General features: G+C 35.9%; 4 protein-coding genes and 1 non-coding gene across 17 annotated transcripts; 2 read left to right on the forward strand and 3 right to left on the reverse strand.

The window, feature by feature from the left end:
* Positions 1–11,758: 11,758 nt before the first annotated feature.
* Positions 11,759–48,721, forward strand: LOC106133168 (protein halfway). 2 transcript variants are annotated; one of them, XM_013332803.2, is made up of 11 exons: positions 11,759–12,154; positions 33,061–33,156; positions 35,113–35,296; positions 40,281–40,406; positions 41,289–41,327; positions 42,481–42,681; positions 43,139–43,314; positions 43,830–44,015; positions 44,865–45,023; positions 45,738–45,842; positions 46,771–48,721. In XM_013332803.2, the coding sequence occupies exons 1-11, from the start codon at positions 12,125–12,127 to the stop codon at positions 47,047–47,049; spliced, it is 1,581 nt and encodes a 526-aa protein (XP_013188257.2). In that variant the 5' UTR covers positions 11,759–12,124; the 3' UTR covers positions 47,050–48,721. The 2 variants fall into 2 exon arrangements, with proteins under 2 accessions (XP_013188257.2, XP_013188258.1); XM_013332804.2 differs by lacking the exon at positions 41,289–41,327.
* Positions 48,722–49,350: 629 nt separating this feature from the next.
* On the reverse strand, positions 49,351–58,144 carry LOC106133155 (DEAD box protein 52 homolog). The gene is made up of 12 exons (XM_013332786.2): positions 57,975–58,144; positions 57,637–57,894; positions 56,793–56,978; positions 56,011–56,263; positions 55,352–55,424; positions 54,757–54,969; positions 54,010–54,122; positions 52,894–52,994; positions 52,194–52,339; positions 51,013–51,093; positions 50,239–50,382; positions 49,351–49,610 (listed from the first exon to the last, which is right to left on the reverse strand). Exons 1-12 carry the CDS (start codon positions 58,050–58,052, stop codon positions 49,382–49,384), a joined length of 1,875 nt encoding a protein of 624 aa, XP_013188240.2. The 5' UTR covers positions 58,053–58,144; the 3' UTR covers positions 49,351–49,381.
* A 3,057-nt stretch (positions 58,145–61,201) lies between these two features.
* On the reverse strand, positions 61,202–170,378 carry LOC106133162 (broad-complex core protein isoforms 1/2/3/4/5). Of its 12 annotated transcripts, none has more exons than XM_060947486.1 (9): positions 170,021–170,378; positions 128,280–128,293; positions 91,910–91,950; positions 84,069–84,305; positions 81,986–82,168; positions 80,836–81,303; positions 77,771–77,933; positions 77,157–77,204; positions 61,202–69,069 (listed from the first exon to the last, which is right to left on the reverse strand). In XM_060947486.1, exons 4-9 carry the CDS (start codon positions 84,252–84,254, stop codon positions 68,720–68,722), a joined length of 1,398 nt encoding a protein of 465 aa, XP_060803469.1. In that variant the 5' UTR covers positions 84,255–84,305; positions 91,910–91,950; positions 128,280–128,293; positions 170,021–170,378; the 3' UTR covers positions 61,202–68,719. The 12 variants fall into 12 exon arrangements, 10 of the variants coding, with proteins under 10 accessions (XP_060803469.1, XP_060803474.1, XP_060803468.1 ...); XR_009657125.1 differs by lacking the exons at positions 128,280–128,293; positions 170,021–170,378 and adding exons at positions 69,630–69,950; positions 104,601–104,760 and having other exon boundaries at positions 68,931–69,069; positions 77,783–77,933; XR_009657124.1 differs by lacking the exons at positions 128,280–128,293; positions 170,021–170,378 and adding exons at positions 69,630–69,950; positions 104,601–104,760 and having other exon boundaries at positions 68,931–69,069.
* Positions 83,518–83,601, forward strand: Trnal-uaa (transfer RNA leucine (anticodon UAA)). The gene has a single exon. It is a non-coding gene; the product is annotated as a tRNA-Leu (tRNA).
* Positions 170,379–215,083: 44,705 nt separating the features above from the next.
* Positions 215,084–244,340, reverse strand: LOC106132144 (uncharacterized). Its single transcript, XM_013331481.2, has 5 exons — positions 243,635–244,340; positions 241,767–241,872; positions 238,691–238,781; positions 216,759–216,890; positions 215,084–216,097 (listed from the first exon to the last, which is right to left on the reverse strand). The coding sequence occupies exons 1-5, from the start codon at positions 244,338–244,340 to the stop codon at positions 215,084–215,086; spliced, it is 2,049 nt and encodes a 682-aa protein (XP_013186935.2).
* Positions 244,341–261,470: the final 17,130 nt, after the last annotated feature.

Genomic DNA, 261,470 nt, shown 5'->3' on the forward strand with positions numbered 1-261,470 from the left:
ACCGGGAGCCAATAACATCATGGCGATTTCGAAAATTGGGCAAAAACTGAAGATTTTTGTTTAAGTCTGTTACTCTCTGAAATTAAATAAAAAATGTTTAAATGCTCTTCTTGAGGCTCCAACAAAAAAATCAAAAAAGGGTTTTTTTTTAATGTATGTATGTATTGGCTCCTGGTCATTTGTCTTACAAATCCGTGTCCCACTAATTTCTGTTAAAAATATATTATCAGAGGATATAATGTAATTTATCAATACGTATAAGTGGATGTTCATTTTTATTTATTTGTGTTCTTTTTGTGGGACACGATACGTGAAGAACGTAAGGATGTAACTCAATATTTGAGGATGTATATAAAATATGTCGTGTTACATACGAAAAGAATTTCAATAAAAATAAATTTTAATTTAATTTTTTTGTGGCCTCTGAGACATTATTATTTTTTTGACATTTCTATGGTCTGTAATTATTTATGGAATTCTTTTCGTCTACTGAACTGGTTAGTTCCACGAATTTTTATCCGAGATCACATATATTTTCGTAATCGTAGTAATTATTATGAACAAATTCTGCGTACATCATAATATATTTGTACGAGTAATAGTATTATTGTTCCAATTTCAAATATACCTAAATCAAAATATCGCACTAATGTTATTACAATAAAAATATTATGATAGTAACAATATATTAAAGTTTTATGAAAAGATTGTGAGTTTTGTAATATTAGTTTAGTAATTCAATATGAATGCATGTTAGTGCTTGCCACAGCATCTCGTAAAAATTGTCATAAATCTTTTATGTAACGACTGTAGGTACTTCTATAATCATAAAAATTAAACAACAAATAAAGTTTTGATGGAGTAATCGTAATGTAGGAAATTGGTTTTGGATAGCGAACGGCGCTATGCACAGAGAGCTTACATATGCAGGATTAAAAAAATAATCTTTTTTTTAAAGGGGGCTTATACTCTTATTATATATAGTTAATGTTTTCGTTCGAGATTGATCTTAAATTTCAATACAATAAGACACTCATTACACCGGTCTTTTAAGCGAGTCACGAAACGGAAAGGCCCTCTTTAATTAAGATAGAAAGAGAGAGAAACCAAAAACTGGGTTAGACATTCGGATAAATATTTAAAAAGATCATTTTGTTTTCTTTTTAAAAGTAGTTTAGGTTTAATTTAAATTCACTATACACTCATAATTATTTTAACATTTCTCGTCAATAATTTATGAAATTTACGTACAATACATGCAATTTTCAAAATTTATATATACCTATAAAAATTTTGAGAAAAATTTTGCACACTATTAAACATGATTTTGTATATTAAAACAAATACATAAAAAATATCACTTTGCTAAAGTTTAAATGAATCAAAACTTGCGTGTTTAATTTTTAACGCAGTTATTAAATTTACATAATGGAATATAACATGAATCATGACTTTATAAACAAAAGCGTTTAATAAATAATCATTTATCGTAGGTGCACAAAATTTGTTCGATTAGATCGATTTCTCAATAAAAATCGAGAACCATCGACTAGCAAATTAAATTGAACACGTGTCAGACATGTCTATACCACGTAAGTAGGTCAATTGTTGCAATCAAAAGGCAACTTTGTGTGATTGTACTAAGGGTTATTTCTCAGCGTTGTCACACTTATCATTAATATGGTAGAAATCAATTATTTTTCAATTAATGTCGGACTTAGAGAATGTTCTAGATAATTGAGGGGAAAGAATCGTTGGACAATAATAAGGATTTGTACCTTTGTTACCTTTACTATTTAGTAATTTTTTGAAAGTAGGAAAAATTTAACCTTAAATTGTCTGTTATATGGATGATATCAATCAATTTTTTAACAGAACTACAACAAAAGAAAGAAGTACGTTAGGTACGTATATATTAAAGATCAAGAAGTAATAAAATAAAATATTTTATTTGTTGGTACAAAAAAATTTTACTAGATTTCACCATTTTTATTGAACCATTTTTCCACTTTCAACGATCATTTCTAAATATATTCATAAGAAGTATACAAGAATATACAAGAAGTTTATACTCTGCTATAAAGCCATAAGTGAGGGGAATGAAAATCCTTCCTACTACTATTATAAAGGCGAAAGTTTGTATGGATGTATGGATGTTTGTTACTCTTTCACGCAAAAACTACTGAACCTATTACCATGAAATTTGGTATGTAGGTAGCTGAAGACCCAGAATAACACATAGGCTACTTTTTATCCCAGAGTTCCCGCGGGATTGATAGGGTTTCCATGCGGACGAAGTCGCGGGCGGCCTCTAGTAATAGATAAATGTCAAGAAGAGGACCTAGGACAAGAGAACACAAAGCTAATATGGAGGGAAAGCGACAGACGAATGATTATAAAGTGAATTAAAAGTCTTTCATGTGTATTTCAATGAATGTATGGTGGGATAGTAGCAATGTAGTTTACGTATTTTGTTGCAAACAATATTAGTGTTTATAGCTCGTTTTTATTTACATCTTTTTTTTAAATTTAATATTAAACATTTATCGAAGTATTTTCTATTTTAATTATTTTATTTAAGGATTTTTTTTTCAATGTTTTTATTTAAAAATTATAAATAATTTAAGCCTGAGTGTTATTTAAACTATAGATGTATTTAAAAAAAATTAACAATAAAAAAATGGCAGAAAATATCTTTAGTATGAAAAATAAGTCGGTCACCAAATAAGCCCCCAGTAAAAAGTTTATTTAATGTTTCTCCTCTGGATTTCACGGGTCTATACACCCCGGATTTTTGAGAGGCTTGCGTGGGGATATAAATCCAACACGTTATTTTAATTATTATTTTTCGTATTAAAAAAGAGAAGTTTCTTTTTGTAAGAAATATAATGTTAAAGCCAATGCGTTTGAAAGTAGATAAAGCAAGGTGATATAGGTAGCATAGTATTTAATAGAATGAGACGTAGGCATATGTAGGTAGGTGAATATTCGATCTAAAGTATAGAATTGTATGATGTTTATTATTGTGGACAGAATATTAAGCCAGACAGCCACAACTTTACATTTTTTAGTATAGTTTGATTTTTTTTTTTGGACAAGACATGTGATGTATGTATGTCTGTATGTGGTTATAAAATATACATTTCCAACCAAAACATATGTATTTAAAATTTCATATTGAAATAAATTTTCGACAAATTCAAAAGTCATTCTCATATTTTGTGTTTATAGATCTGATTGAAACTCGAACGAAATTGGACTGCATTTTTATTTGGTTTGTTTTAAATTTTTTATAAATTAAGTGGATACTCTTAAGGTTTTTAGATGTCTGACTATGCCACAATTTGCTTCAGGTATACATTACATTATGTAAAACTGAATAATGTGCTGTACAGTCAACAAATTAAGTAAGTGCGCGGCATTCTATGATACATCAGGTAATAATGTCGAAAAGTTGTTACTGTCAGTTTACTGTTACTGACAGTAACAACAGAATTTTCAAGTATAAAAACGTCACTTGCGTATCCGTTAAATGATTGCTTCTGAATCATAATGTCTATTTATCAAAATCAATCCCTGGTCAAGTCAGGTCAAGATGGAAACATTTTCTTTTTTCAACGACTTATTCTTTAGCACGAGAACTTATAAAGATTATCTAAATATGTGTATTGACACGATTACGTATTTTTTAATTTTATTCAGATTTATGTCTTCAGTCGTTATTTAAATTTACTATAAGTACCTCAAAAATCCGCTAGGGGCGCTTCGGAGAGTTAAAACAAGCGTAATGGTGATTTTTTTATACAAAACATTATGTAATTTTTTCCCCTTTATTAATACTGAAACCCCATAAATCGATAAATGTTGTGAAAAAATGAGCAATCTTGATAGATTTTAAGATCTTGTGTTGGTGACTAGATTATTTATGTAACGTGTAGACCGTTATCATAGATTTAGTGTTACAATAGATTTTATTGAGTATTGAAATAAATATTATCAATATTATTGTATGTTTTTTTTTATTAAACTTCTTGGATTAAAACTTATAGAGAGAAAAGAGATAGGTTTCGTAGATGATAGTATTGTGTGTTTATATTTTCGTGTATATGATGGAGTGGTCCTATTTTTTTTTCATTGGTGCCGGGAACCACACGGTCATTTTGCTTCTTCGAGTCTGTTTATCACCCTCAAATAAATGTGACTTGGATTTGCTCTATGCCTAATCTGTTAGGAACTTGGGATTCTACTTTTAGGCGCTAGGCTAGCAGCTTCTTACTATTTGAATCTTAATTATTTCTCAAATTGAAATATAATTGCAATACGGACAAAACAATTTGCAAAAGCTTGTTAGCTAGTTATCACTATTCATCTATCATATTATGCCAGACTTTCAGTCTTGGCTCTGTCTGCCCCGCCAGTAAATAAAGTATTTATTACATAGATTAAATGTATGTATACGGACAAAACAATTTGCAAAACTAGTTATCGATATAGCAATGAGGCGAACGATCGCATACTTATCGCGTGCACCTACAGTTTTCTACCAAGGGTTTTATGTTGCGATAAGAAGCCGGACAATTTTACGCCGTGCGCATGCGCACACTGCTTTAATGAAGCTCCGGAATTCTCCACACAGGTTATGTTTGAAATGATTTACAGCTGCGTTTAATTTTGAAGGACTGGCTTAGTTTCTAGGCGATACATACAAACAACCAATTTAATCACGTCTTTATCTGTTACGGGGTTGACAGTGGAATTAGTGTCGCAAAGACTGGAAGGTGGCCTTCCAGTCTTTGCTATTAACTATTTGGCTTAATGATGGAATTAAGATTCAAATAGTGACAGGTTACTAGTCCGTCACATAAAAGGAGAATCCCAAGTTTGTTAGCCTACCGTGAGTCGTCTTTAACGACATCCATAGGAAAGAGATGCAGAGGTCTGAGTAACAGGTTCCCATGTCTGGTAAATCACAACAAATCAATTATTAAAACTATTATTATTCTTATTATATTTTATAATTAAGGAATCGATTAAACTGCTTCGACATGAGGTCTGACTGGAGTTTATTTATAGTTAGCTGTATTCAAAACTTTTACTAAATAATGTGGTCTGACTGGAGTTTATTTGTAGTTAGCTGTATTCAGTACTTCTACTAAATAATGTGTTCTGACTGGAGTTTATTTGTAGTTAGCTGTATTCAGTACTTCTACTAAATAATGTAGTCTGACTGGAGTTTATTATTAGTTAGCTGTCTACAGTACTTCTACTAAATAATGTGGTCTGACTGGAGTTTATTTATAGTTAGCTGTATTCAATACTTCTACTAAATAATGTGGTCTGACTGGAGTTTATTTGTAGTTAGCTGTATTCAGTACTTCTACTAAATAATGTGTTCTGACTGGAGTTTATTTGTAGTTAGTTGTATTCAGTACTTCTACTAAATAATGTGGTCTGACTGGAGTTTATTTGTAATTAGTTGTATTCAGTACTTCTACTAAATACCTATTGTGGTCTGACTAGAGTTTATTTGTAGTTAGCTGTATTCAGTACTTTACTAAATAATGTGGTCTGACTGGAGTTTATTTGTAGTTAGCCTTATTCAGTACTTCTACTAAATAATGTGGTCTGACTGGAGTTTATTTGTAGTTAGCTGTATTTAGTACTTCTACTAAATAATGAAGTTTGACTGGAAGTTTATTTTTAGTTAGCTGTGTTCAGTACTTCTTCTAAATAATGTGTCCTGACTGGTGTTTATTTTTAGTTACCTGTATTCAGTACTTTACTAAATAATGTGGTCTGACTGGAGTTTATTTGTAACTAGCTGACCCGCGCAACTTCGTTTGCGTGTATCCCGCTACTTCGACAAATACAGTCAACGCACCAACACATATTGGATACTAATTTTCAATTCACACTAACTTCTCTTTCCCTTAACCGCGTTTAAAATATTAAAATGTTTTTTGGTTTCTGTGACTCTTTATAGGGACGCTGCCCCCGCCGCCGCGGCCGGCCCGTACCGTGCCGCAATACTAATATCGTGATATCTCCTAAACTATATGTCTAAATAACACACTGTAAACTGCAAAAATAATCTAAATTAAATGCTCGTGATGATGAACGTACTTATTTTGATAAGGATATATGTATTATTGGTTATATCACCAGTTAAACATCACCCAACGAATTAAATGTTTTTTTAATACAGAAAAGTAGTTTTTGTGACTTAAATAAAAAAGCTGGATATATGTCATCGCGGACTTTTTTGTAGAACTAATAAAGACCAATGTTTTTGCCATACATTGTTCTTACTTGTATCCAACGGTATAAGCGGCGCACGCACAAATGCAATCTTCAATTAGATTTTTTTTCTGACTTCTTGGACATAAATCGCTATAACTCAGCTAATATAGTTTCAATGTATTTCAATTATATATAAAAACCTGTCGGAGAAAATACTCTTTCTATTAGTGAAAACCGCATCAAAATCCGTTGCGTAGTTTTAAAGTTTTATGCATACGAAGGGACTACAGACAAAATGGGCGACTTTGTTTTATACTATGTAGTGATTAGTTGTATTCAGTACTTCTACTAAATACCTATTGTGGTCTGACTAGAGTTTATTTGTAATTAGTTGTATTCAGTACTTCTACTAAATAATGTGGTCTGACTGGAGTTTATTTGTAGTTAGCTGTAGTTAGTGACTATCGCATTGTTTTAAAGCACACTGGCCATTATATCGTGCCCTAGTTAACTTAACAACTGCTTTACCTACCCAGCATAAAACATAGTTACAGTCCGATCAGCGAGAAAGAAATAATCTATACTTAATATTATAAAGCTGAAGAGTTTGTTTGTTTCTTTGTTTAAACGCGCTTATCTCAGGAACTACTGGTTCTAATTGACAAATTATTTTTGCGTTGAATAGACCATTTATCGAGGAAGGCATTAGGCTATATAACATCACGCTGCAACTATGAGGAGCAAAAAAATAATGGAAAATGTGAAAAAAAAAAACGTGGAAAATTATTCATCGTTGAGGGCTTCAATGATGCCCAAAATAACTATTCCACGCGGACGAAGTCGCGGGTACTGCTAGTTATATTATAAATGAATATGAAGGAAAAAATTCTATTCCATATTTGAGACGTGGTCGTTGGCTCTGTCTCATCTGTAAAGGATAAAGACGGGATATGTGACACACGTAATGTGTATCTATGTTTAACTTAAGTGTCGTGTTCCCTGCAATTCAAATAGGATCACTATCTATTTCCCATTGATGTCGTAGAAGGCGACTAAGGGATATGCTTATAAACTTGCGATTATTTTTTTAGGCCATACGCTAGCGACCTGTCTGTCTGAATCTCAATTTCATCATAAATCCATACAGCTGAACATGGTCTTTCAGTCTTTTCAAGACTGTTGGCTCTGTCTACCCCGCAAGGGACAAAGACGTGACCGTATGTATATATGTAGGTATTTGGATTTCGTAAAAGGCGCCTTATTAAAAATGCACATTAATGTAGTACAGCTTTTACCACGATCCAATATGGGTTAGGTTTCCCTGCAAAGGTTAGGCATTAATATACATACATATAGTCACATCTATACTTATCCCTTGCGGGGTAGACAGAGCCAACGGTCTTGAAAAGACTGAAAGGCCACGTTCAGCTGTTTAGCTTAATGATAGTATTGAGATTCAAATAGTGACAGGTTGCCAGCCCATCGCCTAAATGAAAAATCTCAAGTTTATAAGCCTATCCCTTAGTCGCCTTTTACGACATCCATGGGAAAGAGATGGATTGAGTGATCCTATATTTGTGCCGGGAACCACACGGCACGAATATAAAAACGCAAGCATTAACACGTTTTCAATTTTACGTTTTCTAAGTTACTACACGTTCTTGGCACACATCAAAATCGAATTAAGTGCAAAACTTTTCAATGAAAATAAAAAAAAATCTGAATTTTCTAATCCCGATGACTCGTTAAAAGTTAGGTTAAACATTTTACCAAGTCCTTAGCGGCCAATCCGCATCACTCACGTGTCCAAAAAGGCGGTTATCATGCGCTTCCGAGTCTACATGCTACAGCATAAGGTCTTGTAGTCTGAAGATATTTGACGCCAAAGACGACGGTCTTTTACCCTGGGTCTTCTAGCCTGATGGTACTGTGACGCCAAACGACACGAGCCGGGGCGAACAAACTACAATGCAACGATAGTTTATTCATTCCGCTCGGGTGGTCTCACTGTCACTCCGGCGCGCGCGCAGCACCAACTACCGCCTCGAAATGTAATGGTGTTTGTTCAAGTGTTTTTAGTAACAATTGTAAAGACTTTTCTACTATTACTGCGATGTGGCGGATGATAAGCCAAGTTAGGTTTTATCGGAATTTTCTGGGAAATATCGTTTTTATAGCGTTGGTGAGAGATGCGTGCCACACGAAGCCGTGTGGTTCCCGGTACCAATAAAAAAAAGAATAGGACCACTCCATCTCGTTCCCACGGATGTCGTAAAAGGCGACTAAGGGATAGGCTTATAAAATTGGGATTCTTTTTTTAGGCGATGGGCTAGCAACCCGTCACTATTTGAACCTCAATTCTATCATTAAGCCAAACAGCTGAACGGGGCCTATCTGTCTTCTCAAGACTGTTGGCTCTGTCTACCCCGTAAGGGATAAAGACGTGATCATATATATGTATGGTAAGAGATTTGTGCGGTCGAGTGGCAAGTCAATAAATTTTTCACAAACATACATAAAATAAAGCCTCTTTCCCGGAGAGGTAGGCAGAGACCTCTTTCCACTTGCCACGATCTCTGCATGCTTCCTTCGCTTCATCCACATTCATAACTCTCTTCATGCAAGCTCGGCGGTTTCGGGTACAATTTTGCACTTTTTAACAGAAATGCAACCTATTTGTTAGGGATATAATAGGGATCATTATCTTATATATAAAATTCTTGTGTCACAATGTTCGTTCCCGTACTCCTCCGAAACGGCTTGACCGATTCTCATGAAATTTTTTGAGCATATTGAGTAGGTCCGAGAATCGGCCAATATCCACCCTTAACATTTTTTTAACTAGAAATTACCTAAAAATTATTTATCTATATGGAAAAACAACATTTGCGGGGACAGCTAGTTATCTATATTATTCTACAAAAAAGGGAAATTCGAGCTATCTACGCTACTGAAACAAAGAGATTCGAAACATCTACATATTTTGACATTGCCCTCCCAATATATATTATACATATATCTAATATTATGTTTGAAGTGCCGTGTGGTTCCTGGCACCAATAGAAAAAATAATAGGATCACTCCATCTCTTTCCCATGGATGTCGTTAAATGCGATTAAGGGATAGGATTATAAACTTAGGATTCTTCTTTTAGGCGATGGGCTAGCAACCCGTCACTATTTGAATCTCAATTCTATCTTCTCAATTGTAAAGTAAAGTTTCAATTCCCAAGTACCTATATACACATGCCTATCCCCTTTTCGCATCCCTTACGACATTCATGGGAAAGAGCTTAGTACGTTTTATAATAATTTTAATTGTAAAGTTTTATAGATTTAATTGTAAACTCCCGAAGCTAGCTACAACAGCGACATAACCGCAGGCTGATGTAGGAAAGGCGACCCACATCGGGCCGTTATCAGCAAAGCCTGTATCGATAGCCGGGCTCTGGCCAGCCGCGCGCCGTGAAATGGCTGCGCGACCAGACGTTATACATACATACATAAAATCACGCCTCCTTCCCGGAGGGGTAGGCAGAGACTACATCTTTCCACTTGCCACGATCTCTGCATACTTGCTTCGCTTCGTCCACATTCATAACTCCCTTCATGCAAGCTCGGCGGTTTCGGGTACTCTTTACCTGACCCTTTGCCAGGACGTCCTTAATTTGATCAAGAAACGTTCGTCTAGGCCTTCCCACTCCGACCTTCGTTATTGTGAAGGGAAAATGATTCTAAACAATAATAATTGTTATTTTTTTTTAAATACCCTCACGTTTCTGACCTTTAGGGGATAGAAAGAGTCAACAGTCTCGAAGACTGTAAGGCCACGTTCAGCTGTGATAGAATTGAGTTTTCAATAAGTAGTGACAGGTTGCTAGCCCATTGCCTGAAAGCAGAATCCCAAGTTCATTAGACTATCCCTTGACTACTTCTACATCTGTGTGGGAAGGGAAACAACAGGCACAGATTGTTTTTTCTTCATATCCCGCTGATTATCGTGGAAGCTTGCACTAGGTAAGTACTTACCTACATACATAGTCATAGACACAGCTAAAAGTCTGGAAAAGTCTGATAATCCCAAGTTTACAAGCCTATCCCTTAGTTGCCTCTTACGACATCCATGGGAAAGAGATGGAGTAGTCCTATTTTATTTTAAATTGGTACCGGGAACCGCACGGCACTAGGTGTAAGTGCTTTCAGTCATACATACATATTAATAGCACGTCTTTATCCCTGACGGGTTAGACAGAACCAATAGTCTCGCAAAGAAAAAAAGAAAGCTGAATGAATGGCTTCAAGATAGAATTGAGATTAAAATAGTGACAGGCGTTAGTCATCTCTTACGGTATACATAAAGAAGTCTACTCTTATGTGGAACTACTAGGCGGGTTATTTCTTACTTTATTGACTTCTTACGATCAGGAAAATTGCACATTCAGGCCACTGGATGTGTTACCATGATCGATCCAATACGGGTTAAGTTCCCCTGCAAATGTTTCGTAGGTCCGATGGGGTTAATATTAAAACCTGTCTCACCCAATCGAAGATTTATGGTCAAAGGTATACCCCGGGCTCTTCTCCAGAGTGGTGAGGATACAACCGGGACTAAAGCCAGGAGGAAGATAGAAAATAACTTCGCTCAATTATGTACTCCTTTTCAGTTTAAAAAGCAATGTTGACTTCTTGAAAATATAAATATCATCAGGGGTTTTAATAGCAAATTATTGTAGTATCATCTTAAAACATTATTAGATTTTCTTATAAATATTTCTGTTTTTTCATCACGAGTAGAGTTATAATAAAAGAAACTAGATCAAGGAAATCCGCGTGCCACATCTACTTAATTGGATTTGTGATACAACGGTTCAATAAGTTAAAAATTAATAAAGTGAAGGGATTTTAATGAAGCCTTCAAAAAGTTTTGATATTCATTGCAATATGACGTTGCAAGGTTTAGAAAAGTAAATTGAATGATTTCCTTCAATTAAAAAATTTTGGTAGTAGTTATTTAGGTAGTTGTTTGTTGCAATTTTTCAAACATGAGATGACAGTTGGGAACAAATAGTGATGTGCCAATTAAACTTTTTGGCGAAATAATATCGACATGAGAAAAGAGAGACAAAGTAAAAGAAAATTACAATTTAGTTTGTTTTGTTGTATAATTACTTTACCATTATTTTCATTTAAAATATTACTATTGCTGTGATGAGATACTAAAATATTATTATTTAAATACAATTAAAATTTATTATTTAAATTTAATAAAATAAGCAATACTTAAATGACCACTGTAGCTGTAAGATAGGTAATTATAATTGATATTTTTATAGATAAGTTGATAGAGGTCACCAGAGGCTGACCGCTGACCGCTAGGGCTCCAGCTTTGTCGCTACACCTCAGAAACTTGAACGGGAATACCGGATACCAGCGCCAGATCGACTAAACTACATCCATCCTTCTCTTTTTACGACATTCCTTATCGCGTGCACGTCTATTATACAATTCGTCTCGCTCGCACTGCGCTGAAGTGAGCACGCCACCGCGGCGGTGCAGTGCTCATAGTATTCACTTTTCTGTTGTATAGTTTCGCCAAGTTGTTGTCGGACCGAATTAGACTCGCTACATGTGTTTTGTTGTGCGGGAAATGTCAAAAGTGCGTGTTCAGTGACGATTTTATTGTGAATTAATTGCTAATTCTTTTGTCTATCAGAAAAATGTTCCTCCCTCCGGCAGTGCGGGGTCGGTGGCGCGCGAACGATGCATTTTTTATATTCCGATAGACTTGGAAAGTTGTTCACGCTTTTAATTTGTGTGTTCTAGTGTATTTTGTGGGAATTTAGATGCACTCTGTGATTTATTTTTAAAGTTGTAAATAGGTGACAATGAAACGATCTCGGTTCCAATTTTTTGATGTAAGTATATTTGTTTTAGTTTATTTTTTTATTTAATTATATAAATACATATACCTTGTTAATATAATCCTAGACTTATTTTTCATTTCATTGTAATAAGTCTACGTTTATTATATTTTCTTTATAAATTATTAATCAATTAAACAAACAGCACAAAGGTTTATCAGCGCAAATACTTTACATGTTTTTTAAAGAAAAAAAAACATGAGCTACTAGCTAAAGTGTTTTTCCTGTAGAAGTAGACAAAGAAATTGGCACGATCCCAGATTTCGTCTCAAAATATGTCACCGATTTTTTTGTAACTGTAATCAATTTTACGACCGTTTTATTTCCGAATAGTATCTAATGGGATTGTTCTCGTTTATGTGAACATATAAATTTTATTATTTCTATATGATTACGTTTAAAAATTCTGGTAAAACCGCTTTCACACCTAGTAATAAGGAATAGGAAAACTATTTTCACACGAACATAACATGACGGCGACGGTAGACTCTCGATAATGGTGAATGAACGGTAATCGACATAGACCCGACCCACTTATCGATATTCCTATTTTTATGCACTACAAGAGATAATTAAAGTCTTGGTTAAAATTTGTAATAATTGAAACATACCTTTTTTAGATGACATAAATGAACGTAGTTAAGGGATAAAATGCTATTTGTAATTGATGTCAGATAATACAATGACGATTATAATTTACAGACCTTATCCAATTCATCGACATAGGACAAATATCGATAACTGTTTACATCACATGTATATGTTTAATTCATTGTCTTCTCTTTATTTATTTACTACAATTATAATCGACAAAAATATATTTATAAAACTGACTAAGAATAATAATATTTGAATAAGTTAATAACTGGGTTATAATAACACTAAACTTGAGATTTTTAGGCGATGAGCTACTAACTTATTACTAATTGATCTCCTTTTCGAGATTTGTTGGCTCGTATTTAAAAGTGATAGGCTTATAAACTTGGGATTCTTCTTTTAAGCAATGGGTTAGCAAACTGTTACTATTTGAATCTCAATTCTATCATTAAGCGAAACAGCTGAACGTGGTCTTTCAGTCTTTTCAACATTGTTGGCTCTGTCTACTCCGCAAGGGCATATACGTGACTATATGTATGTATCTACATCTCTTTTATCCTACATAAGTGATAATAAACTTTTTCCTCTATTCTTGGTCGGAGTATTGATAAATGAGATATTTACTAGCATATTGTTTTCACTAAGTAGTTATGACTTATGACTCCTCATAAGGAAGTTATCTTTTAGTTGCCTAGAAATTTGCGTTCTTAACACCGGACAGATGAATAATTTCATAAATACTACTTACTATGAGTTCGTAATGTTCCCGTTTATAAGTATATGAGTTGTGGAACAAAGCAAATGACTTCATTATGTGGACACATACTAAAAATAGACGGGGATTAAAATAAACTGCGCTGTTATCATAATAAATTGTTATGCCTCATTGAGGAATGTTTTTCTAGTTAGCTTCAGAATTAGTTCCTGTGGTTTTGTTCAATTGGGTCTGTTCCACCTTTATTTCTACTTCTTCTTTCACCTAGCTTTAGTATAACTCCGGATGTATGGTAAGAAATTCACTTAGGTACCTACCTAGTGCAAGTTTGGCTAACTTGAAGTTTTCACTCACATAAGAAAAATCGTGCCGTATAGTTCCCGGCACCAATTGTTTAAAAGAATAGGACCACTCCATCTCTTTCCCATGGATGTCGTAAAAGGCGAATGATGGATAGACTTATAAACTTAAAATCTTCTTATATTATTTTATTATATTTTAGTCTCAATTCTATCATTAAGCCTTACAGCGGCACGTGGCCTCTCAGCCTTTCAAGACTGCTGGCCCTGTCTACCCCGCAAGGGATATAGACGTGATTATAGAAATGTAAGAATGACTGAATGAAGAAACATCATTTTAATAGCGACATACATACATCCTATTAATTTATACAGTTCTTTAGGGACTTAGGGATATCCTAACAACATAACCTCCTTTCGTTCACAGTCGGGCAACCAGAAACTGGTACAACAAACATTAATATTTGAATAATCACGTAACTAACACGACTGTGTGAGGAACATTTGATAAGAACATATAAATAAATTGTATACAGCGAGAAATTACGAGATAACGTCTGTTCCAGATAGGGTTGCTGGGCACGAATTATTAAACATATATACATATGGTCACGTCTATATTCCTTGTGGGGTAGACAGCAGTCTTGAAAAGACTGATAGGCCACGCTCAGCTATTTAGGCTTAATGATAGAATTGAGATTCAAATAGTGACAGGTTGATAGCCGATTGTTTAAAAAAGAATCCCAAATTCGTAAGCCTATCCCTTAGTCGCCTTTTACGACATCCATGGGAAAGAGATGGAGTGGTCCTATTTTTTTGTATTGGTACCGGGAACCACACGGCAATTATTAAATAGGTATGTTAAAATTTTGGTCATGTATTGGTTTAAGGTAAACAACTGACCGTCGCAATCTTTGAATAGATATATATATATGGATATAGACGTGACCATATGTATGTATGTCATGTATCAATGACTCTTTTGTGAGTTTTGTACATTAGTTTGAGCGCTAACCGATGCCCTTATGGTGACGGTAAACATCGGGAGGAAACCTGCACATTAAAGCAACTAGATATGTAGCGGGAGCGATGATTCGGGCTCGACCGCCACGAAGGGAAGATCTTCCGCCTGATGGTTGGTGAACCGCGCAGATAAATAAATAAATAAAATAAATATATACGGGACACATTACACATATTGAGTTAGCCTCGAAGTAAGTTCGAGACTTGTGTTACGAGATACTAACTCAACGATACTATAATACATACTTATAAAGATAAACATCCAAGACCCAGGCCAAGCAGGAAAAGTTCTTTTCTTATCATGCCCTGGCCGGGATTCGAACCCGGGACCTCTGGTGTCACAGACAAGCGTACTACCGCTGCGCCACAGAGGCCGTCAAATGTATGGGCACTATTTGAGCTTGCGTGCGTCACCTTAAGCCATCTTGCTTATCACCAGGCATATTGAGGTCAAACGCACTCAAATAACTATAAAAAAATCTTCAATTTTGTTTCGTTTCGGGTTTAGGGACTCTGGATATGTCTGGGCAAAATTGACGAATCCTGTTCATCTGACAACCCTAGTACCAGATGTCAACATAGCTTGGTCTATTTTTAAAGAGACACAGTTGAAATCAGTTCAGTATTATTCCAGTAAAAAACAACTTGTTACGTTGAATAATATAAAGTATTCAAAGTCCGCACATTAATAAAAGCAATACACACATTATTACGTCTTAACCTCTTACGGGGTAGACAGGGTAATGGTCACAGGAGACCCGAACGATACGTTTAGCAAGTTGGCTTCAAATTAAAAAATTGTATTAATTTTTATGGGACATTTCAAACATCACTTAATAATTGTCATATCTTTTGGTTTCACAACATTGGTTGACGTCAAATAAATAACTTAAAACTTAGTCTACTGCCGCTTCCAAAGCGTCAGTTCAGACTGCACTGCAGCATTTTCTTCAACAACGTCAACTTCACAACTATCCAAACTTAGAATAGAAATGTGGACGAGAGAATACATTGTTGTGATTAATTGATTTAATTGAAATTTAAATATGATGGAATGAGATTCAGGGATGACAGGTTATTAGTCTATCGCCTAAAAAAGCCTAACAGCCTATCAGTTTATAAGCTTATCTGCTTAAGAAACTAAGGCCGCCCGCGATTTCGTCCGCGTGGAATCATTCCCGCGGGGACTCTGGAATAAAAAGCCTTTATGTTATTCTGGGTCTTCAGCTACCTGCATACCAAATTTCATCTTAATCGGTTCAGTAGTTTTTGCGTGAAAGGTTAACAAACATCCATACTTACATCCTGACATACTCACACTGACTGACTGTTGGCTCTGTCTGTCCGTAAGGGATAAAGACGTGATTATAGTTTGTATATGTTGACGGATCATATCGTCGGACAAAACCGAAGTAGCGTGCCCCATATGTTGTTATCTATACGTAATAAATCTTTATATCTGTAGGTCACGATTGTCCGTCATCAATAGAACTAGCTAATGCAAGCTGTTTAAAAGATTAACATATTTTTTTTACTTTTCACAACAATTTTTTTTTCATCCAGTGTAAATTATGTGGTTTTTGTATACATAAAAATCGTAATAATACAGTTGAAGTTGAAGAAAATGCTGCAGTGCAGTTTGTTGCCGCTTCTTCTGCACTGACGCCTTGGAAGCGGCAATAAACTTAGTTTTAATTTATTTATTTGACGTCAACCAATGTTGTGTAACCAAAAGATTTGACAATTATTAAGCGATATGAAGTACAAGTATCCTATAATAATGAATAAAAATTTTGAATTTGAATTTGATGAAATTGAGATTTAAATAGGTAGTTGTGTGCCGGGAACCACACGACAATAATAGTATCTAATAATTGCGATAAATCTCTTAATACGAGAAATCCTACTAATATTATAAATGCGAAAGTTTGTATGTCAGTTGAAATTTGGTATGTGGGTAGCTAAAGACCCGGAATAACATATAGCCTACTTTTTATCCTAGAGCAGAGAGTCCCAAACGTATTTTGTCTACTGCCCACTTTGAGAATAAATATTGTTTTAGCGCCCCCATTTTTTCACCTATTTAAAAACCACTATAACTTCAAATTAGTTTTATTAATTATTGTGACTTATATATGTATATAATGCCTCTACACAACGCCCTCATTTTCTTTCTGGGTCTCCAACCCCCCCCCCCCCCCCCTTTGAGCCCCCCTTGAGACCTGCAGCGCCCACAAGGGGGCGTTATCGCCCTCTTTAGGAAAGACTGTCCTAGAGTTCACGTGGGATTGATAGGGTTTCCACGCGGACGAAGTCGCGGGCGGCCTCTAGTCTTTAATATTCATGACGATCCGAATAATTCTTCTCGAATGCATAACCATACTTAAAAAAAATATAATATCAATGTTTACATAACAGGTCAATTTGAAACTCATTTAAAAATCTAAATATAAATAGATGTCAGTCAATCAATTAAAATCAGATTAAAAGCGAATCAAAGACCGAACGAGTTTAGTGTCCTTACTATGTGTCAATTTATTTCTACTCGTGCCGTGTGGTTCCCGGCACCAATAAGAACGGGACGACTCCATCTCATTCCCATGGATGTCGTAAGAGGCGATAAAGGGATAGGCTTATAAACTTGGGATTCTTATTTTAGGCGATGGGCTAGCAACCTGTCACTATTTGAATCTCAATTCTTTCATGAAGAACGTGGCCTATAAGTCTTTTCAACACTGTTGGCTCTGTCTGCCCCGCAAGGGATTTAGACGTGATTATAATGTATGTATGCAACGGAATGCAAGTACATTCCAAGCGTGACATAATAAAGGTTCAAAACGTGACAATTATTTTCAAACAAGCTATTAATAGCCAACTATGTACTGTATGCCGTGTGGTTAATGGCACTTTAGAATTGCACCACTCCATTATCTTTGCCATGCATATCGTAAAAGGCGACCAAGGGAAGGACTAACTTGGGAAAGGCGATCGGCCACTCCTTCTCTTTCCCATGGTTGTCGTAAAAGGCGACTAAGAGATACGCGTATAAATTTGGGATTTCTCTTTTAGGCGATCGGCAAGCAACCATTCACTATTTGAATCTCAATTCTATCATTAAGCCCAACAGCTGAACGTGGTTTATCAGTATTTTCAAGACTGTAAGCTCTGCCTACCCCGCAAGGTATATATACATATATATGTATACATGACTAAATGTGCGTGTGTAAAAATAATAATTCTCATAAATGTAACAAATCATTTTTTGTCCATTACGAAGAAACGACAACAGTTCCACATGTTTCATGACATGACCCCCGTGACTTCGACAATCGAGTGTCGTGACAATCCAATTACACATTTGCTCCTTGACCGCACCAATCATTGTTCATGACACAACATCAGTCTTCATGATTTAATTGCATTTTACTTGTTATCTTGAGATCTTACTGTTAAACATTGAGTTATGAGAGATTATATCAAATGTATTAATAGAAGATGTGAGATAGTGTCGTGTGGTTCCCGGCACTAATTAAAAATAAGAATAGGACCACCCCATCTCTTTCCCATGGATGTCGTAAAAGGCGACTAAGGGATAAGCTTACAAACTTAGGATTCTTTTTTTAGGCGATGGACTAGCAACCTACTGTCACTAGTCACTATTTGCATCTCAATTCTATCATTAAGCCAAATAGCTGAACGTGGCCGAACGGTCTTTTCAAGATTGTTGGCTCTGTCTACCCCGTAAGGGATGGAGACGTGATTATATGTATGTGTTCATTTTAGATGTACGACAGGATATGTATGTATGTTTATATTTACTTTACTGACGGCCTCTGTGGCGCAGCGGTAGTGCGCTTGTCTGTGTCACCGGAGGTCCCGGGTTCGAATCCCGGCCAGGGCGTGATGAGAAACGAACTTTCTCTGATTGGCCTGGGTCTTGGATGTTTATCTATATACGTATTTATTATAGTATCGTTGAGTTAGTATCTCGTAACACAAGTTTCGAACTTACTTCGAGGCTAACTCAATCTGTGTAATTTGTCCCGTATATATTTATTATTTAAAGATTTAAAAGCTAAATACCCCGTTATGACGACAAAGCCGATTCTCGAAAGATTGAAAGGCCACGTTTGTTGTATGGTTCAAAGATGGAATCGAGTCGCATCTTTCGGTTTCACAACATTGGTTGACGTCAAATAGGAAATTACTTTTAACTACATAATAAAATTATTGCTTCAATACTGTTAATTCAGTTATGGCAAAACTATTATCAGTGATCTATAAGTGCAGATATTATTCTCATAACGTACGCGGGTTGGAAGTATGTTGCTAGTTAGGAAGTTAATTCTCGCTAGCAAAGCGAGAATTAACTTTCTTCAATGTTCAAAAACAATAATTCGAACTTAGAATAGAATAGATTTATTGTCAAAATTGGATACAAGGTATCACTTATTGACGATATACATATATACCTAACTTAAATCTAATTATAACTACTACCGCTTCCAAAGCGCATGTGTAGAAGAAGCGGCGGAACAAACTACACTGCAGCATTTTCATCGGACGTCAATTTACCAAAATAGATCTCTTAAATCTTAATCGTGGACGAATGCACATTGTCTACATTAAAAAACATGAATGAATGTAGAACTTATTATGTCAATACGAATATTTCGTCAAATAAAATAAAGATAAAATTAAATTTGTACATACTGTACAAATTATGTCAAGACCATGTTAAAAATGCACAAGCATTTACAAGGCCATTATGTCAAGCTTGGGCCACACATCTTAGAATTGGGAAAGAAATGTACACGAGATAATACGTTGTTAAGTTGTTTGGATTTAATTAAAATTAAAATTTAAGTAGACAGAAGTATGTTAGGCTATAGTTAGTATGTTAGAAACGTTTGCAACAAAACAACTGAAAACAAAAGAGTATCTATCTATGTTTTACATAAAATGTGGAACAATGTGATCACTACAGCCGTTGTGCGTCAATATTTTACTTATTGTTATGACTGTGTTGCGTTGTCAGTGATTTTGTTATGGGAATCTAGTACAATGTCCTGTCAATAATAATCACGTCTAAATCCCTTGCGGGGTAGACAGAGCCAACAGTCTTAAAAAGACGGATAGGGCACGTTCAGATGCTTGGGTTTTTGATAAAATTAAGACAGGTTGCTAGCCCATCGCCTCAAGGGAGAATTTCAAGTTTATAAGATTATCCCTCAGTTGCCTTATCCGACATCCATGGGAAAGCGATGGTCCTTTTCTTATTTCTATTGGTTCCGGGAAACACTCGTCTCTTTGTAATATTAGGTATGGAATCTATAGATGAGATTCTAATAAATAATAAATATATAGTAGGTACCTACTAAAATAATAAATATAATATAAACTTAAATTATTTCTAAAAATATATTGCAACCAAACAGTTTGCAACATATCTATTGATATTTATAGGAAACCTGTTTAATCAATAATGCATTGGGTATTTAATATGTTAATGAACCGTAAGTATCGGATACCACAACAAGATTTGATAATAAAAAATATTACAACACTGAGATGCACATTATTAATATGTCAACCATTAACTTCATATTAATCCTTAAGATATGTCAGGATTAATAAACTGTCAAGTGTGTGTCAGGCTACGGAAATGTAAGGTTTCTTATCATAATATAAATATTAGCCTCTTTTAGTTGGTCTAAATAAAGCGCTATTAAAGTCTCGTCATACAGTTAAGGGTTCAATACATAAGAATTTAAAAAGCCCCAGTTATTTTTTTATTAACATATCTAAATGAAACTTTGGAAGGAAATACAAACATCTAAATATTAGAAATAAAAACACATAATTTCAGAAAAAATCTCAGATCTTTTATGTTATTTCTATAATTTTAGAAAAGTCAGTGTGTTTTAATCAAATTCTAATGCAAAAATTGTATTCATTATTATAGGACACTTCGTGTGATACGAAAAGTCCATAAATTTATGTGTTAATTATTATCATATCATAATAATTTATTTGACGTCAACCAATGTTGTGAAACCAAATCACAACATTGGTTGACGTCAAATAAATTACTTAAAACTAAGTTTACCGCCGCTTCCAAAGCGTCAGTGCAGAAGAAGCGGTAACAAATTGCAATAAAGCATTAGTTAACACGGATTTCATTACCAACCCCAAAAAATGCAGTAACCCCACTAAAATCTTCATAATTAGTTTTAATACATACATATATACATACATATGATCACGTCTATATCCCTTGCGGGGTAGACAGAGCCAACAGTCTTGAAAAGACTGAATGGCCACGTTCAGCTATTTGGCTTAATGATAGAACCGAGATTCAAATAGTGACAGGTTGCTAGCCCATCGCCTAAAAGAGGAATCCTAAGTTTATAAGCCTATCCCTTAGTCGCCTTTTACGACATCCATGGGAAAGAGATGGAGTGGTCCTATTCTTTTTTGTAATAGTGCCGGGAACCACACGGCTATTAGTTTTAATTACTATAAGTAACCTTAGAAACCCGCGTGGAAACAGCAGTGCTAAATATAAATTTAGATTTGCGTCTAACAGATGTGCTCAAAGAGTGATCCGAGGTGGTAACATGGCCGGTAACGGTCGTTCTAATATTTCTCATCTCGTGACTCAATGATGTCAAAATAGGACAGTTGCTAAGCGTGGACTTGGATCGCCGCAATTTTTTATTTATTATGCTCGTGTGACATTTGTATGTGTCATCATTCTAATAGGTATCACTAATTGTCACCCGCGAATTGGATTTAAAACGATTTTTGACGTATTGAATAATGAAAAAAGGTTCCGAAAGATATTTATCATTTTTTAATAATTTCTTAATAGAAATTTTAACTAAAACGTATAACGCGTTATAAAGATAATGTCGATTACTGATGCTGGCAGAATAAATATATTTTGTAATTTTTAATTTTGCTTATAATCATTAGTCAGAATTGTGGTTTTATAAAAAAAAAGACATGCACGTTATGTTTGTAGTAAGTATATTATATAAAAAACTAATTTTGTTAATTATTTCATTTAATCGTAACTAGTAGTGACAATGGGTCAAAACTTATTGTCCACTTTTTAAGGTAGGTACTGAATATCGTTGGTTGACACAAGTATTTTCGTCAAATCGCGATATTTATTATTTTCCTTAACTGTTCTTTTTCCCATTTTATCCTTTAATCGGCTGTGGATACATCACACAATAAGATCGTATATATATACCGTCCAATTTCGTAATTTCATGTGTCTTCAAACCATGACATTGGCAGAATCACCGAAAGTCCGGTGGAAGTCATAATATAGAAAAAAAAGGAAGGTCCTGAATTATAAGTAAACAATCTTGATACTTGCGTCACTGTTGAAAAAAAGATATTTTAATTAGTACCTATGGTTAATAGAAAAAGTAATTTATAATGACATCTGTAACTTTATTTAACTATTTTGTTTAAAGGTTTGCAAATAAACTTGATTGTGTCTTTGTATAATTAGAATTTATTAAATTTTATTTCAATATTTCTAGAACATACGTTTTATACATATAAAGGTCGGAACTTGTGTACCTAATTTCGACAAAAATTATTGACAAAGCATATGCGATTGCGCATAATTAATCAAAGTACATACTAGCATTGTTTACTCACTATAACGTGATTCAATACGAGTGCGTGCGCGCATACCTAATACATAGATCTGACCACACCTATATAATATGTCACGCTTGGCAAATATTTACTTATTCCAACCGTTGTAAAACCCACGAAAATTTAAATAAATTAGTAGTATACATACATGTAATCACGTCTATATCCCTTGCTAGGTAGACAGACTCAACAGTCTTGGATAGGCTACAATCAGCTGTTTGGCTTAATGCTAGAATTGAGATTCAAATAGTGACAGGTTGCTAGCCGATCGCCTAAAAGAAGAATCTCAAGTTTATAAGCCTATCCCGTAGTTGGTCTTTTATGACATCACTGGTAACGCGATGAAGTGGTCCTATTCTTTTTTTATTGGTATCACACGGCAACTTATAACTCTTAATGAAATAACGAGAAACTTATTGACTTATTGCCACCCCGGCGGGGGTCTAATTCTGACATTGTTTGAGTCTGTTTCCACTATACTAGTTTATGAGCACCCCGCCCTGTGCGTCTGTTTGCCTTGCCCAAGTGGCAGCCGCTCCCAGTGTTGACAAATAGACGAGACTTACGTACTCTATACCTTTATGACCTTAGGTAATCAACGATCAATTAGTGACGTGGGAATTTCCAGAACAAAATCTTGAGTAGTTATTTTTAATGCCGTGTGGTACACCGGTACCAATACAAAAAAGAATAGGACCACTCCATCTCTTTCCCATGGATGTCGTGAAAGGCGACTAAAGGATAGGCTTACAAACTTGGGATTCTTTTTTAGGCGATGGGCCAGCAACCTGTCACTATTTGAATCTCAATTCTATCATAAAGCCAAATAGCTGAACGTGGCCTGTCAGTCTCTACAGAACTATTGGCCCTGTCTACCTCGCAAGGGATATAGACGTGACCATATGAATGTACAAAATGTATGTTCCATCACTAAGCCTGATCTGATCCTTTCAGTCTTTTCAAGGCTCGATTCTGTCTACCCCTTAAAGGATAAAGACGTGATTAGTGGCCATTCAGTCTTTTCAAGTCTTTTGGCTCTGTCTACCCCGCAAGGGATAGACGTGACCATATGTATGTATGTTATTTTTAGTTGAACTCTTCTGTGGCGCAGCGGTAGCGCGGTTATCTTATAAAACCTAAGGTCTCCGGTTCGATTCCCGGCCAGGGAATAGTGAGAAACGTACTTTCTCTGATCTGGGATATTTATCTATAAAATATACTTAGTATCGTTAGTTGGTTTAGGGTTGCCACCTTTTTTTTTGAAGAAAAATAGTATTATTTTTTTTTAATCAAAAAAATATAGTACTTTTGGGAAATTAAGGAAAAAAAAATAGTATACATCTATTTTCAATCTTTATTTATTTTTCCATGAGTATTTATTATTACTTTTCGCTTTGGCCATCAAGGTTCTAATATTTTTAAAATAATACATGAATGAGTTTCGTTCAAAAATTCCCTATACAGCGCTGCGGGTGCGTTCCATTCACAGTTAATTAAAAAAAAGCGCGACAATTGAATTTGCGATAAAAATATAGTATTTTTCGTCCTATATTGTTTTTCTATAATATAAAGTTCAATTGACTAAAATATAGTACGATACTATATAATATAGTACGGGTGGCAACTCTAGTTGGTATAGTAAAAAGTTGAAGTCGCCAGCTAGCAACTTTGTTTACATAATCTGTGTATAAATGTCGTTCTTGTCAATCATAGTGGGCGGCAGGTATTTATTTACTGTGATTGGTCTTAGCACATTCAAATGTTTATCATCCTTGAAACTTATTTACACGTTGATATATCTCAGTAGAATTTTGTTTAAACAATTTAATGGCGACAGAAATTAAACACTAAACGATAAACTTTGTCATTAATGTGCGTAGTGATTTTGATAAATATAGTTACTGTTATTGCAGTGTATAATATTTTTTTTCATCATTGTAAAATAAGAAGGGTGTAAGTTAAGCTTACCTACCCTGCCCTATATCTAATGAACACACACCTTTCCAAGACTGTTGGCTCTGTCTACCCCGCAAGGGATATAGACGTGATTATATATATGTATGTATGTACGAGCTAATATTGCAAAACTAGTTAGTAGATGTTAACGTTTGAAGCATCAAATTGCAGTCTATTTATACAAAGTAATTCCGTGTATCTATTCACAATGCAGTATCGAGTTTGACGGCTATGCGTGGCTTGCATTTCATTAGCTATTATGGAATCTTATTATAAGCGTGATTATAGATGCATATAATCACGTCTTTATCCTTTAAGGGGTAGACAGAATCGAGCCTTGAAAAGACTGAAAGGAAACGTTCAGATAAGGCTTATTGATGGAACATACATTTGTACATTCGTATGGTCACGTCTATATCCCTTGCGGGGTAGACAGGGCCAATAGTTCTGTAGAGACTGACAGGCCACGTTCAGCTGTTTGGCTTTATGATAGAATTGAGATTCAAATAGCGACAGGTTGCTAGCCCATCGCCTAAAATAAGAATGCCAAGTTTAAAAGCCTATCCCTTAGTCGCCTCTTACGACATCCACTTGAAATGAGATGGAGTGGTCCAATTCTTTTTTCTAATGGTGCCGGGAACCACACGGCACATTGATGGAGTTGAGATTCAATTAGTCGTAACAATACCGTGTGCACATTGTTACGATTAATTGAATCTTACAAGTCGAGTCAACAAGTCAATAAATATATTTTTTTATATCTTTAAAAAAGTCGCCATTTTGGTTCAACTTTTATTCTTTGTATTTTAAGGCGGAAAAATGTACGATGATTCCTCGGAATGATGACGAAGCTGAGTCAGGTGATCGTGCGCACTATATGATTAATTATTGGCTTAAACACTAAGAAAAAATATAGTTTAGTTGAAATGCATTGCCAATGACTGGTTAAAATGGCTGGAGAAGTCGTAGGTTCGATTTTAGGCTTGAACAAATAGGTATAAGCGCGAGAGCGAAGAATTCTTCGTCTTTTATTATTATTTACATACATACATACATACCTATATAAAATCACGCCTGTTTCCCGGAGGGGTAGACAAAAACATTAATAACATATAGGCTACTTTTTGTCACAAAACGCAGACAACTCATCATATATATATTTTTTAGATAAAATTTACCTCGTGTCTATAAATAGCTATTTGCACGGGAAATATGTAATAACAAATGTTTATCTTATCGGTATATCGTTCATATTTGAAGGGATAAGCTGCCGATTAGGGCCCGGACGAGCTACTCATCCGATGGTAACAATAAGCCCTTTCATTTTTGTCTGGAATGCACTAGAATAAATAAATAATAATAAATAAATATATACGAAACAAATTACACAGATTGAGTTAGCCTCGAAGTAAGTTCGAGACTTGTGTTACGATATACTAACTCAACAATACATAAAACATAAACAAACATATAGTCACGTCTATATCCCTTACGGGGTAGACAGAGCCAATAGTCCCGAAAAGACTGAATGGCTACATTCAGCTGCTCGGCTTAATGATGGAATTGAGATCCAAATAGTGACAGGTTGCTAGCCCATCGCCTAAAAAAAGAATCACAAGTATGTAAGCCTATCCCTTAGTCGCCTTTTACGACATCCATGGGAAAGAAATGGAGTGGTCCTATTCTTTTTTGTATTGGTGCCGGGAACCACACGGCACTAACTCAACGATATTATATTTAATAATAAATACGCATATTAGTTTGAATTCTAACCGATGCTCTTACGGCGAGTGAAAACATCGTGAGGAAACCTGCACATTCATACAAATGATCGATCCAATACGGGTTTAAATTATTGCACATACATATAATGATGTCTATATCCCTTGTGGGGTAGACAGAGCCAACAGTCTTGAAAATACTGATAGGCCACGTTCAGCTATTTGGCTTACTGATAGAATTGAGATTCATATAAAGCGACAAGTTGCTAGCCCGTCGACTAAAATTATAATTTCAAGTTTATCCATGGGAAAGACTTGGAGTTGTCCTATTCTTTTTTCTATTGGTGCCGGGAACCACACGGCACTTAAAAATATTGTAACAACGTTAGAACATTGATCTCCAAAAACAACATATGCATATACCTACAAAAATTAATCGCATTTTAACTACAGCTAAATTTATCGTTTGGCAACACCGAGACACCGTCGCATGCGCATGTATTCCCTCACTACGAGATAAGAATACGGCCGGACGACACAATTATCCAATGGACGTCTTCCTCTGTTGGTCAAGTCAAGAATTGACATCAAGGATCTTAGCATATCATCACTTACAGTATGACACACCTTTGAATTTGAACAACAGAAAAAAATATAGTACAGTGTGGTTCCCGGCACCGATACAAAAAAGAATAGGACCACTCCATCTCTTTCCCATGGATGTCGTAAAAGTCGACTAAGGGATAGGCTTAGAAACTTAGGATTCTTTTTTAGGCGATGGGCTAGCAACCATTCCATTCCATTCCAGCCATTCAGTCTTTTCAAGACTGTTGGCTCTGTCTACCCCGCAAGGGAGATAGACGTGACCATATGTATGTATGTATGTATGAAAAAAAAAAATATTAAACTCTTCAGTGCCGTGTGGTTCCAGGCACCAACAAAAAAAAGAAAAGGCCCACACCGTTTAGTTCCCATGGATGTCGTAAATGGTGAAAAAATAGCTGAACGTGGCCATTCAGACTTTTCAAGACCGTTGGCTCTACCCCGCAAGGGATATAGACGTGAACATACGTATGTATGTATGTATGAGCACGATGTCAAATGATGAGCGTTCTTTTTGATATGACTATCCTTCTAATTTTTTTTTCCTTCTAACCGATTTCGGTATAAAATCCTGTGACTCAACACGGTTCGTATCAATACATCGCCAATATACAGAGCAGTGAAGACCGCCGTGTGGTTCCCGGCACCAACACAAAAAAGAATAGGACCACTCCAGCACTTTTCCATGGATGTCGTAAAAGGCGACTAAGGGATAGGCTTACAAACTTGGGATTCTTTTTTAGGCGTTGGGTTAGCAACCTGTCACTATTTGAATCTCAATTCTATCATTAAGCCAAATAGCTGAACGTGGCCATTCAGCCTTTTTAAGACTGTTGGCTCTGTCTACCCCGCAAGGGATATAGACGTGACCATATGTATGTATGTATGTATGTGAAGACCGCCCCGGCGCCATATTCTTTGCTCTGTGGCAAATACAAACACATGCCGTTTTTACTGCCGCAGACGTAAACAAAAATGGCAGATTTGTATGGTTAATGTCATTAATTTATGACCCATAAACATGGGTTATAGTTTATAGTAGCCATGGTCTCATCGATGCGAGATTTATCTCAACATGCGGTACCTAGCTGCCGACTGCGACTTCGTTCCCGTATACTTATTGAAATTAGATTTAGAATGGATTTAGGATGAGCAATTAGTAACATATATAGACACGTCTATATCCCTTGCAGGGTAGACAGAGCCATCAGTCTTAAAAAGGTTGATAGGCAACGTTCAGCTTCTTGGCTTGATGATAGAAATGAGATTCATATAGTGACAGGTTGCTCCCAAATTTATAAGCCTATCCCTTAGTCGCCTTTTACGAAATCCATGGGAAAGAGAAGGCGTGGTCCTATCCTTTTTTTATTGGTGCCGGGAACCACACGGCAGACTAACCTAACCTAAGTAAATTATAGTTAGTATTATCGCTTGTACCGAATTTGACGAAATTTAAAACTTTAATTTTCTTCAGTATATAATTAAAAAAATTTACCCAAGCAACAAATTTCAAGGCAATATAGTGTCGATATAGAAGAAAAAAAAACTCTACAATAGTGAATGCCGAAGACATACACGTGTAGCGAAAGAACAAAGCGGAAATAGTAGGTAGGCACCAAGGGACAAAAAATTGTTTAAATTAAATACCAAGGTTCTGATATGTGATAGTGTGATCAGAAAGATATGACAATTATTAAGTGACTAGCTGTGCCCGCGACTTCGGCCGCGTTGAATAGTTATTTTGGGCATCATTGAAGCTCTCAAGGATAAATAATTTTCCCCGTTTTTTTACATTTTCCATTATTTCTTTGCTCCTTAAAGTTGCAGCGTGATGCATGCAGGCGCTACTGTAAAATATTTTTAGGTTAGAAGGTCTGTGGGGTCATCGCCCTCAATGCACTTGTTCAAGGGCCCTTGTTTGCTGATCGGTCCGTCAATAGATAGATATACAACCTCTTTGTTTGCATAACACAACTCGCCTGACGCCATCTTGAATTTTGAGAATGGATTACATGAATTCTTTTTATTACTGGTACTTATTTATGTATATGAAAAATAAATGCTTACGTTGCATAATTTTAAAGTTAGGTAGGTATATTAATCTTTACCTAAAATAGGTAAGTAAGTAAGAATATTGGTACATTAAAATTACATTACGAGGTAGTGTTGTAGATTATAAAAAGAGTCACTATGTTGATAAAAGGTTTATTTAGTACACTACACAGAATATACATATGTATATAAAACTATTTCGATGAGAACAAGGGAATACACGGTTTGCTATAACATTTATTTTATACTAGCCGTGCCCGCGACTTCGTCCGCGTAGAATAGTTATTTTGGGCATCATTGAAGCCCTCAAGAATGAATAATTTACCCCGTTTTTTCTCTCTCCTCAACGTCAACTATATATCTGTATCTACCTTTGCAAAATTAAATAAAAATCGATCCAGAAGTTACTTAGTTTTTAAGCGATGGGCTAGCAACCTGTCACTATCTCTCAATTCCATCATTAAGCAATTTCAATTTTCGAGACTTTTGGCTCAATCTACCCCGCAAGGTACATAGACGTGACTAAATGTATTTAAGTTTTTTAGTGCATTCGTTGAAAACAATAAGTCTAAACCGTAAGCTGAGTGACCTAACTCATTTCTAGGCAATCGCAACTACATACTTACTTATCAAAGTTTATCTCTTAATTTCCATTCCGATCAGAGTTAGTATTTTCATGTAAGATGACGTACCTCCTTAGGATTTTAGTAAACAAGTCACTAATAACAATTATCCATCTGTTTATCGTCTGTCTGACAAACACATACATCATTTAAATGACTATTGGTCATAGAGTGTAACAGCCTGTATGTGAGCTGAGCAGATCAGTAGAGCGCGCATTCAAGTGCTTATTTACATAAGAGAAAATGCAGTGCAAACCCTAACATTAATCTTAATTTCAAAGTAGGTAATTAATGAGAATCATCATCAGAAGAGGTTAATAACTCTTATCACTTATTTATTAAAAGTACCCGGCACCAATACAAAAAGGAATAGGACCGCTCCATCTCTTTCCCATGGATGTCGTAAAAGGCGACTAAGGGATAGGCTTATAAAATTGCGATCCTTTTTGTAGGCGATGAGCTAGCAACCTGTCACTATTTGGATCTCAATTTCATCATTAAGCCGAGCAGCTGAACGTGGCCATTCAGTCTTTTCGGGACTATTGGCTCTGTCTACCCCGTAAGGGATATAGACGTGACTATATGTATTTATGTATTCATTATATGGCAACGTTTTTATAAGCTTTAGTCAAAACCATTCTTTTGAAGTTGGGTAAAAAAATCATTTTTAATGGGCGTTATGGCTACCAATGTGGATCTCAATTCCAGTCTTCTCTCTTCTTTAGAGTATAATATAATAATAACCAGAAGGGTAAATAGGCATTTTTAGCTTTTGCATGTAACACTTTAGGCGTCACCTTGCTTATCAATAGGCAGATAGAGATTAAACGCACTCAAATTATTATATAAAAATAAAAGAAACTAGACGATTGTGGTTCGCGATTAAAAAAATATGTGATGAAACACAATTTATCCAGACTACCCACTTTAAACAGGAGTAGTCACGTAAATTAGATGGTCAGACTCCGGGTAACATCACTACACAGTACCTACATATATAGTAAAGTCGCTTTCTGCGTCTGTATGTATAATATGTAGGTAGGTATGCTTAGATCTTTAAAACTACACAACGAATTTTAAAAAAGGTTTTTCAATAGATAGAGTGATTGAATGAGGTATGTTTAGATGTATAAATGCTGCCTGAGCTAGTACTGAATATAAAAAAGGCCTCGCGCACTCTAAAGATGTAAAATATGACTCTGAATAACTATCGCATTTGTAATAAAATCTGTAATGGGTTAAACATCTTAATGTTTGCATGCTCACTGTTATGACTGAACAATTAGGTATAATTATAGATCTAAATATAGCTGAGCACGCTATTCGTTTGTTCAAATCCTACTACTATTATAAAGGCGAAAGTTTGTATGGATGTTTGTTACTCTTTCACGCAAAAACTACTGAACCGATTACCATGAAATTTGGTGTGTAGGTAGCTGAAGACCCAGAATAACACATAGGCTACTTTTTATCCCAGAGTTCCCGCGGGATTGATAGGGTTTCCATGCGGACGAAGTCGCGGGCGGCCTCTAGTAAGAAATAAAAATACTTACTCTGCATTTGATAAAAAAAATTTTTTTATAAGAATAAAAATTATAAATTGTTGATAAATAGTAATAAGGCATTGTGGATGGTAGTCTGGATGAAGTCAGATATTGGAAGAGACCTCATCGGCGTTGGGCTCTCCAGATAAAAGTACTAACTATAGTTATGATCAATAAAAAAAAAAACTAAACGTCCGCCAAGCTATTTGAATCTCAATTCTATCACTAACTAAGCCAAATAGCTGAGCGTAGCCTATCAGTCTTTTCAAGACTGTTGGCTCTGTCTACCCCACAAGGGATATAGACGTGACAATATGTATGTAAGTCCTCCAAGCGTCTGTCTGATAGTTTGACATACATAAGTAGCGAGAAAGGGTACCTACCTCAAAAATGAATAATATGCTTTACCACGACTGCGACAAAGATGATGAAAATCCTACTAATATTATAAATGCGAAAGTTTGCGAGTATGTCAGGATGTCAAAATAGGTGTTTGTTACTCTTTCACGCAAAAACTACTGAACCGATTACGATGAAATTTGGTATGTATGTAGCTGAAGACCCAGAATACATATAGGCTACTTTTTATCCCGGAGTTCCCGCGGGATTGATTCCACGCGGACGAAGTCGCGGGCGGCCTCTAGTAATTTATATAAATACATTTCATAATGCACCCCAAGACTGCGTAAGGAAGGTTAATTTGTAATGCAAGTTACTTTACAAATTTCAAATCTTTTCCCATCTTATTTATTCAGATATTTAGACGAAGATAACAATTACTTTATATATGCCGTGTGGCTCCCGGCACCAATACAAAAAAGAATAGGACCACTCCATCTCTTTCCCATGGATGTCGTAGAAGGCGACTAAGGGATAAGACTTACAAACTTGGGATTCTTTTTTAGGCGATGGATCAGCAACCTGTCACTATTTGAATTTCAATTCTATCATTAAGCCAAATAGCTGAGCGTGGCCATTCAGTCTTTTGAAGACTGTTGGGTCTGTCTACCCCGCAAGGGATATAGACGTGACCATATGTATATACATATTTATGTGACAATTACTTTTTATTGATGTATTTTAGAGTGGGACTGTTGAGTGTAATCCATTTCATATCACCTTGAATATTATTCGAAATAATAACACATCTTTTCACGTCAATGATATAAGGTAGTTTGCCAAAGGAACGTGCTTGTAAAAATATACGGCAATCGTAGAAACGTTTATTTTTAGTTCAGTTTCAATGAGGAGTTACCGGCGGCCGAAAGTAATCTTTAGTAAAAGTCTTCATGGCTACCATACATACATACATACATATGATCACGTCTATATCCCCCGCGGGGTAATCAGAGCCAACAGCCTTGCAAAGACTGACAGGCCACGTTCAGCTATCTGGCCTTAAGATAGATTTGAGATTCAAATAGTGTCAGGTTGCTAGCCCATCGCCTAAAAGAAGAATCCTAAGTTTATAAGCCTACCCTACCATGTGGCTACCATTCTACTAATATTATAAATGCGGAAGTTTGTGAGTATGTCAGGATGTCATTTTGGATGTTTGTGACTCTCACGCAAAAACTACTGAACCCATCACGATGAAATTTAGTATGTAGGTAGCTGAAGACCCAGAATAACATAGGGTACTTTTTATCCATTAGTTCCCGCGGGATTGATAGGGTTTCCATGCGGACGAAATCGCGGGCGGCCTCTAGTAGATACATATAGTCACGTCCATATCCCTTGCGGTGTAATTAGAGTCAACAGTCTTCGTTCACCTGTATGGCTTAATGATGGAATTGAGATTCAAATAGTGACAGTGTTGCTTGCCCATCGCCTACAAGAGAAATCCCAAGTTAAGGTATAAACATTTCCCTTAGTCAACTTCTACGACGTCCATTGGAAAGATATGGAGTGGTTCTGTTCTAAAGTGTCTGAAATCACACGGCAAAAGCTTGAAAATACTCGTTAAAACGTACGAATCAAGAACGTACGTACTTAGACGATTTTGGTAAAAAGATGCTTGCTACAACATTTCAAAACCCTAGGAAACGTCGTAAAATTTGTTAAAAAAAGTATTTTTATCGTTGCAGGTAACTGTTTGGCTGCTCGTGTTCTACCTGTCCCTACATGTCCCGGTCACGGAGACAAGGGTAGACGACTTTGAACAACAGGCGCAAGCCAGAGAGGTAGGAAAAAAAATTGAATACAATTTTTGACGGCCTCTGTGGCGCAGCGGTAGTGCGCTTGTCTGTGTCACCGGAGGTCCTGGGTTCGAATCCCGGCCAGGGCATGACGAGAAATTGTCCTGGGTCTTGGATGTTTATGTATATAAGTGTTTATTATAAAATATAGTATCGTTGAGTTAGTATCTCGTAACAAATGTTTCGTACTTACTTCGAGGCTAACTCAATCTGTGTTATTTGTCCCGTATATATATTTATTTATTTATAATATACCTAATAAAAAAAAAAAAGTTATTTTTGTTAGTTTCATGTATGCGGATAATGTGGATGACCGGGCCAGATGATTTGGAATAGTGGCAGATGAGAGCTAGTAGATAATAAACTGTAATGATATTGGAATAAAAACAAAAGTAGCTTGATGTAACAATATAATTTAATACTTAAGGTTACGCTCTTCGAAGATTCAGATAACTGCTGACTTGTTAAAACTATTTTTTAACAGATATTTACGTATTTACGGATAAAAGATAAATTTAATTCTGATCTGGTTTCGTTGTTATAACGAAGACGTCAAAAAAAAAAGGTTAAGATTTTGTTATATTTATGAAATATAGTAGCGTAGTCTTTGATTGGCAAGGGGAAAGATGTAGTCTCTGCGTACCCGGGAAGAAGGCGTGATTATATATAAGTATATTAATTGATTTATTTTGAGAGCGTAGCTAAAGAGAGCTATGAATGTGGATGAAGCGAAAGGAGTATGCAGAGATCGTGGCAAGTGGAAAGATGTACCTAGTCTCTGCCTACCGGGAGGCGTGATACGATATTTTGAACTAGGCGATAACGATTCTCAATAACTCTGCAACAGGAGACGATGACAAAGCTATGATTTAATTGCCAGGTGTTACTCGCTTCGCTAAAATACTGTGACGTCACGGCCAACGCTGCCAAATTGAAAACGCAAATAAAACTGCAAGTTCTTATTGTCAGATAATGCAATTTTCATTTTTTGTTGTTGTTCTATTTGACTAAATATAAACCAATTTTGTCATAGCTTGCTCATAGTAATACGAGTAAGACATAAATTCTGTGCTTTTGAATTCAAAAGTTATTTTTTTATCTAACGCTTTATTTCCTATATATTTTTTTTAATGCAGTTATTTCATTGTTGATTTCAATTATGCTCAGTTGTCCCTGTAGCGATATAATACGCCACAAGTCTCAAAAATAAAAAATAAAATCACGCAGCGCTATCAGTCAAAAAACAGCGAAAAACCTAAATCGCGTAAGCAAATATTTCACGGATTGGAGGATCTATCTATGAAAAGTATGCACAATGAATAACAGTAGCAAATGAAAAGATGACGCCTCTGTCTTCCATACATACATACGTACATAAAATCACGCCTCTTTCCCGGAGGCAGAGACTACCTCTTTCCACTTGCCACGATCTCTGCATACTTCCTTCTGTCTTCCGCTCTAGGTAAAAGCCGTGATATATACACATTGACATTTACACAGTGACATTTAAAACAACTGCATCCTTTTAAACATAGACTATACCCATGCTTCTGAGCCGTTTGAGCATATTTTTATTTAAATTTAACGTCATCATTTTCACATTTAAAAAACCCTCAAAAACTACGTCACCCGCTTTAATACATACCAATACTACAAAAAGAAATTAAAACTAAACATGTAAATAAATGTCTGAAAAATTAATTATTTTTCTAGTATCAAGATCAAGTAAAGTACAGAGTTGTCGAGATCGCTCAGCTGAATGAATTGTGTCGTTGACCTCTGAATCTTACGCGTCGTTTTTTCGTACTTTCTGAAATATGAACCGATAATTTTCTTTTAACGTTTTTAAATATCCTTTAGTTGAGTACACTTAACAGTTAAATTTATGCAGTTGAATTAAAAGTCACCCTGTATAATAAATAAACATCAAAAATGTTACAGCAACCCCCCGCGTCAACCCAGCGCCCGGAGCCGCCGAACCAGTACTTGAACCACGGCAAATGTTTCCACATGCCCCGGGAAAAGTGTCCCCCCCCTGCCGGCACCTGCACGCGGGTCACCTCCACCTCGGTGTTCTGCTGCGACCTGGACAGCGGCAGGCTGAAGGAACACCTGTACACAACTAGTAAGTCTTATTATTATTACTTTTATTACTTATTACTTTTAGGGCAAATTACACTGATTGAGTTAGCCTCGAAGTAAGTTCTTTGAGACTTGTGTTACGAGATACTAACTCAACGATACTATATTTTATAATAAATACTTATATAGATAAACATCCAAGACCCAGACCAATTAGAAAAAGTTCTTTTCTCATCATGCCCTGGCCGGGATTCGAACCCGGGACAAGGCAAGCGTACTACCGCTGCGCCACAGAGGCCGTCTTATTAACTGGCAAGTCTCTTTTATTGGCAAGTCAAAGTCTTACTGTCGTGTCGTGCGGTTCCCGGCACTAATAGAAAAAATGAATAGGATAACTCTGATGGGTGTCGTAAAAGGCGACTAAAAGATAGGCTTGTGAACTTGTTCGTCTTTTAGGCGATGGGCTAACAACCTGTCACTATTTGAATCTCAATTCTCTCATTAAGTAGCTAATCGTGGGCTATCAGTCTTTTCAAGATTGATGGCTCTGTCAACCCCGCAAGGGATATAGACGTGATTATCTATATGTATGTCTGTACTTTACACTCTGACACTAGGGTAAGACGGATCTTATCACAATGATAAGATGAAAACATCAGTCATAATAACCTATGCAACTTATTAGTGAAGGGACCTTTTAAGGTCGAGTCAAAGATAAAGATTAGAAATTGACACTAGACTGACCCGGATTAGAAAGGTTTTATCTGTGACCCGGATTTATTGACATCGCAATAAAATAGGTAGGTACTTTAGATGATAAAGAAGCAATTATCATTTCCTATGTAAAGAATAAAATATCTACATACTTTTTTACTGAGAGAACTTATAGAATACTACATATAATATAACAGCTGTGCCCGCTTCTTCGTCCGCTTGGAATAGTTTTTTTGGGCATCATTGAAGCCCTCAAGGATGAATAATTTTCCCCGTTTTTTTTTTCACATTTTCCATTATTTCTTTGCTTCTTATAGTTGCAGCGTGATGTTATATAGCCTAAAGCCTTCCTCGATAAATGGTCTATACAACGCAAAAATAATTTTTCTATTCGAACCAGTAGTTTCTGAGATAAGCGCGTTCAAACAAACAAACTCTTCAGCTTTATAATATAAGTCTAGATAAAGTACAAAAAAATACTTATTTGATTTTTTTGATGATATTAAGCATAGACACAGACAAAACCTTCAATTCAGGACTACATACAATTTTATTTCTGTAAATTCCCACAGGAAGGAAGCGTCGCGCAAAAACTAGTCGTAAATAATACTAGTTTGACTAAACAAAAAACCTGTACACACCTATATTGCAAAACACATCATTCCATAATAGAAAAGTACTATGACCTTTAAGTAGGTCGATAAGTTGATGAAAATGCCAAAAAATTTATTAATATCCAAATTAGAAACATGTTCACCTACTTAATATGGAAATAAACATATTTTAAAGTTAACTAAAATAAAAAAAAATGCAAAATAGACGTTTGACAACTATAAAAATCTGTAAACACAGTCATGGTACAAATTATAGACTTTAACAGATGAAGCAGATAGTATCGCCACAGATTATTAGCAAACTAGCTGTGCCCGCGAATTCGTCCGCGTGGAATAGTTATTTTGGGTATCATTGAAGCCCTCAAGGATTCACATTCTCCATTAATTCTTCGCTTCTAATAGTTTCAGCGTGATGTTATATAGCCTCGAAGTAAGTTCGAGATTTGTGTTACGAGATACTAACTCAACGATACTATATTTTATAATAAATACTTATATAGATAAACATCCGAGACCCAGGCCAATCAGAAAAAGTTCTTTTCTCATTATACCCTGGTCGGGATTGGAACCCAGGACCTCTGGTGTCACAGACAAGCGTACCTACTACCGCTGCGCCACTGAGGCCGTCAAGAAGACGATTGCACACACAATTTGTATACATACATACATATGTTCACGTCTATATCCCTTGCGGGGTAGACAGAGCCAACAGTCTCGAAAAGACTGATAGGCTACATTCAGCTATTTGGCTTTAAGATAGAATTGAGATTCAAATAGTGACAGGTTGCTAGCCCATCGCCTAAAAAAAGAATCCCAAGTTTATAAGCCTACCCCTCAGTCGCCTTTTACGACATCCATGGGAGCGAGATGGAGTGGTCCTATTCTTTTTCTATTGGTGCCGGGAACCACACGGAAGACGATTGCGCACACAATTTGAATAATTACAATTCTCTTAGACAAATTAAACTGCTAAAGTTCTGTGTTCTATATAATTTGCATGCATGCATAATGTTGCAATCGTATGCAACTGCATTCCGTAGATAACGCGAGAACAGCGCGCTTTGAGCCGGCTCCGGTCTCGTTCTGGTTCTGAGTAGATTGCAAGGAATTCGCATTTGATATACATACATATAATCACGTCTATATCCCTTGCCGGGTAGACAGAGTAACAGTAGCATTTGATATACACATCAAATATATAATACGTAGTGCCGTGTGGTGACCGGCACTTAAGAATATGTCGTAAAAGGCGATTAAGGGACAATTAATATCGTCTACAGAAAGAATCCCAAGGATTCGTCTACAAGAAGAATCCCAAAGATACTTCTTGTAGACGACGGGGTAGCAAACTAAAATTATTTGAATCTCAATTCTATCATTAAGCCATAAAGAAGAACCTAGCGTAACTTATAGCGGCTATAGCGGAGAAAAGGCAATTGGATGTGCAACCATGATCCAATCAGGGTTAGATCCTGCAAAGGTTGCGGAGGTCAGACGGGAGTCGTTTCTTGTAAAACCTGACTCACCCGATCCAGCTTCATGGTCAAAAAGCAGCATCCCGGTCACGGGAGGGGAGGATGTAACTGGGACTAATGCTATAAAGAAGGTTTTTGCATACTTAGTTAAAAACCCCATCAAAATCGATTCAACGAAACACGAGAAGATCGCGGACATACATACATTATACAAGTCAAACAAAGAAATACCCTTGTTTTTGAAGATACGACCCGCATAGTATTAAAATGACTATTCAAAACGATTTGGCCAGATATAATATTATGTAGATCTGGCTAGAATCAAAATGTCAAATCGAGAAGTAAAATGGTGGTGCCTTATGATTAATTTGATTAAACAGTTTTTTTTTTTTTTTTTTTTTTTTTTTTTTTTTTTTTTTTTTTTTTTTTTTTGACAAATTACACAGATTGAGTTAGCCTCGAAGTAAGTTTGACACTTGTGTTACGAGATACTAACTCAACGATACTATATTTTATAATAAATACTTATATAGATAAACATCCAAGACCCAGGCCAATCAGAAAAAGTTCTTTTCTCATCATGCCCTGGCCGGGATTCGAACCCGGGACCCCCGGTGTCACAGGCAAGCGTACTACCGCTGCGCCACAGAGGCCGTCCAATTAAACAGTTGCAGTGATCGTTATTAAAAAGTATCTAAAATTATATAATAATAATCTATATAAAATTATTCAAATAAGTAGGATAGTTCTGTACCTCTCTTTGTACAAGAACATTATATTTAATTACAAAGAAAAATTAATACCTATATTTTTTTATTTGATGCCTTATTTGCTATTATATTTATGTATCATTCGCAATAACCTATAAAAGAATGAGCAAAATTAAAACTAAAATACATACATACATACATATAATCACGTCTATATCCCTTGCGGGGTAGACAGAGCCAACAGTCCTGAGCGGACTGATAGGCCACGTTCAGCTATTTGGCTTTAAGATAGAATTGAGATTCGAATAGTGACAAGTTGCTAGCCTATCGCCTAAAAAAAGAATCTCAAGTTTGTAAGCCTATCCCTTAGTCGCCTTTTACGACATCCATGGGAAAGAGATGGAGTGGTCCTATTCTTTTTTGTATTGGTGCCGGGAACCACACGGCTAAAACTAAAACTACTTATAAAAAAAGATGATTATAAACTTAAAACAAATTTGCAAATTTACAAGAAAAATAATAACACAATTATATAAATAACAACAAAAAAAAAACACAATCTCTATTCAATCTCAACGTTGACTTCATAGCAAGCAGAAGAGCCTTGTCAAGCTTGATTTTAATACTATGTCACTGGCTGTATCTAGCTATTTCTAATCTGTGGACAATGCATTCCATTGATAGCGGATGCACACATTGCTAAGCTTATCTCAATCTGATGCAACGTGGGTCGAATAAATAAGGACGTTTTTAAGAATCTGTCGCCATTAAAAAATGTGAAGCAGCATTGAACGAATTATTTTGAAACAAAAATACAATGTAGGTACCTACCTAAGTGTGAAGGTAGCGTGCCAGTGTCCGTGTGTTTATGTGCTAACTTTGTACTTAAAATTCCCATTAATAAATGATATTAGAAATAAGACACATTAAAATGAATGGACCTAGCACGCCACCCTGCGGTACACCAAATATTTTAATCACTTAGTATTTAAATTCTTAATTTACATGGGCTCTTATTAACTTAAAGTACCTCTATCTTTGCCCTACTACGGGGTTAAACTAAATAAGACTACACTTAGAACTTTGGCATTAATTTTACCTTAAATTGCTTAGAAAGGAAAGCGTTAAAACTGTTGTTGCTCCAGTCTCGTTAGTAAATAAATTGCTTAATTAGAGTGCCAATGTCAGCCCGAGTATTTACGATTACGACCATGTGGGTGGATTTATACCCTGTGATTTATTAAATGTATGTTATGTTTTACCTACTGTCTAATCATAACGCATTCTATAGTATTTTCAGTTGTTGTATTAAAAACTGGAATTATCATAAATATGTACGAGTATGAATTGTCTAATTATTTGATAATTTACATGTTGTTAAATTAGTAATGGTGTCAACTGAGTAAATTTTTTGGGGAAGATCTAGAGTTGATTTTAAACTTATTTATTAGAGGAGATCACAAAAATAGAAGTTATAGAACACACCGCCTAATGTCATCCTATTTTCTTTACAGTGAACCAAAACACCACCAATCTCCACATCCTGAACGCTACAATCGACGAGCTGGACGTCTCCCAAGCCGTCTTCAGAAGACTAAAGTCCATGGCTCTCACTGATGGGAACATTGGGAAGATAGTCGGTGAGTTTGTAAAATCTTTTGTCTACTTTGGGGGTATACTCATGAACGTTGACAAGACGCATTTTTTATCTTCTCTCTCTCTTTTTATCTTTTTGGTTAAACTCAGAGTTAGAGGGAGAAGATGAGAAGCCATGTCAACGTTCGTAAATGTCACCGCTGAATTCCTAACATTATTTTTCCACCAACCCTTGGTTCTACCGATCTTCCGACCTGAATAAAGCGAGGTGTGCGATGCTCTCGCTTTTGCGACGCCTTCAACAGCGTGTTGACTACCTTCGAGTTTTCTGTAGTATAAATTAAGTTCTATAATTTTATTCGACTGAGCCACTAAATTAAAAGATGAATGGTAATAAGCTGGGTTGGTACGGACACGTCATGAGAAGAGAGGAAGGTCATGTTACTAAAAGAGCTTTAATTGTGGAAGTGGTTTAAGAAATAGGGGAAGAAGGATAAAGAGATGACAGAACAGCGTAAAAGATAGTATGAGTAGAAAGAGAGTGAGGGAAAAAGTGAGAAAAGGTAACGACAAAGAATTTTATTTGACTGAGCAGCGGAAGTATACCATCTATGTTTTGTTTCTAACTTATGTCTTAGATAAATCTTTAGCTATCAAATATTTTGTTTTCTCATCAGTCAACTCAACTCAGCAGTCCCATATGCAGATTCCGAACGAATCTATCTACGTTCTTTTTTAAATATAACGATTGTTTTTACCGGGAATGCGAGACCACAAATTACTTTCACGAAAACCACTGAATATTTCGCTAAAATTTGACATCAGATAAATTCAACCTAAAAGAATTTTGAAGACCTATCAAATTTCAATATCTCGCGTATATTGACGATTCTGAATGAATATGCTTATTATTTTTATGATCTCAGACAGCGAGGAGGAGGCATTTCCCTGGAGCAAATACGGAAGTGAGTGCGCAATATTTGTGTCAACACTGGTGTTGTTTTTAGTGACGTCCTTTAGTTTCTCTCTTTCTTATCATTGTGCTGTGTTCTTCTTGTCAACATCTATTTCTTTCTTATCAACATCATTAATTTGCTGGTTAAGTTTATTTGGTAGCGGTTTAACTTTGGTTTAATCTGTACCTCCTTCGGGTCAACAAATGTTATGTCGTGTGGTCCCCGGCACTGTAGAATACGACCACCCATATTTTACTTATGAATGTCTTAAAAGGCGACTTAATGAAAGGTAAATAAACTTGAGATTCTTTTTTTAAGCGATGGGCTAGCAACCTGTCACTATTTGAATCTCAGTTCAGTATTTTCTAGACAGTTATCTCTGTCTACCCCGCAAGGGATATAGACGTGACAATATATATATATGTATGTATGTTTTTAGTGCTTTCACTCTTCATTCAGTGTCTGTAAAATCCAAAGAAAATGTGTGTATCCAGGCCATGGTTCCTTTTGTTTTACGTGTGTCTATTAATGTTCGTTTTGTTTTTGTTTTGCTTCAAAGATCAGCATTATCACGCTATGATGGACTGAAATAACTGTTCTATTCTCATATGTATGATTGAACATTCGTTTTGGGGCAGGCATTTGTTGATTTTGACATAAATACGTACCTAGAGGTGTTAAATTGTGATCGGTGTATCGTGCGAAACTTGTTTAGTAAATTTAGCTTTAAGATATTTACCCATTTTGTAGGCATTTAAGAATAGGACCACAATAGGACACACACACCATATCTTTACCATGGATGTCTTAAAAGGCGACTAAGGGATAGGCTTATAAACTTGGGATGCCTTTTGAAGGCGATGGGCTAGCAACCTGTCACTATTTAAATCACAATTTCATCATAAAGCCTTACAGCTGAACGTGGCCTTTCAGTCTTTTCAAGTCAAGACTGTTGGCTCTGTCTATTATTTAAATGCAGTTTTAAGGAAAGTGTTCGTTACATTAAGAATGTTATATATACAATGTTTTTATAAATTTTACCGTTTTCAAAATAGGTGGAAATCAATTGGAGGCAGTTCTAATTGTACAAAAGTTTATACTCAAAACGAACAAACTTGTCTTACGTTAAATTTATAGTTCAACTCTACTCTTATGATTCCAGGTCAATTCCCGAAGTACTCAGCGCTGGCTTGCCTGAACATCTCCAACAACAACCTGACGAGCGCCAAACTCCAGCCCTCCATCCAGCGGCCCTTCGCTTACCTCTTCAACCTGACAGTACTGGACGCTTCTGCCAATAACCTGACCGAATTCCCGCTGAGTCTGGTGCAGAGTAACAGGAAGATTATGGTGGACTTATCAGGTTAGGAAAAGAGTTTAAGGCAACTAAGGGACAGGCTGATAAGTTTGGGATTCTTCTTTTAGGCGGTGGGCTAGCAACCTGTCACTATTTGAGTCTCAATTCTATCATTAAGCCTAATAGCTGAGCGGGGCCTATCAGTCTTTCATTACTGCTGGCTCTGTCTACCTCGCAAAGGATATAGACGTGATTATATGTGTGTATGTAATAGAAGCCTCTTTCCCGGAGGGGTAGGCAGGACGACAACATCTTTCCACTTTGCCATGATCCCTGCATACTTCTTTATCTAAAATCCCATTCACCCCTTCCTCAGTGAATTTTGGAACACCTTGACTTTCTATCACCAGCAAATTCTTCTTCATTCATTAAGTCAAGTTTTTCTTTTAAAGGCTTTTATAAAAACCGATTTCACCAACGAACATATTCAAGGAATAAATAAATGATGATTAAACCATTTCAGGCAACAGATACCTTCGCTGCAAGCATTTCCAGAAGGCCATGGAGACCACCACCAACACAACATCCCTGGTCACGTTCCTCAATTACAACGACACGTACTGCGCCTTGGACCTGGAATTCAACTGGTTCAAGGACGTGAAGATTGTGCAGATCGACCATCTCAGGATACAGAAGGAGGTAGGTATTTTGTGCTGTAATTTTGTTCTTGATATAGCCATATTAATTTAAAATCACAAGATTGCATACAGGTCAGAATCGTAATCCTCCATTTTGCATCGCCGTAGTCGGGTAAAAAGGAGAAACACTAGAGAGTACGTATGTGAGTGCCGTGTAGTTCCCAACACCAATATAAAAAAGAATCATCATCAAATCTCATTCCCCTCTCATTCTCATTTGATTGTCGTAAAAGGCGACTAAGGGATAGGCTTAAAAATTTAACATTCTTATTTAAGGCGATGTGCTAGCAATATGTCACTATTAGAATCTCAATTCTATCGTAAAGCCAAACAGCTGAACGTGGCCTATCAGCCTGTTCAAGATTGTCGGCTCTGTCTACCCCGCAAGGGATATAGACGTGACTACATGAATGAATTTTTAACATTTTTTCTCGACGACCTACATAAAACAACCTCTATTTTTAGGTACTTTTTAATAAGGCAATACATACTTTTTTTTTTGTTTTTAATTCCCAGCTAAACGTCAGCTGCAGCAAAATAAAGCCTGCCAACATCAACTGCACCTGCATCAGGGAGCGGCTGGAGCTGATGGGGGACGACGTCACGAACCTGGTGGGGGTGGACTGTTCCCAGCGCCATCTAACGGTGATGCCCACGGACCTACCGCCTAATACCGTCAAACTGAACGTTTCTTACAATAATGTGAGTGTTCCATTGACTTATTATAAGATAATGTTACACTGCAAATTAAGGACGTCCTGGTAAAGGGTCAGGTCAAAAGTACCCGAAACCGCCGAGCTTGCATGAAGAGAGTTATGAATGTGGATGAAGCAAAGGAAGTATGCAGAGATCGTGGCAAGTGGAAAGAGGTAGTCTCTGCCTACCCTTCCGGGAAAGAGGCGTGATTTTATGTATGTATGTTACACTGCACCCGCTGTCATTAAAAATCTGGATGTCAACGAGAAGTCTGGAGTTGATGGAGAGTGAGGTGGTGAAGACTAGAATAGAATAGTTTATTTTTTAAAACTGGATACAAGGTATCACTTATTGACGTCACTTCATTTAAATCTAATTATAACTACTACCGCTTCCAAAGCTCACGTGTAGAATAAGCGGCGGAACAAACTACACTGCAGCATTTTCACCGGTCGTCAATTTACAAATATAGATAATCTTAAATCTCAAATATTCAAATTTCATATAAGTCAATTAATCACAACAATGTATTCTCTCGTCCAAATTTTTATTCTAAGTTTGAATTGTTGTGAAGTTGACGTTGTTGAAGACAATGCTGCAGTGCAGTTTGTTACCGCTTCTTCTGCACTGACGCATTGGAAGCGGCAGTAAACTTAGTTTTAAGTAATTTATTTGACGTCAAACCAATGTTGTTAAACCAAAAGATATGACAATTATTAAGTGAACTATCCCATAATAATGAATAAAAGGTTTTTATTTGAATTTGAATCCGTTGTATATTCATACAATTTCTAACAACATCATGAACAGTTTGAAGGTTACTAACCTTTTTGTCTTCAATGTGTTCTTTGACAGATAACCTCTCTTCAGACGGTGGGTGACGATCCCACTTACGAGCACCTCCGGCAGCTGATCGTGGACTACAACGACATAGAGAATATAGTGGAACTGGAAGGCACCAAGTTCATAGAGAATTTCATATTGTTCTCTATTGGCTACAATAAACTAAAGACCGTGAGTAGTGTTTGACATTTTAAAAGTAATAATGTAATGTATTTCACAAATATAAGGTATAAATTCATATATTAAATAATAATTATTAATTAATTTCTGAAATGTATTCTATAGACTATAATTTTAATAGTAATAGTTACCTGGTCTTATAATATTGTTGTAATAATAATAATAAATGTTGTTGTACCTAAATAAATAAATAGACATGTCTATTCGTTTTAGAGATCAGTGAACTTATACGCGGACGTCTTCTCTTTCTAGCTTTGAGTTTACTGTAGTGGGAGAAAGAGAGAGGTGCATATTGCCTTTTGACGTTTGTGAATAAGGAGGTGGGTTGCTGCCATTTGGTAGCAAAGCGGAAAAAAATATGGCGGCTTTCCTCTCAATTATCAAGAATACGTCGTTGTAAATTTTAAACATTTCGTTTTGTGATAAAAATTACTAACTGCCCTTTAGTTAGTAGTTAGTTTCTTGGGATAATATTCTGCTACAGCAATAAGATTCCCAAGGACGTTAAAGTAACTTAGACAATAGGGGAAAATAGAAATAAATTAGTACGAGATAGGACGACAATCCATATGTAAATGCTTGTTCAAAAGTTTAACCCAGTAAAATTAAAGGATTGAAGAGTTATTTTTATCGGTATTTTACAAGCCGCCAAACCTGAAACTAAATTCTAAAATAAATAAATCATCACGGATTTGTTAATTTCAGATACACACGTACATTTTGTCTAACCGCTTCGACACGACTGTGCCCACGTTCTCCATCGCGGGGAACCACATACCCTGCGACTGCAACACTGAGAAGATGCTCAAGGTATATAGTTTATTTCATCACTAAGAGTCTCAGTATTACATACATAAAATCACGCCTTTTTCCCGGAGGGGTAGGCAGAGACTACCTCTTTCCACTTGCCACGATCTCTGCATATTTCCTTTGCTTCATCCACATTCATAACTCTCTTCATGCAAGCTCGGCGGTTTCGGGTACTTTTGACCTGACCCTTTACCAGGACGTCAGTATTATGTTGTAAAAAACTTTATGATTTATCTCAGCAGCTGATAATCTAAAAAAAACAATGAAAGTTCCAAATATAGACTTTTAAGACCAACGTACCGATCAGTCAGCTAAGCCAACGCCATTACTATATTATGCAAAGATATGAATTGGAAAAGTACCGTGTGGTTCCCGGCACCAATACAAAAAAGAATTGGACGAGTCTATCTCTTTCTCATGGATGTCGTAAAAGGCGACTAAGGGATAGGCTTACAAACTTGGGATTCTTTTTTAGGCGATGGGCTAGCAACCTGTCACTATTTGAATTGCAATTCTATCATTAAGCCATAAAGCTGAACGTGGCCATTCAGTCTTTTTAAGACTGTTGGCTCTGTCTACCCCGCAAGAGATATAGACGTGACCATATGTATGTATGTATGAATTGGAACGTTGGAAAGGGACGTTGAAAAGTCAGGTCAAGAGTGTCAAACATCGAGTTCGCATTAAGAAAGTGATGAATGTAGACGATGCGAAAGATGTATGCATGTATTTTAACTAATGAGATGATATAGTCACTGCGTACCCCTTCGGGAATAAATGACGTGATTTTTTTTCATTTATTGTCACTGCATTAACACCGTCTATTTTCCTTTCTTTAACTAGTGGGAAGATGTCAATGCCTACCCCTTCGGGAATAAGAGACGTTCATTTATTGTCACTTCATAAAAACCGTATATTTTCCTTTCAGCCGTGGCTACAAGAAAACTTAAAAAACATACCCGATTACAAATTACTAATGTGTACCAACAACATGGGCCCAGTGGTGGACCTTGTGGAGTCCCACGTCTGTCACACCCCCCGGGACTGGACCGACTACATCTACTACATCATAGGCCTGGAGGTCCTCGTGTTGGTCCTGCTGATAAGCAAAGTGTCGTATGACTACTGGATTTTCAAGACAGCTGGTTATTTACCGTGGCCGGCGAATAAAATGCCAAGGCTGCCTTGTGATTGGCTGTGCGAGTGACCTTGGGAATGTGACCTTGATGGAGTTTCTTAAAGGTTTCCTTAAGTTGACCTTTCTGGCCTGAGGCTGTTCTGTGATTGACTTTGGTAAAGATTGGCTGTGTGTTTGACATTGGTTTTTTTTATGATGATTCATCCTGTGATTAATGAATTGTAGCTTAAGCTTTTGGCATTGTAAATGTGACATTAAATTGTGTCTAGAAACTAAAATAGGTCACATAAAAATAAAACTAAAACTGTAGCAAAAGAATCAATGAAGAGGAACTTAGATTTGATCGTCTACAAAGAGATGTGATTTTTTTTATGTTTAAACGTTGAATTATGAATCGATATAGTTGAGTCGATTTAGTAAATTGTGGGTGAAAATTTTAGTACATTTTAACTTTTAGACTTTTCTAAAGAATAGTTATACACCTAGGAATTTTCTTCGGCAAATGAATATTAAATCGACTTATACAAAATATTAATTTAAAAAATGTTATTTAATAAATCAAAAGTATGAAAATTAAATAATAATTAATTAGTAAATTTTATGAAGAGTTTTGTAAGAATAGTTTTATTGAACACACTTAACTGACCATAAACCTATTTTTGCAAATTAATCAAAAGGAATGTCATGTAACCATAAGAGGAACAGGGTCAGAATAAAAAAAAGTTTGAATTTATGGCATGAGTAGTTATTCTAAAAATAAAGCTGCTTCGATAGTTTTTAGATGAATCTCCACAAAATAAGTCTCGATTAACGTTTCTGACCATACAAAAGACGTAAATAAAAATATTTGTAAAGTCAATGAAGTGTTTTGAAAGTTTCAAAACTACGGTTTTATTATTGTGTGGATTTATAATAATAATGTTGCTACTTGATAAAAAAAAAGAAAAATGTAGAGGCTATAATAATAAAAAGAAAATTAAAATAAAAGAGACATTATTTGTGTATTTAATGCAGTATGGAATGACCAAATGATGTAAATATTAATATTTAAGTGTGGGTTAGACACTTAGAAATAAAATTTTTGATTTTATTATGAAATACACTAAATTACGAGGCTTTTAAAGGGATTTGAAGATTTTAAGAGGAAAAATATATGTACATTGGTATTTTTACATTTTCAGTAGTTAAAGGTAGTTAGTATATTTTAGCAAAGTTGTATGAATCGTCCAATCCCTTTCTTGTTTAAGAATTAAATCTATATTTCATTTAAGTGCCATATGTATGGCTGGGAATATCTATAAATATGTTGTTTTGTGCGTCTGTCTGTACTGTACCACTCGACTCATTAGTCTCGACTCGACCGTCCACTCGTTAGTCGAGTAATAATTTCATCCGAATAGTAAGGAATATACCGCGCGTGGAGTGGAGTGGACAAATAGTTTTTATAGTTATGCCGTGCTCAAGTTTAAAAGCGGTTAAATAACATTTTGTCCATAAAAAAGGAGAAGGTTCTGCCTAAATGTTATTTACGGTGTTCAGTTTATCACAACAGGGACAATTGGTTGAAAAATAAATAAATATGATTTAACCGTCTTCTCTTGAGCGCGGTTAAATGGTAACTTAAGTTTCGTCCAGTTTATACCTACTGTTTAGAATAAATGGCTATTTTTGTATAGAATTAAATGAAGACTGTATATTTTGTATGAGTTTATAATAGTGTTATTATAAAGACATTTTTGAAGATTTGCTTTATTTATTTTTTACTTTCTAGATACATACATATACATAATCACGTCTATATCCCTTGCGGGGTAGACAGAGCAAACAGCCTTGAAGAGACTGATATGCCACGTTCAGCTGTATGGCTTAACGATAGAATTGAGATTCAAATAGTGACGGGTTGCTAGCCCATCGCCCAAAAGAAGAATCCCAAGTGTATAAGCCTATACCTTAGTCGCCTTTTACGACATCCATGGGAACGAGATGGAGTGGTCCTATTCCTTGTTTTTTTTATTGGTGACGGGAGCCACACGGCATCATTTTTACTTTCTACATACATATGATCACGTCTTTATCCCTTACGGGGTAGACAGAGCCAACAGTCTTGAAAAGACTGATAGGCCACGTTCAGCTGTTTGGCTTAATGATAGAATTGAGATTCAAATAGTGACGGGTTGCTAGCCCATCGCCTAAAAGAAGAATCCCAAGTTTATAAGCCTTTCCCTATTTTTACTTTCTCTTCAATTCAATTTAATATATTATTGCATAGCATAAGTTACTGCTTATAAATAGGTACAATGTTATAGACCAGAACTCCGCCGCCATTTTCGTTCGACTTATAATCACAGCACGGGGTCGAAAAAACAAAAAAAACCTTAATAAATCTTTTATTTAAATAAAATTACAATTTTTTAACTTTTTTACTAACAAACGCATTCTTTTTCCCTTTATCTTGTTTCCTTTTCTTGAAATCTCGCTTCTCTTTTTTGTTATTATTCTTCACATTATTGCTGTCTTTTATATTCGAGCCGCCATTTTGAATTTTTCTCAACTTTCTATGTTTTCCATTTTTTACGGAATCTGTGGATTTTCCTGTGGCGTCTGACTGTTTGTCATCCTCAAGTTTTCTACTGAAAAAAAAAAAAATTATGAATTTTAAACAACATAAAAATTAAGTCGTGTCAATACGAGTTTGTATGGAAAGTTATGAATGTGGATTAAGCCGAAAACGTGGCGTGTGGTTCCCGGCACTAAAGAATAGGACCGCTCCACTTCGTTCCAATGGACGTCGTAAAAGGCGACTAAGGTATAGGGTTACAAACTTGGGAATCGTCTTATAGGCAATGGGCTAGCAACCTGTCAATTTTTTAAATCTCAATTTTATCATAAACACAGCTGAACGTGGCCCTATCAGTCTTTTCAAGACTGCTGGCTCGGTCTACCCCGCAAGGGATATAGACGTGATTACATGTATGTATGGATAAACAATTTTTTAAAATAACAATTTTTAACGTTTATCACATTAATGGGATGATACAAACAATATTTTCACTACATAGTACAAAACAAAGTCGCTATTTTAGTCTGTTTGTCTGTACGCTTAAATCTTTAAAATTACGCAACGGATTTTGATGCGGTCTTTTGTAAAAGGCAGAGTGATTCAAGAGGAAGGTTTTTATGTATAAATAACATTTATAATTTTGCACCCGTGCGAAGCCGGGGCGGGTCGCTAGTAAACAATATTTTCTGTGTACGCACTTGGCAGGTTTCTCTAGCAACGTTGATATTTTGTCCCTCCTCGGCGCCTTCCTGGCGAGCCGTTTCCTCTTGCTGGGATTCTGTCTCATTTGCAGCATGTACTCGGGCACTGAACAGCCGGACTGCTTCATCACCGATGCTATGCTGTAACGTAAAGGTGAAATTGCATTAATATATATATAGATATACATATATATATATTAAAGGTGAACGTGGCCTGTCAGCCTTTTCAAGACTGTTGGCTCTGTCTACACCGCAAGGGATATGGATGTGACTATATGTATGTATATATATAAAGTTACTAGGAAGGTTATAACCTCGTTATTATGTTATACTAGCTGTCCCGGCAAACGTTGTTTTGCCATATAAATATTATTTAAGTTATATATAATAAAAAAAAAGGTTAAGGGTGGACAACCATGAAGGGGTTATCATTAAGTGGTATGAAAAATAGATGTTGGCCGATTCTCAGACCTACTCAATATGCTCACAAAATTTCATGAGAATCGGTCAATCCGTTTCGGAGGAGTACGGGAACGAACATTGTGACACGAGTATTTTATATATAAGATATATATATGTATAGCAAATATACAAAGGTAGTAGAGAGTATATCGAGCCAAAGCAGCTTGAATGAAACAATCAACCTGCTTTCATTTATCCTCTCGACATGACCAAACCATCTCAGCATTCCCTATTCTATTCCTGACAAACACTCCCTTTCTCGGGACTTCTCATAACTTGAAAAAGACTTTGGTCTATTTATATAATTACCTCCTTAGATTTCCGACGTCATCTTGGGTAAAGAACGTGATGGCTTTGCCCCGCTGCCCCGCTCGCCCCGCGCGACCCACTCTGAAATTCACAAAAACCGTTTATGAAATTTTAAAATTTTATTTAGGATTTTCAAGGTTGTCCGTGTGGTTCCCGGCACCAATACAAAAAAGAATAGGACCACTCCATCTCTTTCCCATGAATGTCGTAAAAGGCGACTAAGGGATAGGCTTATAAACATGGGATTCTTTTTTAGGCGACGGGCTAGCAACCTGTCACTATTTGAATCTCCAATTCTATCATTAAGCCAAATAGCTGAACGTGGCCATTCAGTCTATTCAAGACTGTTGGCTCTGTCTACCCCGCAAGGGATATTAGACGTGACCATATGTATGTATGTATTTTCAAGGTAAGCGTGAATATTCATTATCTGAGCTTTCGTGCACCACTTAAAGCCTCATTTTGCTTACCACCAGGCAGATTGAGGTCAAACGCACTCTAAACCATATATAATAACATAAACAAAAATTAAAAAGATTTTGCGAAATTACAATAAAATTGCTTCCATGAAGGCTTGGTAGCGTAATGCAAATTGAAATTCCCGTGCAAATTGTAAAAGTCAATCTAAACTTGGGATTCTTCTTAATACTTTATTTGTATAAATTTATTATATGTGTAGGTTGTATATGTCCATCGCCTAAAAGAGGAATCCCAAGTAAGCCTATCCCTTAGTCGCATTTTACGACATCCACGATTGAAAGAGGAAAGAGATGGAGTGGTGCAATTAATTCTATTCATCCTGTCACTATTTGAATCTCATTCCTATCATCAAGCCAAAGATCTGAACGTGGCCTTTCATTCTTCTGACGACCGTTGACTCTGTCTACCCCGCAAGGGTTATAGACGTGATTATACGTTATATATGTTACCTATGCCGTGTGGATCCCGGCATCAATACAAAAAAGAATAGGGCCACTCCATCTCTTTCCCAGGGATGTCGTAAAAGGCGACTAAGGGATAGGCTTACAAACTTTTTTAGGCGATGGGCTAGCAACCTGTCACTATTTGAATCTCATTTCTATCATCAAGCCAAAGATCTGAACGTGGCCTTTCATTCTTCTGACGACTGTTAGCACTGTCTACCCCGCAAAGGTTATAGACATTATTATACGTTATGTCACCTGTGTATATAAGCGATGGCGGACGGTGGGAAGTCATAGTTGACCACCAGGTTGACCCCGCGGAAGTCGATCCCGCGCCCCATCAGCTCCGTGCAGATCAGCACCCAGATCCTGCCCACTCGGAAGCTGCGCACCACGTTGTCGCGCTGTTACAATCGACATAATAGGTAATATACAGCCAGTCAGTCAGTCAGTCAGGAAAATCATCGTTTTGTTGAACGATGAAGTCATCTACATATACTAATATTCCACGTTGTCGCGCTGTTACAATGACATAATAGGTGATATACAGCCAGTCAGTCAGTCAGTCAGGAAAATCATCGTTTTGTTGAACGATGAAGTCATCTACATACATACATATGCTTACGTCTACATTGGTGCCGGGAGCCACACGGCACTTTGTATTGGTGCCGGGAGGCACACGGCATCATCTACATAATACTAATATTATAAAGCGTAAGAGTTTGTTTGTTTGTTTGTTTGAACTCGCTAATCTCAGGAACTATTGGTTCGAATTGAAAAATTCTTTTTGCGTTGAATACACCATTTATGGAGGAAGGCTTTAGGCTATATAACATCACGCTGCAACTACAAGGAGCGAAGAAATAATGGAAAATGTGAAAAAAAATTGGGAAAAAATTAATCAACCCCGCAAGGGATATAGACGTGACTATATGTATGTATGTATGTATTGATTTACCTGTTGTTGGGTGCGGTCGGCGTGTATTACGTCCACGTTGATGCCATCATAAATGAGTTCCTTGAATAGCTGCTTCGCTCGATCTTTGCTTTGGACGAATACTGAAATTTAAATATATATATATAGTCTCTGCCTACCCCTCCGGGAAAGAGGCGTGATTTTATGTATGTATGTATGTATGTATATACATATATAACTAAATAAACTAGACTCAGTAGCTAATTATTTTCCGATGTTTTGAAAGAGAAAACATCGGAAAATAATTAGCTACTGAGTTAAGATTAAATAAATATATCCTTTGGTACAAATTACACAGATTGAGTTAGCCTCGGAGTAAGTTCGAGACTTGTGTTACGAGATACTCAACTCAACGATACAATATTTTATAATAAATACTTATATTATATTTGTAAATTCGTCGCTTTTTGTAGGTGGTATTAATTTCGTCGTTTTTTTTTTGTAGATGGCGTTAAAACCGCGCTAGCGAAGCTGCAGATCAAAGCTAGTAAAAATATAAAAGATACAGGAAAATATATATTAACATAGAACAAAGAAATAAACGCTCAACATTACATAACATTTGACGTCAACCAATGTTGTGAAACTAAAAGATATGACAATAATTAAGTGATATGAAGTGTCTTATACCTAAATCTTGAATAAAAATTAATTTTCCTTTATATTTTGGTTGACTGGAAGAAATCCCATTGGGGATAAGTCCGCCATTGTACATATTCTTCTAAATCCAATAACTGTTTTGTAATCTATACTAATATTATAAAGCTGAAGAGTTTGTTTGTTTGAACGCGCTAATCTCAGGAACTAGGTACTGGTTCGAATTGAAAAATTCTTTTTGCGTTGAATAGACCATTAATCGAGGAAGGCTTTAGGCTATATAACATCACGCTGCAACTTTAAGGAGCAAAGAAGTAATGGAGAATGTGAAAAAATGGGCGAAAATTATTCATTTTTGAGGGCTTCAATGATGCCCAAAATAACTATTCCATGCGGATGAAGTCGCGGGCACAGCTAGTTTGTTATATTTATTTTTATGTGCAATAAAGAGTTTACAAACAAACAAAAAATTTTGAATTTTTTTTTATAAATTATACGCACCTAATACAGGCGGTTTGAGTCCCTTCTGAACGAGCTGCCTGAAGGCTAGAAGTTTCCCGCTCTCATCGCCGCAGAAGAGTAGCTCTTGTTCCACCAGATTTGTTGCTGCGTTTCTGTTGAAGAGTAATAACAACAATATTAATAAATCTACAAATATTGTAAATGTGGTTCCTGGCATCAATAAAAAAAAGAATAGGACCACTCCATCTAGTTCCCATGGATGTCGTAAAAAGCGACCAAGGGATAGGCTTATAATCTTGGGATTCTTCTTTTAGGCGATGGGCTAGCAATAGCAACTTATCACTATTTGAATCTCAATTCTATCAGTAAGCCAAATAGCTGAACGTGGCCATTCATTCAAAACTGTCGGCTCTGTCTACCCCGTAAGGGATAAAGACGTGATCATATGCATGTATGTAAATATTGTAAAGAGTTTTAGTAAGTTTGAATGTATCGTAGGTGATCTGCAAAACACCTGAGGGGTTAGTGCGGGTTTTACTCGATCATACACTTCGAGCACGTAAACGCGAATTTGTATGTGATTTGATCTAGTCTAGTGGTGACGCGATGGCACTAATGCAATTCCATACAAATTCGTGATTACTTGCTACTACTGAACTGATTACGATGGAATTTGACCCAGAATAACATATAGACCACTTTTTATCCCAGATTTCCCGCGGGATTGATAGAGTTTCCATGCGGACCAAGTCGCAAGCCGGCTCTAAGTTAAGAAACATTACTTACCTTTGTCCAACGGTGACATTAACAAGTCCTCGAAGATTATGCCTGCACCACTTAGCCACGGCGGGTGTGTGAGTAGCACTAAACATAGCCACCCGGCGTTGCTTGCCGCCACACGAGGTCATGACCTGGTCAAGTTGCTGCCTGAAGTCTGACACTTGGTCCGTGGAGCCTTCGAACATCTTGTCCGCCTCGTCTATGATAAGCCATCGGACTCTGTGAATAAAAAAAAACCGGTCAAGTCCGAGCCATCATCACTTTTGTTACTTAACTTAAGTGTTCTTTTTTTTTAACATTTTTGGTTCCATAGATTGACAAAAAAATTTCTTAAAAATTACATATTTTTAAGTAGTTGTATGAGCTATTTAATAATTACTTCATTGTTATTAATAAAGTTTGAAAGGTAATATATTAGTTAATATCCTGTGATAATTTAAAGCATCCACCTGTTACCGTTATTTATATCACAGTTTACGAGATAGTGTGGTGAAAAACAGACAGCAGTGGCTAAGGATCAATATAATTGATCTCGTTTTTACAATTTAGGTACGGAATCCAAAAAAAATCACTTTAAAGGTGAGAAAAATAAAAATCTTACTTGTTTAGTGAAATGTTGACGGTATCACGATTCAACAGATAGCACAGACGATTCGGAGTACTTATAACAATATCTGAAAAGAAAAATCATATAATAACGTATTCATAGTATAAAGTATTCATAGTATATAGTATTCATAGTATATAGTATTCATAGTGTATAGTATTCATAGTATATATAGTATCCATAGTATATAGTATTCATAGTATATAATGAAGTATTCATAGTACTATCGGAATCGGATATGTGTAAAATATTTTATTTGTTTGTAATATCTTTATTGCATAGAAATTTACACAGTAACAAGGTATTTTATTTGGTTAGATAGAATTTTGGACATCAATGGATTAGATATAGATTACAATATTGATTCTAAGGAAAGCATTCGCCTGCATCTATTCCTTACTTGGAGTTTAATTATGGACTAGTGTTTTATAGCCTAATAGCCTAGCTAAGATTTTTTAAAGCCAATATCTTATATATAAAATTCTCGTCTCACAATGTTTGTCTCCGTACTACTCTGAAACGGTTTTACCAATTTTAACCAAATTTTGCATGCATATTCAGTAGGTCTGAGAATCGGCTAACATCTTTTTATTTTATAATTCTATACAATATTATTTTTTTTGCATAACAATAGTAATTAATAAAAAACTTACCACTTTTCCTAATAGTAGCTTCCCTCTCTCTGATCTTACTCTCCTTCATATTACGGACCACACTGCATCGCAATTGGGTGGACGCACTCAACCTTAACGCTTCTCTGTATATCTGATGCGCGAGTTCTCTCGTGGGGCACAGTATTAGAGCCCTAGGCCCGCCTTGTGGAGCCCCAAGGCTGTGGAGGATGGGCAAGAGAAAGGCAGCGGTCTTGCCAGAACCTGTCGGGGCGCATGCTAGAATTTGTCTGTCCTGGAATATAGTTTATTCTTTTTACGTTACACTCAAATAAGTAAGCTTCAATTTGATCACATTATCACATCACACATTCACATTACGATTCTTAAAACTTCGTTAAAAAATTTGTGTTTTGTGTGTATTTAATATATCAAGGGATGTGCTTAAAGGGTCAGGTCAAAAGTACCCGAAACCGCCGAGCTTGTATGAAGAGAGTTATGAATGTGGACGAAGCGAAAGAAGTATGCAGAGATCGTGGCAAGTGGAAAGAGGTAGTCTCTGCCTACCCCTCCGGGAAAGAGGCGTGATTTTATGTATGTATGTATGTATGTGCTTAATAACTATGTTAAGACACAAGTGAAAAGAATACATTTATTTTAATATAATCTTCTACCACATCCACGTGTAGAAGAAACAGCGGAATAAACTACACTGCATCATTTTCACCGGACGTCATTAACAAATATAGACTTTTTAAATCTTAATCATGGACACGCATCATCTACATTAAAAAAAATATATGGCACCAAGTATGTCCACCTACCTCAAGCATACACGGCACAGCCTGCCTCTGCACCGGTGTCGGCTCAGAGTACCCGCACTGCGTCGCTGTGTCCACCAGGGACTGAGACACGTTGTACCTGCTCACCAACTCTGTGAAATCTCTTAATGCTGGTGGTACGTGGCGACCGATGGCTTTGATGCCATGCTCGTTACGGAACTGGTTTTGCTGTCAACAATAAATGTGAATTTATGAAAATTAATTTAGAGAGTGAAGGCATTGGTAAGTAATACCTTTGTAATAAAGAAAAATATTTTTTTCGAAATCACAAACTTAAGTGTACTAAGTAACAGGATTTTACAATTTGGCAGTATTTGTGAATATCAAGAGTTCCTCTCAGCATAATATTGCGGTGGTAACCACAACGCTGGTCTTCCGAGGATACCTTTTTAAAAATAAAAGTTATATACTTGAGTCTAAAACAAAAAGATAGAACAAGCAACACTAGGGAGGCACTTCACTGTGTCTACTTAATGTGAATACCAATTAATGTAATCAATATTTTGTTTCGAATTCTTCAGCATATGTGTGTTTAGGAAATTTTTAACAAAGCCCAGTAAGTTTAGTTTTAAGTAAGTAGTTAAGTTTTAAAATTGTTGGAAGATTTTCTTAATATTTAATTATAGCCATGTGTGTGTAAACAAATACATAAATTACCATTTAGGCCCCAAACGGTAATCCCAAAAAACCTTTTGGGTTTGGGTAACAGATATATTTCCAATTTGTTTTGTAACCTCATATGAACACTTTGATAAATAGATAGATAGGCCTAAAATAATTTTCATGACATAAAAAGTGATGTCAAATACATAAACAACATTCTAACCTCTTCAAGTTCCAGTTTCTTCTGTAAATCTTCCGTTTTTTCTTTTTTCTTGTTTTTCTTTTTCTTCTTTCCTACAGTTAGTCCTTCCACGAGCTGTAGAGCGTCTTCACCACCGCTCTGACTATGTGAATCTTCATCAGAGGATTTTGAAACATCTGATACTTCATCACAATTTTCATATTCTTCTTCACTTAACTCCTCCTTTTTAACCACTACATCTTCTTCCTTTTTAACTGTCAGAAGTTTCACATCCTTCTCCTAAACAAAATCAACAGTAAATTAAGCACAAATAGCTAATGAAGTATGGTAACAAATTTTTAGGTTACTATAACACTTACTGTATCTTTAGCTAACAATAGACGGTGTTTAAAAGTTAAACCTTTTGTGAGTTTCTTAAATATATCGTATGCGTCCATTATCGGATGTAAGTGATAAATTATTAAAGAAAAATTAATCCTCACAACACATGTGTTTATTATTGCTGGCTGATTTTCGTTTCGTCCGTTCTTTTCTGTCACTGTCAAATTGTGTGCGATGACTGTGATGTATGAACATGTGTTATCATCACATAAGTAAAACTTTCCTGTACTTTTTATTTACTTGTTTCAAATTATTAATTTATGTAAGTATAGAAACATTATTTAATAGTTAAGGTAAAAGCTTTCCTTGCTATGATTACCTCATTTAATGTTCTTTAAGAAATTTTTAATCATTTAAAATTTCATCTAAGTTTTTTCTTTCATGAATTGTTTTTACATAAGTACTTAATGTATTTCAAAATAGTTAGTACGGTTTTGAGAAAGTGGAAAAAAAATTGAGAAGTATATAAAATATATTGATTAGAGGAATAAAATTAAAACAAGTAAAAGAATTTGTATAATAGTATTTAAGATGAAGTTTTTGAACAGATGGGAAGTGTGATAGTGTTATTGCAAGGAAACAGAATGATGATAGCAGGATATAGGAGCAGTTAGAAATTGTACAAAAAGTCTGATCAGTCTCTCATGGAAAATGAAGCACTGTTGTCTGCGGATAGATCTACTTAGTCTATGTAAATTGCATAACTGAACAATTTCTTTAGGGGAAAAAACTTATGGCAGCAACATTAAAACTAAATGTCAGGTGTCTATCATTTCATTGGCGCAAGTAACGATATCTATCAGTAAAAGAAAAAACAAGGGATAGGTGGCAACATAAAGTTCCATTACAAGGGCATAGATGGCGTGAGCTACCATTTTTAATTTCTTATTATGACCAAGATGGCTCTGCATTTTTATTTTTTCAAGATTTTTCCGATCAATAATGTTGTACGTATATGTACCTATATGAAAGAATGAGGTATGATGTTTTTTGATCCATTAAGTGTTAAGTTAAATTCAGATTTCTTCACATGGACTTCTTTTCTGACTCATCTACATATTTATCTTCTATACAAATTGTGATATTACAAATGCGAAAGTAAGTTTATTTGTTTGTTTATTTGTAACCTCATCACGCGTTATCTACTACCTAAATCAATCTTCGCATATATGATTTACCTAACAGGTTGGAGAAGGACGCCATTTATACCAGTAAAAACTATAGTTCCCGTGGGATTTATCAAAATCTGTATTATTTTGTAATTGGCGCTACATTCGCGCGGGCGGACATGTATCTCTTTACTTGCATATTTATATAAAACGTTATTGGGCTTAAAAGGTACAATAGGTGGATTAAATTCTAATAGCATTGTCTACCAGTCAATCTTTAGAAAAAAGCAAACAGATAAATTATCGGGAGTCTATTTTTAGGGTGAGGAAAAAATTCAAAAAGTTTTATTTATAAACACACATCAAAAAGAATATAGATAAACATACATAAACACATTTGTGAGTGGCGCTAAAAGATGAATCTCATGTTTACAAGCCTTTCTCCTGATAGAGTTTTACAATATGAACGGTATGAATAAATTGGAAACATTATATTACAGCGACCTACGAAAAGCTACACGGCAGCTACGGCGTAGTAGATGTGCTACACACTCGTAGCACTGGTAGGCGTCGTAGCCCTCTCGTCTTACTACTCGTACGAATAGTCATCGACGCGGCGGCGGCGCTTAGATTTTTTGACAGTCATTTTACCTCTTTTGGTGCTACCTTTTCAGTGCGAATTTCTTTAATATTTTTTAATTAGTGGATGAAGCGAAGGAAGTATGCAGAGATCGTGGCAAGTGGAAAGAGGTAGTCTCTGCCTACCCCACCGGGAAAGAGGTGTGATTTTATGTACTTATGCATGTTTTTTAATTATTTTGTTTCAATTTAAATAATGACCTTCCCTTTCCATCTTATATTATTATTTTCTATCTTTGAATTGGTACTATTTTACATACATATAATCACGTCTACATCCCTTGCAGGGTAGGCAGAGCCCACAATTACTATTTTAATTTTTACATTACCTATTTAATTCTTCTTCGTCCTGGCTAATCTAATCTCGGTTACGAGAAGAGCCTCTGGTCCGTCTATAACTACGATCTTAAATGGTCAGTATGTAGTCAGGTCAAGAAGCGATTTCGACTGGAGAGGGTTGCGTCTTACGACCATGATGGAATAAATAATCGATAGATTAATTATTCATCTTGTTGATGTACTAAAAAAAAGTGTTATGGCCGACATGTTGAGATAAATATTCAACGATCTGAAATTATGCATTCGTGAATCATTGAGGAGTTTGAATTTAGTTTAATGAATAACGCACACATTTATAATAAGTAATAATAATTTTATCATATCACAAATACGACGGTTTCTGTGGCGCAGCGGTAGTACGCTTGTCTGTGACACCGGAGGTCCCGAGATCGAATCCCGGCCAGAGCATGATGAGAAAAGAACTTTTTATGATTGGCCTGGGTCTTGGATGTTTATTTATATAAGTATTTATTATAAAATATAGTATCATTCAGTTAGTATCTCGTAATAATTGTCTCGAACTTACTTCGAGACTAACTTAATCAGTGTAATTTGTCTTGTATACAGGGTGACATTTAAAACAACTGCATCCTTTTAAACAAAGACTATACCCATGCTTCTGAGCTGTTTGAGCCTATTTTTATTTCAATTAAACGTCATCATTTTCACATTTAAAAAACCCTCAAAAACTACGTCACACGCTTTATTAAAGACCAATACTACAAAAAGAAATTAAAACAAAACATGTAAATAAATGTCTGAAAAATAAATTATTTTTCTAGTATCAAGATCAAGTAAAGTACACAGTTGTCGAGATCGCTCAGCTGAATGAATTGTGTCGTTGACCTCTGAATCTTACGTGTCGCTTTTCCGCCGGCCGGGGTGATATGACGTATTTAGAATCGTGGATTTTGATACTTTTATCTTTTTTCGTACTTTCTGAAATATGAACCGATATTTTTCGTTTAACGTTTTTAAATATCCTTTAGATGAGTACACTTAACAGTTAAATTTATGCAGTTGAATTAAAAGTCACCCTGTATATTTATTTATTTATTTAAATTCTATTACTTGGTCATCCTCCTTGTGATTGGGGTCAAAATAAATAAAATAACACATTCAATGGAATCACTGCGAGTTTATTTTATACTTTTATTACATCCAACTGTTATACTTCGCATGATAAATTCAGAATTCAGATTTCCGAACGTAAACTAACCTCATAGAAGTTTTAAAAAATAATAGCAAATAGTCCTTCTTAAAGCCACAATGCATTATGTTAATACAGATTAAAAATTATAACAGTATCACACTTTCTTTTTTTTAAGGTGTAGACTGAATTTATAGTCTCGAAAAAAACCTGACTGCCACGTTCAGCTGTTTGGCTTAATGATGGAATTGAGATTCAGATAGTGACAGGTTGGGAGTTTAAAGGTGCCGAAGGTTAAAAACCTTCACTTTATTTGACTTTTACAATAAAAGAGCAGCTGTCACAAATGGTTCAGATATCGTATGATGAAATGCCAATTTTTCGAACCTTTTTTAATACGAATAAACAAAGAAAGGCTATCTGACAAAAATACGTAAGAAATCTTGTCTTAAAGTCTTTTATACCAATGGTATGTAATCAAGCGTTGTAATCACATTTGTTTTTACCACACACTGAAAGTTACAGTACTTGAAATATACTGATATTGTCAAATATAAATTATAAACTTTTTTCGAGTTTGTGACTCAAGAAGGACTCTGCAGCCAGATAACAAGATACTTATAGTACTAAGATTCCGACCGTTGATATGTACCACCGACCCCAGCTGATTCCTTAATCACATTTATCAACAACATCAAAACAAGTAAGACACGGTTTTACGATCACTGAAATAGAGAGATACAGCTTTGCAGATTCACATGATACGCATTTCGTAATTAACGCGTGTTCAATACATAGTACATGATTATTTACAATTTCAAAGTTATAAGATAAATAAGTAGTTTTGTTCTTCATGTAGGTACTAATTTGTATGATTTTTATAATCTATCACTAACGCACAGTTGTATGTAAGTGACTATATGATAAAGTGTGATAATTTCTTTTTTAAATTTCTAAATCACTATCAAATTAGCCAAATTCTCAACTAATTTTGAATTAATTTTATTATATATATACAATCCTTATTTTTAATGATAACTTTTATTTTTTGTCAACTTAGCAATCGCAAATTGAGAGAATAAAATCATTGTTAATACCTATATTCAATTTGTTTTATTATCTCAACTTTTGGTACTTCATCGACCAAAAATAATGGTTGTCAATCCTAAACGGCTACCTCAAAATTTCAGTGAGCATTAAAACCTTCGACTTATTCTCCATAATTCGAATCCATTACAACCTACAACAATAGTACTTTAAGTGTCTCCTCCGACCTGAAGTTGTTCCAATTTACAACAATTTGGGGAGAAATCCTATTTCCCTATCGGTCCGCGTACGCACGGCCCGGACACATCTAACCTTATTCAATCAATACACAATACTATGAAACATTTTTGTACATCATCCCACACTGTCCCGAACGTTAAAAGTATAACAAAACTCATTAACTAAATGTATATAACACATATTTTATCTTTGTTCAACGATGGCAAACCATAACTTTTACATAATAACACAATATTAGTTTAGGCTTAAATGTTTTAAATGACACTTACGCTCTTTTACTTTTTAACGGATAAATCTGAGACGTTCTCCAAAGGTGTAAGTATCACCCAAACATTGATTAAGAAAAGAAAATGTTGCTAATAAAAACGCAGATCGTGCATACATTAAATTACGAAAAAAAGAGTAACTCTAATCCTAGGTGTCAGCAAAAATATAGAGTGCAATAAAAATTAGAATTGCCACTTAATTAACTTCACATATAAATTGTTTTCTTTTTTTTTTACTCTCATAAAAAAATATTTCTGTTTATAAAATGTGTCACCCAAGCATAACAGTAAAGTGATGCAATTCTGTTAAAAACCTCGGTTCCACAACTCGCATTTGTTCAATCATTCTGTGAGCGACCAAAGAGCAACAATAGTTTTCGCCATTTTTATTTTTGCATTTTTTGAGAGAATCTCAACAGAAATGCACCACGGCTTAATCTGTAGATAAAAAGTTAATTCTACTTCATATAACTGTCAGTATATTGTTTGTCATAAGCGTGTACATATATTGTAAATATTTTTATTATAGGTATGAGACGGGTGTCAACGGTTGCTCGACCAGGGCAGACTTCATTTATAATACATTTTTAATTACTTTATAAAATGTAAGTGCACTTTCAGTTACGGAACTATTTTTTAGTATGTAACTAGTTCTCAGAAGGCCTGGCAGATTAATTTTTAGGATTTGAAATGAATGCTTATATTTTAAATACGTATATATACATATAACAAGGCGGAATCATGTTCGTATGAATATACTGACCATCTTGCCTATAAGAAATATAATAAAAGACCTAAACTAGATAAAAATAAATAAGAACCTAAAATTAATAAAACATATCACATCATTATATGAAAAATCCTTAGAAATCATTCATTCATTCATATAATCAAGTCTATATCCCTTACTAGATGTAGTCTCTGCCTACCCCTCCGGGAAAAAGGCTTGATTTTATGTATTTATGTATCCCTTGCAGTGAAGACAGAGCCAATTGTCTTGAAAGACTGATAGGCCACGTTCAGCTGATAGGCTTAATGATGAAATTGGGATTCAAATAGTGACAGGTTGCTAGCCCATCGCCTAAAAGAAGAATCCCAGGATCCCAAGTTACTAAGCCTATCCCTAAGTCGCCTTTCACGACAATCACGGGAAAGAGATGGAGTGGTCCTATTCTTATTTATATTGGTGCCGGGAAACACTCTGTTATTTAATTAAGAAATCACCGATAAAAAATCTGCCAAGTTTGTTTTGCTTATAGATAAATGTACATAAACTATATAATATTTGAATGAGGTATTGTGGGTCGCGGAAACTATTGCTAAACTGTATTATAACGATTACACTATATCAGACTGGAAGTATACTGATATACATTAAAGCTATTCACTTAAGACCAAATCGACTCGTTATTAAGCTATATTTAAATATCAAACAGTCAACAATAACGTTATATTTTAACTTAGTGATGCTCCTAATCCCTTTGTGGGGAGTTAGGGAAATTATTTTCATGTTGAGGGCAACACCACGCGTACTGTCACACGGCAGCGCAATTAAAACGCACCGCTTTAGTACGTGGATTGTGACTATTACATTACGATAATAATCCTAATCTAGTTTGGCGTAAGTGATTTTGGTTAGTATGTTTATTGAAATACAGGCAACTTTTGCTTGTACCTTTGTAAAATTCTTTAAGACAATTTATTTAGTTGTGTATGTAAGAACAATTATGATGCCCTAAATTTAATTAAAATATTATTAATATAGCAGATAGAATAAATTAACAAGTGGATGCTATTATAAAAGTGTGAACAAGAAAATGAATATTAATATTAACATGTAGGTATGTATTGATTTGGTCGATTTAATCTTAAAAGATTGTCGATTCCCTGGTCGAGCAAATAATTATTTTAATAAATTAACTATTGTAGGTACTGGTACATCACTGTTTTTATTTATAGGCACAGGAACATTAATTAACCGACATCAAAACTTCATAAAATAGTTAAACTTATTTTTGGTTTTTATAAATGCATTTTACTGACGGATATATGTTTGAAGACGGTTATATGTTTCTATAAATAAAAACAGTAACGAAAAAATCTATTGCATTTTAAATATGGTTATGGATCAACAAAAATAATGTATGTGTGTATGGGAAAAAACTATGTAACAAGTGCTATATAAATTGATATTTACAATATAACTGTTTTATGGTAAATAGGTATGCTTAGATGTTAGTGCAATCTGGTTATTGTTAACATATAAATTAAAATACCTGGCTCCGTACAGGGCAGGCTAACACATTACAAATTAACGATTGGAGAGGTAATACTTATTTATATTGGAGGTAATACTTATATCATAGAAGCGGTTAAAACAGATGATTTGTGAATATTTGTGAACACGGATATTAGAATCCGATAAGGTATTGTTAATATATAAACCTGATTTTATAATAATTATTATTTATTTTAAAAATAGAGGACTAATTGGCAGTGTCCCGGAACTCCAAAATGCAATCTGAATATTATTGAACCGAAAATTGTTTGGCTACACTGATGAGGTTTCACGTAAAAAAATGACATTTGCAAATAAACTGTGATAATAAAAAATACGATAAAATGGCACGAAAGGGTTTTAGTTTAACTATTAAGGGGATATGTATGCACAAGGTAAATTTGTTAAATGTATATATTTTTTGTTCAACGATAGATTGGCAGATAAGCTCTTTGTTGGCAACCCCATAGTGCCATTTTATAGTACTTATATTAAATGTCTTATTTATATTTACCTACTGTAGGCTATTGTTATAGTTGTACTGTCAGAAGGCATCCCGTTGTTGATTATTTGTGCATACGCTACTTAGTAACACAGTCGGTTCAAAGTATTTAATTATTCAACTTAATAATTAATTGGCGAAGAAGCAAAAATTATATTGCTAAATCCAGAACGCGTAAATTTATTAAAAAAAAAAACGATTTCTCACTTTCAAACTTACTATTAAAAATGCAGTATTTTGGTATACATTGCAAAATAAGATATATATTGTTTCGCTGTTTCCGTTCTCTCGGGCCTCCCCTACGCACCGCCATTTTTAAGCTGCGACATGAATTTTTTTGCCGACACGTTTCCAAACTTAACACAAAAGACAATAAGACCTAATAACAATCACCAACGGCTGTCTCCCAAATGATGTAGTCCGCAGCTGTTCATTGAGATCAAACAATTTAGAATTACAAACATCAAAGCAACATTTAAATTATAATTTTGGTGGGAAAATTTAATAGCTCAACGAACTGTCGAGGTGCAGACCGCCGACCCGCGCGGTCCGACGAACAGCTGATTGCACAGCGAAAACAATAAACACAAGAACATTAATAATGTTATGAAGACTACTTCTAAGTTTCACTATCAATAAATCCATTAGTAGAATATATAAAAATCCTTCCCATTAATGTTTCTATTTATTATTTAGTTAATAATATCACGAGGCGTCTAATCCAAACGATGCCGCGATTCTTGCGTGTTGTAACTAACTTATAATTATTTACAATTCAATCTACCCGCTTCTTTTTACTCCCTATGCTTCAGCTAAATGATTCGTAACGTATTCTGTTCCTGTTGACTCAGACGTGTATCCCAGTATTAACATTCGATAAAAATTATAAAAAAACAAAATAATATAAGTTGAGGTATTACGAAAATATGGAGGTATACGCGTTATACGATGTTGGTTTACGATACTATCCAAAGTGAATTTTAAATTAATATCTTAGATTTTAAGCTGAGGTTATAATGTCAAAACTTATGTTAAAACTATCTGGATTATAGCAAGTAACGACCATTAAATGTAAATACATTATCACAAAATACGAAAATGTAACATTCCAAAAGAAAATAAAATACAAAAACTTAAATTAAGACCTTAACCCGAGGTTCTTATATTGAAAAAATAAATGCAAAAATTGGATGCCGGCATGGCGTTGAGTTGAAAAATGCATTGATATAATGCTTGGACTCATGCATTGATAGCTTGCATTGATGATTTTTAAAATAGTGCATTATAAACTGTTTCAAAAACATTATCACTTTCAGTGACTTGATATGTTCCAAATGTTTTTTTAAAAATTGGATATGGCACGATGCATTTCGTTAAAATTTTGACAACCATCCATATTAACTCTACTGAATATTGCAGATATTATATCTCTTTAATTTTCTTTGGCTTTCTGAAATATCACGGTGTTAAATACTTTAATTCATTTCATATGTATTTGTAGAGATATTTACGTTGTGTGATATGTAGAACTAAGAATTATCTTCTGTGTAAATGTTATGATATATTTCTGAATTCGTCAAATTTTAACCCTGACAAGATATGTAAGACTCGTATTTGAAATAAATGCGGTTCCCAAGCAAATTTACTACGTATAAGTAAATAAAATAATTTTATACAATTTGCAGCCATCTTATGGTTAATTCTAAGATTTTGAGAATATAATAATAATAATAATCTAATAAATTTTTGTTAACGAGACATCCGCTACGTTGGTCGACATTTAAATAAGAACCACTATACACTCATAGAGAGAAATCCGAACATGGATACAGGTTAAATATAATTCTATTAATTAATACCTAAATTCTACGTAATTTTATACAGAAGAAATGATTAATGTTACTTCATGATTTGAAATCATGCACACGTATACGATCGTCGAACTGCTTTTCGAAGACCCTCGCATAGGCTCACCGGCGCCTTTATTCCTATCTCATTCTCTACTCACTCTTAACCCTGTATTTTGGGAGCTACCAAAAGATGGCAACCCCACCAACTTGTCGAATTCACCGCGACTACTATTTCGTTCGTGCTGAAGCGCCTTCACAAGAGTTTAACATGCTATTTCATTGAATTAATTTCAAATAATTTATTAAACGATTTTAATTTATAGTAAAACAGCTCCTGATAAACGAAAACGATAAGTATTGTTTATAATCGCGTATTTTTTATTTACAAATTCAAAATTAATTCAATAGCTAGCTTATGTTTGAACCTCGCTGCCGGTCGCTGTACAGCCCGTTCCTACCAGTTCGGCAACTCCGTGACGCCACATATAGGGCAACGAACGAAGGCACGGCTACTTAAACATTGATGATATTAATATTATTATTGAAGCCAAACGCACATAGAATAAATTTATATTGTTCAATTAGACGTTTAATTTTGTACTTTCGAAATCAGATTCTAAGAAGTCTTTAATTTTTACTCAACATTAACATTTTTTAATCTAATTTTTTTTTTGTTTAATTATTTCCTAAATAATCTGTATTTTTTTAAATTTAGATTTGGCGTTCCGAAAAAAGTTTCATTAAAAAATATTTTCTTTTCACTTTTAAATTTACTGTTTAAAATTTGTACGTTCTTTTTTTGTACAGTTACCGAATCTAATTTGACACTAGACATTTATCGAAAAGTGATCTAAAAAAATGTATCTCTTTAGAATAGAGTTGGCATTATTTTGGCAGTACTAGAAATATTAATACTTTAGTATTGCTCTGGATTACATTGTCATATTGAACACTGTTTTATACATTTTCACTAGAAAATGCCCGTAACTTGCTTACTGTCAAAGTCACAAAGCGAAGTCCGATCCTCGAAGCGTACACTAAACGGCTTCTACAGCCGCGTGCGACAATACTGTTTATGTAATTTTAAACCTAACGTCAATATTTTACTAATTATAATACGATTAACCATTAAAATGCGGCATAATCCTGCATTATTTTGGCATTGTCCGTTATATTGCACATATGTTATGCTATCCCTTTCGCATCCGCGTCCAATTGGCCATATTGCAAATATTCTTGGACGTTGCGCCCAAGTTTATTTGGAATAGGGAGTTTTACCACCGAGTTAAGCCATGGTCTGAGGTCATTGAAGGCCTGGCGGCAGTTGCGGGCCATGGTCACTGGCGCCAAGGTCGAAGAGGTGGTGCGGCGCCGGCGCCAAGGCGCTGTGCAGCGCTGACGTCTTTAGAAGCCGCTTCAGCATCCCACTGGAGCCCCGGTGCTGGAGGCTCTTGTGGGTAGTCAGCGAGTTCTTGGTCCTGTACCTTCGGTGGCAGAACTCACAGACGTACAAAGTATCGGACTGCTCGTGTTTGTCTTGGAAGTGTCGTTTTAAGGAATAGTAACAAGAGAATGTCCTGCGGCAGTAGGGACATTCCTGCGGCTCGTTGATCCCGCCAGCTGTCGGCGGGGGCATACGGAGGGGCGGGACAGCTGGAAAATACAAATTCCATTTTCAAACTTGCCGCACATTTTCTCCGATACAACATATTCGGGTAAATTTTGTTAGCTGGCAACACACGAAACATTCATGAGACAATTCAAAATCGAATGCATATTATGCAGATATTGAAAGTTAATTTTATAATACTTAGAATGTATGAGGTTATAATAATAATTATAATACTAATATTATGCACTGTACACATTGACTAACTACACAGTAATCACGAGTTCTTATAATTCAAAATTTTAGGAAATTTCTCTCAACCACAATGACACAGAAACACGTGATAACAAAAATGATAGAAGCATGCTCCAAGCAACACAACAACGTCAAAACTGCGAAACCCGATGGGAGGGGGCCTTTGGCTTTGGGGTTCAAGAAAACAATTGAAAAAAAAAAGTTTAAATTATAAATGTCAAACAAAATAAACGAGTAAAGTAAACTTAAAAGGACCTTAAACCCTAAACTTAGTCTATCCAAATAGAAATTATCATTGTTAATGAGTTAGCATCGTCCTACACTGTTGCGTCTATAAACAAGTTCTAACCTTTATGAGTGATGCTAAGTACGGCGGTTGAGTGAAGGTTGGTCTCATGGTTCTCTTTGCAAGATGAGTTCTGCCGCACGCCGCGCCAACTCCGCCCAAGTAGTCACTAAAAAAACCGGATTTGCTCTGTCTCCCCCGGCCTGGACTTGTGGTAGGTATATATGTGAGTCATCAGGGAATTTCTGGAGCAGTACACGCGCTCGCAAATCGTGCATCGGTATTCCTCTTGCCTCTCTGCGTGCTTGTCGGCGATGTGCCGCTTCAGAGAGGCCTTCGAGCACAGAACCTTCCCGCACAGCGAACAAGTGAACAACTTTTTACCTGGAAACAGATCGGAAAACAAAACAAATGGGGGTTGGACCCCGTACGCGGTGAAACAAAACCACCTAACTGGGAGTCCAAAATTTCCAATGGCAACATTAAATTTTTAACTGACAGTAATTCAAATTTCGAACAAAATAAAAGTGAAACAAAGTGACTTTAAATTATAAAAAAAGAACTAAAATTTTTTTAAAAATAGAAAACAAAATAAATAAATAGAAATGATGGCGAAGCTACAGTGGCCGATGAGGTGTTATAACGAACAACATGCAAAGCCGGGAACATATAGTAGGCGAGAAAACTGATGCAAAGCCTAAATTTGAAAACAAAGAGTGCGGAAATACGATTCTACAGAAGCGGCTTCAGGCTAAGATTGGGAGGTTCTAATAAAACTGACAATATTTTTTGTATATTTGTTTTATTTAAAAACGCCATTATCATCAATATTAGGATTTATGAAGTTCGGTTTAACGATTACAATTACATTTTATGAGTAGTTACGTCAATTATGTTTAATAAAAGTAAGGAAGGAAAAGAACTATTTATATATAATATGTGATGTGAAACTATAAGATTCCTAATATGAATTACAAGAGTGCAGCCCATTATTGCAATTTAGTCCCAGTCCGATACCTCCTCAAGTTTTTTTTATACACAATGGAAGACAAATATGAAACAATAAAAAATTTGGCACAAAAGTTTCTTAAAAATATAATGGACTGCATTACACAGATGCCGATTATCAACAAAATTAAGGATAGATTAATAATTTAAAGAAAATAAAAATAAAAATAATAATATAAAATTTCAATACAACAACCAATAAATTAATTTAGATTCCTTATAAAATAAGTAAAAAATGCCAACAAGAAGTATAAGAACACATACGTAAAGAGCCGCTAACGACAGAAATCATCTTAACACTTTAGATAGAACGAAAACAGGTCACAGATGCAGTCTTAAACTTGTTAAGAGCCTAACTATTAAGTTTTGACAGGGATGTGTTCTGCTCCTTAGAACACGTTGTAGTCTCACCCATTAAAACCCAGGGGCGACCTTTGTAAAGCCACCCCTTGAGATCCCAATCGGCTAAGTTACGTTTTTCTGACCTACGCATTTTTTTCTGACAGTTAAAATGTTAATATGAAGATTTTTATTCATAAATAAACCTTGTTGTTTTAAAAAATTAACGACGCAATCATGGCAAGTCATTTATACTCTTCAACGCACAACGATCAGTTAATATGTTGTTTAATTAAGGCTTCAATTTCTTCAATTAATTATTCAATATTATAAAAATCATACATACCTATATGAATTACAAAATCTTCATAAATATCATTAAAACTGTATGGTTTTAAAAATTGTTTTTTTTTTTTTAATTTTGACAAGTCGTAGGTTAGAAAAAGTGAACCAAGCGAATTACTTAGCACCTACCAACTTCAAAAGAAATAAATTTGGATTTATACCAAACGTATACGCCTCGACACGTCGCTGAAACAGCGACGAATTTTATAAAATCGTTAATTTAGTAAATAATGTACAATTTTTATCTATAATATATGCCTAATAGTGTACAATTCAAACGCTTACTCTAATCAGTCTATAGCGCTTATTACATTTTGGCATTTGTTTCAACAAGAGACAAAAGTTTTTTTTTTCTAAATAAATTCACTTTAGTGCCATTACAAAATAGCCATTACCATACTGCCATTGCAGCACATCCCTGTAATTTTAAAATTAAACATGTAGAAGCTATTATCTATATGAATTCAGATAAATCTTACCACTAGTTAGTTTACTAACTTAATTCCCAAACCCAAATTAACAAGAAAAACTATCACTAAATTACTAGACAAAAAAAAACAACAATCCTACATTTTTACTTTGAAACATTGCATTTTGCAAATAAAAACTTAACATTTTCATTTCAAACGGAATGTTGCGAAAATTATTACAAAAAATTGTGAATTTTCCTCAATTTTTTTCATTTTCTCCTCGAAATTTCTTAGATTTTCTAACACGAACTTGTCCAATTTAGCACCAAAACACTAGTCTTCCAATTTATAATAAAGCTTACTAAATAACTAAACAAACTATATAATCGCTAAGCATTATGTATCTAGCAATAACAACAGAACCTTATAACGTATAGCATTAAAGTTTATTTTAGGAAGCCTCTCATACTTGTTAGTTAAAGTTAAGCGCTAGGCGAGTGTTTCCAACACTACTCCTATAGAAGTTACGCAAAATATGTCTTTTTTTCATTATAAAGAACACAATATAGTATAATAAAGCAGGCACTAATTATACTTAAAGTGTAACTATTGTTTTACAATAAATTATGTGTTACATTTACAATTAAGATGTCTTATGCTATAAAAGAATAACAGTAATGCGACATTTAGTCGATAGTGATGTTACTGAACTAGAATACGTAGTACAACGAAATTCCGCCGCATAATATGGATGCCGCAACAATATTTAGTTATTGACAGCTAAAATAGCGCGCTATCACAATTTCCCGCCAAATATTTTGCATCATTTATTGCTCTAAAATTTCAGCTACATTTTTAAATCGCCAAACAAAACCAAGTGTTGCAGCATCCGTAATTGCAATTACAACTATTTATGGCAAGCAATATAAACGACAAGTTGAAAATATGTTATTTTTTTATTTTAAAAAATTCACACTGTTCAAATTTAGGAACATTTAACACTGAGAATTATTAAAAAGTTACGCTATTTCCTATTATGTATTTTATATAATAATAAAATGTAATTTAATTACAAATTGTACAACGAAACAGCAACAAACTGGTAAGTGGAAAATGTACACAATTGTAGATTGAGTAAAAAAAAAAAGAAATATAATAATATCGAAAAAAAACACTAAGCTTAAAAGGGATTCAACGAAACAATAATAATAATAAAATAAAAAGAACGAACACAAGATTTCAATAAGACTAAAGTTTGAAAAAAGTAACTAAAATGTGACTAAACTAAATTAAAAAAATAGCCATTATATCATTCGCTTCGATGGCACCGTGTGATTCACTTGGCTAAATGCTGGATTTTCATTTTAAGGGCTTGAACACACAATGAATTTCAATTTCAAAGTAACTAGATATTGAAATATATTTTTGTAATAACATTTCTAACTAATGTTTAACTGTTATGACTGTAACAAATATTTTATTCGTCAATTTGAATTAGTTATATTAAAAATTGATCCTTCAATTGTCAATTAGTTAGGTTTTCTTTGTAAGACATAATCTGAAAGACTAACTGAGCCTCTGAGACGACTGGCAAGAGCTCGCAGAAGACAGAAATAAATTATACCTATAATTTGAGAAGCCATGATCATTTTGGGTCGCCGCGTATTGTATATTGGTGTAACCCAAAAACATAATTTTCTCCAGAAAACATGTGAGAATAACATAAACATATTTTCATCTTGTTCTCACTTCATTGTATGAAATCCTTAACTTTTTTTTAATACACTTAGATAGTTCTTGTGTATGGTGCCTTTAATTTTTTCTGTCAATATTCCGCCTTATTAAAAAACTCTATTTTTATTTAAAGAACAATACAAATTATATTTCAATATAATTTATATGTTGTGCATCGTGTGCTCAAACCCTAAAACAATGGCGATAGAACTAACGAATAAAAAGAAAAAGTAAATGACCAAAACAAGTAGTATGTATGTATATTGTATGTTTGTATGTCCTGTGTGTGCATGTGGCAATAGTCCGGTCTATTTGTATGTGTGTGTGTGCTTCTGCGGGAAGAAAACTATTCCGATCCTTGTGGCCACAGAGCAAAGGCGACCCCGTATAGGTGTAGTCTTGCTCTGTGTTGGTGCTATATCCTGAATGTATCAGTCTTACACTCAATTAACGAAAACATCTAAATATTATTGTTATAACAAGGCTAAAGCGACTGCATATAGTTGTTATATTAAGCTATTTCCTCGATGTTTGCTTCGAGAAATTTATAAAGTAGACAGTGATGCAGTTTTCAAGTGAAAGTTCTGTTGAAATTTATAACTGCAAATATTTTTTTTTAAATCAGTATTGTAAATATTTACAAGTTATAAAAATTTATAACATTAAAATAAATATTGAATTTGATTAGCCTCATTTGTGTTTTTGACAGAAAAAAAAGAAAATATCAAATGGCCAGCGTGAAAACGTGATCGTTTTTGTAGTGTTTATGCTGGTTTATTATTATTATTAGTTATTATTAGATAACTATTCTTGCAGTCGTGACAGCCTTTGACAGACTGCGTATAGTTTGTTATGACAATAATAAAAAAACATCTATTTATCATACATCAAAGTAAAAATTTAAAAAGCCTCATAAGCCAATTATATATTGGTGTATATATTTTTTTATATTCTTTTAAAATATGTTTTAGTAATCTCGTATAAATATCTAAGAGTGAGATCATGCAGGTAAATCAAACAATTGCAGAACGCCGAATAATGAACACAACGTGAAAACAATACGCCTCTTTTGTTACTTATTCGAACACTGTTCCTTTTTTTTATAAATTTAAGCCTAATATATAAATTTACAGCACCAAGATTTCTCATCTTTTCTCAAAATATTATTTTTCTCTTCGCCTTATTGTCACACATTTAACATAGTGTAAAAAGTCAAGTTTGTCACATACCGCATATTGCACGGACCGCCTGGACGGGCCTTGCCGGGCCGCGCCAACCTACGACTCGCGATGTCATGGTCAAGATCAAGATTTACAAGTTCAAAGGTAAAAAATAAATATTTCATATAATTTTAACATAGTAACATAAAATATATCAACGTTATCCAGATAAAAAATATATGGAAAATAAAATTTCTGAGGGATGAATGTTTAGACGTTGAACTGATCTTTGAACTTGTAGAAGTCGATGTTGTGATGTGGGGGGGCGTGCTTGGCGTCGGGCAGGACGCCGGCGGCGCTCAGGTTCTGCGGCTGCGGCTGCGGCGGCGCCCCGCGCTGGCGGCGGTGGTAGATGCTCTTGTGGTTGTTCAGCGAGTTGAGCGTTCGGAACACCTTGTGGCAGAGGCTGCAGCGCGCCGAGTGCAGCGGCTGCAGGTGCTGCTGCTCGGTGTGCCGCTTCAGCGTCAGCCGCGTCGACAGCAGCTTGCCGCAAACCTCGCAGCGGTGCCCCGCGCCCAAGGGCCCCACTGCGCCACACATAACAACCAACATTAGCGCATTAGTCAGACAGCCGGGCCCGGGCGGGCCGGCGCGCCCCACACCACTGCGCCCGCTCGCATCCAACAGGTCCCAACAACGAGGAACCAATTGGCACAATTCGTTCCACAATAGGTGGCTTAATTTTGAGAACCTGGGTTGTAGAGGCAATTCAACGTGCTAACCGAATTGACTAATGCGCTTCGAAACGTTGGTGGTTATGCGTGCACCGATCACAGATGTCCCAATTGGTTCCAGACAGGCGTTGCGACGTAAGCGCACCGCGCGCCGGCGCCGGTACGCTTACGGCCAAGCGTATTAAGTATAGGATACATACATATATTAAGGTCTGCGATGCGCATGCAAAGTATATAACTATGCTATGTACAGTTAGGAACATATCGCGTTACAGTTTTAAACTTAAAGGGCAAGACTATGGCGTTTAGGTGGTTAACATGGCAGCTTAGTTTCTTCGAATGGCAACGTGGGGTCTAACGGCGGGGCGCGGGGTGCGCGGCGGGGCTGCCGTCAGTTGACGGGGAAGAAGGGCCCCGGGGCGGGGGGCGCCTGTTGCTTGCGGTGGTAGATAGACTTGTGGTTGCGGAGGCTGTTCAGGCTGGAGTATACCCGCCGGCAAATGTTACAGACAGGCTCGCGCGACGGCCTCATGTGAACGTTCTGTATATGCCGTTTGAGCCGCGTCAGCGACGACAAGGACTTGTTACAGGGCTCGCATCGGTATTCCTCTTGGGGGGTGCGGGCGCCACCTGGTCACAACACAAGCAGTTAGCCCCAACGAAGCTTCCGATTCAGTTTTAATGCACTCTCCTTATCGTAGCCTCTCTTTGTATTTAAGCACCGCCACCCCCCTTTTTGATGATAGCCATCCGTCGCGCCGTGTACAAGCGATATTAGTAATACGACGCCTAGCTTTAGTAAGCGCTGCGATGGGTGATGAAGGCCGGCGGGGCGCTCGACCTCCGCCTCTCTAATACCTCCGACCTGAGCAATGTTACTCTTCAATCAAATTATTGGACGCATATTTAATACAATCTGACACCACGTTACCGTCTAAATCCATTGTCCGGTCTTGAATGCGCGTTTATTTAACACGTAATTTCGATTCCCAAGACAATGCGATTAAGGTAATTCGAGATTATATTTAGAAACGACAATGAATCATGGGATCTGCTATGCTTGGCAAAGTAAATAAGTCGGCCGGTCGGGTGGCGCGCTATCACGGCGGCGGTGGTTCTCCAAACTAATTTCGAAATATCTTCTTCGTTTTACTCGTTTAATTTCTTCATAATGTTGAGTTTTTATATTGATTTAAAAGCCAATTGGTTGTTACGAGTTGAGTGCATTTTAATGTTTGTACTAAATGGTAAAAGGAAATCGAAACGAAAGATAAAATTGAGGATATAAAGAACGAAAATTGCGAAAAGAAAGTTAATAAAAGAGAAATAACCTAAACGGAGACGTGGGATGAGGGGATGCCTAGCACACTTTTCATGTCACATCTAGAAAACAAGCTAGCATACTGATATCATTGTTGATAGTATACACATCTATGATTACAGTACAGAAACATGCACGCCAAATTTGCGTCTTGGTTCAATGATTAACGACAAACAGAATGGACAAAAGATTGAAAGCAAATGAACGGGTTACCTATGATACTCCATCGAACCAAAACACAAAAAGCTAACATTAATATTGAATACAGAACACAGAGCACAAATGAAGTCATATATAGAGGTTAAGAGGAGATATTTAAATATATAGTTTATAGGATAATATATTATATGTCACGTGATAATTGCCTCATACATTTTGTAAAATATAAAACCTAATAATGATATATAAACCTATTAATGACAGAGCAGAGAGGAAGCGGTGATGTGGCATACGACAGACAGTGCATTAAAAATATCGTTTGTTTCAATATATGTAGTAATGCATAAAATAAACTTGTTGCTAGACAAGCCGTTACTCACCTTGGGAGGTGCTCGCCATGCCGTCAGACGCCAGGGGGCTCGGCAGACCTGAAATACCATCATGTCTTATGCCTTTGCCCTGTACTTTAATAAAAAAATTAAATTAAAAAAAAACTTATTGCGCGGAGCTATTACTCACGACACATAACAATCAAGTTAATTAATCAATAAATTTATGAGCCACATTTGATATACAGTCACTTATCTATGACTGTACAATTTATTGTGCACACAAGGACTTATTAGTAATTACAGGGCTCAAATAAGTAATTTAAACAAAACAGGACTATTATTGCCATTGCCACACGGCTGGAAACCTTCGCCTTCAGTAGGTAAATAACTATATCCACAAAAATCTCTTATTATTGAATAGATAATTAGGTAAGTAAGTAAATGTTTCTTTGACTTTGATATAAAAACGTCTAATTAATTTAAACGTCTAATTAATTTACTCAAACTGGCTGTAATGTTGAGCTGAAATTTGGCATACACATACACACAGACATCAATAAGAAAAATTACAATTCCTAGTAGTGCCAATTGTCTGTAACAAGAAGATCGTAGGAAGCAAATATCTAAACCTATAACTAAATAAAAATTGGAAAGAAACATACAAAAATATTTACCAGCCAAAGATGGGTCGGTTAGGGCTGCCATGCCGAAGTTGTATGATGGGAACTTGGTGTCTGGAGGGACGAAAGGCGACGGCGGCAGCTGTGGCGGTGGCGTGCGGTCGTCGGCCTCCGCAGAACTGCCGCGGGACGGCGGCCCGCCTCCCTGAGGCAGCGTAGAATAGGCGTTAAAGTCATGTTGCACGAGTTCGTTACTCTATGACATGGATGTTATGGCTACTAGATGTGTCACTACGATCTAATGTTCCGGCGGTCGCTCAGTGTAAAGTTTGATAAGAAACCATGATAATGTTACCATTCTGACCCCCGAAAGGTAAAAGAAACCAAACGGTGCTAAAGCCAGTCTAGGGAATCTCAAGAATTAAGTTACTTTTAAAAGATAAATTATTAATTACGTCGTTTGCGTGCGTCATAATAAAAAAAATATTGAAACGTTTTCACAAGTTTTTATTAAATATATATGTACCCCACTTTATTGTTTTCTAAACACTAATTCAAAGTTGGTCAGTAGTAGTATACATTATAATAAGAAAATGCTTTATTATACACTTTCAAATTCAAAATTTTTATTCATTATTATATGATACTTCATATCACTTAATAATTGTCAAATCTTTTGGTTTCACAACATTGGTTGACGTCATATAAATGACTTAAAACCAAGTTTACTGCCGCTTCCAAAGCATCAGTGCAGAAGAAGCGGTAACAAAATGCTACACTAAAGGAGTACATTGCAAATATAAAACAGTACAGTACAAAGACGCGCTCATCCCTAAGTTGGATCTCTTCCAGTCAACCTTAAATCTCTTTCGAGCAATTTAAATGTAAGTAAATTGGGTTTAGGCTTGAAGTAGATTAGAATACATACATACATATAGTCACGTCTATATCCCTTGTGGGGTAGACATAGCCAACAGCCAAAAAAAAAGACTGATGGGCCACATCCAGCTATTTGGCTTAATGATAGAATTGAGATTCAAATAGTGACAGGTTGTTAGCCCATCGCCTAAAAAAGAATCCCAAGTTTGTAAGCCCATCACTTAGTCGCCTTTTATGACATCCATGGGTAAAAGATGAAGTGGTCCTATTCTTTTTTGTATTGGTGCCGGGAACCACACGGCACTCAAGTAATTTAAATGTAAGAAAATTGGGTTTAGGCTTGTAGTAGATTAGAAATAGAAGTTTTAATAAAAGTTTGCGGCTGTAGCGATCCAGGCAAAGCTCACAGATCAGATTAGAAGTGTTTCTGTTATATCTGACTTGAAACACTATTTAAGTTAGCATTCCAATCTAACTTTGGCGCGTCGCGACACAATTTTTTGCAAATAAATTTAAGATTTTAATAATGTATCTTTATATTAATAAAAATTAATATACATATACTAACGTCTATATCCCTTGCGGGTTAGCCAGAGTTAACAGTATTGAAAAGACTAAAAGGCCACGTTATACGATACGTATTCGATAGAGACTATATGTATAAATATGTTACATACATATACATAGATACTATGTATATATTAAAGCTACAATTCCATAGCCAAATGACTCTCGCCGATGTATCTCGGGTGACATAATTTGACATTTGTCATTCAACACCGTTAGTTCCGGGCTAGTGGGGTCGTCTCAAATACTTGGTAACACTCAATGTTAACGTTTTTATTCGGAACTAATTGTATGTTTATAATGAACTAGTTATAGCCGCACACATAGGTATATATGTACATATATTATAGTATTTTTAATTGCTAACTGATGCTCTTACCGTGAGTATAACATTGTGAAGAAGCTTCGTGTAAATAATTGACTTTACATACATACATATGGTCACGTCTATATCCCTTGCGGGGTAGACAGAGCCAACAGTCTTGAAAAGACTAAATGGCCACGTTCAGCTATTTGGCTTAATGATAGAATTGAGAAAATTTACGACACCCATGGGAAAGAGATGGAGTGGTCCTATTCTTTTTTGTAATGGTGCCGGGAACCACGCGGCACATTATAATGTAATATGACTGTTCTATTGATCTACATTTAAGCACATACAATGATTCTTAGAACGAAGAGATAACTATACTTATTCACTTAAGGTCGGCCTTGACCTACGCTTATCAAATAAAGTTTGCAACGCATTGAAATCTACAAGGTATTTTTAGAATATAACGTTGGAGACATAAACATGATAATTGGCGACTTTGGGGAGTAGTGGTTACTAGTTGGAGATCCTGGGTTTGACTCCCAGCTGTTCCAACAATTCTAAAATTTAGGCAAACAGCTGAATGTGGCCTCACAGTTTTTTCAAGACTGTTTGTTGACTCTGTCTACCCCGCGATAGTATATCACGTCTATATCCCTTTATAGACGTGAGTAATGTACTTATTAATGTGCTTCCCTAGATTACATATAAGAACTACACGGAAGATTACAAGTTTCTAGATCCAGTGGATTGGGCTGTGTGTTGATATGTAAGTTAGTCAGTCATTAACTTTCTTCTTTAATATTGATTTCACTAATCTATTAAAACTTTGGCGCACAGATTTTTGGAAATACTAAAGATAAAGGGTACATTTTCATCGCATAAAAAGTACAGTTCTCCGGTAGGTAGACGGGAGTCGCTTCATGTAACACCTAAGTTACTTCTGGATTGTGTTTATAGGTGGATCGACTCATAAACTAATGAGTCATGAAGAGTTTCAATACCACAATTAATTTACCCAAACGTGTTGCTGATAATCCAATAAATCTTTACACTAAATTGACATAAATTTCCCAAAAACTGTGTAAGTGAATAAGATAGATTTTGGAGAGTGTGGAGGGAAAGTCGGAGTGGGAAGACCTAGACGAACGTATCTTGATCAAATTAAGGACGTCCTGGTAAAGGGTCAGGTCAAAAGTACCCGAAACCGCCGAGCTTGTACGAAGAGAGTTATGAATGTGGATGAAGCGAAGGAAGTATGCAGAGATCGTGGCAAGTGGAAAGAGGTAGTCCCTCCGGGAAAGAGGCGTGATTTTATGTATGTATGTATGTATAGATTTTACCAACTCACAAGTGGTCTGTGATGGTGCGGGGGGGTGTCGTCCGTGCTCCTGTCAATGTCAGCGTTCTGGACGCACATCATGTCCAGCGGCTCATTCTTCACGTCCTCCATCAGCCTCGGAGACGGGGACGAACTGCTGTTGGATATCCCGTTCCCGTTATTCCCAGGCTCATGCCTGGAGTTGTTGATGGAATTCTTGGTGGAGAAGTCGTGCACTTGGTTCTGTTCCGTGTTGTTGTTGTCGTGGCGGGGACGCTTGATGACGTCTGGGGAGTTGTCGGCTGAGCGGGACATTCGGCGAGGGGGGAGGGGGATCCGGCGCAGCATTTGGGGGGGCACCCCGGTGGGGAGCGAGAGGGCTTCTTCCAGCTTCTCGTTGTAGCTCGGCGTGTGGACCGGGTGGGGGGTGTGGGCGGGGTGGGGCGGCGTGTGCGGGGAGGGCGCGGTGGCTGACGCTCGCAATGTCTGCAGCAGCGGCTGTGGAAGAATACTGGGTTTAGTGGGCTTCTAAGTTGCAGCTTGAGATCTATGAAGCTCTATCTATAATCCTATATTAATGGGGCAAGGACCATATCTTTATGATTTACTTTACAATTGCACGTCTTCATTTTAAACGTCTAAATAACCTCAGAAGGAGACATTGGTGGTAGAACTCCACCAGACGATTAAAGCCATGGTGCATATAAATGTCTTCACAGCACCAAGTTCAGATCCTCGTATCTAGAGGAAAGAGAAATCACTTCTTAAAAATCTTTTCCTCTCAAGAGTATAACCTCCTTTCACTTCCCAATATTAATTTCTCAGAAACCTGCCGATGACTCCAGCAGTCACCAAGACAGATGACCTTCTGGACACAGAAAGATGACACATGGGTAGACTTCAAAAGACCTGGGTATACTGCCTTCGCCAGGAAGGCGCTGTCTGAAGAAATCCTTTGGCTATACTGGAAACTGAAGACTCTGTAGACCGGACAAGGTGACACCAGGTCCAGCCCAAACACAGTGGCAGATAATGCCACTGGAAAAACGGAAAAAATGACAGACGGAAAGACTTACCCATTGCCCTTCCTTATTCTTCCAGCATACTTCAGGAAGAACAAAAGATGCGCTTGGCCTACAAAACTGAGAACGGATAGAGTAGGACAAAAAAACGGACTCACCCCTTGCACATCCTCATTCTGCGTCAACCCAGACACGCGGAGCACTTCGGCAGTCTTCAGGAACGAGGAGAGACTCCTCTGGTGCACGTTCACCTCGCCGTGGTATATGAACTCCACCAAAGCGTGGAGGTCTGTGAATGCCACGTCTTGCAGGACGATCACTGGGTGCTTGCATGGTGTTGACTGTGGGAGACACAAGATTTAAAGGGTTTTTTAAAGTAATTATCATCTCAGTGGTCTACTAGGTAGGTCTCTCCTAATAGTAGAAAAAGCTTATTTACACAGTAAGACTTTGTAGTATGACACATTTTATTAATGTTGAAAATTTTTATTTAGAATAATTATGTGAACTATTCTTAATTTGAATGTGTTAACATGTTTAAATTCGAAGTTAAAATGGTAAATAAAAATGGTAGGTACCTATAAAACTTAATAAAATATTGAAACATAATTTATTAAGTTTTATAGGTCATCATCGTTTCAATAAAATAGGTCATAGTATAAAGACATGGGAAATTATGATGAAAATATGCCAAACACGCACTAGGTCAAATTTTTTTATTATAAATGATTTTTTTTTCATAATTATTTTGAATTATGAAACATGACTATTCTAAATTTGAATGCTTATGATGTAAACAGATTGTTAAGCAGAAGTCATAGGTGGTCTTTCTGTGAATATCTATAGCAAAATCAGCGATCTTATTGCCATTTTATCGCTAACTACATTTTTTTAATTAGAAATTGCAAAGCATTTTCCTTTAAAATCCAAGAAATGTTTAATGTCAAACAATAGCCAATGTTTTTGTTATATTTTAAAAACACCGATATAAAGACTTTATCATTAAATATATGTATATTGGTCAATGTTTTCGCCGTCGAAAAGACAATAAATAGTAAACGAACCATTATTTAGATATTTTTTACAATAAAATATGTAGTAAAAAATAAAAATTAAATTTGAATTCCATAGTGGCCAGATTTCATATCAATTTTTTTTATCATTAAACGAAAATATGAAAAGAATGCAATGAAAATATAAAATAAAAGGTCAATAACAACAGGTGTCGATTCACGCCAATAACCGATTCATAGAAAAACCTGCAAGCATTTCATAGACATTTGGTTACGCGTGCCGATTCATTGCCCGTTCCATTGTGATTTTAAATTTTTAACGATGAAAATTGATGCGTTCTAAAAACAAATTGACCATTTTTTTGTTTTAAGTTCTTTTAAGTTAATCGAAAAAAAAACATTCCATTTCCAAAATATTTTTTAAAAGATAATAATAGTTTTTTTTATCATAAAGTAGTTTAATAAGTTATTAATTAAGATATAATATTAACAAAATAAATAAAAGAAAAATACTGTTAACAAAAATTGATTAATATTATGAATAAATGTGTTTTTGCAAATTTCATTTTAATATAATACAAACACGACTGCATAAAATGTTAATGTGGCATAGCGCGAGATAACATGATACGTATTGCTCTCCGAGGCTGAACGGTAATTTCGCGAAGTCTCGCCAAGTCAGGTTGGCCGAGTGGTCTAAGGCGCCAGATTTAAGCTCTGGTTCCCGAGAGGGAGCGTGGGTTCGAACCCCACACCTGACAAGTTAATAATTTTTTTTTATTTTTTATTTTTTGTTGTTGTGATTTTATTTTCTTCATGCTTTATATTTTTTTATAATACTTTATTGTTATTTTGTATACTTAACTTAAGTATCCAGTTATTGGTTTCTTCTGCGTATAGCATCCATTTAAATTTTATTTATAAGCATTTATAATTTTATTTATACATATAGGTATATATTTTGATTTTATTGTTTTAGTTTTAAGCACATTATCATTAGTATAGTACCTACCTACTTTTAAGTACTTACAGCAATTATTCTTCTTATTTATCTATAACATTTACTTATTTATCTTTCTTTTAATACCTATTGCATTTTAAACGACTTCGTTTTGTTCACGTGTCGCGATGTTTGGGTTTTAAAAATATAGGAATTAGTAGTAGTCTATTTTGGATATAAATAAATAAACAAAAAAAAAACATATTTTCTACTGAACAAAAAACTTACCTTCAACAATTCTCTGAAATAAGGGCTGCAAGCTGATAGTACCACCCGGTGAGCCTTCAAACTCTTCCCGTCGCAGGCCAGGGTGACATCCACGAAGTCCTCATCATCTCGAAGGTTCTCGAAAGCACTGGTGATGCTACTCTGATAGTTGTTCCATCTAAGGCAGAAGTGCTGGTTGTCCGCCATCTTGGTTTTTTTGCGCGCGGTTTTGTTATGGAATCATGTGTCCGATATAGTCTGTAGAAGAGAATGACAGTTTAAAAAAAATAGTAATTTCACGAAATAATTTTATGGATTGAGATTTAATTTTAATGTTTCCCCTTTTATATGTACATGTTTTACGTTTCCTCTCCTTTACTCTTTGCCGATATTAAAGAACTCTGGTGTCCACTTGTCCTTATATTGACAATGTACCTATATATATTTTACTAATATAATCTTAAGTACCTCACTAACTCTTAGTGTTGTGTTGTTTTAGGTTACAAATGGATCACAATACCCTCACTTGTAAAGTTCAATCGTATATTTTTCACCCTCGACATTGCCAAAATCATCGTTTTGTTTGAAGCCATAACATTAAAAAATGAAGTGAAGTGAGATTTAATGTTTGTAAATAAAAAGCAGTAAATAAGTACATAAGTTGTAATTGTAACATTATTTAAATTCCGAGATAAAATAAAGGTACGTAATAAGTGTAATATTTAGAAATACCTGTATTATTTAGAAATAATATAAAAGAACTAATACAAATGAAAGTTTAGTTGTTATGTGATCAATGTAAGTCATTTTGTTTTTTAATGATAAACTTTATGTTTATATATAAATCACATTGCACATACAATTTTGAAAATACTCAATTAATATTATGTATAAAAAATTGATGAACCGATCAAATCACTTGATCAAATCGGAGAAAACCTGACCTGACCGGTCAAGAACCGAAATCGACAAGTTTGCATAAAGAAAGTTATGAATGTGTAAAAAGCTAAAGGAGTATGCAGGGATAATAGCAGGTGGAAAGATGTAGTAAAATGATGTAGTTGGTGCCCGGAACCACACGGCACTTTATGTATGTATTAATGTATCTACAACTCAAAAACTCTTGACCAAGAAAGGTATTCGTACGGCTATCGATGTACACAAATATTTGCTTAAAAATATACCTACGAGTACATAAAATTTTAATGAATGTTTGTATGTTTATTAGTAACTGTTATAATACAGATTAAATACAGGTCATTCTTGATAAAAAAATATCTTTCACTATACGTTGTATATGTGCATAGATACCTTGTTTATGACAGCCAGTGAATTATATGTTCGGCCTATTTTTATATACTATATGTTTGTCGGGTGAATGTGATACGTGATGACTTTCTAGTAATGTTATAAGTTAATTAAGGAAATAATATTGCGATTTATTTATTATGAATTCTATTCGATTTATTTTTACAAATAAGGTTATTTATTTCATGGGGGGGTAAAATATAGTAATAACTTAACTAATGGTTACCCATAAAAAATAACAAATGTTATTTGAATATTTACAGTTTATTTTGAATATAAAAATGAATGAAAGTTTCATTGGAGAATAGGTAGATATTTTATTGGACTTATATGCTTAAAACCTTTTAACAACACGACAATAAAAAAAAAAAACAGAATATCCTTGAAAGATTATTTCTCCATGTTCTTAGGTTTCAGGCCACAACAAAAAAAAACTTGAAAAAAAAAAGAAAACTGAAGTTTTACGAGTCCGAACGACCTTTGAAGTTATTTAGATTAGCCCAAAGTTCGACAATGGAAGTTGCCGTGTATATTTCATAATTTATAGTGATTCTTTTTATTGTCATGGATTTCTAAGTATTCCTGTTTAATTGAACGATGCCAAGGGCGTATTGTATTCAGAACAATTTCTTTGTTTACTTTCCTGTTGTTTTGCTTACATTATTGTTATACCTACAGTTATTAAAACTATTCGTAGTATCTTTAATTACTTGAGACATTCTAGTGAAAACATGTTTGTGCTTATATAAGTATATACATACATACATATGGTCACGACTATATCCCTTGCGAGCTAGACAGAGCCAACAGACTTGAAAATACTGAAAGGCCACGTTCAGCTTTATGGCCTTATGATGGAATTGAGACTCAAATAGTGAACCCCAAGAGGAACCCCAAGTTAATAAACTTTTTATAAACTTGGGGTATAAAATTTATAAACTTCCTCTTTTGAGCGATGGGCTAGCAGATATAGTCCAGATATAGTCATAAAATAACGGACTTATCCCAGTTTGGATTTTATTCCAGTAGACCAAAAGTAAAATTAAGTACGGACCTAATTGCTCAGAAAATTGGGCTGATCAAAAATAGCAATTGCACAGAACTTCGGTAAGACACATATTATGGTACATAACTAAAGTGACCATTTTGTTTTTGCGTCAGAGCGGGACGCTTTCAGGAATTTGTACATAATTAAATAAGAAATATACTATATATTTAATATATAAGTTAATTATGAATAATTATCCATACATATAATTAAACAGTAAAAATATTTTGTCTGTACATTTAATATTTTTAACTGACTGTTCTCGTCAGCGAGATTTGAGTGCAATGTTGATATAAAATAAGTATAAAAATTTAGTTTGTTTGCAAAAGCGGGACATTTTTGCTCTCGCTGGGGACAGCGGGACAGGCAGCCTGAACGCGGGACAATCCCGCCGAAAGCGGGACGTATGGTCACTTTATACAAAACACACGTCTATTGTGCTATGTCAGTGTCATGTTCCCGCGTCTCAGTGGTCAAGTGACACCGATTCTTATTGTGTTAACTATTGTTTGGAAACTCACATGCTTCGACAAACTTACGATTTGCGGCTGCAAACTGCAATTAACGTACGCGAAATGTATGCGAGTTAAGGAAAATTTGAACCTTGACCGTCTGCAGAATTAAGTTTGCAATGTCGTATGCGAGAAATGCGCTAATTGGAACTATGTGTGTAGTTTTTTCTTTTTTTACAGGAATAGGTTTCTTTGTTATTGATGTGTTTATGAAAATGATATATGCCGTGTGGTATCCAGCACTTTAGAATAGAACCATTCTATATCTTTGCCATGGATGTCGTAAAAGGCGACTAAGGGATAGGCTTATAAACTTGGGATTCTCTCTTAGGCGATGGGCTAGCAACCTGTCAATTTACACGAATCTCAATTCTATCAGTAAGCCAAACAGCTGAACGTGGCCTATTAGTATTTTCAAAACTATTGGCTCTGTCTACCCCGCAAGGGATAGACGTGATAAAAAGTATGTATGATTTTTATAACAAAAAAATCTCTTTTCAAGAGAGACTGACAAAACCTTCATTAGTTTCATAGGTTACTTTTGCATTGAATATATTTATTCTTTAGTGCCTAAATTTCGGTGCAACCGCCCGAGTATATAGAATAGACCTGCAGTCACGATAATGCACCTAACGCCGACTAATCATAGTTCTAACCCGTTATCAATGATAAAAAAAAACCTTATCATACAATTTCGTGTGATACCTACCTCAACAAGTATATTTTACAAATAACTTTAATTACAATTTTTTATAGGAAGGAGATTCAGTACTCTGAATAAATTAATGTAGACAATTTTTTTACGGTTTAGATTTAAGATGTATGATTGTAAAATGCCTTCTTCCCCCTGGCATTAGTCCCGGTTGCATCCTCACCTCTGTGGAGAGGAATATGTATACCTTTGACCATGGATCCTGGTCAGTCAGTCAGGTTTTTACACGAAGCGACTCCCATCTGACCTCCGCAACCTTTGCAGTAAACCTAACCCGAATTGGATTTGTGGTTACACATCCAGTTGCCTTAATGTGCAGGTTTCCTCACGATGTTTTCCCTCACTGTAAGAACAACGGTTAATATTCAAACCCGGGTGCGGTTGGAATATTGGCATTATGATGGCTTCTCAGAATTAATGACTTTTATATTAGACGGTGGCATATTGTACGCGATTTTTATTTATCAGATTACATAATTATAACAATTTCGTTAAATTACTAACATAATTTAGGAAAGCGGTAATCAATTGCCTGAGATTGAATATCCTACAAATATTATAAATGCGAAAGTTTGTGAGTATGTCAGGATGTCAGTATGGATGTTTGTTACTATTTCACGCAAAAACTACTGAACCGATTACGATGAAATTCGGTATGTAGGTAGCTGAAGACCCAGAATAATACAGAGGCTACTTTTTATCCCAGAGTTCCCGCGGGATTGATAGGGTTTCTATGCGGATGAAATCGCGGGCGGCCTCTAGTTACTTATATAAATAGACACTAAATTTTTAAACTTCCCAGGAGAGCAAGACTGGATGCAAGAACTAGTTATATCACACCTAAATTTATACGGTTATTAATTCACATTAAAATGCAATAGTTCCGATCAATTTTTATTACATTTTGCCAATGTAAATGTTGACTTAATAAGCAAATATTCTAGCAACTGTAATGCGGCGCAAGGTCGTAGAACAAGAATATATATAACAAAATATTAATGTATGACGCTAAACGGTCTGCTTCGAGGCGTTAAACTTACAAAAGAAACTATTCATACGAAGATAAATGGCTTGTAACTTAAATGGCGGATCGCCATTTTTAAAAGATGGCCGTTTTGTTAATCAGTTATAGTTAGGGAAAAGCAGTGTGGTACAAGAACGATACGATTATTTGCAAGGTGAGCGATTTAAGTACATACATACATATGATCACGTCTTTATTCCTTACGGGTTAGACAGAGCCAACAGTCTTGAAAAGACTGATAGGCCACGTTCAGCTGTATGATTTTATTATGGAATTAAGATTCAAATAGTGACAGGTTGCTAGCCCATCGTCTATAAGCAGAATCCTAAGTTTTTTAGGCTATCCCTTAGTCGCCTTTAACGACATCCATGGGAAAGAGATGGAGTGGTCCTATTTTTTAGTGCCTGGAACCTCACTGCACGAGAAGTCCGTCTTTTTAAGACTGTTGGCTCTGTCTATCCCGTAAGGGATATAGACGTGTTTATATGTACCTATATATAAATCTTAATTCTATCATTAAACTAAACAGCCGAACGTGGCCTTTCAGTGTTTTTAAGACTGTAGTCTCTGTCTACCTCGCAAAGGATATAAACGTGACTTTAAATTAATACGCTGTCGCTTGTGAATAACACCATTAGAAGGGTTAGTACTTGCAAATTGAATGGGTGTGAAAGGATTTGCTATGTGGTATGTATTTGACACCCTTCTATTCATGATGTGATACAGTTATAATACATATATATATATACCTTTGTAAATAGGTTTAAACAGACATTTTACTCTAGCTTAATATTACGTTAAGCATTATTAATGATAATGACATAATTAATGAAATTATGAATTTAAATCCCAATTCTATCATTAAGCCAAACAGCTGAACGTGGCCTATCAGTATTTTCAAGACTGTTGGCTCTGTCTACCCTGCAAGGGATATAGACATGATTACATCTATATATGTGTGTAAAATATTTGATATCATCAAAACTACTTAGAATTTTATAACAGAATTAGTATACTTATATCCAATGCAACGATAGTCAGGCGTTATCAGTTTTTTTTCGTAAATTTAGCGTTTTATCGGAGACCTAGGCTACCCTATCTTATCGTGTAGTTAGGTTTCCAACGTTCTAGCTGAAAATAATTAAATTATACAAACTATGTATACAAAATATCATCGAGTTTATGTTCGCAAGTAACGTTAGGTTATTAAAAGTTATTTTAAATTGAGAACGCCCTGTTGGTCAGGTCAAGAGTACCCTAATCTGACGAGCTTACATGAAGAGAGTGATGAATGAAGCGAAAGAAATATGCAGGGATTGTGGTAAATGGAAAGATGTAGTCTCTGCCTACCCCTCCGGGAAAGAAGCGTGGTTTAAAGTATGCTTGTATGGTTTCCTTTAAGTACACATAAAATCATCTCTTCTAGTTCCCTTAACCCCCAAAAAGCACAAAATCGCAGACAAATATATAAAAAAATTACACTACAATTAATAAACATACATATAACCTTTTTGGATAAATAGCACTGATTGGTCAAGCCCCAAACTTACTTCGACACTTCTATAACGGAATACTAAATTGTTACAAACACTCAGGTGAATCACAAAAAGTTCGCTACACTTCACGACTCGGCCGGTAATCGAACCCAGGTCCTCGAGAATCCGAGGTGAGATAATATCATCTCCATCTCCCGAGCACCAAACCCAAACCTTCCACGCCAAAACTAGTAGAAACTAGTCATCCGACACACGAATAAAATTAAAATTTGGCAATATTTACCCAGCTGCAGAACCGTGCGTTATCACAGAAACTAAAAATTTAGACTTATATCTAGCTTACCAGCGGTATCTACATGACCTACCTTATCACTGGTCTTCATTAGTGACAAAAAAGTCTACAGTATATATCTTTGTGGTGGCATAGAGCCGCTTTGTGACCTATCATTGCATTTGAGAATTTTATCGCCGCTTAGGTTATCTGTGCTTAGTTGATTCGGTCAGTTAAAAAGGTGGACAGGTTTTTTTTTGCGTATCTGTTATTTGAAGTGACTCTGTGGCGCAGCGGTAGAACGCTTGTCTGTGACACTGGAGGTCCCGGGTTCGAATCCCGGCCAGGGTATGATGAGAAAAGAACTTTTTCTGATTGGCCTGGTCTGTCTTGGATGTTTATCTATATAAGTATTTATTATAAAATAGGTACATATAGTATAGTTGAGTTAGTATCTCGTAACACAAGTCTCGAACTTACTTCGAGGCTAACTCAATCAGTGTAATTTGTCCCGTATATATATATATATATTTTTTAATGTACTTAAAACGAGAAAATAATATTTAAATTTTTTTTTTTAATTTTTGTGGTCCATATTCTATTTTATATTAAAACTAAAACTACTTTTTTTATAAATATACAGACCTACTATCCGTCAATTTCATCATTGAGGCAGACGACTTTAGAAATAGATGTACGTATGCCCTGCGGGGTAGGCAGAGCCAGCAGTCTTGAATGACTGATAGGCTTTCAGCTGATAATAGGCTGATGGAATTGAGATTCAAATAGTGACAGGTTGCTAATATATAAACTAAATAAAACTATTAAATCATCGTTCATGCCTATGCTAAATTTCTTATGCCCAGTAGTTTACAATATATATAGATATATATCGAGATCGTGGAAAGATATAATCTCTGCCTACCCCCAGGGGCGCGATTTAATGTACCTATGTATGTATGTGGAACGGCATGCTTTGGTTTAAAGAGTTATTCAAATGATCATCCTGATATTTGAGCAAAAGATATGAAATTCTATTCTGTGTTTTTTTATTTCATAATAATTTGAGTGCGTTAGACCTTAATCTGCCTGGTGGTAACCAAAATGAGGCCTTAGGTGGTGCACGCAAGGTCAAATATGCTATACGTTGTTTGTCAGTCAGAAACGGAAGGGTTTTATGTAATGAAGGTATATAGATTACAAAATAAATAATTTAGTTGAGCCGTGTGGTTCCCGGCACCAATAAAAAAAACGATTAGGGCTACTCCATCTCGTTCCCATGGATGTCGTAAAAGGCGACTAAAGGATAGGTTTATTAACTTGGTAATCTTCTTTTAGACTATGGGCTAGAAACCTGTCACTGTTTGAATCTCAATTCTATCATTAAGCCAAACAGCTGCACGTGGCCTATCTGTCTTTTCAAGGTTTTTGGCTCTGTCTGCCCGCAAGGGGTATAGACGTGATTATATGTATATGTAGTTATTAACGTACCTTAGTCTGCCCAGCGATTGTCTGTTGTTGTATGTGTTAACCTGCAAATAGAGAAAAAGTAGATAAAATAACTGAAAACATACATTTATTCAGGTCTTAATCCCTTGCGGGGTAGACAGAGCCAACAGCCTTAAAGAGACTTTAAGGCCACGTTAAGCTTTCAGGCTTAATGATAGAATTGAGATACAAGTAGTGACAGGTTATTAGAGCAATTATGTTAATATTGAGTTTGTGTTTCAAAACGTACGCTTAGCCGTTGGTCCAAGTGATGTGCTGAAGCGATAATGTAAATTAAACAAGAGTCTTGAATTTGCATATTGCAATCATTACGCTGAATGAGGCTTTAAAGTTGTCTCAGTTCTTACTCTAGCCACCTCGTAAAGCTTTGGGACGTAACATGTATGAATGTAACCTGCCTTTTAAATCAATACGTACAAACTTAACACATAAAAAATACAAACATACATATAATCACGTTTATATCCCCTTTGCGGAGTAGACAGAGCTAACAGTCCCGAAAGACTGAAAGACCACGCTCAGCTGTTTGGTTTCATGATAGAATTGATATTGAAATAGTGACAGGTTACTAGCCCATCGCCTAAAAGAAGAATAAATAAGCAGCTTAGTCGACTTTTACGATATCCATGGTAACGAGATGGAATGGTTCAATTCTTTTTTCTATTAGAACCGTGAACCACACGGCACTAAATCACACAAAAAATACACTTCGTGAATCTTATAACTTAACCCACACACCACGTAAGGGCTCATACCTACTTTCCTTTCAAACGGTAACATCCCTCAGTACATTATTTCCGTAAACAACAGGTATATGAAACTATGCCGCGAATCAGAACAAAGGTCAAATGTGAAACGACCAATAGCGGCGCGTTATTTGGTATTCGAACTATGTAGGCCTGTTGAGAGTGAAAGTTTGGCCAATCGCGTTGAACGATTCAATGTGTGTGTGTGTGACGTATGAAGTTTCGAAGGCTCTATGGATTATGTACATAAGTCCGTAGTGGTCCGTAAAGTTGGGACTATATACGGCGATAACGTTAAATAACGTTGCGAAAGTTGCATTTATGGGTTGGGATTATTGTCTGTTCGTAATTTGGATTAATTTACTGTTTAGTGGGTTTTGTTAAGTCAATTAAGGATAAGGGTGAACTTGAGAACCTTTTAGACGATGGGCTATCTAACGGATAGTGTCTTTGAATCTCTCTATAATTGACGACGGCCTCTGTGGCGCAGCGGTAGTACCCTTGTCTGTGACATTGGAGGTTCCGGGTTCTAATCCCGGCCAAGGCATGATGAGAAAAGAACTTTTTCTGATTGGCCTGGGTCTCGAACTTACTTCGAGGCTAACTCAATCAGTGTAGTTTGTCCCGTGTATATTTACTTATATTTATTTATTTAATTGGCCATCCAATTTAACATGGCCTCAGTTGCTTACGTTGAGCCTCACTACTCCGTAAACAGCTTAAGTGGTTATTTACTAAACTATTTAGGATGTAGGATGTACAAAGAAGTCGAACGAAAAGTAACATAAGAACGGCATAATATTTCAATGAGATTGAATTATATCGATAAAAAGACCGAATTATTTTGAATACGCGAACTCTAGAACGATTTGTGTTATAACACAATCATATAGGTTTTCATATTATTGTTATGAAAAACATCACCATTCATAATCGTTTTACACAAAAAAAGAAATTGTTATGTTTAAATTTTATAATGTGAATGAAACTTAATTCAGGCCAATCTTTGAATTCTTAGTGTGAAACATTCGTGATTTTCACCAGGGATTGCTTTAATATAGTCAAACATACATACGTACATACATATAGTCACGTCTGTATCACTTGCGGGGTATACAGAGTTAGGAACTTCGAAAACATTGAAAGGCTACGTTTAGCTGTATGACTTCACGATGGAATTAAGATTCAAATAGTGACAGGTTGCTAGCCCATCGACCACAAGAGGAATCCTAAGTTTATAATCCCTTAGTCGTCTTTAACGACATCTATGGGAATGATATGGCGTGGATCTGCAATGCCTGAATCCACACGACACACATAATATACTAAAAGTCCCTTTATTTTCTTTATTTGTACCTAAAGACGTGATTATATACATGTAAGTATGTATGTATGAGTCTGAATATACAAGTTTCATCACATTGTTTTCCCTCACCGTAAGTTCTCAGAATAAGTTATTAGTATATGACCGCTGTTATATAGAAGTAGACTTCAGTTCATTGACATAATAAATATACAAAAACATAACTACATACAGTTTTATATAAAAAAAAATAAGTACATTTTTCTAGATAAGCGTTTACTGTTTACTATGACATAACGATGAGGCATTAGGACAATGTACTGCAGTGCATTGCCTTTTTTATATTACCCGACTGCACAAAGAACAGTTGTGTTTTTATTCGTTTTATAGTACCTATAGAACAAATAAAAGCTTCTGTAATGGTCTAGTAGGTAGAAAGGAAATTGTAAGTGCGAGCTTTTCTTCTCGCATACTGTAAATGTCTATGAAGGGATTTGGTTTAGAATTTGGGATACATATTTAGGGGAATAAACGAGCAACTTATAACAGTAAACAATTGTAATTTTGTGAAGAAATGAATAAATATATTATTATTATCAAATAACTATTTTTGGATTTGTGCCGTGTGGTTCCAGGCACCAATAAAAATAGAATAGGATCACTCCTTCTCTTTTCCATGGATGTCGTAAAAGGCGACTAGGCTTATAAACTTGGGATTGTTTTTTAGGCGATAGGCTAGAAACCACTATTTGATATCGACTCTATCAGCAAGCCAAAAAGCTGAACGTGGCCTTTCGGACTTTTCAAAACTGTTGGCTCTGTCTACCCCGTAAAGGATATAGACGTGACTATATGTATGTATCTTTGGATTTCAATTCTATCCAGTTAAACTTGTCCTTTGAGTTTTGTTACTTTTGGTTCTGTTCACCCCGTATAGGATAAAACGTGATATATGTTTGTGTCTATATTAACACAAGCGTTTCCCATATACTCAGATAAAACGTAATTTAAATGAAATTTTATGCATACATACATACATATGGTCACGTCTATATCCTTTTGAAATTTTATAATCGATTGGATCACTTACCATATTAAAATCGAACGAAACCGGTCACCGTTACTAGTACTAAATAAAAAAAAGTGGCTGAAATATTTTTCTATCACCAATAAATATTTGTATGAAAAATAAAACGTTTGGTTTTGATAAGCGAAGTGCAATGACTATTAGTGACGTGTAGTCGACGCAATTTTTTTCATCGATATTTTTTAAAGAATTGAAAATCATTATTACTTTAATGAAGTAAAAGGAGATTGAAAAAGAGAGTGTAGAAAAGAGTGTTTAATGGCGAGTGTCAGAAAAAAAATAGGACGGAACATAAAAAAATTGCTATTTAATATTGCTATATGCTACTTTTCAACTAAACCTCTGAAAAAAATGTGTTTTCCATATCTTATAAACATGTTAGTAACATAAGACTTATTTTTAATATCGCTTTAAGTTTGTAATCCTTTTCATCTGAAACATATTTTTTTTTGGGATTTAATTTTAATTATCTTTTTTAAATAGTTGTTTTTATATTATTTAAATAAGAAACACGTAACAATTAATATTTGTCGAAAACAAGAATCGATTATCGATAGTGACGTCCCATCCCTAAAGAGGGCCGGGCGTTATCATTGCAAGAGATTGCGAGCGAAATGTGACAGATAACGAATGCCGAATTAAGCTAGATTAGGTTTCGCGACCAGCAACTAGGCTAGATAGGGCTAGTTCGAGGTCGAATTGTTTTTACGTATGTCTGTATGTGGGACGTGAACTGATAACGGAACGTTAATGAGATAGTATTTTTTTTTTGTGATGATCTTGGTAGATGGCAGATTTGAAATTTTATTACATTTCAAAACCCTAAGTTGCTAAGTCACATCTTTCTGAGAATGAATTCTCTACTACTCTACCTCAATCACTAAATTTTATTCTATATTTTGTGTAGGTATAAATATATATTTATTTAGTTTAACCCCACATTAAGTTCTCTGTAAGACCCAATGGTTGACTGGTAGATAATGCTTCTAGCATTAAGTCCGCCAATTGTGCTATACATTTGTATTTTGTGCAATGAAGTTTAAATAAATAAATGTAAAGGGTTTTCTAAGCAAGATAAGTATTTAAGCTTAAGTGTTCTACTTCATCATTGACCTCATATTACTTACTATCCTGAATTCCATTAAAAAAAAAAAAAACTCCATATTTTATCTCTCATATGACAGAGAATTCCAATTTTTGAATGAACTCAAAACTTATGTACGTTCCGATTTTGATGACATTTGGCTCAACTAAAATTTCAAGTGTAATTATAAGTTAAATACATTTAATTCTAAAGATTCCGCCTTCGCCACAAAAGTTTGTTTTATTAATAAAATCAAATTAAATTTAACGCATCCACCGACGTATCAATTTATATGACGCGTCCGGACGGACGGACAAAACAACAAAACAATACATATCTAGGTGTCCAGTGAAATAACATTCGTGTTTAAACATTAGGTTTATGCGTCACAGGAAATTCGTGTTTACTATAACTGGTAGTTAAAACTTTTTGAATTACGTTTAAAACTAATTTTGTAAGGAACTTTTGTTATTGTTAAAACAGCTCTCGTATAAAGAAAACGATGAATTATTTACTGTTCCCGTGGGAATTTTGGGATATCCTATCTTTAATTTTTATCTATTATAGTTCTGATTAAACATAAAATGTCTTAAATAACAGAGTCATACGCCTAATAGTTTCTGCCTATCACTCACTCAGTGCCACAAGAGGTTTTTTAGAAAAAAACACTTCATTATTAGACACTAAGACGTATTATGTTTAATCAGGATTTGAATACTGAACTATTTGTTACACATTTATAATGACGTAGTTATTCGCAATTAAAAAGCTATCGGGAATTCCCACGAGAATAAAACCTCATTTCCAAAACTTATTTACAAAAAAAAAAAAAAAAAAAATTATTTACAAAAATTGATTAAAATATTATAAACCTCCCACGAAGTGTCAGAAATAGTGAATCATCCATCGCCTTATATATTACGAATCACCCAAAAATGGCCGACGATCGCAAGACTGCGGGTTTCCTAAAAGCGTTTCGCAATTGATTCCGACAGCCGCTGGGAAATGTATGCACACGCGACATTCTCAATAATAATACCGCTATAGTACTTAGAAATTATAAGGGTGGCTGCACATGTCAGACTTTACGCGATGACCCTTGGCGTCAGTTCCGATTCTGTTCATCTCTCTCTCTCTGGAGAGGAGCCCGGTGGTGTGACCACGATCTTACTTAGATACATACACGTGGTTCCCGGCACCAATACAGAAAAGAATAGGACCACTCCATCTCTTTCCCATGGATGTCGTAAAAGGAGACTAAGGGATGGGCTTGTAAACATGGGATTCTTTTTTTTAGGCGATGGGCTAGCAACCTGTCACTATTTGAATCTCAACTCTATTACTAAGCCACATAGCTGAACGCAGCCAATCAGTCTTGATAATACTGTTGGCTCTGTCTACCCTACAAAGACGTGAGTATATGTATGTATGTATGTATTATGCATATAAACCTTCCTCCTGAATCACTCTATCTATTAAAAAGAACCACATCAAAATCCGTTGTGTAGTTTTAAAGATAAAAGCACATACATACAAACGCGGGAAGCGGGATGCGACTTTGCTTTATACGTACATATGGTCACGTCTATATCCCTTGTGGGGTAGACAGAGCCAACAGTCTTGAAAAGACTGATAGGCCACGCTCAGCTATTTGGCTTAATGATAGAATTGAGATTCAAATAGTGACAGTTTGCTAGCCCATCGCCTAAAAAAGAATCCCGAGTTTGTAAGCCTATCCCTTAGTCGCTTTTACGACATCCATGGGAAAGAGATGGAGTGGTTCTATTCTTTTTTGTATTGGTGCCGGGAACCACACGGCACTTTGCTTTATACTACCTATGTATGTTGTAATTGCAAATCAAAAGTCTAATTTATTGTCGTTCCTTGGAAACTATTATAATCTATGTAACAAGATAGACTTACTATCTAATATGAAATGGGCGTACGGCCCGCACAGACAGACAGATCTTATGACGGTTTCCTAGATCCGGTCTGTTTAGTATGTTTGTGTCAGCATATAGATAAAACCTCGGTGGTCTTTGTGAGAAACTTTTTGCGATGAATTGTGATGATTTTATCAATTATGCTTTTGCCGTCTGCGTATATAGAAAAGACATAAGTAATTAGTTTCCTGAATTAGCAGTATAGAATACAAGACATATTGTCTTTCCTATCAAACTTTATGTATATGTCGTTAAAGGCGACTTAAGGAATAAAAACATACGTTGTGTGCGACAGCTCATCTTCCTGTGCAGATTATAAAGAGCCAAATAAGTAGCTTAACGTGGCTTAATTTCAATCTTTTTAAAAACTGTTGGCTCTGTCTACCCCGCAAAGGGATAAAGACATGATAATATGTAAGAAGATATGTGAAATTATATTTCTTTATCCCGCGGGAATAGCACTTATTCCATCGATCCATATAATCAGGTCTTTATTCCTTGCGGGGTTGACAGAGCCAGCAGTCTTGAAAGACTAACAGGCCACGCTCAGCTGTTAGGCTTAATGATAAAATTGAGATTCAAATAGTGACGGGCTGCTAGCCCATCGCCTATAAGAAGAATCCCAAGTTAACAAGTCTATCCCTTATTCATGATGAAAAATACATTAAAAAAAGAAGTTTTTATTTTTATGTTTTTTATTTTATTTTGTGTATTGTAAACCGGTTAAATTGAATCATAAAATTTTAAATGATAACAAACAAACTGATTTACGAAGTCACTTTCGCATTTTCATTACAAAAACATATTTTAATGAACATTCTAGAACAAAATCGAACTGAAATATACAACTTTTCATTTGGACCTGACCGGGAATCGAACCTCAGACTTCACCACTGCGCCACAGAGGCAATTCTGTCGCCCGACCGAGATAAAACATGTCTATTTTAAATGCTAATAATGATTTGAATCCTATGTTTTTTGGACTATTAGTATCCTGTTGCCGTTGACGCGGCACCGTCTAGTTCGCGCGATAAGAATGTGCAAATATACACACAAGTGTCTGACTGCATTTATTTTTTTGCAGCTTACAAAAACTATTTTGTTTTCAACATGTTCGTTGTTAGTTTAGAGTATATTTTTGTCTGGGGTTCGCTCTTGTGGGAATTTATTGAAAAATGTCTGTTCTGTTTTTTTTTTATTCAATATCAGTTTTAGAGGTTATCCATACTCTATACTATTCATTATCATATATATTTTTTTGATTATATTAAACGAGGAATTTTCATAGAAGCGGAGTCTGTGCGGAAGTTAGTATGTTATAGACAAAAATCCTGTTATTCAGCTGAAAGTGGCCTTTGACTGTTGTGATAATTGGCTCTGTCCTCTGCGTAACGGATAACGACGTGATGAGTGTTCGAAAAGCAGACTTATTTACAAATATGTTTTTGTTTATCTCAAAAAAGGATAATAAAATTAAAAAGTACCTACTATTGTTTCGTATTTTTGTTACTGACGGTACTAAATTATATTGTTAGTATAACAGGAAAACTAGACGAATTAATTGATTTGAAATAAATTTATTTTAGACGAAATATGTTTAGTCATTCTAATTTATATGACCTAGTCTTTGTCCTTAGTTCAACGCTATTTAAAACTAACTAAATTAATAAATATATACAGGACAAATAACACAGATTGAGTTAGCCTCGAAGTAAGTTCGGGACTTGTGTTACGAGATACTAACTCAACGATACTATATTTATAATAAACTCTTATAAAGATAATCATCCAAGACCCAGGCCAATCAGAAATAGTTCTTTTCTCATCATGCCCTGGCCGGGACTCGAACCCGGGACCTCCAGTGTCACAGACAAGTGTACTACCGCTGCGCCACAGAGCCCGTCAAAACTGATGCCTACAACTTCGTTCAATATTTTTATAGTTATATGAAAATTATATATTTACTATAGTTTAGCTGGGCCGTTATGATGGCCATTATTAAGACCGCTCTTTGTATATTATAGTTATATCAATAGAAATAAGAATAAGACCACTCCATCTCTATCCCATGAAGTGAAGCGACTAAGGGATAGGCTTATAAACTTAAAAACCTATCACTATTTAAATCTCAATTCCATCATTAACGATGAACGTGGTAGTGTAGATTTTTAAATCTAACTAACCCAATACAGGAGGCTCTCCAGCGAGATGAAGATATAACCGACACTAACTCTAGAAGAAAGAAGGATAAAAAAACAAACTACCAAATAAAGAAAATCTTTCGTTTATATCGCAAAAAAAATGCTATCACGAGATAGGCTTCTTTTACAACCGTGGGCTCATCTAAATCTCAACTTATTCCGTTTTATTATTAGTTTATCCGGAATTTGTTGGATTCCCTATTATTCCCCCCCAAAATCCTGAATATACGTGTCATTCGGGTATCGTATATGGGATGTACTCTTAGTGCGCCTTTGAATACTGAAAATTATTCCTCTGATGCATGATCATAGACAGATAGAATATATTCTATGACTCTCTCTACACTTTATTACATACGTACATTACATATATATGTATAATCACGTCCATATGTCCAATCACCCTTGCGGGGTAGACGGAGCCAACAGTCTTAAAAAGACTGATAGGCCACGTTCAGCTGTTTGGCTTAATGATAGAATTGAGATTCGAATAGTGATGAGTTGCTAGCCCTTGGCCTAAATGAAGAATCTCGAGTTCATAAGCCTATCCCTTAGTCGCCTTTTACGATACCGTGGGAACGAGGTGGAGTGATCCTTTTATTTATTGGTGCCGGGAACCACACGGCATTAGTTAATTGAGTATTTAAACAAACATCCTATTAATTAAGTTCCTGGCACTAATATGATAGGAGGAGATATAAACTATATATATATAGTTTATATTTATGTATATATTTATATAAATTATGTATATATTATATAAACATATATATATATATATATATATATATATATTAACTATAAGCATATAAACAGTCAACCATAGTCAGACAGTTGACAGGTAGATAATGCTTCTAGCATTAAGTCCGCCAATTGTGCTATACATTTGTATTTAGTGCCATGAAGTTTAAATAAATAAATTAAACGTACAATATTGATGTCCCAGTACTTACTGTAGTTAGGCTATGTTATCTAGGTTCAATGGCTGACTGACGATAAAAATATACCTCAGTTAGTAGATAGCTTCCTTTATATAACAACCCGCTGTTTTGCTATACATGTATGTACATGTATGTACACGGTACATATATAGACGCTGTAGGATTTAAACTTGAGACCCTTAGTTTGTCACTTTTTTATTCGGGAAATTTAACTATTCAACCACTGACACTCTTAATTCTATATTCCTTAGTAATATTAGTTAATTTAATTGAAAAATAATACCTGAAAATCACAAACCACGAGTTCACGCAGACGAAGTCTCGAGCAAGAGTCATGCCAGACAACAAAACAGTAATTGTATTAAATCAACAGTAACAAAAAAAAAGTGATGAGATCAAAAATAACAAATTTAAAATTTGAACTATTTTCAATTAAAACGTTTCGTACATTCCCGGATTACGTACCTATTCGAAATATAAACATTTCTCTATCATCTTAGTTTTTTTTTAACTCAAAACACTGGCTAGTTCGGGTTACTGTGTAAACTAAAGCGGTTTTATATAGCAATATTATGAGAATAGAACCTCGTAGAGCATGCTACGAAATGCCTACGAGGTTGATACATTTTGCTATTTTCTAGCCGTAGAGCGTGCTACGAGCGTCTACGAGTTGTATTTGGAAAATTATAGCATTTACAAAAGCGATTTTTGTGGCGTGTTTGATAAAAATGTCATGTGTTTAGAAATGATGAATTAAATCATTAATTTACATAATGACCTATATTCCTTCTACATCTATTGCGGGGTAGACAGAGCTAGCAGTCTCGAAAGACTAGAAAGGTCGTGTTCAGCTGTTTGGCTTACTGATAGAATTATGATTCATTTATTGGGCTTTTTGTTTTACGAATTTTTAAGCCCTCTTATTTATTTACTAATTTATGTACACTGAAAACATCGAGAATGATAAACACAAGAAACTAAATTAAATAGGTTCTGCTTATAACAAAAGAAATGCTAATCCGTTTCATTTTTTTTTTTTAATACGCTTTATTGTCAAGTTACATAAATACATATAGTGACGTTTATATCCCTTGCGGGGTAGACAGAGCCAACAGTCTTGAAACTGAAAGGCCAAGTACATGTTTTATTTTATTTTATAGTGAATAAACTCTCAGAGAATTTATCCCTTGGTCTCCTTTAACGCCTACAAAGAATGGTCACAATACATTTCAGGAAATCAATTCGATACATAAAACTATACATTATGAATAATTAGGTAAAAATAACATTAATGTTATTATACTTAGTGCATTAAGTGCAAACTGATACAATAAATTTGTTATTTATCATATTACCTATCTACCTTCGTGGTGCGGTAATCGAAGCGGCTGCTTCCCGACCTGTGAGGTCATGGGTTTTTATTCTATGACAGATAAATTCTATCATTGAACCAAATAGCTGAGCGTGGCCTATCAGTCTTTTCAAGACTGTTGACTCTGTCTACCCCACAAGGGATATAGACGTGAACCTTTGTATGTATGTATGTATAAATTGTATAAATAATATACACAAACATACGTACGTATAGTCACGTCTATATACCTCGCGGGGCAGACGGAGCCAACGATCCTGAAAAGACTGAAAGGCCACGTTCAGCTGTATTACGGCTTAAAGGTGATGATCATGTTTTATCGATTAAAAAATCAAGAAGAACAAGAAAGAACGTCATTACTTAAATTATATCGAGCGAAAAATTAATCCTACTACTATTATAAAGGCGAAAGTTTGTATGGATGTATGGATGTTTGTTACTCTTTCACGCAAAAACTACTGAACCGATTACCATGAAATTTGGTATGTAGGTAGCTGAAGACCCAGAATAACACATAGGCTACTTTTTATCCCAGAGTTCCCGCGGGATTGATAGGGTTTCCATTCGGACGAAGTCGCGGGCGGCCTCTAGTAAAAAATATGACAGAAGATGTAAAATTAACGCGACCACTAAGTCTAGCCGAATTTCACTGGTGCGAAGACACGGGAGAAAGTTAATAAATAAATAAATGAAATGATCAATTACTTATTAAATAAAGATAAAATGATAATTAGGATTAAAACTGCATAAGTATAATTAATGCCGCGTTTATGTGTACATGTTTATATGTATATGTACATATTATCACGTCTTTATCCCTTGCAGGATAGACAGAGCCAACAGTCTTGAAAAGACTGATAGGCCACGTTCAGCTGTTTGTTTGGTTCAAATAGCGCATCGCCTAAAACAAGAATCCCAAGTTTATAAGCCTTTCCCTTAGTCACCTTTTACGACATTCATGGTAATGAGATAGAGTGGCCCTATTCTTTTTTGTATTGGTGCCGGGAACCACACGGCACATTTATACCACTTCTCTAAAAACTGTTTATTATGTTTATTTAATTTTTTCTCTAAAAACTTAACAACCGACTAAATTACTTAAAAACAATATAAATCTTTATATACACTAGCGACCTAGCTCAGATCTGCACTGTGTCCTATATTTTATACGTAAAACTTGATCGAAATAATAGTGAAATGTCGATATGAAAATCCGTTGACCAGAGATGGAATACAACAAAATTTTATATTTAGTAATTATACATATAAGATAATAGGCCTTACAATACAAAATGTCACGTCTTTATCTCTTACGGGTGAGACAAAGTATTGAAAAACCCAAAAGTATGCCAAATCATTTCAGTGCTTACCACTCACACACATGCTGTTTTGAGAATCCGAGCTTTAAAAGTTAACGGCTCAAAGCGGTTACAAAATAAAAAAAAATTAGAGAGTAAACGAATTATATTTGAAACGCCTAAATACAGTATTATATTTAAACAGATTCGATATATTATTTACCGTTTCAATGTTTAACTTTTATGTTCAATAATTTGTACAAACGTTCAGGTAACGTATATTTGGATGACATGTCTAATGTTGATGTATCCTATTGCTACATCGGACTGAAGTTGTAATCTATGTATGCAGTTTGTGATACGCAAATGTTGACATAGAGATAGTAAAAAGAATGTTCTTGATAAAAAATACGCAGAAAACTAAAAATTGTCGAGCGCACAAAGTTGCTAAAAGTCTTGACCATATCGGCGATAGTTACAATTTAGCACAACTAAGTGATTGTATTTAAAAGTAATAAGAAAATAGTGCACAACAGCGCGTTGTCCCAAATTGAGGTTATCCGAATCAGTCTAACACATTTTTTTGTGCAAATAATTTTATCGTCACTATTCGACCTTGCTCCCAAGTCAGCTATCGCCAAATTTTGCTAAGTCCTAATACGTCGCGATAAAATTCCAAATTTAAAAAAAGAACTCACCTAATTATTATTTTTTTTTGATTCCAAATCCTCACAGGCACAACACTGATTCACTTGTATTTTTTTTTTCTATTCGCGCGTGTGTTGTTTTATTTGTGCGTGTGCGAATCGCGGAATGCACACCATCGCGCCGGCAGAGGCCGACTGACGGCGCGCACGCAAGACTAGCGCCCCCCCAAAAAATATGCCGCGAAAATATGGCGGGAGGAAACGCAAAAACTGAAGGGGTGCGTCGTTTCTCGCGTTGAGGCTGTATGCTAATCCATCGTGTGCTCGGGCCCTTTTTTCCGGGGAGGGAGGTGGGATGCAATTAAAAACTCGCGCGTGCGTGGGGGCGCGATTAGAAAGGAGACGACGGAATGAGTCGCTTTTTTACTTTTTTCTAGTCTGGCTCTGCGGAATCGATGCCGTGAATCCTATTATGAGGACTTGTCTGCACATCTAGCTGATAACCTTATCAGTGTCATTGATCTCGTTTCCTTGCGATTGCTAAAATAGTTTTTTATTTTGCTAATGTTGTGTAATCATTTAGCGAACGATAAAATAATATTGTAGCGATTTATGTATGTTATAAATCGAGTTTAGGGAATGACGTAATAACGAAAAAAGATAAGAAATTTCCATCAACCCAAAATTAAGCTACAATCGGAATACTCAAAAAAGACATTCTGTCTCTATATATGCATTTAAAATTAACTAAACCCTGTTTGTATTCTTATCCAAACGGATTTCTTTGCCTAAAACAGGCTCCCGCCAAATTCGTTGTCAAAATTAGCAAAGAGGTCGTATCTATAGTGAATTATTTTTTAAGACGGCGACGCAGACAATAAAATAACTGGCCAGTAACAATTTGGGGTGCGTGCAAAGTTGCAGCTCGGATGAGGCCGCACGCGGAGCTTGCAACCGACGCGCAAAATGACGCATGTTGCCTCGTAGACCCTCAAAATAGACAATGTGCGTCCGTCGGTTTCAAAAATAGAATTTTTAATTGTTTGAACCTGATTTTAAAAAAGAGTTATATAAAATTAGACGTTGTTTTCGAATTTTTTTGTGTAAAGCAAAACTTTTTTATATTAAATTAAATTTTTACATTATTTTCGCGTAATCAATTACATACATAAATACAATAGGTATCTTGTTTAATTATAAGTTTGAGATATTTAGGAGACAATATTTATTAATTCATAATTGATTTACATTATTTTATTCTCACGAATTTCACTTGAAATCATCAATCAATTTCATTGAATCTTTGTAATAATAATTTTTAATACTTTTACAGTTTAAGTACAACTTAATATAAGTTAAATTTTTTTAAATAACATATTTTTATACTATTATTATTTTTACATCCCTATTTCTCTATCAAAATTATAAAACGAACACTTATTTCTTCAATAAAATGGTTTCATCAAAAAATTTAAATCGCGACATCTAATTATAAATTCGTATCAACGGGTCAACGGTCGATGCAAGTAACAATTATTTATTACTTCTAAATCATTATTTATGCAAAATTTTCTAATAGCGAGGTCCGAGCGCGGCTGCAAGCTAGCTGTCCCCTGCACTGGCTCCGGTCTGTCTGTCTGTCTCTCCAGACATTAGCATCATAATAGACCATCTTCAAGGGACCCCATTGTCCGCTAGCGAAATTAAAAAATATCTACTCCCAATATTTAAGATTGCCAACAAAAGATTATTTTATGCAAATCGTGTTTTTAAAAAAAAAATAATACTTTTTACGTAACGGGTTAATATTAATTCTTAGCTTCCGGGATTTTTGAATATGTATTCCGTGTGAAAAAGTTATTTCAAAACTTTTTGGAACTATTTATATGTAGGTACCTTTTGTTGTAATCAAATAATTGTATGAATGTACGGCGTGATGCAGTTTGTCTCCAACGGAATTTCTGAAAATAATAATTATTAATAACTTACCTTTACAGCAGGTACAGGTGGTGAAGCTTCAATTTTTTCAATAAAAACAGTCAACAAAACTTTAACAAAGTCACTTAATAGTCAATATCCGGTAACAAAACGAATGGACGCGGGAAATAGTCGCCAAAAAAATAAAATATATATGGGATATCGAAAGTTTGCGAGCGAACAAAACACAAGTCCGTCAACACGTCACGCGACCGCTCGCCGGCCACACACGCACGTGAGAAACTTCGCTCCAACTTCGTACTAACTTTCCGCACGCCGATAGTTCACCGCGCTCTATTCAAAATTCCCGAACCCGACTTCCGAATTCAAATTTAATTGCGGACTATTTCTTAATTTTGATTGTATATTTTTTTTTTTTTTTGCAGGCGTCCACTCGGGTCCGGTCGGCCAGTCGGTCTGCAATATTAACACGAGCCACGTCCACCTTTTGTAATGAAACGTTCACACATGCTTCCGCATTACCGTACCGATGCCATCAATAATGAAGCCGGGCGGGAAAAAACAAAACGGGGCACCTCTCCCGTCGAGGCGCCCGGCGCCACTACAGCCTCCTCGTCAAAGATCAGAATTGCATATCTGGGTTGCGTTAATGAGCGGAGGGTGGGGGTCGTGGGGGGTCGAAAAAGTGGCACCGCTCGCGCGCGAATATAAATTCATCGCCAAAAAATCATTACGCGGGGGGTGGTATTACGGGCCCACTGCGCGGGTTCGCTCGTATAGTTTTTAAATCGCGCGCTCACTCGGCGGCGCGGCGCCGCGACGCGCGGTTCGCGGAAGCCGCACCACTACTGCATCCCGACTGTATCACCTGCACTATGCCCGCTACACTATCACGCATGCACCGTCTTCGAGAAAAAAAACTTTTTGTTTTCGAATTTGAAATTCGAACTTCAATTATTTATATGCCTATGCTACATAGCCCGACAGTCTACAATACAAAACGAGATCGTTCGAAACGATTTGTTCCATTAACAAATTTGAAAAACGAGCGAATCACGATAGAGATTTTTGAAAGTGGAAAAAAGAACTCCACGTGTATGCAAATTCTTCTTTTCGGCGACGATCGTAATCAATTTGTGCGTAGGAAGCGGTACACTTCCGCACACGCACACATGCGCGGGGACACCGACGTGCGAGCCAAATTAAATCTAATACAAAATTGCGTTTTATGTTCGCGCTAGTACTGTGAGTGTGTGTAGGGCTCACAATGCGAACTTCGCGGGTACACTTCGCTTAATTATTTGGAATTAGACAAATTATTTATTTAAAAAAATAAAATAAAATAAAAACCTACAAATTTTGTTCATAAATAATGTGGCAGTTGTAAATAGTCGTAAATATCGAAAGCATTTAAGAACATTAACTTGTAAATAATGGAACAACATCTTTTTTATCAAATACACACTAAATCCTTTAAATTTGGTGTTATTTTCACAATTGGATGCTAACCTAATTACCAAAATAATGTAATTTTGTTGATAAGTTAGATTATGTTTTTGTATTGTCCACCAAGAAAAATAACATGCCCATCATATATATAGCTAAAATTCACTCCTTATTTCTTAATTATGAATTTTATAGTGTGTAGTTTGTTCCGCCGCTTCTTCTACACATGCGCTTTGGAATAAGTCAATAAGTGGTACCTTGTATCTAATTTTGAAAATAAATCTATTCTATTCTATTTTTTTTTAAGTGCCCAAACCCATTATTAATTATGACTATCCAATTCATTGATCAAACAATAAATTTATTCACTCTAAATCACATGTTATACAAATACTTACATCCAAATAAACAAAACCCATAATCTTATCATGGGAAAACCCTCAAACCTCGATCTGAAGACGCGAAACGTTTCTCAAAGCGACTGTACTTTAAAAACGCACACACGCAAACGGTTAAAAATGAATTACAAACACAGCGATACCTCCCCCCCACTACACTCATTTTCATTTCGATGTTTTCGGGTTTTTGCGCAGATGGGGGACCCCCCCCCTAGGACGCCTCCCTCACCCTATGAAAATAGGATATATTTTTATGTTTTATTTGGCCGGAAGACTGTAGCTTAGTTGCATGTTTATTAGAACTTTTTATTATTAGGAACAATACGGTATTTTCGAGTTTTGCCGTACGTCCCTTTGGAGCTGTGACGATGGCTACTGTCTCAAGTCACGACATGTTTGTTTTCGATTTGTAGTTTAACGGATTCTTGTACCGAATCCATGGTGCTGGAGCTTTTTTTTTTAATACGCTTAATTGTCTAGTTACATACATACATATAGTCACGTCTATATCCCTTACGGGGTAGACAGAGCCAATAGTCCCGAAAAGACTGAATGGCCACGTTCAGCTGCTCGGCTTAATGATAGAATTGAGATCCAAATAGTGACAGGTTGCTAGTCTATCGCCAAAAAAAAGGATCGCAATTTTATAAGCCTATCCCTTAGTCGCCTTTTACGACATCCATGGGAAAGAGATGGAGTGGTCCTATTCTGTTTTGTATTGGTGCCGGGAACCACACGGCCTCTATTATATTCTATCTATTGTTTAGTTGGCAATAAATTATTTAGTAAATGGCTATATTGGATTATTGTGTGATAAGTGTAGCGTTGATAGGTCTCTGCTATTTGGATGCTGGAGTTTGACAAGCTGGGGCTGGACTATAAATTTGGGCTCATTTCAAATAATAGATCAATTGTTATTGAAGTTCTTTTTAGGTACAATTAGTCGGAATCCTAATTTCCTAACTAATGTAAAGAATGCTAAAGTAACTATCTTTGTCTGTTACGAGTGTTTTATAAAATTTGGTACAGTGATAGAGTCGACTTCGGGGAAGAACATAATAATAGGCTACTTTATATTGCGAAAAAAGAAGCCACGCGGACGAAGTCGCGGGAAAAGATGACAAATGCTCACAGACTTATCCCTCTTCCAATAGTAACAGTAAAAATAAAAAGCGAGCTCTTAAATATCAATAACAATTTATTATATAAAACAACTATTGTTAGATTTTAAGACATAACTAGGTATTAATTAAGTTTGTTATTCCAAAATAAAAAAAGGAAGTTTTTACATATTTTTTAAGTTTATTCAATTCTATCATTAAGCCAAATAGCTTGAACGTGGCCATTCAGTCTTTACAAGACTGTTGGCTCTATCTACCCCGCAAGGGATATAGACGTGACCATATGTACATATGTACATACATACATACATACATAAAATCACGCCTCTTTCCCGGAGGGGTAGGCAGAGACTACCTCTTTCCACTTGCCACGATCTCTGCATACTTCTTTCGCTTCGTCCACATTCATAACTCTCTTCATACAAGCTCGGCGGTTTCGGGTACTTTTGACCTGACCCTTTACCAGGACGTCCTTAATTTGATCAAGATACGTTCGTCATACATATGTATGTATTTCAAAATGAAAAAATAAGTTTATATATGTGCAAAGCGTAATCTGCGCAAATTTAGCGCCGCCTACAAAAAGCGTCAGATTTAGCGCCAGTTACAAAATTATATTTTTTTATTTTTTTTTACCGTAATGAAAAGTACCTTATGTACTTTTGAAAACTCTTAAATACGCAAAATTTCAAGAATATTGGTTCAGTATAGATATGCTATAAGACAACATGATAACGCGTGAAGAGACAACAAACGAACAAATAAACTTAAATTCGCATTCAAATCAGATCAAATCAAATTTATTTATTGTGTGACATAGTTTACAAAGGCTTGTGACATATTTGTGATCAAAGCTGTGAACTGTCCTAATGTATGTACAATAACGTATTTATACTAATATTATAGAGCTGAAGAGTTTTGTTTGTTTGTTTGAACGCGCTAATCTCAGGAACAACTGGTTCGAATCAAAAAAGTTTCGTTATGAATAGACCATTTATCGAGGTAGGCTTTTTAGACTATATAACATCACGCTGCAACTTTAAGGAGAAAATAAATAATGGAAAATGTGAAAAAAAAAAACGGGGAAAGTTATTCATCCTTGAGGGCTTCAATGATGCCCTAAATAACCTTTCCACGAAGACGAAGTAGCGGGCTCAGCTAGTTAAAAAGAAATGTCAAAACTTACAAGCAATTAAATTAATGAGTGACAGAACAAAATTAAAATAAAATAAATATTACAAAAGCTTTATTTGCAAAACTAGTAGGGATATGAACCTACCAAACCTCTTTTGACGACGTTGGTTAATAATAAGGAGATCGTAGAAATGTCGCAATTAAGGACGTCCTGGTAAAGGGTCAGGTCAAGAGTACCCGAAACCGCCGAGCTTGCATGAAGAGAGTTATGAATTTGGACGAAGCGAAGGAAGTATGCAGAGATCGTGGCAAGTGGAAAGAGGTAGTCTCTGCCTGCCCCTCCGGGAAAGAGGCGTGATTTTATGTACGATTGTATGTATGTATAAATGCCACGGTCAAGTATACAAATTTTGTTTCCTGGGATGAAACCAACAAATCTTATCAACAACTTTATATTTACTTTAAAAAATGCCGTATGGTTCCTGCCAGTTTAGAATAGGACCACTCCCTCTGTTGGATGTCGTTAAAGGCGACTAAGATATATGCTTAAAGAACTTGGGATTCTTCTTTTACGCGATAGACTCTCAACCTGTGACTTTATGTATATTAATTCCGTTATGAAGCCATACAACAAAACGCGGACTTTCAACTTTTTCTAGACTGTTGGTTCTGTCTACACCGTAACGAATAAAGAGGTGATTAAATCTGTAGCGGAAGCGATGATTATGGCTCGACCGCCAAGGGAAGATTCCGCCAGGCTAGGTGTTATGCCTGGGGAACCGCGCGACAGACGATGTTGTGTCGGAGGTTGTATATATGCTCCAATCCGAGAAATTTTTTGTTTGCGCGATTTACGACAGTTGGCGAGTGACGTTAGTGATGTCGCCACAAATCCTTATTTGGAACTAGCTATGCCCGCGACTTCGTCCGCGTGGAATAGTAATTTTGGGCATCATTGAAGCCCTCAAGGATGACTAATATTCCCCGTTTTTTTCTCATCTTCCATTATTTCTTTGCTTCTTAAATTTGCAGCGTGATGTTATATAGCTTAAAGCCTTCCTCGGTAAATGGTCTATTCAACGCAATAAGAATTTTTCAATTCGAACCAGTAGTTCCTGAGATTAGCGCGTTCAAACAAACAAACAAACTCTTCAGCTTTATGATATTGGTATAGATATGCACTGCATAAATAAAAGAGACACCATTTTCGGTCACGTTCAGTCACGTATTAAATGTTCGAGTTTAAAAATTATAGCGATTTTAGAATTTGTGGCATCGGTATCGTTTGCCAAATATACTAATTAAACTATAATATTAACTTTGGCGGACAGCTTTAAAGTTTTATGTCTAGACGGAAACAAATGCGTATTTCTTACATACATCCTGCTAATATTAATAAATGCGAAAGTCTGTGAGTATGTCAGGATGTCAGTATGGATGTTTGTTACTCTTTCACGCAAAAACTACTGAACCGATTTCGATGAAATTTGATATGCGGGTAGCCAAAGACCCAGAATAACATATAGACTACTTCCCAGAGATCCCGCGGTATTGATAGGGGTTCCATGCGGACGAAGTCGCGGGCGGCCTCTAGTACATATATAAGCACATATATATAAAATCTCGCCTCTTTCCCAGAGGGGTAGGCAGATCCTTCTTTCCACTTGCCACGATCCCTGCATACTTCTTTCGCTTCATCCACATTCATAACTCTCTTGATACAAACGCGTCGATTTCGGGTACTCTTGACTTGACCTTTCGGCAGGACGTCCCTTATTTGATCAAGGTACGTTCGTCTGGTTCGCCTATCCGCTCGACGGTTTCCATTCACACTCTCCTTGTATATTTGCTTCATCATTTATTTATATATTTACGGCCACTTTCTCCAACTCCTTCTCTTTCCATGCTGTTAGATTGTGGAACTCACTGCCTCCCGAGATACGTGACTCTAAATCACTGTCCCAATTTAAAAAAATAATTAAAAATTATTACCTCTCCAAGCCTTGCTAATTCGGTATATATTGTATATATTTTATGTAAGTTTATTATTTTGTATTTATATATTTATTTTATTTATGTATTTGTTTATGTATGTCTATTATTCGTTGTGTGAGTGGAGTACACGCCTGTCACTCTTTCCATTATGTCTCCTATCTCGGGTCTGCTGGAAGAGATTTCTTCTGAAATAAGCAAAACCTTTGTAATTTTGTTTCTTGTGTTTATCAGTCTCGATGTTTTCTGTGTACATTAATTAGTAAATAAATAAATTTATGTACAACAAGAAAAATATGGAAACAAAAAACTTAAAATAAAGAGAAATTCAGTAAGTACAAGGGCACTACTTATTTCTAGAGAAATAAGTAGTGCCTCTTCCAGCAGGCCCACATCATTTAGTTTAATTAAGTCATCTACTTTCATTCATCCTCTTTACATTACCAAATCAAGTAAGCATTATTATCACGTCTATATCTCTTGCGGGGTAGACAGAGCCAAAATACTAACCGATGCTCTTACGGCGAGGGAAGAACATGGTGAGGAAACCTGCACATTCAGGCAACTGGATGTGTAACCATGATCGATCCAAAAAGGGTTAGGTCCCCTGTCTCCTATCCCCGATTGTAGAGGTTAGACGGGAGTGGCTGCGTTAAAAACCTGACCTACCCAATCTTGTACCATGGTCAAATGGAAGAAAAAGATAATTGAATTTAGTTTGAGTTTAGTTAGCTGCAGTTTAGTTTGTTCCGCCGCTTCTTCTACACGTGCGCTTTGGAAGCGGTAGTAGTTATAATTATGTAGATTTAAGTGATGTGACGCCAATAAATGATACCTTGTATCAATTTTGAAAATAAATCTATTCAATCTATCTGTTTAAGATTTCAAGCTAAAGCTTATAAAAACGAAACATATAAACGCTGATACATACATACATACAATCACGTCTATATCCCTTGCGGGGTAGACAGAGCCGACAGTCTTTAAAAGACTTATAGACCACGTTCGGCCGCTCAGCTCAATGAAAGAATTGAGATTCAAATAGTGACAGATTGCTAGCCTGTCGCCTAAAGGAAGAATACCAAGTTTATAAGATTATCCCTTAGTCGCCTTTTACGACATCCACGGAAAAGAGATGGAGTGGTCCTATTCATTTTCCTATTGGTGCCGGGAACCACACGGCATACGCTGAATGAATCAAATTTTGAACCGAGACACCCACCACTACACATTGTGCACATTGCCAACGAACTCATAGCGTTATTACTTATACGAAACAAAAAAAAGGGTGTGAACAGATAAACATTATGCCCAATATGTTAATGACAAAAAGAGATGGACATACATATAGGGCCGGCCAAAATGAAAAGTGGTCATTTTTCCGCCAATCGGTGAATTATCGGAAAAACTACACAAAATGAATTTATTATACACGGCGGACACCCCCCAAACTCACACCCTTGTATTTTTAATATGCCTCTAGAATATACATATGGCGCTTAACGTAACAAATAATGAGATCAATATTGGATCGCGAATAACGGATTTCAGGGATTGTGTTCCTGTTTGTTTTATTTTTTTTTATTATAAAGCTGAAGAGTTAGTTTGTTTGTTTAATAGTCGAATAGACCATTTATCGAGGAAGGTTTTAGACTATATAACATCACGCTGCAACTATAAGGAGCAAAGAAATAATGGAATATGTGAAAAAAACGGGAAAAATTATTCATCCTTGAGGGCTTCAATGATGCCCAAAATAACTATTCCACGCGGACGATGTCGCGGGCATAGCTAGTATTAGAATAAATGGTCCTATTCTAAAGTGCCGTTCGATTTTCGTCATTTTTGGAAAGGACCACACAAGCTCTTTCTCATGAATGTCGTAAAAGGCGACTAAGGGTTATGCTAATAAGCTTGGGATTCTTCTTTCATTTCTGTCACTATTTGAATCACAATTCCATCACAATATACAACTGAACGTGGCTTTTCAGTCTTTTTTTTTATAAAATTTTCTTCTCGTCTAAACTAATATACACAACATATTATCACGTCTATATCCCTTGCGGGGTAGACAGAGCTAACAGTCTTGAAAAGACTGATAGGCCACGCTCAGCTATTTGGCTTTAAAATAGAATTGAGATTCAAATAGTGACAGGTTGCTAGCCCATCGCCTAAAAGAAGAATCCCAAGTTTATAAGCCTACCCCTTAGTCGCCTTTTACGACATCCATGGGAGAGAGATGGAGCGGTCCAATTCTTTTTCTATTGTTGCCGGGAACCACACGGCAAAGTTTTACAACAAATTACTTTCTATAAATAGTTATTACACAATGATAATCAAGTCACAGTAGGTATTGATGATGTAAATTATAACTAAATTTTTACACATTTTAGTCAAATATAGTTGGCAAAACAAAACCAGTTGTTCAAACACTTTCTATTGCGGCCATGAAGACGTTGCGTATGTCGTCTGGCTAAATTGGCAGACATTATTTCGCTAGTTTTAATGTGAGGGAAAACATAAATACATATGGTCACGTCTATATCCCTTGCGGGGTAGACAGAGCTACCAGTTTTGAAAAGACTGAATGGCCACGTTCAGCTATTTGGCTTAACGATAGAATTGAGATTCAACTAATGACAGGTTTTTAGCCCGTCTCCTAAAAAAGAATCCGATGTTTGTAAGCCTATAACTTAGTTGCCTTTTACGACATCCATGGGAAAGAGGTGGAGTGGTCCTATTCTTTTTTGTATTGGTGCCGGGAACCACACGGCACTCTATTTGCTTTATACTATGTTCAAAGGCTATCCAATCTGGGTAAAGTTCTTTTATAGGAGTCAAGAAGGTTGAATTGGAGTTGCTTCATGTCTGAATTGATATGAACAAATCTGTTTGAAGTCCTTAAAATATTTTGTGATTACTTGCTGTAAACACAAAGAGCGTCGCGTCGCTGGTCGAATTGGTAAGGTGACCGGTTAAAATTCGTGTGACGCAAAAGGCATAAGTTCAAATCCCACCACGGCACATGTACCAATGATTACATCGAAGATTTTGTGAATATTAACAGATGCTCTTACAGTTACTCTTGGGCTAGTAACTATTTGAATCTCAATTCTGTCATTAAGCGTATTAGCTGAACGTGGCCATTCAATCTTTTCAAGACTATTGGCTCTGTTCACCCCGCAAGGGATAAAGACGTGACTATATGTATGTATGCTCTTACGGTGAGAGAAAACATCGTAAGGAAACCTGTACATTCAGGCAAATGGATGTGTAACCATGATCGATCCAATACGGATAAGGTTCCCCTGCAAGGGTTGCGGAGGTTAGATGGCTGTCGTTTTGTGCTAAAAACCTGAATCACTCAATCGAGGGTCTAAGGTCAAGAGCGTACCCCGGGCTCCTCTCCAGAGTGGTGAGGATGTTACTGGTACTAAATCCAGGAGGAAGAAGACTTGCTGTAGCAAAAGTTTAATGACCAACCAGTCTCAAAATATTTGGTGAACTATTAATCGCTCTTAACCTTTAGTCTTCTCCTACGGTAAAGATGATACTTTCTCAAGACCTTAAAAAATTAACCCCAACTTAAGATAAGGCGTAGGAAAAACCTTCGAAACGGCACCGAAACGGGGCCATGTGAGACAATATGAAGACTCAAACGAACGTTGAAAGTGGAATTTAAATATGTAAGGAATTAGGAGATGAGTAGGGGGTGTCCCTACACCCATGGGGGGCGGGGGTGAAGGGGTGCGGGAGGGGAGCGCGGGGTTTTTCAAAACTAGAAAGAGATGAACATGCGTTAGTATCGCGATCTGAGTCGCGGTACGTTTTCTGACTGCAGACGGGGGTGAATTAGAAAAATGTATCTTGAGATATTTCTTGAGGACGTTAAAAAAATATTAAGCGGGATAAAGTAGCATTTGTCTGCCCGCGATTTTCAGGAGTTGGGAAAGCACATGATTAAGTACTTATCATCATCTACTTGATCTGACTGTGGTAAGTCACGATTGTATCTTGTAGCGGCCGTTCAGCCTCCACGGACAACGACACTTTAACTTGACATTTTAGATGAACAAAACTGACTGACAGACTGATGAAAAAAGGACAATCAAAATTTGACTAAGACGACAATAACACATGACGCCTTGAACAGCCAAAAAAAGTGGTTTTATTCACACACGACCCTGCAGACCCTCAGCTCGTTCACATCCTGAGGAATCCCCGGACAATGATCCTGGACTAGATGATTCAGGCTTTGACACCGAGCGAATAAAGTCTAAGACTAGACTAGTCTAGACTAAAGACCAGTCCCATAATATATCATGATTAAATTATCCAGTTGTTTGCAAGTGTAAGTTTCCTTACGATGTTTTCCTTCACCGTGAGCACCTTCTTACACAAGGTTCCATAATACTTGCGCGTGCGCAATCGAACATTAGGTACCTTGTGTACAAGAGCATCGGTTTTACAATTTTAATCAAAACTCCGAAATATATAACCACGATAAGATTTAAACGTGTGTTTTTTATTATTTTTTCTTTATTGTAACAATTCAATTTTTTAAAGTACAATAGTAGGACTTAATGCTAATAGCATCATCTAACAGTCTACCATTGGATTAAGCTGAGAACCTTCGTGTGTATTGTTCTTATCTTTTTATTTACCAAGAAACAGTACATGTATCCTAAAAAAGATGATTTTTAACATTCCGATTTTTGAACGGATTTTTTGACGTCCGAAATTTCTTCGAGATATCTCAAGACACAACTCTGTGACCTGCCCCCGCGTGTAGCCCACGCACGCGCTGTAATGAGCGCGCGCGGGGGGTAGTTAGACAATTTTACAACTGCGCCGCTTCGGCTTTTTTGGGAGACTCTCGTCCCTAGGTGTATGGCAAAGAAGATGAGAACAGAAGGCCATAATCGTTGAGTTATAATTACAGAAATCAAATCGATAGGTCTTTTAAAGATGGTGCAATTTGAGAATGCTAACGCAGTTTATACAAAAAGTTTGAGATCAAATAACCTTCATTTTCAAATTAATAGTAACGATTCTTCAGGCCAATATAAATGGGAACATAGAAAGGTGAAAACCAAGACGAAAATATAAATGTCGTAAAAGGCTACTAAGGGATAAACTTTAGGCTTATAAACTTGGGAATTTTTTTTTAAGGTGAAGAGCTAGCAACCTTTCACTATCTGAAAATCTAAATTCTAACATTGAGCCAAACAGCTGAGCGTGGCCTATCAGTTTTTTCAAGACTGTTGGTTCTATCTACCCTACAAAGAACATAGACGTGTTGGTATGCATGTAAAAGCAAGCAGTGGAAGGTAAGTCTTTTAAAATAGAACTTTCTATCCCAACCTACTCTCTGCCTACATCTGTAGGTGCGCACAAATTTGCATATGTCGAAATAATTTAGGGTGTAGCTCCACACATCTATAACTTAATGTGCGCGAACGAATCAGCCTTAGAGTATGAATCCATAGATGGTTTAATTAAGGCACACTTTGACTTTCTTACTCTTCTTTGATTTTGATCTTCATTAAAAATTTGAGAAAGAGATTGCGTGAACAATGTCGTCATTTAGGTATAGATTAATTTTGGATATTAGATACTGATTTTTAATTACAAATAAGAGAAAAGGCTTATAAATTTGAGATTCTTCTTTAAGGCGATGGACTAGCAATTAAGCAATTACCGCATATACGCATACTATAGTTACGTCTATATCCCTTGCGGGTAAGACAGAGCCCGCAGTCTTAAAAAAACTGAAACGCGGCGTTCAGCTGCTTAATGATGGAATTGAGATCAATATAGTGACTCATTGCCTACAAGAGGAATTCCAAGTTTATAAGCCTATCTCTTAGTCGCCTTTTACGACATCCATGGGGGAACATATGGAGTGGTTCTATTATAAAGTGCCGGAAACCACACGGTATAGCACTGTTTGAATCTCAATTCCATCGTTATGCCATACAGCCTTTCAGCCTTTGCGAGACTATTTATTTATTTATTTTTTGTTTGCGAGACTATTTATTTATTTATTATTTACTATTTGTTATTGCCCTGTAAGAATTAAATTCGTACATACATACATACATTATGGTCACGTCTATATCCCTTACGGGGTAGACAGAGCCAACAGTTTTGAAAAGACTGAATGACCACGTTCAGCTATTTGGCTTAATGATAGAATTGAGATTCAAATAGTGACAGGTTGCTAACCCATCGCCTAAAAAAGAATCTCAAGAATGTAAGCCTATCCCTTAGTCGCCTTTTACGACATCCATGGGAAAGAGATGGAGTGGTCCTATTCTTTTTTGTATTGGTGTCGGGAACCACATGGCACGGCACAATTAAATTCGTAATTATTATGTTTGCCACGATCTCTGAATACATTCAATTCTACATTCTCTCTTAACCGTCATAAGGTTTAGCCTAATTTCGTACGTTCTCAATCAAAGTGTCGTATCTACCCCATTAAATTTGCTCTTCGTAGAAAATTCACACTCATAATTTTGCCGCGGAAAATATAGCGCAGGGGAGTGCTTCGCTAATTCGTCGATACACGTTCCAAGTAGATATATTATACCTATATGTTGTTATGTTTCTACATGAACGTGTACTATGTCTTACTTCGCGCGTCGATCCGAGCGTACTTAGAAATTTCCTAATGAGATTATATTATATTTTGTCGGACCAATAATGTGATTTTTCACCCAGCTAACGGAATGGAGTTTCCTACATAGTATACATACATATTACCACGTCTGTATCTCTGAAGGTGTGTATAGAGTCATAGTAAAAGACTGAAAGGTCACGTTTAGCTGAATGGGTATTGATAGAATTGGAATTCAAATAGTGACATGTTGCTATCCCATGGCTTAAAATAAGAATGTAAAGTTACAGATCTACTTTGCTCAACTTTTATGATTTTAGCGGAAAAAAAAGCAGCTAGCACTCACTTTATTTTTTTTATTGCTAATACGTCTAAGAAATCATATTGATACATAAATACATACATATGGTCACGTCTATATCCCTTGCGGAGTGGACAGAGCCATCAGTCTTGAAAAGACTGATAGGCCATGTTCAGCTATTTGGCTTAATGATAGAATTTAGATTCAAATAGTGACAGGTTGCTAGCCCACCACCTAAAGGAGAATATCAAGTTTATTAGCCTATCCCTTAGTCGCCTTTTACGAAATCTATGGAAACAAGACCGAGTTGTTCTTTTCTTTTTTTATCATACTAATCTACTTAATAATTCAAATTTATGATTTTAAAATTAAATTTGCTCGAGAATAAGTCCCCACGCGTGTAGGTAAATTGGTACATGTGTTTGAAAACGGGCTCGGCAATAAATCATAGCCGCGAGGGTAGGGGGTTCGAGGCTCAGGTCCTGTGACGTCCTGACTCACTCGGGAAAAATATCGGCCCGCTTTAGAAATCCAGACAATTCTTTAATCCCTTTTTCGAGTGTCATAAAAATAGACAAATCATTTTAATTTTGTGTTAGTTGTGTACTTAACCTTAATTATGTGTTAAGATCGTAATATTTCATAAGAAACTCACGCTTCACTGGGGCTTTAAATTTCTAGATATAAAACTTTATCAAATCCTTTGTTACAAATTTTATTTTTGAGTAAAGATGTCAAAAAAATAGACATATCTTTCCTTTATTATGTCTATGGATCTATACTACCTACAATAATATCAAATAAACAAAAATCCAATCGAGTTTTCAAAAAAAAAGAACGTGTCAAAATGTGTAATCTCCGAATTTGATACCCGTTCACGGTAGCGTAAAAAAAACTATAAAATAAAATTCCTATTTCAAATAAATTGACAAACATTTTTATAAAAATGCCAATGATCCGTGCGGCCAGTCTTAAAACGTCGAAAAAAAAAGATTTTGAAGCGCGGCCTTTTAATTGAACTATGAAGAGTGAGAGTGTGTCAATTTTTCTACTTTTTTTTTCAGAGTCCACGCAATGGAAAATATTTCGGCCGGCACGCCTGTAGTTAGGCCGATCTAAAAAAAACAAAAGTGCATACAACGCGCGAATATTTTTATTCGACATTTTTTAGAAAGTGAAAACGGATTTTGCTCTTTTTCGCATTCCGAGGATTAGCGAATGGGATTTTGTCCATTTTTATTTTTAAGACCGGGATTTTGAAGTTTTAGTTTACTATTTTTCGCTAAAAATTAAATGCTGTACGATATTGTTATATTTGAGTAATATAGGTATTATTATTTTTTACTTTGGACATATGATATTCGACTGATAATAGAGAACCTCTTCACAAAAAGTCAACTGTTTGTTTCTCCTTCTATGAATATACTGAGAAGCGGCCTTAAAAATACTTGTAATTAGTTACACCTGGAATATTAAAACGGCGAATGGAAAAGAAATATTTGCAGCTTCTAAAGATTCTGAAAAAGTTGTAGAAACAAGAAAATGCGTTCGCTTGTGGTATTCTATACGTTTTTATGAAGTTCATTCGCTGTCATTCATTTGTTTTTATTTTTGATAAAGATCCCTTTTATTAGTTATGTTTTGTCATCGATAGGTAACATATAGAAATGCGTTTGCAATTTGTCTAGGATTCCAGTCCTAACTAGCACGTTCCAAAATACTCTTCGATCTTTTATAGTAATAAGAATTTTGTCCCGCCTTATACCTGCCAACGACATTCGGTTTCAGAAGGCCTCTTTGTAAAAGAACATTTGGTTTGGAAGAAGAAGAGGAAGGCTGGAAGAAGATCCAACCCCAGATAATAGGAAAAGAGATATGTTCCTCATCGCAATGCCTCATGATCATGAATTTGAACGAACAGCAAAATCTCAATTTCAATACATTCCATAAACAAAAACTTTTTGTTCTTAAACAAGAAAAGGAAAGGCTGCATAATATTGTTTTTGTGTGTATGTCATAATTAAAAAGTTACTCAGATAGAAATTCATAGGGAAGCGTTTAGAAGGAAACATTTTTAAACAATTTCCTATGGATAGCCCAGACGAATTTTAGACAAAAAATAAAACGCAACCAAATCAAAAAAAAATTTAATACAACCCCGTACAGTACATAAAATAAAACGCAGTTAAACGCGGAAATTAAGTTAAAAACACACATACACAAAAAAAAGGGGGGGAGAACGGAATTAATAATTACTTGCAAATCCATAGTTCGTTAGACAGGGATAATGATAAAAATGTATCGTTCTCTCACCACCCCCAGATTTTTACCCCCATTTAGTAGGTTCGATCCCGCAATCAGGGGTGGTGGGTGAATTTTTCGGCCCCCACCCCCCCCGCCATCGTAAATTGGGGCATATAATTTTTATTACGGAGTCGTGTGTTAGAGTTATCATCGGATGTTGCCGAAATGTGAGTTTTAAAACTAACGCGAGATGAGTACGAAGGGCGCGTGTTAGGAGTAAAATTTATTGAAAAAATAAATAAATTTATCAAAATAATTCCATGTACATGAAATTAAATTTTGAAAATGGAATTAAATTAAATTAATTTTTTATGTGTTGGGAGTTTTTTTTTTTTGGGAAATTATTAAAATAATTCCAAACATAACACAATTTATAATTATCTCATCTAATTATTAATTGTGTAAAACATCTAAACATTCTGATGGTTAACATCAAACCGTGTAGCCGAACGTAGATTTTGCTTGACACTGAGTCCGTGAGGAATAAAGACGTGATTATATTGTACGTACTCGTATATATTCTAAATATTGGTGACTACAGTTCACGTGGTGGACAACCGTAGCCAAAGATTTGAAATGAAATGAAAAAATGAAATGAAAATGAAAATGAAAAAATATTTATTCATTAACTTACAATATGGTAAATAACAAAAGTGTTTGAAGTCTCCTGTTAAGATTTGGCACGGGAAAATCTAGATACAGGGACAACTCATGATCGAGCGACTTAGTGCCGAATTACAAGAGAGATAGAGCACGGAAGAACTTAATATTTTAATTAAATAACGAATATAAACCCAGTGAATTACCGCTTGCATATATATATAATCACGTCTATATCCCTTGCAGGGTAGACAGAGCCAACAGTCTTGAAAATACTGATAGGCCACGTTCAGCTGTTTGATAGAATTGAGATTTAAATAATGACAGGTTGCTAGCCTGTCGCTTAAAGAAGAATCTCAAGTTTATAAGCCTATCCCTTAGTCGCTTTTTACGACATGAGGGAACGAGATGGAGTGGTCCTATTTTTTTTTATTGGTGCCGGCAACCACACGGCTCATTTTATAACTGTTAATTACAATTATAATAATATAATTACCGCTTATTTACTTAATTATATATCTCCTTTAATGTTTGCCGGTTGATTGGAAGAGATCCCTTCATGGGATAAGTCCGTTATTGCAAGTGATTTATATTACTTGTAACTGTGTACTATTTACATTAAGTCTTTTCAAGCTTGTTGGCTCTGACTACCCTGAAAGGGATATAGACGTGATAATATGTATGTATAACATGTTGCTAAGCCCATCGCCTAAATGAAGGTTCTAAAAAAATCACTATGTTGTCAATAATGCCCGAATATTTCCCGTGAAATGGTGTTCACACCAAAAAAAAAACGTGTAAAACCAGGAGCGGTGGCTAGTTATTGTTAAGAGCCACTAATCTACATAATCCCGTAACAGGAGAGATGGCTGTCGGGATCAATATACAACTGGATTCCTGAGGGCGGAGAAAAATCTCATTTGGTTTATTCTACTTTGTACTACATCTTTGGAATCCGAACTCCATTAAATAGGTCCTTAAGAATAGCTTTATTATTTTATTTAGATTTGCTCTCTTTTATTTATTCTTTAAATTATTAACTTTATTAACTTGGAAATTCAGATAAATACTGATTCCTCCCTTACTTTTCTGACGTACATACTAGTAATCATATAGGCGATAACTAACAACCTCAGTCCAATGTTCGAATCACAATTCAATCATAAAACTATTCAGTTAAACTTGGCTAGACTCTGTCTACACCGTAAAGCACAAAGATGAAGTTGGAACCAAACCAATAGTACCAAAAGCAACACACCTTCTACGGAAGAGGAAGAAATCGGCCGCCTACGCCGTAGTCGTAGTACTACGCCGTAGCGGGTCTACGAGAAACATTATTATTACAAGAATTATTTTAATTTGGCGTTTTTTGAATGAGCGAGTACTTTAATGTATTTTTCAAGATGGCGCCTTATTTTATGTAATTTTCCTTTACCGTAATAGGGCTTTTGTTGGAAGGAAGTCTATTTGGGTCCCGATATAACCTATTGAGGTTTGTTTTTATTGTGGATGCCGTCAGAGGCGACTAAATGACGAAATTAGTGCTTTAAAAAATCTTTTTAGATAGGGTCCCTTCTTAGCGTGCGCCCTCTACGGGTCTTCGCCTTTGGTCTACTTCAACGCTCACCAGGTTAAGTAGCTCGCCATCCTCACGCGGCTTGCCGGATTTCATGACTAATAAAGATTAACGTTATTCTATTATTTATTAAATTATCTCTCAAATGCCGTGTGGTATCCGGCACCGATAAAAAAGAATAAGACCACTCCATCTCCTTCCTAACTAAGGGATAGGCTTATAAATTTGGGATGCTACTTTTAGGCGATGGGCTAGTAACCTGTCACTATTTGAACCATTAAGCCGAACAGTTGAACGTAGCCAGTCTGTCTTTTCAATACTGTTGGCTCTGTCTACTCCGCAAGGGATACAGACATGATTATATATACATATATATATATGTATATTTGTATAATTATAGCTCTATACTTGTATATATTACGAACATACTCAGCTGCAACATCGCTTACAAGTAGAAACCCAAGTTAATAAGCCTATCCCTTAGTCGCCAGTCGCCTTTTATGATATCCATGGGAAGGAGATGCAATGGTTCAGATTTTTCATATATATATATATATTTATATATATATATATATTTATATATATATATATATTTATATATATATATATATGAAGATTGTATAGCTAATTTTAATAGCACTTAAGACCCTCCCATTCGCATGGTTAAATATAGATTCGAACATTTTCCTTTCGTCTTATGTTTGCGGAATTCACAGCACCATCTCTTTTGAAGTCATTTTAAATATTTAAGTGTATGAGTGTAATAATTTATATCATTACACAAGTACAACTCCGTTTTCCTGGTTGTAAATTGGGTCAAAAGTCGGTCAAGGAAATTTGTTAAATTATACTTCTTTCGTCGTTCTTGTAAATAATGTATAACTACATAATTTTTTTTATTTTTTTTATAAAGATGTCGTCTCTGCCTGCCTAAAGATTTTATTTTATATTCTCTATGTTTTATTTGTGTTTTAAGAGATTACTAAAGGACTGAAAAACTAAGATATGGATCGCCAAAAAGCAAGTTGGTAATTACATACATATAATCACGTCTATATCCCTTGCGGGGTAGACAGATCAATAGAAAAGACTAAAAGGCCACACTAAGCTGTAAATTGAGATTAAATTGAGATACAAATACTGTAAGGTTGCTAGCTCATCGCCTGTATGAAGAACCCTTACTTCTGTCTCTGTGAAGCTATGTTAACCCCGTAAGGGATGAAGACGTGATTATATGCAAATGAATACTTAATAAATTCCCACTGATGTGAGATAGAGAAATAAATAATAAGAGGTTTGAATGCTCAAGAATTCCCGCGCAAAATAACTAAACATGTCCAAACACGTTAATACACGATTGTCATGCGTGTCACATCTCAGGTTTCGGATCCCCTCGGCTTTTACGACGCTGATAACTTACTGCTGTGTCCTGACTTTCTCGCCTTAGACTTTGTGATAATATACTGAGAGAAATTATCTAGGAATTTTTAAAGTAAGTTTTCATTAAGTTGTTTTTATTTTAAATTTTGAATATTGCCGTGTGATGCCCGGCACCGATATAAAAAATAATAGTAGTCCTATTATTTTATACTCTCTTTCCCATTCCATCTCTTTCCCATGGATTCCTTAAAAGGCGACTAAGGGACAGGCTTGTAAACCTGGGATTCTTTTAGGCAAAAGGGCTAGCAACCCGTCACTATTTGAATCTCAATTCTATCATTAAGTTGAACGTGGCCTGTCAGTCTTTCAAGACTGCTGGCTTTATCTACCCCGCCAGGTCTTAGACGTGATAATACGAGTGAATGAATGAATTTATATGATGTCTGAGTTGTATGTTAACATATTACAAAAATGCTACGAATTTGGTTCAAAAAATTAGTTACTTTAAACTAATTCAAAGTCTTCATCTATACGAGTATTTTATATAATCCGGTCAATAATTATAAGTGGCATTAAGTTCACCTGTTTGTACATTTTACGTGCATAAAGTTTAAATAAATAAATATAATAAAAAGAAAGATTGTTTTTCATTTTGAATTGACTGGGGTTCGAACCCGGGACCGGACCGGTTTGCGAAAGATTATCAAGGGAAAGTCTAGTGAACTTGGGATTCTTCTTTTAGATAAGCGATGGGCTTACAACCTGTCACTACATATTTGAAGTATTTTGAAGTCAATTCTAAATAGCTGAACGAGGTATTTCAGACTTTTCGAGACTATTGGCTCTGTGTATTCCGTACGAGATAAAGACGTGATTATATGTGTGTACATTATAGAGATTTAAGGCGGACAATTTCGCTTCTAACAGTTTAGTATTTCTATAAATTGAGACTAAACTTCACATAACTTAAGCAATCTCATTAAATAACAAAAAAAAATACCTCCTTAACGAAACATCGAATTCTTAGAAATAATTTCGTTTGTCTCAAACGAAAACTTGTTAACAATAATAACGTATGTATATATGAAAATTAGAACGGCCTCAAATATCACGTCTACGTACGAACAACGAACAATCCACACATTCACAGGGCGGTAGGCGTCACAAAGGGCTGATTAAAACTCATGACATGCGCAGAGTATTTTTAAAACTACCGGAGGCTGGGTTAATTTTTAAGTATTGATCAAAAATTGCGTATATGCGGTGTATGTTGTACACGTAGATGTACGTGGGGGCGGGCGGGGGTCGCCACCCACCGTGCGTGAATTAGATTTTTCGCTGGCACAAATTTGTCATTAGAAGTTGGGGGTTTATTTATTTTAATGTTTCTATCGGGAGATTTGAATTACAGTTTTTTGTTTTTTTTTTTTTGTTTTGGTGTGAAGACTTTCTGGTTAATTATGATTTGTGGCGGCGCAGAGTCAAGGGTGAAATTTGTTAGACTTTAAGCAGAGGATGTTTTTGTCTTTTGTTTTTTTTTTCTTTAGCTCGTTTGAGGTGTTCGGTGAGATTAATTATACACACATGCACATAGGGTTATGAATGTGGATGAAGCGAAGGAAGTATGCAGAGATCGTGGCAAGTGGAAAGAGGTAGTCTCTGCCTACCCCTCCGGGAAAGAGGCGTGATGTGTGATATGTATGCACATAGGTACCGTATATATAAAGTTTCATTCAAATCCGTTCTTTAGTTCCGGAGTTTAGCGTGTACAAACAAACATACTCGAATAGTATATATAATATAATAGACGAAAAGTCGTCAAATTTATGCTAGGTTGCTATTTTAATATCGTTATAAATTATTTTTTTGAAAATATATTCAATGTATAGACAAATTTTTTTTACTGTTTTATCATATGTAAATCGTTGAAAAATCTTGAAATTATGTTAAACTAGAAAATATTTTCATAAGGTTTATTTTATTTGGTATTTTAATCCACTTTTTGTCTGTAAACAGTATGTTAGTTTAATCCAAGTTATCCTGTCACATATCATATCACACGTCTCAGTTAACACTCCCTTCACAGTTACCTAGTCAGTCAATCATTTTTTGAACTTCCCCTTTTTTATTATGACTTGTTATAGTTTAACGTGAATGTTTATAATTCTTCTGTATTTATTTAAAAATCATTATGTTGTACCTTAAATTATCTTATATATAAAATTCTCGTGTCACAATGTTCGTTCCCGTACTCGTCCGAAACGGCTCGACCGATTCTCATGAAATTTTGTGAGCATATTGAGTAGGTTTGACAATCGGCCAACATTTATTTTTTATACCCCTTAGTGATAAGGGTTGTCCACCCTTAACTTTTTTTTTAACTATAAATTACTTTAAAATTATTTATATAGCAAAAAACGTTTGCCGGGACAGCTAGTAATTTATAAAATGACATATAAATAAAATTACAAAAGATATAAGGTACGTTATATATGTAATAGCTTAACGTATGCATTCAGTCTTTTAAAGCCTGATGGCTATGTCTACCCCGCAAGGGATATAGACGTGACCATATGTATGTATAAGGTACGTTATACATCAGTTAGTTTAGGTCAAGAGTACCCAAAACCGACGCGCTTGCATGAACAGAGTTATGAATGTGAGAAGTATGTAGGGGTTAGTAAAAGTGTGATCTCTGCCTATCCCTCCGGGAAAGAGGTGTAATTAACATATCTTTAGATCAGGCAAAGACGAAATACCTATATACAGGCAATATCTTAGATGTAGTGAAAAAATGCAGACAGGCAAAAAATATGTAAGTACTTACCCAAAAAAATATTTAAATCTATGTAGATATGTACATATGTTAGTTTTTACCTGGTATAGAAGCAAGTATCGAGCATGTATCGGGAACTTACCAATTTATTTGGACCTGAAACAAATAGATTATTTATTAAAATTAAATCAGAGTGTTTTAAAATGGATGTTTGTTACTCTTTTACGCAAAAACGACTTTACCGATTACGATGAAATTTGGTATGTAGGTAGGTATAACATATGTACCCAGAATAACATATAGGCTTTTTATACCGGAGTTCCCGCGGGATTTATTGTTAAGTTATGATAGGGTTTCCACGCGGACGAAGTCGCGGGCGGCCTCTAGTGATTTACTAAGCTCATATTGTCGCTTATAACATGCAATTAGTTTATAGAACGTAAATCACTGAAAAATTGCTGTAATTACTTCCACACGCTGTAACTTGATTCTTAGTGATCCCGTTTTTATTACTGAATAAAAAAATCAATGTCTATAGATCTTAATGTGCCTTAAAATAATTGTTCAGATATCCATTTGAACGTGGATTCAAGTATTTTTGAGGCTGCAGGCTCTGTCTACCACGGAAGTGTGATAAATACGGTTTGTGAGTGTAAGACGAAGCAAAAAAACCTGTCAGAATAGGCCTGTATGTTGACGTTTTCGTAGATAACGTTTTCCTAATGATATGGTTAAATCATTCTTACATACGTACATATAGTCACGTCTATATTCCTAGCAGGGTAGGCAGAGCCAATAGTCTTTCAAAGACCGATAGGCCACCTGCTGCTAAGATTAAAATACTGACATGTTGCTAGCCCATCGCCTAAAAGAGGAATCCTAAGTTTATTAGCCTATCCCTTAGTCGCCTTTTACCACATCCATGGGAAAGGAATAGAGTGGCCCTATTCTTTATCTATTGGTGCCGGGAACATGGTAATCATTCTTAATTTTTTTTATTGAGCAAATAATAAAAATACTCAAATAAAATTTATATTATTAAGAAATATTGACTTTTATTTAGTCTTAAATCAACAATTCATATATTTAATGAACATTCACATAATTAATATTGGCCTAATCATTAATTTTCCAAGAAAAGTACACATTATTTCTAGAAAATAAAATTAATTTAATTTATTTTCGATATGTATATATGGGCAATAAATGGCTAAATTATTGATTGACAATTAAATATACGTGTCAATTTTATACTATCAATGTGCAAAGTGTATTTTATTTAATAATCTTACTCGACTACACAGCGAAAAAAGATCTCGTAACTATGTCATTGTGTCATAAGTAAAAAGGCTCTTCTGTAAGGGGTTTGACGTACCTATTATTGAGAAAAACTTTGGCTTTATACCTAAAGATATTAATAAAATACGGTCTTTAATTTGATAAGTGTTGCCATTGATATTAAACTTCCATAATTTCGGGGAAATTATTTTATTGTTTATTTATTTATTAATATATTTAACAAATTTGTACTAAGGTAACGCTGTAAGTTGTCAATTATTATTATTTTTTATTTTTAATATATACATCTAAAATTATATTTTTTAATTTCATCAGTTTATTTCTTACTTTTTTTGTGGCTGCATGCAACTAGATACAATTAATTGTACTAGATAGATAAATTGGCAAGTAAAAACTAATATTCCCATATCAAAGATAGAAGACTATATTTCTAATATCATATCGAATGAGATATGATTTGTTCAATTGCAGTTTGAGTGAATTCACAAGGGCAGCATATAATATGTTATTATTGATTATACACTCGCATTAGATTAAGTCTATAATGGTAGATGTAAGAAAGTAAATAAATAAAAAAAAAAAATGATTTGAAATAAAATCAATTTAAAATGAACAATTCTTAGGAAAAATACACATTTGAACACGGTAATGAATTTTCATACAAAACGCTAGCTCATCTAATTCCCTCGTTCATTTCTCATGTAAAACACTAATAAATCGATAAACAGCATCCAATCCGTCCGCGACTCGGACCGCCAAAACGTGCCTAGTTCAAAACCTAAGCCGAAATAAAAAAAAAGCAAAAGTATTTTCATTATCTAACCCGGGCCCAGGCTCCCGGCGTATATTCATTTCCGTTCTGTTAATACCGCATACTTTTAACTGTCTAACTAGGTGGTACCCCCACCACCCTGCCCCACACCATCACTACTTATACGCGGTAGGCACAACTTTTATAATACTACAGTACTCGGGCGCTTTTTAACGAACACCCCTAGGGTGGCGCCACCTGCCACGCATACCGAAAAATACGCAAAGGGAGGGGTTGGTTAGAACTGAAGTGGCCGTATTTTGCGTATTTTTAAATTATTCCTCACATGCGGGCCGCGTTTAGTCGGATTCCTTTTGGGTACTGGCAATGACGTGTTCCTGCGATGTTGCTAGCGTTTAGATGGGCTTTTTTTTTCTGTTTAAAGTCTAGGTGCCGTGTGGTACCCGGCACCAATTGAATAAAAGAATAGGACCACTCCATCTCTCTCCCATGGATGTCTTAAAAGGCGACTAAAGGGTAGGCTTATTAACTTGGGACTCTTCTTTTAGGCGATGGGCTAGCAACCTGTCACTATTTGAATGTCAATTCTATCTTAAAGCCAAATAGCTGAACGTGGCCTATCAGTCTTTTTAAGACTGTTGGCTCTGTCTACCCCGCAGGGTATATAGACGTGATTATATGTACGTATGTATGTTTAGGGTCTACAAACAGTAGTAATAACATTATTAGTATATTGACATTTTGTAAGACTAATAATAAATGTATGTTTGTCTTTCACGTAACAAATACTAGACGGATTTGAAAGAAACTTTACAATTATGTACTTACCTAGCTAAAATATTAAAATAAAACGTTCTGTTCTTATCATTATGCCAGATAAATGGTATGTAAGTACTATGATATACTTTAAAAAATCAGAAGTATTGAACTGGATTTGTTTTAAATAAAAAATATTTTCTCGATGACTATTTCTAATGAATCACTTATAAAATGTAGGTACGTATTATTGTAAGTTTGCAAAAATAATTCAATAGAATATTAAAAGTGTGAAATATTTGTTTTTCCAAATCAACACTCTCATTCAATTTTGTCAACTTTCAATTCATTTAGCTAAATAAAAAACTAAAAGAATAAAATATAAAACACGCCATATTATTGCAACAGCAATAGAAATCAAACGTTAAAATATCATCCGCTTAATAAAAACAAATTCACTCCACTTTGCTCTGAATAGCAAACGTTTTTACAAAAAAATATAAATATTATTACACGAGTATTCGCAAATATTGTGGAAGGAAGTAACTCGGTGGAATAGTTTTATCTATAGACTGATACACAGCCAGAAATACATCTTAAAGAAATAGTTATAAGATTCAAAATCGTGTTGTGATGTAATATATTTTTATAACAAGGAAAGAGGTACGTTTTGACAACAATTCTTGACAGTATCTTGTCCCCTGCAATATATGCGTAAGCAACAAGTTTGTTTGCGGTTAGTTTGCCTGTAATATTATTAAAGGCGTTATTTTTTTGCTTGAAAATTTACTTGGTGTTTTTTGGCACTATTAGCCAGGCTTAGGATGTATTTATGGCGAGGCTTTAACAACTTGTTTCTATTCCTGAATCATAATAACATCATTAGCTACTCGTGGCTATCGACACATTTTTTCTCTTCACGCGTTATTTACTGAACTTAAAAATTCAAATTCAAACTTTTATTTGCATAATATATACTTATCTTCATGAAGTTATGCGTACATTTAATTAAGAGCCTGGAGTAGGACGTAGGATTTAAATTCCGGCAAAAATTATAATTCACGTTCTTCATTCTTTGTATATGGCGCTAAATTCGCGCGTGTAGGTGACGCTAAATTCGCGCGGGCGAAGCTAGCCTTATCATATCTAAGAGCTAACTCTTTTCGGCAGAATAATATTCTTTTATTCGCTTCCAGATATAAATCGCGTGAAGTTTCTTACCGATTATCTATTACATACATACATACATACATAAAATCACGCCTCTTTCCCGGAGGGGTAGGCAGAGACTACCTCTTTCCACTTGCCACGATCTCTGCATACTTCTTTCGCTTCGTCCACATTATCTATTAAATTAATAGAATTTCGCTCCCTACTTTAACCGGATTTTACGATCGCTAAGAATGAGTCGAAAGAATGGAGTTAAGTCGCTTGTTTAATACCTGTTCACTAGCGCGAAAATCTTTGAAAATTTTGATACTACTGGAAAATTTTGATAACTACTGGAAAATTTTGATAACTACTGATCCGTGCTCATAATATGAAAGTGAACGCGTATTTGTTTGTTTGTCTTTCGCGTCAAAACTACTGAACCGATCTAAATGAAATTTTGCATAAATACAGTACGGAGAAGGACATAGAAAACTTTTCACGGGGGTGGAGCCGCGGGCGAATCATAGTACGAAACTGTAAGAAAAAGTAATGGAATTTCCGATCAATCCATCCCTTCCCTATGTCGTAGGAGGTAAATAAGGGAAGATTAGCTAAACCATTGTGTGAAAACCATGATCCAGTGGGTTAAGTTCCGTGTTAAAAAGGTAATACATACGATCGTCACCACTTTCGGGGTAGACAGAACCAACAATCTTGAAAAGACCGTTTTGCTGTGTAGTTTAATGATGGAATTGAGATTCAAATAGTGACTGGTTGCTAGCCCATCGCCTTAAAAATATCCCAAGTTTATCAGCCTATCCCTTGATTGACTTTTACATTCTACACAGGAAAGAAACAGACATAGGTACTATTTATTCAAAATTCAAAAATTTTGAATTTTGACAAAAAAAAAATACAAATGAAACATATTGCTAACTAGTTTTTTTCACGCGGCTCCACCTGCTTGTAGTATTCCAAATGCAAAGGCTACCTTCTACCTACCTACCTACCTCTACTACAAATCATCGAACATGGGCAACAACGCGCGCCTCATATTTTTATAAAAGCAATGTGTATTAGTATACTTGCTATGAAGTTTTTTGCAGGAGATCAATAATGGACCTACACTTCAACACTTCAAGGTACAAGTATTTAGGTAATTTGTTAAGGCTTTATCATTCATGATTCGGACAGAAGTACTAACAGTCATATGCACAAAAAGCTGTTTTTACGATTATAATCCTTTGGGATGGAGGCGTGCTTTCAAATTTGTATGCTTGTATGAATTTCAGTAAAATATATTGGTACTTTTAGATTGATTAAGCCAAGATACTAGACCTATTATTGTGCAAAAACATAACGTTATATTGCGGTCAGTCGGTCAAAGGGTTACATGTGATTTTATTGAGGCAATCCGGAACTATGCAGATGCGGGCATTATTGTCCGCACTAAAGACTTTACGGCGGGCCCAGATGTCCTCAACGCGCAGATTTACAGCGCCTCAATAATAAATTCGATTCCCGCGTCACACGAACATCGCAGCGAAACAATTTATTACAAAATGTAAACAGGAAGAGATTTTCATTTGAAACGCGATTTCCCGATGCTCCCCTCCTTCCCCACACCCCGCCCGGGACATAGACGAAAATACCCAGTTATGATTAATTCCAAATGCGCGCCGCATTGATCAAGACCCAGCTTTTTACTCCAAACTACCCATTTCTCCCCCCCTCTCACCCCCACTCTAGAGCGAGACTAAGCTTGCAACGTCACCCGTCTCTGTCTAAAACAAAGATGCTAAAACTTCTTTCGCTAGTATGAAGATTTTAATTTCATATTTTTGACGAAACGGTTCTAATTTTACTGCACTTTATAATCAAAACGCAACTTTAATACTCACGATTTAAGGTGTAAATTCGCTTGAGAGCGCACCGCACTTGTTTCCATTTTCTAATTCCGAATTAGTTTTCGAAGTGAAAAGATACAGTGCCAAGACTGTGTGCGTTATCATACTTAATTTACACTTTACACAATGAGATTTAGGGTCGAATATCGCTTAGAGATGTGCTCGCAAGAAATAATTCTCCAGTTGTACCCCGAAATTAGTCGAATGAGGAGAAAGGGGTTCATACGAGGGGTGGTTTTAAAAGAAGAAGGCAAAAAGGTGGGGATAGAAAGATGCGCAAAGACTTAGTTGGCGGGGGTGGTAGCGTTATAAAATATATAATTCTATACTTACAATACTTGTAAATACGGTACGCGGAAGTAGGTCGCTCGAATAGGATTGATACTTTATGGGAACGTACTGATGTACTCATGTGAAGTGTTATGACAACCAAATGTGAATATAGACGGACATTCAAAGCATGATATGACACCCAAATGTGGGTTAAGGCGGTGATTTAAAGATTTCAAACAATATTGTTGGACTTTTTGACATCATTAACGATATACAAAAATCACGTATTGTCAGAAGAAGCTGATTGAGACTATGCGTGTCCACTTTCCACGATCCCTGCATACTTATTGATTTTATACGATTTAGGTTTGTATAAATTGAAATTCCCTGGTTATATGTTCCTTTGCTGAGGACTGTGAGAAACTCTAAAAGTGTTATGTGATAACATAAGGCTACGTTTAAATTGTTTAAAAAAAATTTCAATGTATACTTGAGTTTTTTTTGCAAGAATCGTAATTAATAATATTTAAAAACTAATATGATTTGAAGTTCAATATTTTTGTTTTAAATTCCAAAATTTTCCAAAATTATAATAAATATGTACAAAAAATATAAATTAAACCGAGCTCCTCAGAACGGGCAAGAGGTATCGGTCGCGCTACACCGCTACATTCGCTGATATTTAGTCGCGAAACGGGATGTATTATAAAGGCGGTAGTTGTTTAAAATAAGAGCGGGCACGGCGCTGTAGGTGCGGTGGTTAGAGAGTGGGTTTGATTCCAGTTTAAAAAAAATGCGTTCACAATTTATTTAAGTACGAAGTAATTAAAGATTACGAATATAGTATAGTTGTGTACATGAGAGCGTGTACATTGGCCTATGTGCGGTGGTTAAGACGTGGATTCGATTCCAATTTTTCGAATTTTCAGAACTTAAGATGGCGGTTTTTTGTGTAAAGCAAGGAGCGTAGGGGTTGAAAATTTGGTGGTGTTAAGTTTTGTGTATTTAAATTTGGATTTTAGAATAAACACAACTAGATCTACAAATATTTTATAGAAAACTAGCGACCCGCCCCGGCTTCGCACGGGTGCAAAATTTTGTTATTATACATAAAAACCTTCCTCTTGAATCACTCTACCTGTTACAAAAAACCGCATCAAAATCCGTTGCGTAATTTTAAAGATTTAAGCATACAGACAAACAGACTAAAATAGCTACTTTGTTTTATACTATGTAGTGATATTGAGATAAAACGTTTGTTTTCAAATAAGAGAGTCGGCGGTCGTATCGGTAAGGTGCGATTAAAAATGCGTATGCGCATAGAGGCACAAATCCTACTAAGGCCAAGTACCAATGTATCTGTTGATACTCCATGCTCTTACGGTGAGGGAAAACATCGTCGGGAAACCTGTTCATTCAAGCAACTGAATAACTATAAATGATCCAATAGTGGTTAAGTACTCCTGCAAAGGTTGGGGATGTCTGTTAGAAGTCATGCATACATACATGACTGTAATCACGTCTATATCCCTTGCCGGGTAGACAGAGCCAACAGTCTTAAAAAGACTAAGAAAATAGGCCACGTTAATTATTTGGCTTAAAGAAAGAATTTAGATTCGAATAGGGTCATAGTGGTTGCTAGCCATTCGCCTAAAAGAAGAATCCCAAGTTAGCCTATCCCTTAGTGGCCCCTTACGACATCCATGGGAAAGAGATGGAGTGGTCCTATATTAGAGGTATATACTAGACGCCGCCCGCGACTTCGTCCGCATGGAAACCGAATTTCATCGTAATCGGTTCAGTAGTATTTGCGTGAAAGAGTAACAAACATCCATACTGACATACTCACAAACTTTCGCACTTATAATATTAGTAGAATAAATATTATCTATCTATAAATGTTATCTAGGAGTGAAGCTACCTATGTTTTATCCGCTCATTTCGCGTGGTTCTTAGTAAAAAGTTGTACGGGGCGCACTAGCCTACGCCTCGTTCGTAGCTCGTAGCACCGTAGGCCTCGCTACGCCGTAGCAGGGCTGCTACGACATAATCGAATTGGTGTATATTTTAGTAGTTGTTAAGATTTTTCGGGTTTTGCATGGATTTTTTTTCTTTTGTGGTTTTAGTGGACTGTGCTTTGTAATAAGTAAAGAATTCTTTTTATAATACTACTTAAAATTTATAATTAACTCATAAACATTTCTTTTTTTGAAACACAAAACATGATTTTATTAGTTTGTCTAATATTTAAAAAAAGTGGTTTTTATAGTAAAAACAACAACTTTTTCTAATATAAGTTCATAAAGGTTTGAATGAATATATGTATATTTCGTTAGCTGTTTGCCTCAAAATTACGGCTAACTGAAGATGTTAATTTCCTAAAAAAAACTTCATTTTCACTATATATAACATTGTAATATTTTTAACACACATAAATAAATAATAATTATATACGTCACCAATTACACAGATTGAGTTAGCCTCGAAGTAAGTTCGAGACTTGTGTTACGAGATACTAACTCAACGGTACTATATTTTATAATAAATACTTAAATACTTATACAAATAAACATCCAGGCCAATAAGAAAAAGTTCTTTTCTCATCATGCCCTGGTCGGGATTCGAACCCGGGACCTCCGGTGTCACAGACAAGCGTACTACCGTTGGGCCACAGAGGACGTCAAAAAATTGCAGAACAAATATTCAACCAACTTATCATTTAAATCTTCAAATCAAGAAGTTTCGAATCACCCTCACTATTATTCACCTTTGAATTTCCGTTTTAATCTCACAAAGGCCCCCTAAAAACTTAAAAGTTCATTAGCCCTGCCAACCCTACTATCTTGCACGTTCCTAAGACGCCCCCCCCCACTCACCCCCCCGCGGAGGGGGGACGCGGAAATATGAAGGGTGCCTCATTTATCAATACAGCGACTGTTTCTTTTTGTGGAATTGATTATAAGAATATTGATGTGGTGTCTTGAAAGTTGGGAAGGAGGGGGTAATGTTTTGATTAGGGTTTTTGATCTTGTAAGTCGTGTGGTGTGGCAGGGTGGTATGCGTTCTGTGTAAGCAGAGATGGAATTTAGTGTCAGAGCGAATTTTAAATATATATTTTAAAGATAATGGCGTGCGCCGTGTAGGAATTTTGATTACGACCACTCTGTCTTTCCGTGTTGCGGCCTCGCAATGATCACTGGACACGTCTATATCCCTTGCGGGGTAGACAGGCCCAACATTCATCGAATACTGATAGGCTACGCTCAGCATTTCATGATAGAATTGAGATTCAAATAGTGACAGTTTGCTAGCCCATCGCCTAAAAGAAGAATCACAAATTAATAATCATATCCCTTAGTCGCCTTTTACCACATCCATGGAAACGAGATGGAGCGGTCCTATTCTTTTTTTTTATTGGTGCCGGGAACCACACGGCACCAATATTTTTTTTTTAATATTACTAATGCTAATTAAAAATACTAATATATGTTTTCAAAGAACATAATTTTTGCATGTACGTAGAGATAGATATACATATATACACGCGCTCTTCAAATCACGTCATTTGATTATATTATCCGCGCGCACTACCCCTCGCAAAGTCAACATCTCTAAACAAAACTCCCTAAGAAATCCAGCAACAAACTTTATTCCCCTTCTTTAATATGCGTACATTAATTTTCTTGTGCACATACCAACATATATTATACTAACATACCTACATATAGTCACGTCTATAACCCTTGCAGGGTAGATAGAGCGGTCTTGAAATGACTGAAAGGCCGCGCTCAGCTATTTGGCTTAATGATAGAATTGAGATTTAAATAGTGACAGATTGCTAACCCATCGCCTAAAAGAGAATCCAAAATTTGTAAGCCTATCCCTTATTCGTCTTTTACGACATCCATGGGAAAAAGATAGAGTGGTCCTATTCTTTATTGTATTGGTGCCGGGAACCACACGGCACTTACTACTTACAATAACTAAATATACAGGATACAGATAACAGTTTACTGATGATGTTGCATGATGATTGATGAATTTGGATGAAGCAAAAGAAGTATGAAGGCACGGGACAATATATAGTATCTACCTACCCAAAGAGTTTGTCCATTTTATTTTCATGAAACATTTTACATATTTTGTATCATTTAGCCTAACAGCTGAACAGCCTATCAGTCTTTCAGGACTGCTGGCTCTCTCTACCCCGCAAGGGATATAGACGTGATTATATGTATGTATGTTTTGTAATAAGGTTTAATTAGTGAGCAACACCTACATATTATAATCATTTGATCCCTTACGGGGTAGCCAGAACCAACTTGAAAAGCACTAGGAATAAGATTTTAATCAAAGTACGGTTGCTCAAAAGACAAATTAAAAACACACTTTTTTTAAAACTCCTTACAGCACATTTACTCTATACATAAAGCCAGTTACACCCCCGAAATCCGGATACGAAACACTAGCGAGAACATCATATAATTCAAAAGTGCTCCGCGCTGCGAACCCGCCAACATTTAGGTTAAAATATAAGATCTTGCATAAGAAAACGGCGAGGGGTGCCACCCTGTATCTCCGTTTTTAGTATTTTAGTAAGTTCGGGGAGAAATTACCCCCCTAAGGGAGACGGGCGCTTAGGGGGATGTTGATGTTTCTTAGTTTTATATTACTCGCGTACTTTATTACTTATTTGTGTTAGTGTGTTGGCATTTTATTGGTGTGGGTTGGAACGTGATCCCCCCCCATGCAGATCGGAATCTTTTTTTTAGTAGGTTCTATAATACGTTTTATAGTTTTTTTTTTCTTAAGTGTAACCGCGGTTGGGTTATCGGCCGGGTGATTTAATTTTGGAACGTTTTTCGGGAGTTTCGCTTATATCCGCCTCGTTACCGGCTGTGCTGTGTGTTCGATGCTTTATTTTATTGGTTTTTCTAGACATCGTGAAGAAATCTGTTTATTCTGGCAATTTGATGTGCAACCATGATCTAATATGGGTTAGGTTCCCTTGGCGTCGTGTAAAAACCAATGATAGCAATGTAATTTAAACTAACTTTTGTTAATCAGGACTGAGACTAAGGTAACGACATAGAAGAAGAAGAATTATTATCAGGACTCTCCTTTATAATAGAGCAATAGTGTCCAAAAATATAAGGCCACGTTCAGCTGGATAGGTGATGCAAAAAGTGACAGGTTGCTAGCTTATGTATATATTGCCTAAAGCAAGACCCAACTTTTAAGTTTATGTATATAAAGTGTTTTAAATTTTTAGTTATGTTAATATAGGTAAGTATATTATAATTATAGTAACATTTTTTCTCCTGGCAACTGAAATTGTCTTAACCGTTCGAACAATAATATCAACAATAAAAATACTTCTCCTATCTAGGTGCATAAGAGATAAAATTCTGAGAATTCTTATGTGAAATAATTCTTAATTTCGTTTATAATTTCTTAAATTTTTATAGGAACATCAAAAAATGTGTTGTTTTTGAGAATCTTGTTTGTTAAATATTTTGATTATGACCTTTCAATTTGTTTTGTATTAGGTATTATCTCCGTTCATTGAGGAAATTCGTCTTTATATGAAGGTTATTTTTGATGTTGTACGAAACATGTACGGTATTTTTATTTTATAATTATATATGTAATTAATGAATGAACCAACCAACCAATTTATCCTATACACATTTGATTAATAAAATATGTATATTGTTGTTAGTAATTTGTAATCTGAAACTGTAGCATGCACAATCAGATTATTTGTCTCGTCAAAAAATTGTCCCGTTGGTCATAAAAAAAAGAATAGCGTCCGAACAAAATGGCCCACCGCAGGAGCCGTAGTAAAAAAGAAAAAAAAATGGATAACCCTGAAACGGTGCCGGTAAAAAATCCACCGAGTTTTTTCCGATCTTTATTTGCTTTTACGAGCAACTAGTGAAAACGAAAGTGGCTGAAAAAAATACGTCACTATTTCTATCGCGCGGGGCGCGAAAAAAAAAGAAAAAAATCGGCGAATGGCCGCCGAGAGCGAGAGTTCTATTTTCGAACAGGGCGCGTTTTTTTTTCTGTTTTTTAAATTTTTCGGACATGTGCCGGCGGGAAATTGCGAGCGATCGCCACGGAACGACCCATTGACTGCTTTGGTTACTATTGTAGTATTGTTGATGTCTGCTTTGTCTCTTTTGTTTGTCTATCATGCCAGTGTTAGTCACTGATATTGCCGAATATTTATCTTTTAAAACTTCTTTGAAACATTGGGAATACGTGTTCGATTTTTAATTCGATATGATGATGATGAGTGTGATTTTCAACAAAATAAAGTATTATTTCTTTCTCAGGATATCATAGTTGTTGATCAATAATCAAAGAACTGACAAATTATGGCAGATAAATCTATACTCAAAAAAGATTGATGAATGTGGATGACGCATAAGATGTATAAGATATCGTTTCTGCTTGTCTCTGACTTTATTCATGTAAGTTATGTAATACTCATACTACAAATCCTGAATGACGTAACAATTTTCTATAATAAGACTATATATAAAAGGTAATGGACTTCCCTGGTATCCAATCAACGTGATGCTATAAAAAGCAAATGATTTCATCAGTAAAACAAATTAGTGCATCCCATAGAATAAATATCGGGAGAGGCCGCAAACGAAAATAAATATATAATGAAGCGTTCGCATTTAGTTAAAATGGATGACAAAAAACCGATACGAGACTAGCTTGCGACCTGGCGGTGTTCACCTTTTTTCTTTATTTGAGGGTTTTTACATACATACATACCTACATACTTCTACTCCTCTTTGTATCAGGGATAGCCAATACTTGTTTTTCAGCATTGGATTTGACAAAACCCCTGTGAAAGAAGATGTGGTAACAGGAATACAAAAGGGCATGTTAAGATGGTTTGGTCATATGGAGAGGATGAATGAAAGCAGGTTGAGTAAGCAGATGTACGAGGAGAGTTTAGAAGGAAAGGTCACAGTGGGAAGGCCTAGACGAACGTATCTTGATCAAATTAATTACGTCCTGGCAAAGGGTCAGGTCAAGAGTACCCTAAACCGCCGAGCATACATGAAGTGAGTTATACTCGTAAATGTGGATGAAGCGGAATAAGTATGTAGGGATCGTTGCGAGTAGAAAGATGTGGTCTCTGTCTACTCCTCCGGGAAAAAGACGTGATTTTATGTATGTAAGTATATTATTAAGAGTCTGGATAAGGAACTGGTGCACTTTTTATCCCAGTTAAACGTATTGTTTCCGTGGGATTTGCGAGAAACCTGTATTCTTTTGTAAGTGGCGCTAATATCGCGCGGGCGATGCGGCGTGTGGAAGCTAATGTATGTGTATATGTGTAGTAGTTCGTTGATCCAGTCGAGATCAGCAAGGACATAGGTTCAGTCATCCAGCGTTAGCAATTCTAATGGTGTCTCTGTCATTTCACTTCAAAAAATATTCAGGAAAACGATACCAATGACACTATGATTTTCATAACATGCCATTTTGTGACTTCGATTGCATTACTTTGATAGAGCATACATACATATAATCACGTCTATATCCCTTGCGGGGTAGGCAGGGCCAACAGTCTTGAAAGGCTGATACGCCATGTTCAGCTGTTTGGTTCAATGATCTCAATTCTAAGGTTCATATAGCCACAGGTTGCTTATGCAAGATTGTAAGCTATGTCTGCACCGCAAGGGACATAGACGTCATTATATGCTTCGAAAAAATAAATACAATATTACAATTCAACGCACAGACGGTCAGACAGCCGCAATCATCATGCATTTCCCAAATGAGATCGCTTTATATATGTACGAAGTGAACACAGATTAAAACTGCACATAGAAAAAAGTATATAGTGATAAAAAAGCCACATTTTATTATGAGCCGATCAGCGCTGAGGGGAAATTTCTGTTTGTTTGTATTGGTGTCATTCGGCGGTGTACAGGGTGTTCATTTTTTTTTTAAATGTGTGAATATTTTTAATGCTCTTGTTGCGAAGATAAAAAACATAAATAGTGGTTTATTTTGGTGTTATTCGGCGATGTATATATCCTTTTTTTTGCTTGGGCTAATTTTAATGCTATGGCAGCAAAGAAAAAGAACAAAGTGTGCAGCCATGTTCTTTTTTGCATGTTTGTAATTTTTTTTTTAAGGGCATAACTGACAGTCCATGTTTCTCTATTCTATAGTAAACTTTTAACTTTCTTGCGGCACACCAATGATTTTTTTATGTTAGTTTAAGATTTTAATTTTTTTTTATTGCATTAAGTGTCTATAGCAATTCATATAAGGTAATTTTCTATGTATTGTAGGCAACTTTCTTGTACGCCATAGCAACGGTTGCCATGGATTTTGTTTAGTTAGGAAGAATGTCAAAATAATTTTTATCGACAAATATTTTTATTTCATGTTCAATAATATAGTAATTTTTAACTGATTATTTCTCTCCTCTTTTCTCCTTCTATCTTCTGTAGGCATAACTCACTTCGTAACAATACTTCCTACACTATCTATTTAAAATTTAATTTTTAAAGATTGATTTTTAAGACACGAGGTAACAACCACTGTCTCTGGAGAGGAGTCCGGAGCTTTTTTTGCATTTTCCACTTGCATCTCCAGCCTAAATCGTAATATAGCATGATTGTTTTGCCAGTTATGTTTAGTCAGTCAGTCATTCAGGTAAAGTCAACAGCACATTGACCTACCACAATTCACAAAAAAAAATCACCTTAATTACCGCGTCGTAGATAACTATGCGGGTAACTTGATATGCCGTTGACTGTACCTACAAAATATGTATCAAAAAAAGTAAAAAAATATTCTATTTTCAAATGAAAATATAAATTCCAATTTTAAATAACGAGAACAATATTTAAATAACAAACGAAACATCAGCCTGTATAGCAAGTGCATGTGTGGATCCACAAATGCATGTCTCACACACATACACACACACACACCGTTGTGTGTAACGAGGTCACACGCACACATGTACACGGTGACGCAACCGACTGCGTTGGAAAGTTGCGTGCTGTTTTTTTTTTTTTTGTATTAATAAATCATTTTTAGAGGTTTCTTATTGACGTTTTATGTATTTCGGCCATCATCCTACAAATGCGCTTTCATTAATGATATTGACAGTTCGAATGTAGGTAATCTAATTGATTATTTCAATGTCTTGCTTAATTTTCTTTTATGGCTATTGATATTGTTTTTAAAATGTATGAGTATGTAAGCCTATCCCTTAGTCGCCTTTTACGACATCCATAGGAAAGGTATCCAATCTATGATAAGACCATTGCATATTTTACCCATGGATGTCGTAAAAGGCGACTTCTTATAAACTTTGGATTCTTCTTGTTGGCAATGGCATACCAACCAGTTCTTATTTGAATTTCAACTACATCGTCAAACCGTGCAGTTAAACATGGCTTTACAGTATGTGTGCTCTGTCTACCCCGCAAGGGATATAGACGTGATTATATGCACATATGTGTTATTGAACATTAAAATTATAAAATCAAAAGGGCCTAACAACCATAATCATTAACTAGAAACAGGAAACGTCAACTAGTAATGAAACAAGAATTAAAAATAACTATATCTTCAAAATTGCTCCCCGGGGCGCCACCATATCGGTAAAGACGACTGACATTTACCATTTCAATGCGGTTATGGTATACATACATACATATAGTCACGTCTATAACCCTTGCGGGTAAGACAGAGCCAACAGTCTGATGAAAAGACTGATATGCCATATTCAACTTTTTGGCTTGATGATAGAATTGGGATTCAAATAGTGACAGGTTGCAAGTCCATCGCCTAAAAGAAGAATCCCAAGTTTCAAATACCTTAGTCGCCTTTTACGACATCCTTGGCAAAGGGAAAGAGTAGTGTTATTCTTTATTGTTGCCGGGAACCACACGGCAAATAGTTATGGTATAATTTTTGTGAATTAGTATTAACGACATCTTTTTGTCAATTTATAACACGAAGATTTTGTTTTTGTTAATTTCTGCCGTGATCATAATAATTATTCTTCCTCCTGGCTTTAGTCCCGGTTGCATCCTCACTTATCTGGAAAGGAGCTCGGGGTATGCCTTCGACCATGGATCCTGGATTGGGTGAGTCAGGTTTTTACACGAAGCGACTCCCGTCTGACTTCCGCAACCTTTGCAGGTAAATCTAACCCGTATTTCATCCATGGTTACGCATCCAGTTGCCTGAATGTGCAGGTTTCCTCACGATGTTTCCTCACCGTAAGATCTTAATAAGTATACCACTACATAATTATAAAGTGTGTATGTATGTATGTGCTAATCTCGTTAAGTTATTGACGGCTTCTTTTGCTGTTTGTAATGTTGGAAAGAGAATTATCTGAGGAAGGTTTATATGTATAAATGATGGATGTCGTCCCATGTCCCATGGATGTCGTAAAAGGCGACTAAGGGATAGGCTTATAAACTTGGGATTCTTCTTTAAGGCGACCGACTAGCACTATTTGAATCTCAATTTTATCATTAAGCCAAACAGCTGAACGTGGCCTATCAGTCTTTTCAGGACTGTTGGCTCTGTCAACCCCGCAAGGGATATAGACGTGACCGTATGTATGTATGTATATTTTTTTTCTTAGAAACCGTTTTAGCGATCAGTTTTACCCGGAACTCCCAAGCAGGACGACCTGAATATTACGGTTGGAGCTTTCACATGTATGTATGTATGTATACCTAAGGTGATCTGTCAAACACAAGCTTTAAGTTGCGACCGGGACTTAACGGTACATGCTTAAATTGATTTGTGAAGGCGGAGGGAGAAACGTGTTACTTTTTAACCGCTTTATACATGTGCCGTGTGGTTCCCGGCACCAGTAGAAAAAAGAATAGGACCACTCCATCTCTTTGCCGTGGATGGAGTAAAAGGGATAAGCGACTAAGGGATAGGCTTACATACTTGGGATTCTTTTTTTAGGCGATCGGCTAGCAACCTGTTACTATTTGAATCTCAATTCCTTCATTAAGCTAAATAGCTGAACGTGGCCGATCAGTCTTTTCATGACTGTTGGCTCTGTCTACCCCACAAACGATATATAGGTGACCATTTAAACATAAAAAGTTGGTTTTCAATTTGACCTCTATAGGTGTATGTTTGTCCGCGATTATCTCGCGTTTCGGGGAACCGATTTTGACGCGTTTTACTGGAAAGCGTTTGCTACACTTAGGTAAATAGTTTAGAAATTTAACCGACTTTAAAAACGGTGGATATCGATTGGAGGCGGTTCTCTATTTACAAAAGTTATTTATGATCTTTACGACTGTGGCTGTAAGGGTAATTTAAATTATTTTTTTATAAATTTTAATAAAAAAATTATATTTGTGAAGGCTTTTTAACTTGTGACTTTAATCTCGGCGGTTTGTATCTGAATTCCAACATGGAGTCATACAGTTGGACCTGGTCTTCCAGTCTTGACACTGTTGGCTCTGTCTACCCCGTAAGGAATAAACACATGAATATAAATCAGAATAATATGAGGTGATTTCTCTTGCTAAATCACAGAGGTCAGTAGGTACTCCATAAATATATTAACTAACTATTAATAACAAAAAAAAAATTAAACAAATATAAAAAAATGGAGAAGACTGATGCAGCAAAAGCTATGTAAACTTCCAATGTAGGTACATTAAATTTACGTTTTTAATATGTAACATAAGCTTCACACGTTATATATGTAGTTCTCGACAAAGTAAATAAATCTCGGCCATGCCGCCTATTTAAAAATACAATAATGGCGCGATAAAAACTGGATAGGCGTGTGTGTGATTGCCCAAAAACGCCTATTGGACACGGGCTGCACATTAAAAATCGACAATATGCGCGTCACCATAGCGGGAACATCGAATTTCTATTATTATTTATGTTTAAATGAATAATGATAATTTTGTATTTGATTTTAAATTTTTTCAAGACAGTATACATACATACATATGTATGTATGTATACTGTCTTCTTGTCTGTATGTCTTCGTGTCTGTATAATTACGTCTATATTCCTTGCGGGGTAGACAGAGTCAACAGTCTTGAAAAGACTGATATGCCACGTTCAGCTGTATGGCTTAATGATAATAGTGACAGGTTACTAGCCCATTGCCTAAAGGAAGCATCCCAAGTTTATAAGCGTACCCCTAAGTCGCCTTTCAGTCGGTAAATTGTTAATTCAATTATAAAAACTAACATGAAAACAAATTAAAGGCGAAATGTTGAAGACAAAAATAATGATTATATTGCTCAACAAAAATGCCAATAATAATGCAAGTAATGAATCGTTTTATTACATAAATACCATCTGAGAAGAACCAGTTGCCTTCGACCTTTGTAAAGATAAAACGTCGGTAATAACTGTGGTTTTTCAACTTGCCGCCTCGAATAAGGTCGTGAGGGATAGAGTTAAGAGCACAGATGATTCACTTGTAACTTCGTGTCGATCTTGTTATTTTTTCCAACGAAGGTTAATTCCTATTTTAATCATAATTTTAAAGTGAACGACCATGTCCTCAGTTTGGCCTTAATTTAAGAATAATACAATTCTTCTCCCTGAAATTTCTGCAATGTATTAGCAGCCATAAAACATTTGATTTTATATATATATTTCAGTTGGTAATGTATTAATTACTGACACTGTTAATTAAGAATCATATAAGTAAACATTAATTTCTTAATATCATATACAAAGTTTGTCAAGTATGTCGTTCACTTTCAATGACACTGGTTTGGAAAAAATACGTGTTTTATTCAAATAAATGGTGAAATTCATGACGTAAGATCCATTCAAATTGCATCGGTCGATGTCGTAAAAATTAAAGAAAATACGATATGCCAAAACATAATTTATACATTTAACGCGGGTTCATACAAAATTGTTATCAAGATCGTGTTTTTGTAATTTTATGGGCCACTATTTGGTTACGGGTTATATTACATGAACTAAACGATAGTATTTATGATAATAAATTCCAATTCCAACAAAAATTAAACAATTACAAAATCAAACCAGATTCTCATATAAAAATTCATTTAAATTTGATTGTAATAAAAGTTTTATAACATTAATACATACTTACTTAAAACATTTGAACTACAGACAGTAAATAATTAAGTTCGAAATATTAATCTAGTATCATTTGAATGGGGTAAAGTGTGGTTACAAGCTAAAATTACAGCTAGTTGGCCTCGCGTTGGCATTTCAAAACTTATTAGTCGTTTTTCTACCTCTGACTCAAGATACGACACACTGATTCCTTCAATGCAATTATTATTATGCCTTTTAATTTGTGCTTTTAATCAATTCTCATTTATAATGTCATGATACGTTCATATCTTTCAATATTTAATGTAAATTATTATTAACGGCAGTGATTTAAGGAAATCTTTGCAATAAAAAGTAAAGTTTAGTTGATTTTTGTACCATTTCTACCAATATTGCAAGGAATATTTTGGAAACTTATTTATGATTCTTAAAATTTTAAGTTTTTACTTTTACTACACATTTGACCGTGTATGATTTTTGTCTCTGAAAATACTCTCTTTGTACTTTGCAAAATGATTAATTATCATGTTCATTTAGCACCAGGTATTGCGGTTCATTCCCAGAAAAAAAACGCCCATGTCACTCCCGAAAGTCTATTCTATATTTGTGCCAAAAGTTGCGTGACAACCAGTAATATAGTTTTTTTATTATTTCATTAAAAAAGATTTGTACTTTTAATGTACAAATCTTTTCTCTTTATTAATAATATCACTAAGTACATAACTTTAAATCAAGCAGATACAAGTAATAACGAGCGAAATTAAAATAAAAAGTCATGTTGCATACGTCAGCGACTTAAGAAGCGTGGAATTCTCAGCGCTCACGACTCTCCCCCGCGTTAGGCGAAGAAAAAAAAGCGAAGAGTGTTAGCATGCGTTTATTTTAACAATTGACCCAAATTCGCCACATGTTCGCGCCGCGAGAACGCGCACAATACGGGCGTGTGTGCGTACAGGTTGCTGCGTAAGGTCAGCACAATTTTTTTTTTGATGACACAATTTTAAATGTCACAAGCTAATTTATAGTTAAAAGATAACTGTCAATTATTTGCGAATTTTGTTTTATGGCTAATGTTTCCATTTTATATATATTGCTGTGCCCGAGACTACGTCCATTATTTTGGGCATCATTTCTCAAGGGTGAATAATTTTCTCCGTTTATTTTTTCACATTTTCCATTATTTCTTCGCTCTTAATAGTTGCAGCGTGATTTAATATACCCTAAAGCCTTGCTCGATAAATGGTCTATTCAACACAAAAAGAACTTTTCAATTCGAAGCAGTAGTTCCTGAGATTAGCGCGTTCAAACAAACAAACAATATTGATGTCTCAGTGGCGCAGAAGTAGTGGGCCTGCCTGTGTCACACAAGAACTGGATTCAAATCTGGACCTGGGTATATCATAAAGCTAACTTTTGCCGAATTGCCTCATGATTGATTATCTACTCGTATATAAGATTTTATTCTATCACGTAGAATCGTTAAGTTAATACCTCAATCTTTGTTATATACCAAATTTTATTTCCTGAATTATATAAAAAATATTTGCTAAAAAAGAAAAAAAAATGTTTTTATGCAGATGCTACTGACCAATGACAAGCAATATTGAATTGTGGCGTGGGCGCGTGTGTGCGTTATTCTTTCACACATTTTTGATCACTACATTTTTATTTGCGTGCGCATGTTTGCGTTTGAACGTGTGTATAAGTGTCTCGATGCACTTGTGTGCACTAATTGCGATAGCTACTTCATTTAAATTTCGAATTTCAGCCGAATGTGAAATGGTATAAGTAAGAAAATATTATTTGAGGATTCCTTTTTTTTCATGACTTTTTTTTTATTTTATGATATGACAAATGGCATGCAAGCCTATCTCCTAAAGCGGTATCAGGTATGATTGTTGGTAAAGTTTCCGAATTAATTAACTTTTAATAATAAAGTTAAGAACAAAAATACATTACTTAAATATTTCTTATAGTTTTAATCCAACTTCTCCAATTTATTAGCTAATAAGAAGTAGGTATATAAAACATACGTGTTTGAATTGTCCCCACTTGCAGGTGGCAATATTTGAAAGAGTTGTCGGCCTTGCCGAGTTGATTACTATATGAATGCTATGTCTTTGTTCATTCAATATGATAAAATTGTAAGTATACAATAGTAATTTAATGACCGTGTGTTCTGATTAAATTAATGATACTTTTCTAAATTTTTTACATTATTTATTAAAAATTCCTTTGATCTGTAATTTCTTGCTTAATTGCGAGGTCTATAGCATTATTTGTACAATTACTGAGCATATACTCTTTACTTGAAAAATGAAAACATATTGCACTAATGGAGAAGAGAAGATGGTAACTAACTAACAATTTTTATACTTGAAAAATATAACCAAATAATCGAGATGGGAAATTGAGATCGAATTTTTGTATGTTCGTCATTACGCCAAAACTTTAACTAGTAAAAATTGATACAGGAAAATTTCTCCCCCGATCCCTCTAAGAGGGTAATACCGGAGGTCAGCTTTTGTATATTGAAACTGCCAGAGAACTTTTTAAAAAAAGGCGGGTAAACAGCTAGTTTTTTTAATAATTTATACTAAGCTTATTTAAATACAATTGCCACTTATAAAAATCAACTTCGTTACTAGAGCATGGAAACAGTGCCCTCTTGCAGTTACTCGGGTGTTTCACATCATAAAGTTGTGGAAAGTTGAAACTACCATTCTTTTAGCGCTGCTTTCAAATTGGTGACAAATACATTCAAAAGTCAACATAACACCTTTTTTTTTTCAGATACATCGAGTAACTTGGAAGTATTAAAAAAATAGGCTGTAAATTAATTATATTAAAAAAAATATATAAATTTCTGACAAAATCCATCAAAACAGTTAAATAGACATCCTACTTCTAGATAAAAATCAATTGAAAAAACAAGTTTTTAATTATAACAATAATTATAAAAAAGTAAAAACAGTCGTTATCAGACTTTTACTACCGGACGATTCGATAAACGGTCCATACAACCGGACATTACGGCCTCATTTTTATTTGGCACATAGACAAAAAACACCCTTTTTTACATACCTATCTGACGCACACACCACCATCCATGTACAGCCAAGTATATGGTACATAGTGGCCAGAACGAAAACGGGTGGTGTTCAATAATTAGTGAAATGTTTTAAAACTGAAATTCGAATTTTGAAATGAAGCTTTTATTTGTCTGATTGCGTTCTTTTTTTAATTTGAAATTGGAATGATGTTTTACTAAAATATGCATCTGTTTAGTTTATGTACCTACATAGGTGGACTTTTTGGCGGGAACCCGAACGCCATACCTTTTCTAAAATGTGTGTTACCGTTTGATCGACTAATCATTATTTACAAGTATGGGTTATTGTTTATTATGAGTTCATGAGAATGAGCATGAGTGAGTGTTGGAGAGTATTGCAATAACGGATTAAGCGACTTTTGATGCTGACTCAAAGAGTCCAAGAAAAGGCAAAATAAAGAACTCGTACTCAACCATTATTCTCTACACGGTATATTCTCTAACGAAAACGAACTAAAACTTGACACTGGCAAAAATTTGCTCATGAAGAAGTTACATTGCCATAAGAAAAAAGAAAGAAGTACATAGGTATTTTACTTTTGAATGATATACCTACATCTGAATGAAATATTTTCACCAATACAACTGAATCTTTATTTACTACTTCAATTTTTTTATAATTATTATTTAAACAAATATGTACATTATTATACCAAATTGGCATTATTTACATTTCTTTGCACAAAGATAGTGATGTGCAGTGCATACCTACTATTTGTAAACGCAATCGTCGACTAAAGTACATACAAGGTCAAATCCTATGCCAATAACATGCACCCTCAACGTGAAACTTAGAACAATCCACTTTCGCTTTTAAAGGGCGAAGTCACTCGGCCCTTGGAAAGTATACTCTTGCAAATACCCAGACCAATATTGATTGACCCACCCCGTTCCCTTGCCACGGAAATATCGCTAAGAGAAACCTAAAGTTGTTTGGGACATCTGAGGTCTTCGTGACTGGTCGTTGTAAGGACGAAGGGCTCTTCAAGACTTGTTGAGCTAGACTCGAAGGGCAGAGGGTCGAAAAACTGGATCGCAATGCTTAGACAGTCGGGGCATGTGTGTCTGTATAACATGTTATAGTGTCCGAGTCATTTGTGTTAGCTTCATCGGCTAACGTTGAAATTATAAGGGTCCGATGCGTCGGCAGATGCGTAGATTTTGAGATTGGGCAGTTCTAGAAGTTTATGAAATGTGTGTGTAATTAGGCTATATATTTTTACGTATATACTTAATTATTATCACTTCTCAGTCTTGAAAAGACTGCAAGACTACGTTTAGTTATATGGCTAAAATAACAAAAAAAACATTATTAAGAGTATATTAACTTTCATAAGAGTTTTGCTGCCTGCGAGAGTGTACAGTGAAAATAGCCTCTTATACCCCAAAAGTTACTACAAAACTTTATCAATATCAATCCAGTAGCTTATAATATTATAATTAAATAGATTGAAAATAATATAAAAACTCTACAGTATCAATAACCGTGATTGCGAATAATACCATAGTCGCCTTAAACTTTGTTTACAAAGTGTAACCATACATCAAAATCAAAGCTATGCGAATTAATCGAGGCGAGAATGATGAATTCCGTAGAATTCCAAACGAATTCCACTAAATCGGTCGAATACCGAATAAATAAAATCAAACATGGCTACACGTACGCAACACACGCGGAGTTCTTTTTTTTTAAAAGTTTCTATACCGTTACATTTTATATATGTATTTAAAAATGGATAAGTGGATTTCGTAATAAATGTTCTATTATTTTGTGATTGGAATTGTTATTTGTTTTATATTTTTAAGACTAATTTATTGTTCTTTTTTTGAAATTTGATTGAGCTTAAAATGGGCGATTGTCTTAGAAGTGCATTTTGGGCAACGAATATTATATCATTTTGTTTATAGAAATTCTATTTCATAGAAAAATAGCCATTTAAAATTCGAACGCATTTATAACACTAAGCATACTCTTACTACTTAGGTTTTCTTTTTAAATCACACGTTTGTATTTCTATTGGTCGTGCATAGACTAAACAATTGTAGACATGCTTAATTTACATTTCGGCTCTGATTAGAAATTCCTCGCCTAATCTTTTTACATAATAGGTGCAGGTTGTTTTGTAAGAATAACAATTTGTGAATTTTACCTTCAAATTGACACCTGATTATTTATTTGTTTGCTTTTTTGCTATGGTTAACTGGTAGATGCTATTAGCATTAAGTTCACCTATTGTACCTTTAAGGTTCAATAATGTAATGAGCAAGCAGATTCTGCAATAATTTTTTTGTGAATCTATCTTCCACTTACCTCGTTATTTACTTTTCCTATCTCGTTTAAGCTAAGGTATGACAGCAGATCTATAAAGACATAACGTCTTCCATGCTGGTCTGATAAGGAAGAAAGCACATAGTGTGTACCATCTGCTTCTCTTCTTATGCAGACTGTAAAAGTCAATCAAGGGTAAGGTTATTTAACTAGGAATTCTTCTTTTGACACTATTGGTATCTCAATTCCATTATTAAACCATACAGCTATACATAACCTTGCAATCTATTTCACACTGTCGGCTTTGTCTCCCCGTAAAGGACAAAGACGTGATTATATACAGGAAGCAGTGTATTAACATGAGAAAAAACTTTAATTCAATCAAAACATAACTACATCTAACGACATAGTCTTAACCATTTAATAGTCTTAACATACCTACACAAACCTAATCCTGAACCGATTCAGTTGCACACATGAAATATACACGTACGACGGTCGTATAACAAAACGTTAGTTTATGTGTGCGTATATCCTTCCTTGACCTAGAGACGTCGACTATCGCCCTAGGTCAGGACCACTACATACACACTACACGGGACGTCCAAATATTCAAGACCTCCTTCCCCTCCCTTATACAAGACGCTGTTAACACCACGCGGGGTCTATGAATAGATTTTCCCAGGTCATCTTACACTGGACATGTTGATAGTGACTAGACGAGCTGTAGACGGTAATCTCGGTTATAGCGGTTTGAATTTCGAACGCATTCTAAATTCAAACATTGTTTTGGGACGGGATTAATTTGCGTTTAGTTTAATTGAGGTGTTGTGGTTACTTTAACTGTGTTAGACATTTTGGTTCATTAATTAATAATTTGATTTAATTTAGTTAATTGTCACTTTAAATTATTATCAGTAAATTGATCAATTATAAAGTATTGGTGGAACGGTTTCAAATTGAAATTCAAATATGGATGTCGTAAAAGTCGACTTAGGGATATGCTTATAACCTTGGGATTCTTCTTATAGGCAACCTGTCACTATTTGAATCTCAATTCTATCATCAAGCCAAACAGCTGAACGTGGCCTTTCAGTCTTTTGATGACTGTTGGCTCTATCCACCCCGCAAGGGTTATAGATGTGATTATTTGTTATTTTATAGTAAAAAAAAATATTGAATTTATAAATGAGTTTTTGCCATTTATAAACTCGCTATACGTACAAGTTTAGGCAATAAGCCAGCTACATGTCGCTATCTCTAAAAAGCTTAGAGTATACAACATTTTTAGATATAAACCTTCCTCAGAGAACCCTCTTTTTCCAATATTTCTAATGGTAACAAAATCCGTCCACAACTTTCACAGAGAAACATACACACACACACATAGACACACATACATACATACACTAGGCGACTAAGGGATAGGCTTATAAACTAGGGAATCTTCTTTTAGGCGATGGGCTACCAACCTGTCACAATTTGAGTCTCAATTCTATCATCAAGCCAAATAGCTGAGCGTGGCCTATCAGTCTTCCAGACTGTTGGCTCTGTCTACCCCGCAAGGGATTTAGACGTGATTATATGTATGTATGTTCTCTTTTTTACGTAAGTATAATCTAAACCTTTCGTTCTTTAAATTTTTTGTCGTAAACTTCTTATTCCTCTTAGCGTTCTTGTACCAAATACATTCTCACTCCCCTGAAGAGGATCCTGGGGTTCGTCTTTTTCTATTCCAAACATGGATTAGTTAAATTTAGTTTTTACATAAAGCAACTCGCCTTCAGACCCCCGAATCTTTTGCAAGGGAACCCAAAAAAATCAAATTCAAAATTTTTATTCATTATTATAGGATACTTCATATCGCTTAATAATTGTCAAAACGAACGGTTTAACAACATTGGTTGACGTCAAATAAATTATTTAAAACTAAGTTTACTGCCGCTTCCGAGGCGTCAGTGCAGAAGAAGCGGTAACAACCTATATCGGGTTATGGTAAAAGCTGCACTAGACAAATGTGCATTTTTCCTTAATCGCCCCTCACGACATTAATCGGAAAGCGATGGAGTGGTTGTATTCTTAATCTGTCCAACCCTATAGCCATCAAAGTCGGCTTTCGAAGTACCACAGAGCAAGGCTCCACTGGCTTCTATGCTCTGTGGACGCCATGCCTTTTTCCGTTGACATACATACATATATATATGGTCACGTCTATATCCCTTGCGGGGTAGACAGAGCCAACAGTCTTAAAAAGACTGAAAGCCACGTTCAGCTATTTGGCTTAATGATAGAATTGAGATTCAAATAGTGACTGGTTGCTAGTCGCCATCGCCTAATAAAGAATTACAAGTTTGTAAGCCTATCCCTTAGTTGCCTTTTACAACATCCATGGGAAAGAGATGGGAGTGGTCCTATTCTTTTTTGTATTGGTGCCGGGAACCACACGGCACGGCTTTCCGTTGACAAACGCACACATAGCCAAATATTAGTATGTGTTCCAAAGTCAAGGGTTGGGCAGAAATGCAACGGGGTGAATGACCGCCGAAACGCAGCGCGCGGCAAGGTCACACACACCACTGCACGTGTGGGTACATAGCCGGCCGTGAAATTAGAAATACTAGTGCGGGGCGGATGTCGATAGATTTGTCGATGTTTGTTTTTTTTTTCAAGTGTTAATGGTGTAGGGTGGTGTATTATTTAAACGTACAGATGATGAATTTAATTTATGAATGTTGTAGGTAATTAGGCTTTGTTAATTAGGATTAGTGCTAGTGATGATAATAAGTTCAAAAAATTGCCGCTTGAACCAATATATGTTATGTTAATTAGGTATATTACTGCTAGTTAACTAGATATTTATTATTTTTTATTTAATGAAATGAAGACAATATAATCTTCTACATATGAAATAGGTGAAAGAATTAATATTAGTTTTCCTTTTAGTTTGAATAAATAATAGCAAAGCACCATACATAAAATTCCTTTAAAAACATTTATTCAAATAACTTCTATAATATATGCCTCTTACTCATATATTGAATTAAAGAACTTGATCGGATAATAATCAAGGGTCATATATTATTTTCTAAAGTTACTAACCTTCATAAATATAAACGAAGCCAATTCGATTCAAAATAGAATAATCACCATATAAACTAAGGTAATTACTGGAATTTTAATGTCACACCACCTGAACGAGTCAATAGTTCATCGTACCTCAAATTAAAATAATGCAAATACCCAAATTTGTTTACTACACATAGTCAACGCTGTTCCCAACCCGGCTGAGTTAGTCTACGTTGGCTGAATATTAAAACAAGAACGTACAATGTCAGTTTTGCACAAAACAATCATTTCCTGGCTCTTGAACTATGTTGCATATGCTAAGCATGGCCTTTTAGTATCGATAAGTCGATAAAATATGCTTGTAGGCGCTATTTCGGATTATTGATTTGAAATGTATTAAAATTAAAATGCGAACTCTAAGAATCGGACGATAATACGTAACATTGTCAAGTTAAATTTACAAAAACTGGTCACGTCACCAATACATTTTGGCCAGTTCTGCCGGCCAATTACTGCCACCTGCAAAATACTTTGTATTTTTTTTTATCGGAATGATCAAACATCGACATGAAATTGTAAATTTTGATTGCCAGTGGTTTTTGCACCAATGAAGGCATTTTTAACAATTTCAAAACAATCACATCCAGGAAATGTACGTATAATAATACCAAATATAATAAGCTCTTATTGTTAAAACATTAAATCAAATCAAATTTCAAAACATTACGTAGCTACATTTTAATATTTTAAATAACATCGACTAACATCTACAAATCTATCGACATTGCGTTACGTGCCCAACACTAGCGAGTCGTTGCACTATAGGCCAACTATATTGAGGATATTATACGTATAGATTACTCTTTGTAAGCCGTTTATTTTTGATGTTAGGATCGCAATCGACCGTGCTGCGTGGGAGTCGGCATTTCCAATGCATTCCCAATGTAAAATAAGTTTCCATTACCTGTCATTACAAAGGAATATACCGTATTGATAGTATTAAAAAGTTAACTATTTCCGGCTCGAATTGAACGTTCATACATACCCTTGTCAGAGACAAACGTATGCTTGGGATCGTATAATGGATAACTGGAGATCGAGGTGCGCGTTTTTATACGAAGCGAGGTCAGATTGGAGATCTGACCTCCACAACCTTTCCAGCACTTTGAAATAGAACCACCCTATCTCTTTCCCATGGATGTCGTAAAGGCGACTAAGGGATAAACTTATAAACTAAGATTCCTTTTATAGGCGATGGGCTAGCACCTGTCACTATTTGAACCTCCATTCCATTATGAAACCTTACAACTGAACGTGGCCTTTCAGTCTTATGGGGACTGTTGGCTCTATCTACCCCGCAAGGTAGACGTGACTGTATGTTTGTATGTATATTGGTCGGAATAGTTGGTAATTAAAAATATTATTTTCAAAGATGCGTTAAGTCACTTAAACTAACTAGAATAACCGTGACTTATAAAATAATCTGTATGTTCATATGAACGTCATACTGTATTATTAGACCTATCCTATAGGTTAGGTCTATATTGACTAGGTCAAGAATTGTCTAACGAATTTGATCTTTATATACATACCTACATCTTTTCACTTGCGACGATCCCTGCACATTTCTTTCGCTTCATCCACATTCATAACTCTCTTTATGCAAGCTCGGCGGTTTTGGGTACTGATAAGAAGTGATTATATGTTATTACTAGAGGCCGCCCGCGACTTCGTCCGCATGGAAACCCTATCAATCCCGCGGGAACTCTGGGATAAAAAGTAGCCTATGTGTTATTCTGGGTCTTCAGCTACCTACATACCAAATTTCATGGTAATCGGTTCAGTAGTTTTTGCGTGAAAGAGTAACAAACATCCATACATCCATACAAACTTTCGCCTTTATAATAGTAGTAGGATGACTCAAAATTCCATTGAGTCCTAATACTTTACAAATTATAAGATTACTAGACATTTCAACACGACCTTTTTAAAACCTTTAAAAAAATAGAACTACTCTGCCTCGTTCCCATGGATGTCGTAAAAGGCGAATAGGGATAGGCTTATAAACTTGGGATTCTTCTTTTAGGCGATGGGCTAGAAACCTATCACTATTTGAATCTCAATTCTATGAATAAGCCAAACAGCTGAATGTGGCCTATCAGTCTTTCCAAGACAGTTGGTTCCGTCTACCTCACAAAGGGATATAGACGTAATTATATGTATGTATGTATGTAAAGTTGCACGTTTCCCGCACCAACACGGCAAAATTTTTAATTTAAGCACACAATAAATTTTATTTAAAATCTGCCAGTCCTTTTAATTTTTGTACTGACCTTCATTCGCTTAACACGACATAAAAACACATTGCCTAAGCCTTCTTAATTAAAATAAAAAAATGTGGTCCCTGCGCTGCCTAGCTCACCTTTGGTAAGATAATACTCCATTCGACAATCTAATAAATCCAGAATTTTCAGCTCTCAATCATTTTAAATAAGGTACAAAATGCATTGTCACGGATGCATAATAAAATTCGATTCAACACAACAACAATAAGCCTTAGCCGTTTGTGTTTAAAGCCAGAATCGTTTAAAAAACGAAAATTTACTGTTTCAAATAATAGGCCTGGATATCTTCGAACGAAAATGCATCTTGGGCGTAGATGTTACGGTTCGAATTTGGATTGCCGTTTGCTTTGGATTTGTGACTATTAGGCATCGTTGGAAACCGCCAAAATGCATCGGAAGGTCAACGACCTGAACGACCAAGGACAGTGCATTCAATATAAGCTAGCGCCAAGATCTAAATACATGGCGTGGCAGCCATCTTGCCGTGTCAGTCTCCGCTGCAATATTTTTTAATTGCACCATTTGTATTTTCGAGTTTTGTTAAAAAAATCTGCCGTTTTTTTTTAAAAAAAAAGAACAATAGCCTTGGCTTGCATTATTTTGGAGTAATTATGGAAAATGAAATGAGAGTTTCGAGTTTTCGCGTTGATAATTGTTATGTCAACACACCGACTGAGCTAGCCCCAAATACTATTTAAGTAAATTGTACCTATATAAAATAGGATACAAATATAAATAAATATATCCTTCTCTTTCCCACGGATGTCGTATGAGGCAACTAAGGGATAGGCTTATAAAATTGGGATTACATTTTTAGGCGACAGTTTAGCAACCTGTCACTATTTGAATCTCAATTCTATCATTAAGCCAAACAGCTAAACGTGGCCTATCAATCTCTTTAAGACTGTTGGCTCTGTCTATCCCGCAAGGGATATGGGCGTGATTATATGTATATATGTAATGTATGTATGTTTGTGATAAAATCACAGTTCTATAGCCGACCAATAAATTTGTAATGCTAATCGTCTAAACGGTACACGAACCACAAATTACGGAGAAATCTACAGACCGTGGCGTCTGCGATGTTTTATACAAAGGTTTTTTTTTACATTTATACTTATCCTAAGTCTATACTAATATTATAAAGCTGAAGAGTTTGTTTGTTTGTTTGAACGCACTAATATCACTGTCACTATTTAAATCTCAATTCTATCATTTAGCCAAACAGCTGAACGTGGCCCATCAGTCTTTTCAAAACTGTTGGCTCTGTCTACCCTATTACATGTAAGTGTGTATGTAATATAGAGTGCTCTTACCTAACTCTTTACTTGAAACCTACTGTAACTTTGTTTCCACATTAATATGCATCAATACAACTCATCTGTCTGTCCATTGCTTAGGTAATGTAATAGAAAGCTATAGTTCGCTTTCCAAAACATTTACATCAACTATTTCGTAAGACAAGGGTCACGCGATGTAGAAATGGAGTGGTCCTATTCTTTTTTTGTGTTGGCGACGGTAACCATACGGCACTACACGGCATTACACGGCACTACACGGCATTACACGGCACTACATGGCATTACACTGCACTACACGGCACTACACGGCATTACACGGCACTACATGGCATTACACGGCACTACACGGCTCTACACGGCACGGCACGGTAACGAATTAAAATGTGACTAGATCAGTTTGACGTCAGTTCAGTCCATCAGTTTGGTCAAACTAAGATTGATGCAAGAATGAGGGATGAAAAACACGGTTGCACTTAAAGTCTAAGATTGACAGCAGACTGATAAAACTTACGTTAGACAAGGGTTGCATGATCAGTCTGCCGTCAGTTCAGTCCATCAGTTTGCTCAGAATGATGGAATGAACTGGCGCCAAACTCTGATTATTTTGGCTTCAGTTCAGTTCAGTAACCCTAGTCTAAGTGACTGTATAATAGTTACTAGGTATGATGATTTTTCTTATATTGAATCCTGCTCCGTTATTTTATTATAAATCCAAAAAAAAAATGAACTGTACTTCACACGAAGAATAAACTTATTCTGCATAAATACTCAGATTTCCTATAAGTATATCGGGAATTTCCCACGGGAACAAATACCAACGAAAATCTAGAATGTCACCACGCTATCGATCAACGTCAAATTATTATTTATAAATTTCAATTCACTAAGTAATCCGAGCGTTTTGGTACAAAAATATCTTTGTCTTATTTATAACAAAATAACTTTAGTTCTAAATCCGGCCCCGACGTCATCTATCATTAACAGGGCCGGACTATTTTCGCACACTTAATTCGATTCAAGTGTATATAAAATGACGCAAACAACATCTATTTTTGTTTGTTATAGGAAAAAATATGAATGTACGTATACTGTCTACGATGCGTGTCTACGCCTTATCTATGCTACGAGTTTCGTAGAGGTCTCGCTACGAAACTCGTAGCCTAGATAAGGTCTACTTCTACGAACTCGTATATTGTGCGTTTGAAGAAATAATTTTAGTTTTTAGGCGAATATGACTAACTAACCGATCCATGCTAATATTATGAACGTGAAAGGGTGTTCGTGCGTTTGTTTGTTCGTCTTTCACGTCAGAACCACTGAACCGAAGTCAATGAAGTTTTGCATATGTAGTGTTGAGGTACGGATAATGACACAGGTTTTTTCACGCAGACGGCACCGCGGACGATAGCTAGTAAAATATAAAATCATTAAAAATACATAAATATCAACAACATTATAGCTTCTCGATGGATTACTTCAGAAATTATCATTGTAATTTTTTTTTTGTAATTTCGCGGTTATAATTTTGGGGTTACACCATTTTTGACTAGCCTCGTCATATGGTTTCACTTCGACCGTAATTCTAGGGTGTACTTCCGACATATGAGGAAGTACTACACACATAATTCGCCCACGAAATATGTAATTACGTGTGTACGTATAATGCAATGTTACGTTATAGTAGTTACTTTGTAAATGTTTAAAATTTTTGGGGTACTGTAATGTTTTTTTTATTCTAGTTTTAGTGGTTCATCTGACTTAAATTAAACCACTCCATCTTTTTTTCCTAAGTCAAGACCAACAGTCTTGAAAAGATAGGCCACGTTCAGCTGTTTGGCGTAATGATAGAATTGAGATTAAAAAATTGACATGTTGCTAGCACATCGCCTTGAAAGGGAATCCCTAGAATTTACGACATCCATGGGGAAGAGATGGAGTGGTCCTATTCTTTTTTATATTGGTGATGTAAACCACACGGCACTACACGGCGCGGCACGACAACGAATTAAATAATAAAATAATAAATATATACGGGACAAATTACACAGATTGAGTTAGCCTCGAAGTAAGTTCGACACTTGTGTTACGAGATACTAACTCAACGATACTATATTTTAAAATAAATACTTATATAAATAAACAACCAAGACGCAGGCCAATCAGACGTTCTTTTCTCATCATGCCCTGGCCGCGATTCGAACCCGGGACCTCCGGTGTCACAGACAAGCGTACTACCGCTGCGCCACAGAGGTCGTCCTAAATTAAAACGTAATTATGTCTATGTATTTTTCTTGCATGAAGAGAGTTATGAATGTGGATGAAGCGAAGGAAATATGCAGAGATCGTGGCAAGTGGAAAGAGGTAGTCTCTGCCTACCCCTCCGGGAAAGAGGCGTGATTTTATGTATATGTATGTATGTTTTTTTATGCAAGCATCCAAAAATTCTTGAGTCCTTTTAAAGTCATTTTTCAGTCTCAAATCTCTAGACAGTAGACAATAGTCAGATGCACCGGGACTCGGGTAGACGAGCAATAAAACTGATAAAAAAAGTGCATGCATAGCAGACTCAAGGCTGTCTGAGTAAACGGGGCCAGGCGCACTTTTCCTTATGTTAGGGCGTATGTACAACATCATGCATTAATATATTGTTTGCGATTGCTGTCCGCGACTTGGTATGCGCGAGAGTCTGTAGTCGTTGTTAGATGAGATGTTTTTTTAACAATAAATAATTGTACCTTATAAAAACTGTTCTATTACTATATAAATTTACTAGCTGTGCCCGCGACTTTGTCTGCGTGGAATAGTTATTTTGGGCATCATTGGAGAATGAATAATTATACCCGCTTTTTTTACATTTCTTCGCTCCTAATAGTTGCAGCGTGATGTTATAAAACCTAAAGGCTTCCTCGATAAATGGTCTATTCAACACAAAATTCATTGAGATTAGCGCGTTCAAACAAACAAACTCTTCAGCTTTATAATATTAGTGTCGATTAAAAACGGTAGACTGAAAATTGCCGGTTGACTGGAAGAGATCCCTTCAGAGGGACGCCGCCATTGCAAGTGATTAATTTCTTTACCAACTTTGCACTTATTCTTGTAATCGTGCACATTTCTGTATAATAAATATATGTATATACATACATATAGTCACGTCTATATCCGTTCCCACATCCCAGGGGTAGACAGAGCCAACAGTCTTGAAAAGACTGTGTGCAGTGTGGTTCCCGGCACAATTGTTAACAAACGTGGTCACTTAAAAAAATTACCATTACAATTGAATTCTGAGAAAGAAAGAAATGAAAAGTATCACCGCATTTCTTTCCCATGTATGTCGTAAAAGACGACTAAGGGATAGGCTTACAAACTTGGAATTCTTTTTTAGGCGATGGGCAAGCAACCTGTCACTGTTTGAATCTCAATTCTATCATTAAGCCAATTAGCTGAACGTGGCCATTCAGTCTTTACAATAAATATGTTACAAACAAACATACAAGAACTTCTTTTAGTGTAAGTTGAACATCCAAACTTGGGATATCACGTTAAAATTTTACATCTCCAATCTGATATCGCCTTAACATTACAAAGATGTGCATTCTCATGCACGTTTCTACCACGTGCTCATCTGATAACTGCAGTTGCGCTTCTGTCTTGGCATCTTTGAGACCATCCATCCATCCATATGGTCAAGTTTATATCCACTTCGGGGTAGACAAAGTAACCGGTCTAGATAAACTGATAGGCCACGTTCAGCTGTTTGAAATGATAGAATTGAGATTCAAATAGTGATAGGTTCCTTGCCTATCGCCTAAAAGAAGTATCCCAAAGACTAAAAGCCTAATCCTTAGTCGTCTTTTATGTCCCGCCATAGATGTTGTAATAGGCGACTAACAGATACGCTATAAACTTGGGATTCTTCTTTTAGGCGACGGGCTAACAACCTGTCACTTTATGAAACTCAATCCTATCATCGAAGCCAAACAGCTGAACGTGACCTATCAGTCTTTTCAAGACTGTACGCTCTGTCTACCTCGCAATAGATATAGACGTGAGTGATTATATGTATGTATGTATCAAATCTTTGTCTCTGTCATTGCCGCACAAACTTAACGACTATATAAAAAAAAGAGTAGTTCAACTGAGCTCGCTACAAAAAAAAAAACAAATGGAACTTAAACCAGCACTTAGAACGGTCTTCCGCCAAGCAAGCCTTGAACATTGTTTATAATACTTACTATAAATAACAAAGACGCAAGGATACTGCAACGGCGGGGAGAGTTCACACTGCGCAAGCGACGGTTGGCGGTCGAGCGGCGAGTAATTTGCATCTTTGCAAACATTATCTATATACTAATATTACAAAGCTGAAGAGTTTTTTAGTTTATTTTATTACCGTGTGGTTTTAGGTCATATTGGGTACTAGTGTTTCCTTGAGAATTCCCCGAAAAAGTCCTCCTCCTTCGCCATCATGCGTCGGAGCCTGGGGCCTGAATTTTCCCTTAATCCGGTCTACGGCGTCTGCAATTTTAAGACCATTGGTATGCAGATCATCTTGTGTAGGGAAATTTTATTACATACTAGCTATGCCCGTGACTTCGTTCGTTCGTTCGTTGTATAGTTATTTTGGGCATCATTGTAGCCCTCAAGGATGAATAATTTTCCCCGTTTTTTTTTCACATTTCCCATTTTTTTTTCGTGATGTTATATATTATAGCTAGTTTTTAGGCTAGACTTCCTCGATAAATGATCTATTCAACACAAAAAGAATTTTTCAATACGAACCAGTAGTTCTGAGGTAAGCGCAAAACAAACAAACACTTCATCTTTATAATATTAGTATAGATATACATACATACATATAGTCCAGTCTATACACCTTGCGGGTTACACAGATATTGGAAAAACTGAAAGGCCACGTTCAGCTGTTAATATAATGTAATGTTATAAAAATAATTATAAAAAAAAAATATAGAAATGAAACATCACTCACAAAGGAATCACTCGTCCACAGTGAAATGGGTCGGAGTGGGGAGGTTTCGAAAGTTGCGCACGATCATCGCCTTGACCCCAATATGTGCGTATGCACATTGCATTTTTCAACCAAACGAAGAATTGAGAATAGATTTATCTCAACAAGAAACTTGAAAGAAAATTGCTGTTTTTAAAGATGAAGTCTCTCGTATTGACATAATCAGTTCTACACTCATTCATGTTTTTTAATGTAGACAATGTGCATTCGTCCACGATTTAGATTTAAGAGATCTATATTTGTAAATTGTCGTCCGATGAAAATGCTGCAGTGTAGTTTGTTCCGCCACTTCTTCTACACATGCCCTTTGGAAGCGGTAGTAGTTAGAATCAGATTTAAGTGATGTGACGTCAATAAATGATACCTTGTATCCAATTTTGATTATAAATCTATTCTATTCTGCCTAACTTTCGTGAAAAAGGCATAAGTAACAATGACTCATATTTTGTTAGTATTGCTTATAGACTTAGTATTTATAATTTATCTTTATCTAATGGTAAGTCAAATCTTGTTGAATTATAATTTTGAATCTTAATAAATAACATATACATACAGACAAGGAGCGTAGGTAGTCGAATCGGTAAGGTTAAAATATGTGTGACGCAACAAGGCACAGGTTCGATTCCCACCTCGGCCTTGTACCAATGAATATCTTCGAAGTTATGTACATTACTTTGAATACTAACCGAAGCTACTAGAAAAAATCGTGAGGAAACCTGCACATTCAGGCACGGTTAGATTCCCCTGAAATAGTTCCGGAGGTCAGACGGGAGTCGCTTCGTGTAAAAATCCAGGATCCATGGTCAAAGGTATACCCCGGGCTCCTCTCCAGAGTGGTGAGGATGCAACCGGGACTAAAGCTAGGAGATTATAAAGATAATAGTGCCGTGTGGTTCCCGGCACCAATAGAAGAACGAATGGAACCACTCCATCTCTTTCCCATGTATGTCGTAAAAGGCGACTAAGGGACAGTCTCATATCCTTGAGATCTTCTTTAAGGCGATGGGCTAGCAACCTGTCACTATTTGAATCTCAATTGTATCATCAAGCAAAACAACTGAATGTAGATAGGCCTATCATTCTTTTCAAGACTGTTAGCCAAACATCTGAACGTGACCTTTGAGTCTTCTGAAGACTGTTGGCTCTGTCATCCTCGCAAGGGATATAGACGTGATTATATGTATGTATGTATCTTTATAAAATGTAGTGATGTAGTGATAATTTTTCACCTAGACATCAGATAGATTCAAGGTTGGGTGCATTGAACTTTGACAATGAGCGGTCGCCTTAGATTTAGGAGATACGCGCATTGTATATCAATAGCGAGGCGAATAAACATACACACATGTTACGATTGTTCAGGAGAACTGAAGAATATTAACTAGTGACTGCCCGGGGTGGTACTCGCGCGGGAATTTCGGGAATCTCTGTATGATATCTGTTATTCAGTATTTTTAAGACTGTTAGCTCTGTCTACCCCGCAAGGGTGACCATATGTATGTATGTATGTATCTGTTAGAAATTTTTGCATGTTACTAGTTGCTTCTTCTGTCACGTCAAGTCTTTATCCCTTATGGGGTAGACAGAGCCAATAGTCACATGGTTCAAAAGCCAGTTAAACTGAATTATTTATCTCTATGACCCCCTTTCTAAATTGTTTCTACGGCATTGAGATTAAAAGTGACCCAAAATAGTTTAGAAGCCTCCCTTGATAAACTTTTACAAATGCGGGTAAATTAATGCGTAAAATAAGAATCCAAGAGCGTTAAGGAGTATGATGGGTGTGAAATTGAGTGAACGGATGAGGAACAGCGTGATAAGGGAATGTTGTGATGTGAAAGAAGATGTAGTTACAGGAATAGAAAAGGGTATGTTGAGATGGTTCGGTTATGTGGAGAGGATAATTGAAAGCAGGTTGACTAAGCAGATATACAAGGAGAGTGTGGAGGGAAAGGTCGGAGTGGGAAGACCTAGACGAACGTATCTTGATCAAATTAAGGATGTCTTGGTAAAGGGTCAGGTCAAGAGTACCCGAAACCCCCGAGTTTGCATGAAGAGAGTTATGAATGTGGATGAAGCGAAGGAAGTATGCAGAGATCGTGGCAAGTGGAAAGAGGTAGTCTCTGCCTACCCCTCCGGGAAAGAGGCGTGATTTTATGTATGTATATCTTTTAGTCGCCTTTTAAGACATCCATGGGCACGAGATGGAGAGGTCCTACGTTCTTTTTTTTTATTAGTGTCGGGAACCACACGGCATTTAGCTTTCATACATTTATTTAATTCTATAACCATTGCGGGGTCGACAGAGCCAACAGTCTTAAAAAGACTGGCCATGTTCAGCTGTATCGCTTTATGATTATGCTTGACGGCTTGACGATGAACAAAAATTAATACACCTAATGATTTTTATAAATTAAAAACGTGTTCAACAAAAATTAATATATTGTTTTTATATATAGGTAATAAAATCGTGTAGACATCTGTCTGTTAATAAAAAAAATGATATAGGAAAGTAATTGAGTTTCAGCGGTAGCAAACAGTCGCCACAAGGTCAGAACTGCAGGTGTTTTTCATTTTAACTTTTTATGAGGTTTCAAAGGATCAAATTGACAGGGAATTCAACTAAAGCACTATTATTACATGCATTTACATACGGGAGGTCGGAGTGGGAAGACCTAGACGAACATATCTTGATCAAATTAAGGACGTCCTGGTAAAGGGTCAGGTCATAAGTACCCGAAACCGCCGAGCTTGCATGAAGAGAGTTATGAATGTGGATGAAGCGAAGGAAGTATGCAGAGATCGTCTGCCTACCCCTCCGGGAAAGAGGCGTGATTTTATGTATGTATGTATTTACATACAAAAATTTAGTCGCATCTATATTCCTTGCGGGGCAGACAGAGCTAACAGTCTAGAAAACACTGATTGGCCTCGTTCAGCTGTTTGGCTTATTGATAGAATTGAGATTCAAATAGTGACAGGTTGCTAGCCTCTCGCCTAAAAGAAGAATCCCAAGTTTTAAGCGTATCCCTTTAATGGCCTTTGACGACACCCATGGGAAAGAGATGGTGCGGTCCTTTCCTTTTTTCTAATGGTGCCGGGAACCACACGGCACTCGACCGGTTCGACCACCAACTAAATTGCTGGAGTATCTTTTGTACTAATAATATATCGTTACGGAGTTTATGGATTTCTGTTGAACTACTGATAACTTGTAGGTTCAATGTTGTGATGTGAAAAAAGATATAGTGACAGGAATAGAAAAGGAAATGCTTAGATGGTTTGGTCGAGAGGATGCATGAAAGCAGGTTAACTAAGCAAATACACAAAGGGAGTGTGAATGATACTGTTGGAGTGGGAAGGCCTAGATGAACGTACCTTGATCAAATAGGAGACGTTCTAGCAAAAGGTTATGTCAAGAGTACCCGAAACCGACGAGCTTGCATGAAGAGAGTTATGAATGTGGATGAAGCGAAAGAAGTATGCAGGGATCGTGGATATGGCATTGCAAGTGGGCAGATGTAATTTCTTCCTACCCCTACGGGGAAGAGGCGTGATGTATGTATGTATAGATGTAGCGTTAAATTCATCGTTTTTTGTAGCTAGGTTGCGTTTAATTCGTTACTTTTAATAAGTGGTGCTAATTTCGTAAGCTTCTTTGTTTATCCATTGATGTGAGAAAATGAAATGGCTATACGCTACTATAAATAAATAGATATATATGGAACAAATTACACTGATTGAGTTAGCCTCGAAGTAAGTTCGGGACTTGTGTTACGAGATACTAACTCAACGATACTATATTTTATAATAAATACTTATATAGATAAACTTCCAAGACCCAGGCCAATCAGAAAAAGGTTTTTTTTCTCATCATGCCCTGGCCGGGATTCGAACCCGGGACCTCCGATGTCACAGACAAGCGTACTACCGCTGCGCCACAGAGGCCGTCAACTACGAAGAGATAAGGATATTTTTATCGCTGAAATTGTTAAGGTTCCCTCGCAAAGGCTATGGAAGTCAGACGGGAGTCTGTCAAAACTTTACTCACCCAAACCATTCCCCTATTATCGCTATTTCGCTTTTTATTATGACGAGATACGGGACAGCGATAGTTTTACGCGCGATAAAAATGGCGTCGCGCGTGCCATGCTACAAGGGCAGGATCGGCGCAGGCGCACCGAGAGGCTTTACTATAGAAAAGTTAGTCTTTGTGATTCTGACTAAGTACTTAGATTTATTATAAATACTTTTGGTAAAGACGTGCCGTGTAGTTACAGGCACATCAGAAATAGAACCACTGTACCTCTTTTCCATGGAAGCCGTAGAAGGTAACAAAGGGAATAGACACACAATCTAGTGTAAGTCTCCGTGTTAGCGAAGAAAAAAAAAATAGTTTGTGCCAACTGCTTCTCTTTTGTGCATATTGTAAAGTCTATCATGGAAAAGGCTTAATAAACTTGTGATTCTTCTTTTAGGCGATGGGCTAGCAACTTGTCTCTATTTGAATCTCAAATCTATCATTGAGCCATACAGCTGAACATGGTCTTTCATTCTTTTAGAGACTGTTTACTCTGCATTCTCCGTAAGGGATAGACGTAATAATATTAATGTATTGCCGTATTATTGGTATTATTGAAATGGAAACATCGTCTTTTTACAGATAAGAGCGGCGAATAAATGTTAAAAAGGCTTTAAACAAATTATTGATATAAAATTTTCGTTATTCCTATCCCTTTTTTGTTTAAATTTATTTTGTCTTTTTATTGCCTTTCTGTTTTAATATATTATACAATTTTATGGTATGTTTTATATAACTATGCCCAATATCTTGTATCTTGGATAACTTTACTTAATGATTGATTTTAATCATGATTCAATGATAGTATTATTTGGATTTAACAATTAGGTTTTTTACACAATATCTTGATTAAAGCAGTATTTTCTAATTTTCTTTCGTCAATAACAATATTCAAAAGTAAAGTAATGAATAACATTTCAATTATATTAATTTTTTCTCCAAACCCATTAGGGAAAATAAAACTTCTACGATCTTCTACGAAAAATTAATATCTAAGATAAATTATTATTTATAAATAAAAATTTTCATGCAACAAAAATATTTGTGTTAAAAAAAGTTGCACAAAAAAGTCAAATAAAGCAATACGACGTTGCGCCCGCGCACTTTGTAGGCTTCAAAAAAGAACAGAGAATCAAGATGGCCGTCTTTCTTGCCAGTGCCTAGTGATGCTGACGTCACAGGACGACGTGTCCTTCAGCTTTGTCTAGTTCTATGTTCTTTTTTAAATTTTTAAATATATTTTATACAACCTAAAAGTGTTTTGTTGTAGAATAGTTGGGCGCTCTTATTTTAAAGGTTAAAAATATTTCGGTTATATGTAATTTTGAAATAAGATTTAATTAAAATAAATTTAAAATACAAAAATAAAGTTTAAAATTGTAAAGCAAAAAAAATAAATAAATAAAAAAGTACTTACCAAATAAAATAAACAGAAAAAACACAGGAGTCCAAATAAAAGTTCTAAAATACTCAAATTATCACAACACGACACAAGTCACTACTGTCTTTTCGAATTATTTATGAAAAATTATACCATCGTCGAAAGTCTGGAAAATGTTCTTGAAATATTTAACTTTTGCCCGCCTGCCAAGTGTTTAAATATAAAAAAAAACTTTTTCAAAATAAAAAAATATATATTTAAAATGTAGAATGTCCGATTCCGAATTCAAACTAGAATCCAGCTAGAGCTGGGCAACGCACGTTCCGAGTTATTCAAAAAATCGCGACATACTGGCGCGCAATAAACTTGCAGGAAGGACGTCTTTTCCTAGTGATGTAGACATTAAATACTTTTTTAAAAATCGCCAACGAACATTTTGAGCCAAAAAATCTAACCTAACCTAACCCTGGCGGGCGGGCGACTGACGGGCGCGTAGGGGCCGCATTGCCAAATATTTTTTTTTGCATCTCGGCCGAATTATGCACTTGTATGCGACTTACGTCGTCCCTTCATTGTAGTGGTGCGACATGTACCGATTGGGCATTTTTATATCGTCTCAGTGTGCGCATCACTCACACAAAGGAGACAGACGAAAATTTCGAATGTGTGTGTCTGGTAGCCCTTTGGTACCAAGTTTATTTAAAAAAATTCAACACGTTATGTAAACATGCAATTTTTGGGACTAAAATACTTAGGTGTTGCCTGGAGGGGTCGTCGGCCGCGTTTTTCGGGAACTCTGACTAATTCCGCTCAAAGGATTCGTTTTGACGTTCACTCTGGTAACAGAAGCTGATGTTTGCTTTTCCTACCGGCCAGTTTTAGTGAGCACGGGCGCAATTTCAAATTTCGAACACTGAGAGAATTATTTTTAAATTATATCGAACACTGGCAAACAATTTAACCTTCATGTTTTGTCTATGACACTTAAATTAGCTATTCTGTGAGTCAGTATACTCCTTGATTTGACCTACTCTATAGACTCGAATATTTATGACGAGCTACTGTTAAATGCAATTTTAAACTAAGTTTCCTTTGCTCAATTCTACTAATAATAAATTTAACAAATGCGAAATTTTCTTAACATGTGTGTGTTTGTTAATCTTTCACGCTAAAACTTCTGAAACAGATTTTTATGAAACTTTGAATTATATGCTTAGTCATTGAAATAACATAATTAGTTAAATTCATAAATATTTAAGGCGAACGAAGTCGCGGGTGACAGCTAGTATTATAACAACAAGCGAACCGCAAAAACTTGTAAAATCCCTAGTTAAGCAAAATTTACTAATAAAAAATAATTATATTATTTTAATGAAAAGTCTGTTAAGGTACCTAACCGATGAACTCTAATTTGACGTAAACTTTAACTGAAACTTTACTAGCGCACTTAACGATTACAAATTCTGAATGCACTTTCAAAGCGATCAAAACGCAATCTAGTATATAAATTAAAAAAAATATATATACACGATATTTATTTTAAAAAATAAAATAAAATAATTACACAGATTGTGTTGGCTTCAAAGTAAGTTCGAAACTTACTCAATGCTACGCTATTTTACAATAAATACTTAAATAGATATAACAACCACGACCCAGGCCAATCAGAGAAAGTTCGTTTCTCATCATGACCTTGCCGGGATTCGAACCCGGGACCTCCAGTGTTACAGACATATAAATACTTATCAAACATATCACACCGCTGAAGCTAACCTCGAAGTAAGTTCGAGACTTGTTGATTCATGTATATTTAAAAACGAGAGGCCGCCCGCGACTTCGTTCTCGTGGAAATCCTATTAATCTCGCGGAAAATCCGGGATAAAAAGTAGCCTATATGTTATTCTGAGTCTTCAGCTACTTACATACCAAATTTCATAGTAATCGGTTCAGTAGTTTTTGCGTGAAATAGTAACAAACATCGATTCTGACATACTCACAAACTTTCGCATTTATAATATTAGTAGGATAACTCAAAGATACTATATAATAACTAGAGGCCGTCCGCGACTTCGTCCGCATGGAAACCCTAACAATCCCGCGGGAACTCTGGGATAAAAAGTAGCCTATGTGTTATTCTGGGTCTTCAGCTACCTACATACCAATTTCATCGTAATCGGTTCAGAAGTTTTTGCGTGAAAGAGTAACAAACATCCATACTGAAATACTCACAAACTTTCGCATTTATAATATTAGTAGGATAACTCAAAGATACTATATAATAATTAGATACATATAATTAAACGGTGCAAGTCTATGTTTTCACAATAAATTTAAAATGGATAACCCCTCTCTCAATGATTCAAATGACAGTGACATACAAATGAACGGACAGATATGACTGTATGGATAAAACTGTATGGGTCGAGAAAACCTGAAAAGAACTTAAAAGAACGATCAATCAACTATCACTTCCAACAATTATTTTTATTTTTTCTATATATTATAAATCTTCTTTATTTTATAAATCTTAGAAATCTTCTTTAAAATAATCTGTTACTATTTCAATTAATCCATACAACTGAACGTGGTCTTTCAGTATTTTTTGTCTATCCCGTAAGGCATGAAGACGCTCTAAGTTTCTCGGCATGTACAATAGGTATGTAGCGATGATGATTATATTAAGTCAGGTGGGAGGAGTAGGTATGTACTCGTATAGGGTTATCCTTCTTTCTCCTGGATTTAGGTCCCGGTTGCATCCTCACCAGTGCCGTGTGGTTCCCAGCACCAATATTAAAAAGAATTGAACCACTCCATCTATTTCCCATGGATGCCGTAAAAGGTGACTAAGGGATAAGGGAAACTTGTGATTCTTCTTTTAGGCGATGGGCTAGCAACCAGTCACTATTTGAATCTCAATTCTATCATTAAGCCAAACAGCTGAACGTGGCCTATCAGTCTTTTCAAAACTGTTGGCTCTGTCTACCCCGCAAGGGATATAGACGTGACCATATGTATGTATGTATACCCACCATTCACCATTTAATAAAAGTACTATTATTTAAATACTTTGAACTAAATATTCATTGCCCTGGCTGTGGGCCATTGTCCAAGCCGGCAAATGAAAGTCAATAATAAATTTTCACATAATCGGAGTTTTAGAGCCAATGTTTTGTTATATCAGGCAACATTTTAATTCACGATTGTTTTCGATGTAACGCATTCTGCCTACCCTTCCGAGAGAGAGATGTGATGTATGTATCGTTTACGTTTTAAATATTATATTTTTTTATATATATAATAGACTAGCTGTTCCGGCAAACGTTGTTTTGCCATATAAATTATTTCTAGTTACAAAAAATTGTTAAGGGTGGACAACACTTATCACTAAGGGGTATGAAAAATAGATGATGCCCGATTCTCAGACCTACTCAATATGCAACATTGTGACACGAGAATTTTATACGAGTATATAAGATTTGAGTACGCTTGACCACAAGCCGCCTGGTGGTAAGTAAGATGAGGCCTAAGGTGGTGTACGCAAGATCAAATAGAACCTATTCACTCTTGCCCTCAAAATCCCCAAGTTAATTTGCAATGAGTCAGGTCAAGAGTACCTACCCGAAATGTGGATGAAGCGAAAGAAGTATGCAGAGACCGTGGCAAGTAGAAATGTAGTCTCTGCCTACCTCTCCGAAGAAGAGGCGTGACGTATGTATGTAGCGCTAAATTAATATCGTAAAAAGCGACTAAGGGATAGGTTTATAAACTTAGGATTCTTCTTTTAAGCGATGGGCTAGCAACCTTTCACTATTTGAATTACAATTCTATCATTAAGCTAAACAGCCGAACGTGGCCTATCAGTTCAAGATTATTGAATTTGTTCACCCCACGAGGCATATAGACGTGACTATACGTACATATGTAGTTTATGAGTTTATTCGTTACAAACATACAAAATATACATACAAATCTTATCCTTTTATTTTTAGCGGGATTTGGATTACAAAACATAATTGTTCCTCGAACAAAACTCTCCTATTTTCACATAAAATCAAGTCTCCTTCGGGCGCACGATCGTAGACTAAAAAAAAAAAAGATACGATAAAAATTGTCTATTCCCAAAAAATATTGGACCGTGTTGAAGGGCTGCAAAGGTCACTGGGACACAGGTGCCTTAAAAATAGTAGTCTTTTGAAACTATTCACTGGGCCCAATCTATAGTGAGTACAGGTTGATTCTATTTTTAAAAAGGTTAAAAAACAAATTCATGCCTCTTTTTTTTACGGTGTATTAACTTTTAGAGGGACATTGATAAAATTGGCGCTGGACTATATCTATACAGGTTACATATCAGGACAGAGGGATTTTTTTTATATATAATACTTACAGTAGTAGTTAAATTAGCGTTGGTAATTTTATTATGTAGAAAAAAGAATAGGCCACTCCGTCTCTTTCCCGTGGATGTCGTAAAAGGCGACTAAGGGATAGCCTCATAAACTTGGGATTCTTCTTTTAGACGATGGGCTAGCAACCTATTTGAATCTCAATTTTATCATAAAGCCAAACAGCTGAACGTGGCTTATCAGTATTTCAAGCATAAAGACGTGCTTATGTGTGTAATTTATTTATTATTGGTAATTACCCTTTCCCTTAATCACCTTTTACGACTTCCATTTAATATGTATGGATTTGGTTAAATTTTGAAATGTCGAGAACCACACGGCTTCTCAATTGAGTATTCCTTATTACCTCTACCCAATCCTAAGGTCCTTATTACAATTTGACAGCAGTGTCCCACACCCTGTACAAGCCGTCCCACACGGCGGCCCGCACACATGCGCACGCGCATCGTAGCGATAGCGCAGGTTGTCGGCCGCGCGCCCTTGTTTAGACAAAGGACAAACATGCTATACTTACATATAACTTGTATTATGAGACGTCTTAGGTTAATCAAGATTAGCTTCAAAACTTTGGAGGTGGATATATTTATACATACATACATACATATAATCACGTCTATATCCCTTGCGGGGTAGACAGAGCCTACACTCTTGTAAAGACTGATAGGCCACGTTCAGCTATCTGGCTTTAAGATAGAATTGAGATTCAAATAGTGACAGGTTGCTAGCCCATCGCCTAAAAGAAGAATCCCAAGTTTATAAGCCTACCCCTTAGTCGGCTTTTACGACATCCATGGGAAAGAGATGGAGTGGTCCTATTCTTTTTTGTATTGGTGCCGGGAACCACACGGCACGGAAATATTTATTTATTTTATAATTACGATGCCCTACAGGGTTCATATTGTACCTATTTATAAGCAGTACCTAACTGTAATTCAACTGATGTACTTTATGATTTGTTATAAAGATTTTGAATTTGAAATATGCATGATTAATGAAATTTTGTGGTACATACACACATATAGTCACGTCTATATGCCTTGCGGGGTAGACAGAGTCAACAGCATTGAAAAGGCTACAAAGTCAACTGTATGGCTTTATGATGGAATTGATAATCAAATGGTGACAGGTTGCTAGCCCATCGCCTAAAAGAAGAATCCCAAGTTTATAAGCCTTTACCTTAGTCGCCTATTGCGGCATCCAAGGGTGCAATGTTTCTATTGTAAAGTGTCGGAAACCACACGGCAACGGAAGTTTTGTAATAAAATAAGGTATAGTTGATTAACTTTTATTAATAGAAGTTACAGATATAGTGTCGTGCCGTGTGGTTCCCGGCACCAATAAAAAAAAAGAATAGGACCATTCCATCTTGTTCCCATGGATGTCGTAAAAGGCGACTAAGGGATATGCTTATAAACTTGGGATTCTTTTAGGCGATGGGCTAGCAACATGTCAATATTTGAATCTCAACCTATCATTAGGCCAAACAGCTAAACGTGGTCTTTCAATCTTTTCAAGACTGTTGGCCCTGTCTACCCCGCAAGGGATATAGACGTGATTATGTGTATGTATGTATGAAAATGATATTGTAGGTATGGTATGATAAAAATGATATGGTAGGATAAAAAAATATATGCATGACTTTTTAATCACCATAAGGGTTACATCACCGTCGCTCCATTTTTCATCGTATGAGAAAAATTATTTGATCAGCGATCCTCCTCCCGGGAGTAAGTAAGTTAGTAAGTAAATGCTTTATTGTACATTACATTTGACCAGGGATCATGACATGTGGAAAGATGTTGTCTTTGCCTCCTCCTCCCGGATATAAGTAAGTTAGTTAGTGAGTAAATGCTTTATTGTTCACTAAAGGAGTACATTACAAATATAAAACTTTCGCGACTTCATCCGCGTGCAATAGTTATTTTGGGCATCATTGAAGCCCTCAAGGATGAATAATTTTCCCCATTTTTTTTTCAAATTTTCCATTATTTCTTCGCTCCTAATAGTTGCAGCGTGATGTTATATAGTCTACAGCCTTCCTCGATTAATGGTATATTCAACACAAAAATAAATATTCCAATTCTAACCAGTAGTTCCTGAGATTAGCGCGTTCAAACAAACAAACTCTTCAGCTCTATAATATTAGTATAGATGTGTTTTAATGTATGTATATTATTGTATATTTATCGTTTTTCCTTTACATATTTTTTTTTTCCGCCGTACCGTCCAGGGCAATCCGAAACGAATGCATCTGTGCAATGTACTCGTAAAATCTAAAAAAAAAATGCTAGCAGTTCCTCGACCCAGCATTTCGGGAGTGAGTGAACTCTACTCACACAATTGCGATGTACAGTCCACTACGGCTTCAGACGAAATTCTTATTTATAAAATATACATACATACATATGGTCGGTACTTATGGTGTAGACAGAGCCAACAGTCTTGAAAAGACTGAATGGCCACGTTCAGCTGTTTGGCTTTAATGATAGAATTGAGATTCAAATAGTGACAGGTTGCTAGCCCGTAGTCTAAAAAAGAATCCCAAGTTTGTAAGCCTATCCCTTAGTCGCCTTATACGACATCCATGGGAAAGAGATGGAGTGGTCCTATTCTTTTTTATATTGGTGCCGGTAACCACACGGCAAATTTATACAATATACAGGTATTAAACGCGCACGTAACGCACCTTTATTTTATTTTGGTCTTTTCGAAACATGTTACCACGCATTATGTATAAAAAGTCAAGCAAACCAATGCCTTTTCTGTCGTGGGCCTGTTGGGAGAAATTTCTCTTGAAATAAATAGTGCCCTTGTATCGAATTTCTCTTTATTTTATTTTTTATTCTTATTTTCTTTGATGCACAAAAATAATAAATAAAAAGTTTAATGTAACGAGAAAGTTGGAAATCTGAATAAAAAAATATGTTCATCCTGACGTTCATTATCCCCATCGCATTTCCCAGTTCCCATCAACATCCCCAAATTCTTAATTATTTGGAGAGAAGTCCTGTTCGCACCTTTGACCACGATCCGAACGAACGAACCACGATAGTTCTACATTCATTCATGTCTTTTTAATGTAGACTATGTGCATTCGTATATGATTTAGATTTAAGAGATCTATATTTGTATATTGACGTCCGATGAAAATGCTGTAGTGTAGTTTGTTCCGCCGCTTCTTCTATACATGCGCTTTGGAAGCGGCAGTAGTTATAATTCGATTTAAGTGATGTGACGTCAATAAGTGATACGAGTACCTTGTATCCAATTTTGAAAATAAATCTATTCTATACTACTGGTTCGAATTGAAAAATTCTTTTTGCGTCGAATAGACAATTTATCGAGGAAGGCTTTAGGCTATATAACATCACGCTGTAACTATAAGGAGCGAAGAAATAATGGAAAATGTGGATAAATAACGGAGAATATTATTCATCCTTGAGGGCTTCAATGATGTCCAAAATAACTATTCCACGCGGGCGAAGTCACGGGCACAGCTAGTTTGGAATAAAGTCTTATACATACATAGCCATGGTAAAATTTGAACCTGTGCCTTACTGTAACGCATTATTCGGACACCTTAACAATTCGACACTAACAGTCAGTTATATAAAAGTTTTTCAGATTAAGCAATTTATATGAGGAACTTTTTATTGCAATTTCTTAGTTTCCATTTTCAGCTTTTATCATTATTTAATATCAACATACCTTACTTATATATATAATCGCGTCTATAACACTTGCGGGGTAGACAGAGCGAATAGTATTGCGAAGACTGAAAGTCCACGTTCAAATGAATGGCTAATGTTAGAATTGAGATTCAAATATAGTGACTGTTTGATAGCCCATCGCCTATAAGAAGAATCCAAAGTTCATGAGCCTTTCCCTTAGTCGCAATCCACGGGAAAGACATGAAGTTATCCTATTCTAAAGTACTGGAAATCACACGGCATAATTTTATTAATATTGTCCAAAATAGGTATATCCCCGCAAGGGACACAGACTTGACCATATGTACATACATATGGTCAAGTCTGTGTCCCTTGCGGGGTAGACAGTGCCAACAGTCTTGAAAAGACTAAAGGGCCACGTTCAGCTATTTGGCTTAATGATAGAATAGAGATTCAAATAGTGACAGGTTGCTAGCCCATCGCCTAAAAAGGAATCCCAAGTTTGTAAGCCTATCTCTTAGTCGCCTTTTACGACATCCATGGGAAAGAGATTGAGTGGTCCTATTCTTTTTGTATTGGTGCCGGGAACCACACGGCAAAATAGGTAATTTTACATGACCGACTGTACTTGCGCGTGCGTCGTCTTGCACACGCTAATCGAGGTTATTGAAAAATGTTGGGTGTTGCGCGGACAGACAATAAAACATTTGGTTACTCTAATTTAAATCTTTATACCATTATAATAGGGGAAAAATTGCAATGAATTCGCTTGTGTGACACTCTGAATGAAACAATGTACCTAGTTCGAAATGCAGAGAAAATTGAGTCCTTCATCTGATATAATGATTTCAGATTCTAAATATCTCCGTTTTTTATAATATATATATTTTTTTTGGTTTTGACATTTCTTTGTGACGTCTACCGAGCACCGCTCGGTCACCCAAGTACTATCTTTAAAGTAGAATAAACAAGACTCTACATATAAATAGACAAGACACTTAAAATACGTGTAGTAATATCATCAATGCCTGACCACTGTCAACAGAATTCTTATACTCCTAGCCCGCTGACCTTGGACGCCGGTCGATGACTTTTCTAATGAAGCGAAATTGTTCGCTATTGTTCCACGAATTTGTTTGACAGGCTAGTGTTGTGCGACTATCGTTAAGATATCAATACTTTAGATTAAATGTATCTTCTTCAAAACAAGTTAAAATGATTGTTACTTAATATTTAAGTTAGTATTTTACCTAATAATTATGTCGCCTTATCTCCCGATGAAAAAAAATTGTCTTGTTAAACCGTTCGAAGACCAAAAAAATAAGCCTGTCCCTTAGTCGCACATCCGTGGGAAAGAGATGAAATGCGCAATCGAAAAAAAATAACTCCTTTGCGGAAGCGAAGTGCCGAGAAACAGCTGGTATAGTATATAAAGCATATATATGTATATTACTATTCATTCTTCCATGATTTAGATTTATGAGATCTACATACATATTATCACGTCTATATTCTTTGCGGGGTAGGCAGAGCCAACAATCTTGAAATGACTGATAGGCCACATTGCGCTACTCATATTTGGCTTAATGATAGAATTGAGATTCAAATAGTGACAGGTTGCTAGCCCATCGCCTAAAAAAGAATCCCTAGTTTAGAAGCCTATCCCTAAGTCGCCTTTTACGAAATCCATGGGAACGAGATGGAGTGATTCTATTCTTTTTTTATTGGTGCCGGGAACCACACGGCACTGGTCAGGCAAGGCAGTCAGTTGTTGAGAAGTGATAGTCGAATAGATATATAACTTGGGATTCTTCTTTTAGGCGATGGCCTAGCAACCTGTCACAATTTGAATCTCAATTCCATCATAAAGACAAACAGCTGAATTCAGCATATCAGTCTTTTCAAGACTGTTGGCTCTGTCTACGCCGCAAGGGATATAGACGTGATCATATGTATGTATGTATGTATTGTCTGAACATGCAGGTTAAAGATATTTACGGTCGCCATTAGGGGCTAAGTTTGGCGTACTGACCAATACCAACTAAATCACTATTCTCCTAGCTCACTAACCTTGGAGCGGTCAGTGGCTCGACCAATGAAACGACTCGTTCACCGATTATTTGGCAGATGGAATTGGACGTCGTCGTTATAAAATACTAGCGGACCCGACAGACTTCGTTCTGTCAAAAACATTTGTAATATGACAGTTTTTTGTTTCTATCTATTAGACCTACATTGCTTAGACAACAGTGAACTTTAGACATTAGCAATAAAGCTCAAATTGACTGTTCGTATTAGTTAGAAAACGTTTGTATGGGATAAAGAAAAGGACTGTTTTTAAGGTTTTTCAGGCAATTATTTGATATTTTTTCGCCGTAAAAACCATCCTGGAGCTTCGACGAATATTAAAAAAAAAGAATTGGCCAAATTGGTCCAGGCGTTCTTGAGTTATGCGCTTACCAACGCTTACCAACATTTAGCGATTCATTTTTATATATAAGAAGACTAGCTTTAAGTACCGACTTTGTTCTCTAGCAAATCTATACTAATATTATAAATGCGAATGTTTGTGAGTATGTCACGATGTCAGTATGGATGGATGTTTGTTACACTTTCACGCAAAAACTACTGAACCAATTACGATAAAATTTGGTATGTAGGTAGCTGAAGACCCAGAATCACATATAGGCTACTTTTTATCCCGGAGTTCCCGCGGGATTGATTCCACTAGGAGGAAGTCGCGGGTGGCCTCTAGTCCTTTATGCATATGATCACATCTTTAACTATTACGGGGTAGACAGAGCAAACATTCACGAAAACACTGAAAAGCACGCTCAGCCGTATGGAACAATGATGGCATTGAGATTCAAATAGTGACTGGTTATGCGCCCATCGCCTAAACCCTACGAGAAGAATAATGATTCCGAGTCAATTGTCAAAGTAACCTATCATCATTATCTGGCGTTAGTCCTCTTTGCATATGTAACATAGATAGATAGACTCTTTATTGCACCATAAGAAAGAAAAACAGAAAAGAAACACAGGTATGAGGTACAAAGGCGGACTTATCGCTAAAGCAATCTCTTCCAGTCAACCTTAGGAACATACAGACAGACATACATACATAAAACCACATCTCTTTCACGGAGGGGTAGGCAGAGACTACATTTTACCATTTGCCAGGAATAGAATAGAATTAAAGAACAGATTTATTTTCAAAATTGGATACAAGATACCACTTATTGACGTCACATCACTTAAATCTAATTATAACTACTACCGCTTCCGTAGCGCATGTGTAGAAGAAGCGGGCATAACACCTAGCCTGGCGGAAGATCTTCCCTTTGGTGGCGGTCGAGCCGAATCATCGCTCCGGCTACAAATTAAGCGTAGAAAGGTCTGTGAACCGATTCATAACAAAATGTCTAACCTTGTACCGGTCAGCGACTCTTTACATTTTCCAAACGGGAAATTGATCAATGCAAAAACGGGAGAAAATCTTTGTTTTCAACTTATACATACATACATATAATAACGTCTATATCCCTTGCGGGTAAACAGAGCCAACAGTCTTGAAAAGACTGATAGGCCACGTTCAGTTGTTTGATTTTATGATGGTATTGAGATTCAAATAGTGACAGGTTGCTTTCAATTTATTTAACATACATTTTATCATCAAGCCAATAAACTGAACGTGGCCTATCAGTCTCTTCAAGACTGTTGGCATTGTCTACCTCGTAAGGGATATAGACGTGACTATATGTATGTATAAACACGTGCATCCCTTGCGGGGTAGACAGTAGTTGAAAAGACTGAAAGGCCACGTTCAGCTTCATGATGAAATTGAGATTTGAGGGACAAGAGGACTTCCAAGATTATAATCTTACTCGCCTTTTACGACATCCATGGGATAGATATGGAATGGTTCTAGTCCCCCTATTCTCTCTGTATGTATGTGCTAATCTCGGAAATTCGGAGACGGATTTTGTTCCTTTTTAAAATGTTGAAAAGAGAGATTTCCGAGAATAGTCAATATGAATGCAAACCGTGCGAAGCCGGGGCGGGTCGCTAGTTATTTATGGAATAACACACGCTTTATCAAAAGGTCAAAGTTTTCCAAAGGCTTTTAAGTTTCGTCAATAGTCTTCTACCTCCTGACATTGTGAGGATGCAACCGGGACTAAATCCTGGTTGCATCCTCACCACTCTGAAGTAGAGGACGGGGTATGCCCTTGACCATGGATCCTGAATTTGGTGAGTCAGGTTTTTACACGAAGCGACTCCCATCTGACCTCCGCAACCTTTGCAGGTAAACCTTACCCGTATTGGATCCATGGTTACACATGCAGTTCCCTGTGTTCATTTCCTCACGATATTTTCCCTAACCGTAAGAGCATCAGTTACTATTCAAACTATTGTACATAACTTACTAAAATAGTCATTGGTAAATGGCCGAGGTGGGATTCGAACCTGTACCTTTCTGCGCTTCATTCATTTCAAGCGGGCACTTTAACTATTCGACCACCGACTCTCGTCAGTTGCCTCAATAGAAACTGAATCTAATTATATATAATATAAGTCCATTATTCAAATCTAACAGGCTTAAATAAAAAAAATCATTAAAGCACATTACCTCGATCTTAGCTGAAATAATAATATACTATAGAGCTACAAACACACAGTCATCGCATTCAAAATTAGACCTGACCTGCGTCAACTAGCAGGCTAGGCACAACCTTGGGAACACGCCAGGTCAGTGACACTATGCGTCACTAAATCTGCTATTTTAGATGCCCGAAATATGCGTGTGCGCCGGTTGATTTAACTCTGCATTTTATGGCTGCGTCAAGTGATTTTTAGATTTAGTTTTTATTTTGGCTTTATGAATATATTATTTATATCATTCCAGACAAAAATAATACATTTACTGTTACGAGTATATCTGGTAGTAACAATTTATATTATATTATAAAGATCTATAACTCACAATGAAGATTGTTTGATTTGAAATAAAAATATATTTTATAGTTATGTTTGTTAAAATAAACTCACGAACCGATTTTGTTGAAATTTGCCACAGAGAAAGGAAAACTTTTAGAAAAAGAATTCGTCAACTGAAATCCTAAGTGAAATAATATATAATTAAATATATTTAATATTTTAATTTTTAGTTAAAAAACTCAAAAAATGTAATAAAATTTAATTAAAACAAAGTCTTGACCATCAGACGAGGCATAATCAATATTTATATTAAAAAAAAATTGTCACGAGCGAAATCCTATTTTTAAATAAAGCAATAAAATTGTAAATCATCGTAAGCATGAAGAATTCGTAATTTATACCTGACCTACGCCAACTATCCGACTAGTTTTGACCTTGAGACCACGCTCAAGGTCAGGTCAGCGACTCTGCCTATGCGTCACTTCAAATACCTATGCTTCGAACGCATATGTGCCTTTTATAAAGTTTTTATCGCACAAATTAATCTGTTGGTCTTCTATTTTTTATTATTGTTTGTTTTATGCATACGTAGGTACATACTTACATATAATCACGTCTATATCCCTTGCGGGGTAGACAGAGTCAACAGTCTTGAAAAGACTGATAGACCACGTTCAGCTGTTTGGTTTAATGAAAGGTTGAGAATCAAATATTGACAGTTTGCTAGCCTATCGCCTAAAATAAGAATTCCAAGTTTATAAGTTATCCCTTAGTCGCCTTTTACGACATCCATGGAAATAAGAAGGAGTGTTTTAGTGTAGTATTCTTTATTTTTTGTTGGTTCCGGGAACCACGCCGCAAACATGTTTTTTATTTCTTTAAAAGTATAATAAATAACTTTATAAAAGAGGATATTGACTGATTGACTGACTGACTTTGGGTACAGGGAATTAAAATTTTGCATGCCGATTCCCTAAGTGATCAAGATTTGCAAAGAGAGGATTTTCACTAGAAATTCCCGTGAAAATGGAAATTATCGGCCAGTGTATTAAATAAAAAAAAATCTTAGACTAAAACATTTGCTCACATGATTTTTCTCCTCCTAGAACCAGTATAAGCGGACCCCGGATTTCTTTTCAAGAAATACTGGGCTGGGAGGTTAAAGAGGGTTAGGTCAAGAGTACCCGAAACCGCTGAGCTTGCATGAGAGAGAGTCATGAATGTGGAAGAAGCGAAAGAAGTATGCAGAGATCGTGGCAAGTGAAAAGATGTAGAACCTGCTCACCCCTCCGGGAAAAGTGGTTGATTTTATGTAATGTTTGTATGTATGCAACGGGAGCGATGTCTCGGGCTCGATCACCACCAAAGGGCAGATCTTCCGCCAGGCTAGGCGTCATCCCTTAGGAACCACAGCTCCGACGATGTTGAGCCGGAGGTTGAATTTATTACTCCAATCCGTGAAATCTTTGTTTGCGCGATTTAGATACTTCGCTGTTATTGACAAATTGACAGTTAATGTGTAAAAATAGTGATATCACCGCATAAATACAGACAAACATACAGAACCGAAAACAATAAAAAAAAAGTTGGTTTTGCCCTCATGACATGACCTGTTATCGAACCTAGGACTTTTACAGTTCGAAAGCGAGAATCCGACAACCGTACCAAATAGGCCGTCGCTCACTACCATTTTTCGTCATAATAATCCATCAGGAGTCCGGAGTTCTAAACCTGGTTTGAAATACTCACTGTTCTAGTTGCCCTGACCTCCGGCCGGTCGCCGCCCCGCCGCACGTGACGCCAACATCCTTTATAGATAATTCAGTAGTTCTCTAAAATTTGAATTTCTGTTTCTATAATATAAATCCATATTTTTATCGTATCATATTACGGATGTATAGACTTATATTATAGTACTAGCTGTGCCCGCGACGCCGTCCGCGTGGAATAGAATAACTATTCTGGGCATCATTGAAGCCCTCAAGGGTGAATAATTTTCCCCTTTTTGTTTACATTTTCCATTATTTCTTCACTTCTAATAGTTGCAGCGTGATGTAATATAGCCTAAAGCCTTCCTCGATAAATGGTCTATTCAACACAAAATTTTTCAATTCCAACCAGTAGTTCCTGAGATTAGCGCGTTCAAACAAACAAACAAACTCTTCAGCTTTATAATATTAGTATAGATAGTTCTCGAATCTAGACTATAATGGCGATCGGAAACAGCAATAGTTTAGGCGCATGCGTCACCGGTGTAGTGACCGAGTGAAGGTCGACGGCTAGACAGGACGTGGTAGGTCAGGGTTCTAATCCGGTGATGTCAGTGTAACGTTTGTTGTGGGTCGATAACATTATTTTATAGTTAGAACTGTTTTTTTTTACGCAACTAGCTGTCCCGGCAAACGTTGTTTTGCCATATAATTAATTTTTAAGTTTCAATGATGCCCAAAATAACTATTACACGCGAATGAAGTCGCGATAATTTACACTTAATTACTCGTACAAAACATTAGTAAACATATAATTAAGTCCTCCCGGGATAGTCAGAGGACCACCTCTATATCTTTCTCCATGGATGTCGTGAAAGGCGGCCAAGGGAAGCCTAATAACTTGGGATTCCTATTCAAGCTGATGGACTAGCAACCTGTCACTATTTTTTCCCGCTCTGTTGTGAGTTGTAGGTAATTTTTTTCATTAATTTCATTCATTCTACTGGTTATGAAAAATTTTGTTAACACCTGTCACTATGTCAAACTCAGTTTCATCATTAAGACATACAGCTGGCTCTGTCTGTCCCGCAAGGGATATAGACGTGATTATATGTATGTATCTATGGTGATGTCTGCTCGGAAAACGATTTCCCTTATTCTCCCTGAAGCCAAGGCGCCTCAGTTCACGGCCGGTTGTTCACACTGTCATATTCGTTCATTTCGTTCGTTCACAGACTCATTTCAGAAGTTGAAAGTTCGGAAAATTCTATAAACGTCAAATGGAAAATGTCAATATTTACATACATACATACATACATATGGTCACGTCTACAATTCTACATCCCTTGCGGTGTAGACAGAACCAACAGTCTTAAAATGGCCACGTTCAGTTATTTAGCTTAATGATAAAATTGAGATTCAAATAGTGACAGGTTGCTAGCCCATCGCCTAAAAAAGAATACCAAGTTTGTAAGCCTATCCCTTAGTCGCCTTTTACGACATCCATAGGAAAGAGATGGAGTGGTCCTATTCTTTTTTCTACTGGTGCCGGGAACCACACGGCACAAGTTCCATATATGATGAGTAAGACCTTACATAAAAACTTAATGGTTCCTCAACAAATAACCCATAAGTAGAATCGCATCGAGACGAGGCCATCAGTGCGATGCACCCGTCTCGCAAGGTCACGGTAGTCAAACTCGGAAAATGCTAATGCAGTTAGACAAACAGGCGAATAATGCATACATGTTAAACAATATAACCCCGCGCACTGAGCGAGGTTCTCGTGCAATTTAAATCTGACGATTCGCAAAAGCTACGAACATTAAAAATTTAATGAAAACAAAAATCTTTGTTGTGTTGTGCCGACACTTTAGAATATCTCTACCTTTAGATAATCTCTATCTATATCTCCATAACACTCCATATCTGTTCCATGGATGTCGTAAAAGGCGGCTAAGGGCTTATAAACTTAGGATTCCTCTTGTAGGCTATGATCTATTTGAATTCTAATTCCATCAAAAAGCCATACAACTGACCGTCGCCTCTCAGTCTTTTCGAGACAAAAAACAATATTTCTTATGGGGGCAGCACTGAGCCTCAGCACAAGATCTAAAACTAAAAACGCACTTACACACGCAATAACCCAAGATTATTGCCCCGTACCCACCAGCAAAACAGACCAAAAGCGTGCTGCCAAATATTTTTTTTCTAAATATGTATCGTCGGCCATTCACCCCAGCCGCCATTATCGGCTCCGCGGGATGTTTTAGATCTGCGCACGCGCATGTCTGTGTGTTGAATTTGCATGTGTGCTGTTTTTTTCTCGCATGAATTTTTTAGAATCGGAATTCTATATGTTATATATGTACCTACAACGGAAAGCATGGAGTATAAAATTTTATGGAGAGCGCAACACGCTGTCGGCCTTTCAAATTCTCGGAAAACATACATGCATATGAGTGCCGTGTGGTTCCCGGCACCAATAGAAAAAAGAATAGAACCACTCCGACCCTTTCACATGGATTTCGTAAAAGGTGACTAAGGGATAAGCTTATGAACTTGGGATTCATCTTTTAGGCGACGGGATTGCAACCTGTCACATATGAATATCAATTCTATCAGTAAGCCGAACAGCCGATCGTGGCCAATCAGTATTTTCAAGACTGTTGGCTCTGTCTATCCCGCAAGGGATATAGACGTGATTATATGTATGTAACTAACGAGTAATACAGTAAACGGTACAGATATGTGACCCTTTTGGTTTGAGTTTGTACATAATAGATATACCTAGAGATAAAAAAAAATTTGGATCATCACAATCTATATCAATATTTACATACATACATAAATCATGCCTCTTCCCCGGACGGGTAGACAGAGACCAAATCTTTCCACTTGCCACGATTCCTGCATACTTCTTTCGCTTTTCTCCACTAGTCTTGCTAGTCTGCCGCCTAAAATTTGAATCCCAAGTTTTATAACTTAAGTATTTCGTTAGTTATAAAAGCGTTACGTATCATCATGCGTTAAGCATCTATAATAAGTTCATAATATAATACTGCATGTATAAATAAATATTTTGTATGCTGTATGGCCAAACATGTTCAGTCACAACAATATGCTTCTTCATCTGCAATACATGTATGTACCCATTTATATGTATGTAATGTAACATGTTTTACAAATAAATAATCTTGAATCTTGAAGGTTAGTAACGCTGAAGACCGCAACAAATGGAGGCGCATCGCTGGGGCTGCATTATCCAAAAAAGACGCATCGTCATAAAACCACGACCACTCTGTCAAGAGTGAACGACTGAGAGAGAAGAGCGTTACCCGTTCGCATCTCCAGTGGTTACATTCTCCGTGGCGAAAAGCAATGAACTTAGAGAGGGTTCGGACCAGGCCACTCCAAACGGGTTTGTGTAGAATCTTATTTTAATGATACTTTTTTGGCGCTAAAAGACTAAAACTACATTGAAAAATGTGAGTAATGTTTAAGGTGTATGTGTCATGTTTGTAATGAACTCAGCTTAGGACACAAGCTTAAGAGTCGCTTGCATTGGCAAAATTTTCTTTTTATGATATTTTTTCAAAATGGAGATATTACATATTTATCTTAATTTCCTTACAGAGTAAACAGAACGAAAAGTCCTAGAAAGACAGAATAATTAAGATAAGGATAGGTTGCCCATCGCATAGAAAAATACATACATAAAATAATGCCTGTTTCCCGGAGGGGTGGGCAGAGATTACATCTTTCCACTTTCCACGATCCCCGCTTACTTCTTTCGCCTCTTTCAACAGAAAAATTAGTAGGGACTAAACCAGCATGAATGCACACATACAGTCACGTCTATATCCCTTGCGGGGAAGACAGTGTCAACAGATTTGAAAAGACTGAAAGGCCTCGTTCAACTGTATGGCTTTATGATGGAATTGAGATTCAAATAATGACAGGTTGCTTAGCCCATCGTCTACAAGAGAAATCCCAAGTTTATAAGCCTATCCCTTAGTCGTCTTTTACGACATCCATGCGAGTGATTCGATTTTAAAGTGACGGAAACCAGACGACACTGCTGGCACGAATGCTTGCTCAAAATAAATACGTCCTATTCTAAAAACCCAGGAACCACACGACACTTTTCTCTAGGTTATAATTTGGTAAGTTATTTTCACTGAATAAATTAGCATTATTTGTTGAATTAATGAATCAAATTAGTATTCATTGTAATCTCGATGTGCGCTCATAAATATTAGGTCACTATTCTACTAAAAAAACAAACTACAATAGATAAGTCTAGACATATTGTGGTAGAATCTACATAACAATTAATACTTGTTTTGCGTAGTGCTCGTAATTCCTGTTTATAAAGATTCATTACAAAAAGAACCTTTTAAAGACCACTAAGGCCTATATTTTATGGGAATAATAAAAAGTTGTTTCAAAACACACACACACACACACACAAAATTTTTTTATAAGACTCGTTTAATGTTTTTAAATCATAGATGTATTCATTTGTTTTACATCAAGATCGGTCATTAACAAACAAAATAAGATGAACAATTATCTTTATACAATTAATATGGATAACACGATTGTACAGCAAATCTATACTAATATTATAAAGCTGAAGAGTTTGTTTGTTTGTTTGTTTGAACGCGCTAATCTCAGGAACTACTGGTTCGAATTGAAAAATTCTTTTTGCGTCGAATAGACCATTTATCGAGGAAGGCCTTAGGCTATAATAAGGCGCAAATAAATAATGGAAAATGTGAAAAATAACGGGGAAAATTATTCATCCATCCACGCGGACGAAGTCGCGGGCACAGCTAGTCCAAAATATACTGAACCCTCGTTGTTAAGAACTACTCAACCGACTATGTTTTTCACGTCTTGTAGCGGCCTTTGACCCCGGGTCGGGTCAGACAAGTTCAATGATGCGTTATGGGGTAGAATAAGGGTAGTTTATGGGTTAATGCGACCCTTATATGAATTACTTTTAAACTAACATTGTAAACAAAGATAATTATTTTGTTTTGATTACACTTAAAAACCATAGGACCATTGACGACCTCTGTGACGCAGCGGTAGTACGCCTTGTCTGCGACACCGGAGGTCCCGGGTTCGAATCCCGGCCAGGGCATGATGAGAAAAGAACTTTTTCTGATTGGCCTGAGTCTTGGATGTTTATCTATATAAGTATTTATTATAAAATATAGTATCGTTGAGTTAGTATCTCGTAACACAAGTTTCGAACTCGCTTCGAGGCTAACTCAATCTGTGTAATTTGTCCCGTATATATTTATTTGTCCCGTATATATTTTATAGGACAAGTTTTGGGATCTCTTCCAGTCAACCGGACTCTTTTTTCGTGATTTCTTGATTACGGATTTCGTCTTTCTTGAGTCTAATCAAAGTATTTATTTCTTTATTTATGTACCCAAAAGTATATACATAAATATAATACATAGGAGAATTTAACAAAGAAATTATAGTGCTATTTATTTCAATAGAAATCTCTTCCAGTAGACCAGTAGTAACATAATATTCTTTCTCGAGAGGAGGGATCCTCATTAAATCTGAACATGTGTCTAAACTTGTCCAAAATAACATCTTTTTCGTGCCGATTTCATATAAGTAAAATCTTTCATTACAGCCAAAATAGAAAACATTCAAATGTTCTAATCTTTACAATTTTTTTTTTATAATTCTTTCATTCATTTTCAACTTGTCCTAATCTAATTTCTCATACTAAACTCCAAGATAAAATTCAAAGTGAAAACACCAAACATTTTGAGGTTATACACCTACCTCATAAATAATTCACTCTAATAGTGCGAAAAGGGATTACTCGAGGGGCGAAAATTCACCACAAACCCTTAAGTAACTGACCGATACAACTCACCCCCACACGTTCACACACAAACGTCCCTAGCAAAGCCGCAACCTTGAACGCCATCTTAACTATCCGACACGTATGAGGGAGACGGGTGTTCGTGCAGTAGGTGCGGGAAAGAGAGGGGAGAACAACATAAGAAAAGCAAGGTCGCCGGCCAGTAGGTCAACGTGTCTAGGCGTCGTCTAGCGAACACACTACTAAACTTACGTAGGGTTAGCAAAGAAATTTAGTGCATTATAGTTTTTTTTTTTAATGATCGAGTCGATTAAAAAAAGAGTTTAATCGGATCCTATGTATTTATATGTATTATATATAGTTATATATTCTGTGTGCATTTTATTATGTTTAAACATTTATTTATCTTGCTCTGCGCCAACGCCAATCTCCTGTTTGGTTTCTTTCCACCCAAAGGTTGACTGGAAGAGATTGCATTAGCGTTAAGTCCGCCTTTGTACCATCTCTATCTGTTTTATGTTGTTTTATATGTTTTACTCTTATCTATCTATCCTAGTTTTGTATTACGGGTTACTATTGTAAGGACACTACTACTCGATGCTGTTATGGTCAGGAAAAACATCTTTTATGAATCTTTTACTGCATATTCAGGCAACTGGTGGTCATTTGGAACAAAATCATGGAAGTCAGACTGGATTGCTCCTTGAAATAACATGACATTTCCACCCCTGGATAAATCAATCTGGTAATTTCACTAATTTTCAAATTTCTCTCCGCAGAGAAGTGCACCTTCTCTGTGGAGAGAAATTTGAAAATTAGTGACACACACTGAAACACATGCCCGAAATAACATATTTCCCTAGATACAATCCGTTTTCCGATAGCCGTGTGGTTCCCGGCACCCATAGAAAAAAGAATAGGACCATTTTATGTGCATAAAGTTTAAATAATTAAATAAAAAAAATACCATACGAAAAGGGAAACAGTGATGCGGATATTTCATATCTTACCTAAATAATGAAGAAGAGGCTGTTCCCATATTTTGTATATATATTGCACCTGATAGGAACAACAGCATTGTTTATTATAATTTATACTCCTGATTGAAAGTATACGCTATTAAATGTAAGATGATTTCGATGAAGGAGATGCTAATAAACTTGGGATTCTTCTTTTAGGTGATAGGCTAGCAACCCGACACTATTCGAATCTCAAATCCATCATGAAGCCAGCTGAACGTCTTATTGACAATAAAGATATTCTTTTTAATTTTGTTTTTTTTTTGACGTAGCCTTTAAGACTTTTTAAGACTGTTGACTCTGTCTACCCCGTAAAGGATTAAAGGCGTGATTGTATGTATGTAATATAGGAGTTGGAGAGAAATCTGAAATTGCATTGAGTAGGTATTTAGGTCAACTACTCAACACATCAAATGATTGCGCAGGCGACTGAAGGACGACTCAATTTCGTCACTAATTAGAACAAGCGGTCATTGAAGCTGTTCAAGGAACCGCAAGATCAATTCGACAATTTCATTGTTCAATACAATTGATAACCTTTCAATAGATTTGCAGTGTGTCGGTTTGGTTATTGTTAACGTGTGATGAGTCACTATTAATGTTTTGTTCATCAGTTAATTAATAGTAATGTTATTTATTTATAAATCAATAATATAAAATTTTATAGTAAATCCACTGTGATAGTCAAAAACAAATATCCTACTCATATAATAAATGCAAAAGCTTGTGAGTATGTCAGTATGGATATTTGTAACTCTTTCACACAAAAACTACTGAACAGATTACGATGAAATTTGGTATGTAGGTAGCTAAAGACCCAGAATAACATATAGGCTACTTTTTATCCCGGAGTTCCCGCGGGATTGATTCCACGCGTACGGAATCGCGGGCGGCCTCTAGTTAACCATAAAGTTAAAAAATCTTTTATTATCTCCAACAATCGTAGATATAAAATACATAGGTATATAATTATAAGACATTCGCATACTATAAAAGATGTTATGTTAAAATTGGTTTTATTATATTACTAGCTCTGACCACTGCTTAGTGCCATAGGAAAACATAGTATTTCTGGGACGAAATGTACCCTTCGTCTTTGTCAGTACTTATAGCTATATGTTCACACAATTTTATAAAATGTGTTAAAAAGAGAAGACATATTATAGAAAAATAAACTTTCTTATTCACATTATCATTATTGGTATTAAGGTTTATATACCAGGATACTGGTACTTAAAAAAAAGACTTTAAAAGACTACTTTAGGCCTAAGTTCTGCCATTTGGCTTAATGATAGAATTGAGATTCAAATAGTGACAGGTTACTCAGGGTATCGCCTAAAAGAAAAATCCTACGTTAACAAGCCTACCCTCAGTCACCATTTACGATATCGACGAGAAAGAAATGGAGTGTATATAAATAAAAAAATAAAAAACTAATAAAATGATCTAAGCTTTCTATGCCAACCGTACCTACACTACTACAAATGTACTTAGTAGTAGTCACGTCACACACTCGCACCCCGTCAATACATTCGACGTGTGGGTGGTCAAGTGCAAGGATAGAATAGTTGTGAAGAATAGGGTTGCCAGTACACTTTATCCCTATATTAAAAAAAAAACAAAATCATTTTCGAAAGATTACATGATTGTTCCGCTTGGCTTCGAAACTTTCGGTCCATGGGGTTCCGAGTTCTAAAAAGTTTCCAGTAGCTCCCACTATTTTGTTTTAAGAACTTTTTATTAAGAAATTTTCCTCGTTTTATTCACATTTTCCATTATTTCTTCGCTCCTAGTAGTTGAAGCGTGATGTTATATAGCCTAAAACCTTCCTCGATAAATGGTCTTTTCAAAACAAGAATTTTTCATTTCGAACCAGTAGTTTTTCAGATTAGCAAACAAACTTTTCAGCTTTATAATATTAGTATAGATACACACTTATACTCTTCTTTGCCTGGAGTCTTTGGAATGGTAAATCTGCGATACTCTTGTATCTCACGGGTATATTATCTGACATTTTGGATTGTGCTCGACTCTAGCGGTGTAATGTTCCACTTTTAATCCTGGTAATAGTTGAAAATCAGTATTTACTCTTTGAGTATTAAGATCGCTAAATTGACGCCATTTTGTATCACTACACGTGGCACACGTTGTTATTGTTATCTGTATTTATATGTTTTACCATATTATTGTGTATGTATGTATGTGTGTTTTTTATTCTTATGTTAATATTATCAGTTTCTTTTTTGTGAACGTGTCCAGTTGATTAAAATAAAGTTTTTATCTATCAATCTTATTTTTCTTTAACCAAATGCATCAATCTTTTTAAAAACCTGACCCACAGAAGTTTTCGATGTTAATATTTATCTATCTGTCATTCAATAAATACAGAGTTAGTAAAGTTAACGTACACATTTATAATGTGGAAATTCTGAAAGTTATCTTTATTTTTTAAATATTCTGTGATCGGATCTAAAAAAAAACTCAATACAAAATATGTAGATTGGAATGAAAAACGCAATTATTTATAAATAATTACTTTCGTTTTTCATTATCTTCATTTCAAAACATGATAACAGACTTAGAACGAATGTTTTTTACCACCAGTCCATTGGCTAAGTAACGTTAAGTCTCAGTTTAAAAATCTATCGACAACCCTAGCCACCCTTTTCACAGCGTTCCATATGAGAACTCCCTCATGTTTCGTCTTTTTAATTACTCACAGTAGGGAAATGTCTACAACGTTTCATGAAAGCCTTCGTAATTGTTATTTTGATAATCTCGTGCTTAGTGAATAAATTAGCATTCATTAGCTAGATGATAATAAAATCAATAACTGATATCAATATGTGAACAGAAATTTCTTGTCTGTATAAAGTATATATTTTTTATGTGCAGTGTGGTTCCTGGTAACAATAAAAAAAAAAGAATAGGATCACTCCTCTTTCCCGGGGATATCGTAAAAGGCGACTAAGCGATAGGCTTATATACTTGGGATTCTTCTTTAAGTCGATGGGCTAGCAACCTGTCACTATTTGAATCTCAATTCTATAATCAAGTTAAAAAGCTGAACGTGGCCTGTCAGTCTTTTCAAGACTGTTGGCTCTGTCTACCGCAAGGGATATAGACGTGACTATATTTATGTATGTATTTTTAAGTATTGTACAAAATTAGGTCAGTCAGTATATTTTTGTAGTATTTTATAGAAATAAGTTAAACCTCGGACGTAATTTGAGTCCTAACCCATGCTTTTACGGCGAGGGAAAACATCGTGTGGAAATGGAATGTGTTCCCCTGCATTGTTCATCCACTCTACAGAATAAACTGTCTACCTCGTCAGCACATGACGTGTAATAATTGAATAGAATAGAATAGATTTAACTTCAAAATTGGATACAAGGTACCACTTATTGACGTCACATCACTTAAATCTAATTATAACTACTAACGCTTCCAAAACGCGCAAAGTGTATAAGAAGCGGCGGAACAAACTACACTGCAGCATTTTCACCGGACGTCAATTTACAAATATTAGATCTCTTAAACCTAAATCGTGGACGAATGCACATTGTCTACATAAAAAAAACATTGAGCTCATGAAACATGATTTTAGGGCCAATGACTCTAATCAGACACTATGCGCCAATTGGGTGACCGGGCGACAAGGACGGCAGTGGGTGGGTTAGGCTAATAAATGGTAGCAGCATGCAATATGAGGAAGAAAATGCTGCAGTGCACTTTGTTACCGCTTCTTCTGCACTGACGCCTTGGAAGCGGCAGTAAACTTAGTTTTGAGTAATTTATTTGACGTCAACCAATGTTGTGAAACCAAAAGATTTGACAATTATTGAGCGATATGAAGTATCATATGATAATGAATAAAAATTTTATATTCAGATAGGATAGAATGCATACATCTCTAAGTCTGTTCCCGTGCATATTTTAAAATCAATCAAGAGAAAGACTTATAAACTTGGTTTTCTTCTTTCAGGCGATAAGCCAGTAGCCTGTCACTATTTGAATCTCAACTTACATAGATACATACATATAGTAACCTGCCTACCCCTCCGGGAAGAAGGCGTGATTTGGTGTATGTATCCCTTGCAGGGTAGTCAGACAGAGCCAACAGTCTTGAAGAGACTGAAAGCTTCATGATGTAATTGAGATTCTAATAGTGACAGGTTGCTAGCCCATTGCCTAAAAGGAGCATTTTTAAAGTTTATAAGCCTATCCCTTAGTCGCCTTTTATCCATGGTAAAGAGATGGAGTTGTCCTATTCTTTTTTATTAGTGAACGGAACCGAAACTCTTTCACTTGTCGTTTAAACTATCGACGATATATTAATCATACTTATATTATGAATACAAAACTTGTTACGGTATGTAGGTGTGTGTGTGTGTGTGTTTATTACTCTTTTACGCAAAATCTACAAATTCACAATTCAAATATTTTTTTTATTATCATGGGACATTTCAAACATTACTTAAAAATTGTCAATTCTTTTGGTTTCACAACATTAGGTTGATGTCAAATAAATTACTTAAAACTAAGTTTACTGCCGCTTCTAAAGCGTCAGTGCAGATGAAGCGGTAACAAATTGCTACTTAACGGATTCTGATGGATTTAAGTACACGGGTAAAATCTTGTCCGGAAAAACGTACGGGCTTCTGGCTAAGCATGGGGGCTACTTATATAATTGCGAAAGTCTTATCTAACTGATCGACCGATTTTGTTTTTTTTTTATATAGTTAATATCAAAAGTCAAACATTATTGTACTTTATTTTTGGAAATATGTACGGGCACAAGAAAAAAGGGAATCTTAGTTCAACACGGTCGAAGCTGCGGCCAAAAGTTAATATGCTTACGGCCTTACGGCCCCGAGTAAAGGAGAGATGCAATATTATTACGTACATGTATGTTAATTTGCATTTTTTGTGCAATGTTAAATAGTATGTACTGCCTACCTACTTGATTTCCCAAAATACGAACGTAGTGATGTATCGGGTGGAGGGAGGCTTATTGGTGGTCACTCCGCCACCTTCACCCCTATCACACCCCAATTAAACAAACAATACGAATTAAAAACCGAACAAATAAAAAAAAAGAAAAACAACCGACATTCGTAATTTAAAACGTAATGACGTTCCATTTCGCGCAGGACAGAGAGCTCGAAAATTAAACACGCTTTGCAGTGTGCCAGTTAAAATTATTTTTTCACTGCTCACCGCCGCTGTGTTGGCGAAAAAACGAAAAAGGCACTAATACAAACACGCGAATCCATCATGTGGACAACGGAATTACGCACACAGTGACGCCGCGCACGCAACACATTAAAAAAAACTGTTCACGATACAGGCGCAAAAAGAATGCATTATACACTTACACTGGCTTAATGCACGCACACTTTAAAAAAAATTCGGTGTTCCTATAATCAAAAATCGCGCATGTGTGCCCATGGCGTCATTTTCACTCATGTATTATGTTAACATGCTAGTTCTCAAACAGGCCGTTAAAAAATTTCATTTTGTTCTTTATACGTTTAAATATAGAATACAGTTTTGAATGCAGATGATTAATGATTGGGTTGCATTATGTTTACATGTGTGCGTGGGTGATTCGTTCGTTTTGTTCCTTTTTTAAAATTTCACCGTTTAGTTCAATCTATTTATTGGTTGGTTGGCGTGTGTGCGTTGTGGTCGCATCGCACACTTTTATTTTTGTAAATGTGTGTGTGTGTGTGGACGCGAAAGTGCGTAGAAGAAAAATGGCGGATAATTATATATATATTATTTAAAGTAACTATGTATGTTGCTCTGTCCAGTATATGTCTGGCCGTAGTTCCGGGATAAGCTTTGATATAGTCTAGCAGAACGAGTTTAAATTGTATTGTAGGTACTAATTATATCAAGTTTTAAAGATTATTATATCAAAGAAACATCTCTTTTATTCCTTTTCTCATAGAAATTTGAGATATTTTCTAAAAGTTCTTCTTAGCTGCCTAAGGCACATACGAAATGTCGTGAACAATATCTAATCACAACTTCAAATTTTTATAAAGAAGTACTTTCCGTTATTTTACCATCACTCTACGCAATACGACTAATTGTCAACTAACTTCTTGAAATTTGACAAACGCATCAAACCTCATTTAGAAATAGTGACAATGCCCCGAGACACCTTTCGTGACAGAAAAGTGCTCTTACTTCAAATTTGCGATAGAAAATGCAAACGAAGGCACGGGATACCTATACATATATTCCATATGGGGTAGACAGAGCCACGTTTAAGAAGATAAATTAATAATGAATTTGATATTCAGCAGAAGAAGTATCCTATAATAATGAATAAAAATTTTGAATTTGAATTTTTTGAAAAAGCTGGACTAGCACTAGTAACAGTTTGCTATACAATTCAAATAGTGACAGATTATGAACTCTTCGACTAAAAGAAAAAAAAATTAACAATGTTACAAAAATATAACTTTCTATTCTTATTTTCTTTATAATTTCTAAAAGAATAGAATAGAATAGATTTATATTCAAATTGGATACAAGGTATCCCTAATCATCGTCACATCAATTAAATCTAATTAAAACTACTACCGCTTCCAAAGCGGCGGAACAAACTACACTGCAGCATTTTCATCGGACGCCAATTTACAAATATAGGTAGATCTCTTAAATCGAAATCATGGACGAATGCACATTGTCTACTATTCTAACAATTTTCTAATAGTCTAAACTTTCACTCATTACAATTTATTCTTAGCTGTTTTTACAACTGTTTCCTTTGAAGCCCGATTGAGACAGCTGAAACCATAAAATTCTGCGTAAAGTAGCCGTGCGGTTCCCGACACTTCAGAATAGGTACACTCTTTCTCTTTTCCGTGGATGTCGTTAAAGGCGACTGAGGGATAATAAGGATTCTTCTTTTAGGCGAGGGGCTTGCAACCTATCACTATTTGAATCTAAATTCATTCATTAATCCAAACAGCAGGACGTGAGCTTTCAGTCTTTGCGAGATATTTTTTTTTATATTTTCTGAGATCAAATGTCACATTTTCAATGTTAGAAAATGAAAAATCTGAGTTCAACATCTGTGACAGTTAAGAGTAGTTAGGCTAAGAATGATTCTCCAACATTCCCACGAAATTAAACCTATAAATAAAAGAAAATTTTGAAAGAAAGTTGTGGAATAATAGGTAAACTGTAAGAAAAATATTATTTTTTTTTCCTAAGATATACCCGCTTTGTCGTGTTATGTGATTTAAATTTATAGTATAATTAAAGTAAAATAGAAGTATTAAAGTATAACAATATTTTGAAATACTTTTAAAAGTCTTAAAGTATTCAATGGTAGGTATTTTAAACTGTATTTTACTTTTAACCTTTGACAAAAATAAATTAAACTTATTGTTTATCCCTTACGGGATAGAAAAAATCGTCAGTTTAAAAAAAACTGAAATGTCTCTTTTAGCTGCATGGAGTTCAGCGATACAATACCGACAATAATCAAGAATTTACTTGACTTGGGTACTGGGAACTATTCTATCTTACAGATCTTAAGAGTTTTAAATAGTTTTTCAAATTCAAATTCAAAATTTTTATTCATTACTATAGGATACTATTATATTTATATCGCTTAATAATTGTCAAAACGTATGGTTTAACAACTTTGGTTGACGTCAAATAAATTACTTAAGAACTAAGTTTACTGCCGCTTCCAAGGCGTCAGTGCAGAAGAAGCGGTAACAGACTGCACTGCAGCATTGTCAGGCTAGCCCATTGCCTGAAGGAATCCCAAGTGTATAAGCTTTAGTGTTTAAAAGCGCATTTTAATAGCAACAAAACCTCCCTTACTTAAGTGGCTCCCTCTATGCAAAAACTAATCTAGTTACATCCAGCTCAAACCGCGACAATCCGGCTGAAACCGGTTCGGTACTAGTCCCAAATTCATTCCTTGCCCTCCGTACACAGGTGCATATTAGTGCAAATATGCGTTTTTCAGTGCATGTGTGTGTTTTGTCTGTGTGTGCGGGTGAAATTCGACTTGCTCTAAGGAGTAGACTCGCGACAGAGGTTCACAACCTTTGCGATGTAACACTAAATAAAAACTAAGGCATGTGAGTAAGGTTGCAGAAGACTAAAGGAAAGAAATATTGAGGAAAAAAAGGACCATATACAAAATATAATTAATGCATAGATTTAAAGAGATCTTCATTGACTAATAAAGAATTAAATTCACTTACAATGAGTCTTAAACTAATACAAATCATAGTAAATAACGTATTATTTAAGCAGTGTTAAATAAGCACAGTTATCACAATAATAATTTTAAACTTGTTCGTAGATATGTTTTTTTTTATCTTTCTGTGAACATAGTCAAAGATTTGCATGCTTTCAATTCATTTGGCAGTCTGTTGTACATTTGCGCCCCTTCATACAATATGTTTCTCTTACCGTAGTTGGTTCGGGGTGTAATAAGTTTTATCTTATTAGTATTTCATAAATGGTGCTTATATGTTCCTTTGCTGAAAGTTATTTGTGAGTGGATATTACTGGTTAGATTTTTTCGACGATCGACGATGCATGCATTGTTATGCACGTCAAATACGAAGAAGCGGAAGATCCTGGTACATGATTTTATATGGCTTTAAAAGCCTTTTTCTTCACAACTTAGATATAAATACCTAACATTTTCACTATACAAGAAAGAGTTGTATATTTTGTAATTGAATGAAACACATTATTGTAATCTGCGTTATTTGTCCCGTTTATGTATATTTACTTTGCAAAGTGCAATTTACTGCAACTGATATTGAAACACGATAAAATATAAGGGATAATCAAAAAAATATATTACTTACACGAATTTGCAGTAGGAATATATCTTAACGATTACCTTTAAGCGACTGAAAAATGTTTTAGATTTATTTTTTTAGAAAAGAAATTCCAATAACCTTTTTTGTAAACTACATTGCATTGAAAATATCTTTAAAAAAAAAAATTACCTACCTAATGACGAGCAACTACACTAATTACCCAGTTAAAAAATGTTCTCAAACACTGGCATAGAGTAATGTTACATGGACAACAGGTCTCGACGGCCATTTTGAAAAAGTTTTTAGTGCTTTCGAAATTCGGGTGCGCCTAGTGCAATGACCTCGAGGCGTCCTATAGGGCTTGTCTTGCCGGAGTCGGATGTGCTTTTGGATTATTTTGTATCCTCTGAAGCAAAAGAGAGGTTCTAAAAATAAATGTAAAATCTGTGGTCTAAAAAAGAGTTACATACATATACATTTAATCACGTCTATATTCCTTGCGGGGTAGAGAGGGACAACAGTCTTGAAAATACTGATTAGAACACGTTCAGCTGTTTGGTTTAATTATAAAATTTAGATTCAAATAGTGACAGGTTGCTAGCCCATCGCCTAACTGAAGAATCCCAAGTTTATAAGCCTATATTTGTCTACCCTGCAAGGGATATAGTAACCCTAATCAAACACTAATTTAAACTGAAAATGAACCCAATTATATAACATACATACATATAATCACGTCTATATCCCTTGTGAGGTAGACAGAGCCAACAGTCTTAAAAAGACTGAAAGGCCAAGTTCAGGTGTATGGCTTTATGATAGAATTGAGATTCAAATAGTGACAGATTGCTAGCCCATCGCCTTCAAGACGAACCACATAAGTTTATAAGTCTAGTTAAACATTTCGATTATGTTATTAAATATCTTTCTTATGGATGCCGTAGAAAGAGACTAAGGGATAAATCTCTTTCTACGACATCCATAAGAAAAATATATAATAACATAATAGAAATGTTTAACAAATTACATAACATATAACCAACGTAACCCGATCACAACCCAAATATATTTATTATAATGTAACACATATAGAAATCGAATTAAGCGACCTCTGGGCACTTTCACGTATTTGTTCAGGCGACCGCGGACCCTCCCCACGACCTCTCCCTTACTCTCCCCTTCATCGAAAAAACCCTTTAAAGTGAAAAGTTAGGACACGGTCAAACCACCCTGTATCTGTGCTCTATTTGAAAGCTTTGTATGTATATACATATAATAAGCTTTACATACATCACGTCTCTATCCTTACGGGGTGGACAGAGTCAATAGTCCGGTAGTTAGACTACGGGCAGGCTCAACGTGGTTCGTCTGATGACTTAATGATGAATCAAGATTCAATGACAGGTTGCTAGTCCATCATTTAAAGGAAGCCCTCACTTTTATTTTGGAAAAGGACTGTTGCTCTTATGGCGATTAAAATAATGTGTGACCAAACCTGCACATTCAGATAAATGAATATGTAACATTCATGAGTTGAGATGCAAATAGTGACAGGTTGCTAGCCCATCGCCAACAAGAGTCTTCCCAAGTTTATAAGCCTATCCCTTAGTAGCCTTTTACGACATCAATGGGAAAGATATGGCGTTCTAAAGAGCAGAAAACCACACGGCGCTGATATGTGACACTGTATAATGCATATTATGGAACGTATACATTTCAACAGTTGCATGTGAATTTCATACATACATACATACATATAATCACGTCCCTTGTTGGGAAGACAGAGCCAACCGTCTTATAAAGACTGGTAGGCCATGTTTAGCTGTTTGGCTTAATGATAGAATTGAGATTTAAATAGTGACAGGTTACTATTTTGTCGCCTGAAATAAGAATCCCAAGTTTATAAGCCTATCCCTTAGTCGCCTTTTACGACATCCATGGAAAAGACCTGGAGTGGTCCTATTCTTACTTTTCTAACGGTGCCTGTAACCATACGGCACTGTGTGAATGTAAAATTCAGTTCCTGCTAAAAAGATATGTCGTGTGAAGTTGCAATTACAAATTCCGACGATATAATTATATTCTCGGGTAAAATACTTCAGAATCCAAAAGACCGCACATTCCTTATTTCAGCTAACTTATAATTCACTTACTGAAGCTCATATATAAAGGAATCCAGTACAAAAAACACATTATTGGCGTTCAAACGGCGCCTTGGGGCGACATCGATCGTTCTACACATCGCTCGTGGGGTGTGGTGCAAGGCATGGTCATGATGATGAACACAACAGCTCTATAGCGTGTGGCTTAAAACAGAAAAGATAGTTATATATATTATGTACTAGAGGCCGCCCGCGACTTCGTCCGCATGGAAACCCTATCAATCCCGCGGGAACTCTGGGATAAAAAGTAGCCTATGTGTTATTCTGGGTCTTCAGCTACCTACATACCAAATTTCATGGTAATCGGTTCAGTAGTTTTTGCGTGAAAGAGTAACAAACATCCATACATCCATACAAACTTTCGCCTTTATAATAGTAGTAGGATATGGTCACGTCTATATCCCTTGCGGGGTGGACAGAGCCAACAGTCTTGAAAAGACTGAATGGCCACGTTCAGCTGTTTGGCTTGGTGATAGAATTGAGATTCAAATAGTGACAGGTTGCTAGCCCATCGCCTAAAAAAGGATCCCAAGTTATTCCCAAACATATCCCTTAGTCGCCTTTTACGACATCCATGGGAAAGAGATGTAGTGGTCCTATTCTTTTTTGTATTGGTGCCGGGAACCACACGGCACAAAGAAAAGATAGTTTATCAGTTTATTTGTTTGTTTGAACGCGCTAATCTCAGGAACTACTGGTACGAATTGAAAATTTATTTTTGTGTTTAATAGACCATTTATCGAGGAAGGCTTTAGGCTATATAACATCACGCTGCAACTATTAAAAGCGAAGAAATAATGGAATATGTGAAAAAAAGGCTTTGGCTTCAATTATGCCCAAAATAACTATTTCACGCAGGGCACAGCTAGTTTTATGATATAACCTATTATCAATTACCTTTTCCGATGAATGAAATAATCATTTCGCGACTAACATCGCTTATGACTCAAACCGCACACAAGTTATCTCCACCCACACCCCTATCTAAAATCGTTTTGGAAATAAAAGCAGCATAGTCCCGGTAGGAATTAGCCGGGGCACTAATAAATTGAGAAATAATAACGTTCGCCCGCTGGCCTTTTTTAGACCCGGGATAATCACGATGTATAAGGGCAACCCTTTACAGTTTGTACATATCTGTAAATGTATATCAGGGGATTCATATTTATCATCGGCCAAATGGAAGGGCCTTGTAGTTCTTGAGACTTTTATTTATTTATTTATTCTTTATTGTAACAATTACAATTTGTAAAGTACTCGTACAATAGGCGGACTAATACCATTATCTAACAGTCTACCGTTGGGTGAAGTAGAGAACCTTTGTGTGGGTGATAATAATAATGTATAATAATACTATTATTATTACTATATACTATATTAATATTATTAATACTATACTTTCTATACCATATATACTATAAACCTATACTTTATATAAGTATATATATATCTATGAACTACACTACATTTATATTATATATTTATTTATATCACTTTATTTTAGAAACACTCTATATTTGGTTTATGTCGAATCAAATCCTATCAATTTGTACAATTGCCGTGTGGTTTTCAGTAGTTTAGAAAATAACTATTCCATATCTTTCCCATGGATATCGTAAAAATCGACGAAAGGCAGGGATTATTAACTTGAGATTCCTCTTAGGCGATAGGTTAGCAACCTGTCACTATTTGAATCTCAATTCCATCATTAAGCCATACAGCTGAACGTGGCCTTTCAGTCTCTTCAAGACTGTTGGATCTGTCTACCCCGCAAGGGTTATAGACGTGATTTTATGTATGTTTTTATCTTATATATTTTACACTGGTACAGCATTCCACACAGCGCCTTTATCGTGTTTTACGATTCAAAGAAAACGGTATTGTTATATCATCGTAAACAAGATTTGTAACGGAGGTATTTAAATATGAATGTGAATTCATATTAAATACGTTTTCTGTTTCAAATCATTTTATCTTGCGGAAGAGATAACATTACACAATTAACTTGCTTTCGGATGTCGACAAAGGTGCTAGGTGGTTCTCGTATGTGTTTACAAAGTATCATATGTCTGACCTAATCTATACTAATATTATAAAGCTGAAGAGTTTGTTTGTTTGTTTAAACGCAATAATCTCAGGAACTACTGGTTCGAATTGAAAAAAAATTGTGTTGAATAGACCATTTACCGAGGAAGGCTTTAGGCTACATAACATCACGCTGCAACTATAAGGAGCAAAGAAATAATGGAAAATGTGAAAAAAACGGGAAAATTATTATTCCTTGAGGACTTCAATGGTGCCCAAAATAACTATTCCACGCGGACAAAGTCGCGGGCGCAGCTAGTACCTGATAAAAACATTTAAGACCTGATAAGAACATCTGGAGCTTGGCACAGGAACCTCGTAAAGAATTGTAGTTTGATTTGAACATACATATGCCACATCTATATCCCTTGCGGGGTAGACAGAGCCAACAGTCTTGAAAAGACAGAATGGCCACGTTCAGCTATTTGACCTAATGATAGAATTGAGATTCAAATAGCTATAGGTTGCTAACCCATCGCCTAAAAAAGAATCCCAAGTATGTAAACCTATCCCTTAGTCACCCGTTAAGACATCCTTGGGAAAGAGATGGAGTGGTCCTATTCTTTGATTATTTTAGGTGATGGGCTAGCAAGCTGTCAGTATTTGAATCTCAATTCTATCATAAAGCTAAACAGCTGAACGTGGCCTGTCAGTCACTTCAGGACTGTTGGCCCTGTCTACCCCGCAAGGGATATAGACGTGACTATATGTATGTATGTATGTACATAACTTCAAAAATAGTCATCGGTACATAGCCGAGATGGGATTTGATCCTGCGCCTTTATGCGCGTCACACATTTAAACCAGACATCTTACCGATTGGTTGCCGTGTGGTTCCCGGCACCAATACAGAAAAGATTAGGACCACTCCATCTATTTCCCATGGATGTCGTAAAAGGCGACTAAGGGATAGGCCTATAAAATTGCGATCCTTTTTTCAGGCGATCGGCTAGCAACCTGTCACTATTTGGATCTCAATACCATCATTAACCTTTAACTGGTGACAAGCGGTCTCACAGGCCGAGCGGTGTCAGTGAAACGTCTTTTCACCCCCTTCCCTGCGCTTCCTTTGTTTCAACGTCTAAGTAGCTGTAAATTTAGATGCGTCCACGCCATAGATAGTGACAGTTGTGTCGTATTGTCTTTTATTCGTAAATTACAACAACATAAAATTCGGCAGCGGTCTCTCAGACCGTACGTCACCACTTACGTAACTTTTTAACGTAATTTTGCTTTTTGCAAAAAGCAATATGCTTTTTCTTGTTTTTACGGTAATAACTAAAAATGAGTAATTCTGCACCTCCAAAAAAGAAGTATAAGGAGTCAGGAGTTGGAAATGTACTGTCAAATACTCAAATTGAAGCGTGTCTGGCACGGGAAGACTCAACTGGGTCGCAAGCAGAAAATGTTCCTGAAAATTTCATCCCGGAGTGTTGGGTTCTGATTTGCCACCTGAACCACAAAACTTAGAGCATAGGCAAAACACGGAAAACCTGTGCCAGTTGTCCTCCTTAATTAAATCGCAAATCAAATTACCTATGTAATACATGTAAAAAGCATGTGTGCTTGCAATGTGCCAAACAATTATGGCCCGACTGTCAATAAAAATAACCAAAGTTTGACCAATGCCAGTTTTTTTTTAATGATACGTGTGAATTAATAATATTTTTTTTTATTGATAACAGTATCGTAACTATAAGGAAAAAAAGTATTTTTGTTATAATTATCTTGATTTAATTTTTTTTGTGTGATTATTGATCTCATCTTAAGATTTTAGTTTTTTGTTCCTAATTAAATTTTAATAGCATGTTAATAATTAAAAATTACATTCAGAGTCCATTGGATAGTTTTCTTTTATCCTTTTATACATTGATCAACTATTTTTAAAAACAGAGGTAAGCTATCATAGAAACTTTTGATGCTAGGGGGAAGTCCCGTAACGCCGGACGGCACCTAGCGCCGGACATTCGTACTATCAAGCGAGTACAAATCAGTTCGTTTCAAAATACATGTGAAAGGGGTGCTGGGGCACACAGGAACAAGATCACGCGCCGTGCCTCGCCAGTGACGCACACGGCCGCGGCAGGAGTAACCATTTGCTGTTTTAGGCTCGAAATCACTGCGTCACCTAAATATCAACGTAAGTAATTCTAGTATATTTATGCATTTACATTTGAGTGGTATTCAAAGATAAAATCAGTACTCGATTGTTATCCGTAAAATGGTAGAAAATTATTACATCTTTTAAACAATTTTAGTAGGTACCATCTAATGAACGAAAATGTGTGTTCCTTAGCACCGGACACTAAGTCGTCCCTTAGTGCCGGACAGTAAACATATTGATATTTCTTGTAAGAAATTACGTATTTTATTCTAATTATTTAATTTTGTTTTAGAGTATAGAAGAAAGAATATAGTTAAAATGGAAGAGAAGAAAAAGAAAGGATCCTGGGATCCACAGAGCTTACAAACTGCTATTGATAAGGTTATGTCAAAAGAACTGAGTGTAAGACAAGCTGCAATGCGATACAATATTCCTAAAAGCACTATACATTGAATAAAGGCCCTAAATCGAGAAGAAGTAACAATGAAACCAAAGTTAGGTAGATTCACTAACACCTTCTCAGCAGAGTATAAAGAAGTCTTGGTGGACCACATTAAAGATTTATCGAATAGATGCATGCCAGAAAAGAAGTTTTTTAAATTAGCATACGACTTAGCTGAAGTCATGAAGATTCCTCATCGATTTAATAAAGAAAAAGGCAGTGCTGATAAATAAAAAATAAAAGCCGCAATAAAAAATTACGACTTCATGAAAAGGCATTCTGACATTTCGTTGAGAACACCGGAATCGACAAGCATGATGCGCCCCGTAGGATTTAACAAACCACGAGTGGATCTCTTCTACGACAACCTTGAAAAGCTGATGAAACAGTACAACATTCACACCCTCAAGAATTTATAACTGTGATGAAACTGGTGTCAGTTGCGTGCACAAATATTCGTCCGGTACTAGGTGCCACTTTTTAAAATTATGTTTTTTGTTACCAAAGTTTGTTTGATAGTATTAATTATTTTTTAGCAGAGGTTGCATTTTTGTTAAATTAATTTGATTTCTAACTTTGTTATCTAATATAAGTCATAATTTTATAAACATTCCTTAAATATTTTATGTTTTATTTTGAAATAACCTTAGGTGTCCGCCACTGGGGGACTTCCCCCTATAGACTATTTAACAGCAGCGGCTTCTCAGACCGCACGTCACCAGTTATGTTCCACAAAAACCATGTCACCAGTCAAAGGTTAAGCCGAGTAGCTGAACGTGGCCATTCAGTCTTTTCGGGACTATTGGCTCTGTCTACCCCGTAAGGGATATAGACGTGACAATATGTATGTATGTATGTATCATACCGATTCGACCACGGACGCTCTAGGTGCATTGAGCAGAATACATTGTACCAATGACCTTGATATCATATCCGTTTGTAGGGTATTGGGGACTCAGTCCCTTTATTGAGGGGTGGATTTGACGAAGCTTACGTCACGAATAAATATAACTGCATTCGAATATTCTTTTACTAGTAAGTATTAGTAGTGAATTTTAATCCTAACTACTTATATTTATGCAACATATATTATGATCATACATATATTCACGTCTATGTTCCTTGCGGGGTAGACAAAGCCAATCAATCTTGAAAAGACTGAAAGGCCACTTTCAGCTTTTTGGCTTTCACATAGAATTGAGATTCGAATAGTGACAGGTTGCTAGCCAATCGCCTAAAAGAAGAATCCCAAGTTTATAAGCCTATCCCTTAGTCGCCTTTTACGAGCGGGAGCGGTCCTAGTCATAAATTAACTTATAATCTTTTCATAAAATCTCATCCAATTAGGGTCCTTTATGACCTTAAAATTTACTACTACTACTAATCACAGGCTCATTTAAAATTATATCCTTATTATAATGACTTATAATAATTCTCATAATATTTAATCCAAGGTCTCTCTCCCCAGAGGCCTATTTTTTTATTAACATAACTTACAATCAGGCCTCTTTTCAGGAAGGGTATGGCTATTAATGTAGTTTCTACCTGTGACTACATTGTCACTTTCCAAGACACTGATACTTTTCAATTTTTATACTATATAATACTTTATAATCGTATTCATAAATGACATCGTTATCCCTTTACGAGGTAGACAGTGTACGCTTTGGAAAAACTGAAAATCCACGTTCATCTACATGGAATTGTAATTCAGAAAGTGATAGGTGGCTAAACCTATTAATTTTTTTAAGAATCACAAGAATAACATTATTTTCTTTTCTTTATTTGTAATACATACATATTCTATATCCCTTGCGGGCGGACAGAGCCACCTAAACGCTGCGTTGCGCTGCATGACTTAATGACGGAAATGAGATTCAAATAGTGACCGTTTCTATTGAGTAAGAAAACTTCAATATAAATCTAATAATCATAATCACAAAATACATACATACATATAATCGCGTCTATATCCCTTGCAGGGTTGACAGAGCAAACAGTCTTGAAAAGACAGAAACGTTTAACATTGTGCTGCTTGATGTTAGAAAAATACTAATCAAAGTACTAATCTAGATTTTAAAGTACAGACGAGATGGCCAAACCCGACTCGAGGCCAACTAAACGAAGCGGGATATTCCCACAAGCGGACTCTTTACCGGGCAAAGGGTTATTCTAATGATTTGTATTTCGCAAACCGGTTTAATGCGTGCCTTTGGACATATTTAAAACACAAACTTTTCCGAGCGAACCCCCCCCTAGCCACCCCAAGAGCCCACATTTCGGTAGTTAGCGCAAGGGCAAAACGGGAAAAAAGATCCCTTTGGAATGGGGGTAAAAAATGCGTAGTTTTAGCTAATCTGCATAGCCCCGCTGGGGGTTGTTTAAACAGGGAGGCTTTTTAACAGTACAAAAATGAGGGGGTGGCTCGTGTGTGGAATCGGACGTATTATGTGCGAATCTATTTATGTGCTACGCCCCCGTTAATATCGGTTGTCATGGTAACCGACCGATTACTGCATCGTTCTACTCGATTTTTCGTCGCTTTTTCCGTTGTAATCAAATGAGGTGCTACGCGTGTGTGCGGGGAGTGAGGGGGTGGAGGGGGGATAAAGATGGGGGGGTGTCACGCGTGTACTCAATTATCTGCAGTGAATCAATAGCACGAGATGAGGGTAGTTGCGTTCTGACGGAGTTAATACCCGTTTCGTCTGTTTAATTTTTTTTTTCCGCCGAGCACCCGAGTACGAGTCCGTTGACCTATATTCATAATTTTTCACGGAATATTATTTCACTTTGTTGCCATAACAGAGGGCGGGATCGATTCATTGGGGCGTGAGGAATTAATTCTTTGATTATACAAATAAGGTTTTTTTTTTTTTGGGGAATTTGTTTTTGGCCAGCTTCCGCGTTAATTTTACGCCGTGAATTATCCTTTTATAGAAATAAGTACGTTTTATTTTTAATTTTGCAAATTCGCCGTTTGTTTCGACACTTTTTCATTCATGTAAACATTTCTTTAAATAAGACCTTTAAAATGACTTTTATTTTCCTGAAATTTTCATTGAAAAACCTTGAGACTGCACCATCCTGAAGTCCCCACTTAGGATTACAGGACAATAAGGATTTGACTGATTTGATTTTTTGTAGACATAGCACAGTCTTGAAAAGACTGATGGGCCACGTTCAGCTTTTTGGTTTGATGATAGAATTGAGATTCAAAATAGTAACAGGTTGCAAGCCCATCGCCTAAAATAAGAATCCCAAGTTTATAAGCCTATCCCTTAGTCGCCTCTTACGACGTCCACGGAAAATGAGATAGAGTGGTCCTATTATTTTTTACATTGGTACCAATTTATTCTGAACTTCGTGCCGTGTAACCACACCAATTAGTTTAATAATTTTATGTTATTAAAATTGAAAAAAAAATGTATTATTATTTTGCCTATGCTAATAAAATCTTCCCTAAATTTACATAGCACGCCATCTAGCGAAATTTTCCGACACTAAATAGACAAGGGAAGTAAATTTCATTACAGTCGGGAAAACAAATTGTTTAACAAATCTCAAGCTTATCATTTTGTATCAAAAGCTAGTGTGAAAGTGTTTTTCTTCGCCACCCAATAGATGGCGCCACAGGTAATTAATTTTCACATATAGCTCTCAAGAGAAGTGAGATGGAAAAAAAAATTACAATGTTAAGGGACCCTGGAAACTTGTGTTCTTTTTTTATGTTTATGTATAAATAAATCCAAAAAAAATCTGTTTGAATTTCGAAACTAAAGTACAAATGAATCACGTGGAAAATGGAGGGAAATCTTGATAGGTAATTATGGCTATGTACGTATAATTCTCTTTTATTTCTCTTTAGAGACCTTATGGTTACAGAACCATGATCAAGAAAAGAGGAAGTCTGTTACCCAGCCTTGTTCATGGTGTTTCATTCAAATGCCTGAATATACAAGTTTCATCACGACATTTTTCCTTTACCGTAAGAAATATTCATAGTAAAAAATATATGACCAGTAAATGTTTTTTCTGTTAATTTAAATGCATTTAACGTGAAACCGCCTGATGGTAAGTAAAATGAGACTTAAGATGATATAAATAAATACATAAGCCTCGCAACTCACGGTGGTCCTTGAATCTTCGTTTTTCATGACTATTAGTTCTGTCTACCCAATAATGGATAAGGAAGTGACGTATATGAAGCCGGTGAGAAAGTAAGAAATCAAAATATCATACTATTTATAAATACTACAGGTATTAAAAATAATTGTAATTTTGTGAAGACAACATAATTAAATTTGAAAAAATAAATAAATAAATAAACAGGCGGTCGCTCGGTGACTACAGGTTATCATGTTACACATAATTCGGAATTTCCGACATAAAATAAAGATACGTTACGTGCGCGTTTAATACCTGTAGTATTTCTAAATAGCACAATGCAGTGGTTCCCGGCACTAATACAAAAAAGAATAGGACCACTCCATCTCTTTCCCATGGATGTCGTAAAGGCGACTAAGGGATAGGCTTATAAACTTGGGATTCTTTTTTAGGCGATGGGCTAGCAACCTGTCACTATTTGAATCTCAATTCTATCATTAAGCCAAATAGCTGAACGTGGTCATTCAGTCTTTTCAAGACTGTTGGCTCTGTCTACCCCGCAAGGGATATAGACGTGACTATATGTATGTATGTATGTATGTGTACAATGCAACGCGAAAGTTTAAAATAAAAAGTCATAATCACTTTGCAAATTACTTTATATTTATAAAAGTAATCACATCATAAAATATTAAATCAATAATGCAAATCAAGGTATTCATATATTTTATACCTACTTATTATATTTTAGTAAAACTATTTAATAACTTCTTTCTAGATTAACGTTTACGACACATCCATGGAGTGTGTATTTAATGTGTTTGTCTGTTTATATTTCAGTTACATTTTTTTGATTTATGAAACTTTACTTATAAGAAATATTTCAATAATAACAATAAAATAATCTATTTTCTCTTAAATTTATAATCATTGTTAATATACTATATACATGAATGTATGATTGTGTGTTTTTCCGACTGTCACGTCTTAAACACTGGAGTACTGAGAAGGATATGGAGTAAATCTTTCAGATGGAACCGCGTGCAACTGGTATTATATATTTATTTCTCGCTTTTTTTTTAGTATTTGTCGTTATACATATCGATTTTAAGCAATATATTTCAAGTACAGACATAGGTCAGTTACAATTTTAATATATGTATGGAAATAGATTCCAACAGCAACAAAAAACACACTCCACGAATTCGACCCCTAAATGCAATAACTAACCTTCTTCTGAAAACAATAAAGACTGAAATTGCTTGGCACGTATATTTTCGTTTGTTAGACAAGGACGGCACTAACACTAATAACAAATTATTTGCAAACATTAATGATCATATTAAGCTAAATTTTATAAAGTTATTAACTTATTTGACAGATTAAACTCATAATATTTATTAAAATAATATAAAGTCTTTAACATATTTTACAAAGAATCGTAATAATTATTATCAATTCCCTTCTAATAATTATTAACTTAACAACGACAATCTATCTTATTTTAATAAGCGAAAATTGGTGTATGTTTTTATCCGACGAAAGATAAACATTATATCTACAACACAAATTCAAAATTCAAAATCAAGTAAACTAATCATACATATATTCATTTTATTAATTAAAAATTCTATCAAACTATAGAAACAGAACAAAAATAAAACAAAGGAGTTGAAAATTACAAAAATATATATAAATTTCGGGGCAAATTGAACTTGTTAATCTCAGAATAGGTTCGAGACTTGATAACAATTTGATATTTTCTAATAAATACTAATAAGATAAACATCCAAGCCCCGTACCAATCAGAAAAAGTTATTTTTCCAACGTGATCTGACCGAAAATTGTAAGAGGTCCAATTGTCAATCAAAATTTTTTATTGCACAATCTTCTTTCAGTTTTTTCACGTTAATAATGTTTTAAATTTAAATTATACGTAACGATGTTTATTGCCAAAAACGTAAAGAAGTCTTAAAAATTTTGCCAAAATAATCAAAATAGGTAATTTGACAACACGCAACAACAAAAAGAGATTTTTTCATCTGTGGATTATTTAGTCATCGGATCTTACACTATACTATAACTATTTTGTGGGCCAACAATTTAAAACTATATATATATATTTTGTACGCATATATTTAGTTATTTATAATAAACCTTTAGAAAAAGAACTTAATTATTAAAAGAAAATAATTATTGGAAAAAAATATTTAGTACAATTTTTTAAAGGTCGTACAAAGCAATTACAAAAGCAACACATGGTTTCCCGTGTAATGGAAAAACTGATCAAAACCTTTCCTGTGTATGTCGTTGGAGGCGATTAAAGCAACAAATAATTTCTGTTTCATTCTGAATAAAAATAACCATTGCTCGTTCGTTTTAAAAAAAAATTGAGTACATGCTCTCCTAAATAGACACATGCTTAAAAAGAAATAACTATAAAAAAAGAATAAAAATTAAGCAGTTTTACAAAAAATAAAGTATTATAGTTTGGTACATTTTGTAGTTACTTTATCAACACTTTAAATAATTGTACACAAATCATGCAGACCTTCAATTAACTTATTTTTAACAGAATATTATAAAACTAAAGATAATATATTAATATTGAATAACGTCTTTCCATTTCAAATTTAAACCTAAATTACAAAACTATTGAGCTGAACAATTTGAATAAAATAATAGTAAATTCTTAAATTATTAATTATGTTCAGAAATATATTATATACAAAAGATTTAGTCTTATAAAATAATTTAAAAACAAAAAGTAAATTTTAACAAATGCAGAACTTATCTATTATTTAGAAATATATATTTTTTACAAAAGAATTTGGTAAAAAAAGAGAAATAAGGAAATGCACCATGCCTTTATTAAATACTATTAAACAAGTCATCTTTCTATATTGTTTTTAAAGGAACCTGTCCGTTTTAAATCTATTCGTACATTTATGTAAAAGACGTAGAAGTATATTTAGCCAGCTTTGTTAAGAAGTTAAATTTTAATAACTTTTTCCTGTACCTTCGTTTCCATGAAACATGGAATTATCAAATAAATATGTTTTTATTTAATTGATAATTCCATGTTTTGATAATTTATTTTTTTAATATCAATGTCTTAATAACTTTATGATTGCTAAATTTTCATCGGAATCTGTTCAGTAGATCAGCGTTATGACAGACAATTAACTAATTTTGTTTTATTTCTTACAGACTAAAATTTTGCTCGCATCTTATTTTTTTAATAATGTTTATTTTTAAAAGTTGATCCGCTGTTGTATCAGATAAACGTATTTATTATGTAGGTTGGGAACCAACAAACTCCGTAATATTAAAGGATGCCTATATATGATAATAATGTCAAGATTATTTGTTAACAAAAAAACACACACAAAAGCTTACACGAAACTATATCTAAGAAATTTTACAAAATTACAACTAATACAGCTTTAAACTTATCAACCAGTGTGAGGTCAGGTCAGGAATCAAAAGTTTTACACAATATTATTTATTGAAAAGTTTTTTGATAGACATAACACATGAGTATGATATCCATCTTCTCTGAATATAAGATACTCGCACGTCAAAAGAAAACTTTCAAAAAGATAAGATGATTTCGATATTCAAAATCGTACATCGTATTTCTAAATAGGCAAATCTAAGTTATCTGTTAAAAAAAATCACTCACACTGGTTTCTTTTTCCATCTAAAATTCGAACATCGCCAAACCCGTCATCACATTTGCTTATTTACATGCAGTAAAAGTCCCTACTCCTATAATTAACTACCACTTTCTGTCTTCCCAGTTTCCCCCTCTTCAGTGATCGTAATCATTGGTGGAGCATCAAAACTGCTATCTCCTGGCGACGTCTCATTCATCAGCTTCTCAAATTTAGGAGAACCAGACGGCAGAAGTACATCTTTAACTGATTCATACATATCTGTCCGTATAATTGGTAACGAAGCTCTTTTACCTTTGAGCATATCTTTTGGTATATCATCCTCTTTAATAGTCTCCATTGCATTGTTTTTATCAGTTATCACCTCTGGAGTCTTATCTTTTTCTATTTGAACTGGTAAACTATCAGCCCTAGTTAGTGCCTTTTTAGGACTTTCCACTTTGTCTGATATTGGAATAGCTACGCCATTCTCAACCTTCTTATCCTTTTGGTCTAATAGATGTTGCAAGCTATACTCTCTAGCTTGAACATCTGATAACAAAGGTCCATCTGTAGACCCTTCGATACAATACCCAGGGCCTTGCAGAGCATCGTTGCCTATAATAGAATCCTGTTTGAAAATAGCAGCTGTAACAACTGGTTTGTCAGGATCTGTTGGTGTTTTGCTGATCAGGGGTTCTTGAGAGTTGTCGTACGTCATGCCTTCAGGGATATCATCTTTGGATATATCATAGCCAGCGTATACTGGGTATCCGAATGGTCCTTGTTCATAGCCAATCTGGCTTCCGTAAGAATAACTAACATTATGGGATCCAATAGATGACATTGATAGGTCTGATATAGACAGGCCTGTGCTCGAAAGAGCCAGAGCTTTCGCTCTTCCAAAGTCATCATTACATTGCTCACGGTCTTCGTCTAATTTTTTCTCCAAATCTTCTGGAACTCTGTGAATCAGTGCTTGGTTTGTGGATATCTGAGGGTCGTGTGGTGGCGAATTCTGTAAAGACTTGTTGTTAGGTCTGTAGGCTGTGGACTGTTGGACTTCGACGACGAATATGCCGTCGTTGTCTGGTGAATACTTCATCTTCGTCTCGCGTCCGTTCTTGGTGATATCCTGGAAATAACAAACACCGATTTAAGGAAAAATATGATGCTTTAAAATGAAGCAGAAATGATCATTTTCAAGTACTGTATGTAAGTATCAGCCTTAATATTTCCAACCTTGTCTTATTTCTACATGTAGTAAACAGTACTTTTTTGTGCAATATTATCTTGTTTATACGTTATGTCAATAATGTCTTTCATTCCTTATTCGTGAAACCTTAACACACTCTATAAAATAGGTAAAAAAAAATTACAATTGAAATAAAACATCATCTTATATTCCCGTGCCGTGTGGTTCCCGGCACCAATACAAAAAAGAATAGGACCACTTTATCTCTTTCCCATGGATATCGTAAAGGCGACTAAGGGATAGGCTTACAAACTTGGGATTCTTTTTTAGGCGATGGGCTAGCAATCTGTCACTATTTGAATCTCAATTATATCATTAAGCCAAGTAGGTGAACGTGGCCATTCAGTGATTTCAAGACTGTTGGCTCTGTCTACCCCGTAAGGGATATAGGTTGGCTGGAAGAGATTGCTTAGCGATAAGTCCGCCTTTGCTCAATATGTTCATAATGTATGTTTTTACTACGTTTGTATTCTTTTTTATGGGCAATAAAGATAATTTGTATTGTATTGTAAATAGACGTGACCATATGTATGTATCTTACATTCCTCTCTTCAGTCTCCACAATCAGGTGGTTGTTCTTCAGCGTCATGGTGAATATGGAGCCGTTAGCTGGAGGGGCTTCACCATTCTCCAACGCTTCTCCGTTGCTGGTGTCGTCGGCTGGGGATTTCAACTGTGGAAGATGGAAATCATCATCAACAGACATACATACGATCACGTCTCCATCCGCTACAGGGTATATAGAGCCGATATCTTGAAGAAACTGAAAGGTCACGTTGTATGGCTAAGTGAAGAAATTGAAATGCGATATTGCTCGCCTATTTTCCCTTTTTCTAAGTATTAAAAAAAATGCTTTAAGAAAGATTAAGTTATCACAAAATGTTTGAGTTATGTAAAATCGTTGAGTTAGTATCTCGTAACACAAGTTTCGAACTTACTTCGAGGCTAACTCAATCTGTGTAACTTGTCTCATATATATTTATTTATTTACATTTGTACGTGTCTGAGTTATGAATGTGGATGAAGCGAAGGAAGTATGCAGAGATCGTGGCAAGTGGAAAGAGGTAGTCTCTGCCTACGTCTCCGGGAAAGAGGCGTGATTTTATGTATGTATGTATGTGTCTGCTCTTTTAACGCTCAATAAATCAGTATATTGAATACTTCTTCTTCAGATCAGTCGAGCCAAAAATATGGCTTCCTCATAAATGTTCCTGACACAAATGTATAGACATGACTAACACGGTGTTAAGGCACAAAAGAACCACTATTTGCTCTTCGCCACTAATGACCGTGTGCTGCATTGACGAATCATTCACCTTCGCCCACGTGCACGCCTAAGGCATAAGCGTAAGCGTTTCTCAATGTTGTAAGAGCGATTGTGCCGTGTGGTTCCCGGCACCATTGCAAGAAAGAATAGGACCACTCTATCTCTTTCCTACGGATGTCGTAAAAGGCGACTAAGGGATAGGCTTATAAACTTGGGATTCCTGTTTTAGGCGATGGGCTAGCAACCTGTCACTATTTGAATATCAATTCTATCTTAAAGCCAAATAGCTGAACGTGGTCTATCAGTCTTTACAAGACTATTGGCTCTGTCTACCCCGCAAGGGATATAGACGTGATTATATGTATGTATGTAAGAGCGATGATTCGGGCTCGATCGCCCGAAAGGGCATTTGAATCTTTTCTTTACTGAGCTATCCCAGATAATGTGGCATCTGACTTTTAGCTCTATCTGCTCCGGGAGGAATAAAGACGTGATATGTACAAGTTATGGTCCGAAATTACATTTAACATAAGAAAGTTAGTTACAAATTCTTTAAATTACAAAATTATTCAAGACTGCTGGGATCTGTCTACCACGCAAGGAATATAGACGTGTTTTATTTACTCGATTGTTATCCGCTTTGTTCTCCTCTCTTAATAACTGTCATATCCTGACCAAAACGTGAGACCTCCAAAATTTCATCTTAAACCTTAATTTACACGTTATCGTCATTTGACGCGGGAATAAAGGTAGTTCAAATTGAATTGGCATTATTTCTATACTCAAATGAAATTCTTTTACTATAGGAACTTATTTGAAAGGAATGCATAATGTTCAAAACAGCATAATTCCAACCTTATTTTCTTTATAATAAAGTTGTATATTATCATTATTTGGCAATGAAAAAGTATCAAAAAATAGGTACTTCGATGTTTTGAGTAATGCAATGTGGCCAGATGTGATTTTGTGTAAAATCACATAATATATTTTACTGTGAATTAGACAAGTTGTTACCCGGCTTTGCTTTAATGGGAAATTCCTGCTAATTGTGTCATTATTTCTCTCCGTATTGAACTAACCCAAAACCTTGTGTACACAAATTAGTGAACTAATTTGTGCGCGTGGACCTGAAGGATTTACTAGGTTAATAAATGTACCTGTTAAATCTTTAGAAATACCATCACCCTTCTTTTGCATACATATAATCAAGTCTACATCCCTTGCAGGGTCGACAGAGCCAACAGTCTTGAAAAGACTGATAAGCCACGTTCAGCTGTTTGGCTTAATGATAGAATTGAGATTCAAATAGTAACAGGTTGCTGCCCCATCGCCTACAAGAAGAATTCCAAGTTAATAAGCCTACCCTTCCTGTGTTTGCTCATATAAGCTCTTTTTAGGCAAAAACATTATCATTATCCCGCTTAGATCATGGTCAGATATTCCTAATGTTGCAACTTTTCAGGTTCTTATATGCTTAAGATAATTTTCAACATTATGAACATAATGCCTTCTTGTCATTCATATACGATTCTGAACTCGAACAAAATATTCTTTAAAAAAAATACGCGTATACGTAGAAGAAGCGGCTAAACAAACTACACTGCAGCATTTTCATCGGACGTCAATTTACAAAATATATAGACCTCTTAAATCTAAATCGTGGACGAATGCACACTGTCCACATTAAAAACTGAATGAATGTAGAACTAATGTATTAAACCTGTTCTTCGCATACAAAATTAAAAAGAAAAATTGTAAGTGATAGAAAGACATATAAAACTAATGTCTTAATAACCTGTACATCGCATACAAAAGTAAAAAGAAAAATTTGGAACACCTGAAAATCTCTCAAGCCAAAAACTTAAATAACAAAAAAGTCATGTACCCAAAAAAAAGGCGGACCAATTTGAAGTCCTGGACCGCAACGAAAAACCATGGAGCAATCACTAGGCAGTTTGGTCTACCGCGGGGTCACTGGCCGGTCGTCGCCCGCGATTTGGGCGTCTTTTTTCTCGTCTGCCTCTCGCAATCGCGCTGCAGTTTTAGATGCACCTACTCATGTACCTATCTAACGAACAGAGAAAGCCGTGGAGCCGAAATTTAAACTATTTTTTTTGAATTAGACCTCATTCAGTTTCAATTGTAACTGTAATTTTAATATACATACATACATACAAATATTCACGTCTATATCCCTTGCGGAGTAGACAGAGTCAACAGGCTTCAAAATACTGATGGGCCACGTTCAGCTGTTTGGCTTATTGATAGAATTGAGATTCATATAAAGTGACAGGTTGCAAGCCCGTCGCTTAAAAGAAGAATCCCAAGTTTATAAGCATATCCCTTAGTCGCCTTTTACGACAATAATGAGAAAGAGATGACTCTTTCTCATTATTGTCGTATGATGAGTGATCCTATTCTTTTTTTATATAAAGCGAGAGGTTGCTAGACCTAACATTATAATTGGAGGATTATTTTTAACTAGCTGTGCCCGCGACTTCGTCCGCGTGGAATAGTTTTCATCATATTTATTTTTGCAAACATCTTCCTCGGCTTTATCAATGTCAGGCGGTCACGCGTATTAGAAAGAACGCTGGTTCGCCGTATTAAATGTTTCGCTGCAAATTGCTTATAACGACTATATCTCAAAACCTATTCGTCTGATTTATATACTGTATATGGCAATTTTAGTCTACATGAAAAGCCGAAAGTAATAAACATATTTATTTGGATAAGGATTAATAATGAATTAAAGAAAATTGGTTTCAAAATAACTTATGTTTATAATGAAAAAATAATCTTAGAAAATGAACATAAAAGTGGTTATTGTAAGTAAACCTTAAGAGATAGATATATGCTCTCGCGGACTTTTTTGTGGCAAAAAATGAGTACTTCACATCTTTAGTACATTGTTTTACTATATCTTTGTTGGTTTGCGCAGCGTTCGCGTGGAAAGCTCGCAGATGGCCGACTCATTCAACTTTCACCTGCATTGTTGACGTTTCCCGTAGGAAATCCGGGATAAAATGTAGCCTATAGCCTTCCTCGATAAATAGACTATCTAACAGTGAAAGAATTATTCAAATCGGTTCAGTAGTTTCTGAGATTAGCGCGTTTAAACAAACAAACAAACAAACAAACAAAACAAACTCTTCAGCTTTATAATATTAGTATAGATTAAAATTTTGTTATAAACTATGCATTAAAAAGATATATAATAGTATATAATATACACAGGTATACAATACGTATTTATATACCTACATAGGTATATAATACGTATATAGATGTGGTTATGAAAAATCCCGAATTCCCTTGTTTCATTTGTAACGACTAAATTTTGTTTATTTAAACAATGTATAAATATATGCTCACGCCAACAAACAAATGTTCATTCATATTTATTTTAATTTTTCTCTGTACGTTACATGTAATTATTAATTTTTGAGAAATAAATTCCATAACCACACATAACTTACCCAAAATTTAGACATCAACATCGTCTTCACGCCATTCGTGTGCGCGCACGCATTCATTGGCGCGGTGCGTTGCACTATAGCAAGCCAGTTTGACTAGATTTTTGGCAACCTCCCCCTTCCCCCCACCCTTCCCCCACCCCTCGGCGGGCCCACGCACTGGCTCAAATGAGCTTTTGATGAGTTAGAACTTTGGCACTTAGCTCGCATGACAAGTTGAGAAATGAAGCTTCGTATCTTCGTATTAACTCCTCCATGAATAATTTTTGATGTTATGATGGCGTCGCGCGATGTATGTATAAGGAATTTTGATCAAGTATGTAATAATTTGAACATAATACTGGGAGAGAATTAAGAGGAATTTTCTTCATTGGCGAGTACACAGATATAAGACATAGGTATTTTTTATTTAAAATAAATTTTTGAATCTTTATGCAGAACAAAAATATATGTAAGTATTGGTTTACGAATTCGTAAATAACGCTGTAGACGCTCTACATCTACGACTAGCTACGCCGTAGGCACTCTACGTCTACGACTAGCTACGCCGTAGATGCTCTACGACTAGTCTACGATAAATTTTTTTCACAATTGACACAGCCGAACTTGTGACGCTGTTTCTTCTTAATTTTTCATTGAGAGTTAGAATAGTTGTTTTATTTATTTATTTACTATCTGTGCCCGCGACTTCGTCCGCCTGGAATAATTATTTTGCGCATCATTGAAGCCCTCAAGGATGAATTTTTCAATTCGAACTAGTAGTTCCTGAGAATAGCGCGTTCAAACAAACAAACTCTTCAGCTTTATGATATTTGTATAGATTCTTTATTGTAACAATTACAATTTGTAAAGAACAATAGGCGGACTTAATGCTAATAGCATTATCTGACAGTCTACCATTGGGTTAAGCGGAGAACCTTTGTTTGGGTGAAAATAATAATTTATACTAATATTATACAGCTGAAGAGTTTATTTGTTTGAACGCGCTAATCTCAAAAACTTCTGGTTCGAATTGAATAATTATTTTTGTGTTGTATTGACCATTTATCGAGAAAGGCTTTGGACTATATAACATTACGCTGCAACTATAAGGAGCAAAGATATAATGGAATATGTGAAAAAAACGGGGAAAATTATTCATCCTTGAGGGCTTCAATGATGCCCAAAATAACTATTCCACGTAGACGAAGTTGCGGGCACAGCTTGTATATACTACATATGTTTCTGTTTTAAACTAAGCTATTTCGTTACTTTGCGGCTGTTTCTTTTTACGTAAAAGAGAGACACAAATCCACTTTCACATTTTCATATTATTAGTACGTATCCTAATATAGGCGGATAAATAACGGTCCAATATTAACCACTAATGATATCAGACATCACTAAAGCGTTAATGGGCACGACTTTGTGGCAGATTTGTGGACATTATATCAGATACAACATTATTTAGTGCAAATAAAATCCGGAATAAATACATACATATAATCACGTCCATATCACTTGCGGGGAAGACAGAGCCAACAGTCTTAAAAAGACTGATAGGCCACGTTCGGCTGTTCGGCTTGATGATAGAATTGAGATTCAAATAATGACAGGTTGCTAGCCCATCGCCTAAAAGAAGAATCCCAAGTTTATAAAAGCCTATCCCTTAGTCGCCTTTTACGACATCCATTGGAAAGAGATGCAGTGGTCCTATTATTTATTTTCTAATGGTGCCGGTAACCACACGGCATTTGCCACGAATATGTCAATAATTAACGAAAAAGTATATCGTTAAATTTTCGTTCGACATTCGTTAAATGGTCGTTAAAAAAATGACCATTTAACGAATGTCATTATCATATTTTAGGAGTAGAAAGCCGGTTAAGAAAACGTTCGCTTTGTAACTTACTGTTTCTCAATAAGGGCGTAGGTACCGCTGCACAAAAAGATTGCCGATAAAATTGGTGGATGACATGACTTGAGTAGTGGCAGCAAAAAAAATTTGTTAACCACTTTATGTTAATTAGCGCGAAGTCCGCTCTCGTGGAAACTTTTAGTTAAAAACTAGTCAATTTTACTCCGAAATGTTTAAGCCTGTCTCTTTATCTAATATAATCAAAGTCGGTGAGGAAGTTTTACTAATGAAGTTTTAAAATACGAAGCCGGGGTGGGTCGGTATCCTTTGAAGAGAAGACAGAGCCAACAGTCTTTAAAAGACTGAAAGGCCACGTTCAGCTGTTTGGCTTAGTGATAAAATTAAGATTCAAATAGTGACAGGTTGCTAGCCCACCGCTTAAAAGAAGAATCCCAATTTATAAGTCTATCCCTTATTCGCCTTTAACGAAATCCATGGGAAAGAGATTGAGCGGTCCTATTCTTTTTTCTATTGGTGCCGTGAACGACACCTTAATTATTTAACTTCAATTTATTTTCCACACCGTACTAGCACCTCGGTTTCGAGGGTACAGAGTTCGAATCGAGCGCAATGCATCGTTTCTGAACGTGTTGCGCAAACCGGGCCGTTATCGTTCAGTAATCTGTATAGTGCAAAGGTCACCCTTTTTTGAGAAAATCTTTTACGTTTTATATTGTGCCTACTGTCAGCGCCATCTAATTAATTTATTAGAACATATTAGAAGCGGACATGCAACGTGGTGTGTATTGACCGCGTTGTAGTTCCACCGCATTTTCACTAGATGGCGTTGTTATGGATTTTACCGATATGTACTCTTTTTATATGTATATGTTATTTGGATGTAAAAAAAATCTGAAATAAACATGGTGACTATGAAACTAAGACCCTTTTATTTTCTGTTTTTATAAAATTACAAAATGAACGTGGCTTTTCAGTCTTTGCGACACTGTTGGCTCTGTCTACCGTGTAAGGGTTTAAAACTCTTTATAAGAGTGATGAAATGAATGTATGATTCTACTAATTTAATACACATTTGTTTATAGCCAAAACAAACGGCAGATTATTTATTTGTACATACATATAGTCACGTTTATATCACTTGCAGGGTAGACAGAACCAACAGCCTTGAAAAGACTGAAAGGCCACTTTCAGTTGTATTGTTATATGATGGAACTTTGATTTAAATAGTGACAGGTTGCTAGCCCATCACCTAATAAAAAATCCCAAGTTTGTAATCCTATCCCTTAGTCGCCTTTTACGACATCCATGGGAAAGAGATCCTATTCTTTTTTGTATTGGTGCCGGTAACCACACGGTAACTAAAAAAAACTAAAAGACTAACCAAAAGTACTATATTGTTGGACATGAAAAATAATATCTGACATTTTTCCCTTACTAAACAAACCATGGCAACCGTTGCTATGGCGTACCTAAATAAAGAAGGTTGCCTACAAGTGGTTCTATTCTAAAACACCGGAAACCACACGGCGCGGCGTTCAATTATAAATTTCAAAATTTCTAACGGAATTGAAATATGATGATTTCACGCGCTACAAATTAGAACGGTTGTTATTTTTTTTTACGATGCTAGAGATAAGGTTGCAATAAAAAGTTCATAAAAGTTTTTACGATAGGTTGTATGTAGATTCCGGTGTGTCAGATGGTTGTCTCGGGGTTTTTATGTCTCACGTCTTGAGAGACTTGCGTTTACGACAGTGCCCTTCTTTGCCGACGTAATAATTACCTCCTTAGGAAACATATTTTAATATTTTCAGAATAGAATAGAATGAATTTGGATGAAGCGAAGGAAGTATGCAGAGATCGCGGCAAGTGGAAAGATGTAGTCTCTACCTATCCCTCCGGGAAAAAGGCGTGATTTTATGTATATGTATATATGTAGAATAGAATAGATTTATTTCCAAAATTGGATACAAGATATGACTTATTAATCACTTAAATCTAATTATAACTACTACCGCTTCCAAAGCGCATGTTTGGAAGAAGCGGCGTAACAAACTGCACTGCACTTTGTATGTGACAGTGAGTGACTGACGGATAACGCACAGCGAACTTAATGAGCGTAGGAAATCGAAATTTGGTATTAAGGTTTCTTACAGAGTAAAAGGAGTATTAAAATAGGTTTTCCCGAATTTCCCACGGGAACGGGAATTATCGGGACTTTTTGATATACGCGGGCGGATCCGAGGGCAAACTCTATTCTTCTTCTTATATATAAAATTATCGTGTCACAATGTTCGTTCCCGTACTCCTACGAAACGGCTTGACCGATTCTCGTGAAATTTTGTGAGCATATTGAGTACTGATAGAATTGAGATTCAAATGGTGACAGGTTGCTAGCCCATCGCCAAAAAGAAGAATCCCAAGTTTAAAAACCCATCGCTTAGTCGCCTCTTACGACGTCCATGGTAAAGAGATCGAAAGACCCTACTCTTTTTTTAAATTGGTTCCGGTAATCACTCGGCACGTTTTTAAGATGATTTCCTGGAATTTTCTAGACTAGAAAAAGAGTCATGGAATTTTTCGCTTAACGCGGGCGTACTCTGGTGGCCAATAAAGTCATGTTCTTATAGCTTTCTCCCCGAGTCGAATGGTGGTCGTAACAAATTGCCTCGATCATTTTGAATTATATTCAGATAATCAGGCGCAGGCGCAGCTGAGGCGAAGTAAAAGTAGAATAAGATGGAAGTAAGATAACGGATATTGATTTATAAAGATGACCTGATGTTTTGCTTTTCTGAAAATATTTATTACAAATTTTCGTCCAATTAAGATTTCCCTCAAAATTGCCGTGCCGTGTGGTTCCCTGCACCAATAAAAAGCGAATAGGACCACTTGATCTCTTTCCCATGGATGTCGTAAAAAGCGACTAAAAGATGAGCTTATGAAGGCGATGGGTTAGCAACCTGTAGATAACTATTTGAATTTCAATTCTATCATTAAGCTAAACAGCTGAACGTGGCGTATCAGTCTTTTCAAAACTTGGCCCTGTGTACCCTGCAAGGGATATAGACGTGATTATATGTATGTTTATAAGATTCTGCTTCAACTTTATAACGTGAAAAAAATAAGAAATAAACAAAGTGACGCAACATTTGTATCTCAATTAGGATTGCGAAAAACACCAATTTTCTTTCTCCATGATAATTCTTCTCGCGTTCATGTAATAAGGCATTTGATTAAAAGTAATGGTAGGTATCGTGATTCATATTCAAAATAATGCAAAAGTCGAATTTTCCGACCCGGCAGGATTTGGGTGGTAATTCGGGTCGTTCAACTTTTTCTTAGGTCAAATTCAGATTAAAAAAATATTTATTCATTATTATGTAACATCTCAAACAATCATTTAGTAATTATCATATCATTTTATAAGCATATTGAGTAGGTATGAGAATCGGCTAACGTCTATTTTCCATATCCCTTAGTGATAAGCGTTTCTTTCTTTCATTTCTAGTTATTAAAAAATGTTAACATAACATTTTTTATAACTACTTATATACTAAAGCCTTCCTCAATAAATGCTCTATTCAACACAAAAAGAATTTTTCAATTCAATCAGTTGTTCCTGAGATTAGCACGTTCAAACAAACAAACAGACAAACTCTTTAGCTTTATAATATTAGTACATACACATACTTACATATGGTCAAGTCTATATCTCTTGCGAGGTAGACAGAGCCAACAGTCTTGAAAAGACTGAATGGTTACGTTCAGCTATTTAGCTTAATGATAGAATTCAGAATTCAAATAGTGACAGGTTGCTAACCCATCGCCTAAAAAAGAATCCCAAGTTTGTAAGCTCTCTTAGTCGCCTTTTACGACATCCATGGGAAAGAGATGGAGTGGTCCTATTCTTTTTTGTATTGATTCCGGTGATTGATTTCCGTGAACCACACGGCACTTCACGGCATAATATTAGTGTAGATGTTAATCGAGATTCAAAAAGTGACAGATTGCTAGCCATCCACAATTTTTTGTCATCATAATATGTTCTGTATTAAAGACTTAGTGGACAAACCCGACATTTTTATTTAGCGAGTGCTTTCTCTCGTTAGGGCCTCGAACGTCTTAACATGAATTTACACAGCTTGGCAAATTTGTATTTATTATTTGAACTGATAGAAGAAAATATACAAAGAAGAACAGTACTTACTTTTGGCTTTATCCATATCCATTATACATCCATACATATAATTGTTTGTTGTGCCGGGAACCACACGGCACCAATATAAAAAAAGAGTAGGACCCACTCCATCTCTTTCCCATGGATGTCGTAAAATGCGACTAGGCTTATAAACTGGGATTCCTCTTATAGGCGATGGGCTAGCAACCTGTCACTATTTGAATTTCAGTTCTATCATTAAGCCTTACAGTTGAACGTGGCCTTTCAGTCTTTATGAGACTGTTGGCTCTGTCTACCCGTAAGGGATAAAGACGTGATAATATGTATGTAAGAATGTGAGCGGAAAAAGTAAGCAGGGATCGTAGTAAGCGGAACGATGTGGTGCCTGCCTACCCCTCCGAGAAAGACTTAAAAAAAGTACGAGGTCAGGGTGCACTGCTCTGTGGTCACTCTCTCCAAAATGTGCTAATGAGCAGTCGAATGCGATGTTGGGTGTGTTTCACACGGTACACCGCTTCGATTCCGTTGTTTTTAAGTACTTAGTTCAACTAAGTTACGCTTTAGTGTGTAACTTACACACTAAAGCGTTTTCTTTCGAAAGTGGTTTGAGGATTTTCTGAGTCACGGCTAAATTTTAACAAAGGATTTAAGCAAAGCTTTTATTACAAAAATTTAGTTATTTTGGATTTCATGAAAAATTCCAACTACCTAATTTATGCGAGACTGATTTCTCTGTTTGTTTGTTACCTCCTCACGGGTTAACTACTGAATTAATATTTTTGTAATACCAAATATTATACATGCAAAAGTGAGTTTATTTGTTTGTTCGTATGTTTGTTACTGCTATCGATTGAATTAATCTTCTTGAAATATGACGTATATATTTATAACTATAGGCCGCCCGCGACTTCGTCCGCATGGAAACCCTATCAATCCCGCGGGAACTCTGGGATATTATTTGGAATTGGCATTACTAAGTCTTATCTTTACCACTCCACCACAGCCGTAATTGATAAACTTAACATATATAAAATTACGTCTAAATCTCTTGCGAGGTAGGCAGAGCCAACAGTCTCGAAAAGGCCAATTGGCCATGTTCAGCTGTTTAATTTAATGATAGAATTGAGACAAATAGTGATAGCTGGCCCATCACCTAAAATAAGTATCCCAAGTTTATAAACCTTTCCCTTAAACGGCTCTTACGACATCCATGGGAAACAAATGGAGTGGTCTTATTCTTATTTCTACTAGTGCCGGGGACAACACGGCACATGATGAAATTTAATACCATATTATGACACAAATATGTTTCTCTTCGACGTTATCTCAATTCTCAAATTCATCAAAATACTCTCCCGCTTCTACCGCCGCCATGTCATAAAATAACCGCCAAATGTTTGACATTTTATTTCGAAATATAACCACAACGCTTTCCTTTACAACAAAGACGGGCATTCTGCAAACGATGCGTCAAAAGGAACCATTTTACACCATTGTCTCGCTATAGCCTAAATAAAGTGCGCTTACCCTGTGAAATCTAAAAAAAAAGACACGACACCACACACATTTTCAACCTTACTGCTTCGTCATAAGGTCGTTTGTGTTCAAGGAACGCAGCATCTTGGTGCCTAACGGTAATTTTATTCAGGTTTGCCAATTGTTATATTTTCTGATGTACGGCACGGCATTTTTTAGGGTTTTAGTTATGTAATTTTTGTGGCTATATTTCATGTTAAAGAGGGTTATTTTTTGACGTCGCACGCTCGTGATGATACTTATTTTTATACAAGCTTTGCTGTAGCTAGTCTTGCGTAATAGTTTTCGTGTGGAAATTAAAAAAAAAGTGGCCTTCGTTCAATTTTAAAATGACCTAAGTAAATTTTTTTGGACTCAAATTCTAAATTCAAATACAAAATTTGTATGCATTATTATTGGACATTTCAACATCACTTAATAATCGTCATATCATTTGGTTTCACAACGTTGGTAGACGTCAAAGAAATAATTTTAAACTAAGTTTACTGCCGCTTCCGAAGCGTCAGTGCAGAAGAAGCGGTAACAAACTGCACTGCGGCATTTTCTCCAACAACGTCAACTTCACAATTATCCAAACTTACAATAGAAATGTGGACGAGAGAACACATTGTTATGATTAACAAGCACTCGGTATACCGAAACGCTTGCGGTTGGGATTCTTCTCGTGAGTTTCGTTGCCTGGCTGGTTCTATGTGGTGAACTCATTTTTATTTTTACTTGTATATATACCTATACATATACATATTTATACTGTATACTTTTTATATAGTTATCTACAACTAATAACAATTTACTAACGTTTTTCGTATTTTCCTGTTTATCTATCTATACATACACATTCCCATAATCTTTTGCACATAAATTTATTATTTTATTTTTCTTTCTTTCACTTTAGCGCCCGCACCCACTTCAATGGTGATAACTGAAAATCAGCGTTTTGCACTTCAGTTAGTGCAAAAATTCCGCTGAGTTATGACCTTTTCTACTTGCTGCAGCACGCAAATGCATCTCAACTGTGTTTTTATAACGTTATGTTTAACTCTGTATTGTGTGTCTGTAGCAACTGAATAAACGTTTTTATCTATCTATCTATCTATCTATTAATTTTTTTATATGAAATTTGAATCGTATAAACCAATTGTCGTATAGACTCCTACTTGCCTCAATTCCTGCATTTTCTTTCACTTCCTCCACACCATGAACCGACGTATTGTATTAAAGTATCATTACTTTACAAGTTTCATTAAACTTCGGACGGCCTCTGTGGCGCAGCGTTAGTACGCTTGTCTGTGACACCGGAGGACCCGGTTTCGAATCCCGGCCAGGGCAAGATGAGAATGATGCCACTATTTGAATCTCAATTTCATCATTAAGCCATACAGTTGGTCGTGACCTTTTAGTGTTATCAAAGAGAAAGTGATAGCTTTTCAGTCTTTTGATGACTGTTAACACTGTCTACCCCGCATGGGATATATACGTGATTATATGTTATGTGCCATATATGGTATGTTATGTGTAAGTTTTCCCTTACATAAGAAATATCGTGCCGTGTGGTTCCCGGCACCAATACAAAAAAAGAATAGGACCACTCCATCTCTTTCCCATGGATGTAGTAAAAGGCGACTAAGGAATAGGCTTACAAACTTGGGATTCTTTTTTAGACGATGGGCTAGCAACCTGTCACTAGTTGAATCTCAATTCTATCGTTAAGCCAAATAGCTGAACGTGGCCATCCAGTCTTTTCAAGACTGTTGGCTCCGCAAGGGATATTAGAGGTGACCATATGTATGTATGTATGTTATATGTTATGTTATGTAAAGGAATATAGACGTGATTATATTTATGTAAGTATGTAAATTTAAAAAAAATTCTGCAACACAAGCTAACCGCTTGACTACGTTTGCACCTGCGACAGATGCTCAGTCTAATGGTCAAAGGTCTACATTGCACAACAGATTAAATATTTTAATCTGTGGCAGACATCTTTTTTATTTTTTAATGAGCCTTTTTTATCAGATTTGTTTTTTTTAGGACCGATTTTGTGATCGATAACACGTTTTAATTTTTTGTATAATGTGATAAAATCTCAATGCAGTCATAGTTGTACTTGGCCTTTCAGTAGTTGCTGCAGTGTAGTTTGTTCCGCGGGCACAGGTAGTATCTAATAAGTCCAATTTGTCAACTAACATCAAGATCTCTTTCCACGCGGCTCTTTTCATAATATACAAACGGGAATAATAAAAATGTCAATTTTATCTAACAATCTATGGCTACGCAATGCACATTTTTATTGCCAACACTAGCTGTACCCGCGACTTCGTCCGCGTGGAACTGTTATTTTGGGCATCATTGAAGCCCTCAAAGATGAATAATTATCCCCGTTTTTTTTTCACATAATCCATTATTTCTTTGCTTTTTATAGTTGCAGCGTGATGTTATATAGCCTAAAGCCTTCCTCGATAAATGATCTATTCAACACAAAAAGAATTTTTCAATTCAAACCAGCAATTCCTTAGATTAAAGCGTTCAGACAAACAAACAAACTCTTCAGCTTTATAATATTAGTAAAGAAGTAGGAATAGAATAAACTGTTGCACTGTGGCTGTGTGGACAGATGCCGGCGTAACCCCAAAAATTCTTTCATCACAATATACGAACTAGTTTTGTATATATATATATGTATAAAGCTATGGGGGTTTAGGACGGCTGCGGACTTTCGATTTTTCAATAGAAACGACCTCTACATACATACATTCATATATAATCACGTTTATTTCCCTTGCGGGGTAGACAGAGCCAACAGTCTTGAAGATAGGCCACGTTCAGCTGTTAGGATCAATGATAGAATTGATATTCGAATAGTGACAGGTTGTAAGCCCATCGCCTAAAAGATGAATCCCAACTTTATAGACCCATCCCTTATTCGCCTTTTACTACATCCATGGGAAGGAGATAGAGTGGTTCAATTATTTTGTTCTATTGGTGCCGAAAACCACACGGCATTTCTCTAAGTGCATCTGATATTACTTCTTATAGGCGATGGGCTAGCAACATGTCACTATTTTAATCTCAATTCTATCATTACGCCTAATACCTGCATGTGGCTTGTCAATCTTTCAAAATTGCTAGCTCTGACTACCCCGCAAGGGATAAAGACGTGATTATATGAATGAACTAACAAGAAAAATACAGCAAAAACCTGCAAAAAAGTCGTGGATAAGCAGCCGTCCTTACATTTTGAAACCGGCTTACCCCTACAGAGCTGCGCACACGCTGACACGCCACTCGAGCGGTTACTCATGCGCATCACTCACACTTGCGCAAGAAGGGCAAAGGGAAATTTTGGCAATATTTTGTGGAATACAAAACATGCGCCGTAATACGGTGCGAGATTTTATTAATCACTCGCTGTGCCCGCTACTTCGTCCGCGTGGAATAGTTATTTTCAGCATTTTATTTCATTGGAGTCCTTTTTGTTACAAAAACCACTCCATTTCTTTCCCATGGATGTCGTAAATGGCGACTAAGGGATATGCTGACAAAGTTGGGATTCTTTTTTAGGCGATGGGCTAGCAACCTGTCACTAGTTGAATCTCAATTCTATCATTAAGCCAAATAACTGAACGTGGCCATTCAGTCTTTTCAAGACTGTTGGCTCTGTCTACCCCGCAAGGGATATAGACGTGACCATATGTATGTATGTATGTATATTGGAGTCCTCAAGGATGAATAATTTCCCCGTTGTTTTCACATTTTCCATTATTTTTTCGCTCCTAATAGTTGCAGCGTGATGTTATATAGCCTATAGCCTTCCTCGATAAATGGTCTATTCAACGCAAAAAGAGTTTTTCAAATAGAACCAGTAGTTCCTGAAATAAGCGCGTTCAAACCAACAAACTCTTCAGATTTATAATATTAGTATAGATTTTATATATAAAATTCTCGTGTCACAATGTTCGTTCCCGTACTCCTCAGAAACGGCTTGATCGATCCTCATGAAATTTTGTGAGCATATTAAGTAGGTCTGAGGATCGGCCAGCATCTATTTTTCAAACTCCTTTGTAATAAGGGTTGTCCACCCTTAATATTTTTTTAACTAGAAACTACTTGAATATTATTCATTATCAAATAGTGACAGGTTGCTAGCCCATAGCTAGCTGAACGCGGTCTATCAATCTTTTCAAGACTGTTGGCTCTGTCTACCCCGCAAGGAATATAGACGTGACTATATATATGTATGTATATATGCTGGCCCATGTATAGTGGAAAGAGGTAGTCTCGGCCTACCCTTTCGGGAAAGAGGCGTGATTTTATGTACTCGTATGTATGTATGCTGGCCCATCGCCCAAAAGAAGAATTCCGAGATATATGGCTATCCCTTAGTCGCCTAACGAGATAGAGTAATCCTATTCTAAAGTGTCAGTAACCAGTAAACTTTTAACAAAATCAGTTTCACGGTTTTTAGATTTAAGAATATTCACATTATTATTATAAGTAAAACGAATAGTTTTCAAATAAAATTTTATATTTCTTACATTCTCACCACGGCGGGACACACTTTACTCTCTTCATAATCGCACCCTAGTTTACCGCACATAGTGTATTGCATCAAACGAGCGAGGTTTTTGTACAGGTCAGTTGTGTGTCTGTTTGTGTGTCTGTGTGTTTGTGTGTGTGTGTGTGTGTGTGTGTGCGCCTCGTTCGGCAGAAGGCAATCATTATTCGTGAGTACTAGAGGCTAGGAACCCTGTACATTGTACATATAAATTCTTTGAGTACGGTTAGCAGAAACGACACTTTGGACATAAAAGTTTTAAAAAATAATAATAATTTGTATACGTACATATAGTCACGTCTATATCCCTTGCGGGGTAGACAGAGCCAACAGTCAGTCCAAAAGACTGATAGGCCACGTTCAGCCATTTGGCTTGATGACAGAATTGAGATTCGTAGATTTCGTACATTCATAGTTAGGTATAATTAGATTTAAGTGATGTGACGTCAATAAGTGATACCTTGTATCCAATTTTCTATTCAAATAGTGTCCTGTAGTCCTTCTGAAGTGTCCAAAGCACACGACACAATGTTTTTATCTTTTTCATTTAGTTATTGCAAACACTTTAAACACATTGCCTTGTGGTTTCCAGCACTTTAGAATAAAACCACTCAATATCTTCCCCGTGGATGCCGTAAAAAGCGAATTAAGGCTAGGCTTTTAAACTCAGGATTCTTCTTTTAGGCGATGGGCTAGCAACCTGTCACTATTTGAAGGGATAAAGACGAGATTATATGTTTGTATGTAGTTAAAGTAAGTATGTTTGTATGTAGTTTGTAAGTAGTTTAAGTTAGTAATCATTATTTATTGTAACATTTACAATTTGTAAAGTACAATAGGCGGAGTGAAAGCTAATAGCATTATCTAACAGTCAACCATTGGGTTAAGCGGAGAACCTTTGTGTGGGTGATAATAAATAATGACACATGATTTCCTTTTACATTCATATTCATATAATCACGTCTATATTGACGGCCTCTGTGGCTCAGCGGTAGTACGCTTGTCTGTGACAACAGAGGTCCCGGGTTCGAATCTCGGCCAGGGCATGATGAGAAAAGAACTTTTTCTGATTGGCCTGGGTCTTGGATGTTTATCTATATAAGTATTTATTATAAAATATAGTATCGTTGAGTTAGTATCTTGTAACACAAGTTTCGAACTTACTTCGAGGCTAACTCAATCAGTGTAATTTGTCCCGTATATATTTATTTATTTATTTATTTATATACCTTGTGGGTAATAAATAAATAAATAAATATATACGGGACAAATTACACTGATTGAGTTAGCCTCGAAGTAAGTTCGAAACTTGTGTTACAAGATACTAACTCAACGATACTATATTTTATAATAAATACTTATATAGATAAACATCCAAGACCCAGGCCAATCAGAAAAAGTTCTTTTCTCATCATGCCCTGGCCGAGATTCGAACCCGGGACCTCTGTTGTCACAGACAAGCGTACTACCGCTGAGCCACAGAGGCCGTCAATATAGACGTGATTATATGAATATGAATGTAAAAGGAAATCATGTGTCATTATTTATTATCACCCACACAAAGGTTCTCCGCTTAACCCAATGGTTGACTGTTAGATAATGCTATTAGCTTTCACTCCGCCTATTGTACTTTACAAATTGTAAATGTTACAATAAATAATGTACCCCTTGTGGGGTAGACAAAGCCAGCAGTCATGAAAAGACAAATATGCCACGTTCAGCTGTTTGGCTTGATGATAGAATTCAGATTCAAATAGTGACAGGTTGCTATAGCCTATTGCATCGTCGCATAACCCTTATTCGCCTTTTACAATATCCATGAAAACGAGACTACTCCCAGTAGTCCTGTTTTTTTTTTCTTGATGCCGGGAACCACACGGCACTTTTTATTTATTTGACTTTTATTTAGTTTTATGGCCGTATGGTTTGCGACACTTAAGAATAGGATCCACTCCATATCTTCGATGGATGTCGTAAAGGCTAAGGGAAAGACTAATAAACTTAGGATTCTTCTTGTAAGCGATGGGCTTACAACCTGTCACTATTTGCATCTCAATTCCTTCATACAGCTGAACTTGACCTTTCAGTATTTACAAGACTGATGGTACTACCCCGAGAGTTTATTAAGTAAGAAAAGAGATTATAGCAAGTAGAAATACATATCTGCCTATTTTTTTTTTACAAAAAGAACAGTTTTTTTTTTATTTATTTTATCAAAACAGCTATCAATTTAACTTGTAATCTTATATATAAAATTCTCGTGTCACAATGTCCGTTCCCGTACTTGTACCGGCTTAAACGGCTTGACTGATTCTCATGAAATTTCGTGAGCATATTGAGTAGGTATGAGAATCGGCCAACATCTATTTTTCATACCCCTTAGTGATAAGGATTGTCCACCCTTAACATTTTTTTAACTAGGTATTACATACATACATAAAATCACGCCTTTTTCCCGAAGGGGTAGGCAAGGACTACCTCTTTCCACTTGCCACGATCTCTGCATACTTCCTTCGCTTCATCCACATTCATAACTCTCTTCATGCAAACTTGGCGGTTTCGGGTACTCTTGACCTGACCCTTTACCAGAACTTTACCTTTACCCTTTACTAGATATTACTTGAAATTTATTTATATGGCAAAACAACGTTTGCCGGAACAGCTAGTCATAATATGTATATTTGGTCCTTAAATCTGAAATCACAAATTTCCCTCCTTTGGTTAGGAATTCCAAATTCAAATTTATACAGCTACTAGCTATGCCCGCAACTACGTCCGCGTGGAATAGTTATTTTAGGCTTTATTATAGCCCTCAAGGATGAATAATTTTCCCCCTTTTTATCACATTTTCCATTATTTCTTTGCTCCTTATAGTTGCAGCGTGATGTTTTATAGCCTAAAGCCTTCCTCTATAAATGGTCTATTCAACGCAAAAAGAATTTTTCAATTCGAACTAAGCTTAGTAGTTCTTGAGATTAGCGCGTTCAAACAAACAAACTCTTCAGCTTTATAATGCCGTAACTCTATAAAATCTTATCGATTCGATCACCGACGCTTTTTTGGGACATGAGTAAGTGAGTACCTAAAATTTAAAAAAAAAATTCTATCCGATAACCATAGATAAATTGAACAAATTTCGCACCAACCACAGTTAAATTATCTATCACCTATCTTCATTAATGGATACTTTGAAATCTTTAAACAAAGAATTAACTACAGCGGATATCACTCCATCTAAGGATCCATAAACTTTATTTTTAGATGCTGACCGTATGCAATTTTGAGGTTCGAATTGCCAAAATCGGTCGTCGGCAAACATAGGTCAAGCGCATTGCACCCCTCTCGCTCTAACGTGTACGTGCGAGCGGGATGGCTGGATGTGCGCTCTCGCGTTGCAGCCAAATATGCAGTCTGACAGCAATCAACCAGTAATGAGGTTTTAAACATTCGTATAGGACTGTGTGCCGTGTGGTTCCCGGCACTTATAAAGAATAGGACCACTCCATCTCTTTCCCATGGATGTCGTAAAAGGAGACTAAGGGATAGGCTTATAAACTTGGGATTCTTTTTAGGCGATGGGCTAGCGACTTGACACTGTTTGTATCTCAATTCTGTCATCAAGCAAAACAACTGAACCAGGCCTTTCAGTCTTTACAAAACTGTTGGCTCTGTCTACCCCGCAAGGGATATAGATGTGAATGTGACTATGTAGAGGACTTTAAAGATTGTTTATGATAATGTCTTTTAATGTGCCGTGTGTTTCTCAGCACTTTAATAGAATAAGACCACTCCATTCTTACCCGTGGATGTCGTAAAAGGCAACTAAGTGAATGGCTAATAAACTCGGGATCCTTCTTGTAGATGGTGACTTCGTCCGCTTTAAAACCCTATCATAACGTGACAATCAATCCCGCGGGAATTCCGGGATAAAAAGTGTTATTCTGTGTTTCAGCTACCTACATATCAAATTTTATAGAAATCGGTTCAGTAGTTTTTGCGTGAAAGAGTAACAAATATCCATATCTACCGACGTCCTGACATACTCACAAACTTTCGCATTGATAATATTAGTAGGATTAAGTTGAGTTTCAACTTCAAAAATTTAAATTTTCCTGTACCCTTTTTTTACACCATAGGTACTTCATTTCCATAAAGATACATAAAATAAATTATAACAATCAATAAATGCATAATATAATACCTAGTATTAACTATAATACTAGGTATTATATTATGCATTTATTGCACTAGCTTTTTGTTATCTATAAAAACCAATAATGTATACGTGTTAGTAAAACTATTTTATACGTTGATAATATATAAACTTTTCTTAAGTGAAAGGTTTAAGAAATAGGGGAAGACCGAACAAGAGATATGGATGGACGCCGTAAAGGATAATATGAGGAGAAAGGGAGTAACCAGTGAGATGGCAATTGACAGAACAGAAGTTATTGGGAAAACTAACATACTGTGCCGACCCCACGTAGAAAGTGGGAAAAAGTAACGACGAAGAAGAAGAATATATAAACTTATCCTAAGTTGCGTACGTTACGTATCCATGACCTCTGTCATCAAAAAAAAAAAGAAAAATCACTGATAGATTGCCTTGTTACCCTGTATAGCTGACAAATCTTGACTTACCCCGCCCGAGGGCAACCGGGGTCTTATTGTTGTCGCAACAATATTCCGTTGTGAGTGATTGCTATTCAGTCGCTTCAGGCGCTTCGATTCGATCCTTTTGATATTAAAATGTGCATTTTGACATGAATGTGATGAAATCGGATAAACAGTTATCGAATAATAACATAGATTTTCTGTTTCATCCCAGATCGGAAATTCAATGAGATTTTCTTTAGAGGACGGACTAGGGACGTGATCAATACGTACTACTTGTATAAGAATTCTTTGCTGAATACTATAAGAGGTGTACTAGAACCGTTGTATTATTGGAGTAAATAAATTAATAATACTTTTTTGAACAGAATTGATGATGAATGATTTGTTGTTCAAGATGAAATAGGTAGGTACTAAGAATTCTTAGCACAATATTTTAAGAGAAGAACTCGAACAGTTGTATTATTAGCGTGAATAAAGAACAGACATATATATTGTCACGTCTATATCCCTTGCGGGTAGACAGAGCCAACAGTTTTGATAAGCCACGTTCAGCTTTTTGGCACGATGACTAAGATTCAAATGGTGTCACCATTTGAATCTCAATTCTATCTATATTGTTGTTAGTCCATCGCCTAAAGAAGAATCCCAAGTTAATAAGCATTCATAAATTCATTCGTAAAAGGCGACTATGGGATAACCCTTGGTCGCCTTTACGACAACCATGGGAAAGAGAAGGGGTGGTCCTATTCTTTTTTATTGATGCCGGGAACCACACGGCACTTATGTGTCGTGTGATTCGCAGGTGATTTCTTTATATAAATAACTTATAAATACTTTTTTCTTCAGAATTCAGTTCTTATTCAAGGTGAATTACTCGAAGTAATATTCAAATTTTATAAGCCGAGTGTCTGTTTATATGAATTAAAAGTAAAATACAAAAAAACATATATAAAAATGTCACAGACAGAATAGTTAGTCACTCACTTGCTGATTATCATCTTTTTCGCTGCTCTCCGAGACCGAAGACCCTGTGGTCTTCTTACAGAACCCTGGGCACCACCTCCGGCACATACACCTGCAATCATTACATCAGATATACATACATATAATCACGTCTATATCCCTTGCGGGGTAGACAGAGCCAACAGTGTTGAAAATACTGATAGGCCACGTTCAGTTTTGTGATAGAATTGAGATTCATATTAAGTGACAGGTTGCTAGCCCATCGCCTCAAAGAAAAACCCTAAGTTTATTAGCCCATTCCTTAGGCGCCTTTTACGACATCCATGGGAAAGAGATGGAGTGGTCCTTTATTATTTTTATTGATGTCGGGAACCACACGGCATAACCATAAGAGCATCCGCATAATAATCAACTTAACTCAGGAAAAATTCATGGCCTTAGCGGGATTCGAACCTTGTACAATTGTACATGTCTCTATCGAGTAACTGCATAATAATCCTATCCACTTCGCCAACTACCTCTACTCTACTCTCCCTACAAATTCCTGTGATCTGTCATAAGAATCGACTACAATAAAAATCTCTTGTTTAGAAACGGCTGAAAGTATCGTTAGCATCGGCATCCGGTTCGGACGCCGCCGCCGGATAGCCGGACAGCCGGACAATTGGCCGGACACGATACACTGCGTTGGCACGGCTCCAAAGTAAAACTATGTAGTTAGGAATTGTTGATGAAATGACTTCTTTTTGCTTTTTACTACGAATTAAGTGGACAAACTTTACGAAACACTGACATTAACTGAAATTTAATTAACTGAAATTAACTGCAATTTAATTAACTGACATTAACTAAAATTAAATTAACTGACATTAACTGAAATTTAATTAGGTAACTGACATTAACTAAAATTAAATTAACTGAAATTAAACATAGGATTTTCGTTACGTACTTACTAGTTTATAACTGAGGCTTCGCCCGCGAACTTGTAATGCTCTATCCAAAAATCCAGGGTTACAAATAAGTTTCTCAGACTTTTTATATTATTTCAATGGATGTCGTAAAATGGGACTAGGGGTAGGGCTAATAAACTGGCATTCTTCTTGTGGGCGATGGGCTAGCAACCTGTCACTATTTGAAACTTAATTCCATCATATAGATGATAGCTATACAGATGAACGTGGCTTTTCAGTCTTTTTGATGAATATAGACCTAATCATATGTATATATATATACTATTAGGTCTATATTCATCAAAAGTATGTAAATGATTTATGTATATTTACTTGACCAGAGTGCGCCTACGTTCACTCGTGCAAAACAAATAAAAGTCATGTCAATTTCCGCTCTCACGACAATTTCCTATACGTTAAACTATTTCTTTATACTAACTAATATCTAACTTGTGGATACAAGTTTCTCTCTTTCCCATGGATGTCGTAAAAGGCGATTAACGGATAGGCTTATTTATACTTGTGATTTCTCTTTTAGGCGATGGGATTGCAACCTGTCACTATTTGAATCTCAATTCTCTCATCAAGCCTGCTCGGCTCGGCTAAGCGTGGCCCATCAGTCTTTTCAATACTTTTGGCATTGTCTACCCCGCAAGACAAGTGGACGTGTCTATATGTATGTATGTAACTTTATATCAAAGCAGTCAAATAAAACAGATTTTCTAAATAGGCTATTCCGAATTCCCGAATTAGTATTCGATTATACGCGACCTAGTTCCGTCTGAATTCGGAATAGAATCAGCGATATTATGAATTTACTGAAACTAATCTCCAGCGGATTGTAGTGGCATTGATTACGCGTTTTAAACTGCTATCATTACATTTTCGGACATAATGTGAAACGTATCTAGACGGGTCAAGGTTGGGTATGAAAGAAGCATGTAAGCAATTATAAGGATAGACTTATAAACTTGGGATTCTTATTTTAGGCGATGGGCTAGCAACTGAAACCAGTTAACTGGAACTTTCTCTAAAAATAAGTTAGTGCCCTTGCACTAAATTTCTCTTTAGTTTAAGTTCTATTCTTATTTTTTTCTTGATGTACATAAATTTATAAAGAAATAAATAAACCCATGTATTTTTTTTAATACATTCGTGAAGGGAAAATAAAAATGATTCTATTTTTTATGCTTCCCTCTTAGATTTCACCCTGGATTTGAGAGGCTTGCGTGGGGATATAAATCCAACACGTAGAGGCCCTTTGGAGAAGTTGATGTTATGTTGTTCTCCTGCCAAAACCCGTTCCCGGGCATATCAATAGACGATATGTCCCTTAACGGGTAGGTATTATTATATTAATAAAAATGATTTTATTTTTTATTTTTATTATATTTTGCTACCAAAAAATAAATAACACGAAGTATATTTACCAATAGCGGAAGCACTAACAACACGACCCGCAACGTTCCCGAAATATTAAGGGTCTGACCTTTACCCCGATAATACAGACCCCTTCACATCCACCTTTCCTAATAAAAATAATATTGCTTAAACCAAATAGAGTTAAGTAAAAGTTGTAGCCATAATCATGAACAAGCGTATTGTCATATTAATTCATATAATCACGTCTTTATCCCTCGCGGGGTAGACAGAGCCAGCTTAATGATAGAATTGACATTTAAATAATGACAGACCTACCAAATTGTCACCTATCCCTTAGTCGCCTTTTACAACATACACGGGAAAGAGATGGAGTGATCCTATTCTTTTTAATATTGGTGCCTGGAATCATATTGTAAAAACCCAATAAAATTAACAAAGAAATAAGTATTAAAAGAGAAAATAAAGACAAATAAATAATATATAAAAGTTACCTACGTATAATGTCTTATAAATAATGTCTTTATCACTTATAGGGATAGTAAGAGCAACCTGCAGCTGTATGGATAGCTTAATGATGAAACTGAGATTCGAATAGTGAAAGGTTGCTAGCCCATCGCCTAAAAGGAGAATCCCAAGTATATACGCCTATCCCTTAGTCGCCTTTTACTACATCCATGGGAAAGAGGAGCGGACCTATTCTTTTTTTTTATAAACGCCTGGAACCACACGGCGCATTAAAATAATCTGCTATAAAACCAACTCACCGAAGCAGAAGCGTCGCAAATAGCACCGCGAGGAGCGGCAGAAGCGTTCCGAAGCACGCCAGGAAGAGAGTCTGGACGTCGGTGAAACCTGCGAACACGGACAAAACTGCGACAGGTCACATGCCCATGGAAACCAGCAATACTTCTGCTCCTTCCTCATCTTCCTCATCACTGTGGAGAGGAGCCCGGGGTACCATTAATCCTAGCTTGGCAATCTTTGCAGGTAAACCTGACCCGTTTTGGATCGATCATGGTTACGCGTCCATTTGCCTGAATGTGCAGGTTTCCTCACGATGTTTTCCCGAACCGTAAGAGCTTTAGGTTAGTTTTCAACTTAATGTACGTAACTCCGAATATAGTCATTGCTGTACATGGCCGAGTTGGGATTCGAACCTATGCCTTTCTAGCATCACATTTGTTTTTTTACCTCTTTGTTGTTAACGTACTGAACCGATTTTGATGAAACTTGAAACAAATATTGTTTACACCTACGGGAAAAACGAGAATTAAAGTTTAATTGCAACGGAGCTGCAAGGCTAATTAACTATATTCATACAAAATTATTTCAAAAAGGTCTAGGGATAACAGACAGACTAAACTTTAACATTTATAATATTAGTCCGTATACTTAGTTTAACACTAATGTTACACCCGCGTTTCGCCCGCGTTTAATTAGAATTCCCATTTGTACCCTTCCCAAAAGCAACAACCTACATTCTTACAAAATCTTATTAAAATAACTAAAATTGTACAAAGAATTTCCAAGCTATTATAAACAATATAACAAACAATACAATTTTGTACGTGGACTCAAACTCAAACAGATTGTTCGTGTTCCTGTCCCAGACCTTTTGTCACATTAACGCCTGTTGTAAAATGTATGTTGAGAGTGTCGGTTCATGAATTTGCTATTGAACATTGTCAGGGGCAGGAATTGTTTTGTGTTTATGTCATGTTCATCAATGTTTTGAAAGGTCTGATTTAAATGCTTGTTTTAACATGATCTAATTTCCTGTTTTAGTGATGATTAGTCTAATTTGTTACAGCACGATATAGGTACCTACATGGAAGGTCAAAACCAGAGCTCCTATCTTGAGTGATGAGGATGTAACCAGAATTAGGACCAAGAGACCACCACCAATTAAGAAGTAGAAGTGTAAAAACTGTACACTACATTAAACATATTTTTGATCATTAACTACAAACAATATACATATACAAAATTTTGCATTTAGATGACAAGCATTCCCTAAGATTAGGCGTAACGTCTTATGAAACAATATGAGTTAATTTCCATATATGTCCCGTTTGCATACATTACTAGCAGGCAACGAAAATTTTTAAAAGCATTAATATGGATTTGCCTAGCTGTCTGTCTGGCTAACTGTAAACCCGAAACCCAAATTTTCATGCCACTTTATCTTCCTAAATAGTCTGAAATCGTGCTGAATTCAAAGTTGCCACTCACCAGCAACATTCCAAACATGACAAGCTATTCAGCTGAGCAGTTCATCCTGGCACTGCGCCAAGTAGGCTAGCCTCATGTCTCATAGGCTTTCGTTTTAAACGATAAAATTTGTGACCCAGTAAACCTTTCCTCTAGAAATAAATTCCTGTTTATTTTTCAAGTCAATTTTATCCCCATTTAAAATAGACACACTTCTGTGCAAAGGTGCCCCAACAAATTCCGACGTTAACATATTAAACATTCTTCATAGCTCAAATAGTAAATATAATAACTTACTGGGTAACTTTATTACCTTTCTCCTCCCCTTAGTTCTACGGCCAATATTTTTGGGAGACCGTAGTTTATTCTATTATAAAATAAAAATGGTGTGACTCAATTATAAAGTGTATTATATACTCACTTGTATCAGGAGCTAAGTCATCGTCCACCTCATGTTCGGTGATATTCATCAGATACGCACTCTTGTTCTCACTAATCTTCGTGGGCTTCAGAACCTCCACCAGCTCCACGTAATCCACCTTCCGAAGCACATCACTACCGTTCCTCTCTAACCTATTATCACTGAATCCACCATCTTTCACTACACTCCTATTACTTACATCACTACTGTTTATTTTACCAGCAATTAAAAACTCAAACCTAGGCATATCTTCTGCAAACTCCGATTCGGGCCTAAAAAGTATGTCAGTAAGAGTCTCTTCTCTATCTGTTTCAGAGTCTATTATGTCGTCTAGAACAGAACTTGATATGTTCAATTGGTTTTCTATAGCTGCAGCGTCTTTTTTGTTCACTTCTAAAATGCTGACTTGGTCTTTCATTATTTTCTCAGACATCGCTTCGTCACGATCTTGTTCAGCGTTCACTATGGCTTCCAATTGGTTGTTAGAACTCTTATTTGTTTCTTCTGGAGTTTCATCATCATTAGCTACGATAAGAGTATCAGAATTTGAATCCACTGGAATATTAAATGTGTTGTTGCTATCGCTGGTAAACTTAATGATGATGTCTGTATTGTTTTTGTCAGGATAAGGCCTGGCGTAGACGATGTCAGCTGCCAAGAGTGAGTTAAGTAGGAAAAACATCAATTTTAATTTAACGTTAGTCATTTTGTCGGCTTCAAGTTTTCATCGTCGTGAAGTTTTTGCCCGAGGCGTCCTTCGGGAGTCAGCCCATTACCTGAAACAATGGAAAAACTACTAATTATTCAAGTTCCCCAATGAATCTTATTGAATGAAGTTTTAACAAAGTCGCAGTATTTTGTGATACGGTTCCTTATGATAAGTCTCTTAGAAGTTTTTAATGAAAATGCCCGTTTAATTTACGAAAGCGACTAACAAAGTACAAAGTGCTTTTATTGTTCTGTTTTTACTCTAGAAAAGTCTGTAAATACTAAGTATAGTATATCTATTCTTTTGTTTATCATTTATGTCCGGGCCAGCACAACTCACAATGATAAACATTCATTAATTGAGGCTATTAATAGAAAAACATAAAGCTTGTACTAGAAATATTAATACTTTTATCATACTCATACACTTTCTTTACTCAATTACTTCTACTTAATTTCTGTTTGGTCAGTTTGTTGACCGGTAGATAATGCCAAACGGCATTAAGTCCGCCCTTTATAAATTAATTTTCTGTAGAATAAAGTTTTATTAAATTTATTTAATACAATTCTGAAAGTAATTGATCTAGGTTTACCAATGACTTAACTTGTTTCTTTTTACATTCAATAAGTATGTTAAAATAACTCTCTTCGTCCTAGCCCACAATATGCCTTCTTGACGAGTCCATTCACCACAGATCGCATTACTCACAAGTTTGAATGATTGCCGCCGCCAAAACCTGTGAATGGAATCACTTTTTGCCCTACAAGTGACTTCCGCCCTTGTCACGAGTGAATAAAGCTCTTTCTTATATAATACGGATTGACAATGAGATGTATAAGCTTACATACATACATAAAATCGCGCCTCTTTCCCGGAGGGGTAGCCAGAGACTACCACTTTCCACTTGCCACAATCTCTGCACACTTCCTTCGCTTCATCCACATTAATAACTCTCTTCATGCAAACTCGGCGGTTTCGGGTACTTTTGACCTGACCCTTAACCAGGACGTCCTTAATTTAATCAAGATACGTTCGTCTAGGTCTTCCCACTCCGACCTTTCCTGTATAAGCTTTCTGAGACTAATTTCACACGAAGAAGTAGTTTACTTACGAAAAAAGAGGAGTCAAAAAGGATAGTAGAGTGTTACTTTTTAGATGTCTCCACTAGGAGACACAAATTGATCAGATAGGTCTATTCTAACCGTGGCTCATGGCCTCTTTGGGACACGAAAAAAATATGAAATTTAAAAATTGTTATCCATTATTATGGAACATTTCAAACATCACTTAACAATTGTCATGAACTTTTGGTTTCACAACATTGCACACATTATTTTTATTTTTTTACTATTTATTAACTTTTTTTTTTCTTTTAAACTAGTGAAGATTTTGTTGGTTTAATATTCTTTAAAGTTAAGCGTATTCATACACATACATCATACATACAATCACGTCTATATCCCTTGCGGGGTAGACAGAGCCTACAGTCTTGTAAAGACTGATAGGCCACGTACAGCTATTTGGCTTTAAGATAGGATTGAGATTCAAATAGTGACAGGTTGCTAGCCCATCGCCTAAAAGGAGAATCCCAAGTTTATAAGCCTACCCCTTAGTCGGCTTTTACGACATCCATGGGAAAGAGATGGAGTGGTCCTATTCTTTTTTGTATTGGTTCCGGAAACCACACGGAAAGCGTATTCATGATATACTATAAGTCCTTAAATATGTAACGTGATTTATCACTAACTAAGGGACAAGCTTATAAACATGGGATTCTTCTTTTAGGCCATGCGCAAGCAACCTGTCGCTATTTGAATCTCAATTCTATCATCAAGCCAAAAACTGAAATTCGGACGGTATCAGTCTTTTCAAGACTGTTGGCTCTGCCTACCTCGCAAGGGATATGGACGTGACTATATGTGATTTACCAGACACTCTGTATACGGCCATATATATGGATATTATTTTTGCTCGCAAGCAATTCGTCAGCCAAACAATATTACGTCATTGAAAGCCGAGAAATTGTATACAAAAGAGTTTCATCCGATTTTATTGAATCCATGCCTTTTGTTGACAAAATACAATATATTTGAACAATGTTTTGTGACATGCAAATTCAACCGAGCGATATAAAATATAAGGTTAAACTTTTCCTGACCTAAAACAACTTATTTTCATATGTAATTATGTTAGTTAGCTAAGTGATAAGCCATATGTATATAATAATACAGCAAACAAACAAATAAACTTACTTTCGCATAATATGAGTTGGGATACATACCTACATACATATAATCACGTTTATATCCCTTGCGGGGTAGACAGAGGCCGTGACGTGGACGTTCAGCTGTTTGGCTTTATGATGGAATTGAGATTCAAATAGTGACAGGTTGCTAGCACATCGCCCAAAAGAAGAATCCCAAATTTATGAGCCTATCCCATATATCCATCCCTTTTACGACATCCATGGGAACGAGATAGAGTGGATCTATTCATTTTAATATTGGTGCCGGGAACCACACGGCACTGTTCTACATGTAAACAAAATAGAAAAGAATATAAGCACTTTGATCTCCAAAACTTTATTACATTTGTGGAACTCATATACCCGGGAAGGGACCGAGCGATAGCAAGCATTTTTTATGGATCCATTTTAGTTCTTGTAAGCCCTTGTTTTTTAGGCATTCAAAAGGAATTCTCTCTCTCAACCAATATGTATATATTTTATTTGTTAATAGTGTTTTTCTTTACGTATTTCACTCGTTGCTATAATATATGTACCTATATTAACAAAAAATTTTTGCATCTTATTAATGTTGGTTTTTTTAAGGTGGCAAAAAAGAACTCTATAAGGTTTGTCATATCCATCTGTATGTCACAGCAATTTTATTCGAAGTCTACGCTATGTCTAGATATATTTATACAGGGGGAAAACAATTGACTGACTGACATATCAATGCAGTGCCCAAGCCGATTTAAAATTAAGCATGAAATTCTAAGCCAAATAGCTGAACGTGGCCATTCAGTCTTTGCAAGACTGTTGGCTCTGTCTGCCCCGCAAGGGATATAGACGTGACCATATGTATGTATAATGAAATTTCTTTATACCCTGATTTCCCGAAATTCCCACTGGAACGGGAATTAGTATGACTCGACTAATGCCACACGAGCAGAATCGCGGGTCAAAGCTAGTGGTAACTAGTTCAAGTATACTGTGACCCTGAGAGATAACATCTGACGAGCTATCGCCTTGATGGCCCTAAAGCGATCTTTAACGATTGGCACGTGCTTATCTCTTAAACTTATAGTGTGTGAGGGAGATGAAAGATATTGGGACCTCTTGAAATGTTCAGAAAAGCTGATTGCGCTGATATATTTCTTATAGTATTTCTGGTTAAAACGGAATTTTATAAATTATTGGCATTTTTAACTCGCTATTCGTAGGTACGTGAAATATCTCTCATCAGCTGAATGTGGCCTTTGAGTCTTGTTTGTAATAAATCTTTATTGCATAGAAATTTACACAGTCACAAGAAAATATTAAGTAAGTCTATAAGTCTTTTTGAGCCTGCTGGCTTAGCCTACCCCGTAATAGGTAAAGACGTGATATATGTTGTATTTTTAGCTTTCGCTGTGGTGACAATCGATCCCCGGGACCCAGAAGGTAAGATATTTTTGAGGGACATCACCAAGAGTCTCAAGGGGCAACCAGTAGCCCTAGGGCGGACAATTTCTTTGCTCAAAGAATTAGTCCGGCCATTCAGCGGGGAAATGCTGTCAGCATATTGGACTCGTTGCCTTTCAGTTAGTTATTTGCGATTTAGTTTACATACATACATAAAATCACGCCTTTTTCCCAGAGGGGTAGGCAGAGACTACATCTTTCCACTTGCCACGATTTCTGCATACTATATACAAACAACGAAATAAACATATACATACATACATCGATTTTGTTTACAATTATATTATATGTACGTGCGAATGTTATTGGTGCCCTAAGGTAAAAGGTTCGTAAAAGGCGACTAAGGGATACGCTTACAAACTTGGAATTCTTTCGATCGACGGGCTAGCAACCTATTACTATATCAATCTTAATTCTATCATTAAGCCAAATAGCTGAGTGTGGCTTATCAGTCTTTTCAAGACTGTTGGCTACAGAGCCACAGGTCACGTCTATATCCCTTGTGGGGTAGACAGCTACCCCACAAGGGATATAGACGTGACCATATGTATGTATGTATTCTATCGCAGGTGAACGTGGCCGGTAAAGACTGACAGGCCACGTTCAGCTCTTCAGATTAATGATAGAATTGAGATTCGAAATAGAGACAGGCTGCTAGCTCATCGAATAAAAGAATCTCAAGTTTAAGCAAATCTATCCCTAATCTAAGTCTTAATTATATAGGTACAGTTTTTGTGCATACATATTCTACCTCGCGAGGCGTCGGAATTATATACATACATACATTTAAAAAAGCACCAAGCCATAAGAATACAGTATCCGTCTAAATAACTTAATTTTGTCGGAACATCCCCGTGAGCTTTCCAAATTATATTTTATAGAGGACCAAGCTTTGACGATCTGAAACAAAACATAAGTTTCGGTCCCAAATTGGAGCTTTTACGAAAGTAATTGAACTGTAGAGGTGTAATAGGTAATATTACCTTGAGTCTGTTTCTTGTTTTATAACCAAATAAAAATAATACTGATTGAATAAGCCTCGAAGTAAGTACGAGATATATTTACTCAACGATACTATATTTTATAATAAATACTTATATAGGTAAACATCCAAGACCCAGGTCAATCAGAAAAAGTTCTTTTCTCATCATGCCCTGGCCGGGATTCAAACCCGGGACCTCCGTTGTGTATCACAAACGTACTACCGCTGCGCCACAGAGGTCGTACTAAAATGGTTGCTATGCTTGTTAAAGCATCTGTGTATTAGATTCAAAAGAATATTAGTTCCTATACAAGAATGAGTATCTCCTGAATAATCCTTACCATTTACATATATACATATAATCTGGTCTTTGTCTCTTGCGGGGTAAACAGAGCCGACGGTTTTAAAACGACTGACATGCCACATTTGGGTCAATGATAGAATTGAGATTCAACTAGTGATAGGTTGCTTTGCCATCGCCTAAAAGAAGAATCCCAAGTTTATAAGTCTATCTAAGTCGCCTTCTACTACATCAATGGCAATAGATTAAGTGGTCCTTTTATTTTTTCTATTGGTGCCGGGAACCACACGGAAATAGAATTTGTAACTTGATGTTTCTGTGACAAGTGCTATAAATGTCTTTTTATCTCCAACACAAAAGGCTTTAATGAGTCCCTCGACGGGAATAACCTGATTTGATAGCTTTTGTTTGCGTAATAAAGTTTATAAATATCGGCTTATTGGAGTAAGAAATATAATAGCGTCAAAATTTAGCTTAATTTAATTTATAAGGCTCCATCCAGTAGGACTGAAGTCTATAAACTGCCGCCTACTGGAAGCCATTTTGTTTAAAATTGTAAAGCGCACTGGCCGCTAAGAATAAAAAAAGAAGTAAATACCATAAGAAAAAGAAAAATACACCGTAAAACTCTGCAACAAGTAGGTAATAAATTACAAAAAATCTTCAAAAAATTATGTATTTTCTTTTGAAGAATGTAAGTATACCTAAAGAATCTAAAACAAAGTACATACTCGTACATACATATAATCACGACTTGTAGAAAAACATTCGACATTTCTTTATACACATATGTATGTGTACACATGTATGTACATGCATATAGTCACGTCATATCCCTTACGGGGTAGACAGAATCAACAGTCTCAAAAAACCGATAACGCCACACCAAAGTATCTAAAAAAAATTGTAAAAATATGTGTTCCCGACTAATTCTAGTATACTCCCCTATTCTTCAGTGTTATAATTGAAACAATAGAAATTTTACTCAAAATCATACATGTGAAAAGTGATAAATAAATTAATTCTCCTACGTCAAGCGAATCATTAATCCCTTCACAATGTGTGGGGCTCCTGAATGGAGCCCTATTTCCCAGGGGCGCCCGAGCCGGACCCTCATTGGGAATGAACAATACTTCACGATTTTATCATTAAAATGTAACGGTTTTGCCGATTGCCGTACGATTTGTTTCGTTATTTCTGAAGTGTTACATCTATCTTCTTGTTTTATTGCATACATACATACATATGTCACGTCTATATCCCTCTCGGGGTAGACAGAGCCAACAGTCTTGAAAAGACTGAAAGGCCACGTTCAGCTGTTTGGCTCAATGATAGAATTGAGATTCAAATAGTGACAGATTGCTAGCCCATCGCTTAAAAAAAGAATCCCAAGTTTATAAGCCATTCCCTTAGTCGCCTTTTACGAAATTCATGGGAAAGAGATGGAGTAGGTAGTCCTATTCTTTTTTCTATTGGTGCCTAAAACCACACGGCGTGACCATATGTATGTATGTCGTCCCATTTTTGGCACACATTATCTCTCTACACGGTACTTGTAGAAGATTAAGAGACTAAATAACAGGCAGTTCTACCAAATTGCATAGCATGCAGTGTCGTAACGAGGTAGGTTGCCGGAGGGAGATTTAATTTGGCCGGCTATTGTGCCTGGACGAAAGGTGATGTCGTTGAGAGTATAATTCTAGAAGCAACTAACAATAAAGCGGAATAGTTTTAAAATGTTATGCAATGTTAGCGCCATCTTGCGATGATTTTGTGGTTGTATTTTTCTATGCCGTGTGGTTGTCGTAAAAGGCGACTAAAAGGGATGGGCTTAAAAACTTGGGATTCTTTTTTTAGGCGATGAGCTAGCAACGTGTGACTATTTGAATTTCAATTCTATCATTAAGCGAAATAGCTGAACGAGGCCGATCAATCTTTGCAAGACTGTTGGCTCTGTCTACCCCACAAGGGATATAGACGTGACCTTATGTATTTATGTATGTATTTTTCTATGTTACTTTAATATCCTGGCTTTTCAGAGGTCTTTTTTGGGCTTTATGAGTTCCACACCCAACCATATAGTAATTTTTATAGAAAGGGAGTCTAGTTATCTAGACTACAAAAATAATTTATATAAGACTATTTTAAATATAAATTTACCTTGATCAAATTAGGTAGGTACACTGCAAGAGTAGCCGACTTAGTAGCTGACGATATTGCATGAAGGTAGTGATGAATGTAGATGAAGCGGTAGAAGTATGCAGTGGAAAGTTGTGACGGCCTCTGTGGCGCAGCGGTAGTGCGCTTGTCTGTGACACTGGGTTCTAATCCCGGCCAGGGCATGATATGAAGCGAACTTTCTCTGATCATCCTGGGTCTTGTATGTTTATCTATATTTATTATAAGTATTTATTATAAAATATAGTATCGTTGAGTTAGTATCTCGTAACACAAGTCTCGAACTCACTTCGAGGCTCACACGATCTGTGTAATTTGTCCCGTACATATTTATTTATGTGATCACTACTAAATCCTCCAAAATAGAGGTTTTAATTTTAAGTATGTTTAAAACCATGTTAGCATCACTTCGCACAGTTTATTTAGAAATTCGGACACCAGGGTATGTGTATCGGCAGAACAGGCTTCCACTTGATAAAGAACCCTCCTTTTTTAATCGAGTTATAGCTAAGACATCCCACTTTCATTTTAATTGACAAAAAGCAATCACTCTGAAACGGAATACTCGCCAGTTTTTATTTCCTTACTAAATCTTGTCAATAAAAACAAGCTATTATTTCGACACCAGAGAGTCGTTGGATATTTTTCAAAGACAATTATAGACAGTGCCGTGTGGTTCCTGACACCAGAAAAAAAGAATCGGACCACTCCATTTGATTCCCATAAATGTCGTAAAAGGCGGCTAAGGCATAGGCTTATTTACTTAGGATTTTTCTTTTAGGCGATGGGCTAGCAACCTGTCACTATTTGAACCATACAGCTGAACGTGGCCTTACAGTCTATACAAGACTGTTGCACCCCGCGAGGGATATAGACGTGACTATTATGTATGTATGTAAACCTGACAGTTTATAAATATAATAATAATAAATAAATATATACGGGACAAATTACACAGATTGAGTTAGCCTCGAAGTAAGTTCGAGACTTGTGTTACGAGATACTAACTCAACGTTTACATCAAATATGGTGGCACAGAGCAAATGACAGGGAGCGAGTGGTGTTACTTGCTCTCTGGTATTACATATTCAATTGTTTTGTTCTCAACAACGCCTTAATCCGGCGGTCTGGTCATTATGCTAATGTAAATTACAAACAAACAAACTACTTGTGCCGTGTGGTTCCCGGGTTCCAACAAGAGTAATGCCCAGTTTATTAGTATATCCCTTAGTCGCATTTAACGATATCCACGGGAAAGATATGCCTATTCCTAATATGTGATATTTTTTAAATATGTCCTATTCTTTGAAACACTTACGTACTTTGGTACCAGGAACCACACGGCAAACCCTATCTCTATCTCTAAAAATCTTTTCTACAAAATTACAAGTGGAATGTCGTTCAATTTGTTTATTTGTAATATCTTTATTGCACAGAACATTGGTAGTACAAAAATAAATAAATCACTTACAATGGCGGACTTATCCCATGAAGGGATCTCTTCCAGTCAACCGGCAAACAATAAAGGAACTATATAATTAACTAAAAAAACTGCAAGTTATTGTGTTATTAGCAATAATCTTCTCCCTCCTGGCTTTAGTCCCGGTTGCATCCTCACCATTCTGGATAGGAGCCCGGGGTATACCTTTGACCATGGATCCTGGATTGAACGAGTCAGGATTATACACGAAGCGACTCACATCTGACCTCCGCAACCTTTGCAGGGGAACCCGACCCGTATTGGATCTATTAGTACGCAGAGCTATAAATCTTTTTCAAGACTGTTGGCTCTGTCTACCCCGCAAGGGATATGACTATATGTATGTATAAACTCGTTTAGAAGCAGCATCAAACAACTCATTAAATATCCCTTAATTGGATACGCAGCTAAATCTTTTAAAATTAAATTAAAATGTCATATTTTGGATACTCAAAAGTCAAAAGCAGCTTCGATGTCTTAATTTTTTGTTTTTAATGTCATATTATTTTTATTGTAAAACGAACGAACAATAGTGTACCGAGAGAGCAGCCATATTTTAATTTATTTTATTTTTACTTTATTATTTTATTTTCCACGTTGGTGCCCACGGAAGACCAGCGTTGTGGTATATACCACGACAGATGCTGAGGGGGGGCCATTTTGGTACAAAAGTTGTTATAGATTAAGGTTTCTGTTCTTGATATATTATTATGTACCAAGTAAACATTTTTTTTTTCTTTCTTTTGGATCTTGTAAACTCTTCCCAGCGAATTAAAAAAGGCGAAGTTTTAAACGATAAAATATTGCTGAACCGGCGACCGTAAAACTGAACAGCTGCTGAACTGGAGTGTTATTTATAACGGCTCAGTGCACAAGAAAAACATTCGACATTTGTTTAATACACATACATACCTTCATATAGTCACGTCTATATCCCTTGTGGGGTAGACAGAGCCAACAGTCCTGAAAAGACTGATAGGCCATGTTCAGCTGGTTGGCTCTGTCTACCCCGTAAGGGATAAAGATGTGATCATATGTATGTATGTATGTTTAAGTATTTATTATAAAATATAGTATTGTGCAGTTAGTATCTCGTAACGCAAGTCTCCAGATAATTAAGTTATAATTAAACCTCTTGGGCTTCAACACGGAACTTACTTAGAGGTAATTAAGAAGGCTCCCTGAAGGACAGTTAGAGGTGGAGTAGGTAAGTATGTCGGCCTCTGTGGCGCAGCGGTAGTACGGTTGTCTGTGACACCGGATGTCCCGGGTTCGAAACCTGACCAGGCCATGATGAGAAAGGTACTTTTTCTGATTGGTGTGGGTCTTGGATGTTTATCTATATAAGTATTTATTATAAAATATAGTCTCGTTGAGTTAGTATCTCGTAACACAAGTCTCGAACTTACTTCGAGGCTAACTCAATCTGTGTAATTTGTCCCGTATAAATTTATTTAAGTCAGTTAAAAACACACGGATCCTAATAAACATTTGAAGAGTTCGGCTTTGTAGGAAACCTACAAATTATACAGTTGCCTGCAGGCTTCTTTTAAAAATCAATTTTATAACCTTCTACTATACCTACATACCTAAGGAAAGTTGCAATAAAAGCTGATTCTTTCTCGAAAATTCCTGGAGCCACTATCCGGAATATCCGGTTGTCCCCGGTTATATAAAATGGCGCGCGGGACCCGTTATTTTATATGTGAATACTGGAAAAATACGCTGGTTTGTAACTTCTGAGATACATAGGTATTATGTCAAATAAGTAAGTATACTTAATTCCTATACTGTGGCTCAGTGGTAGTACGATTGTCTGTGATACCGGATGTCCCGGGTTTGAATCCCGGCCAGGGCATGATAAGAAAAGATCTTAGATGTTTACCTATATAGTTAAGTATTTATTATAAAATATAGTATCGTTGAGTTAGTGTCTCGTAACATAAGTCTCGAAGTTACTTCGAGGCTAATTCAATCTATGCAATTTGTCCCTTATACCTATATTACGTAATATAATTATTTTAATATAAGTAAGAATAAAATCTGTATCTTTCGTTCGAAACGAATAAAATTAAATTTATCAACTTTACCTTCAGAAGTTACATAAACTTATTACTAATACTAGTTCTAGGTGGCGTGTGGTTTCCGGCACTATAGAAAAGGACCACTCCACCCCTTGGATTTCGTAAAAGGCGACTAATGAATGGGCTACTAAACTCGGGATTCTTCTTTAAGACAACAGTCAAGTAACTTTTCACTGCTTGAATCTCAATTTCATCATTAAGCCATACAGCTGAACGTGGCCCTACAGTCTTTTTGATTTGCACATGAAATTAAGCCATGACGAAAAAGAGACCAAAGCTACAGCAAATCACTAGTTTTAATGTATTCCTTTGTGTCAAAAATGTTGAAAAGCCCTGTTTGATATCGGAATAGTCACGTACCAAGAAACGTGACCAAACGGAATTCAAAATCACGAAACTCTCGCTATTTTCCACTAAGTTATTTCGACCTTTGTGGTGTAGTGGTCGCCATATAACCTCAGAACTGTAAGTACCCAGGTTCTATTCTCGAAGGTCATCTTATTCGGATTGAGAGAAATTGGAAAAAGAAATCACTAAAACCAGGATTAAATTTAAAATTATGGAAGAACTTGTGCCGTGTGGTTCCCAGAAATGTCAAATTGGACCAATCCATATCTTGTGCCTCTGTGGCTCAGCGGTAGTACGCTTGTCTGTGACAACAGAGGTCCCGGGTTCGAATCTCGGCCAGGGCATGATGAGAAAAAAACTTTTTCTGATTGGCCTGGGTCTTGGATGTTTATCTATATAAGTATTTATTATAAAATATAGTATCGTTGAGTTAGTATCTCGTAACACAAGTTTCGAACTTACTTCGAGGCTAACTCAATCAGTGTAATTTGTCCCGTATATATTTATTTATTCCATGGATGCCGTAAAAGGCGAATAAAGGAAAGGCTATTAACTTGTGAATTTTTATTGATGGCGATGGACTAGCAACATGTCACTATTTGAATGTCAATTCCATATAAGTTTGCGTGACTAATGTCTCTGTCTAACCCATAAGGGATAAAGAGCTGATTATGTGCATGTATGTTAACCCTTGCAACTAATATCAGGTCCAATTTCAAATCCATTTGGGAGCTGATATGGAGGATGGAAAACCCTTGTGAAACGAGAAACCAGTTGGAGGTGGCATAATGAAGAGGCTAGGATTAATATTTTATGACATAGTGAAGAGACCTTAACATGATGTATATCACATTTCTACCTGATGATTTTAATGATTTTAAAAGATAATTAAATAGAACAAACTGGCCACAAACAAAAAAAAAACAAAAAAATAGTCCAATAATCCGCAACTAAAATCAATAAAAATATGTACCTACGTGTAAGTTATTCATAAAATCATAACGAATATACTCATATTTATAATCGTCATTAGGCGTCCTTATTAAAAGCTATATTATACGTGCCGGGTCTACTGTCTCATTCGAGATGTACCCAATTCAGCACTCAGGCGTGATCCGCCCTTGTAATAACGTTACAATATCATTTTCGTCTGGACGACGGACGCGTTTTAATTACCGTTAATGGTCTCAAATATTTAAGACAATTAAATTTGACGTCCCATTTAAGAAGTCGGTGGAAATGTCTAACAGGTGTTTTAAAATGGAAATTATGTAGGTAAATGTCTTTCTTTTACAATGGCGTGTTTACGATTGCATTCTCAGCTTTTTGCTATAAATCATATGGTCCGTTAAAAATCATGTAATTAATTTATGTGCTAAAGAAAGGTTTGAAGAGGTTTTCCGTTGGAGGTATGCTGCCTGTATAATTTGTCCCGTATATATTTATTTATTAAAATATGTATGTATGTGTAAAAAAAAATATAATTTTAAATGTTAATTCAATGTTTATAACTTAATTACGATTTTTAAAATAATTGTGTGTCTTAAATGTATATTTGTAGTTAGTTGAAAATAGAATAATGTTCAATGAATTCAGCGAACAGCTCAGGACAAAGCAAATATAACTCAAAAGACAAAATCTTTGGTTCGGTGTTATCCAGAGATACCTAGAATTCTGAATTAAATTTAAAAAGTAAATATTAACAAACTTACCTAATTCAATATCTCCATCAAAATCACAGCTCACGTGAAACAGCGTTCAAAATATCTGTTACGACTATCACAATTACTTGAATTGTTAAAATCACAATAAGTATTTATGACTTCATTCACACTGGCCGCAAGACTACATTCTTATTTCAAAATTGACAGAAGATGAACTACGCGCGAAATCAAATTATTCACGAACACAAATTTGAGTTCTCTTTTGAGGTTATTTTCGGAATTTTAGACATTTTTTGAGCTGTATCCCGAATATTTGCAGGGACGTCGTCTAGCCCGGGAGGTCCCGCGGGCTCCAGCCACTGAATCTCGCCTGTGAGACGATCGAAGCTGTATAACCTGCGAATCCCCTCTTGCGTAACTATTGTTTGAAAAACTATTGTATTTTGATATTTTTGAGATTTTTTAATTTTTTAATCTTTGGAACCAATATGTCTTGTCTCAATTGGAATTAAAACCAAAATTGACAAATGAATATGTATTTTTTTTATTTAAGTCTTAATAACCAAATGAAAAGAACAAATATAAGTTCGGTGTATATTTTAATTTAAATTATAAACAAAATTATCTCTACAAAATTTTCTCAACACAAACAGCTTCGAGCGGTCCAGATCTCGGGTCCTATTTGCGCAGGCGTGAACTGGAAAATTGGAAAGAGACGACAATACCGGTCGCATTAAAACGAGTGAGACAACAACACAGTTGAAAGTAAGTGCATATAATCCAGTCAATTTGTTTCCTAGGCACGTACGAATTTGAAAAAAGATACTAGTTTTGACTCGGAACAGTAAAGTTTTTCGAAGTAAGACTACCTATTGTGTTTTGTCATCGCTTTGCAGCTGGAACAAAAAATGATTGGAGTAGCCAGTAATCCATGCTCCATACTAATGTTATAAATGCGAAAGTCTGTTAGTCCGTCTGTCTGTTACGTTATCACGGCTAAACCGCTGAATCGATTGACCGAAGAGGTCCATAAGTCAGGTAATTACACAAAGCAACCCTCTTCTGACCTCCGTGACCCCATTAACGGAGAAACTAAGAAAACAATTTCTGAACGATGTCTCACTAATTATGATGATGATGCATGATGTCTGTTTCACCCTTCACCCTGCTTACTTTTAAGTCTTTTAACTCACAATCATGTTTTGACGATGTCTATTATATTGGGCAAAAAGCTAACTCCCTTAATCAGCTTTTAACCATTCTAAAGAGATTCTAAAGATTATATTTGTACGGTAATGTCAGGTCAAGAGAAGTCGTAACAAACGAGTTTGCATGAAGAGTCATGAATGTGGATGAAGCGAAAGAAGTATGCATGACGCGTAGTATGTGGAAAGATGTATTATTTCCTTAACTCTTCGATAAAAAAGGCATGTTCTAAGAATATGTGTGTGTGTGTATATTTGTCTTTTTTTTTCTTACATACATATATATAATCACGTCTATATCCCTTGTGGGGTAGACAGAGCAAACAGTCTTAAAAAGACTGATAGGCCACGTTCAGCTTTTTGGTTTGATCATAGAATTGAGATTTAAAAAGTGACAGGTTGCTAGCCCATCGCCTTAAAAGAAGAATCCCAAATTCATTAGTTTATCCCTTAGTCGCCTCTTACGACATCCATGGGAACGAGATGGAGTAATCTTATTTTTTTAAATTTTATTGGTACCGGGAACCACACGGCATTTCTTTTTTTTCTTTGTAGCACTATAAAGTATTTACACACAGACATTATAAATAAATCATGCTTAAAACCACACGGTTAAAACATCACATTACTCATATGTTAATCCCGGATTACCCCCGGTACTACCAGTGTGACAAGCGTTTGTACAAATATATATGGTTATAAGAATCACATTTTATCCCTTGCGGGGTAGACATAGCCAACAGTCTTGAAAAGACTGATAGGCCACGTTCAGCTGTTTGGCCAAATGATAGAATCGATATTCAAATAGTGACAGGTTGCTAGCACATCGCCAAAAAAAAGGATGCCTAGTTTATAAGCCTGTCCCTTAGTCGCCTTTTACGACATCCATGGGACGAGATGGAGTATTCTTCGTATTCTTTTTTTTATTGGTGCCGGGAACCACACGGCACAGCTAGTGTATATAGAATATTTACGCAGAATTCGAATGGTCATATATAATACTATTATACTCTGCCACAACAAAATGTCGACTTCAGACCACAATTGGTTTATTCTAGATCTAATCTAGCCATTTGCAACTTCGTTCAGAGTGTGACGCAACAGTGATCATTGTCATATAATGACTGGTCAACACTGATTCGCGCTGGTTAACAGCGGTGTAAGATGTACAGCCGCCTTGATATTACATACATACATAAAATCACGCCTCTTTCCCGGAGGGGTAGGCAGAGACTACCTCTTTCCACTTGCCACGATCCCTGCATACTTCCTTCGCTTCATCCACATTCATAACTCTCTTCATGCAAGCTCGGCGGTTTCGGGTACTTTTGACCTGACCCTTTACCAGGACGTCCTTAATTTGATCAAGATATGTTCGTCTAGGTCTTCCGACCCCGACCTTTCCCTCCACACTCTCCATGTATATCTTGATATTAACTTAACTTAACTGCGGTTTGCCGTGTGGTTCCCGGTACAAACAGAAAAAAGAATAGGACAACTTCTTGTGTAACGGATAGGCTTATAAACATTGGATTCTTCTTAAGGCGATGGGCTAGCAACCTGTCACTATTTATATACATATACATACATATAATCACGTCTATACCCCTGCGGGGTAGACAGAGGCAACAGTCTTGAAAGACCGACATTTAACTGTTTCTGTTTGAATCTCAAACCCATCTTAAGCCGAACAGCTGAACGTGGCCTTTCAGACTTTTCTAGACTGTTGGCTCTGTCTACCCCTTAAGGGATGTAGACGGGTATGTGAAAGTATCAGCTAACTGAAAATATTTACGATTGCATCGTAGACCCGCTACGCCGTAGCTCTTTCGTAGCGGCTGCTACGATACACATTACATGTTTTATTTTATGATTCTTTCATGTATTCTCGTAATCATTTTCTCTAAACTGTATAAATTATAATTCAATTTATCATTTTCCTATTTACATACATAGATAGTTTCACCTCTCCCCGATGGGATAGGCAGAGACTACATATGTGCAATTGCCAGGACTCCTGCATATTCGTTTACTACACCTTTGCATACATACACATTATCCCTTGCGGGGTAGACAGAGCCAACAGTCTTGAAATGACCGAAAGGCCACGATCAGCTTAATGGTGGTCCATCGCCTACAAGAAGAATCGCAAGTTGTATTAGCCTATCCCTTAGTCGTCTTTTACAACATCCATAGGAAAGAGATAGAGTGATCCTATTCTTTAGCGCCTGGAACCACACGGCACCTTAGTTTTACTATATTTGTATTCATTTAAAACATACTGGATCCTGGAACCTGAACCCGATTCCCCATAACCGTGATATAGCAATGAATCCAGGTCAAGATTATAACCAAAAAGAGCCACATACCATCTTAGCAATTCGTCAAAATTTCCCTGGCAAAGTATGTATTAATCTTTGTATTTGTGTGTGTGTGTGTGTGTGTGTGTGTGTGTGTGTATAATAAATAATAATAAATATATACGGGACAAATTACACAGATTGAGTTAGCCTCCAAGTAAGTTCGAGACTTGTGTTACGAGATACTAACTCAACGAGACTATATTTTATAATACGTAAATACTTATATAGATAAACATCCAAGAGCCAGGCCAATCAGAAAAAGTTCTTTTCTCATCATGCCCTGGCCGGGATTTGAACCCGGGACCGCCGGTGTCACAGACAAGCGCACTACCGCTGCGCCACAGAGGCCGTCATATTTCGTGTATATACATACATACATACATAAAATCACGCCTCTTTCCCGGAGGGGTAGGCAGAGACTACCTCTTTCCACTTGCCACGATCTCTGCATATTTCCTTCGCTTCATCCACATTCATAACTCTCTTCATGCAAGCTCAGCGGTTTCGGGTACTTTTGAACTGACCCTTTACCAGGACGTCCTTAATTTGATCAAGTTACGTTCGTCTAGGTCTTCCCACTCCGACCTTTCTCTCCACACCCTCCTTGTACATCTGCTTAGTCAACCGTTATATAGTGGCGGTGTATTTTTTAACAACAATCTCAATACAAAGAAAACTATAACATAACCTATAAAACCTTGCAACAACGGAACAATCTTTAATACATGCTGTTATGTTACAAAGTTTCATTAAAATTACAAACGCGAACGACTACATTGAATTTCATTTTATGACTACGAGGAAATCAGAGTTAACATACCAATATGTACATTGCAA

The sequence above is a fragment of the Amyelois transitella genome, chromosome 13 (genome assembly GCF_032362555.1).
Source record: "Amyelois transitella isolate CPQ chromosome 13, ilAmyTran1.1, whole genome shotgun sequence".
In the NCBI taxonomy this organism is placed as follows: domain Eukaryota; kingdom Metazoa; phylum Arthropoda; class Insecta; order Lepidoptera; family Pyralidae; genus Amyelois; species Amyelois transitella.

What these genes read in the sequence shown, in the direction of transcription:
- LOC106133168 (XM_013332803.2), top strand. Translation starts at nt 12,125, where the DNA reads ATGAAACGATCTCGGTTCCAATTTTTTGAT. An exon ending in ATCTCAGGATACAGAAGGAG is followed by an intron (nt 43,315 to 43,829) that starts GTAGGTATTTTG and finishes TTTAATTCCCAG; the next exon opens with CTAAACGTCAGCTGCAGCAA. An exon ending in TGAACGTTTCTTACAATAAT is followed by an intron (nt 44,016 to 44,864) that starts GTGAGTGTTCCA and finishes GTTCTTTGACAG; the next exon opens with ATAACCTCTCTTCAGACGGT.
- LOC106133162 (XM_060947486.1), bottom strand. Translation starts at nt 84,254, where the DNA reads ATGGCGGACAACCAGCACTTCTGCCTTAGATGGAACAACTATCAGAGT. An exon ending in AGAATGAGGATGTGCAAGGG is followed by an intron (nt 81,304 to 81,985) that starts GTGAGTCCGTTT and finishes ATTCTTCCACAG; the next exon opens with CCGCTGCTGCAGACATTGCG. An exon ending in CATGGCGAGCACCTCCCAAG is followed by an intron (nt 69,070 to 77,156) that starts GTGAGTAACGGC and finishes TGTATTTTCCAG; the next exon opens with CTGTCCCGCCCCTCCGTATG.
- LOC106133155 (XM_013332786.2), bottom strand. Translation starts at nt 58,052, where the DNA reads ATGGACGCATACGATATATTTAAGAAACTCACAAAAGGTTTAACTTTT. An exon ending in GTCAACATTTCACTAAACAA is followed by an intron (nt 54,970 to 55,351) that starts GTAAGATTTTTA and finishes TTTTATTCACAG; the next exon opens with AGTCCGATGGCTTATCATAG. An exon ending in GCCATCGCTTATATACACAG is followed by an intron (nt 51,094 to 52,193) that starts GTGACATAACGT and finishes TGTGAATTTCAG; the next exon opens with AGTGGGTCGCGCGGGGCGAG.
- LOC106132144 (XM_013331481.2), bottom strand. Translation starts at nt 244,340, where the DNA reads ATGACTAACGTTAAATTAAAATTGATGTTTTTCCTACTTAACTCACTC. An exon ending in AAAAAGATGATAATCAGCAA is followed by an intron (nt 216,891 to 238,690) that starts GTGAGTGACTAA and finishes CATCTTCCACAG; the next exon opens with TTGAAATCCCCAGCCGACGA. An exon ending in TGGAGACTGAAGAGAGGAAT is followed by an intron (nt 216,098 to 216,758) that starts GTAAGATACATA and finishes TGTTATTTCCAG; the next exon opens with GATATCACCAAGAACGGACG.